Source organism: Rhyacophila brunnea, unplaced genomic scaffold (assembly GCF_057557595.1).
Source record: "Rhyacophila brunnea isolate RB1 unplaced genomic scaffold, BYU_Rbru_1.0 scaffold_16, whole genome shotgun sequence".
Classification (NCBI taxonomy): domain Eukaryota; kingdom Metazoa; phylum Arthropoda; class Insecta; order Trichoptera; family Rhyacophilidae; genus Rhyacophila; species Rhyacophila brunnea.
The window spans coordinates 2,673,719-2,916,237 of NW_028232816.1; the positions used below are offsets into that span (position 1 = coordinate 2,673,719).

At 35.7% G+C, this 242,519-nt stretch overlaps 6 protein-coding genes across 7 annotated transcripts; 2 read left to right on the forward strand and 4 right to left on the reverse strand.

Moving 5' to 3' along the window:
- Positions 1-5,562: 5,562 nt before the first annotated feature.
- Positions 5,563-8,323, reverse strand: LOC147074204 (centromere protein X-like). The gene is made up of 3 exons (XM_085943560.1): positions 8,196-8,323; positions 7,919-8,113; positions 5,563-7,248 (listed from the first exon to the last, which is right to left on the reverse strand). Exons 1-3 carry the CDS (start codon positions 8,280-8,282, stop codon positions 7,231-7,233), a joined length of 300 nt encoding a protein of 99 aa, XP_085799686.1. The 5' UTR covers positions 8,283-8,323; the 3' UTR covers positions 5,563-7,230.
- Positions 8,324-11,403: 3,080 nt separating this feature from the next.
- mute (gon-4 like protein muscle wasted) lies at positions 11,404-57,218 on the reverse strand. Its single transcript, XM_085944016.1, has 21 exons — positions 56,831-57,218; positions 56,620-56,749; positions 56,412-56,509; positions 53,781-53,937; positions 51,094-51,240; positions 49,508-49,718; positions 48,948-49,019; positions 47,315-47,556; positions 44,646-45,050; positions 42,444-42,580; positions 41,655-41,681; positions 35,086-35,259; positions 31,697-31,910; positions 30,156-30,299; positions 24,971-25,906; positions 21,112-21,274; positions 19,770-20,071; positions 18,401-18,600; positions 15,441-15,654; positions 15,012-15,241; positions 11,404-13,941 (listed from the first exon to the last, which is right to left on the reverse strand). The coding sequence occupies exons 1-21, from the start codon at positions 57,070-57,072 to the stop codon at positions 13,215-13,217; spliced, it is 5,172 nt and encodes a 1,723-aa protein (XP_085800142.1). The 5' UTR covers positions 57,073-57,218; the 3' UTR covers positions 11,404-13,214.
- Positions 57,219-62,183: 4,965 nt separating this feature from the next.
- On the forward strand, positions 62,184-64,344 carry LOC147074206 (uncharacterized). 2 transcript variants are annotated; one of them, XM_085943858.1, is made up of 5 exons: positions 62,184-62,243; positions 62,335-62,396; positions 62,633-62,769; positions 63,044-63,217; positions 63,309-64,344. In XM_085943858.1, exons 2-5 carry the CDS (start codon positions 62,345-62,347, stop codon positions 63,954-63,956), a joined length of 1,011 nt encoding a protein of 336 aa, XP_085799984.1. In that variant the 5' UTR covers positions 62,184-62,243; positions 62,335-62,344; the 3' UTR covers positions 63,957-64,344. The 2 variants fall into 2 exon arrangements, with proteins under 2 accessions (XP_085799984.1, XP_085799983.1); XM_085943857.1 differs by lacking the exon at positions 62,184-62,243 and having other exon boundaries at positions 62,340-62,769.
- A 15,938-nt stretch (positions 64,345-80,282) lies between these two features.
- Dhc62B (Dynein heavy chain at 62B) lies at positions 80,283-94,587 on the forward strand. Its single transcript, XM_085943926.1, has 2 exons — positions 80,283-80,411; positions 82,719-94,587. Exons 1-2 carry the CDS (start codon positions 80,283-80,285, stop codon positions 94,374-94,376), a joined length of 11,787 nt encoding a protein of 3,928 aa, XP_085800052.1. The 3' UTR covers positions 94,377-94,587.
- A 3,291-nt stretch (positions 94,588-97,878) lies between these two features.
- LOC147074208 (integrin alpha-PS3-like) lies at positions 97,879-173,469 on the reverse strand. The gene is made up of 25 exons (XM_085944018.1): positions 173,388-173,469; positions 171,889-172,199; positions 158,324-158,463; positions 156,859-156,968; positions 154,355-154,484; positions 153,061-153,216; positions 149,744-149,857; positions 145,641-145,729; positions 144,033-144,248; positions 142,669-142,783; positions 140,361-140,534; positions 138,603-138,773; positions 136,638-136,765; positions 132,415-132,487; positions 129,661-129,802; positions 127,106-127,304; positions 122,392-122,555; positions 121,274-121,355; positions 116,060-116,179; positions 114,533-114,707; positions 113,602-113,787; positions 112,948-113,023; positions 110,177-110,312; positions 109,278-109,343; positions 97,879-98,026 (listed from the first exon to the last, which is right to left on the reverse strand). The coding sequence occupies exons 2-25, from the start codon at positions 172,098-172,100 to the stop codon at positions 98,009-98,011; spliced, it is 3,192 nt and encodes a 1,063-aa protein (XP_085800144.1). The 5' UTR covers positions 172,101-172,199; positions 173,388-173,469; the 3' UTR covers positions 97,879-98,008.
- A 7,311-nt stretch (positions 173,470-180,780) lies between these two features.
- Positions 180,781-225,913, reverse strand: LOC147074209 (integrin alpha-PS3-like). Its single transcript, XM_085944020.1, has 24 exons — positions 225,259-225,913; positions 215,282-215,421; positions 213,100-213,209; positions 212,416-212,542; positions 210,310-210,465; positions 209,130-209,243; positions 208,930-209,018; positions 205,691-205,906; positions 204,154-204,262; positions 202,955-203,128; positions 201,394-201,564; positions 198,613-198,743; positions 197,371-197,443; positions 196,899-197,040; positions 195,451-195,649; positions 193,938-194,101; positions 192,276-192,354; positions 191,765-191,884; positions 189,676-189,859; positions 188,571-188,756; positions 186,934-187,009; positions 186,088-186,223; positions 183,973-184,032; positions 180,781-183,308 (listed from the first exon to the last, which is right to left on the reverse strand). Exons 1-24 carry the CDS (start codon positions 225,438-225,440, stop codon positions 183,264-183,266), a joined length of 3,183 nt encoding a protein of 1,060 aa, XP_085800146.1. The 5' UTR covers positions 225,441-225,913; the 3' UTR covers positions 180,781-183,263.
- Positions 225,914-242,519: the final 16,606 nt, after the last annotated feature.

Sequence of the window (242,519 nt, forward strand, 5' to 3'; positions counted from 1 at the left end):
TAGTTTTGTCTAAACCAAAAATAGTTTTGGTATATTTTGGGTGATATGACAAAATTGTGCACACCTTTTCATTCATACTTATTTGTTTTCATTGGATTAAGAATACTGACACATGTTGGTTAATTTTTTAAATTCATTAAGCCCTGCCTTAACCAAACTATAATAGATAAAACATATTATTCTGTCTATAAAATATCCAAAGCTATGTATGATTCAATTGCATAATTTTAGATTTTTATGGATAGATGAGTATTTTTTACTATTTTCTATTATGGCTTAGTTTTCGCAGGGTTTAATTGAATTTTACTAACCAACGCCATCTGTAAATTGTAGTCTTATTTCAATGAAAACAAATACGTATGACTGACGGAAGTTTAGTGTGCACTATTTATGGCGGATCTTTAACAGCATACCTCCTCCCTTCGCCACTGCTATGTGCACAGTTTGAACTCATATCTCTTCTGTCTGCCTCATTTAGTTTAAAACAAGTCATTATTTATCCTTGTATAAACCACCCAAAACTATAAAATGTCAAATATTTTCTTTAAAAATACACTAGATATTTCATTACTCTATGTCCCATAGTGTGATGGACATTGTAAGCTATTTAGAAACTATTATTATTTAACAGTTAAATTAGTTTTACGAAGTTCTGTTTTTGAGTTATCGTTATGATTTTCCACCAAATATGTTCAGTCTATAAGGGGCCTCCAAGTAATCGTGCATCGCAATGTCTGTAGTTAACCCACCGACCGGCCGTTTATGGCCTATTGCGTTTCGTCACTGCAGTCAACTGTCGGCACGGGCAGTGGTCCCAAATGCTTTATGAGTCCCATTTATGTAATAATACTCGTTAAATGTTATTTAAGGTTTAATATCTAACTCAAAATATGTCTCAATTGTTTTTTGTTTTCTTGTACACATACAAATCGATGGCTCAGTTCCATAGTGCTACAACTAGGAATTCGTAGTTTTGAGTCAAATGGCTGATCAAAGTTTTGACTCACCTATACTGACTTGTAGAAAAGGGACAACAACATCGGCCCTCCCGAGGACAACTAGTGATTTTGTGGAACTGAAGAGCGATATACGAATATAAGGGCTAATATAACTCAAAACTTGATATTTTTGACTTATCGTACTATGGAACTGAGCCATCGAAATGACCAATAATAATTAGTTTTGTCTGTATGTACAGATTATCGGCATTAGAAATGATAAAATAATTAAAATTAACTTAAATTAAATACATACAGAACATGCATATATCGTGGGTTGCTGCCAAAAGTTGGTAAGTCGATAATTTAGGTATATAACATCAGAGTATGTGTCTGTATAGAAATATGTATGCTAGACAAAAAAAATCAAGGTCATCTGATATATAGAACATGCACATAAAGCACAAAGAAATTAGCATTATGCCTGATTTTAGAGGACATTATATCAAACTTCAAATTGCAATTACTCCATAACATGATTTAGGCCCTCCGCCGACGCAGCAACTGAAATCCGCCGGAACTGAAACTCCGGTATCTAGCTAATGTATTTCAATGGCGGCTCGCTGACGGTGGAGTCTCTCAGTTTCAAATTATCCGCAACTGAAATTGAGGAAACGTGACATGCTAGGCTCCCAGTCTCATTTGCCAGTCATCCATTAAACAGTGGTACCAATATCAGTAGATTCGATGAAAAAAATCATATTTTCTTACCAAAATTATTGGTAGCACTTCTAACATCGTCATTCCATAAACCTTAACAAGATTACAAACCAAGACGTGAAACGCGAGAAAAGGTGGACAAACACATTTTTAATTTAAATTTTGAGGCAGAAGTCAAAGAACATCCCTGCCTGTATAATTACAGATTACCAGATTATTCCCGTAGAGATATTACAGAAAAGGCTTGGAATGAAGTAGGAATTTCGGAATCTGTTTCTCGTAGTTCATGTGCACCAACGAATAGTCTGCAGTTTATATTTTTGTCTATATAAGAATCCAAAATCTTCTTTTATTTTGTCTCCTATATCTGTAATATTGGTATAGAACCAAAGTTTTGTCATCACTTGACATTATTTATTAAATATTCGATGGACAGGATAATAAACTAAAGGTAGTGATGTATTCTAGTAATTGCGTCAGCGTGCATGTTGTCATATTTTTGGTACGATTTGCAACACCGGCATCGTGTACAAAACAGCTGATGGCCCAGTCTGACAGTTTGAAGTTATGAGATTAGAGTTCCAGTAGCGCTGTGTGCGAAGCACCAGTCACAGGCCAGTTTATGGGTTCCGTCACCAGCCAGTTTGCGGGATTTCAGTTGCTGCGTCGGCGGAGGGCCTTAGAGACTTATCAATTTTAGACAGTAACCCCGTGATATATTAATTTTAAATGAAACAATACAATATGAAAAAATTACTATATCCCTGTTTAAAGAATAATGTGTCAAATTTAAATGAACTTGAAGTCATTAATCCATGAATTGATTACCCCATATCACTCTGTACTTTATTTCAAATGTATATTTTCAATATTTAACCTCTCAAAAACCTATTCTTTTCACGCATGTGTTTCCAAATTTGGAACAATACAAGTCAAATCTAATTTAACCAACTGCACCTCTATCTATCCTGTGGAACTGTGTGTGATTGTGAATTTTTAGCCCCACACACCACCGTTGGGCGCCAACCAAGAAATGTTTGTATGTACTATTATTATTATTATTTGAACTTTGTATTATGAAAGAGAACAATAATATTGTTATTGATCGCTATCAACCGTTCTGTTTAATATTAACTTTGAACAAGTGTCAATATCTTAGCTTTAATAATTAATATATTGACCTGTGAGTCTACGAATCGGTCACTATAAACGCGGTATAATGTGACATCTAACATAGTGCCTATTGGAGTTTTATAATTTACGATATGGCGTGCCTAGTGATAATGTGTAAATATTATATTATATTTTATAGCGATAGTATAGTTGATAAAATATTGTTATAGAATACATTTTTTATATCTTAATTAGGACTATTTGGATAAAAAGCGAGACATTCTGTTATAAAAATATGTTATTCATTTTATAATATTTACAATGTAATATTATTATTTTATTTCTTTTTATTCAGTACACAAAAAATATTTCTTCCCTACATTTTATTTTGTAAAGAATACGTCAAGATACGATTACGACTTTTGTTACCATTTGTATCTTACTTACCGATTATAATATTAATTCTTTCTCGCAAAATGTAATTTATTGTTTATAGTAATGTCGAAGGAAAAAAAACGTTCTTTTGCAAAGTAGTGCATAACGATAAGTTTGCAAAAAAAAAAAATTATACAAACTTGCCCAATTTTTGTTATTTTGAGTGATTTTATGTTTAAAAAAAATGTACTTTTCCTAAACCAATAAATTACATTATTTATTTACATGTGTAACTTTATCTAAATCCAAATAAAAATGCTCTATTCCCCGAGTTTAATAAACCTTTCTCTTTGAAGGCTCTTGTCTATATTAATCTAGGGGCGGCACAGTATATGAAAGTATGGTGAAGCCGGCAAGTATGGCGAAAAAGTATGGTGAAACAGGTTGGTAATCAATTTGCGGCAAAATTTCCACGTTTACATTATATTATATGGGTACGTTATAATGACCAATGTAAATCCTCTGTGATGCCCTGCATTTTTTTTTATCGCGTCGCCATTTCTCGTGAGTTATCGGCATGCTTCATTCAGTTCTATGAGGAAGCTAAATCGTTGCCTATCTCTATTTTTAATACATCTATGACATTAATTCTGACAAATATTGTACAAATCCAGGCATATTTAAAAATAAATGATTCATTTAATGATGCCTTCAAATAATGAAAACTGGCTTATGTACAGATAGATTGGAACATATTATTCTGTTCTAAAAAAAACAACAAATGCAAATTATATTGTGAATTATAATAGTGACGCAGGAATAATTGGACATACATAATATGCAGAAAAGATCCAATCCACAACCTACTAGTTTTGAGATGCATATTTGAGGAAATAGAAGATTGGATAAATAAAAAATCACAGTAAAATGCTAGCTTTCAAAAGTTATCGTAAATAATGGAATGAATTTATCTTGCTAATGGTGTACAATTTATTCGAAATTTACATTTCATTAATGAGTTATCTAGTAATTTATGGGGTTGGATCATTATTGCTTAAATGGGTTTTTAGGATTTAAAATGTAAAAAAAGTCCAATGAGAATTGGATCTTTTGTGAATTTCTATTACGACTGGAAACCAATAATCCATACACTACGTTTTGTTGCGTGCACAGTGAAATCCCGATTCTACGATTTTCAAGGGACCGTAGAAAAAGAACGATAAATGCGGGATATACAATTTTTTTTTTTAAAAAAACTCGTTTTATGTCTCCTGGATTTTTTCGACGTCTTGAATTATTTTCAGTTTCTCAGCTAGAGTTCTAGTTTTCTTCATGGGGGGCATTTTAGTTGCGACTTATAAAAATTCGTGATACGAGATGCGAGGCAAGCCTGAGCGCCGACCGACCTGTGCAAACAAAGCGATGCAACTGAAAGGTCTGTAATAGTATGTATCATAAATAATTCTACGAAAGCTAAATGAAATATATTCAACAAAAACGGTCAATCAGGATAACATTTGTGACGGGACCATAATATTTAGACGATAGATCAAGGAAAACGATAAATCGGTGAACGGTTAATGCGGGATTATTTAACATTGTTCTAATGGGTGTTCGGCGGAACTTTCAAAAATGAACGATCAATGCGGGAAAAATAGATCAAGGAAAACGATAAATCGGTGAACGGTTAATGCGGGATTATTTAACATTGTTCTAATGGGTGTTCGGCGGAACTTTCAAAAATGAACGATCAATGCGGGAAAACGATTTTTGCGAGAACGGTAGATCAGGGTTCCACTGTACCTGACAACAGATATTCTCGAATATTTATCCAACAAATTTTTAACAGGATATTTTTAAATAAAACCATTAAAATATAAAACTAAAAAAAGATTTATTTATACAAAATTTATTCGTTAAACAAACTGTGAAAATGTTTTATTTAAAAAAAATCAGAATGCTTCATCTTCTAGGACAAAGTCTAATGGACCACCATAACCTCCGATGTCATCATCTATGGTTTCTTCGCAATTTAAATTATCATACAATGATTTAGCATCTGCAGGTATCAGATGCATTATTGACTTAATATCGTAAAGTTTGGTAGACAATATAGGTTTTCCCTGTGGCCACAGTGGAATCAAACGGTCAAAATTGATTTCTACCGGCCTGCCCCTCTCCATTCGCTTTAAGCTAACTTCTGCTTCAGAACCGTCCATTTTCATGAAAATGGAAAAGGGTTGGTTTTTTTCTATACAAATTTCCCTGGTTTTTTCAACCAATTCACAGGTTCATTATTGGTGCCCGTCTTCCTATTAATTATCAATTTCTCTGCAGACACAGTACCTAAAAATGTCTCCTTGGTCATCATGGATAATTAAAGGATTTTTTTTTCCTGCAAGATTTCATGATTTCTGTATAATCATGAGGTGTATTCGTCGGTCCCTATTAAAAAAGTCGGATCTGCAAAATGCTATTTTTCAGTACGAGCAATCAAAGATGTTTCATCAAATATCCTTTGTGACCTATTGCTTGCCATAATGAATAAAAATACGGGTTATAGAAACTTTTCTAAACGTTTATAAAAACACCGTCTGTCCGGTGAACATATCAGCAACTGTCAGATCCGACGCATCTTGCTCACCCACGCCCAGCCAACAATGTCGGTTGGTAAGAACCGACATGGTTATTCGGACACTCTCGGCAGATCCGTCATTTTTAACTTAAATATCTCGAAATTTTTCAAACAAACAAAAAAAACTGTGATTGTGGTATAAATGTTTAAAGTGTTTAAATAACTTTTACGTTATAATCCGAAAATGACAAAATTTCAGATCCGACATTTTTAATAGGGACCGACGAATAAACGTTGATTATGCTTTAATCTGCTTTCAATAAAAGCAAAATCATCATCGTACGGTAAAAAGCTGTGGCCTGGGATAAGAAACCTTTGAGTAATAATTATTTCTCCGAGAAATACAAAATGTGTGACAATAATTAGGCGACAGAGATAGTGTAATAAAATCACTGATACATTTCGTGAGAGGGCGGTTTGGTCTCTACGCCACTACTGTGGCCACCAGAATATCACATATTACTCTTTATTTCTTCCACTACAACTTATCTGGCACAGCAACTTGAAGAGTGTATAAAAAGTTAAATTCAAGACATCTCTTTGGATGGAGTTTGTCTAAAGGTTATTAGCTTGGAGAAGTTTGAATGGCTTGAGTGAGGAACTCACTTATAGTGATAGACCTGATAAAAATAACCTCCCAGATGCATAACTGCCCGGCAAATACAACACAGCTCTGAAATGTTTGACGAATTGAAATCATTGATCATGTCGTTGAGACCTATGTTTTGTATGCCTCCCCTGGGAGAGTTTTCCACCCACCAATCTGATGCATACTAACATGGAATTGGACTCCAACGGTACATCTAAAACTGAGAATCAATGTTGTGTTACGTTACTGCACAGGAAAGACATACTTTGGATAGATCTTCCGCGTTGGTAAGTATAACGTAAAGCGTCAATTCCATTGAGCTTCTTTATAAGCTGTTTGTTGGCGAATTTAAAAGCGGGCGATTCAGCTACTGCGATTTGATGATTACATACATAGAGGTATTAAATAAAAAGAGGAGCAAGGAATCGGCTTTCTCATACAACTGAATGAAGCAGGCCAACAATAGCCGACAACTTACGAGAAATAGCGACGCGATAAATAAAATTCAGGGCATCAAGGAGGATTTACTTTGGTCATTATAATGTACCCATATAATATAATGTTAACGTGGAAAATTTGCCACAACTTGATTACCAGCCCGCTTCACCATACTTTCATATAACCTGCCGCCCCCAGATTACACACAAAACTTTCCATTCGCTGAGAAGCCACAAGCCAACGACTATTTTGACAGAACGTAGTTCATTTTTTAACCGGGAGGTTGCTACTGCGCAGACGCAGTAGGCCCACACGCCGGCCATTTATTAATCTAAAGATGGCGGTGATCCTGAAGCATATTATCAACATCCCAATTTGAAAGTGACAGTAAATGGTAGTTTTTATTTCTACTGGTTTGATTCCTATGGAAAGTCCAGCATCTGAAAAACAAGAAAGAACAATCATGGCATAGTAAAATAATACATAAATATACAGACGATTGTGTTTATTTGGACCTTGAGACCGAAACCAGAATGAAATTAAAATGTTTAAAAACTGTGATCCGGTAATATACCAATACAAAAGAGAACAAGACAGAACAACGATATATATAACTATGACCTTTCAGGAAAAATATAAATTTAATATTGATTTTGCCTTATCGCTATTATGTTGATAGATTTTTAATAGCACAGATTTTCAATACACCATAATAAATCAAATTATATACCTGATTTCTGCATTCATAATCCCTAGAAAGCCTCAAATAAACGTGACTTTGCCGGCAAGCTTAGGATATCTCATCTTAATCAATATAATATGTACAAAATGATTGGGTGACTAGGTACAACGAAATAATGACCTAAGCTAACCTTACCAAACATAAGCTAACCTAACCTAAATAGATTCCATATAAATTAATGTTTCATTTTTCCCCTGGCTGTTCTGTTTTGTCCGGTCACCCCTAGATATACACGCGGGACTCGGCACGACCTTGTGTTTGCTCTATTCTCCGATGCTAGAGCATAGGATAAAGTAACTAAGTATCATTTCTGAGGCTGTTCCGAGTGATGTGGATGTATTATATAAATTTATTTGATGGTTACTTACCAATTGAGGTAAGATTTTTTCGATCTGTTCAAGTTCTACAATAGTTTTGTGGTCTCGCATGGCTTGCTTGGCGCCTCGCATAGCAGCCTCGATTACCAAACATTGTATTACCTCGCTAACTAAGCCCAAGGAATCGTCGAGGATTCTAGTTTTTGGATCTTTGAAAGATGCTTTTAAGACATCACGTATGGTTTCCTAAAACAATGACGAGGATATTTATTATGAATAGTGAATGAAGCACTGTATACGAGGGGAAATTATGTAGTTATAAGATTACATTTCGTATTTTTGCATTGATATTAGAAGCAACAGAGCTAGGGTCGATGTATTCAGGTTGTTTATCTTGGCTGCCTTGCTCCATCATTAAAAATATTCAAACTTCAAACATTTGAATTTCACTTTTCACTTTGACATTTCATAAAAGGGTTGCCACTATAAAAACTATTTTATCCGATTTAAAAAATATTTTTTTATTTTGAATAATGTAATAAAAATGACATTTTCCTCATATTAAATTTATAAATAATTAATTATGAATAATTGGAAGATTGAAAGGAAAAAATGTCGAATAGGACTGAAACACATTCAAATACCGGTACAATAAAGATATAAACTCAAGTCTTAGACGTATTGATATTTTTTGATTGATTTATTATCTCAGCGCAATAATAGTATAGAGGAGGGTACCTATCATCTGATTATATGAAGCCGCTTTCTTTTCATATCACTTACAGTAGAACATTAATTTTATTAACTTTCCTATAAAACCTTACACTGTTATCTTTTTTCACTACGCTTAACCCATTTCATCATCTTTTTCAACTAAATTAGGTACCTAACTAAAACATTTACCAGTAACTTGATATTTCATACAAAACTTAATAATATATTCCAGTAATATTGTACTCGCTCGGTATTTGCGCAAAGCGTCTATCAAATTAATATTTACTGGCTCCACATTCTAAAACCTAACCTCTTTATTTATGTCTTTTACAGCGCTCGAAATAGAAAATTTTACAAACTGGAGCGCTTGATAATGTTAACATATTAGTTAGGTATCTAATTTTATGTATATTTTATAAAATAAGTGTATTAGATTTTTTGTTATTATGGGCTATCTATTTCAGGCGGTCAAATTAATTTTTCCACCAGACGAAGCGGTAACTTTGTCGATATCATGAACCGGAATGGAGCTCCGGGTGTGAAACATAATTTTTTTTATGACTATAGGGTCGTAAGCAAGCACTCAAATGTGCATTGACTGAAACATGACTAAGAGTACCCAGGAGTTAAAATTAAATATTTGTAGTAAGTAACAAAAGCTAATATCATCAGCGGGGGTCAATCCCCTGCTGGATGAAAGCCTCTCCAAGCTTCTTCCAACTCTCTCGGTCCTGTGTCGTTCGCTGTCACTTATTTCCGCTGAACTTTACTAGTTCGTCAATCCAGCGGCTTTTAGGGCGACCCTGTGGCTGTTTCGTGCCTCTTGGGTACCACTGGATGACGGCATTTGTCCAGCAGCCGTCCTTTCGGCGAGCAATGTGCCCCGCCCATCTCCATTTCAGCTGTTTGGCAACGTCTATTATATTGCGTACTCCTGTCTGCTTCCTAACGGTCTCTTACGGTCCTTTCGCGTGATGCCCAACATGCACCTCTCCATGCCTCGCTGTGTGACTCTTAGCCTTTGGACATCTCTCGTGTTGAGGGTCCACGTCTCGCAGCCATACGTGAGCACGGGTAGCACACATTGGTTGAACACCCAAAAACCAAACGTTAATATAATGCAGAACAATTTAAAAGAAATCTTTACGTTGGCAGTGCGATGCTGCAAATTTTCGAAATGTAACAAAATTGGCATTTGTGGTGACCAGGTCGGACGGCCAACAGCTGGTTTAACTGATTTGAGCAGCTCTACCCTTTCTGTACACATTTTAGAACATTCCCAGGATAGGATGTGGTTTTCATCCATGACTGGTGTAAATTATTCTGAGTCGAAGCAGTAACCTCCATTTACCATTTGATGAAAAACATTGTGTGCCTGCCTTAGGTGGAGGCATCCCATTTATAACACCGCATCCAGCGTCACCAGACGGATGGTCCGCTTCCTCATGAATAGTTCTTCACTATCAAACCGGGGAGGCAGCGTAAGAAGAACGTCATCTACATCCGCTTCTTCTCCTTTGAAGAGCATCGTAGACGCGCACCGTACCTGTATATACTTGTAGGGCCATCATATAATGCACCTAATCACACAAACTTCACTTGATGCAGTCGCGCCGAGTTTGTATGTTCGAGACCGTTACTTAGAACAAAATAATAATTCCGATTGTTTATTTCTTGATTTACCTATGTAATGATTTATTAAATAATTGATTTCAATTGAAAATGTCTTAACGGACGAAAACAAATTCAGTTAGTTGTAAAAATTAAATTTGATCATATACAATGAAAATAATAAAATAGCAATTTTATGTTGCCATTTTTATTGGATTAAATGTAAGTTGCAAAATTTTAACTAACACTTCTTCTTTGTCCTTTGCCTTGCATGCAGCATATAGAAACCATACAGCACCTCCGAGAGCCTGTCTTTCTGGATCTTACAAGTCAGGATAATTTTCGAAACTCATCCTGTTTTTTTATGTCTAATAAATTGATATTTTTTTCAATCAAAGGTAGGATGTTTGGCGATAGATGAATAAAGAGTTGTAGTGGCTCATAGGTTTTGAGGAGAGTTTATTGATCGATACAAAAAAACAACAACACTTTAATGAAGATGACAACATGAGATTATAATCGCGGGTAATGACGTACTAGTGAGATCGATGTGATCAAGAGATTGTTGAGTGAAGGACTCGTGACAATAGTAGTGCGTCTCGTGACGGACTCGATGAGTTGAGTGAGGATCCTGCATTGTCCTTTCAATTTATACAGATATTACAAAAGATATTGTCCAAATTTTCCATCATAACAGACCCTACTGACCTAGTTATGATTGAGGAAATGCAAACAAATATTATCGCTCTATTGTTTTGTTTTGACAACAAAACATACATATTAAAATGTGTTCATTTAATGATGAGTGGTATGATTGCTACAGATGTTTGTAATGTTTCTCTCCTTCATTATCAACTCCTAATCGGAAGCTGAGAGAATGACAGATGATTGTGAGTCTTGGAAAAGGGTAAAGCATATATGTGTCGCTAAATTTCAAAATCAGCCAAGTCCACCTTTAGGTATTTTTGACTTTTTTGTGAATTGCTGAAGAATTACTGCTTTCTAACATTTCTGCATTATCAAAATGTGGAATTTATTAATTTTAAATATGCTATACTCGAAATAATATAAACTTTCACCGTGACCGTGTATTTGAGAAAACAAAAAGCTGTTTTTCTTCTATTTATCTATTATGGACTTGGCTGATTTTGAAATCTAGCGACACATATATTATAAACGTTACCTATGGAAAAAATAAGACATCATATTTTAGAATGTTTTTAATAAAAAAAAATCATGTCACACTTATCATATCAGAAGATAATTGATTGTAATAAATACATTATAAAATAATATGTAGATGCATGTACGTACATTCATTAGGTACTAAATTGATAAATAATATTCAAAAAAAATTGTAAATCGACACAAACTGATGGAAGAAATGAGAGCACAAGAATAACATTATTATTCCTACATACATTTGCCAGCAAACAAATGTATAAAGACTGTTTAAAAGTTGTATAAACATTTTTTATATAAATAAAGTTTTTTGTAATCCACCGCAAATATCACTGATAAACAAATAAGCGTGGAAATGTTCATTCTTCCACCGGAAATATGTATACCATCCATGGCCTGAACAAAAATGAACTATAAGTGCGAGTGAGAAAGCATTCGGGATGTTTATATTCTCCGGAATATGCGCAAAAGTAAGATAAAATTTCTACGGCTGAATTATATATTTTTTGTACACGTCGCCGGTAAATAATAGTTTGAATGACTCCATTCATTCAAAAACTTTGAGCACATATTGCTGAAATTTATTGTTTTTGTGTTAAATATAAAGTTAGTGGTAATTATTTTTAGCTAATTTAGTAGAAAATATGGTTAACTATGTTGTGTTTAAATATAGTAGCCGTACTGAGAAGTAACGTGATGGTACAACGTTTCATAGTTAAGTTAATAATAATAAAATTGAGGTTCTACTGTGCGATATACGCAAGAAACACGGCTTCATATAGCTGAACAATACACAGTCTCTTTATATTATTACTCTGAAATATCATCAGACTGGTATATGAATCGCCACTAGCCAAAACTCTTATGCGACGAACACATTCCGATCACGTCACATGCTGGTACAGCGACAAATTTAGTCTATGGTTTCGTCATTCCGCAGAATATTTTAAATGATCACTATCTCTATAAATTCAGTGATAGAAAGTGTCAACTCCAATTTATTAGTATTTTGAATTATTCTTCATGCTAATTTCAATTAATTTCTTTAATTAGTTAATTAATTATTTCCAGTTTCTTCATGTACATACGTACGATATTACATCCATAGATAATATTTTGAACAGAACCCTAAGAAAGCAGAAAGCTTGCAGAAAATAATAAAAAACATTCATTGACTAGTGTGAATGTTGATGTAGCGCGATACGCGTGAGGTGACCTCATTGATAGAAAATAATAAAAAACGTTCGCTGACTAGTGTGGTTGTTGATGTAGCGCGATACGCGTGAGGTGACTCATTGATGTTCTGGACGTTTCGGCAGATTTTGCTGATATCCGTTTTTCGCTCAAAATGTGCTACGGGATGGGAGCATCAGTCTGACAACATTTCACATAACAATAAAAACGGCTTTACACACTTTTTTCCTGATGCGCGAGCTTACCGTGCCAGCACGTGACGTGATCGTAATGTGTTCGCCGCATTAGTTACCGCTAATAAAAGCGATGAGGATATGGCCGCTTTGTATTTAGTGTTTGTCTGTATATTCCGATCCACTATTTGAAATAAAATTACCTTTGTCCATTCTGATGCAACCATATTTAAAATTTTACAGACATGACTCCTCACGTACAAACTTCACAGCGCATTTGTTAAATTATTGATTTCCAGTACAGGTCCTCGAAAGTAACAGTTATGCCACATCTGAGTTAAAGGACAATCAATGTACGAATGGTTACCGACTACATAAAGGGAGGGATCTTTGGTAACGCATCAATGATCTAATCGGAATCCATTCTTTTTTCTATCACATTTTATTGTTAAAAGCCAACGAGACGCATTAAATTATTCAGGCTGCGATGCCATCTGTTGCACCAATTGCATGACATTCAAAAAGCGTCCTCTAATTTCGTTCATGGACCGATGCGGAAGAATGCTGTTAATTTTTTCAAAAGTGTTCTCTGTATCGCTCGCGTCCTGCAGCACGAGAAGTATGGCTTTGTCTTCGTCCCGCGTCCAAGTCTCAAATTTAATGTTGCGATTTAAAATTGGGTTGTTTGACTGCGTTTCATTTGTGTTCAGTTCCCGTTTAATATTATCATCGTCGCAATCTGTTTCGCTCTGACTGCAATCGTCGGGTGTGTTATTTATGGAATTGCTGTGGGGCCGCATCGTGGTTTCTTGTTCGGATATCGTCGATCCGTCCGGATAGTCGCTTTCGTCTCCATCTAAAGCTGCCAGCGGAGATTTCTCTGTATATCCAGAGTCTCTTCTTTCGCCTTTCAGTCTGGCTGCCAGTAAACTGATCTGATGATCGCTGTCATTAACGATGGTCATCTCATCGTGTTCGCCTGCCTCGGGCAAAATTTCAGCAAGGCATTCTGTGCTTTCGCCAGGCAATGTACTGTTGGCAGATTTTTCAACATCTTTCATGATACTTTTCGAACAGCTGGGTTTATTAACATTATTTGACATTTCGATGCTGTCTATCGGTTTGTTGAGAGTTTTAGAATTTTGTAGCGATTTATTGAATTTGTTTTTTGAAGTCGGCGTTCGTAAAAATCTCAGGATCCTAAAAGAATAATAAAAAATATTACACTACAAAGATAGCAATGGTGAAGGTCGGAGGTACGCTGTAACATCCGGCATAAATGGCGCACACTGAACTTTGTCAGCCAAAGTATTTGTTTTCATTGAACATTTCCATTTACTCGCATACGAGCTAGCTCGGAAAAGTAGAACACGGTCCGAGTTAGCTCGTATAGGAGTAATTAGTATAAGTGCGCTCGGTCCGAGTGTACTTGGATCGTGTCAACGCTGCTTAATCCATGCCATAGTAGAGGTAGGCTGTGGAGCAACCATGCTTGTCAGATATATTTTTGGGAAATAAGAAGATAACCCAATATTACTACTGATGAATAGGTACACTAAATCGATGAAATTTCAAAAGCTCAATTAGTTTGATATAATTAGTTTATAAATAAGCAATTAGTTTGAATTATGTATTTTCCTAAATATTTATAAACGTAACATACGCTCAAAATATATTACCTATCATCTATGAAAATATCCGTTGTTGTGTATAATATGTTCCATAACAATTTATAATTTAACCCGTAAAACTAGACATTTTAAAATACTTCTATATTTAAAACACAGACTTTGGTATAATAGAAATCGCAAGATAAATTATTTTATATTTTTAACAACAATCCATATTTATACAGATTGAATCCCATAGAAATTATTTTTTGAATTATCTTATTAATAATTATTTTGAATAAATGTGCCCTAGCGTATGTAAGCGCTAACTAAACAACTTATGATTTCAGAATAAAAAGCCAGACAGTGATCGGCGCCACGAGACTGAAGTCATACAAAACAGATCTGGAAAAGGGATCTAATTAATTCATAATATAGTTGATTCCAGACGGCGCTAGTTATGGTTATAAACCTTACTAAAAAAAATAAAGCTTCTAAATTCTGACGATAGATGACTCTCAATTCGCTTGGATTTTTCAGTGTATTTATTTATTTTAAATTAAATTATTTGACTTGAAGATCTATTTTTCTTAGAAGGTAGGCTTTAAATAATCGCATTCTATGGAGCCTTTGCCACCGAGAGATACTATAGAATATTACCTCTTTGGCGATACTCTCTCGTCGTCAGAATCGTGTCGGGTCTGGGGCGGGTCGAGAGAGGCGGCCCTCTTCCGGGTGACACGGGTGGCGGGTGCGGTTAGTCGGCGTGCCTGGGTGGCCATCTCACTCCCACTGGTGTCCGGCCCGTTTTCTGTTTCGCCTTCGCCCCACGTGATGTGCACTGATCTCAACGCCTTGCCGCGCTGGATGTAAAGTCGTCCTTGCATGTACTGTGATTCGGAAAGAAATAACATCAGAGCAAGAAAATGTAGTTGTACTCGTAAGTTATCGTAATCGTTAATAGTAATTGTTACAATAAGTGCTAATACTTGGATACAAACCTACCCTAAGTTTTATAATATTTATCACTTTTATCACTTTAGCGGTCGATAAGTATAGAATAGACCCAGACTAAATAAAAATAGTTACCTTCGATCCGCATGGAACGCAGTGTCGTGACCGAGATTGGTATTCAGGATCCGAAGAATTGTGACATATGCATATGCATGAGTCATTGCCGTAATTTTCATTAATGGGCGGTATATTCAGCACCTCGTGGTCCAACTCCTCCGACAGAGGATCCTCCGCATAGTCCTTCGCCATCCTCTCAACGTCCAGCACTTCATAGCTGTTATTTGCATAGCTGAAAGAGACATACGAATATGTACGTGAAGCCAGATAAGACTAGAAATTAAATGTATGAGCGCCAACTTACAGACCTACAAACTTATCTGAAGAATGGGATGGGGGAGCCACTGTCGAAAACTACCCAATCAAGACTCGTAACTGGACAAAATCAGACATTCAAATGAAATTTTCAAAACGGCATCCTATGGTAGTTTGTAGTTCCATTTTTGGCCATTTTACAGATAAGTTTGTAGGTCTGTACATTTGTTGTCGATTTTTTTAAACCTTACTTCTATAAAATAATGATATGCCCTCACATTTTTATAAAAATATGCGTTTAATTAAAGGAAATGCTGCTTTGTCAAAGATTTTTGATAGTCTAATTGAGATTGGTTTTTCCTGCGACATAACTAGGGACTGCGATACCGGTATTCAATTATTTATCGATACCGGTTTCAAAAATCCAAAAAACTGGTATTTTCGGTATGAAGATTACACGTTTATGTTTTTCGAAAATGAATTTACAATTGGATTTAAGTGTATGCACCATTTTTTTCATCAATAATCCTACTGAAATATGATGCATCCATTTATCCATAAAGATAATAAATAATTTCAGTAAGTTGTTTCAAAAAACTCTCTCCTCAAAAATTTCAAATGTAAGTTAGAATAGTTCTGCATTCAGCTGACGAATTGTACGTATTACATTTCACCGTAGCACAGTTCGCCGTGAGCTTTCTTATCGAATACATCGGGTCATCTTTATAGCACCGAAATGAAAAAATTACGCATTGTTCGTGGAGCATTGCAGACAATAATGTACCTAACCTAACCTAACAAATAATCCCGTATATCAGTTATTTTCAAAATTTGCTTGCTGCTGGCTTTCTGTAAACTGACAAGAACTGTGTTTTATTTAGACATGAATTTTATCACAGTACTATACGACCCAAAGAGGTTGGACGGTCTTTAATATACGACCATATATTTCCGATACATTTCTCGGTGAAGTGTGATACGGCGAACTGCATACGTACAAATTTCCAGACACGAACCAATTGGGTTAACCCGATCGCCGCGGATGGGACATATGTTGTTTTCTACATAAGCTCTGATACTGGGCGGATGTCGCAACTGTTGATATCGAAAATTGAAATGTCGGTAAAGTAGGAAATACTTCACGCATAGTATTGATTTTTGTATTGAAAGATGCTCTGATTCGTATTCGTACCGCCATATCAATAACTTTGTCAAAAATATGTTGTTTTAATTTCATAAACATCGATCTTTCGAACCCCCTCGATCTATTGAGATTTGCCGGTACGATTGCATCAGTTCAAATCTACGCGGTATTTTTCGCGGCTGCGCAGTAGGTATACAAAATATATTTCATTCGAGTTGAGTGTGCGCCGAGTATTTACCGTGTAAAGTTGAATTCACCGCGATTTTTACATCATGTGCGGGAATACGAAAAAGACAACCAAAAAACGAAAAGAAATTTGTCGTAATATTTCTAAAAATGTACTTGAACTTGTGTTCTGGATTATGTCATTTATTACTCATGTGTCTCCCCAATTGTTTCAAAGTCATAAATCAAGCTCATTATTGAAAGTCGTAAATATTTAGTAAAGATGCGTCCACACGGAATGAAAAAATATATATTATTATATTTTAGAGGATTGCAAGTTTTACCAATAAATTACGAATTACTATGAAGGAATATATAAAACGTATAAATTTTTGATAAAAAAAACACACGGGTAGGTATACAATATAATATAAAATATAAATCATGGAATATTGACTTTTCAACTATATTACATAATATTATCTTCGCGTACAATTTAATGCTTGTAAATTTTTAAAACCTTACCCAAAAAAAAGTTTTTGTAGCACTTGGAAAAATTTACGCAATTTGAAAAATAAATATTGTTTTTTTTACAAAACATAAAATGACAATCACTAACATAACACAATGCTCAATAAAACTGAAAAGTAATCTACAAAATCCAAGTTTCACTAAAAAAAAAATAACAAAAAAAATATTATAATATTTTCAACCAGTGTGGACTCACCTTTAACGCTTAAATTAGAATGGCCCATAAAACATGTAAAACGCTGACACAATCTATGCCACGAAATAAAACTGGGGACTACCATCCAATTTTAATGGATTTGTCATCAATAAAACTTACACTAATTAACAATAATTCATAAGTCACCAATAAAAGCTATTATTTTCAATAATTTTTATGGCATTTTTAAGTGTTTTAACACGAGTAAAATAAAATTAGTCAGTGATTAATTGTCTTCATCGGCGCACTTGTTTTGAAGTCGAGTGTTATGTCGTCGAAAATGGCGACAGAGTTTATCGGAACAAAGCAATACGGTAGTTTTGTTAAAGTAAACACAGCTAAATTGAACACTCCATTATGTGTTTTAGTGTGGCACTTTGATCCTTATGTATCTAGGTATGATAGCTGTTGCAGCCACAAGTTTTAACTGCCGTATTTATTATAATACAGCGAAGAATAACATTTCGAAAAACCGACCGCGGACAGTATTTCTTTTGTATGGAAACTTTACGCGCCGATCGGGTTAAACACCGTTGAATCTAAATATACATTTGAAAGATATTTTATTGATTTATTTGATTTTATTTGATTTTTTCTCATCCTAGATGAGAGGACACTTACTAACTTCATGCAAGTTTACTTTAGAAATGCAGATTGTCTGCATAGTTTCTCATTTGTAATTAATACCTTTCTGGCGGTTTCTCCCCGGGGAATAATTTCAGGAACTGGTCAACCAAGTATTGGCTGCTCTTCAGGTGCGGTAGTATTGTGGCCTTGACGGTCTCCATGTCGATTTCTCCATTTTTGGAATTATTGACATCCTCCACGAGCTTCTCAAGACACGATAAAACCTTTCGGAGCTGCGTTGGTTTCCTTACAAAGTAAATCTACAAAGAAAGAAGCAAAACAAATTATTGTCCATCTATTGATATGTATTTAAATATTCAATTCAATGACATTGTATCGATGTCGAATGATATTGAAGATTCCATTGCATTTAACATAAACATATGTGATTTGAAATGTTTGGCCACATTTATATTTTCGTAAGGCTCAATCCGTAATCCCCTGCAGATACCAATGTACAATGCGATCTCGCGTCAAGTTTCTCATTATATGGTATTTCAAATAAAGATCTAATTGCAGTTTCTTATCATAATTTTCGTGTTTGGATGCTACCTTTTTCAACTGCAAGCGTAGAAGTTATAGCTGTGTTCTTGTAATTTACTATTATATTTCTGATCGAACAAATGAATTACAAGGTAGTCTTTGACTTTGTACATAATTTGTTCCTGAAAATGTGTACTAATGTTGAATGTATGAAAGTAGAGCAATGTAAAAAAACATAAAGATGTGTATTTTAAAATATTTATTTATCGGAGGAGGGTACAGTTTTTTGCATTACCGATAAAATCTAATTTTTAAGTTATGTACGAAGTCGACAACAGCCTGTATTAGATACAGAGCTATTTAGCTGGAAATTTTGTGCATATTGACAATATCATGCAATGATCCACGCTGGAGCAATGTGATACAAAAAAAATCAGATCGCCCAATCATTGTCTTTAGTTAATAACGGCACAATTACTGTTTTTAAAGTTAGTATAAATGCTCTATAGAATCTAAAAAATGAATGAGGCTCTCAATTATAATTATATTACATATATTATAGTAATGACGATTCTAACCGATACCAACAAAGTTAACTTGTAATGAATTAATTTTTGCTGCCTAGTAGGCTGTAGGTATATAATTATGCTCCTGCCACTTGGGTTAAACTAACAGGACGTGGCCGCCATTTGCATGTTTTACGCGCACAGATGTACGCAGGTTGTGCGTTCTTAATCGGCCGATAATACCTTCAACGCAGTTTGAGACTGCATGCATACAGCTGTTAGTAGGTAAAAAAAAATATACAATAACCACTTTCGTTTTGTCAATATTTAGCCAAACATTTGTTAACTTCTTCAACAAAAATCTGAGATGTTTGCTATACAGAATGTGACGTTTAAATGTTGCGATTTTTTGTATTTAAAGGTAGTTCAGTGTTTATTACCTGCAATCTCTCAATGAATTCCACCATGCTGATCAAAAGGAAGTGGTCCATAAACCGACCGATCTCAGTCGCCTGGCCCGCAGTCAGGAAGGCGAGGAACTCCTCGGTGAGGTCAGCGTGCTTTTCGCCGAACAGGTTCTTCAGCGTGTAGTATAAATCACACGGCGTCTGCTTCTGAGGATCGAATGAGTCCAGGGTCTTTTGGAACGTGATGAACTGGTCGCTATCCGTCGTGCATCCATTCAATTCCTGTTCCCCGTTTAATCTTGTTTGGACTCTTTCAAAGTATGCCGTCGCAAACACTATAATTGCATAAAAATAAATCTTGTGTTTAATGATTATTTATGTAACGTCACGTTATTTTCTGATATTTTAAAATGGCCATCAATTATATAAAGGATATCTCATAACCTCGTGTGCAATGAAATACATTGCGCAACAACTAAGTAACGACACCGTCTACATATGTAGTGACAAATGACGGCGTGAAAAGGCACCTTCATTCAAAAATATGCACGAGGTAGACCGGGATTAATTACTAGTGAATGAATTTTTTATATATTTTTAATTCAATGAAAACAAATAAGCATGACTGAAAAAGTGTGCACTGTTTCTGTTGGATCGCCCATAGCCTACCAAAACTATTATGGCTTAGTTTAATTGAATTTTAAAAATTAACCAACACCATCTGCAATTTGTAGTCTAAGTTCAATGAAAACAGATACATATGACTGACAAAGTTAAGTGTGCACTATTTATGTCGGATGTTAACAGTCTACGTCCACCCTTCGCCACTATTATGTAGTAATCAAATTATAACAAAAAAATTTCACATAAAAGGGCTGAATCATTGAAGGATTTTGTTCAACGTCTTTAATTAGGCTTGATTTGGATAATATAATATTGTCTCACTCTAATGCAATCGTATATTATGAAGGTCTTATTAGTTAACATGTTGTAAGTCTATCTAGCCGGCTGTCACATCTAAACTCAACTCGTCTGCCACACAGCCATAAATCAAACCTTCTAGGAATGTCGATACGTTGCATATGAAGACCACGCACATTTACCTAGCAACAGTCGCACATAACCTCTCGAAGCGTATAGATATTTAGATGCGGCGACCGGTGAGTCGGTACAGGAATGACCAGTTCGTAGGTGTGTGTATGCGATTTGTTGATTGCAGCACTAGATGTTTTTTTCCAAGTAAAATGTCATATTTGACCAATCTGCGGAGCTACATTTGGCAACGTGTGTTTTGTGAATAACGATGACGTCCCATCGACGTATTTGACACGTTGCAGTTTTGATGTACGATCCGGCTTAGGTATCGTGTACTCACATGTATCCCTTAAATTGTCTGCGTCTCGATCGGTGGCAAACATAGCTTTGTTGGCATCGAGCTCCTTTTGCTTTTTCGATGTCGGTCTGTGTCGCGAAGTATTACTTGTCACTGCGGCTTTGTTAGCATTCCGAGCTTGGACAGGAGGTTGATCAACTCGTGACTGGAAAATAAAACAAAACATGCAAACAGGGTTGTAGAAATGTTCCATTATAAGAGTCGTCACAATCTGGGGTGGAGTTTGGCTGCCTAGTGTCTTAATAAATGTAAGGAATGACTGTTGGCCGTTCACTCTAACCATTGCGTTCGTGAATCACATCTGACAAAACAGGCATACAGTAAAACCTTGTTAATACGAATTCCACGGGACCGAAAATCGAAAAAAAATTCGAATTACGAATTATGAAATGTATGGGGGGAAAATATAAACATTTTTGATTTTCATTAATATCGTTTACGATCAGCGCTGTGCCTACCAAATTTCCGGTACTGTGTGTGTTAATGGGTCATAAAATGTCAGGATTATTTTTATTACCTTCTTAAAATAAGTATTTTATGATGTTTTAAGAAAAGTCTGTCACAATTTTCAATGACTAGCTCATGAAATTGTGTACTTTATTATAATTTATTGAATATTTTTATATGCCAGGACACTGAGATAACTTTGAATTACGAATTTCGAATTAAAGGCATGGTTTATATGAAAATAATGTTCAAGTGACTTTTTTTTCGTGAAAATTTCGAATTACGGCGAATCTCGAATTATCCGTGTTCTTATTAACGAGGTTTTACTAAAGAACATGTGAATTTATTTCAGCTGCACGATTCGAGCGGGCAATCAACAGTTTTAGAGGGGGACAAGTCCTGGATAGGTAAATGGATATAGGGTATAATGTTTCACTAGTTCTTATCCACCTTGACGAGTCTAATAACAAAAACCGACAATTTAACATTAGTGATGAATTAGATGAGCTGTTTTAACGTTAGTTTTTGTTTTCTATCATATTTTATTTTCAAACTAGAATAACATGCATTAATATATTAGATAATTAACCCTATTTTATTTCTATATAAAGTGTAGTATTGCACTAAAACAATTTTACTCCTTTGATGTCATACAAATTTATCTGAAACATTATAGTAAAATAAATTTCTACAAAAATAGTGCAGCTTTGTCCAGAAACATCAACTACTGATTCTCCATATTTTGTAAAATTCATAAGTCAAAACTGACATTTTGTCAAATAGTGTACCCTTGTACTGAGGTAGCGATATATTTGCTAGATTTTAACTGTATGTGCAGTGACGTCCCGTGGGGGTAGGCAGATTGAGCGTCGCTTGGGGGCGGCAGTTATTCGAAGGGCGGCAAATCGAGAAGAATCATTAGGTATATATAGAAATAGGTAACTAACTTAGTAATTACGGAAATATCTCTCCATTAAAAAATACAGCTCACTGGTTGGAAACAAAATGTATTAATTGACATGGACTGTTTAACCGGAGTGTATTTTTGTCGGGTTTGCGATGTCTAGTTTACTTCCGTTGTCTTTGGACGTCACATCCTTGATGACAAGCAATGACATGTGCAAATTTGAGAATTATATTTGAATTATAGGTAGGTACATACTCGTACTTATACTCGAACAACATCTTCTTGGCTACGAGTTAAAACTGCGAACTACAAGCTCCTCCCATTTTTAACCGCAGTTCCATTATAAACTAACAAGCTTGCCTAAATCTTCTTGTTGGAGAGTACCTAATTAATTTATCCAAATATTTTTGCCAGTCACTCGAGAGTTTTGAAAGTTGTCAGGTGTATATTGAATTGTATCTGAAAACCGTGGACTCGCGATATTGTCTTTTGAAGTCATTTAAATTAGACCCATATATTTTGTTAGTATTGTATCCATACAACACATTTCTTAGATATTGGAGTCATGGAAGGATGATAAAAAATATTGTATAAAAAAATGGGGTGGCATTTTAGCGCTGCCTAGGGGCGGCGTTTTGTCTAGAGACGTCACTGTATATGTGTGACGGTTATTGTTATTAGACACCACATAATATCTTAGTGGAAATGGTGAATTATCTCATTTAAGTCACGGGTTGAGGCACAGGACAGATTTATAAATAGAATTCCGATAGGCTATTCCCATAGAGGTATTAAATAAAAAGAGGGGCAAGGAATCGGCGTTCTCATACAAGTGAATGAAGCAGACCAACAATAGCCGACAACTTACAAGAAATAGCGACGCGATAAAAAAAAGTGCAGGGCATCACAGAGGATTTACTTTGGTCATTATAACGTACCCATATAATATAATGTTAACGTGGAAATTTTGCTGCAAATTGATTACCACCCTGCCTCACCATACTTGCCTACTTCACCATACTTTCATATAACCTGCCGCCCCTAGGCTATTCCCCAATACACATTTTGATTTTGAATGTGTGAGTGTCCGACGAAAACGAACCACACATAGACGTGCTATAGTGTATGTTGCAACTTTCAAATACACCAATATTTAATATCGAAAGACAAGCGTATTCTTTACACGTGTTTAAGTTTATCCCATATTCTTCCACACTCGAGATCGGTTGCCTGTTACTCCACACCTGTTCGATATTTCAGTTCCCATAATTTCTGAGTTTGAATTCCATGTTTAGCAAATTTACATTTTGTATTTGAAGCCAGAGCAGTGCCTCACTAGGTTGAGTGGATGCTAAAAATTAATGATAAATATTTTTTTAACAATGTTCAATCCTAAGACGATCATATCGAGGGTTAAGAAACAACACCTCATAAGGGCTTCCGCTCACGAAAATACACAAAAAAGATTCCATCCTGTATCTAACTAATGTATTTCAATGGCGGCTCGCTCACGGCAAGACTGGAATCTCTGTTTCAAAACGTTCGCTACTAAACTGAAGAGACGCAGCATGCTAGTCTCCCAGTCTCTCAGTTACCAGTTCCCCAAAAAACAGTAGTGCCAATATCAGTAAATTAGATTAAAAATCATATTTTCTTACTGAACTGAACAAGCATTAACAAGTCAATACGTCAAAAGTTAAATATGGGCGAATCGATTTTTGATTTAAAATTTATGGCAGAAGTTGAGAAATACCCCATGCCTATATAATTACAGGCTGCCAGAATATTCCCATAAAGATATTATGGAAAAAGTTTGGAATGAAGTAAGTAGGTCCAGTTTGACAGTTTGAGGTTATGTGGTTATTATTTCAGCGGGTTTCAGTAGCGCCGTGTGCGAAGCATCAGTCATTGGCCAGTATAAGAGTTCCATCAGCAACCAGTTCGTCGGATTTTAGTTTCTTCATGAGCTAAAGGCCTAAAGTTTCGGCATCTATGATGAAAGGTGAAAATTCTTAAAAAAAATATTTTAGCTCCTAAAAACGTTTGAAACGATATTTCAATTTTACTATCCGAACTATTCAACTAATAATAACTCGTAAATGAATCATTTTGTTTACCGCCAACCACCTGTTACTATGTAAGTAATCCTCATACACTACATTCACTATAGATGACAAAAACATTGATTTGTAATATCAAATACATAGTGTACAAGCGAGTTTTTTCCCTCTCCTGTAAATTTGTTATTTTGTCACTTACGAGGTGTTGTTTATTAAACCTCGATACGGGCCTCCGTAGAGTGGAGAATACATTAACAGATTTTTGATTTTTTACAAAAAATGAATGTTGGCCACTCTGCTCTGGCTTTGGCTCCAAACACAGATTGAAAAACAACATGTGAATATGCCAGACCCGGGATTCGAATCCGGGACACAGAACATTATCAGTTAACGCAGCAGAACCATTTTTTTTTTATACATCACTTACCTTTTTGGCGGTAGCAGCATGAGTTTGCAAAGAAGACACAGAATCATCTTTGTTTATAGATGTTGGCATATCAGGAGCGCACGGCTGGACTGTTCCATCATTGGAGTCATCATCTGAAAGGACAGGACCCTTGGAAGCGGAGGAGAGATGCGGCATGGAGGGCAACATGGTGTCCAATTGGTCAATCTGAACGGCCAACTTGACCCAAAACTTTTCCAACACGTCTGACTTATATTTCCTATGTCTAGTTATTTTCTTTTTACAAGCTGATATCAAGCATTCAAGTTTCTTAATCACGGTAGTGTCTTTTTTTCTTTTAGTGGGAAACTTTTTTAAAAACTTTCCTTTAACGTCCCTGAGCGCATGGAAAGTCTTGCGTTTATCTGGCGTGTAATAATTTAGTCTAGTTCTTCTCCCTTTTGATTTACCGGAATTACATGGTAAATTTGTATCATCGGAAGCATCTGCTCGTTTTGTGAAAAACTTCGTCAGAAGCGTTTGACCTTTGGCAACAGGGTCTTCTATTGTGCTGTCACTACACTGGCAATTGTTTAGCAGGAAACGCTGAAGGCAACTCCCTTTGTCATGTTGGTAGAGTTGAATTCTCGAACCATCAGTCAGCAATATGTCAGGGTTTTTATTTCCATTTGTCAAACATTTTCCATGTGAGTTTTTATTCGGTATTTTTTTATTATTCGGCGTGCGTGTAGATTTTTGACTGGAAAAATTGTCATCCGTTTCCTGTTCGATGTTTGGATTAACCTCTGCTTCGACCACTGTCGAAACGGTTGAATCGCCGTTTTCGACAGCCTTCGGGAGCTCGCGAATTACTTGCAAAAAGCCGTTTTGATCGCAGAGAACATCGAAATACTTGTTTCTGTCGACGATAAAATCCTTGAGGGGTCCGATGGAACCCGCGGCCTTTCGATAACTTGCCTGAAATGACAATAAATGTAAACAAATGCGAAAATAACAGCACGACTACGACATTATTTTCAGCAAAAAGGATGCAGTCAATCACCCAATATTGCAGTAAACAAATTATATCACAAGAATACGAGTTTATTATAAAATGCGATTACCGGGTTGTAAAATACTGATGCATTTACAATAGTACATCAAAATGATAACATGTTGCGAAAAAATTCAGTTCAGAGTTTGACAGTTCATTTCAGTTCAGATTTGTTTGCCACAGTGTTACTAGACTACAAATATATTTTCCCAATTAAAAAAATTCCATGTAACGAAAAAAAAAATCGTTTACCAAAAATAATAAGAATCGCACTTAATATTTTTACTGTATCAAATTTAATTTGAATGTACCTAATCGTAATAGGTTATAAATGAATTAGGAAGATTTTTACAAAACCACAAAAAGGATTTAACCCAAGGACTCACATTTTTTATATTTTTCTTGATTCTATTTCATATGTATGTAGGTATATTCATCAAATAATATATCAAATCCAGATTCGTTTGTTAGTGCAAGAACGTAGTGGTCGCGCGGGGGCGTCTTGCGAAACTCAAACGTATAACCGTGTGTAAAATGTTCGTAGACAATGTGTTTTTTGGCGCATATTACACACGGTTATACGTTTGAGTTTCGCAAGAAGCCGCCGCGCCCGCCAAATGACTACGGACAAGCACTTAGAATTAACTGAAGATTGATAGCAAAGTTGTTTAAATTGATCATCTGCATTTTTTATAATTTATGACTTACCTAATTTAAAGATCATTTTTTATTAGTGTTATTAACATGAATGTCATTTTATTTCGCTAATTGTTTACTAATACATTTACTAATACTAATAAAAGAATAATATTCAATTTGCAGTCCTAAAAAATTTGCTTGGTGGATTTTGCGATCAATTCAAAATGGCGAAATATGGAGGTTACCGACTTTGAAACCAACAGCCTCATACAGTAATACAAAATAGAAACTTTTGAGGCCTTCTTATCAAACATACTAAAGGGGATTATCTAGACATCCTTTGCTGTTGAAATTAACACATTGATCGCCAACTAGTTTTACATAAAATAGTTAAAAAATGATTATTTGTTTCTAAGGTATTATTTGATAGGTTATGAAAGAATATAATGTTTTTTTTTTCATTTTGATGATTTTTTTACGTAAATATAGGTTTTTATGATGTGCCGGCTACAAGTGTCCTTCGCAGCGCCAACAAGTTAATTTATTCTATAGCGCCGGGCCGGCCATTTCGCCGGTAACCTGTCCATATATGTTGACGAGAGCATGGTGCCATTTCGCGGTCGAATTATATTTAGATTTAGATAGTATAAAAAACAGAAAAGGCACAAATACGGAATAAAAGTTTTCAAATTGAGTAGTATAATACCTGGATACACATAACTGGAAATATACGTATACATACCTTATAATCATTTTTGTAATTCTATTTTTTTATTATTTACATATATTTTATAACTTACACTTTTTATAATCTATTTAATTTTTATTTTTATATCAATAAAAACACATTTACAATTTAAAAGGAAAACTTTTTTTTTCATTATGTACATTCTTTACATTAGTGAGCCTATATTTTGTGACTGGGAAGACATATTTTCAGGCCAAGTGGCAGTAATATACAGAAGGGCCATGCCGGTCACCGCGTATCGAAAAATGCACTGCGCGCGTGCCCGCCGGCGCTGTAGAACAACTCTAACAGGTCTTCTTTGCCGGTCACCGGTGACCCCCATGGCCCCCTTAACGTAATCCAATGCCGGTCACCGGTGACCCCCATGGCGATCAACGTGTTAACAGGAAATGTCAGAATAACAATAATTTTAAAAAGTACATTATATGTATAAAGTTCAACGTAGAATATTTACTGTTTTATAATACATGGAAACATAAATGCGGGTACCTAAGTAATCGTTTAAAAAATATGAATGTAAACTAAGATTTTTAAAATACCTAGCTACAATTAAAAAGACATTAATAATATGTGGTACGATAACATTTTACGTCAGATTTATACTATTCCACAAAAATTGGTTTCGATGATCCACATTTTCACTTTCAGCATCTTCAGGCTAAATATATACAGGTACCAGTGGCGAAGGGTGGAGGTAGGCTGTTAAGATCCTCCAATAGTGCAAACTAAACTTTGTCAGTCATACATATTCGTTTTCAATGAAATAAGAAACAATTTCCACATGGTGTTGGTTAGTTTTTAAAATTCAATTAAACTCTGCGAAAACCAAGCCATAATAGTCAAAAAATACTAGTCTATAAAATATATAAAATTATACAATTAAATCATACATAACTTTAGATATTTTATAGTTAGAATAATATTCTTTATCTATCCTGGGTCTGGCAAGTACACATATTGTTTTTCAATTTGTGTGTGTCAGGGTATGGACCTAATAGGTTGAGCAAGTGAAAAACAAAAAATCTGTCAATACAAACCTCCACTCTGTAGAGGCCCATATGATCCAATCAGGATCGGACATGGTCGGAAAAAAAAAATACTTTGGTTTAGGCAGGGCTTAACCCTTTATAAGGCAAAGGCCGAAAACGGTTTATTTATCGACCACCTCATTTATGAGCTATAAGTCATACACTAAATATGGAGATATCAACCTTAGTGCGTCAAGACGTTGTCGAGAACGTTCTCTGGCTATGAAATAAACCATCTAATATGAAGTGTACGTCAATCGCTCGCAAAACACTATTTCGACGATTGGTCGATGTATCAGCCATTGCGCGTTTGCGGTCGCGACTCGACGAATTCGCGAGTGACACTTGACTTTGCAAGTCATTTTATTCCCATTTATATTATGTGTTGTGAAAAAAGGTATGTACATAAGTATTTAATGTGCATTTATTTATCGATTTACATTATATTTTTTACAAATATATTGTGATAGAGTACTTGTTTCATCATTCTATTGCCAAGCGGGAAGTACATAACCTCAATTTTGCAATTCGCACGGCTGACTTCTAGAATTATTTTAAAAATAAAAAAGCGGCTTAGGCAGCTGTGTATAGTTATGTTTTATTGTGAATATAGTATACTATCATAAATATATTTTAGTTTTACTCAAAATATTTGGGATCGGAAAAGTTTTCAAAATATCCGCGAAGAAATGGTGTTTTTTTGTTAGTTGTGACATCAATTGAATGCTAGTACTAAATTACTATCAATATCGCAACTTTCATGGGTTTGTATTGTATTATATTTGACTGTAAAAGTAACAGCATCATCAGTTGGGGTGTATCCACTGCTGGATGAAGGCCTTACGATAATATGTTTTATTTTTGTTTCAGTTCATGAGTAAATCTAAGAAAAAGAGCTGTCGATGTGCTTATTGTAGTATGGCTAGAGAGCCAAAACGCATATCTTATTTTTGTAAGCAATGTAACGTACCGCTTTGCATACTATGTTTTGAAAAGTATTACGTAAATGGGTGTAAAAAAATAAGAAATTAATTGTATTTTTCTTATGATTAAATAAATAATAAATGTACAACCATTATTTATTTGTTTTATTTGAAAAAAATATATCAAAAAATCAAAAAAAAATACACCTGGATGGGCACTGGTTGATAAAAAAACCATCATAAATTATAGTTTTTCCAAATTTCTGATAGATATTTTTTATTTTTATATTGAAATTGTCTTAAGATATTAAATATCTGATGCAAAATGATAGAGATCGGTTTGAAATGAAGAAAAAAAATGCTTTGCCCTATAAAGGGTTAATAAAATTTAAAAATAAACCAACAATATGTGTAATATGTATTCTTAATCAAACGAAAACAAATAAGTATGAATGAATAAGTGTACACAATTTTGTTGTATCGTCCAAAATATACCAAAACTATATTTTTAAAAACTAAACAATACCAACTGTAAATTGGAGCCTCAAGGTGCCGAAAGGCCTGGTTCAACGAAACCAATATTTATGAGAAAAACAATTTTTTTATAAGTAAATTCAACTTCCTTAAAATACATCTATAATGGTTTGATTAGGTAGGGTTAAATTGAATTTTAAAAACTAACAAACAAGATATGCAATTTGCATTCTTAGTTTAATGAAATAAAATAAGTATGCCTGACAACGTTTAGCGTGGACTATTTATGTCGGATATTGCTTCGCCACTGCTATCACCCACCTTCTTACTCAGAGCAAGGTAATTAATAAAAAAATCATACCTCGTTTCTAGTTGCTCGTGGGTAAAGAATATTCCTCCATAAATAAGGAAGTAAATCTTTATGATGATCTCTAGGTGTACAGTTTGGACCGAATGATAGGATTCGATGCTTAGTCGGCGGCGGTTTAAGATGTTTAAAATAATACTGAAAGAACAAAATAATCTTACTTTGGTAAATAATATTCCAATGGTAATATGTAATAACAATGTAAATAATGATGTGTAGGCAGCATGGCCCCCACATCCTGGAGCGGGCCCCCAGGCCAGAATCTTTGAAGGGCCCCCCTACCTATCACTAAGGTTAAAGGCAGTCTAACGTTCTACAGTGGTGTTCGAGGTCAATAAAAATTGAGTGTATTTTTAGCGATTTTTAACACATCGAATTATGTAGTTGTCGAGTATCAACACATAATAACCAAAACTTGCATCGCACAACCATATATTAGGTAAATAGTTAAATAGTAATAACCTCAAAGTAAAATAGCGTCGCAGGCGATTCTTTTTACTATTAGAGCATATTTAAGATGTGTGTTTATCTCAATTATGTGGTCGACCTGCCACGCCGGGCTCCTAGGGAAGAGCCCTGTCAGCCCCCCCCCCCTTGTGGGGACCATGGTAGGCAGTGTCATCTATATATATCTAACGGAAGACAAACATTATTTAAACTCTCTTCTGTAAAGTAAAGGATTTTACGCTACAGCAGGCCATTAGGCCCAATGTTAGTAGTGTAGTGGAATATTCGTGTATTTAGTAGTAGAAGAGAAACAATGACAAACATCTAGGCTTTGTGAAAATCACAATATAAACATGTGACTTCACTGAGAATCGATTTCGGGGTACCCGGATGAAAGGCCAGCGCTTTACGTACTAGACTACGGACGTAGGGTGTGTATACAGTCGAACTTGGTTATCACAATCACGGAAATAGCGAGATCTCAGATGTAATGAGGAAACATTCGTTGACATTTTAGTTTATGATTTTCTCCATACATTTATTCACTTTTATAACGAGCTACTTCTCGGGTATACCGAGCAAAACTGTTAATGTGTCGATCGTTTAAAAACAACAATTTTGACCCTAAGCAATAAAATCCGACCAGGCAGTTAACTAAGCCGATGCCGCCGGGATCGGATTACGTTTATGACACTAGTTAAGTGTCTACGTACCTAATTGGTGTTTTTGCTGACAACATTGAAAAAGTATCCACGCATAAGGTTGAAATTGGATGTAAAAAATCCAAGCTTTGTGAAGTCAGTAAGTACCCACCAGCGTCGGTGGCTCAGCACTTCATTCAAACTTTATGAATTTATGATTTATGAAAGTTTATGAATGCCAGTTTGTTTCGGGAATTTTTACGATGGTTTTCAGATTTTTTATGTTCTATGCTTAATTAGAATGTGGCACGAAAAATGTTATATAACGAGTAATGCTTATAACGAGCAAATTCAGTCGGTCCCATTTCCTCGTAATAACCAAGTTCGACTGAATGTAGTGTACTTTATGTAGGGTGTATCATTATGAGATGATTAATTTTCACATACCTGAATAGGATTTTCGGGTGCCTTGAGACTTTTCATGACCTTTATGTGGCCTCGCAGCCTATCGGGTGTAATGGGGGTGATTAAATGCTTGCTGAGCAGCTCTGAAATGAACCTGTACCGAAATCCCTTCCTGTCACTGCTATTTCTCACGGGAAACAGATCAGCGTTTGCAGCTATATATTCATAGAATTCAGACAGCCCGAGTGCTATCAAACTGAAATACAAACAAATTCATATACAAATTTCATTTATTATTATAATGAACATGACAAATTATAAATTCAAAGCGTTCACGACATGACATCAAGTAAGTGTTAAAAAAACGATTTATGCAAGAACAGTAAATCAGGGTTCCACTGTATTGATAACAATTTCGCTGTGGTTCAGAGCAATATTGGACTGTAAAAGTACACCAGCGTCTTTGGTAACACTCCATAAGTCTTTGGAGTAACCATAAACTTCGATTTATTATATGGTAGATATCGAGGGTATACTGACAGAATGCATTAAGTGCGTTTTTGCTGTTTTTCTGTTTTAAATACCAAAATGTATAAAATTTTACACTCTAGATCTGGTAAAACGCACTAAGTCATAGGGTGTATAGTTTTGAAAATAAAAAAAATATTAAGTCATATTATTGTTACTTTTTTATTCTGACAGAAAGCATTATAATATATAACATAATGCATTCTGTGTGTACGAAATACAGGACTTGTAACATGGCATATGCATTATGTGTGACGTAAAGCATTCTGTCAGTACAAATTTTGTCAATAGATGTCACCATAGGGCATCGGCCATACCTTTGCAATTTGCAAATGGAGAGTCACTACACGAGAAATGAGAGTAAATTAACAATTTGAATAATGTATAGCCTGTATAAAGACTATTTCACAGAAAAAGGCGTATCATCAGTGACACAGATAACCTATCGCAGAGTGTTCTGCAAAAATTATAATTTATCGTTTTTCAAACCACAAAAGGACCAATGCACATTTTTTAATAAATACAAAGTAAGTTGCCCCGAAGACAAAATCATAATGGAAGAGGTTTTTCAGAGTCATTTGAAAAGGAAAAATGAATGTCATTCTGAAAAATAAAAAGGTTACGATAGGTCCAATAATGATTCCTCATTCATAACTGTAACATACGATCTTCAGAGTGTGTTACTTATACCATCCACAGAGATTTCACTGCTCTATTATAAAAGAAAATTATATATGTTTAACTTAACTGTTTACGAAGGTCCAAAGCCGAATAAAGGATTTTGTTTGGCTTGGACCGAAATAAATGGAAAGCGAGGGAGTTGCGAAATAGGAAGTTGTCTCATGTGGTATCTCAAGTAGCTTCCATCGAGTGTAACTGAGATATCTCTCTTCTCCGACACATGCGAGGGCCAGAATAGAAATTTGCAAGTATTTGTCAAGTAGTTAGTCAATTTATTGTGCCAATGACTGGTTAGAATGTCTCGTTTAACTTCGAAATGAAACCATACAAAGCAAGCGAGCAAAAATATACTGACTTTTATGACCTCAAATTTTTATCGAATCAGTTAATAAAAAATAAAAACTTAAACATTCGTGGAGAAAAGGTAAATTCTTTCTTTCGACCATGTCCGATCCTAATAGGATCATATGGGCCTCCACAGAGTAGAGGTTTGTATTGACAGATTTTGTTTTTTACGAGAAATGGACGTCAGCCACTTGCTCAACCCCCTGACACACAAATTGAAAAACAATATGTGTACTTGCCAGACCCAGGATTCGAACCTGGGACCCATGGCGTTATAGTCCAACGCTTAAACCGCGCAGCCATCGTGGGCGTATAAAGGTAAATTTGGCTAAAAATTAAATGTCTTAAAAATGAAAACGTAAAACCATTTACCATTCAATATAAATATAATTTTAGTGATGCGTACGAAACAATAAATGTTTTAAAAATTAGAAATGCTTCGCGTATCAACCAAATTTGTTTGGTAGAAATCGACAACATTTCACAATTATATAAAAATCCAACAAAAATAAGTTATGCAAAAAAAAGGATTTGTTAGAATTGTGTGAAAAAAAAGTAATACCAGACATTTTTCATTGGTAGTTTCAACAGTTATCTGCCGAGAATAACAGCCATCCAGACTTACTTCCGGAGCCCAATATAAATGATTACGATGCCGAAAACGACGAATAATAATGAACATTCTTTTTTTTTTTTTTTTTAAATATAAATACTGATACTAATCTAATTGTTTTCATGCACGGGTGTAAAGTGCAAGGAAATGCAAAGAATGTCAATCAGAATTAAGACTAGTCGTAATATGTGGCATACTATCCAATCTGCATACCCTTCAGAGAAATGTTATTGTAGTTTACGGTGAATAATTTAATTTAATCTGTTTACAAATTATTGTGATTTATTATTATTTTCATTGTGTTTTTTCTATATTTTTCTAATTTGAAATAAACAATGTTTATCATAAATGATATTATTTTCATTCAAAATATTATTTTAATTTATATTATACCAATCTAATCATCAACATAAAAATTATAACAATATTGCACTGTCATTATTTATCTAATAATACGTCGAAGTTCGCGAATAGTTACTGACAGAATGCATTATGTCAGCGGTCACATTACAATTACATTTTGAAAAAAAATATCCATACAACTTATCAACATCAAATCATAATATGTTCTGTATGCCACAAAGGTTATGCTTTATAATGTAGAAAAAAAAATATATAAATCATAAAACATTCTACGTGGGAGAAAGCTTTAAAAAAAAATTTAAGCTCTTAATGCGATTGTCTCAGAACTTCTTTTAATGACTTAAGGCCATGCATTAGTTGAGGCACGGTCTAAAAAGATCGTCGCTAGGCGATGCGCGGATTGCGGGTGGCGGGTGAAAATGACGCCTGTCCAACGAAATATTAATTGTCATATAAATCCAACATACGTCCATTTTATGTTCTGTTTATTGTTCTATTAGTAACAATAATAATATATTCATTGACATGTTTTCTTTTTAAAGTAAATGGGTAACGTTTTTAGTCATCTTTACACGATTTTAGAATTAATTGACCCGTCGCCATCACGCAGCAAAGTGACGTGTTCCCGGGTCAACATTCTCTCAGTGAATGGCAGCGAGTCCAAAATTTCGTCGCGCGTACAGTTGAAAATTATTTGGCGTTTCACTGATGCGTCACCTTAATGCTTTCTGTCAGTATACCCTTGATATTTTATATTAGAAATGCTTGTTCAGTTGCTAGATCAAGACATAACATACGTGTATTCTTTGCTTATTTATATACGGCACCCGGATGTTGCTCGTCCAGAAATAGTATCTTAAATTTAACTTGTTTTGGGAGTAATTATGATATCTTTTCTTACCGTTCCTCTGACTCCAAATAAACATGATATTGCTTTTTGTCCATTAGGTCTACTCTAAATGGTACACTCGGTAATAGTTCTGGATAAATAAAAACGTCACTGTCCACAATGGTGTCGATGAATTGCTGCGGAAACTTGCACGGGTAAAAACGATTTTGAGTTCTCTGCCTTTTGCTGGAAATGAGATTAAAAAAATTACTTATTGCCATAAAGAATATGTAGTAGAGTAAAACCTCGTTAGTAAGAACACTGATAATTCGAAATTCGCCGTAATTCGAGATTTTCACGAAAAAAAAGTCCTTCGAAGATTATTTTCATATAAAACCATATCTTTAATTCGAATTTCATAATTCGAAATGATTTCAGAGTCCTGGCCATTGATATACTACTAGATGAAGAGTTCCGATACAAGTGCCATTTTAAAAATGAACCACAAAAGATATTACGAATATCGTCTTATAATATTTCCTTGTAGGTATAATGCGTTAAGACCGTTAACATGGATTCCCGAATTTCACCCGTATTGCCCTGGCTGTAAAACTAAATTTGCGTTCTTGGAATAGTGACCCTAAAGGTGTCTGCAACCCAAAGCTTGCAAGCTACCAAAAATTCATGTCTGCAATAGCTCTGCTATGCAAGCTAGATCGGGCTTACTCATAATTATTGCCAGGTCGTTTTCGAGACAAATATTAAGTGAGCTTATATCGAGTTAAGTCCGCTGATATTAAAACAGTAAGTTTAACACTGGCCGAGTCGCTGAAAATCGGGCGTCATTTTAAGAAGCATATGATTCATCCAGTAGTATATCAATGGTCCTGGCATATAAAAATATGCAATAAATCGTAATAAAGTACACTATTTCGTGCGCCAGTCATTGAAAATTGTGACAGACTTTACTTAAAACATCAAAAATTACTTATTGGTAATAAAAATAATCCTGACATTTTATGACCTATTGACATACACAGCGGTAGGTATGTCATCAAGGGCACAACTGCACTCCACTCAAAGGAAAAAAAAAATAACTCACATGTTTCAGGGCTGTAGGTATTTAATTGTTGATTGTTTATTGGATTTTCACATAGTTTTACGAGAGAACCAATCCCCAACAATTGTGTTGACACATTGGAAAAATAAAAAATATTTTGTATTTTTCTATAATCCTCGCTACTTGGTAACTTCAATTTATGGATTAATGACACATGATATTTGTGCAGATTTTAATTTGAAAGAATTGTATCAGAAATTTGGTAGGCACATCTATGATCGGAAACAAAATTAATGAAAATCAATTTTTTTTTTCAAAATTTTGATATTTTTCCCCATACATTTAATATTTTGTAATTCGAATATTTTTTCGATTTTCGGTCCCATGGAATTCATATTAACGAGGTTTTACTGTAGAAAACTTCAAGTAGAATTTATCAGTTATGTCTGACCATGGAAATAATTAAATAAGTATAACTACTGACATACTCCCGGACTTCCCGTCTTCAATGGGGAGCCGGAATAAAGTTTTGTAGGCCTAAACGTGCAGCTTGGTCATATAGTCAATTAACAGAATAGGAAATGACGTATCACTCGGCTATCTGGATAAAAAGGAATATGTTAGATTTAGAATACTTATTATAATACTAGCTGAAGTACCCGGCTTCGCACAGGGTCGCTTCGTGGTTATATTTATCTTAGATATTTAAAAAATAATAAGAGGTAATTATTTTTTTAATATTAAAATATCTGTGTTATACAATAATATGGCAATATGAAAATAATTCTAATAGGAGTAAAGGTCAAACAAAAGACCACTAAATTAAAATCGAATCCAAAGTATGCAAACGTTATTGATATGTAGTAAAAAAATCAAAATATCATGGAACAAACAAACAATAAACGTTGTATTTTATATAATACTAATTTAGAAACCTTCGCAGGTGTACGCACAACAACTGACAAAAGTTTCATTGCGAATAGAATAAGATAAAATAGAAGAAGAAGGAGATGGTTATTCTAATTCAGAAACCTTTGCGGGTTTTGGCACAATTATTGACGAAAGTTTTATTGCAATCGGATGAATGGAAGAATATAAAATAAAAGAAGAAGATGGTTGTATTAATTCAGAAACCTTTGCGGGTGTTACCACATCAACTGACGAAGGTTTCATCGCAATCGGATGATTAGTGTAGGAACCATACGAATAAAAGAAGATATAATGAAGAAGAAGAAGAAGATGGTTGTACTAATTCAGAAACCTTCGCAGGTGTTGGCACAACCACTAACGAAAGTTTCATCGCAATCGGATGAATGGTATAGGGACCATACAAATAAAAGAAGATAGAATGATGAAGAAGAAGAAGAAGAAGGAGATGGTTGTACTTATTCAGAAACCTTTGCGGGTGTTACCACAATAACTGACGAAGGTTTCATCGCAATCGGATGAATGGTATAGGAACCATCGAATAATGTATAAAGTATAAAGAATAATGTATAAAGTATAGGAACCATAAGATATAATGAAGAAAAAGAAGAAGATGGTTGTACTAATTCAGAAACCTTCGCAGGTGTTGGCACAACCACTTACGACAGTTTCATCGCAATCGGATGAATTCTATAGGGACCATACAAATAAAAGAAGATAGAATGATTAAGAAGAAAAAGATGGTTGTACTTATTCAGAAACCTTTGCGGGTGTTACCACAACAACTGACGAAGGTTTCATCGAAATCGGATGAATGGTATAGGAACCATACGAATAAAAGAAGATATAATGAAGAAGAAGAAGATTGTACTAATTCAGAAACCTTCGCAGGTGTTGGCACAACCACTAACGAAAGTTTCATCGCAATCGGATGAATGGTATAGGGACCATACAAATAAATGAAGATAGAATGATAAAAAAGAAGAAGAAGAAGATGATTGTACTTATTCAGAAACCTTTGTGGATGTTACCACAACAACTGACGAAGGTTTCATCGCAATCGGATGAATGGTATATGGGAACCATAAGATATAATTAAGAAGAAGATGGTTGTACTAATTCAGAAACCTTCGCAGGTGTTGGCACAACTACTAACGAAAGTTTCATCGCAATCGGATGAATGGTATAGGGACCATACAAATAAAAGAAGATAGAATGATGAAGAAGAAGAAGAAGAAGATAGTTGTACTTATCGAGAAACCTTTGCGGGTGTTACCACAACAACTGACGAAGGTTTCATCGCAATAGGATGAATGGTACAGGAACCATACGAATAAAAGAAGATATAATGAAGAAGAAGTAGAAGAAGATGGTTTTTCTAATTTAGAAACCTTTGCGGGTGTGTGTACAATAACTTACGAAAGTTTCATTGCAATCAGATGAATGGTATAGGAACCATATGAATAAAAGAAAATAGAATGATGAAGAAGATGATGATTTTTCTAATTCAGAAACCTTTGCGGGTGTGCATACAACCACTTACCAAAATTTCATCGCAATCGGATGAATGGTATAGGAATGCATTCAGGACAGACAGAAAGACAGACAGACAAACAGGCATACAGACAGACAGACATTCATTTTTATATATAAGATATAGCCTATACTCTTCACGGAAGTGCAAGCAATAAGTTCACAAAGTTTTATCGCAATCGGATGAACGGTATGGCAGTGCATTCAATACGAACAAACAAACAAACAAACAAACACACAAACAAATATAAATTTTTATATATTAGAGAAGATGTACCTAGATATAAAATTTCAAACCAACAACTTTAAGTATTATATTATTAAGATTCATAGCATTAAAATTGTAATTAATTTTGTAATAGGAATACCTTGTAAATCTATATGAGAGTTTAAAAGAGATGTATGTAAAAGTGGAAGAGAGTTAGCAAGAGAGTTCTTTTGCAATAACTGTACAGTTTTAAAACATTTAAAAGTCAGTCGAAGAAAAACACGAGTCGCGAACGGACGCAGAGTTGAGTTCGCGAACTCCCGCGCCAAAAATAAAACTAGTGTCGGCCATTAATAAATAGATATAAGTGGTATTAAGATATAGTTAATTAAGGAACTATAAAAACGATAACAATAAAATACAAAGCCATGTGCTTACCAAAAAACAAAGACTTTTATTTAATCTAATTTTGTGAATCCTGAGTTCAACCAATACCCTGAGCTAGCTCAGAACTCGGGATATCTCACTACCTATAATACTTCCAAATAAATGTGTCCTGCACAGTCATTTTATATTATCCCCGGCAAAGAGGCATCACCTGTCGGTCATCCTTGCACTTCAAGGACTGCCTGAGAGGGTATAATACCAATATGTAGATATTCATATGACTTAACATCAAGGCAAAGCTTAACGCAATGTGTTTGAATTATGTAATATTGATATTAATTGTCGAATTAACAGGGACCTATTGATGTACAATAGGCGCTCGGTAATCCGGCGTTCACCAATCCGGCACGTCCAATAGTCCAGCATTTTGCAACTCAGTTTCCCTGGTCTATAATCCGGCAGATTTCACATTAAACTGCCGGATTACAGCGGAGACCTGTTCACTCGGCAGTTTGGTGCCCGACCTTGACAGATAAATACGTGTTTGTTTGTTTTTCTCGTGCGTGAAAGCGTCACTTAAACAAAATGGCGGACAAACAACGTAAACATGAAACCCTTTGTGTATGTATATGTTACGCCGAATGTGCGAAATTGACTATTACATGAAATGGGCAAAATTTTTGCTAAGTCATGAAAAATGCAAGCCCGTTGCCTTATTCATGAATTAGACAAAATATCTGCCGAGTTCGTGAATTCGGCAGTAGTTTTTCTGCCTAGTTCATGCATTGGACAAAATAGATGGTCGCGCTTCGGTGGCGTTTTTTGCAACTAATCAAACTAACCAAATGTGTCAAATATCATTGATTATAATATAAAAATATACCAATCAATAACTACAATGACGTTCATATCCATTTACTATGCGCAAAAAAAATCTAGAACTATAATATGATAACGGAAGAATTTTATTAACCCTTTTACTCCCACGGGGCCGATATTTCGGCCCACCATACCTATGCGAAAACTCCATCTGGGCCGATCCATCGGCCGAAAGTTTGGAACCAAATTTACGATTTATTCCAAATTTTTTCCCGTCATATTTCGTCTCATGTAGACAAAGCATTATATTCACTCTGTGTTGGGCATGACTAATATTTATTTTAGTGCCGCACTTGTTTTTGGCATACCCTAATAACTCACAAGTCATAATTGCTCTTGCTGTCGAACTCGAGACCAAAGAGGGTCATAAAAATAATAAAACATTATTTTTATGACACATTTTAAATTCTGATATTTCTTTTAGTTGTTTTATGATTCATATATCACATTACAGAATGAGTTTTGTAATTTTTGAACTAACAATGGATGCTACTGTACTTTTTGTAAGATGGTGAAAAAATACATGTATATAAATATTATTATAAATGATTTATTGCTTTGAGACTTATTTTTTGAAATTACTTCATTCTCATATCAGTTAGTCGTCGATACTGTATCGAATTCTCTTGCGATTTCGTGAATTGAATAATATTCTTGAATACCTTGAACACTATACGATTTTTTTTGATTACTTTATAAAAATTCTATTTCATAGATAAATAATAATTTGTTTATTTTTTTTTCTGTTACTACATAAGGATAGATTATATTATAAAATTTGATAAATCAATTATAAATAAAAAAATGTTGTCACACTTGTTTTGTTGTTCAAACATAGTTTTATCCGTTCATTTCTAAATAAATATTGATACATTATTTTTTTCTTTTGTTTTATTGATGTAAACTATCAATATTATTACTTATTATTGCTTTATACACCATTGAGAACACACAAAAAAAGTTTCAAATTTTTAAAACATGTGTAGAATTAGTTATTTAAAAAAAACTAAATCGACGATTTTTTGTCAAAAAACGCTTGGGAGTTTTCGCATATGCTAGGCTAAATCAGCTGGGAGTAAAAGAGTTAAAAGGTATTTTCGCGATTTGATTCGTGCTTGGGTATCAATCGTGCAATGGTCGATTGTTTGTTTGTGATAGTTTGTTGACACTTGTTAGCTAACCTCAAAATGGTCATTCAGTTGAATTCAGAATTATAAAACTTAACCTAACCTAATAATAATAATATTATATTATGTCCAATTATAACTGATAAAACCATCCGTATTAAATTTACTTTTTCTACTGTCATGTTGACAGTTTAGGAATTCCATACCCTGGCGAATTCACGCACTCGGCAGATAATTTACCTAATTCATGAATAAGGCAACGGGCTTGACTATTACATGAATTAGGCAAAATTTTGCCCATTACATGTAATAGTGAATTTCGCACATTCGGCGTAACATATACATAAACTAATAAAGATTTTTAGTGTGCAAATCTGTGATAGAATTATTTCCTATAGAAATCCAATAATCCGGCATAGGTGAAAAAATATGGGCGCCGGATTACCGAGCGCCTACTGTATTTTAATTTATTTACCAATAATAAAAGCCATTATTTTTTTTTCAAGAAATGTTTTCAAACCTTTTCGAAATCTCTCTGTCAATGAACCTGGAAAAAATAATAAAATCATTAGTAGGTTAAATTATTCGAAACAATTTTTTTTCATTGTAATTTAGTACTTGAATGTGTGACCTTTTCTTAGTCTAATAATTATCATTATATACAGGAATTTCATGGTTGATTACTTATTAAAGTACAAATGATTAGGTACGCTTAATTGGGCCAACGGTTAATTGGGCCAGCCGCTTATTTGGGCCAAATCTCACGGAAACGGTAACTGAAACAAGCAACGGTTTTTAAACAAAGTTATTTTTGTTAATTCTAATTTCTTGAGTTATTTACGTTAACAGCTGTTTCGGGCATCTTCGGAATGGTCAACTAAATAAATGCTGACTTCTTTGTCTGTGAATAATTTTATTTGTTTAAATAGCAGGTCGTAAAGGTCTACACACCATTGATTGTTTGTAATAGCTTCGATGTGATTGCCACATAAATTGGAGATAAATATTATGCTGCGATTATGATTATGATCACGTCACGTGCTATCACATGCTGGCACGGCGACAAATTTTGCCTATGGTTTCATCATTCCGCAGAATATTTTGAATGACCTGGCTTGGCTTAGGCAGGGCTTAATTGATTTTTAAAAACCAACCAACACCATCTGTAAATTGTAGTCTTAGTTCAATAAAATAAATACGTGTGACTAACAAAGTTTAATGTGCACTATTTATGGCTGATCTTAACAGCCTACCTCCACCCTTCGCTACTGATAGATATTATGTTATCGAAATACAGAAATCAACTCACTTCATCATTAGTCTCATTTCTTCATTGTCTTCTGCAAGCCTGGCCTCCCACTCATTGCACAGTCGAATGGCGCTGTCTAAATTGCAAGGGTGGAAGGCGGACTTCTCATGACCTTGACCCAGATATTTCAGAGACATCTGTTGACAATCAGAGTTAAATTAAAATTACCCTCAGTAGAGAAGAAAAAATTAAATAAAAACATAAACAATGTTGAATAATAAAATAAAATTTCAAAAACAAAATACACGGCACATCACTGAAAATGTATATGTCTCGCATCCCTTGCCAATGGCACCTGATAAGTCTGACACCAGGAGGCCAATTTTTGAACGAAGCGCTATCGAAGTATTCAATGAGAATAGCATAAAAAAGTGAAGGAATGCATGAGAATAACTAGTACGGATTAAGCTTCACACGCTTCGACAGTAGAGGCGCTAACCGCGGTCGAATTTTGACAGATGTTAGATTGTAAACAGATTAAATTGTAACGTCGAAAGGCTCTTTATTTATTGTTTTTTGTCTTTTAAATATTACCGTTGAAAGTGTTATTTTGTGTTTAAATTCTTATTTAAGTATTTTTTGTAATTTTGTAATACAGAAACAAACATGTTTCTTGTATTGAATATTGTAATATTGGAGACGTAACTAGATTCTTTGGATTAATTAGCTATGTACTTTCACAATGAATCGTTTAATAATGCAACGTTAACGGATAAGTACTGATTAAATATGATGTCATTACCATAGTTTATGTTATTTTACGTTCCCAAAATGGAAGTGATTGACGCAAGATTTGGTAACCGGACGGATGCTTTCAAAATGACCGACGTTGCGTTTGTGAAACGATTCCGGTTATCGAAACCATTGGCAGATATGTTAATTTTTAGGTTGGAAGATTTAATGTCACCTCCAACCAGATTATCGGCATTATGCGTCGAAACTAAGGTGAGTGGTGACAGAAGTATTTTTTCAAATATAACACTTTTCGCATGGTAAATCTAGCTGTCATGTCAGCATAGACAAAAATATAAAGATCATAAATATACACCCGACAATTTCGTTGCATTATTGGACACCATTCGAAGCGCTATACTTCCTTTGAAGCTATTTACTAGGTTTTCTACTCAGTGTGATACTGCTTCGTTAAAAAATTGGCCTTCAGGAAACAGTTCTGATCCAGAAGACGTCATGGCTGTTACCATGTGTTTATGCACAAACATCGCATGTGTATTACGTGTACAGATTAATGGAAAGAAACGAAGTGATGAAATTTTAATAACCAAATTTTTAATGTAACAATACTTAAAACTCTGACGAAATAAATCACCGGATCACGATCGCCAAAAGGTGCTATTTTGGTCTCCAAAGACTTCTAAAGAACAAGGCACTCTCAAGGAAAACCAAAACAACCTTATATAAAACTGTCCTGCGCCCAGAATTAACGTATGGAAAAGAATGCTGGGGAGGATCTGTTCTGTTCGAGAGACTGTTCGACTGTTCCGAGAGAGTGGCATTTGGAGGTCAAGGTATAATGGGGAGCTGTAGGCACTTTATAGGGGCGAAAAGATCACGTGGCATATGGGGATGCAAAGACCGGCCACGTGTATAGAATGCTGGAGGATATACCAGCAAGGCAGGCTATATACACGGCCTCGAGGGCAAAAGAAGACCTGGACGGCCGAAATTGAGATGACTGGACTGCACCACAAAGAATGCTTTGTCAAAGCAACCGGAGAGTGTCGGCGCTGGATCGTCCAGGATGGAGGATGTTTTTGAAGGATGCCAAATTGTAATGCCATAAATGATGATGGCGTAAAACCCCGTTAATATGAACATGGTTAATTCGAAATTCGCCGAGAATTTAAATATTCCCCAAAATTCCACTAAATCGATGAATGAACCATAATTCAATTTCAATTTTTCAATTTATTAATTTATTTTTAGCATAATGAATTTTGGGACACCTTTTATAAACATATAAAAGCAATAATAGTCACCACTAAAGGAAATTGTATTGGAAACAGAAACAAAGTTATGAAATTGCAACAAAAAACCATTTTTACTGTTTTTTACAGTATTTTTTTTGATTTTCAGTTTTAACTTATTAATTTGGAATTAACAAGGGTTTTACTGTACATCTGTCTGCAAATAACAATATAATATTCAATTGTAGATAGTTTAAACACAATATGTTGCAATTACCAAATATTCCTTTTGACTAGGGCCATGTTGCCAGTACGAGGGGTGGCCATGTAACTGGAGAAAGCACTGCGTGGCTATCTGAACATGTTGCCGCATCTGCTGGTCCAAGATATCCCGTTGAATTTGCTGCAGATTTGCATCACCTTCTTTATGGATCCATTCATCTTCATTGAATACAACTATGTGCTTAGTTGGCTTCTGCTTTGTCTTGAGTAAGTCAGCAGAATTGCCAGGCGCCGGCGGGTATGGCTCACTTCCGACGTCTATTTGCAAAGGCAGTCGCGATTCTTGATTATCGTTTACCACTACTGTGGCATTATTAATTTGAATCTCTTGTACTTGTGATTCCTGGCCAGTGTATTCATTAATCGGTAATTGCTTTCCAGAAGCATATTCTGGAGCAGTCTGAAAAACAAGTAATGTCGTAGGATATGATCACATACATGGAATGGATCCAAGGAGGTTGAAAATAATTATTAGGCCTTCCGCTCACAAGAATACTCAAAAAAGACGATACTGAAACTAAAATTCCAGCCGGTATCTAGATAATGTATTTCAATGGCGACTCGGCAAGATTAGAATCTCTCAGTTTCAAAACATTCACCACTAAACTGAAGAGACGCAACATGCTAGTCTCCCATAAAACAGTGGTGCCAATATCAGTAAATTCGATGAAAAATTATATTTTATTACCAAAATTGGTAGCACTGAACTGAACTGAACACGCAATAACAAGTCTAGATGTCAAAGTTTAAAGATGGGCGAACCGATCTTTAATTAAAAATTTGTGGCAGAAGTTGAGAAATACTCCTACCTGTATAATTACAGGTTTCCAGAATATTCCCGTAAAGATATTACAAAAAAAACTTAGAATGAAGTAGGAGAGACAATGGGTTTGACAGTTTGAGGTTAAGAGATTATTATTGCAAATGGGTTTCAGTAGCGCCGTGTGCGAAGCATTAGTCATTGGCCAGTTTATGAGTTCCCTCAGCAACCAGTTCGTCGGATTTTAGTTTCTCCATGAGCGAAAAGCCTATATTATACATAACTGTTTTCAACATTCTAAGTCTTGTTCGCCAACGATAAAATATAACAATTTCACGTAAATAGAATTCGTAGTGTTAGAAAGCTGATAGGTTTAGCTAAAACATTCAAATTATATATGGTTGCTATGGAAATTTATAATCATATTTTATACACAATGTCCATTGACACGTTTTCACGTGCCGATTTATGTCTTTCATCTGTATGTTGACAAAATTCCGGATAGACTGAAATCAATCGTTGTATATGGGTGTGAAACCTGGAGACTAAGAAACAAGGGGAGGCTATCCGAGTATTCGAAAACAAAACTCTCCGAAGGATACTTGGACCAGTTAAAGAAAACTAAAGGTGGCGTATCCTTACGAATGCTGAGCTCTGCGAACATTTTAACCCCAATATAGTCAATATCTTGAGGGTGCGAAGACTCAGATACATGGCCCAAGCCCAGGATACAATAATACCTACTTTATTGTATCGATTTACTATATAAGGTAGAGTTAGGGGGTTCGTTGTCAGTGTGTATTTGCCTTTGGTGAGTGTACACGACGCCTGAAGATGCCGAAAGGCGAAACCCGGGTCGCAAAAAACGACTTAAATGGAATAGTACAGAGCTTGAATCCATTAGAATTACTGTAAAACATCACACTGCTCTTAACGTTAGCGATGGGTAGGGGGGCCCGCTTCAGGATGTGGGGGCCATGTTCAAATGGGCCGGTCAAGTTGTTAGATGGATGGATCTAGAGCTCTCTATAAAGTTTATAGCCCCCAGAAGAGATAGGCGGATAACATCAAGAGGGAGGCAGAGTGTGACTGACTGGAGAGGGAGAGAAAGCTTGGGATGAGATCATGACGGTTGTGCAGACGGCCATGGACCGGAATGGTCTGTCGCACCAGATTAAGTTAGTATATGTTGAATGACAATTAACAGTAAATTGATAAGTGGGAACAACAATTCAACAAAGTTGATCAAAGTAGTGAACACTAAACTTTGTCAGTTATACTTATTTGGGTTCTTGTCTATTTTATATTTAGTGGACGCCAGCGGCAAACAAATTTTGAAAACAACCAATATACTGGGTTATTTGTTAGGTTAGGTTAGGTTGGCAATGAAAATTGCCACTGTCCCCGCCTGGCTTCCAGTAAACAGACTTGTACCCTTGTTTGTTTTCATTGAACTAAGAATACAAATTACAGATGGTGCTAGTTAGAGGCCATCCATGGACTGAAATCGTATGCGGTTTAGATCCGTGTGCCATACTAAACTTATGATTTTTGTTCGTGAAAATATATTTTCACTAAATTTGTAAGTGTAAGTGTATGGTATAAACGGATACGATCAGATGCTTATGATATAGTTTGTGAAAATATATTTCCATGAACAGAAAAGATAAGCTTAGTATGACACACGGTTCTAAACCGCATACGGTTTCAGTCCATGGATGGCCTATTAGTTTTTAAAATTCTATGTCGGATCTTAGCAGCCTACCCCCACCCTTCGCCAATGCCTGGTATACACGAATTTATTTACGTCTATGCATAGGGTCCTAAGATATCAGATTGTTTGTCTCCGCTGCGCTGTGATTACTGATATTATAATAAGAAGTCATAAAGAATACAATAGACACCTTTTCAAATACTTGCGGTTTGCTTATATCCAAAAATTTTCGTGGAGAATAACCAGTATTGACAGCCAATAAGGTGTCATTCGGTGGAACAATTGTAGGGACGAGGTTGGAGTTGGGGCCCGTTATATCCGTCGGTTGAGGAGTATCAAAGATGTCTTGAAATTCAAGGTTCAACTCTGCCACTAGGTCTTTCAATTCTTTCCTCGTCACTCTGTCTTGGCGAAATTCTTCCACCAAATCCACTGTAATAACAAAACAAACATTCATTGCTTTTTCTTTTTCGTTATCATGTTAATACATAATAATAATATGTCAAGGCTAAAATCAAGACATCAAAATACTTTTCTTTTGGTTTTGTGTCTCTACTTAACATATGAAAAATTGTGCCCCATTTATCTGTATTTATAACAATAATAATGTCGTATTTCATATATTATGTAAACCTCTTTTCTAAGGTGCAAATGCAGTTTGTAAAAAATAAGGTAATAAGGTTTATAAGGTTTGATGATTAAATTATAAACAATGATTTGATTTACATAATATATTGATATGGGAGATAAGTGGAATACATTTCATGTTTTAAAATGGACTTGCATCTTTTGCATTTCTGTTGTAACTAACTGTAGGTATATAACAATTTGTGATTTTTTTATGATTTTGCTTTGATAAGATTATGAATTTTGAATAATCCCAACAACACAAACACGTCTTCCAAACCAAACCCGCCCTGCACCACACTCGGTCTTCGGAGGGACTACATTTGATGTGAAGCATCTATACTGTAGCTGCAGAATAATAGCGATCAAATATCTATTGTTTAATGTATCAAATTACTCTGCAGTAATATATTCCCAGCGAATCAATTTCCAGCAAACAACTCTTAGCTAGGTCAGCAAGTAGATTGGCGAAATTAGAGACGGTGTATTATTACATCATAATACAGCACATTATACCATTACAGTGTATTAGCCGAATAATCATTTTTCATAGTATCATATTTTCTTACAACTGTAATACCAAATACTATTTCTTAACAGCTAGTTGGACCGACTTGAGTAACTCTTCCCTCTCGGAGCTCATTCTTGGACATTCTCAGAGGATGTGATTTGCATCCTGCTTTTCTCCGCCACATGGACATGCCGGTCGGGTAACAAGTCCAAGTTCAAAGAGCTTGGCAGCGAACTTACCGTAGCCTGTCAAAAATTAACTGGTGTGATGGTCAGGAGTCAACATGGTTATCTCCAATCGCCATTTAATATGCGGAAAGAACATTTAATATGTGTGCCGGCCTTTTGTAGATTCATTCCACTTTCGCTGTCAGGTCTTCGACAGCCTCATCCAGCGTCAGAAGACGTATTCTCCGCTGCAACGAGGTTACCTTTTCATCAACATGCCGAGGAGGTGGGGCAAGGTGAAAGTTCCATTTACACAAAGCCAATCAGTGAAAAAGGAGCACTTGCATTCCAGGGCAAGGGATAGAATATGGTGGAGAGAAATGTTGGAGGCATATCAGGTTGTAGCGACATAAGCAGTCAATTAAAATTTAGAGTTAACAATAATGACAGTTAGTGCAAAATGTGTCATCTGCATTTTCAGGTGTTAATCAATAAGATAATACTACAAAAGTACTTACATTCGCAGTTACGTTTGTCAGCGTCAACATTATACTCTGGATCTGTCTCATCGTCATCCTCATGTGTCTGAGCTGAAATGAATTTTTCAATCATATATTAATTAGATATATAATATATGTTTTGTAAAGTGAAACTAAGCCGGCTCTCATATCAAAACTCGCCTTGTCAGCAACATGTCGAAAACGTCGATGTGACGTCATCGTTATTCATAAAACACACGTTGCCAAATGGAGCTCCGCATATTGGTCGCTTGCGACTTTCCTACTTATCGAGATCGGCTCTGCCGAAATGAGCTAACCTGCAAACCGCTCTCATCGGTCATTTTATCTAGATGTCAAAATGCACTGTTGAATTGTTGAACAAATTGACGGATGAATCCATTATTTTCACCTTCTACTTAAATTTCTGCGATATAATCGCTGTTTCCGCGTCTGATGACATATTTGTGTAATGGTGTTTGATGTCTAGCTAGAGTATATTTTGGCGTTTCGAGAGGTTACGCGCGAGTGAGGCGAGTTTTGATGTTAGAGCCGGCTAATTATTACGAATAAATACGTACTCAACGGTTTAGTGAAGTCAGTTAAGAAATTTTTCCAATTATCGTCCCATCCGCAATCTTCAAAGTCGTACATGTCTTTTGTGATATCGGGCGGGAAAAACGACTCCTCGATTGTCTCGATGGGAGTGTCGCTGAGACATAATTTGGAGCGGGTACGTAAAGCGATTGTCGCCTCTTTGGTGGTCTCTTTCTCCTTAACTGGTGTGACAATCTGTCAAAGGAGAATGTTAAACAATACATAAACGGATCGGTGGCATTGAGTCAAAATACGTTAATTAAATATTTAAGCCACATGAGTTGGCCGGGCTCAATCAATTTATATGATGTGATAAAATGTCCGTTAGTGGACTCTGGCCTGAAAATACACATGTATTTTAATATCTGTTTGGATCTTTGATTTGTTTGGATTTGGATAAAACAAATCTGTAAAGAAACCTTTTCAAGAGTCATCCAAGATTTATGTTGGATTGTAGAGCCAATGCAAAAAAAAATAAAACATTTCTATTAAGCCACAAGAACAAACATCAATTTTACAGTCTTTTTATTACCATGTATGCAGTCGATCTGTTGTGAAGATACAATTAACACAATGCTTACGGGCCCTTTTAATTAATTTTGTAATTAACATGTTAATTTGCATTTGAAAGTAATTAGCAAAAACACAATTTTGTGCGGCCCGTAAGCTATGGGTTAACATTAATCTGTGATTTTGTTCTGTGATCTCAATTTGATCCACAATCATTATAATCTGACCACTGTGGTTCAGAGATTAAGCTACCGATACAAAATGCAACAAGGGGAGTTATTTCTAATTCTCTCTTTTGTAAATTGGAATCTAGGTAATTACTATTAACAATAGGTACTCAGTTGCATATTGCTTTGACTCGATTAGTAATTACATCGGTAGCATAAGCGGTAAAGCACACCGCTCAGTTTGCGATGGTTGTGATAGTCCCATTCAATTGATATATTTTCCTTTCTTTCTAACAGGTATGTGTAATGTTATATTCAATAAAAAATGCTACACGTGTCCGGAAACTTGTACATATGCAGTTCGCCGTATCACACTTCACCGTAAAATGTTGTATCTGAAATATATGGCTGTATATTAAAGACCGTCCAACCTTTTTGGGTCGTATAATACTGACATAAAATTCATGTCTAAATAAAAGACGGTTCTTGTCGGTTTACACTTTACAGGAAGCCGGCAGCAAACAAATTTTGAAAATAGCTGATATACTGGATTATTTGTTAGGTTAGGTTAGGTTAGGTTATGTCAGATAAGGTTAGGTTCTCATTCTTGAATTCATGAATTTTGAAAAAATCAGCTATGAAAATTGAATTAATTTTCATATTGAATCTAAAAAAATTGTCATCTCTTTCCGATAGAAAGCTCACGGCGAACTGTGCCACGGTGAAATGTTTTACGTACAATTTAGATGTAACCAATGTTACATTCAAAAAATTTCATATATTATTAATTCGAGTAGAAAATCGTTTAATTAAAGATTATAAATGTTATGTTACATTCTTTGGGTGATGTCTATCAGAGGTTCTGACGAGTATAAGGTACAAATAATTTATACCTTGGGTAACTTGAAGAGGCCATCCTCTGTGTATTGGGTGGAAGGACTCTCCGGTATGTCACTGTTGGGCTGGCCAGGAGTGGCCGGAGTGCGAGGCTGAGAATCAACGTCCGACAAGGATCCCAGCGTATCAGTTTCGTCATCACTCTGAAAGAAATAATTGCAACAAAAATTCCTTTCAAAATTGTTATTGCAAAACACCAGTCCTTTTAAATCTTTACGTGTGTGAAACTTGGTATTCGAAAACAAAATTCTCCCATGAATACAACAGTGAAAAAAAACCAAAGGTCGGCGCATCTGTATGAATGCTGAGCTCTGCGAACAGTTTATTTATTTAGAAAAGAGTATTATGGCATAACAGCGATTGGCCAATGCGCCATAATACATAATAAATATAAATTATAAAAATTATTAAAATAACAACCAATATAACAAGAAAGTACAAAAGAAAGTATGTGCTTATCAACGAATAAAAAAAGAAAGGAAGGAACACACTGATTCATTGCAGTATAAAAACGGACAACCAAATTCGCCATTTTGAAATTTAAAATTTAAAGTGAAAACTGTAAAAAAGATAGCGTCCTCTTTTGACATTTGATTTGAATGTATATATTTTTATGATTGTTCATTTAAATATTCCAAACGATTTGTTTTACACTTGTAAGGAATTTTTATATAAGTGCGTGAAATGACTAGCTGCTAATTTTATCATTAGCATAGCGTAAACATTTTCAGCTTCATTTTGATTTCCTTCCAGTCCAGTTCGTAAGGCGCTGGCCTTACATCCAGGGGCCCCAATTTGATTCACGGTGAGGTCACAATATATTTAAGTGATTTTTTCAAAGCATCGGTGTTTGTGATTGTTTCTCTTCTATTACTAAATACACTACTGTCATTGGGCCTGGGCCCTGTTCAAGTGTTAAAAAGAATATATGAGGCGCCGAGCGCCAAAGGAGCTCAAGCACCATTTAACAAAAGTGCTACAAAATGGCCGACAAGTTTTCAGTGAATTTATTTTTTTAATTTTAAGCTTGAATGTTGAAATGGACAATTATTTTCTAAGCAAAGCAAATTTAAAAAAATCAAAGTATTATTTGCAATAACATTTAATGAAAAATATCTATTGGATTCCAAAAAAAATGGTGTTTGAGCCCCTTTGGCATATAGAAAAATGAAAAAAGGTGGCACTTGATACTTTTTTTTGTTGCATAAGCTTCTGTGGCATTAACATTTTCAAACTCAAATAATGGCATTAATTTAAAAAAATAAATCATTTAAAAAAAATGTTTTAATGTAAGGGTTTGGATAGCAATAAAAAAACATTTTGATATAAACAAATTTTATTATGCCAAATAAACACTGAAAAAATGGTCAAATTTGTTATGATTGTTACATGAGTTTGTTTGGCATAAAATTTGCCTTATAATATTAAATACATTTTTGCCATTACAGCAATGATTTCAAAGCTTTTGGATGGTTTTTTTTGTAATAACCGTCTATATACCCAATATTATTAATAATACTAAATCAAATCGTTACTCCAAACTGGCCAAAATAACAAAATCATTATTCAAATTTAACACCATCATTTTTTCTCAAGGATTCGGGTGATTTTTTAAATACTTTTTTTAGTGTATATCTTTCATAATTAGATATAAAATAAGATGAAATTAGAAATAAGAGTTATTTTCCTTTATGGAAGTAAAAGTTTAGTGGACATAATTACTAAAATGAAGTTAATAACCATATTTCAAAAGTAATCTAAAATATTTTAAACAACAGCGTATGTGAAAGAAAAACGGATAAAACATGTTAAACTTACCATGATTTTCCTCGTTTACAGGTTTAACACACATCGAAACTATTTTTCTAATCCTTCTTTAGCTCATTTTTAGTTTTTTTCACTGTTGAGAACTATATTCAATAAAACAAATCTGACAGCTATTTTGGTCTCGCGCTCTCCATAGAATATTGGCGGATAAGCTTCTGTGGCGTGTCGACATAACGACCAAAACAATTATGCCACAGAAAATAAATCTCTATTGTAAAATATCTATAATTATTTGAGCGATAAGACTTTGTGGCATGATACATATCGATTTATAGAAAAAACCTACATTCAAATGTCAAAAATCGTAAAGTTGGCGCTTAAGCTCCTTTGGCACTCGGCGCCTCATATATGTATCTACAGTGGAACCCCGATCTACCGTTCTCGTATAAATCGTTTTCCCGCACGGATCGTTCATTTTTGAAAGTCCCGCCAAACACCCATAAGAACAATGTTAAATAATTCTGCGTTAACCGTTCCCCGATTTATCGTTTTCTTCAATATATCGTCTAAATATTATGGTCCTGTCACAAATATTATCCTGATTGACCGTTTATGTTGAATATTTTTCATTTCGCTTTCGTAGAATTGTTTATGATACATACAAACCTTTAAGTTGTGTCGCTTTGTTTGGTTTTTTTAGAGTCCCTTGAAAACCGTAGAATCGGGGTTTCACTGTATATATATTTTTTTCCCAAATATGAATATCAATACAGGGTTTTTTTTAATGTCTGTGAGCAGCTTTGTATTAACAAAATATACAATTACTACATACCACAACAATATCACTTTGATAGAAGGCTATAGGCATTCAATACCCAACAGCCATTACGAAAGATTGATTTAATATGGTACTGACATGTTCATCAGGATTCGGCTGGTATTCTTCATCAGACTCCTCATCGGGCAGGTCTTGAGCAATGAGTGACGTCACTTCTGGGGAAGCCAACTGGGGCATCTTCACAGGTGTCATAGGCAGTGGCCATGATTGCATCGGAGAAGCGTTCATCATCTTTCTAAGATTAAAAAGTTCGTTATGGTTAGGAATATGATTATAAATTGTATGCGCAATACTACTCGGTGTTATAGCGCCTGTACACATGCATGAATTTACTACCAACAATATCGTGTAAATTAAACTATTGCGACAATAACTGTTTACACGTAAAAGCTCTGACTGTCTCGCCAATCACATTCTTCAAGTGTAAGCGAGATGCATTGTTGTCATTTTATGGTGCTATTTGGCTGGTTGTGAAAAATTGTAAATGTCAAAATGCTTTGTGCGGTGTAGTTCATAATTTTTTCGGCATTTTCGCCACTACTGTTCTACTGTTTAGGAGCAGATATCGCACAAATTCTAGCTGTCACGTGAAAATTCAGAAGCTTCTGAACTTTTTTGATACATGCATGGAATCTTGTAACTTGCATTACACATGTATCTTCGGTTAGTGCCGCAGATGCCCGCATGAGCTTTTATAATTTTTTTTTACGAAAACAGTTTATTCCGATTTACAATTATATTAAATACCTTTTTCTGTCGGCGCAGATGCTTTTCGATCCAATAATTGTTAATTTAAAATTTGATATTTTCATACATTTCGATGCATCATTATCACACACTAAGATTATGTTAGGTTAGATTAGGTTGGGTTAAGTTAGGTTAGATTACGTTAGGTTGGGTTTGGTCAAAAAAAAAAGTTATGAAAGCTCAAGCGAGCATCTGCGTCACTATAACCCAGAGCCTTGGAGCGGACCCTTTTTTGAGTTGCTCCATTCCGGAACCGAATATTTGCTCCAGCTCCGCTCCATGATCTGCTCCGCTCTGGGTAAAAAGTTTTAAGTATTATATGTATACAAATGTTAAAAAAAGTAGTTTTAAAATAATTGTCATTTTCATTATTGATTCTACAAAACAAAATTTCTGACAGCAAATCGTCTCTCATTATTTGCCTCTTCAGTCAAAAAAAGTGAGGTTATTTATCACTCGGTAGTGTTGCCATATTTCAAATAATTCCAGTGTTGCAAAGTGTCAAAATATATCTACTATAGTGCGAAATCTTTACGGGGTTAGGCGGCGACTTGGAGAACTACATCCCCTCCTCTCGTGTTTCAATACTTTGAAATCGAAAACCATAGACAAGATACAATACGAGTGCCGCCGCCACGTCTCACGTTAAAGATTTCGCAGTCTATTTTCATTAGATTTCAGGATGAAAACTTCATAATAAAAAAACAACCGGAGCAGTGGAGCACTACAAATTTTTGGTGCTCCGTGCTCCTGCTCCGAGCTCCGCTCCAACGCTCTGCTATTACTGAATTTTCTTGATATGGCTGCGATAATATGTACTGTCAGCAGTAAATCCATGCACGTGTAAACGGAGTATTAAAACCAGAATTAAAAAGTTGAAGTGGAAGACGATGTGATAAAGTAGACATAGCTTTTAATTGTGACTAGAACTTTTTTCTTATAAGTAGATATCGTCACTGTTCTGGCAGAAGACACTAATTCGAAAAAATGACATATTGAGTTAGTTATACGAAAATGTTCCTTATTTCAAACTTTACCGTCTGGAGACTTTCTTAATAAATAAACAGTCTTTATTTTAAAGTCATTCTTTTTACGATTACTTAATAAACTCACATGATAGACCATTTCAAACATTTTAACAACTTCAAAGTCAAATTACTCAAAACTAGTATTCTCCAGTTAGTGTGTTCTGCCAGAACAGAGACGATATATTTCTGACGTTTTTCAAAATTACTTAAGTATGTATAATATCTTTGTGGAGTTAGCTATACTCAATCCGTGTCTGGAAACTTGTATGTATGCAGTTCGCCGTATCATACTTGTATCGGAAATATAATATATGGCTATATATTAAAGAACATCCAACCTCTTCGGGTCGTATAGTACTGACATAAAACTCATGTCTAAATAAAACACGGTTCTTGTCAGTTTACACTTTACAGGAAGCTGGCAGCAAACAAATTTTGGAAATAGCCGATATACTGGATTATTTGTTAGGTTAGGTTAGGTTTTCATTCTTGACTTCATGAATTTTGTCAAAATCAGCCATGAAAATTGAATTAATGTTCATATTGAATCTAATAAAATTGGAGGTAAATGTGCCGCAGATGCCTGTATGAGTTTTTACAATTTTCTTTAAAGACCAAACGCAGCCTAACCTAATCTACCTCAACCTTTTATAATCTTAGTGTGTGATAATGATGCATCGAAATGTATGAATATTTAAAATATTGGATCGAAAAGCATCTGCGCCATCCCAAAGAGGTATTTAATATAATTGTCTAGATGGAATAAACTCTTTTCGTAAAAAAAAGTAATTATAAAGCTCATGCGGGCATCTGCGGCATAATTACTAAGTTGGAGACCGTATAGTATAAGGTCTCTTTCCGATAAGAAAGCTCACGACGAACTGTGCCACGGTGAAATGTTTTACGTATTTTAATTTACATGTAACCTACTCACTTTGCTTTGGATCTTGTAATGGCAGAGCTCTCTTCATTCTGCATTTTTTCCTCCTGTAGTATGACCATAGCCAGCACATGCTCATTGGAAACCACTCGCTGAAATAAGACAAGAATTAATCAAACAGACAAACATTTCTAACAATCGATAGGACTGAACGACGAAGATTTCGAATCTGTATGATTAATATCAGTTAAACGTTGATTACCTTCAAAATATTTTTGACGTTTGAATGCGATAGATGATTTTTGGCGGCAGTTTTACAAACTTTTTCTTCAATTTGCAAACAGTTTTCTGGAAGCGTTTCCTCATCGTCACTGCTTTCTGACGATACCCGCCTTTAATATAAAGAATATTGATTAGCTTACATAGAAGACGCTTGCAATATTATGTTAAATAACGCGTAAAATAACAATCACCGTTTACGCTTCGCTGTTTTGGGTTTGGGATCGCTGTCGTCTTCGTCCAAAACAATTTTTAACCTACCGGCAGAGTCATTTAAGTCGTCTTCTGTAGTATTTAATACGTCGCTATCGTCCATTTTGTTTTGTTCTACAAAATTCTTGTTATAATAATATGTAAATGCACCGCAATTTTTAAAGCACAACTGCACAACCCGAACCGTTATCAATTCATTTTGACTTATTTTGACAAAAATCATAGACGAGATTCAAATGACAGATGTTCGCTGAATGTTGCATTAGTGAAAAATTTCTTGCTTAATCAAATCCCCTGCTAAATTCAGTGTTCTTAATAATTTACGGCTCTTTGGTTCTGTCTTTTTCTTGTAACATAATATAGACAGGTCTATGTTTTTTTTAAATATGAAATACAGACCTAAAAACTTTTCTGGAGAATGGCCAAAAATGAAACTACGAACTACCACAGGACGCCGTATTGAAAAACGTCATCCGAATGTCAGATTTTGCCAGTTACGAGCGTGATTAGGTAGTTTTCGATAGTCGCTCCCTCATCTCATTCTCCAGATAAGTTTGTACGTCTGTACGTAGGTTTATTGTTTGTAGTGTCTGGGTTTATTGCAATTTTTTTTTATTTGAATCCTGCAGCCCAAATTCGTAACTATCGACTCTGTGGGCGAAAACTGTGCGGTATGACAAGTTAGTATCGCCCGTTTCATATCGTATACTATAATACCCATTATTCGAATTTCACCTTGAAGTCCTTGAGATATCTGTTTGTTATCACCTGGTGTTGGGTATGCCAAATTCCTGTATGTGACAATGATTCATTGACGAGGTATAGATCATCGTGACTTTCCATGTATATGGTTGAATAGAGAAGTTAATGGGCTCTTTCCCCTTCTGATGGTGGTGTATCCATCGTTCTCTGGTAGTTGTCGTGAAATGTCGACTCACTACGCCAGTTACCTCTTTTTAAGATATCATCTATTTGGTATATTTACAGTTTAAGAAAGCCACCACTGAGCGGACACTGCCTGGTGGTTCTTGTACCCCTGCTTCCAACAGTACTGACCTTATCCAATTCCCTATAACTGTCCTGGTGGCTGGTTTTGGTGGTCCTCTTGAAGATATAAATAATTCCGAAATATCCCCACCTATCCCTCTCCTTGGGTTTGACATGCAGACGAGTTTCCGTAACCAGAATACTGTTTCGATGTTTTGACACGTGGAAGCGCTTAGCTTCCATTCCGATTGACGATGCTTGGCGGTATCTGTATTTGAGCCAAACATTGGCCATACAATAATTATGTGGTCACTTTTTTCCACTAATCCATTGTCTACTATTACTGAGTAGTGTGAGGTCATGAACCCTTCGTCCCGATGCGAGAAGCAGCCAAGTAGGTAGCTGTCCTGCGAGAGGTTTCGAATAGGTAGTACTCCACCGGTGTTGTTTTCCTGAGATGATCTACCACTCGTCCTGGATCCCAAACCGGTGTTTTGACGGGTTTCGTTTTATGTACCGAAATTGCCTGTAACATAATGTGTTGTACTACCACGTTGATGCTGATATCTGCAATGATAATCGGTTTGCAAAATGTGGCTATGGCTGACTTATGCACCAGGATGGTGTTGTACGACAAACCCTCCATGTTGTGCATGTAGCCTAGGTATCTGGCCAATTCCATTGGTTGAGGGCCATTATGATCCATTAGGTTCATGTTACCCATGTCATTGTTTTCCATTTGTTCCAAGCTGGTTTGTAAGTTTTTAGAGTCGAAGGCCGCCATCTGGAAGTAAGGAGTGCCCTTTCCTCCACCATTCAATTTGATTTATTTCCACCCCACCCGAAATTATCCATAGTTAAAGGGACAGGTCCTGGGTCCTTGGAGGTGGACGGTTGGTCTCCATACCTACTAGTGTCGTATGTAGGTGAGACATTGTATAAGGAGGTACTATCGCCCTTTTTCGTAAGTCCACTCCCCAAAAGCATTGTTTCCAGCTCGGTGCCACTAGTAAGTACTTCCCTTTTGCTGAGTTCAGGTGCGCTAGGACTCGTGAAAGTATGTTTGGTGGGGGAAATATCCACGTCAGTCTGAAGTCCTACACTCGGCTGAAGGCGTCGTGAAACAGCGCGCCACTGTCTGTAACGTCTCGTGACACATACGTTGCAATGACATGTGCTGTTTCGCTTGCGAATAAATCCACCTCAGGAACACCCCATCTTTGAAACAGGGGGGTGGTTGCGGTGTTGATGAGGTGCCATTCGGGAATGAGTTGTCTGCGGGAGAGATGATCTGCCACGCAGTTGAAATTTCTACGGAAGTATTGTGCAGTAAACGTGATGTCGGCTCGACTGGTAAATATTAGAATCTGTCGGCAAAGGTTTAGGAGGGTGACAGATTTTGTGCCGCCCTCGTTGTTCATGTATGCCACCACTGTTTTGTTGTCTGTCTGTAGAAGCAGCTCCGATCCTATGATTGATTGTACCTGAGATTGAATTGCAAACATTTCCTTCCTGTTGGAATGCCATGCCATGCTAACTGGTCTTGTTCCCACGTACCTGATAGGTGGTGTTCATTAGGTTGGGCTCCCTAGCCCTTGTCAGCTGCGTCTGTCATCAGGAAGTGATTGATGTGTGTCAACTCTGAGGAGCCTATCACCTGGAGCCACCACATGATGTCCTGTTAGGCCTGTGGTGGGATTGTCGTCTATTGGCGAGAATGGGACCTCGACAATATTGATGACTGGAGCTTTGTAGCCGTCGGCAATGCAACCTTTCTTGTGGAGGTAGGATGCGAAGTTAAGTCGCCCCAGAAGGGATTGAACATCTGCCTGCCTGAGGGACCAACTGCCTTTTTGTACCTGCGTTGTGTCAAATATGAGGATCCTATCGCCTAGGGCTACCACATGATGTCCTGTTGGGCCTGTGGTGGGATTGTCATCAATTAGCGAGGATGGGACCTCGGCCATATTGATGACTGGAGCGTTGTAGCCGTCGGAAATACAACCTTCCTCGTGGAGGTAGGATGTGAAGTTGAGTCACCCCAGAAGGGATCGGATATGTGCCTGTCTGAGGGACCAACTGCCTTTTTGTACCTGCGTTGTGTCAACTCTGAGGATCCTATCGCCTAGAGCCACCACATGATGTCCCGTTGGGCCTGTGGTGGGATTGTCATCAATTGGTGAGGATGGGACCTCGGCCCTATTGATGACTGGAGCGTTGTAGCCGTCGGCAATACAACCTTCCTCGTGGAGGTAGGATGTGAAGTTGAGTCACCCCAGAAGGGATTGGATATGTGCCTGTCTGAGGGACCAACTGCCTTTTGTACCTGCATTAGCAGATGGTAACGGAGTGATACACACTTCTCCGGCGACAGAAACCTCCGCTTATTGTGTGTGTCCTACGTGATGTCCATGGACCCTCAATTTTGGCTTGGGTTCAAACAGGATCTTTTAATATTTATTCACTACCCTAAAGACTGTAGGAAGGTTATCCTGTATTCCACCTGAACCGAGACTCGGATTGGTTGACTGCTAAGAAGTCGTCTAGGTAAATGAATATTCTCAGCCATTATTTCGTAGGCGTTCGGCGACCAAATTGGTCAGGGATGCCAACATAATCGGAGCGGTTGGCAGCACGAACGGGAGACACATGAATTGTAGGAGCTCCCCTTGATAGGCTAGTCGAACGAATCGACGATGTTGAGAAGCCATTGGTACCTGGAGATACGCCTGGCTTAGATCTATTATTTCTAGCCAGTCTTCTGTTTGTAAGACGGCTGGAACCTCGTAATGGTGAATTAGTTTGAATGGCTTTGGCTGTAGGAATGCATTCAAACGCTTTCGGTTGAAAACAGGGCATAGGGCCCCGTCTTCTTTCTTGATCAGAAACAGGGTTGAGAGAAAAACTGGGGGTTTGACCCGATTCTTCTAGAACCCCTGAGTTCTTTAAGTCCTCGATCTCGAGAGTGACCTCTGGTGATTGTTGCGTTCGAAATTCTTTCCGTAAAAGTAAAGAAGAACTTACCAATGGTGGTATCCGCACAAAAGGTATGTGGGCTACGGCTATTATTTTTACCAATGTTGGGGGGGGAGAGGGGTACACTACGCCATCCAGACTCCCCGAAAGTCTCTTAGGCGGCCCCCAATGTTGTTGGTCGTCCAGATGCGATCACTTTCGCTTAGAGTACGGATCCCTGGTGGAGCCTGTACCTCCGATGGAGAACTCCCTTCCCACAGGACGTCGCCCCTTGGGAGTACCCCGGCCATAATGTGAGTTCAAGGGCCTTCCGGGACTCTCAGCTCGGAGGAATCCTTGATAGTGCCTCCCGAGTGAAGGTATCCTTCCGGTAAGGATCTGAGTCATGTTCTCGCAAATTTTATTATGCGTTGTCCCCAAAACCCTCTTCGATTTTTTGGTACAGGCTCATCGCTGTTATGATGTTTTAAGGATTGGTTGCCCAATCCACTAACCCTTGCATATGCTTTCAGAAGCTGTCCCGTTGGGAAAACATCTCATTCTGGAGGGCCACGATGGTCCTCTCCGTCAGATGGTTAGCTGATGACGAGTGGTCGCATCGACGCAACTTGTCATGTAGACCTACATCTACGACCGTAGAGGCCGCCAGGAATTGTTTTTTGGGCGTTGTGCCACTCCTTGCCGGTCCCCCTGCTGAAATAAGGTACATAACGAGGATACTTCAAACATCAGCATCTTAATCGACGCTCGTACGTTGAACTTTTCCTCTTGTAGCAGTTCTGCTTCGCCGTCTGATGTCCATTGCTTTTATAATATCCTCCTCACGGTCATTCAGATGTTGCGCCATAATCACTGATCGCTTAACGTTCACTTAACTATCACTTAACGTTCGTCCAAGATAATTTTTTTGATAGTTAGAATGAACTGTCAGACGTAACATGTAAACAATAAGAAAGTCAAATCCTGAAGACGAAGGGATTCCAAACTCCATACCTATTTTGGAAGGGACTATTTGAACTCGCGAGTGACCAGTTGGCAACATCGCCAAAACCGAGATAATCGATGTCTATGGTACGAGATGAAACGTCAAAAATGAAGTGTCAAACGAAATCATTATTTTTGTTGGTTATGTTTGTGTATTCTTCTTCCACGGCGCTACATCCTGGAGGGCGATTCATGACTGAAGCATGGCCGACGTGAGTAGTGTGAGTAGTCATAATTGGATAGTGATGCTTCGACACATAGACTAATATACTATATACTCTTCGACAGAAGCACACTGTTCCTTCCTGTGTCCAATAATGCAACCTAATAATTGCCAAAAACGGGCGTACATTTATGATCGCCTAAGAGTTTTTTTGTCTATGCCCACATCTGACAGCTATTTCTCGCGCTCAAAAACTTTCATATTTCATAAGAACAGATACGTCGGTAAGTCAGATTTGATTTCAAATATACTGTTTATTTTATAAAATAATATGTAGGAATCATACTAAAAGTGTATTTATTTATTCCTTTACAGAATTAACAAAATGCCAGCGGCAAATAGCCACCAGATGGAGCAATTGGTAGAATTCATGGAATGTCAGTATCTACCACGTTTTTATTCAATACTCGTAAGAAATGTAGCCTACTAAAGTTATGCCAACATGTGGAATTAACACAGTTCGAGACATAGCCTGTGTCATTATTATGACATACTTATAATTGTGTAATGACCTCGTTTTATGAGACTAAAAACCAAACCATAACTTACTGTAACTCAAACCAGCTTAACCGCAATGATATGGAATACTATAACATTACCATATTTTCCGTAGTGCATCCAGACCTCGTCGCCGGAAGGCTCACCGGGCAGTTCACCAGCCTCGACATGGAGAGGTTGTGGACAGAACTGTCGGAGCAATTAAATGCTTGTTTGGGCGGTGCTACAAAATCCCACAGACGGTGGAAAAAGGTGATTTACTATTTATTACTAGTATTGGTAAAAATTATTATTTATTTAAATATAATAGACTGTGTCAACAACCTATCCAATATTATTTTACAAAATATCTTACTCTCCACATAAATCCACCATAGGTAGCTATAGATAGCAAGTTCAAGTAAGAAATGTTTTCATAAATTAAACCACATCTTTTGAAAGCATCCCAAATGTCACTGCTGTAAATAGTACTAGATCGTTAGTAATATTGTTGAAATTGAAAATTTCTAATTATTATTGTTTACAGGTATGGCAAGACACGCGGGCCAAAATGGCCAAAATCCTGATCTCCCAGAAGAAGACAGGAGGCGGCCCGCCCTGTAGAATCCGGCTGTCTGCTCTCCAGCAGCGAATTATGGCTCTAATAGTGCCATTTACAGTTACTGGGGAGCAAGGTAGACAGGGCAATTACACTGGGGGGGTAGGTCATTCATGAAATTCTATATTGATTAACAGTATAAAAGGGTTCACCCGTCGCATGTTTACTTATGGTGATAACATTTAATTCACAGGTACCACAGGAAATTTTGGGTCGCGTCTGTGTCAACGTCGCGTCAACGTCGGAGCCCCAGCGGTGGATCAACCAACCCAGCACCAGCAGCATGGAGGTGGCACTCACCGCAACCCCTCTTACTGTACCTACTACAGCATATTCTGAATCATCATCAGATGCAGATATGATGACAACCCCCGAATGTGCAATTTCTGCGACACCACGGCTCACGGCTCAAACTGTTGCACTGGAAGACAGTGCTGCTTTCACAAGAGCCCATGCTGCTACAAGTGAAGGCAGTGCTGTCTTCCCAGCAACAGTGAGAGCCCGCAGGCTCTCGTTGTCACAAACTTCTGTGGCAACGCAGACAATGGGTCCGGTGCCCGTGTTGAATGCCGCCGTAGAGTTGCTGACCATCAACGTTGCTGCGCTCAGGTCTGACATGGTGGCTCTCGGCATTGCAACCAGGTCAGACACGCAGGCTCTGATCATTGCAGCCAAGTCAGAGACTGCGGCTCTGATCGGTGCAGCCAAGTCAGAGACTGCGGCTCTGATCGGTGCAGCCAAGTCAGAGACTGCGGCTCTGATCGGTGCAGCCAAGTCAGAGTTGAGCGCACTAATATTAATGCTAGGTGCAAAAATTGACAATCTCGGCTATGCACCGTAATCGCTTCTTTGGGGTGGTTGTTGCTATTTCGGGGGTTTCACTGAATCATAATTACCGTGTTGAGCCGAATATAAAATAAAATTTTACAGCATCGTGTATATCAGTATAAGTGATCCTTGTTACATTTTAAACGATGTATGATTTCACCTGTTTACAATCAACTGTGAAACATTATTTTATATTTGTCTCAAAACAGTTTTTTCATGTAAATACTCAAAAGAAATCCATTTCAAAGTATACATTCATGTCAGTATCCTTATGAAAAACCAATAATTTGTCTAGTTCTGTTTCAATGCAGTGATTTATTTAAATGGAATTGTTTAATGAGTATTTATGTGTGTCTGCATCTGTGATTTTTCCAGCCTTATATTGTTTGTTATTATTATAATAAGTGTCTTGAAAATTTGCAAATTTGATGCAAACCTATATTAAATTTGCAAATTTGATGCAAACCTATATTAAATTTCATATTTTGTGCGTATAATTACTATGTATAATTAGTCTATAAAATATTTCTAAGGAATTGTTTAAAGAGTGTTTATGTGTGCCAGCATAGTGTATTTTGTTTGATATTATAATAAGTATCTTGAAAATGCAAATTTTACGCAAAACTATATTAAATTTAGTGAATTGTGCTATTGATTGTGTACATAAATCATTTTTTGAGACAGGATGAAATAAAATTCCAAAGTATATGAAATAATCATTTTTTTTATTGCTTTCATATTTCACAAGAATATTCAAATATTCTAATATTAACATAGAGTAACAGAATCATAGTTTTGATTTTTAAGTATGTGTCCGATGCATATCGTCGTCAAGATATGAAAACCTCATAACTTCACAGTTTTTTTACTTATTTTATTTTTGATGAGCTATTGAGGCGTCTTAACTCATGTGGTATTTATTTATAGTTACTGATAGATACTTCGCTGCCTTATTTCCAGGTTATTCTATATCACATTTTTTAGCAAAATGGCTTTTTGATTGATTCGAAGTGACATAGAACAACCTGGAACTGATAAGATACTTGATAGATATCAACACGCTCTATCGTCTGGTAAAACAAGCGTCGTCAAATTCATTATAATTCCTCCGTAATTTTATGATATCACTACGTGTTAAGTCGATATTGAATATATTATTACTGGAAAAACGCTATAAATAACTAGTAACGCTTTTGTAAATCAATATCTATACTGGCAAAACACGATAAGTCAACTAAAGATTATTTGCCAGTAGAGATTGGCGCGTGTTCGCATTGACCAAGTCATATTGGGCGGTCATTTAAGTTTAAGACAATGCCTGTGTATAGTTTGGTATGTCGTGGAACTAGTACTAAAAAATTGTTTTTTATTTGTATTAATAAAGTACACTGATATTAAATAATGTGAACATTCCTGTAATTGTAATATTTAACCATTCATGTACCTATTTTGGTTTTCATAAATAAATTTTTTGATAAATAAATGGTTTTATACAAATACAAACATCTTTTTTCATAATTGTTGAAATATCCGACAAACTGTTTTTATATTCCCACATTAATTCCAAAATTCTGCTGGACAAAGACGCTATGTGATGCCATTTTACAAACAAACAAGTAAAACTATGTGTTAATATAACAGAAAAGGTTCACTGTTACATCCTTAATCCATAAACCAATCATAAACCAATTACAATCATAAACCATTGATGAATCATATAAACTAGTTGTCCTAACAATTTGTGGTTGATTGTATTTAACCTTTAATCCTAGAAGCCAGTTATCCATAAAGATTACAATGGAATTTATGATTCGCTATTTACATGGATATTTTTTATCCAATTTTGCTTAACCAGATGGCTGCCAAGAACGTCTTAAGACGCGCACTTTTCCGAGAACGCCTTGGACGTACCGCTTTAAACGGGATTTCACTAATGTAAATCAATTATTTTAAACATACAAATATGTTGAACACACAACGGCGTATATTGGGAATATCGTCACACACTCAGAATTGAAACAGAATCCGTTTAAATACATTTTTAAAAAGATATATTTAGAAAGTTTTATTTTGGTACTATTGGTCACACGTTCGATTGGTTTTTTCGGCCCTATTTATGCATGGGGCTTGTTCACATTCATTAAGAGTATAGCCAATAGGTTCTGATACACCCCTGTTACAGGCGGGCTTCTCCCGGTGTAAAATAATCATTTAGTAGCTTAAGTCGAAACGTAACCCTGACCTCTAGAAACGGCTTCATAAAACATCTAATCTGATTCCTTGCTCAACCACGTAAGTATTTCCTTTTAATTTAAAAAGTAAAAATGATGATGGATGAAAGAGATAATTTTAAGACTAAATATAAGGATTTAAATATAATAAATTTTGCCGCGCATTGTGCGTGAAATCCTCGCGCGCCGGCGCCAGGGTCAGGCTCGTGATTCGCCGAATCAAAGATCACGCGATAAAATTTGGCCAATCACGAGAGTCCTTTTTTTTGCTGGATGGCGTCGGTACGAGGAATTTAAAAAGAAAGAAAAAAGGATGTTAGTAAGCGTCCCCTTTCCGATAGGTACGGACCTGACGACTACAACTGTAAAAATCCCAAATATAATTTGTAAAACTAAAAATTAAGAAAATGTAAAATATAAACAATATCACGTTACGAGCACGAAGGACTGTGTTTTATTACCACTCCAACCGTTTGAAATTATTTTTTTTGTGAATCCGGGGTTCGATGGACACCTGAGCTAGCCGCTGGAACCCCGGGGATCTCAGTTCCCTATCATCATCAAACAGATTTTCAATATATGTCTTCCAACGAGTCAGCTTCTTTTCTATATCTAATATAATACGCCCATTTTCGTCTTTCAAGATAGTTGATGAGGTTCCTTTCGTAATTCCCAATGTTTCCTTTATCTTCTTGTGCATATTAAAGGAATCATATTTTCGTTGGAGATTTTCAATTTCTTTGCATTGGTCGGACATTCATTCTTCTTTAGCTGTACGAATTTTACTTTTTATGGTATTATGAATTCTCCTATATTGAGTTTCATTTTTATTTTTCCATTTTCTTCTTTCGTCCATTAAAGACAGAATCTCATCTGTCATCCATTTTTGCTTCTTAGCTGTTCTTTTATATTCTAATTGATTATTAGATATGGAGGAGAACACATCTTTTATCCTGTCCCACTTGTCTGTTATGTCAGAAGATGTAATGACTGAAGTTTTTATTCTTCTATAACATCATTATCTTTGTCGGCAGTTGGAGCGTACACCTGTATTATATTAACACTAGCTGACCCGGCGAACTTCGTACCGCCTCAGAATCAATAATCTTGTGTTAACTTATTAGCTGCATTAAATTCCGTTTTTTATTAAGTTAAAATGAATTAAGTTCAATAAGTTTGCCAAAATCAAATCAAAATGAAATAGATTACATAGTTTTGGTTGGTTCAGATTTCGAAGCATAATGATTACCGAGCCAACCTTCAGTTGTAAATATGTCGGTTTTTCAGTCGTTTGAAGGTTTAATGGCAACGGTTTATCGCTTTGGCAAATCGAAAAGAAACTGGTCAATGTTGTCGCTGGAGGTGTTTCAGCATGTTGAGCAACATTCGATGCGTTAAAATAAACTCGTTGACCATTCTCCAGATGTACAGCAGTGGGATGACGTTCATGAATGGGGAATGGGGAATGAGAAAATACGTCAAATCACTTCATTGCAGCTCATATATCGACCAACTTGATAGTGCGTGATTTCATCGTTGGTATTGGGAGTTTGAACGCCAAAAACCACAATATCGCTGCCATTGGTGACATATTTGCAGATGTATTTGATGGACTTCACTGAATTGCAAAACTCTACGTTGCAATGCGCCTTGAATGTTTTGGAAAGAAGTGGCGAATACGGAACAATCCAAGTGTTGTCAACCACGATATCGTTTCCTTTCACTTTCGTTGTGACAGTTCTACCGTTATCATCAGGTGATCGACGCCGATACAGTGGATAACCATCGTTGGCGGTGATAGTCTCCGCCGTCAAATTTCGTGGATAACGCTTGGAACACTTGCCGTCGACCATGCACGGTGATTGGGGGCTGATGGCGCCACACGGTCCGTGAATCATGTTAGTACTTACAACATTATGCAGGTCTGGATCGGTTTCGGGATCAGGAATCTCGGCACATATGATGTCATCTATTTGGTCTGGTCGAATTCTTTCGACTAACCAAATAAGAAAGTGTGCATGCGGCAAGCCTCGTTTTTGCCATTCAATCGAATACATCCAGCATCGAGTATTCCCAAAGACGCGATGCTTAACAATGTAGTTCATCAGCGACAGGATTTTTTGTTTGAAGACACGTGCGGTGATGTCGTGCCGATCACTTGATGTTTGTCCGGGGAGTAGCAGTTGAACAATTTCTATCCATTTCGGATTGCACGTAAAGGTGATGAATAGATCTGGACGACCGTAATGACGAATATTGTCATTGAATCTTGCGCATATTCATGCATATGACGCGGGCTGCCCATGTACGTCGCCGGTAGAATAGACAATCGACCAACATTAGCTGCATCTCCTTCGGTGCTGATTGCATCGCGTAAATGAATATACTCCTCCAAACGCAGTTTATTATTAGTTCATACTTTTCCAATGCAGATGAACAAAAATAATTCATCGAAATCAGTCAATCAGTTCTCGAGATATCATCAAAAAAGCCATTCCATATGTTATTAATTTGTTAATTTTATCGGTCACTATGATACCCACTCCATTTCGATGGTGGTTATCATCATTTCCCGAGTAATACAAGGTACCGTTGTCAGTTTTAAATCTGCTGTTTCCCTTCCACTTCACTTCGCTGATACCAAGGATGTCTGATTTTAACCGATTCATTTCCATTATAACGTTTTGCAATTTTCCACTTTTAAACATAGATCGCACATTCTAGGTCGCAATCTTCATATTCTTCATCTTCATTTGATTTTCCAGCCATGATGATTACTAGGGATATAGTTAATGTGGTAGTTTCCCGTTGCTTTCCACATCGCAGTGTCAAAGCCATTAAAGCCGTTGCGACCATGCCTTCAGTTATCTAAATGTAAGCTGTACCGAAGTCCATCCTCTCCACCTTACATCAGTACTGGTAATTGCTGCTGTCCAATACCAGGGATATTTATTGACTTTCCAGTCTAGATTCGCTGTATTCTGCGATACCAGGGTCAACTCTAGGAGGATGTGGTGCTGGCACCACGCACAGACGGTCTCGGTAAGGGAGAGGCTAATGATCTGTTTTACATCTATATTACGCATCCACTTGCCTTGTAGGACAGCGAGGACCTGTGTCTAGTTTACTCAGAACAAAGGTACTACCTCTGCAGTCCAACTTAACCCCATCTTTCAAAGATAATAATATATTATAACTATTTCGACGCTTGCATTCTGACGGTGCTGCTTTACAGTACCGAATCATGGCACGTCCTTACGAAGGTTCAGAGCAACCGTATACTGAGCTTTGAAAACAGATATTTGCGATGGATACTGGGTGTGCGATGGTATGACTTTAGGAGCAACGAGGAGATAAGAGAGTGCACTATGCAGCCTCTCATTACACTGAGTTTGCGATACGATGTTTACATAAAATGCAAATTAATAATTATAAACATTAACAATTGAAAGTTAGTTAATAATCGTGGGAACACACATGTTTGGCATTATACATACTAAAATAGGTATTCTCATCTAAATATAATATATCAATCACAAAGACTAAAATTACATCGGTATCCATGAATTTTGTGTTTGAAAATATGACATAACTTTAAAACCATAAATGCATTAACCATTTACACTCCGTAAGTTCATCATATGAACACCACACGGCACCTCCTCCCATAGTTTGCCAATCTTCTTGCGGAATCACGTGGGTTTTGTACGCCTTGGGACATCAGCGAGCTCTGTAAACTGTAAGTTTATAATGATTAGTAAAATAATAAAGCCTAGTTTTTTTTTTTTTCGACCATGTCCGATCCTAATAGGATCATATGGGCGTCTACAGAGTAGAGGTTTGTATTAACAGATTTGTTTTTTTACGAGAAATGGATGTCAGCTACTTGCTCAGCCTATTAGGTCCATACCCTGACTCATACGCAAATTGAAAAACAATATGTGTACTTGCCAGACCCAGGATTCGAACCTGAGACCCACGGCGTGATAGTCCAACGCTTATGCCGCGCGGCCACCGTGGGCCTAGTTATGATGTATCAATTAAGTTGAATTATTCCTGGCAAGTAATATTGATTGAAACTTTGAATGATATTAAGTTTGGTATAGTGATTCATTAAAAACAATATTATTTTACGTACAATTCTTAGCGCATGAGGTGGTGCATTATCCGGCCTCTGATAGTCCTCGCTTCATTCAGCAGGCGGTTCCTTGATGCGCCTTGGATCTCCTCAGGCAGGATTCCCAGAGACTCTTCATGGTCGTCTGCGTAGATAGTGTGTGCTGGCATAGCGACTGAATGATCTATGCACATATTATGCAAGACAACACAACTATTTATGATTCTAATCGCTTTTTGAGGGGTGTAATGAAGCACTCGGTGTTTAAGCAAGCACCTCCATCTTGCTTTGAGAACTCCATTGCACCTTTCCACGCAAGATCTGGCTGAACTTTGCACTGTATTGTAGTGTCGTTCGATTTGGGTTGCCGGGTTATATATCGGGGTCATAAGCCACGGCAGATGGGGGTAGCCGCTGTCTCCTGAAATATGTAATAGGAAGATCTAGAGATTTTCACTTTCTGGTGCAAACATAGCATATGAACTTCCTTAATGTGGAGGGTAACGTAAGAGACTGTTTTGTGAAAACCGGTGATCAAATAGATGGGTAATTGAATATTGGGTCAGCAAACTCACAAAAATCTTTTTTTATTGTGGCTTCTACAATAAATATAGAGTACCTATTTTACTTACCGAGCAGCCATGTCGTAGGATGTTGCCTATGGACAAATTCCATGACAGTACCAATTTCAGACATTTTATAAATGTGAGCGTCGTTGGTGCTGCCCAGAAACAGTGCATTCACATTAAGAATGCGCAACTTTGCATCACATACCTAACGAGAAAGGAGATTAAATAGGATTAGACAAATTTATGCAATATTTTGCTGTATATAATATTTTAATTAATTTGAATAGTTAGCTTACCAATTGCACATTGATAGAGTGATATAGTTTTCTATTGACGTAGATATACTCCGGGCGAAGAGGATCATTGGCAGGTGGAGCAACAATTGCCACATGTGTGCAGTCGATGGCCCCCGATACACCCGGGAAACCGTATTTGTTGTAAAATCTGAAAACAAGTAAACATTAAATTTTTTTTAAATTTGGCACAAATGATAATTTACGTGTAGATTATTAATTATTTTATATAAGTACTCACTCTTGTTTCATAGGCTCCAAATCGTCAGAAGGGAATAGCACCCATTCGTTCAACAAATGGTCATCAATGGCCATCGTCACTTCTTGAACGGCTCTGCTGACGGATGCTTGGCTTATCATAACTGTGTGCTCATCGCCGACACCCGTTTGATAATTTCCAGTCGCCAAGAACCGAAGTGTGGCTAAAACCTACACACAAGAAACAATGTTAAGCGACAAACATTTAATATTTTTTTCATTACCTATATAAATAGACATCAAAGTTCACCACTCACCTTAGTTTCGACGCTTAATGCCGAAGATCTGGGTGGAGGTGCCATCAATTCTTCCAACCTGGTAATAAGTCGATCTGCTAATCTTTTCGATAACCGAAAACGTTTTACAAACGAGTTGTCGCTCGTTTTGAACGCATCCGTTCGATTACCGAATTCTGACTGCGGGACTTCCATTTTGGGGGCGTAAAATAACCTAAAATATGTTAATAGCATCATATTTAATCAGTATTTACCCGTCAACGTTGCGATATAAAACGTACGTAGATAATTAAAAGAAATAAACGTCTCCATTATTAGAATATTCAATACAAGATACAACAATATTTTACAGACAAACTATTACAAAATCACAATAAACACCTCCTTAAATGAGAATTGAAACACGAAATAATAATTTTAGCGGTAATATGTAGTAATAAATGGTAAATGTATAACAATTTATTAACAGCTTTCTCCAATATTACGTATGATACGAATTGAAAATCTGATGTTTATTATGTCAAACGGAAAGTTGCGAGCGCCTCTACCGTCAAAGCATGTGTACTACCAAAGCCTGGCCTAGTGACACCCAGCGGTCGACTTTTAATATGCTACGGTTGAAGCAAGTTGTGTAATAGTTGTGCAACTGGTCACTTGTGCTAAAGTCATGAATCGCCCTCCTGGGGTGGGATTTGGCCTCCTCCACAAGCGCTCTCCACTCACTCCGGTCTCTCGCCACACTTCTCCAGTTACCGGGTCTTCCTATATGAAGCCAGTCCACTTCTACGGCGTCAGCCCATCTCCTTCTTGGACGGCCTCTGGGTCTCTTCTGTTGGGGTAGCCACTTTGTCATGATCCTTGGCGCTCTAACTTCAGGCATTCTATCCACATGTCCCGCCCATCGTAGTCTGTGGGACAGTATCTTATGATTGTTTGCTGTTCAATCAGCTCTTCCAACTCGTGGTTCATTTTTATTCTGTAGTTCCCATTTTCCAACGTGGGTCCAAAGATTTTGCGGAGTATTTTGCGCTCGAATACAGCTAATTTGTTTTCCTCGTTTTGAGTTAAGCACCAAGTCTCACAGCCATAAGTGACCACTGGCCTTATAATTGTTTTATAAATTAGTAGTTTACTTCTTCGGCCTAGAATTTTCGACCCCACCAGTCGCTTGCAGGCATGCCAGCATTTATTCCCGGAGATATAGATACATGTACCTACGTAGAATATAACCTTACATAAATGCGAAACCATATAATAGTATTATACTGTAAAACAAGATTTAACAAAATAAACACAGTTTCTTCAATAACATTTATTTTTATGTAGGTATTTATTCATTACAAACCATTATAAAACATTCACATAATTGAACTCAAGATAACAGAGTAAAGTAACATTGTGAATAATATAATAATTTGGCATCTTTATTGTTTATAAATTGGTAATTGCCGCAATTGCCGTATTCTTTCCGTGAGCGAACTCATTCATTTTGACGTTTTGATTTTCAAGGTCACTGTCACACACGAAACGAAATATCAAAATAAACATGGAAATCAGGAAATAGGTACATAAATTCACGACCTTCGTCGTGCAAAAGTAGCAAAAGATAGGAGAGGTTTCAATTAAGTGATCTTAATTGAAATCAGGTAAGGTTATGTCCGTCTCAACATTATACCGGTACCTAAGACTTTTTAATTCTACATGGATATAATATTATAAACGTCATGATGTGTCAAAATATAACATACATCTTCTATGTCTTTGATTAATTTTAAGCTATACAACCATATTAATTTTTTCGCATTGTAAACTCTTCACGCTTGTAGGTAGTAACATTAAACTTACGATAATATACCTATATGGCGTGAGAATTTGTAAAATATATCTCACAAGCTCTTTGTTTAACCGAAAATTACGTATAAATAGTGCATCACTGAGTGAAAAAGCATTTTGACATAAGTTAGCATAATTATTTGATCTGTTTCGCGGATGATTACGTGATCTTAAAAGTGTAGCAAAAGTAACTATTTATGGGATTGACATATTTTACAATAATAGGGTGAACGATACAAATATAAAGCAATGCTTTGGCGAAATATAAAATAATAATATGTAGGTAATTATTCTCGCGAGCCCAATAATAAAATACTATCTTTTCGCAGCCTAGCCTTTCACTTTTGACAGTTCAAAACTAAACTACCGTAAAACCCCCTAACTTCGCCCGGTTTTTTAACAGAAAGTCGTTTTGCCACCAAAATATCCACCAATATGAAGTCTTATAGATCTTATGAAATGCACAATGATAGTGTTTAATTTTATTTATATTGAAGTAATACCCTTTTCATACTAAATAATACAATAAATCACTATTTTTTATATAGACGAAGTTACGGCACGATTCCCTAACTTCGCCCAATGTGTTTTAGTAGGTACAATAAAAAAATATTGTCTATGGATACTCACGAAATCTATTAAAAAATAGCCTTAAGCAAATTCAGGTCTTATGCTTGAGACAATTTGACATATTTTAAAGAAATATCTACGTTGGCGAAGATAGGAATCACTTCAATGACTGTTTCATACAACCTACCAATTTACGCTAGGGCTGCCAAAACCCAAAGCATTATAGTATCATTTTTATGTGTTGATTTACATAGTAAATTTTTAATAAAGGAAATATGAGAAAAATTGTTAACTGGTGATTCAAAGTGATGAATAGTTTTTAGTCTAAAAACAATAAAAATAAAAAAAACACATTTATTTCAAGAAAATCGTTTTTTTGTGACAACCCTAAAGCCAGGGGAAGTGTAGGAACAAGTAGTTCAAAAAACATAGCCTGACATTGCATACTCAAATAATTGATGTTTTATTATAAATATCGGAAATCGCACGTTACATTTGGCAAGCAGACTATATCACTATATTATATTAAAAATATGAAGAACCTACCTCTACAAGATTCGTAGAAATCAGCAAAAGTTCAGAGGTATTCCGAAAAAATCTCTTCAAACCGGACTCGAAAAAACGGTACTAACACAAACACGGCGAAAATAATGGCGGTTTGAAAATTGTGTGGTGACAGGACGAATATTATCTTTAAAATCGCCTCAGTGACTTAAAGTGGTGCAATAGTAAAAACATGAGTTTTTAGTGTTTAATTGATTTAGGTGAAGTTAGGGACACTTGGCGAAGTTAGGGGGTTTTACGGTACGTTATCGCGACATCAGTGCACATGCCCACAGATTCAAGTCGTATGGGCGACTATGGTCACGAGTGCCCTTTGGTATGGGCAATAATGTCGACACGGATTATGACTAATTCAGGTAGTGATAAGTTTCAACATGCCATATTTCGATAACCTACGAATAACTACGATGTTTCACACGAGTCGTTAGTTACGGAATCGACCTGCTGCACCTGAAAATATTTTAGTATCTAGGTACTATCTAATCTTTTCTAGTCTTTATGAGAAGGAGTCTTGTACAATTTTAGTTCTGTTATATTATTTGAAATTGCTTTGCAAGCGCATAACGTATGGTTAAGTTCGCAAATTTCAGAAACATTATTATTACTCAGTTGTCATTATGATTTTCTTGCTCAAGCAATGGTAGCCATTTTTATGTTTATTGCAATCCGTCCAATCTCTTTGGTTCATTGTGATGATTGTGATTACTAATACCCCATTTACACGTGTAAAAAAATGTATGGGGAAACATATATTATCCTGCTGTTGGCAAGATTGCGTGCATAAATCAAACAAGATTGGAAGGTTCCAAATTGTGATGATTTATTGCGCGCAAGTAATATTATTTTCGATCTGCGCCTGCGCAGTAGAGCGATAGGGGCGAACATGCCGGTAAAAAAACGAACTACTCATTTTGAGCTCCAATTTTCAATAGGTACGACCTGTCAGATAGTAGTTTAAATGACAACATCGCGTCTCGCTTACTCTTGAAGAATGAGATTGGAGAGACAGTCAGCACTTTTACGTGTAAACATTTATTGTCATGATAGTTTAAAATAAGCACGATTGCCGACAGTAATTCCATGCACGTGAACAGGCGCTATTACTTTACTAAATAATAATAACAAAGTGTAGTATTATTGGCAAATACATGTTATAGCAGCAGTGTGAAGCTCTCTGCAAATGAACCTGCAATGCAAAGTCACTTAAAGCTTACTTAATCAGTGGATCGGTGGTCTTTATTGGCTTCAATTTCATACATTTAGGCTCTATCTTTATAAAAGGTTTTTTTCAATCAGGGACTCAAGAAACCAATCATAAATACATTAATATAATATATATGAGGTGACTAATTCCATAAAGCGATAAGTCCACATTTGGTCAAAATCGAGAAAAAAATACGCACGTTTTCTTTGTATAATTTTACACAATATGTATTGATCAATAAATTCCAAAACGCGACATAACCCTACGAAAAAAAATATTTGAAGTCTCGATTTATTACAAAAAGCGCGTGTCCAAAGTCCGTGTTTCATAATTATTATTTAAAGCTTGGTTGATTTCGCGCGTGTTTAAGTCAACCAATAAGGGAACGTTCAATATTGAAAAGGTCGTCTCCCATGCCGTAGCATCTGGTAAACTCATGACAGTGCCACGGAAATATGTGCCTTATGCGGAGTAAATTAAAAAGTGAAGTACAAATAGCGCTACGTCCAATTTCATTTTGCCTATATTTATTACATTTAAGAGTTTATCGGCTGAAACAAATTGCCATTTGGTTCTAATTTCGATATAGAATACAATGGAGAAAATAATCTCACGTTAAAACAAATAATTGAAGCTTGAAACATAAAAACGTTGTTTCCCAAAAATATTGAATTGTGGACTTGTCGCTTTTTATAATTAGACGCCTAATATATATAAATTAATAAATGATTGTGCTTTAATTTCAACGTACCATATTCTTTTTGCAATAGTATAAAAATGTTTCTTCAAGTCATCAAATTACACCAATAAAACTCCTACTTATGTTCTCTAATGTTTTTTTTAATACATAATAATTATTGATAAACCTCTAGAACTCATCCATGCAATGCATAGTTCCAGAAGAAATAGGTCTGAGGAGAGGCGAATATCATGACTGAAGAATCTAAGGAGATGGTGTTTATATAAGAGTACAATCTCATTGCTCCAGTCCATTTAATACCTACTTAAAGAAGAAGAATTAATACTTTCAATCTTGATAAGTTACCTACTTACTTTCCTTCGATTCGATACGATTATTAGTCCATCGTGAGATAGATGGCAATGTTTGTAGAGACGGCCATCAGGATTGAAGCCAAATTGATGGTTAGTAATAAAATGAAGATGGTGCATGTACAGATGTTTTGTCTTATTTGTTGTAATATAATTTTATTATATAAATTGTAGCATACATTTTTGAAAAAAAGTTTGGTAGGTGCCTCAGTTCGTAAAATCGGTTCAAAAATCTTGCAGTGATCCGTGATGTCGGTTAGTAATTAAAGTAATACCTACTTTGATTTAAAATACAAAAGCCAATCGCCAATAGTATCTCAATTTGGAAAACGCTTCAGTTTCTTTCTCTCTTCCATAGGCGTTCTAATAAGAATTTAAATATATGTATTTCTCACTGAACTTAGGTCATCGAAATCGGCACCTTAAAGTTAGGCGCGTATCTTAGAGACGTATGCACTTAACTCATTTAGTGCTAACACCGCGACAGGCGCGTTTGGAGCAGTTGGCCATTCGATATAATTAACGTGTTGTTTAAATGTGGTAATTAAAAGGTAATTAACAGTTCAGCAGTGATTGTGTTAAGTATGGTTCTGCGTCGTGCTCTAATATTGTAGGCACCTACTTATGTATTCAATTTTTTTGGAATTGTTAGGTTATCCTGAATACGCTGGAATAAATTAACGGTAAATATGCCGCAGATGCCCGCATGAGATTTTATAACTTTCTTTTTAGACCATACCAAACCTAACATAACCTAACCTACCCCAACCTAATGTAATCTTATGATACACCCCTGTTACAGGCGGGCTTCTCCCGGTGTAAAATAATCATTTAGTAGCTATAAGTCGAAACGTAACCCTGACCTCTAGAAACGGCTTCATAAAACATCTAATCTGATTCCTTGCTCAACCACGTAAGTATTTTTTATTCATAAGTAAAGGCCTTCGTCCGTTGTGTGAAAATCACATATTGGGCGGATTTAAAAAGTGTAAAATGATGATGGATGAGAGAGATAATTTTAAGACTAAATATAAGTATTTATATATAATAAATTTTGCCGCGCTTGCCGGCAACGTTAAAATCTCCACGCGCCTGCGCCGGGGTGGTCCTCGTGATTTGTCAAATCAAAAGCATCACGCGATAAAATTTGGCCAATCACGAGAGTCCTTTTTGCTGGACGGCGTGGGTACGGGGAATTTGAAAAAGAAAAAGAAAGAGTAAGCGTCCTTTCTAAACCGTGTACGGACCTGCGTAACTAATTGTAAAAACAAAATGTGTAATGGACTATAAAGTAACGTTGTCCAACCAAATATTAAAATATATAACGCTAAGACCGCACGAGAAAGACTTAGTGTTTTATTTAACATAACAAACATAAATATATCGTTCTTTTTTGTGAATCCGGGGTTCGATGGACACCTGAGCTAGCCGCTGGAACCCCGAGCATCTCACTTAGTTTGTGATAATGACACATCAAAATGTATGAAAACTTCAAATTTTAAATTGACAATAATTGTTGGATCAAAAAGCATCTGCGCCAACAGAAAAAGGTATTTAATATACGAGGGTGGGTCAATAAGTCCTTAGAAAAGCCGACAGGTGGCGCGACTAGTACTGTAAGCGGTTTGTTTTCATGCAGCGGCACTACCGATTCAGTATGCTGCGAAGTTTCAATCAGATTGGTCGGGTTGTTGTGTGTTTCTCGTACATTTAAAAAAAAAATTTGCTTGTTTACAAAAAAAAGGAGAAAATTGAGTTTAGAGCTGTTATTAAACATTTTAATATAAAAGGGTTAACAGCAAAGGAAATAAAAAATGAGTTGGATTTAGTTCACGGCATATCTGCTCCTTCAATTGCAACTATTTATAACTGGTTAAATGAATTTAAACGTGGTCGTACATCAACAAAGGACGAACCACGCTCAGGACGTCCTGTAGAGGTGACTACACCAGAAATGATCAATAAAATCCACGATATGGTGTTAAGTGACCGAAGATTAAAGTTGAGTGAGATAATTGAGGTTACAGGGATCTCAAAAGGTAGCGTCATTTCTATTTTACATGACAAATTGGGCATGAAAAAAATTTCTGCAAGATGGGTGCCGCGTTTGCTCACAGTCGACAATAAACGCAATAGGGTGGTGGCCTCTAAAGCCCTGTTGTCGCTCATGCAACGCAATCCGGATGAATTTTTTCATCGCTTTGTGACTGTAGATGAAACATGGATACACCACTATACTCCCGAGACGAAAAAACAGTCAAAGCAGTGGATTGCGAAAGGCGAACCATGTCCAAAGAAGGCGAAAACCGTAAAATCAGCTGGTAAGGTTATGGCTACTGTATTTTGGGATGCACGTGGAATTATTTTCGTTGACTATTTGGAAAAAGGAAAAACAATAACAGGGGATTATTATGCATCTTTATTGGACCAGCTAAAAAACAAAATTGAAGAAAAACGGCCTCATTTAAACAGGAAAAAAATCCTCTTTCATCAGGACAATGCCCGTGTTCACACATGTTTACGATCAATGGCTAAAATTGAAGAATTGAAGTTCGAATTGATCGACCACCCACCGTATTCGCCAGATTTAGCCCCCAGTGACTTTTTCCTTTTCCCAAACTTAAAAAAATGGCTGAGTGGACAACGTTTTTTTTCAAATGAAGAAGTCATCGATCGGACAAATGCTTATTTTGTGGACCTTCCGAAAACTTATTTTTCTGACGGTTTAAAAAAAATTGAGAAACGTCTAACCAAGTGTATTGAGCTCCAAGGAGATTATGTTGAGAAATAAAAAAAAAATACAAAAATAAAAACTGTTTTAATGCTTTTTTCTAAGGAATTATTGACCCACCCTCGTACCTACCTAATTGTCTACATGGAATAAACTGTAAATAATCTGCGGCACAATTACCAAATTAACTACCATACTGTAAATATATTGTAATACGCTGATGACTATCAAAGCAAGTACTTATTATTCTTTTAGCTTGTTACAATTTGTTTACCTCCATTCAACAGGTACTTTTCGCCACTGACAGAGGCATATGGAGGTATTTATCGTGTTGATAGGTATGATATTATATTATTTTAAAGTGAATATGATTTGTTTAGAACGTACTTTATTAAAATTTATTGATTTTATTGTGTTACTATGGTAACCATAATATATTAAAAATGTCACGTTGTCATAGTTTGTTTTGTTTATCAATTACACAAAATAAAATAATTAAAAAACTGTTTTAATAGTTACCATTGATTTAACTGACACTCATTTTCTACTATCACCAGTATTTCTGTTTTCTTTTGCTTTACAAAATGTAAATCTTATTAGATTGTTTAAAATGTATAAGTACTAGAATTCTTTTGAGATAGGTAGTCCTTTTTTTGAGAGTGACAGCTCAGCTCGAAACCAAAATGAACAGTAGAGAATTGAGAAATATTTTGGAGTCCAAATTAAAAATCCCCAAATTGAAGAATCCGCCTGACAAACACATGTTTGATAAGCTACCGATCAAGCTACATCCATTTTACAATCAACGAAAGGTGAGTAAAATTAAATAGCAGTGGCGAAGGGCTGGAGGTAGACTAAGATCCAACACAAATAGTGCACACTAAACTATTAGCGCCTGTATACGTGCATGGAATTACTGTCGGCAATAGTGCTTATTTTAAAATATCAATAACAGTTTACATGTAAAAGTGCTGACTGTCTCTCCAATCTCTTTCTTCAAGAGTACGCGAGATGCGATGTTGTCATTTTATAGTACTATTTTGACAGGACATATTGAAAATCGGTTAACGTCAAAATCACAAGCCTAGTTCATTTTTTTACTGGCAGGTACGCCATTATCGTTATACTGCGCAGGCGCAGATCTTACTTGTGCATAAAAAATCAGAACGATAATTCAGAACCTTCCAAACTAGTTTGATTCATGCACGCAATCTTGCCGACTGCAGGATAATACATGTTTCCCCATACATTTTCTTACTGTGCACAGTAAATCCGTGGAGGTGTAAACGGGGTATTCAGTTCAGTCATACTTATTTTTCATTGAACTAACAATACAAATTATTGCAGATGGTCCTGGCTAGTTTTTAAAATTCAAATAAACCCTGCCTAAGCCAAACCATCATTGTGGAGGTAGGCTGTGGAGATCTGACAAAAATAGTGTACACTTTGTCAGTCATACTTAATTGTTTTCTTTGAAGTACAAAATGCAGATGGTGTACGTTAGTTTTTTAAAGCTCATATTACCCTGCCTAAACCAAACCACAATAGATAGACAAATATTTTTTTACTAATATCTATAATGGCTTAATTTATGCACGGTTTAATTGAAATTTTAAAACTAACCAACACTATCTGCAATTTGTAGTTTTAGTTCAATGAAAACAAATACGTATGACTGACCAAGTTTGCACTATTTATGTCGGATCTTAGCAGCCTATCTCCACCCTTCGCCATTGCTGAATAGTATATTCTACAACTGCGTTATTAAACTTATTTTCTTCAAGTAATCCCTAAACAACCTTGTTCTTATTTTTGTACTCTCATATATGCACATTTACTATAATTTACATTTTAACGCGTACGGGTCACGAGGCCCAGTGACAGTACCTAGTGTAGTAGAAGTGAAACAATCACAGAAACATTAAGGCTTTGAGAAAATCACATAAATGTAATGGACGCCACCAGGAATCGAACCTGGAGTTGATTGCTTACAGTTTTTTTGTACTTGCATAGTCAAACAGATAATAAGACTCCCTGTATGCAAAAAAAGTTTTGTTCCTTGTTCTTTTGTTCCTCATAAAACAGATTATCACCACTATGTAAAACAAAATGGTAATTTACCAGATGTTACAATTAAACTAGCCATTCAAAATCAGTGACAGATAAACGATAGCAACAGGTGACACTACTCGTCTGGGAGCAGTAGTGTCGCCTGTAATTTGTCTTTCTCGCTGGGTTTGAATGCCGAGTTTTAGATAGATAAACATTGACCTATACCAGGACATAACACATGTTAGTAGAATAGATCAATTACATGAATGCATTTTATGTGAACGCGGCAATAGTTAAGTGGACACCTGCAGCCGCATTAGTAGAATAGGACAACAATGCTGTAAAGACATGAATACAGATATGCATAAATTACTCTTATTAGAACGTAGGTAGAGCTTATTTTCCAACCATATTTATTTATTTGATAAAAGAACTCTCGACTGTGTTTAGGAAAAAGGGCGTAACCCTCAATTTTTCGAAAAGTGTTTTTTTAGATATTAACAAAGTATACAACTAAATACACGTTCTATAAAAAGGAAGTAAGCCGCAAATGCCGAATTATCTAAATTCAGGTTTTAATTGAGATTAATTAATTTTTAATTTATGGAAAAATGCATTTATTCGCAATTTTAATAATTTTTCTGTAATAACTTCTTTAATTATTATTAGATCGAAAATATATTACACCAAATCATCAATCATCATGCACCCAATGTCTGTGCATATTTTAAAAAAAAATATCAACTAAAAACTCTAAAAAAACGGTTTTTTGCCTCTCCTGTAAAATTTGTTCAGTGTGGGTTACGTCCTTTTTCCTAAACACGGTCAATATGTATATGAGCAGGTTCATTTATAAGATCCTGTGTATTTTTCATTATGGTGCGTCCATTAGTAAGTCAATGGTGTTAAATAAATAGATAAAAAGTTGAATACTTAGCACAGAAGTTTATGAACTGTGTTGTTGTGTTTGAGTTTCTAAGCAGAGGTATTGAACATGTTGATGGATGAATTTAGACCATTAGATACATAGCAGACTATATAGAAGTGACAGCTCTGTTTTTTTATAGGCAAAAGATAAGAAGATAAAGGAATTCTTAGAAGAAAAGGCTTTCCGTGCGAAAAAATGTATTCCTAGCACATACAAGGTGTCCAAAGACTTCTGGCTCATTCCCGACCCGCAGTCAAAGTACATAGACGAAATCAAAGAGCATGCCGATAAGATCGTTCCGGCGCCCATGATCAAAAGTTGGGAGACCAAAATATTGCAACTGGTTCCGAGGACGCTGAAAAGAAAGTTTCCCAAAGCGCTGAATGAGTTTTTGGAGCAGAGTAAACAGGAGTGGCGCAGTTGCCTGCATGATTTGGCGGTGAAGACAATTGTTAGAGACGTTCCTGGAGTGCCGAGGATCCGGTATGAAGAAAAACCATTCAGATTCGGAGGGAAGACTGAAAATTATCATGAGTTTCTGTTGACAAGGAAGAGAAATAATGAAAGACTGTTTATTTTTCATCCTTTGTTACATACAATACACACGAGCTCAGTTGTAACGTTTCCTCAGTATATTATTAATTTTGAAATCTACAAGCACAGGGGAGTTATGACTATTGATACTTTTGAAGGTATTCTGCTGGATGATATGTTGAAATCGGAATTTATCATAACGGATGTTTGGTATCCTCAAATTGTATCTTGGTTGAAGAAGCCAAAATGTCTTAATTCCATGACGGATAAGAAAAAGATGAAATTGTTACGATGCGCATCCGCTGCGGTATCTCTCCATATTGTTGAACTTATGAGGAGATCTATCGAGTCTCTCATCACGTGCATGGGAGACAAAGAAAAAGTGCCTAAGCTCCACATGGAATTGACGTTTGATTCTCACATTGTTATGCATCCGTCGTTTGAAGAGATATTCTCCGCTTATCACAGGATTCTAGACAGTATTGCGACAGTCGCGCAGAATTTATTACCTCTTGAAGCTTTGGCAGGTGTGCCGGAAGCTTACAACTTTATACCGGTCGTGTTGAACGAGTGGGTCGCTGAAGACAGCCATAAACGCTTGCAGAGTAATTTGGAAGATATTTTCAGGCCTATCAAGGATTATATTGAAAGTTTGACAGAAGAATATTCAATGTTATTAGGAAATGATTATGATAAATTTGAATGTTTTACTGAGAAAGAATGCACGTTTGAGGAGTCGTGCGAGAAGATAAAGATGTATCAAGACGTCAACCATAATTTGACAGCGATGATTGAAAATGAATATTTTGATGTCGGTAAAATTCAACAGACCGACATGATCTCGGGGTTAAAAAATTGCACAATCGTATTGCAAAATGAAATATTGTCAAAGATGTGTTATTCGCATCAGCAAGACTGCTATAAAATATGCGAAGAGTTTGAAGAAATAGCCGAAAGGGCTTCGGCGACTCCCAGAGATGCCAGTGAGCTCATGGAGAGTGGCGCTTATTGCTTACACGCCAAACAAGTGTTGTTAGAAGATCTTGCCGAGCGTATTGAAGCGTCACTTAAAGTTTTAAGTCAACTAATAGAGATGACGACGTTGACTCAAGAACATATCGAACTCAATTGCAAGACAATCAATTGGCTTAGTGATATAAAGCCGATACTCGATCGGAACTCCACCAACTATGAGACGTGTAAATACGATATGGAGGAGAATCTAATGACAAAAACAAACGAATTGAGTAAGCAGATCTTGGATCTGATGCCTTATTTGGAGATTCTGGACGATATGGACGATATTAATAACACTTCGGAGTATCTTGAAGATATCCGACGTCTCGTGCATCTATTGGACGACTGTCAAAAACACGTCTCATGGATAAATAAGGAAGAGACAGTTTTTAAATTCCCTGTCTCTCAATATACCGATTTGGAAGAATTAAAAGGATATATTTTACCGTTTTATAATTTAATGTATTTATTACGCAAATGGAGATCAAGTTATTATACGTGGATGGACGGTTCCTTCGAGTATATCAATAACACTGAAGTAGAAGGAAAGCACGATGAATATTACAAAGAGTTTTCGAAGATATCTAAAAATTACAAGAGTAAAATAAAACAGCAGATTACTGACGGGAACGAAAGACGGTTTAAGGGCCTCGTCGAAGATCCAGATCCCATGAACTTGCCGGCACCGATGAAGCTGTGCGCGCAAGCCTTGATCGAGTTGAAGGAGTGGCGGCCGTACGTGCAGTTGGTGAATATTATGTGCAATCCGGCCTTGCGGCAGAGGCATTGGGACGAAATGTCTCAGATAGCGGGACTGGATCTGACACCTGACGCCGGCACCACGATAAGGAAGATAATCAAACTGAATCTTTGGGCCGATTTGGAGAAGTACGAGATTATCAGTGTCGGAGCGTGCAAGGAATTGGCGCTGATAACTAACCTGCACAAAATGAAAGCAGAGTGGAAGGACGTTGAATTTAAAACTAATCTGTATAAAGACACCGGTATTACTATTCTGTTTCAATTGGATGACATTCAGGCTATATTGGATGATCAGATTGTTAAGACTATCGGTATGCGCGGGTCGGCGTTCGTTAAGCCTTTTGAAGTCGAAGTGAGGGCGTGGTATGACAAGCTCATCAGGATTAATTCGGCGATTGAAGAGTGGGGCAAAGTCCAGAGTCAGTGGCTGTATCTTTTGCCTATATTTTCGTCGAAATATATCGTCGCCCAGATGCCTGAAGAGGGGGTGATGTTCAGAGAAGTGGACACAGTCTATAAAAGGTACATGGAGATTATACAGAAGAACCCGTTGGTTTTGGGAACGGCCGGTGAAATCGGACTCTTGGAAGACATGAAGAGTGCTTACGATCTATTGGAGAAGGTGAACGAAGGCGTCAATAATTATTTGGAGAAAAAAAGACTTTACTTTCCGAGGTTCTTCTTTTTGTCGAATGATGAAATCTTGGAGATTTTATCGGAGACTACGAATCCCCTGAAAGTGCAACCGCATTTGAAGAAATGCTTTGAAGGCATTAATAAGTTGGAGTTTGACGATGATCTTTTTATCCATGCGTTTAGCAGCAAAGAAAATGAACGGGTGGCGGTACTCGAAGTCATATCGACCGCGGCGGCGAAAGGTAGCGTAGAAAAGTGGCTGGTGCAAGTGGAGGAGCAGATGTTGTTGGCTGTGTACACGGAAATAAAGCTCAGCTATGTCCAATATCCGAAAATTTCCAGGGAAGAATGGGTAACTCTTTGGGAAGGAATGGTTGTTTTGTGTGTTTCTCAAATATATTGGGCAGCGGAGGTACATGAGTGTTTAAAAACGCATAATATTAACCAGTTGAAGAAATTCCACAAAGCATTAAACGTCCAGTTGAATAATCTAGTCACTTTGGTGCGTTCATCGACGTTGACGAACTTGGCGAGGATTTCCATCAAGGCATTAATCGTCATTGATGTGCACGCAAAAGACGTCATCCAGGAGCTCACCGTTAAAAATGTGACAAATGACAATGACTTTAATTGGCTGGCACAGTTGCGTTACTATTGGGAAGATGAAAATGTTAATGTTAAAATTATTAACGCTGTCGTGAAATATGCATACGAATACCTGGGAAACACCGACAGACTTGTGATTACTCCGCTGACAGATCGCTGCTACAGGACACTTGTAGGGGCCTATTTTCTACACCTTAATGGTGCTCCTGAGGGACCTGCTGGAACTGGTAAAACAGAAACCACAAAAGACCTGGCGAAAGCTATCGCCGTACAGTGTATAGTCTTTAATTGTTCAGATGGTCTCGATTATAAGGCTATGGGTAAATTTTTTAAAGGTTTAGCATCATGCGGCGCGTGGGCTTGTTTCGACGAGTTCAATCGGATCGACGTGGAAGTGTTATCGGTGGTCGCTCAGCAAATATTGTGCATTATTCAGGCGGTGCGGCAGAATGTGGAGAAATTTTTATTCGAAGGCACGCTCTTGAGTTTAAATCCCGCATGTTACGTTTGCATCACGATGAATCCGGGATATGCGGGACGATCGGAATTACCTGATAACCTTAAAGTTTTATTCCGCACCGTAGCCATGATGGTGCCCGATTATGCGATGATCGGTGAAATATCGCTCTACTCGTACGGGTTTATGGATGCCAGGAATCTGTCCGTTAAAATTGTCACAACGTATCGTCTTTGCTCTGAGCAGTTGTCGACGCAGAATCATTACGATTACGGTATGAGGGCTGTCAAAACTGTGCTCTCCGCGTGCGGTAACAATAAAAAGAAATTCCCGGAAGAGGACGAAAATATATTGCTCCTTCGCTCGCTCACCGATGTGAATCTGCCCAAGTTTCTCTCGTTCGACGTGCCGCTGTTCGAAGGAATAATATCAGACGTCTTTCCCGATGTGGCTTTACCTCGTCAGGATTATACCAAGTTAATAAACGCCGCTGTCGATATTTGTGCCAAAAATAATCTGCAGCCCGTCAGCTCTTTTCAGACGAAAATAATTCAAACTTACGAAATGATGATTGTACGTCACGGATTCATGTTAGTTGGTGATCCGTTCTCTGGTAAAACTACAACATTAAAGACACTATCCGCGGCTCTGTCTTTTATAGACGGCAAAGGAGACCCCGATGTCAGATATAGAGTTATCAATCCTAAGGCCCTTACAAGTTCACAGCTCTACGGCGCCTTCGATCCGGTTTCCTACGAATGGACTGACGGTGTTGTCGCAAACACCTTCAGGAAATATGTAGAAGACGACAGTTCTAGAAGAAAATGGATTATTTTCGACGGGCCAGTGGATGCTGTGTGGATCGAAAACATGAACACGGTTCTCGACGACAATAAAAAGCTGTGTCTCACATCGGGAGAAGTCATAGCCATGTCAGATACCATGTCGATGATTTTTGAGGTTATGGATTTGTCGCAGGCGTCCCCCGCTACCGTTTCAAGGTGCGGGATGATATACATGGAATCTTGTACATTAGGTCTGGAGCCTTTCATTAAATCGTGGGTAAACGATTGTAATATTGATTGGAAAGAGGGTTACGAGCAATTGCTGTTTGATTTTTGCATGTGGAGTTTCCCTTCGATGTTAGATTTTGTTAGAAAAAAATGCTTTCAGTATATTACAGGGGGAGAAATAAATTTGGTTATGACAACATTGCATCTTGTAGAAATGTTAATGGATGACGCGATAGAGGTTGAAGAAGATTCAAAGTATATCAAAACATGGATTAAAGCATCGTTTATTTTTGCAATCGTATGGGGGATAGGCGGATTGTTAGACACCGATTCCAGAGATCGTTTCGACGAGCATTTAAGAGATTTCTTAAAAAAAGAACAGAGCGTCCCGGATTCCCTGGAGAAACTCGACGTATCCATTCCTGTCGAGGGACAGTTCTACGATTACATATACCAATACAAACAGAAAGGCTGCTGGAAACCTTGGCAAGAGGTCGCGAAGACCGTCAAAATGATCGAAACGATAAACTTGCAACAGACCGTGGTGCCGACGATCGATACGGCAAAGTATACTTTCTTCTTAGACCTTCATGTGAAACACAAACGGCCGATGCTTCTCATCGGACCAACGGGCACCGGTAAAAGCTTCTACGTCCAGGATTTCATGATGAATCAGCTGTCAATGGATAAATACACACCGATTTTTATCACATTCACGACTACGACGTCCGCGAATCAGACGCAAGAGCTTATTCTATCGAAGCTTTACAAACGAAAGAATAGATTCTACGGACCGTCCAAAGGAAGCACTGCCGTGATATTTATCGACGATATGAACATGCCGGCCAAAGAAGAATATGGGGCGCAGCCGGCCATCGAAGTGATACGGCAATACTTCGACCATAAACATTGGTATAATTTAAAGACTACAGAAAAGATTTTCATTGCAGACGTTTTATTGTTGGCGGCTCTGGGTCCGGTCGGCGGTAGTAAACAGTTGATATACCAGCGACTGTTACGCCATTACGACATGTTTGCCATTAATGAATTCACCGATGAGACTATGAGCAGGATCTTTACAAATATTTTACAGATTAGTATGAGGAGGAACAGTTTCGGAAACGATGCCATGCCGTCTATAAACTCGATTGTCGCCGGCACTATGGACATATATCAGTCGGCGATGAAAGAACTGCGACCTACGCCAGCTAAGTCGCATTATATATTTAATCTCAGAGATTTTGCGAGGGTCGTGCAAGGATGTTCGCTTGTGAAGAAAGATACTGTCGACAGTAAGACGGTATTTATTAAATTATGGATTCATGAAATATTGAGAGTTTTCTACGATAGACTGGTCGATGACGATGATAGATTGTGGTTTTTTAATAAACTTCAAAAATGCACGAGAGACTATTTCAAAGAACCTTTTAATATCGTTTGTGAGAATTATATTGATGAAAACGGACTGGTCACCGAAGAGTCTCTCAAGGGATTAATGTTTGGAACGTATTTAGATCCAGATTCTTTAGACGAAGATAAAAAATATGAAGAAATACCGGATATGGAAGTGTTTTATGATAAAGCACTCGCTTCGTTGGAAGAATACAACTCGGTGCACAAGACCAAGATGAATATAGTTTTGTTTAAGTACGCTTTAGAGCATTTGTCGAGGATCTGTAGAATATTTTCGATGGCCGGCGGTAGCGCTCTTTTGGTGGGCGTTGGCGGTTCGGGGAGACAGTCCCTCACGAGGCTGGCGAGCATCATGAGCGGTAAGATTCTCTTTCAGCCGGAGATCACCAAGAGTTATGGCGTAAGAGACTGGCGGGAGGATCTGAAGAAGGTACTGAAACAGGCGGGCGGCCACGGGAAGGAGACGGCGTTTCTATTCACCGAAGGGCAGATACAGGACGAAGAGTTCATCCGAAATATTGACAGCCTGTTGAATTCCGGAGAGGTTCCTAACCTCTATGAGTTGGACGAGAGGCAAGAGATATTGGAGCTGGTCAGGCTGGAAGCCCAAGGCGGCAATAGAAACCTCGATGTTAGTGCGCTACAGGTGTTTGCATTTTTCATAGGCAAGTGTAAAGCCAAACTTCATATGTGTTTATGCTTTAGCCCGATTGGTAATTCTTTCCGGAACAGGTTGAGACTCTATCCGTCCCTGGTGAATTGCTGCACGATCGATTGGTTTGAATGTTGGCCGGAAGACGCCTTAGAGAAGGTCGCCCATCACTACATGGAGAGTGTCAATTTGACAGATGAGATAAAAGTGGCGTGCGTCGATATCTGTAAATATTTCCACATCGATGCACGCCGTATTTCTGATGAGTTTTATAAAAAGTTCTCACGCAAGACTTACGTAACGTCAGCATCCTATTTAGACCTGATTAAATCGTTTACATCGCTCACCAATAAGAAGCAACAAGAATTAATGTTAGCCAAATTGCGATACGTCAACGGTTTAGACAAATTGAGAATGGCTGCGGAGGCCGTTTCGGCCATGCAGTCCGAATTGAACGAACTGAAGCCGCAGCTGATCATCATGGCAGTGAAAGGTGCGGAGATGATGGAGGAGATCGAACGGGAGACCATAGAAGCCGACAAAGCTACCGTTCAGGTGCGGGAAGATGAGAAAATCGCCAATGAACAAGCTGCCGCCGCCCAGATTCTTAAAAAAGACTGCGAGGCAGATCTGGCTCTCGCCATTCCAATTCTAGAAGACGCCATCGACGCCTTGAATACTTTAAAACCTAGCGACATAACATTGGTTAAATCTATGCAAAATCCTCCGGCGGCTATTAAGCTGGTCATGGCTGCAGTTTGTGTCATGAAAAGTATTCCGCCGGATAAAATACCCGATCCGAGCAATCCCGGAAAGAAGATATTCGACTATTGGGGTCCGAGTAAGAGACTGCTGGGAGACATGTCTTTTCTTCAAAGTTTAAAAGAGTTTGATAAGGATAGTATCCCTGTGGCCACGATGCTGAAGATACGGAAAGAGTACCTCCCGCATAAAGATTTTCAGCCGAGGATCATAGCCAAGGCTTCGACCGCCGCGGAGGGCTTGTGCAAATGGGTGATCGCCATGGATATGTACGATGCCGTCGCCAAAGTTGTGGCGCCCAAAAAAGCTAAGCTGCAAGCCGCAGAGAACGAATTTGCCACCACGATGGCTATACTGGACGAAAAGAAAGCGAGTGTGGCTCGACTCGAGAAGAAAGTGGCCGATCTGAATGCCGCGTTGGAAGAAGCCAATTTGAAGAAACAACAACTGGAAGAAGACGTGGAACTGTGCATTAATAAATTGTACCGAGCTGAGAAATTAATCGGTGGACTGGGCGGAGAGAAATCCAGATGGACATCGGCAGCGGAGAATCTTCAAATCCTGTATGACAATTTAGCTGGAGATATTTTAATGTCGTGCGGATTTATAGCTTATCTGTCTCCATTCACCATGCCGATAAGAACCGAAACGATTCTTAGCTGGAAGAAGTCCATCGTAGAGAAGCAGATACCATTTTCAGAGGATTACGTCTTTAGCAAAGTCTTGGGTACCGACATCAAAATACAGAATTGGTACATAACGGGCTTACCGAGGGATCAGATATCAACGGATAACGCCATCATTCAAGATACGTCCATAAGATGGTCATTGTTGATTGACCCGCAAGGTCAGGCCAATAAGTGGATCAAAAGAATGGAAAAGGTTAACGATTTACACATTACCAAGTTGACAGATCCGGATTATATGAAAATATTGGAGCCTTGTCTGGAGTACGGCATGCCGGCACTAATAGAAAATATTCTTGAAGAACTGGAGGCGCCGCTGGATCCGATACTAACGAAGAACACTTATACCCAAGGCGACAAGCAGTATATAGCTTTGGGAGAGAACGTCATTGAGTACAGTCGTAGATTTCGATTGTATATGACAACCAAGTTGAGGAATCCTCACTATTTGCCGGAGGTCTTCAACAAAGTGACACTCATCAATTTTGCTCTCACCGTAGACGGCTTGGAGGATCAGTTGTTGGGTATCGTTGTCGCAAAAGAGAGACCAGACCTACAGGAGAAGAGAGAGAAGCTAATCGTGGAGAGCGCGGAGAACAATTCCGCTCTGAAAAGAATCGAGAACAGCATTTTGAGAACGCTGCAAGAGACCAAAGGAGATATATTGGAAGACGAAGCCGCCATAGAGATTCTGGACTCTTCGAAAATCTTATCGGTTGAGATAATAAAAAGAAAAGAAGCGGCGAAAGAGACAGAATCGATGATTGAAGAGTTTAGACATATGTATCGTCCAATCGCAACGCACTCGGCTGTTATTTATTACTGTGTAACAGACTTGCCAAATATAGACCCCATGTACCAATATTCTCTGTCGTGGTTTATTAATCTTTATGTCGTGTCCATAGAGACTGCTAATAAGTCAAAGAACGTAGAGAGACGTTTAACGTTCCTAAAAGACGCGTTTACATATAATTTGTATTCAAACGTGTGTCGCTCTCTGTTTGAAAAGGATAAATTAATGTTTTCGTTTATTTTATGTTCGAAAATGATGATCTCTACACATCATATTGACGGTGCTGAATTTAATTTCTTGTTAACTGGCGGTATATCGGTGGACAATCCTTATGAGAATCCGATCGAGTGGTTGTCTCAAAAATCCTGGGATGAAGTTTGCAGACTGACCGAAATGCCCGGCTTTGAGGAATTTCAAAATACTTTTTTGCAAACGTCACAGTCATGGAAAATAATTTACGATTGCGTCGACCCTCAAGATGAAGTATTTCCCGATCCGTGGAACGAGAGACTGACCGACTTTCAGAGATTGTTGATTGTACGTATATTGAGACCTGACAAACTTATCGAAGCGATAACGGCTTTCGTTGAGAGTAAATTGGGAAAGAAGTTTGTAACCCCGCCGTCGTTTGATATAAACAAATCTTACAACGATTCGAATTGTCTCGTGCCGCTGATATTTATATTGTCTCCCGGGGCGGACCCTATGGGAGCTCTGTGCAAGTTTACAGAAAAGATGGGGTACAGTGGTAAATTTCACTCGATATCGCTCGGGCAAGGACAGGGCCCGATCGCTCAGGCGTTAATTGAGCAGGCGCAATCGGAAGGCGGATGGGTCTGTCTCCAGAACTGCCATCTCGCGGTGTCGTGGCTGCCGACTTTGGAAAACATCTGCGAGAGCTTCGACCTGACCAACACCGACATGAGTTTCCGCCTTTGGTTGACCAGTTATCCCTCGGACGACTTCCCTCAATCCATTCTGCAGATCGGTGTGAAGATGACCAACCAACCGCCGACCGGCCTTCAGAATAATCTATACCGCACGTACATGTCCGAACCTTTGAAAGAGACACAATTCTACGAGGGATGTCCGGGGAAAGATAAAGTCTTCAGCAAGCTTTTATATGGTATTTGTTTCTTCCACGCGGTCGTGCAGGAAAGACGGAAATTCGGTGCGCTCGGCTGGAATATACCCTACGGTTTCAACGACTCCGATTTTCAAATATCCGTAATGCAGCTGCAGATGTTTTTGAATCAATACAATGAGATACCTTACGTCGCCATCTCTTACTTGACAGGCGAATGTAATTACGGCGGTAGGGTCACGGACGACTGGGACCGCAGACTCATTGTTACGCTATTGAAAGATTACATCAACGAGTATGTGGTCAGGAAATCGTCATATTCTTTCTCGAGTCACGGCTCCTGTTATGGTTTACCGAGAAGGTGTGAATATAAAGATTATCTGTCACATATTGAATTGATTCCTCAAATATCGTCCCCTGAAGTGTTCGGCTTGCACATGAACGCCGGTATATCCCGTGATTATAATGCATCCATGGATTTGACAAACGCTATTTTGTCAGTTCACGGCGGTAGCGTTGGAAAGGCGGCCAACGAAGACACGGATTCGCTACTGAACCATATTTGTGGGGAGATTTTATCTAAACTACCTCCGTTATTCGACACGGAAACGGTGAAGATCAATTATCCTGTCAGTTATAATGAATCTATGAATACGGTGCTCGTTCAAGAAATGGAACGATTTAATAAATTGATATATGAAATCACATCATCTTTACATAACATTCAAAAAGCTATCAAAGGATTGGTGGTGATGTCGCCGCATATGGAAACGCAAGTTAATTCAATGATGATCGGTAAGATACCGATTAACTGGGCTAAGGTGTCTTATCCGAGTTTAAAACCGCTGGCCAGTTACGTCACCGATTTGATTGAGAGGTTAAATTTTTTGCAATCGTGGCACGATAACGGAAAACCTGCGTCGTTTTGGCTGTCTGGGTTCTTTTTCACTCAGGCATTTCTGACGGGCGGCATGCAGAATTACGCGAGGCACAAAAAAATTCCGATCGACACGTTGATTTTCGATTGCGAGGTGCTGCGTCCGAATGAAACTGTCGATCCGTCCCAGGTGGGGGTGTACGTTTACGGTCCGTTTATAGATGGAGCACGCTGGAATGCCGCGACACACTCTATAGACGAGCAGCATCCGAAAATATTGAACGAAGCCATGCCTCTCATTAGGTTTTATCCCGTGTTAAAAGTTAAATTTGTTGAGGGGACTAAATATAGGTGTCCTCTTTATAAGACGCTCGAGAGGAAGGGTATTCTAGCAACTACAGGACATTCTTCGAATTTTGTTCTGTCGCTGATGTTACCATCCAATAAATCCACGGCCCATTGGATAAAACGTAGCACGGCTTTAATCCTGCAATTAAACGCTTAATAATATCATTATTAAGCCGTTATAAAAGTCTTATGTTTGCATGTTTTCTATTTAATATATTGTAATATGGCCACTATTGAATATAGGTTAATGTCAATCAGCAGAATATCTAGCTTAATAGGGGAAATATATACCAAATGCTGAACCTGACCAATCAAAGAGCAAACATGACAAAACTTTATTTTCATTGAGTGTTTATTATCCCAAAACTATGTAGGTATCTTCCTATGAATTTGGACTTTGAAAAAAAAATTGTGTACCAGCCATAAACAAGATGGCAGCCTGTTTGTTACTGCCAAATGTTGGTAAGTCGATAATTTAGGTATTTAGAGTCAACAACGGATTATGTGTCTATATATAAATATGTATGCTAGAAAAAAATTCAAGATCATCCGATATATAGAACATGCACATAAAACACAAAGAAATTAGTATTATGCCTGATTTTAGAGGGCATGTCAAACTTCAAATTGCGATTACTCCATGACATGGTTTCGATACTTACCAACATTTGGCAGTCCCAATAGTAATACCCAACATATTATAATATTTATTACTTCATCCCCCTTTAAAGTGATTATAAAATTATGTTAATTATTTTAAATAATTAAATACATTTTTCATTTTTAGTAGGTATTTTAATTTTTGGTATAAAAATAATATAATCATTTTTACAGAGAGTTAATAAATATGTAAAGACTTATAGAGATTATGACAATACAATATTTTTTAAATATTCTATTGTATATTTTTACTATAAATCATTTATGACATATCATTCAATACTTTTATTATTGTAATGAGCGTAGTTCAAATTCGAACACTTGACAGTTTATGGTGGTATATCTATACCTAGATCATTAAAATTCACAGTTTCAAAGGTAAGCAACGTAATTGCTGGAATTGAGGTTTGATAGAACATCTAGAATTACAAAGCCAAATTCAATATATCGGAGGTTCATAATTATTCTATAAAATATGTGAATATTTTATTAGGTGATCAGCTGGAAAAAGAAATATGGTGAGTGAACATTCAAATTTGAATATCATCATGCATCATTGCCAACTTAGTGTAGGTATTTCTTATCAGAATATGGCATTAAATCTAGCATTTTTTGACACCACCAACAGCTTAAATTTTATTATAAAAAAATAGAACAGGTTTTTTACCAGATTTGCTTGAAAGTCAATATACTAGTCTTAAGTAGGTAAATTATGTTCTACAGTTTAAACCAGTGTTTCTCAACATTGTTACACCTGCGGACCGCTGAAAATAAGATAAACGTTTTGCGGACCGCTAATATAGAAATAAAAATATATTATTTATATACTTCTTCTTCTTCTTTGGCCATATCCGCCCCTTAACTGGAGCATATGGATACCACGCGGCGCCTCCAAGAATCCCTGTCGCTCGCCAGTCTTCTTGCTTCGTTCCAGGTCAAACCAGCATCCCGTAGCTCCGCCGTATATACTCTGTAGATTGTATTTAGCGGTCTTCCAGGACGCCGGAATCTGGTCGACTTGAAGAACAGGCAAGCCAGGTTGAAGTTCTCTTCTGGCTTCTTTTATTTATATACTAACGTATAATGAATGACGTCTGATTGCGGTTGATTTCATCATGTAAAACCATTAATCGAAAACACTTGCATATGCATGTGTTTTAAAGATTTTATTGGAATTTTTAGCATAAGCATTTGGACGGGAAAAATTCATGGACCACCAGAAATTTTCTGTGAAGTACCGGTTGAGAAGCACTGGTTTAAACGATCGATTTTTAATAATATTTTTTTCAGTCAGTATTATACTATTTTAAAGATAATCACAGAAAGTAAATTTTGAGCAAAAATTTAAGAGTCTGGGATGAAACAGGTTCTACCCCAAGGCCTAAACAAAAACCAATCATAAGTGCGAGTGAGAAAGCATCTGCACGCTTATACCTCCGCAATACGCGTTAGAATAAAATAGAATTTCTACGGCTGAATTAAATATTTTTTGTACACGTCGCCGGTAAATATTGATTTGAATGATGACTAGTTATTTAAAAACTGCGAGCACATATTGCTGAAATTTATTATATGAGGTAAATATAAAGTTAGTGGTAATTCTTTTTAGTAATTTAGTATAAAATATGTTTAACTATGTTGTGTTTAAATTTGTTAGCCGTACTGAGAAGCAACATGACGGTATAACGTTTCATAGTTAAGTTAATAATAAAATTGAGATTCTACTGTGCAGAAGATACGCTATGAAGAAACATGGCTTCATTTTGCCAAACAATACCGACTCTCTTTATATTATTACTCTGAGGCTAACCCACTTCTTATTCTTAGTTTCAATAAAACTCAAGCTTAAATTTGTTCATAAAGAAATTGAAATATCGAATTTGATTAAGTTAAAAACAATGTCCTCTGCATAAACTTGGATGCCTGCATTTACAACCTATCTGACATTTCGTCCGGCACCAATAATTTGTGACACATTTATCAAAATATTTTTGGATAAAAAGATAACTAATATACACAGTCCTATCAGCAGTGACGTTCCGTGGGGGTAGGCAGATTGAGCGTCGCTTGGGGGCGGGAGTTACTCGAAGGGCGGCAAATCGAGATTTTGTATACTTATAAGAAATAGCTAAAAATATTTTGTTTACATGTTGTACCTACCTACAATAATAGCTTTGTAAAAATGGTGTGGAAATGAGGCGTCTAATTACAAAAAGCGACAAGTCCACAATTCAATATTTTCGGGACGTTTTCATGTTTCAAGCTTCAATTATTTGTTTTAACGTGAGATTATTTTTTCCGTTGTATTCTACGTCGAAATTAGAACCAAATGGCAATTTGTTTCAGCCGATAAACTCTTAAATGTAATAAATATAGGCAAAATAAAATAGGACATAGCGTTACTTGTACCTCACTTTTTAATTTATGCTGCATATGGCACATATTTCCATGGCACTGTCATGAGTTTACCAGATGCTTACAGCATTGGATATGCCCTTTTTAATATCGAACGTTCTCTTATTGGTTGACTTAAACACGCGCGAAATCAAGCAAGCTTTAAATAATATGAAACACGGACTTGGCGCTTTTTGTAATAAATCGAGACTTAAAATATTTTTTTTCGCGTTTTGGAATTTATAGATCAATACATATTGTGTAAAATTATACAAAGAATACGTGCGTATTTTTTTCTCGATTTTGACCAAATGTGGAATGTTTTGGAATTAGACGCCTCAAATAACAAATCTGTGTATTGCTATTAATGGTATAAACCAAATGTGTCAGAAATATCAACCAAATATGACATCAGACTTTGATGATTTGGGTAAGTGTCTAACTTAATTATATTTATTCGCTTTTTGTATCAAAATTTAATTTTGTATGCTTTATTGGTGTATATTTTGTTAGTAATGTATCAATACAACACATTTCTTAGATACTGGAGTCACAAAAGGGTGATAAAAATACTGTATAAAAAATGGGGCAGCATTTTGGTACTGCCTAGGGGCGGCATTTTAAGTAGGGACATCACTGCCTATCAGCCATAAAATATAAGTCACATTGTTGTATGCATTTCATTTTAGCTTGCATACAGTTTCATTCCATACTTTGGTACTATGACTATAAATCCTAGTCATCTGTTTCCGTCTGAAAATTAAAAAAATTTGAGGTTAATTCAATTAAATAGGTACTTACATTGTTGTTTAAAAGATTTCTGACTGCACAGGTAAGATACGTGTGGGCATAATTCAGTACGTTAATTTATCATCACTTATATTTTCGTTTACCTACTTCAATGACCATATACATAATAATTACTAGATAAAAAGAACTTTTTATTCAATTTTCTGTTGAATTATTATGCTCAATATGCTCAAACTTGAACTTGATAAATGAAGTAAATAAAAAACAAACAAACAAACAAATATAGAATACTGAAATGTCATTTTGACATTTCATTTTGATTTCCATAGTAACGCATGTATATATTAATAATTTAGTTGCTAGGACCACACCCTTAGCAACCAATAATAGTCTTTTACTTTTTACGGATTACACTGAAATAACTTTCCATTAGTAAACACAATTTAAATGTTAGAATCATCTACTACAGTCACTAAGTAGTGGAGCAAATTAATATTTATATAATTACAAGATAAAAAGAACTTTTTACATACGTTTTTAAATTTTCTGTGGAATCATATAAACTTAACTTGACTAGCTTAAACGATCAAAAATATTTGTACTTGATAGAAGTAATACTGAAATGTCATATTGATTTACATAGTAACGCACGTATATATTATTAATTTAGTTGCTTGGACCCCAGACCCTAGCAACAAAAATAATGGTGTCGAAATAACTTTTCATACAAAACAGAATCAACTGAAAATGAATTCAATTCTGCTTAAAGATGGCTAAAAGTATTAAAGTATTATAGTAAAGAATGCTTTGGCATAGTGTTCTGATATATTCTAAAAGTTTCAAATGTCTAGCTAGTCGGGAAGTTAGTTAAAAATCGATTGCAAGATTTGTACAGGACAAACAACCATCGGACAAACAAGAATACGAGCTAATAAAAACGTAAAAAGCACAAAGACTGGAGTTACATATTAACTGTTGGAAATGATTCTTTGCGATTTTTCATTTTCTGTAAACACTTTAATATTTTCCTTGCGGTCTGAAGAATGTCTCCAATGCTTTCCTTCTTAATTAACTTTAATTTAAAAATGAATCACTCGATTTCAAATTCGGATTGTATTATGAATACATTGGTTTTGCTCTATGAAAAAACGGGCAATAGTGATTTGTATTGCATTTTTATAATATCGTTTGTAAAATTTTACTGCCATACAATAATGCAGTTGAACAATTATTTGTTCGAAACTCAATGCACATTCACCAGCGGCGAGGGATGGAGGTCGGCTGTTAAGATCCGACATAAATAGTGCACACTAAACTTTGTCAGTCATACTTATTTGTTTTCGATGGATGCAGACAATGACATTAATATGGAAGAAGCATCTGGGAAAAAAAATGATACTCACTTTTTTGTTGGGTCTGCCGAATGGCATAATCTGTTTTAACGCCATTACAATAAAGGTGATATTGCTATAAATTCCCGATGCTTTTTGTCCGGTCTGTCGAATGGTTTGGTTCGAATGGGTTCGCTCAAATGAACATTGACACTAGAAACACTGTTCTAACGCCATTACAATAAAGGTGATATTGCTATAAATTCCCGATGCGTGATATCGCATAATGGAAATTGCGTGACCTCTACCTATACATGTGCGAATGCCGCTATGCGCGAATTTACTTACTAGCTACTGTATTGAGTGCGATGTCCATTAATAATGTCATTGGATTGCAGATAGATGGTGTTGATTCGTTTTTTTAAATTTATAACCCTATCTAACCAAGCCATAATAGATAAAAATAATCGGTACAAATCGGTTATGTGGAATACAGCGGAAAACGCATTTTGAAAATAGTCGATATACTGGATTGTTTGTTAGATTAACCTAACCAAACCTAACCTAAACTAACCCAAACTTACTAATAATCCAGTATATAGGGTATTTTCAAAATGTGTTTGCCGCTGTATTCCACATAACCGACTAGAACCAAATAATCTTCTATCAACAAAATAATAGGTATCTAAAATTATGTATGTTTAAATGGCATAATTTCTGATATTTTATAGATAGACTAATTTTTTTTGACGATTATCTAGTATGGCTTGGTTTACGGACGGTTTAATTGAGTTTTAAAAACTAACCAATACTATAATATGAGGCGCCGAGTCGCTAAACTGGCTCCTGGCGATTTTTCGATAAAATGAGTTTTGAATGTACTTAGATGCTCTATCGATAGATCTATCGACTTTTCCAGTTGAGAGTTTCAAATTCCTCCCAATTTCATCAAAAAATCAAAATTAATATTGACGTGAGTCGCCAAGCGCACTCTTTGAAAAAATAAGGAGTCGCTAAATTGTCTCTAAAATCTCTATACAACCCAGTGTTGCCAACCGTACTATAATTATAGTATTTGTACTATAATTTTGGTCCGCGTACTATGTACGATATAAAATAGGTATAGTACGCCCAAAACACTGTAATTTTGAAAATCGTACTATAATTTTATATAAAAGTACTATAATTCAGCATTTGCCATTTCGCAATCGAGTGGTCTTCGAAATATTCCCGCGGCGAAATATTTTTCCCAAAAAAAACAAGCCGACTATGAAAAATCGGGAACCTGCGGCCCGCGACGAAATATTTTTCCTAATAAAAACGAGCCGACTATGAAAAATTGGGAAAAATTTTATTTTCAACAGATGACAACGCGTACTATATTTTATCTCCAAATACTATAATTTTGGAGGCTCTGTACTATAATTCCACTTTCAAAATATGGCAACACTGATACAACCGCGTCAAACCGTTCGCGTCTGTGCAGTGAGAAAGTCTTGATTTTGCTTCGTCTATTTGCTTGTTTTTACTAATTAATAATGGATGTTTCATTAGTAAGTGTGACAGAATCTCTACCTGGAGAATCAAGGAAGCGTTTAAGAAATCCAGCTGGCTGGAAATGTAACGTGTTACGCCAAGAAAGGTATTTTAAAATTGACATTGCTAACATTAATTTTTGCTATAGATGTTTCAATAATCCAGTGGTGTTTCATAATAATATTTTTTGTTTCGTATGCTTTTTTTTAAATTATGCCGTAGATACATATTGTATATTTATTGTATATTTAGCGTGATGTAATTATTATGAGATCTCTAAGTACAGATTTTTAACATATTTTGCTTGTGTCAAAAAATAATATTATTGGGACCTTTAATAATTGAACATTATTTTTTAACACTCCCGTTGCCACGATGGTCTCGGAGTTTAGAAATGACCTTAAATCATAGATACCTCACTTATTATTATGTATATAAACGTCTACTTTTAGCTATCTGTAGATAAAATATTTAGGCATAAAAAGAAAAATATGTCGGTAGTTGAATTGAATGTCTTATATGTAAAATTAATCATTTTTCGAAAGTCTAATCAATATTTTGATAAGACAGTGACAGGGCTATCTAGAAAGATATATGTTAGAGAAACGCGCATAATAGTAATGTAAACATGAGACACTATTTTAAAATGTCATTTGTTAGTCAGAGATAGAAATTTATGTCTTTGTTCAACATAATTCTGTGAAGGATGCATTCAGCCGTAGCCTCTTACAATATATCGAACCTTGAATTATAAATGTTTCAAATGCATCTGACGATAAACGCCAAAGCAACCCTTAATGTAATGTTATAAGTGTTCATTTTAGCAAGTCAACTTCGCTTTATATGCCGTTTATTCCAAAATACTGACCGGAAAGGCTCAGTTTTATTGCGCCCGTAATAAAAATAAATTTACCCGGATTTTGAATACAAACCCTTATTGCCAGGTATGTAAGAATTACATCGGTTTGTGGGCCATTTGTATTTGAAAACTTCGAGCGACCTAAAAAAAACATACTATTATTTGGGTGCACAGCAGGCAGTCGAACGGTTAGATTTGTGCGTACTCCCATCATCTACACGTCGATTATCAAATTGACAAATATTTTTGAAAATATTTAATCATGCCGAGAAGATATTTAACAGAGGAAGAAATCAGGGTGGCTGCAGAGGAGTTTTGTGATGACTCTGATATTGAGTTTGAAGTGAACGACAATAATATTTCGGATAATGAAAATTTAATAGAAGTTTATAATATATAAGTATTAAATTGCGGTACCTATCATATTATACATATGTATAAAAGTAGATTTTTCTGGGGATACAATATTACATTAAATATATGTTTATGTATTTTATTATTGACTATAAAACCTCTTGTTATGAAATTATCTAAAAGTCGATGTGATATATCTATAGTCTAAGAGGTATAGACTTAATACGTGCATATAGGTTCAAGTAACGTAGTGATTTAATTTTTTTAATGTGTATTATTTCAACATAATAAACATAATATTAAAATATATTTAGTGGAAACTATACGATCGGAGTATTTTTGTTGTTTACTTATTCTTATGTAAGTATATTTTTAATGTGTTTTAAAATCCGATTTTTAATAAAACCTATTAACATGATACAATAAGATCACAATTTTTAAAATTATGTATACAGGGAATCGATATTGCAAAATTATAACTATTATTTTATGTGGTAAACGTGATAACGCAAGTCCATGCAGATGTTATGCTACCTAAAAACATCCCTCGTTCGCTTCGGATGAATTAGCCACCCCCACTCTCCGTGAAATGACAGCGTGTGTTGGTTGTTCCATTTAAAACAGATCGAGACATGCCGTGGTTTGGTTATGACGTACATTTATCGATGTTCGATTATTATACACGATTATAAGACAATTGCATGTGATATACACAGAATAACATGTTAAACGATGACTAAATAGTATTTAAAAACATACTTTACCTTTTGAAGCAATCAATTAGCTTTTAAAATGCCTTAAAATGCCAAATTTCCATCGGGACACTGAGTGGACGGCATGGGATCGGGCGTAATTTTTTTACCATGGTAAGGGAAAGGTTAATCACTTGATGACTTTCTAAGCGAATCCATAAGTATAATAAATTGATTTAAGATAACTGCCATAAATCTCATTATATATAGTTACATAATATCTAAGTATAGTCATTATTTTATACTTTTGTATATATATTTTATAAACCTCTATCTTTACTTTTTATTTTTAAAGTTAATAATTATTGTATTTTTCATAATTTGTTGCAGATATTCATCTAAAAAATTGCCCGAGTATCCTCAGTGTAATCATGACACTAAGAACTTCAAGTGCAGTTCATTAAATGGAACTGATATTAGACATTTCCATACTGCATTTTATGAAAAGGCAGTGAAACTTGCTCAAGATACATTTATAGTGAAGTATTGTGAAGGAGTTTCAGTGATGTCACACAGTGGGGCTGAAAGAAAAAAATCTTTCAATATAAAATATTATGCCCGAAAAAGTCAAACTGGTGCTTTGGTTCCCGTATGCTAAAAAACCTTTTTGGGTATTTTAAACATTAAAAAAGGTAGAATCCAAGGTGTTGTGAAGCGCTTTCAAAATAGCGCGGGAAAACTTCCCACCGAGAGAAGAGGTGGCGATAAGGCACATGCGAGTTTTATAGGGAAAAGAGCAAGTATTGTTGCATTTTTAAAGGAGTTAAAAGATAGTGAGCCACATTACTGCCGGAATAAGACGCAGAGTCTGGTATACTTATCGGCGGAACTAAATATCACGAAGTTATGGAAGATGTATAATAGCATACATAGACTGAAACACCGCAATTAATAATTATTTATTATCTGTGGTCGATATACTGTAAAGTATATTCCGTTGAAACGATTAAACAATACATTGTGTTTTATTATGCTTTCTATGTATGTGTTATTGTGACCATCACTTATTCACATATTTGGTATACTTGTGTAATTTCTTGCTCGCTTCTCATTAATAAACACGATTCTTTATTCTGAAAAAATGTTTTTTTTCTATGTACATACATACATACCTACCGCTATAAATGCTAAAAAGATGCAATGTAAAAAAGGATTTACCGTGTAGTAGGTAAGTACGGTTAGAAAATATTTGTTTGGCAAAATAAATTCTAAAATATCTACGAGGGTGGGTCAATAAGCCCTTAGAAAAGCCGACAGGTGGCGCGACTAGTACTGTAAGCGGTTTGTTTTCATGCAGCGGCACTACCGATTCAGTATGCTGCGAAGTTTCAATCAGATTGGTCGGTTTGTTGTGTGTTTCTCGTACATTTAAAAAAAAAATTTGCTTGTGGAAAATGGAAAAATGGAAAATGGAGAAAATTGAGTTTAGAGCTGTTATTAAACATTTTAATATAAAAGGGTTAACAGCAAAGGAAATAAAAAATGAGTTGGATTTAGTTCACGGCATATCTGCTCCTTCACTTGCAACTATTTATAACTGGTTAAATGAATTTAAACGTGGTCGTACATCAACAAAGGATGAACCACGCTCAGGACGTCCTGTAGAGGTGACTACACCAGAAATGATCAATAAAATCCACGATATGGTGTTAAGTGACCGAAGATTAAAGTTGAGTGAGATAATTGAGGTTACAGGGATCTCAAAAGGTAGCGTCATTTCTATTTTACATGACAAATTGGGCATGAAAAATATTTCTGCAAGATGGGTGCCGCGTTTGCTCACAGTCGACAATAAACGCAATAGGGTGGTGGCCTCTAAAGCCCTGTTGTCGCTCATGCAACGCAATCCGGATGAATTTTTTCGTCGCTTTGTGACTGTAGATGAAACATGGATACACCACTATACTCCCGAGACGAAAGAACGGTCAAAGCAGTGGATTGCGAAGGCAAACCATGTCCAAAAAAGGCGAAAACCGTGAAATCAGCTGGTAAGGTTATGGCTACTGTATTTTGGGATGCACGTGAAATTATTTTCGTTGACTATTTGGAAAAAGGAAAAACAATAACAGGGGATTATTATGCATCTTTATTGGACCAGCTAAAAAACAAAATTGAAGAAAAACGGCCTCATTTAAACAGGAAAAAAATCCTCTTTCATCAGGACAATGCCCGTGTTCACACATGTTTACGATCAATGGCTAAAATTGAAGAATTGAAGTTCGAATTGGTCGACCACCCACCGTATTCGCCAGATTTAGCCCCCAGTGACTTTTTCCTTTTCCCAAACTTAAAAAAATGGCTAAGTGGACAACGTTTTTTTTCAAATGAAGAAGTCATCGATCGGACAAATGCTTATTTTGAGGACCTTCCGAAAACTTATTTTTCCGACGGTTTAAAAAAAATTGAGAAACGTCTAACCAAGTGTATTGAGCTCCAAGGAGATTATGTTGAGAAATAAAAAAAAAAAACAAAAATAAAAACTGTTTTAATGCTTTTTTCTAAGGAATTATTGACCCACCCTCGTATATTAATTGAAATAAATACGGCCCGCTACTGAACAGTCATTTCCGGCCGACCTTATTCCAGTAAGTGCCAAACTCGACTCTATTGACATCTAACGTCAAAGTGTGAGTCACAAATTTGGCTCCTTGCGACAGCGAGTGATGCAAGTGTGCTCTCCGGACAATTAAAATGCATTTATTTGGAATATTGGCGCATATAAATTGAATTTGACGTTTTAATTTACTATTCCATATAAACTATACTACTAGAAAATTCTATACTACTAGAGAATCCATAAGTATAATAAATTGATTTAAGATAACTGCCATAAATCTCATTATATATAGTTACATAATATCTAAGTATAGTCATTATTTTATACTTTTGTATATATATTTTATAAACCTCTATCTTTACTTTTTATTTTTAAAGTTAATAATTATTGTATTTTTCATAATTTGTTGCAGATATTCATCTAAAAAATTGCCCGAGTATCCTCAGTGTAATCATGACACTAAGAACTTCAAGTGCAGTTCATTAAATGGAACTGATATTAGACATTTCCATACTGCATTTTATGAAAAGGCAGTGAAACTTGCTCAAGATACATTTATAGTGAAGTATTGTGAAGGAGTTTCAGTGATGTCACACAGTGGGGCTGAAAGAAAAAAATCTTTCAATATAAAATATTATGCCCGAAAAAGTCAAACTGGTGCTTTGGTTCCCGTATGCTAAAAAACCTTTTTGGGTATTTTAAACATTAAAAAAGGTAGAATCCAAGGTGTTGTGAAGCGCTTTCAAAATAGCGCGGGAAAACTTCCCACCGAGAGAAGAGGTGGCGATAAGGCACATGCGAGTTTTATAGGGAAAAGAGCAAGTATTGTTGCATTTTTAAAGGAGTTAAAAGATAGTGAGCCACATTACTGCCGGAATAAGACGCAGAGTCTGGTATACTTATCGGCGGAACTAAATATCACGAAGTTATGGAAGATGTATAATAGCATACATAGACTGAAACACCGCAATTAATAATTATTTATTATCTGTGGTCGATATACTGTAAAGTATATTCCGTTGAAACGATTAAACAATACATTGTGTTTTATTATGCTTTCTATGTATGTGTTATTGTGACCATCACTTATTCACATATTTGGTATACTTGTGTAATTTCTTGCTCGCTTCTCATTAATAAACACGATTCTTTATTCTGAAAAAATGTTTTTTTTCTATGTACATACATACATACCTACCGCTATAAATGCTAAAAAGATGCAATGTAAAAAAGGATTTACCGTGTAGTAGGTAAGTACGGTTAGAAAATATTTGTTTGGCAAAATAAATTCTAAAATATCTACGAGGGTGGGTCAATAAGCCCTTAGAAAAGCCGACAGGTGGCGCGACTAGTACTGTAAGCGGTTTGTTTTCATGCAGCGGCACTACCGATTCAGTATGCTGCGAAGTTTCAATCAGATTGGTCGGTTTGTTGTGTGTTTCTCGTACATTTAAAAAAAAAATTTGCTTGTGGAAAATGGAAAAATGGAAAATGGAGAAAATTGAGTTTAGAGCTGTTATTAAACATTTTAATATAAAAGGGTTAACAGCAAAGGAAATAAAAAATGAGTTGGATTTAGTTCACGGCATATCTGCTCCTTCACTTGCAACTATTTATAACTGGTTAAATGAATTTAAACGTGGTCGTACATCAACAAAGGATGAACCACGCTCAGGACGTCCTGTAGAGGTGACTACACCAGAAATGATCAATAAAATCCACGATATGGTGTTAAGTGACCGAAGATTAAAGTTGAGTGAGATAATTGAGGTTACAGGGATCTCAAAAGGTAGCGTCATTTCTATTTTACATGACAAATTGGGCATGAAAAATATTTCTGCAAGATGGGTGCCGCGTTTGCTCACAGTCGACAATAAACGCAATAGGGTGGTGGCCTCTAAAGCCCTGTTGTCGCTCATGCAACGCAATCCGGATGAATTTTTTCGTCGCTTTGTGACTGTAGATGAAACATGGATACACCACTATACTCCCGAGACGAAAGAACGGTCAAAGCAGTGGATTGCGAAGGCAAACCATGTCCAAAAAAGGCGAAAACCGTGAAATCAGCTGGTAAGGTTATGGCTACTGTATTTTGGGATGCACGTGAAATTATTTTCGTTGACTATTTGGAAAAAGGAAAAACAATAACAGGGGATTATTATGCATCTTTATTGGACCAGCTAAAAAACAAAATTGAAGAAAAACGGCCTCATTTAAACAGGAAAAAAATCCTCTTTCATCAGGACAATGCCCGTGTTCACACATGTTTACGATCAATGGCTAAAATTGAAGAATTGAAGTTCGAATTGGTCGACCACCCACCGTATTCGCCAGATTTAGCCCCCAGTGACTTTTTCCTTTTCCCAAACTTAAAAAAATGGCTAAGTGGACAACGTTTTTTTTCAAATGAAGAAGTCATCGATCGGACAAATGCTTATTTTGAGGACCTTCCGAAAACTTATTTTTCCGACGGTTTAAAAAAAATTGAGAAACGTCTAACCAAGTGTATTGAGCTCCAAGGAGATTATGTTGAGAAATAAAAAAAAAAAACAAAAATAAAAACTGTTTTAATGCTTTTTTCTAAGGAATTATTGACCCACCCTCGTATATTAATTGAAATAAATACGGCCCGCTACTGAACAGTCATTTCCGGCCGACCTTATTCCAGTAAGTGCCAAACTCGACTCTATTGACATCTAACGTCAAAGTGTGAGTCACAAATTTGGCTCCTTGCGACAGCGAGTGATGCAAGTGTGCTCTCCGGACAATTAAAATGCATTTATTTGGAATATTGGCGCATATAAATTGAATTTGACGTTTTAATTTACTATTCCATATAAACTATACTACTAGAAAATAACTTAAATTACACTTAAAGTTATCACACTGCCCATAACAGTTTTTCGTGATTTACTCAAAACTCAAAAAACCGCCAAGAGCCAGTTTAGCGACTCGGCGCCTCATATATAACCTGCAAAATTATAGTCTTAGTTCAATGAAAACAAATACTACACCCTTCACCACTGATGTCCACATCTGCAAACATTACTATCAAATTAAATGTAGTTTGGACGGACTACATCGTACAAGTTGGTATACTATTATCAAAACAATATTCCACAAGACTAAGTGTCACTACTTGCGATGAGATAGTAAAAATTTTCCCACAAATATGATCACACTTGCTTATTTTATTTTACAACGTTTTTTTACAACATTTTTATTAGGTCGTATTCTTATTTGTCCGGTGGTTGTTTATCCGGTGGTTGTTTGTCCTGTACAAATCTTTCAATCGATTTTTAATTAACTTCCCGACTAACTGGACATTTGAAACTTTTAGAATATATCAGAACACGATGCCAATGCATTTTTTTTTCGGAAGAAATCCGTAATCCAATCCACTATTATTGGTTGCTAGGGTCCTAACAACTAAATTATTTATATATACGTGCGTTACTATGGAAATCAATATGAGTGTCAAAATGACATTTCAGTATTATTTCTATCAAATACAATTTTTTTTGATCGTTTAAGCTAGTCAAGTCAAGTTTATATGATTCAACAGAAAATTTAAAAACGTTGTATATAAAAAGTTCTTTTTATCTTGTAATTATTATTTGTTAGTACATTTACAGATGTTTACCATCCGCAATAGTTTTTATAGAATATTTATCTGTTTACAGACAGATGTATATTGATCAGCACCAGGCTAATGATTTTACGTTTCAACAGTCAAAATGTATAAGTAATGAACTGAATAAATGTTTAGTACGACTGATTTTACTTAAATAGGAAGTGTTTATAATATTATTATATACTTAGAATAGAAACTTATTATAATTATATATTATGCAACCAAACGTACACTTGTATTTTCTTGATCCTCAAGTATTTCCATTTCTTCCAATGTTTTCCTTTTGAAAAATCCATACTGAAAACATAAAAACAAAAACATTTAGTGCCTTATGCGTGCAATGTCGCAACCTTACTGAAGCTAAATAGTGGTTGATCCATATTTTAGCCAAAAGTGTCATAAAAAATGTAAATCAAATGTATTCAGGTGGTTAATTATTACAATAAGTTAACCGTCTCAACTGTCAAAGAGTGCTATCCTTTAACACCCCCTCTCTTGGCTGTGTTCACTTTTAGAGCGAGATAGAGTACGTCAATTACATATTGAAAATTGAGATTTTGACAAAATAATATAAGTATGTCACGGATCACGTCATCTGCCTCAATTTATTGTTATCCGCGAGCTGTCAAATATCAAGTGACTAGTAAGTAGTAACATAATATTATTGTTTTACTACATCGTCACTGTAGGATTGGTTTGTTGAATAGACCAAATGTTCAGGAGACGAAAAACAAATTTCATAATCCTATATTTAAATTGTTATTTTTACAGCATATGAATGATGTATTCATTACCATTATAAAATAATTTAAAGAAAAGGATGGTTCTAGTCCATTTAGACACAACAAAACATTCTGCATTAAAAGGTTGATTTCGACAAAAACAGATATTCGACAAACCAATCCTATAGCGACGACATGCTGCAAAAACATGATTAATAAAATTGTAGGTTATGTTATGTTTGACGTTTCAATCAAAATTTCGATCATTTCGAGGTTCGGGTGGAAAAACCATACATACGCCGGCACGAACATTCCCGAATTTGAGACGTATTTCACACGCATGTCTACCAACTTAAATTTTCGCCTTTCGAATTTGTGGTGTTGGATTATTTAATAGAAAACACTTACCCGATACAGTACATATCCTATTATGACTAGTAATAAAACTCCAAGTAAAACAGAGAGGATTACGACCCAAACAGGTAAATCAGATGGCGGGCGTTCTCCGGATATCTTTGAACTATACCAGCCGGATGCTCGGAATCTACGAAAAATAAGTTTGTTATCATTTGTGGCGGAACTTCGACTTATGGGACCTCTGGTAAAAAGTTAAGTAGGTACCTAACGCTAATAAGTATTGGATATTTTTGTTTATAAATATTATGTTGTTATAATTTTATTCGACAAAATTTACATTGTGATAACGATTAACATAATAAAATCTCCGATCTGTAATCGACAGAATTAATAATGATAGAATAAATGAGCACTTCTTCTTGGTCGTACCCTCATGGCTGAGGATCAAAGGTTTGAATTTTGTCATCCTTTGAGATCTGGAATGCATAGTGCCCCAGTTAGCTCCTTCACTTGGTCACTCCAGCGTGCCGACGCTCTTCCTTTGCTTCGCTTTCCCTGGAGGCCACCCAAAACCTTCAGTCTCTCCAGGTTGTCCGGTCCGTGCACAATACAATATGTCTAAAAAACTGCGTCTCATACATATTATTGAGAGCCGATACTTTATCTGCAGTCTCTAAATGATTGACTGGTTCGTCTTGTGCTCTGTCCAAGAAATACGAACCATTTAGCGTCAACGCCACATCTCGAAGGCATCAATCTTCCATTCCCTTGCCTTCAGGGTCCTCTTTTCCACTCGCTGGGATTAGCTGGACGCTTTTGAACATTACAGACAGCTCTCGACTTTCGTACAAGTCGCTATTTCATACATTTCTTACGATTTTATGAAGCCATTATTACTACAACTATTGTTTCTTCCTATTTTACGTAACTCATTTTTATTTCTTTTAATATTTTGTAGATATTAATATGTACAAAGAACTGCAATTTTATAAAATATTTTTCATCTAAACTAGTGTTTTTGTTAGTCCTTGGTCCCAAATAAACAAAATTTACATGTGTTTATATGCACCCCGACTTACGCGAAATCGACATAAGCGATTTTCGTCAGACCCACCTATCGCGTAACTTTGGGGCATTACTGTGATACCAGATGAAGGTCTCCCACAGGAGACCACCTCAAAGGGCGGACCGAACCATCAACTTTCCCAAAACACCACAGCCTACGTCCACTCTTCGCACCCCCACTGAAATTTCTGACTTTAAAATTCGTCTGCGCCCCCGCCAAAATTCAAACAGACTGACACAAGCTACCGAAAACAGCGCCGCCACGAGACAAAGAAATCCGTCGGTAAAACAAAGAGGTTCGCAACCGACAGAACAACAGCTCCGTGACACCGCGTATTCCATTTTGATGCGCGCTAAAGCTCTCTCTTGCCTCGGACGTCGAACAGCCAGAGACACCGCGTCTGCAGCCCGCCAAATCGCCATTACTCATAACCGAATACGAAAATACCCTGCAATAACTTTCAACATAATATATTAAACACTGCCAAGCGACAACGTGCGTTTCTCTCAATTCCACCCCGCTTCTGGCCTGCTGGTGATACGGTCTTCACCATTCTCCTCGACAGAGAAAGGCCGGTATCAACTGTATTCAACAAAAAAACAGTGAATTTTCAATCTATGCAGTTTTAGATAGTTTGATAATTGGGTTTTTGACAATTGAATTGAAAAGGTTAATATACTATTATAACTATATTAATATAACCTATAACTAATATTTTACTATTTGTTAGAGTGAAATCGGTCCACATTTCAGATTGTGTCTTACATACTGATACCGGCCTTTCTCTGTTGAGGAGAATAGTGAAGACAGTATCACTAGCAGGCCAGAAGCGGGGTGGAATTGAGAGAAACGCACGTTGTGGATGCTGACAGGAGTTTATTATATCGTAGTTAGTTATTTGCAGGGTATTTTAATATTCGGTCATGGGTAATGGCGATTTGGAGGGCTGCAGATGTGGTGTCGCGGGCTGGGCTGGAGATGCTTGTGGCTTGGCGTCCGAGGCGAGAAGCCAGGGCTTGCAGCTTGGCGCGCTGCCGACGCGGTCTTTTTTCTTGCTGGGCTGGAGATGCTTGTTGCTTGGCGTCCGAGGCGAGAGAGAGCTTTTCGCGCGCATCAAACTGTCGGATCCGCGGCGTCATCGCGCTGTCAGTTGCGAACCTCTCTGTTTTACCGACGGATTGACTACTGGCGGCGCTATCTTGTGTGGCCGTTTTCGACAGACCGTGTCTCTGTGTTTTGGCGGGAGCGCGGACGAATTTGAAGTTCAGATTTTCAGTGGAAGTAGGCTGTGGTGTTTTGGGAAAGTTGATGGTTCGGTCTGCCCTTTGATGTGGTCTCCTGTGGGAGACCTTCATCTGGTATCAATACAAACTTAGTACCTACATAATCAAATTATATAATTTGATGTATTAAATAAAGAGTATAGCACCCACGGTGGCCGCGCGGCATAAGCGTTGGACTATCACGCTGTGGGTCTCAGGTTCGAATCCTGGGTCTGGCAAGTACACATATTGTTTTTCAGTTTGTGTGTGAGTCAGGGTATGGACCTAATAGGTTGAGCAAGTGGCTGACATCCATTTCTCGTAAAAAAACAAAATCTGTTAATACAAACCTCTACTCTGTGGAGGCCCATATGATCCTATTAGGATCGGACATGGTCAAAAAAAAAAAAATAGAATGGTAGCCAAAGTAGGACTCATAAACAAAGTTATCCTGATTTATAGTAAAATATTTTTTTATTGGATTTGATACTTACACAGATTTAGAATTACTATTTTCTACCTCAGCAAACGTTGTAAGGTTAATTGATATTTTATTGCCAATAATTTTATCTGTAAAACAAATAAAACGAGATTATTATATTGATAGAATCGGCCACATAATATTTGATAGGTATTAATTTATTAAACACCCACAGTGGTCGCGCGGCTTAAGCGTTGGACTATAACGCCGTGGGTCTCTGGTTCGAATCCTGGGTTTGGCAAGTATACATACTGTTTTTGAATTTGTGTGTGAGTCAGGGTATGGACCTAATAGGTTGAGCAAGTGGCTGACATCCATTTCTCGTAAAAACAAAATCTGTTAATACAAACCTCTACTTTGTGGAGGTCCATATGATCCTATTAGGATCGGACATGGTCGAAAAATTTTTTTTTTTATTATTTTAAACTTGACTTTTGGCATGTCAATTTTTTGCTCCATAATCAATCAAAAAGCTTCCATCGCAATTATTGTCATGCATCTAACTGCCATTGGGTGCCCTGTGGGAACGGAAGACTCAAACCACTGGGTAATCCTCACACTAGGTAGATCCACGATAGTGTGTTATGTTCTGCATCCTGTTGCCATATGAAAATAAAGAAGAAGTAGCATCGAAAAGGTAAGGACGACAAGATGATAAGACACTCACTTATATTCTGAAGATCAAGTTTCAAATTAAATTTGATGTTGGCGCCACTGCCGCTGTGAAATAATGCACCATCACGGCACTTGACAGCCATGCACGTTACCTTGCTATCACTGCAATTCAGGTACATCCAATTTGGTATTATTGTTGGTGACGGCTCTAGTGGAGCCATTGGTCTCGGAAATTGTCCTGAAATGAAGGATTATTAAATTGATGTGCCACACGATTAGGTTATAAATGTATGGCCAGATTAAAAGAATTCTGAGTCCTAAGTACAACGTTAATTCGGGGTTACTGCCAAATGTTGGTAAGTCGATAATTTAGGTATTTAGTGTTAACAACGGATTATGTGTCTATATATAAATATGTATACTAGAAAAAGTCATTCGATATATAGATCATGCACATAAAGCACATATAAATTAGCATTTTGCCTGATTTTAGAAGGCATGTCAAACTTAAAATTGCAATTACTCCATAACATGATTTCGAGACTTACCAACTTTTGGCAGTGATGTTATTATATGAGTTTCTTGAAAAAATAAATAAGGTCTTCTGTTTACATGCATCATTGCATATTGCAACCACAAGATGTCGTCACTTCTCTCAGTCGATCGCTACATCGGTCCATCTGATGTGTAGATGGGTTTTGTAGTATCATTGCACAGATTTTGAGGGTTGGCTATGGCAACAGAATCACAAGGGCTGTCACAAGGATACCAGGTGATTGAACTTATTTTTTAAACCACATACTTCATTTCCCACACATCACCACATCACCACAGATTCACACCCTCACAAATATCTCACAGAATCTTGACTTGAAAATTTTATCTATGGCAACCAAAATAAATATTGTCTGCTTCTTTCTAACTACATTATTGTAAGAAACCAAATATTAATTTAAATCTTCAATCGATTGTGAAACTTTTACCTTGCGTTGAGTTGTCATAATTCAGTCGGATTGTATCTGTGGTATTATAGACAGTCGGAGATGGTGTTGCTGAACTTAGAGTTTCCAATTGACCCGATATTCTCACAGATGGAATTTTCGAGTCTTCATCAGAGAAGCTTCCAGTGATCGGTACACATAGTATTGACGCTGTAGCCTAGAAGACATACTATATTAATTAGGTACGAATGCTTTTCTGGTTTTGCCATTTATCCATGTGTCACATGGCCAGCCAGTTGCTGGCGTTACGTTTGGCTAAATCTAACATTCTCTCTATTCTATGTCTTATAGAGACTTATCGGTTTTTGGAAATAGATGCTTCGTATTATGTCCTAATTTTCAAAAATAATAATGTATATTCTAACCATATTAGCACTTATTTGCGAATTACGATGGTAGTGCTAGTTATCTTCGAATGGTTGCAATGTTCGCAATAAATGAAAATTTTCGATTGCATATTGCGTTAAGATCATGACGTACCATTTATTTTAATATGCAACAATCATCATTTTCTACAAACAGTTTACCATATTGCATTCGAAGTATGAGCAATAACTAGCACTACCATCGATGTTTATAGTTTCGTGTCATGGCCTGACTATAGTGGGCCTTGTGGTGACCCCAATGACAGAATGAGATATGTTAATAAGATATTATCTATTAAGACGATACGATTACAAATAATTTTCAAGTATAGGCGCGACGAAATTTTGGAAATCGCTCTATAGTCTCCAAAAACACACACAGTCATATCTATAAAACTGGCGAAAATAATTTATGTTATAAGTCAAAAAGACATACATCTATTCAGGGAAAAGGCACTAAAGAGATTTAGTGCTTTTTCTTTTCTCAATCTCAGGCGATATTCACAAAATTCTGCGTGCGAAACTGTTTTTTCTTTTTGTACTTTAATCACCGAAAATGCACTAAGTCAAGTACTAAAGATCTACCATCGTAAGTTGGCAGCCGGTCGAATTTGAAACTAAAATTGTCTATCGAGGATAAATTTGTTACAAATGCCATTTAATTTTACAACATGTTTCTCGAATTATGGATTGCATAATATTTGTACAGAAATCTACTACCAATAAAAAATTATAAATTACCATTTTTATGTTAGTTATGGTAATATTCTCAATGTCATACTAGCGCCCTCGCTGAAATGCCAATTTATGATGGTAGATCTATACCTTCGTATTTTTTCCAAAAAGTAGCAAACCTGCGGTTATTTTTTAGTACCACATTAAGAAATTTGTAGCCAATAATCTGTAATTTGAAAAGCATAACTACATGACCTTTTATATATATATAAAAAAAGTTAAGACCATGCAAACTTTCAAACTCGATTATCTCAAAACTAGTATTTTTTACTATTACTGCTTATTCGCAGTATACCCACGATACATAATTTGAAAACACGAATCCTGCTGGGTGACCCTTTTTAAAAAGATTTTTTCTATTGGTTATACATTTCTCAGAAGTTTAATAATATCAAATATTGTTACCTACTTGTGGTTTAAAAACTTTCATGACAGTAATATTAGTCATGGTATTGGGATCCATGTAAGCGACAGGTAAAAAGAACCACATCGTAATTCCATGCAACGTAGTTGGACCTTCATTTTTAATCTGCAATAAAAAGATATCGATCGCTGACATTAAATTACATACATCAATAAGATTCAGCGTTTATTTTATATAATTGAGATCGGGGATATTGAAGAATCTTCTATGAAGATGGAGTCTAAAATATGTGAAATTGAAGCTAAAAAAATGTTGAAGATTACAAAAAGCGACAAGTCCACAATTCAATATTTTCGGGAAACAACGTTTTCATGTTTTAAGCTTCAATTATTTGTTTTAACGTGAGATTATTTTTTCAGTTGTATTCTATGTCGAAATTAGAACCAAATGACAATTTATTTCAGCCGATAAACTCTTAAATGTAATAAATATAGGCAAACTAAAATTGGACATAGCGCTACTTGTACCTCACTTTTTAATTTATGCTGCATAAGGCACATATTTCTGTGGCACTGTCATGAGTTTACCAGATGCTACAGCATGAGATACGTCCTTTTCAATATTGAACCTTCCCTTATTGATTGACTTAAACACGCGCGAAATCAATCAAGCTTTAAACAATATGAAACACGGACTTGGCGCTTTTTGTAATAAATCGAGACTTAAAATATTTTTTTTTCGTAGGGTAATGTCGTGTTTTGGAATTTATAGATCAATACATATTGTGTAAAATTATACAAAGAATATGTGCGTATTTTTTTCTCGATTTTGACCAAATGTGGGCTTTTTGGAATTAGACGCCTCATATTATATTATTTATTTGTGTAAGTATCTATTACTATAATAATATAATATATTAATATAATTAAGTGAATATCATTTGATCCACATTTATGCGAGATAATCAGGCAAAGAGGCGTATCAGGTTAGTAAAAAGTTATAAATATATACTCTACCTTTACTGAATTATTTTTACTCTATAATTATGTGTGTTAAAAAGTTAACTAGGTTTTCATTATGGAAAAATTTAAGTTGAAAATACCTACATTTTAGGTTAAGTAACAGATTATTATGTTTTAGTTGTCTATTAAACCATATTAAAACTGTTTTTCAATTCTGCCCCCATAAGCAAAAAGGCAGCTTTTCGCCAAAGTCACATTTTGAGATAATGAGACATTAACGTTTTTTCAACTTTTCTCAATAAATTTTTAAGTAATTTGTTTGAATCATTTGATATATGGTATAAGCAAAAACCAGTATATTTTTAATCGATGCTGTGTTTTTGCTTATGAAACTCGTTATAATGTCTTTTTGTTTAGAATAACTACCGTTTTTTTTTTAAACAATATGTCGATTATTATATTGAAATAAATTTTATACCGCTTTTGACTTTATGTCAAATGGTTCAGAATTTCACGTAGAGCATTATCTGTACACTAACTCAATTTGTTATTTTTGTCAAAAAGCTGCCATTTTCCTTATGAGGGCAGAATTGCTGTCATCAGTGATGTCCCTAGACAAAATGCCGCCCCATTTTTTAAAGAGTAGGTATTTTTATCATTCTTCCATGACTCCAATATTTAAGAACTGTGATGTATGGATACATTACTAACAAAATATAATAACCACTAAATCTAATTTAATTTAAATGCCATCTCTACTTCAATGAATCGACAATATTGCGAGTACATGGTTTCAGATATATTTAAAAATACACATGACAACTTCCAAAACTCACGAGTGACTGGCAAAAATGTTTTTGGAAAAATTTAAAATTAGGTAAGTAGGTATGTACTATCACTTCCCTCCATTTTGGTAAGAGAATTTCTCAACTGTCACTTTGTGTTTTTTTTTCGTCTGTATTCGGGATGGAAGGTGGATAATTATGGCACCGGAATTGTGATGGAAAACGGCGAGTTTATTTGAATTTATTATATTATATGGTTACATTTTGAATAATTTATTTTATCCGTACGAAATCGGCGTGCTCGCGATTTTTCTGTTTGTCGCGATCTGCGCGCCACCTTTCCAACGAAACCGTCGTCGAAAAGAAAGCGACGTTGCGAATCTCCAACGGTTAAGGGGGGACATGCTCGTTGAAGGTCAAAATTGAGTTTTTATTGTATTTTCAAACCATGATACTGGACACTCCTTAAACGTTGTAGATAATCTATTTATATAATTTTGAAGCCTTATTATCCTTTATAATTATATTAAACATTTGATGATTGCATAAAGTATTTTTGTTACATAAAATAGTATTCTTTTAAACCTCTCGCTCTAATGTTTTAGAATATAGTCATATTTCGGTACATAACTGTGCAGTGGTGTTAAGATTTTTTACATTTATTAATTTTTAAACGCATTTATAAAACCATCAGCATAATTTATTACGAGATAATTTTTGTAAAATATTCACGATAAAAAATTATATTGATAACCTCTGTGATCGCAAATTTGACAAGAATTAGGCATTTTATTATTCAAAAAATCGGCAAGATTAACACATTTGAAGATGATTCTAAAGATATTTATTATAAGCTATGTCTTTGACCATTCAAGTGTGATAAACATCTTATGAATAATGATTGCTTTATAATAATTATTGACCTAAGAATAAGGTAATTTTTTTTTAAATACGCCATTTCTTTTGTCATTCCCCAGTAGTTAAGCTACAACATACGGCCGTAGCCATAAATTGACAAACTATAATTGAAGTAGGGAGTAAAATGATATTGACGCGCGTGTTTGAACATGTACAGTTTAAAAAAAAAATAAAAAAAAATTCGGTTAGGTACATGTTCAAACACGCGCGTTAACATAATTTTACTCCCTACTTTAATTATAGTTTGTCAATTTATAGCTACGGCCGTATGTTGTAGCTTAACCACTGGGGAATGACAAAAGAAATGGCGTATTTCAAAAAAACACTACCTTATTCTTAGGTCAATAATTATTATAAAGCAATCATTATTCATAAGATTTTTATCACACTTGAATGGTCAAAGACATAGCTTATAATAAATATCTTTAGAATCATCTTCAAATTTGTTAATCTTGCCGATTTTTTGAATAATAAAATGCCTAATTCTTGTCAAATTTGGGATCACAGAGATTATCAATATAATTTTTTATCGTGAATATTTTACAAAAATTATCTCGTAATAAATTATGCTAATGGTTTTATAAATGCGTTTAAAAATTAATAAATGTAAAAAATATTAACACCACTGCACAGTTATGTACCGAAATATGACTATATTCTAAAACATTAGAGCGAGAGGTTTAAAAGAATACTATTTTATGTAACAAAAATACTTCATGCAGTCATCAAATGTTTAAAATAATTATAAAGGATAATAAGGCTTCAAAATTATATAAATAGATTATCTACAACGTTTAAGGAGTGTCCAGGATCATGGTTTAAAAATACAATAAAAACTTAATTTTGACCTTCGACGAGCATGTCCCCCCTTAACAAAATTTACGGCATTGCCGGCTGGGCTCTTTTATTATTATTTATTTTCGTAATCAGCGCTTTATTATTTGTTGGCTTTGATACCGATTCGGGCGTCTCCAGATACACAAAGACATCCCCAAATGGGGACCATACGGGGGTGTCACAGTACCTACCTATAATTCGTAAATCTGCACGTGTCAGTGTTGGTCATCAAGAACTTGACGTCCAAAGACAACGGAAGTAAACTAGACATCGCGAATCCGACAAAAAAATACAGTCCTGTTAAACTTTTTATGTTAATTATTTGTTTCCAACTAGTGAGCTAATTTTTTTAATGGAAAGATATTTCCGTTGTTACTAAGTTTGGGTGGCTATTTCTACATATTATACCTAATAATTCTCCTCGATTTGCCGCCCTTCAACAGGACGTCACTGGCTGTCATAATATAAAAAGTTAATGCAATTTTAACTCCCTCTAAACTAGATTACAATTCTGGGGCGCTAGAAGTGTCTATGTCAGATTTTGGCCATTTTAAGTGAAGCATGAGAAAGTACTTTAAAATGTTCCTTTTTACGATGGCAGAAATTCCTATGTCAGCTGATGAAATATTAATGAAATAAGAGCACATTATTGAAAGTGTATAATCACCCACCCACGATGGCCGCGTGGCTTAAACGCCGGCCTATAGAGTCGAGGGTCCCTAGTTCGAATCCTGGGTCTGGCAAGTACACATATTGTTTTTCAATTTGTGTATGAGTCAGAGTATGGACCTAATAGGTTGAGCAAGTGGCTGACATCCATTTCTCGTAAAAATAAGATCTGTTAAGGCGATACATCAGTGAAACGGCAAATAATTTTCAACTATAGGTGTGACGAAATTTTGGACTCGCTGCCATTCGAAGAGAGAACATCGAGCTCGGAACACGTCAATTTGTTTCGTGATGGCGACGGGGCTATTAAATCTTAAAGCATCTAAAGATGACTAAAAACGTTACCCATTTACTTTAAAAAGAAAATATGTGAATGCATATATTATTATTGTTAATAATGGAACAATAAACAGAACATTAAATGTACGCATTTTGGATTTATATGACAAATTATATTTCGTTTGGCATGCGTCATTTGCACCCGTGACCCGCAATCCGCGCATCGCCTAGCCGCGAACTTTTCCGAGACCGTGCCTCAACTGAGGTATAGCTTTAATACAAACCTCCACTCTGTGGAGGCCCATATGATCCTATTAAGATCGGACATGGTTGAAATAAAAATAATATGTCGGCATATTTAATACCAAGAAATGTCTATGTTGACATAGCGATTAAAATTTTGAGATCTCCTTATTTTCCAGTATTTTCCAAAAACGAAAACTGTCTGATTATCCGCCTTGAGCTTATTAATTTATATTTTTTAAAACCTTTTCATGATGTGTTTTGTAAAAGTTAATAATATTAATTGTTGATGAGAAATAAACAATCCCCTGTAGGTACTGAACAATTATCGATAATATATTTGACATATTATTCACTTCTAATATAGGTAAATCGTTTTACATTGGCACCATGGGTACGGCAAATGCGGCTTGCTGTTGTAGTGGTATTGTTTGCTAGCATTGAAACAGGCATTGTCGCAAGCAATTCAATACACGCGCGAATCGCCTATGGTGCCACTGTAGAATGATTTACCTATATTAGGCCTCAGAAAAGTCCATCAAATTTACAAATAAAAAAGTAATTACCTCAAAGCCATGCGATATTGTAACATTTTTGAGTTTTTTTTTGGGATTCATATATATATCATGTTGATTTCCATTGGCATAACTAGAAATAATTAAAACAGTATTCAATGAAACAAATCAGAACAATAGCAGAAAAAAAATGTAAGTTATGTAGTTGAGGCGTTAATTACAAAAAGCGACAAGTCCACAATTCGATATTTGCGGGAAACAACGTTTTTATGTTTCAAGCTTCAAGATTATTTTTTCCGTTGTATTCTATGTCGAAATTAGAACCAAATGGCAATTTGTTTCAGCCGATAAACTCTTGAATGTAATAAATATAGGCAAAATAAAATTGGATGTAGCGCTACTTGTACCTTACTTTTTAATTTATTCCGCATAAGGCACATATTTCCGTGGCACTGTCATGAGTTTACCAGATGCTACGGCATGGGAGATGCCATTTACAATATTGAACGTTCCCTCATTGGTTGACTTAAATACGCGCGAAATCAACCAAGCTGAAACTGGCGCTTTTTGTAATAAATCGAGACTTAAAATATTTTTTTTTGTAGGATTTTGTCGCGTTTTGGAATTTATAGACCAATACGTATTGTGTAAAATTATACAAAGAATACGTGCATATTTTTTTCTCGATTTTGACCAAATGTGGACTTCATTTGTTTATGTGGAATTAGACGCCTCAGTTCAAAGAACATGAAAAATAAAAATTCTTTTATACTCTTTGAGTTGTCACCATATTGTGTTCTTTCTTCTCCTTTCTTGTTCAACGTTCTGGGTTCGTTGTAGTGGCCTCATTCTGATAAAGTCTAATGTTATACATTTTAAATTCAGAAGCAGTTAAACCTATTTGATCCATGCATGCAGTCTTGGACCTTGCACGATAATAGGTGTGTACATTTTGCACGTGCAGAACTACAAGGTTCTAACTGTTTGTTTTTGGAGAAACAAAAGTAAATACTTAGAACCTTGTAGTATTAGGCTCGTGATTTGCATTTTATTGTCATGGTCGCGATAATACGTACCAGTATCCATGCATATGTAAATGGGCTACATGAATAACAGTGAAAATCTCAATTAACTGATTTAAATATATTAACAATAAAATTAATACTGACTCGTGAATAGTTAGTTTTGCGATTGGTTTCAATTGAATTTTTGCATTCAATACATTGTTTTCAGGAGTCAGTTCTTCCCCTTGACTCGTTATCAGAATATCAAAGTCAAGAGCAGTGTCCTCATTGTGGAGTAAAGATGTGTCTAGCTCCAGAATAATGAATGTCTGAAATGATAAATTTCCTTAGTTATTGTCTGTGAAGTCATTAGCATCAGTGAAGGACAGTGTCACCAGTATATGGTTCTTTGATCAGCATCAGGTTCAGTTGAGTGACGAAATTTTCACGAGGCTATCCTAATTATTAAATGATCTCAGTGATGTCACTAGGCAAAGTGCCACCCTTAAACAGGCTTAGAATGCCGCCCTCTTTTATTCTCATCCCAAAATTGTCTTCGAGTTTGTTAGGTATTAACTGGTCCGCAGTGAATGAGTTAACTCGTTGAGTGGGCATACCGCGCCTCGCCCAAGGCCATTAGACGTCATTAGCATGTTATCGAATTGGGGTAATTAAGGGGTAATTAGTAGCTCAGCAGTGAATGTATTAAACAGACAAATACACCAAAAAAATCTTTGACATATTACACAACATCTTGTCACCTCCGAAAGGGGGGGGGGGTAGGTAAATGCGCTGGACCCCCCTGATGATGAATGTCATGTCAAGTCACGGTGGTATCGTCTGCTTCTTTCGGGGACATGTTTGTGTTGATTGACAACGCGGAAGTACAGGCGAAAACAGGGCGTTTATTGTTCGGAATATAAATACAATAAAGTACAGCGTACAAAATATTTAACAAAAAAATATTTAAAAAAAAATAATTAAATTTAAAATGGCAGTGACGCCGGGAGCGCGGCGCCACAGCCGACGTCCGCAGAGACCAAAACCCGAAAGACCCTATTAGGGGCTGGTAGGGCAGAGTAGGTAGTAATAATACCCAACAAACAATTCACAATTCTATCTCTGAAAAATGACAAAAACACTCTGCATATTATGTACCTGGCTTATTTCTGAGAATTTCGCTCACTACAGAAATAGTCAGCTAGACCTTTTTTAGGTACCTGCTTTGAAAAGGCTGTATTTCTTTGCTAGGTAGGTACATATTTTGAATTATTTGAACTAGGTACAAATACATATTTTTTTAAAGTAGGTAATCTCAAATCAGATATTCTAGGTGCTAGGTACATTGTATGGCTGGGAACTTTGCTTTCAATATTTATGTAGGTAAGTGTACGAATTTAATACCTATTGGTCAAAATTGGATGAAGGCTAATGTAGGTAATAATATTAAAAAATGATATTAATAATTACTATTTGCTTACGGGCTAGAAATTTGCTTCGCAGTCGATCTGTTCCATGTTTGCATGAATCAGCCCAATGATGATTCAGGCCTCATGGCCTTGGATCCTCTGAGGATGCCATGGTTTAGACGGTATCAAGCGACCTCTCTGGGAAAGGCCCTGAACCGTAATTGGGCCGATTAAGATCGACCACGATTCAAAGTTTTTAGCGTGTGTAACTGGACAATGCGGCGGCTTGATATGTGGGTGGTTGCATCTCCTGCGTTAAAGGATCGAAGCCCCTCCGAACCGTCGGTGGCCGGTCAAACTGGGAATACAGCACTTTGACGCCTCGCGGTCAGTGACTCCACAGTTTTCCGGACCTACCGTAAGGATGCTGAGAGAGGAGGGCGTCGCGCCCAGCCTGTCTTAACGCCGGTCCGAAGATCGAACGACACTTCACCCAGATGCATACCACGCGACCACTTTTTGATTGCTTGCTTGCCATGCCTCCAGTTACACACACTGACAGGCAATTTTACATGAAAAAAAACTATGCTAACACGTAATTATACAGGCTAAAGTTTTTTTTACACAGGCTTAGGTTACTAGGTATAAACTGACGCTAAAATGTTGTATATTTAAACTGACTTTACACCACATTCAAACACACACACTATTTGAAACTACCTAACCTATGACGCTATGCTACGGCTGGTTGAGGATGCTGCTATGCTGCTCGCTTTGCTGCTGGAGGCTGCTTTTCTCTGCTGAAGAAGGCTGCTTGGCTCTTCCGAAGTGTGGTAGATGACGCGCCGGTGGCGTCGACTACGCACTTTGATGTCCCGTGTCTGGGCCAGGGCTGATTCCAAGGCTCGCAGACAGTTGGAGCCAGGAACTTCCTCGACGTATCCGTCCGTGGGCCAGGGTCGACTGATGATACAGCTGGTCGGGGAAACATCGAGAGTCCTTGGTTTTGAAATGGTCTGGCGTGCTGTTATTCGGCAGCATCCTCGTGCGTGATTACTGATGATGCGCGATGAGTCGGCCGGCGATAGTTTCCCAACTGCGGCGGATCCATGACAGGCGGCATCTTGAAGGCTTGATGATTCTGCTTGCTTGCAAATTGAGCGCCACCAGAGGTCGAGCCTCTGGACGCTGTACTGTTTCACACAATTCCACACGCTGCTCTCTTTTCCGCTAGTCCGTCGCCCCGAAAGGTCACGCCAGGACCTCGCCATCCGCCATCTTGTCCACTATACATGTTTCAGCGCCGTGTCAGCCATCTTGTCGTTTTAGAGTGGAATAACAGAGATACGCGCCGCGCCGAGGCCAGCCATATTGTTCTTTGATTCGTAACGTAGTGACCGCGATATCGCTCCCAGTTCGTGCCACGTGTTGTGCCGTTGCAGCCTACGCCCCGCGTGCGCCCCAGTTCGTGCCACGTGTTGTGCCGTTGCAGCCTACGCCCCCGCGTGCGCCCCAGTTCGTGCACCGTGTTGTGCCGTTGCAGCCTACGCCCCCCGCGTGCGCCCCAGTTCGTGCCACGTGTTGTGCCGTTGCAGCCTACGCCCTCGCGTGCACCCCAGCCTGTGTCACGTATCGTGTCGCCTTGCGTCCCGCAGCAGCCTACGCCCCCCCGCGTGCGCCCCAGTTCGTGCCACGTGTTGTGCCGTTGCAGTCTACGCCCCCCGCGTGCGTCCCAGTTCGTGCCACGTGTTGTGCCGTTGCAGCCTACGCCCCCGCGTGCGCCCCAGTTCGTGCCACGTGTTGTGCCGTTGCAGCCTACGCCCCCCCGCGTGCGCCCCAGTTCGTGCCACGTGTTGTGCCGTTGCAGCCTGCGCCCCGCGTGCGCCCAGTTCGTGCCACGTGTTGTGCCGTTGCAGCCTACGCCCCCGCGTGCGCCCCAGTTCGGGCCACGTGTTGTGCCGTTGCAGCCTACGCCCCCGCGTGCGCCCCAGCCTGTATCACGTAGCGTGCCGCCTTGCGCCCCGCAGCAGCCTACGCCCCCGCGTGCGCCCCAGTTCGTGCCACGTGTGGTGCCGTTGCAGCCTACGCCCTCGCGTGCATCCCAACCTGTGTTACGTATCGCGCCGCCTCGTGCCACGCTTTGTTTTGACCTTGACTTATTGACTTTTTCGCCTGTGTTACGTTATAGTTATATACTCTCTTGCTATCAATTAAATATTGCGTAACCCTGTATAGCGTATTTTTGTCCACCACCCACTCTCTTCCACCGTCAAATGTTGTTGGCTAGTGATATTGCATATTACGCAATATGGCCGGTATCAATCTCTCTACTCAGAATTAGAACAATTTCACAAAACCTACTCCAAAAAATTGGTGGTTTTAGGTATGTGGAGTTTGTAGTGCTGACGGGTTTGGAGGCACCCTTGTGAAAATGTTGCCTGTGCAATAAACCACCACAACAATATGTACTACAATGGAATTATGTAGAATACAACAATAGTTATCTCTAGGAGTAGTAAGGTACAACGCTAATTTGGTTTAACTGTAAATTTTCAGAATAAACTGAATAGTCTTTTAAATATATTTAATAGTTTTTTAAATATAATATTTTTGAATAGAAACTTCTGTATCTTTCTTATTTCTACAAATTGTGCTGCTAGTTAAGTTTATACTATTATCACCGGCCTTCTGCGCGCTCTGAAGCGGAGATAGCAGGCCGTGATAACGTCAAGGCCAAAGCGGGGGTGGGAGACAGAAACGCACGGTGTATGGTGTTGAGGCTGGTATATTTTATATTGTCGCAGATACAGGGTATTGTCGTTGGCGGTCGGTTGGTAATTGGCGCTTTGGCGGGCTGCAAACGTGGTGTCGCGGCTGGGCTGCTGATGCTTGGCATCCGAGGCGAGAGTCAGTGCTTGCTGGTCGACGTCCGATACGAGAGAGAGCTTTTGCGGTCGATGCTGTTGGTTCGGCGTCAGATGTAAGAGAGAGAGATTTTTCGCGCGCGTCCAACTGTCAGGCGGCGTCATGTTCGTCCGTCGGTCGGGAACCTCCCTGTTTTACCGACGGATTGACTAGTGGCGGCGCGAGCGGCCGTTTTCGACAGACCGCGTCTGCTTTGGCGGGAGCGCTGACGAATTTGAATTTCGGATTTTTGAGGCGGGCTCTAATCGGCCGAGGGTTGCGAGAACCGCGAAGAGTGGACGTAGGCTGTGGTGTAAGGGAAAGTTGATGGTTCGGTCCGTCCTTTGAGGTGGTCTCCTGTGGGAGACTTCCATCTGGTATCACTATTTAATATTAGTTTCAATTACAGAACAATAATTTGATAGTAACCATTTAAAATTGATTTCACATTGTCTTATTATAAATTAATTGTCTTGGTTTGTGGTGATTGCATTTAACTAAAATAGTAATACTAAAATATTATAATAAGTAATATATCGATCAGTTTATTCTGCAATGAAGCAAACCTTAGTGTTAGGCAGCATCGGATCACCGATCTTGCACAACAGTTTGCTCGCGTTGAGTGTGCAAAGAAATGGAACCCTCAGAAGTGGAGATCTCTCTGGTGGAATGAGCGTAATCTGCGTCATGTAAGCCGGCTCGCCAGTATTCTCAATTGAAATATTCATACTTATGTTTGATGTGGAGCTCGTAATGTACGGTAATCTGAAATAAAAACCATTACTGACGCGGATATGACGTGTATAGATGTCGTATTTCCTGAGATAGGATGTTCATAGACATCCTGTACTGTGGAAACTGAATACGACACGACGTTTATAGAAGTCGTATTTTGGATTAAAACAGTATGTTCCCTGCTACTTGTGTCACGGTGCAAACATATTTTTATTACCTAGATAGTGTCGTATCTTAAGATGATACTTCAGTGAACAGTTCAACGGCAAATAATTTTCAACTATAGACGCGACGAAATTTTGGACTTTGGCAGTTTGAGAGTGAACGTCGAGGTGTGAATACGTCAATTTGTTTCGTGATGGCGACGGGGGTATTAATTCTTAAATCGTGTAAAGATGACTAAAAACGTTACCCATTTACTTGAAAAAGAAAACATGTCAATGAATATATTATTATTGTTACTAATGCGTCAATTACATTGAGCTACTTTACGAGCTGCTTGTTGGCGAATTTACAATCTGCCTGTAAATTTGCCCAGTGTCATCATTGAACAAGCTAACAAGCAGATTGTAAACAATCTACCGAGAAAAGTTGAAAGCCGGTCAACTTTAGACGCTACACGCCGGCCACACGCTACTGCGTCTGCGCAGTAGAGCGCAGTAGCAACCTCCCGGTAAAAAAACAAACTACGTTCTGTCAAAATTGTCGCTGGCTTGTGGCTTCTCAGCGAATGGAAAGTTTTGTGTGTCATCATCACAATCGCAGTAGCTGAATAGCTGAATCTCCCGCTTTTAAATTCGCCAACAAACAGCTCATAAAGTAACTCAATGTAATTGACGCTTAATAGAACAAAAAACAGAACATTAAATGGACGCATGTTGGATTTATATGACAAATTATATTTCGTTCGGCATACGTCATTTGCACCCGCGACCCGCAATCCGCGCATAGCCTAGCCACGATCTTTTTAGACCATGCCTCAACTGAGGTATAGCCTTAAGACTTAAATCATTTATATATATGTATATAAATCGAAAATTTAAAAAATCTAAATTTTAATATGTGTCATGTCACTGACATGCATTAGCTAACATGTGTCCGCGAATGTGTTCATGGAACGGGAATTATTATGAACTATTTTACTATTAGATAATAATGTTCCCATAACTAAACTGGCATTGAACTGACATCTATCAGTCATATATTATGGTAACCATTTGTAAAAAGGCGTAGATAAGGAAATAATGTGTCAGAGTTAAGCCGATTAGTCATTTTTATGATATTGTCAACTTGTGTGTGTACCGGTGGCGAAGGGTGGAGGTATGCTGTTAAGCTCCGACATAAATAGTGCACACTAAACTTTGTCAGTCAAACGCATTTATTTTCATTGAACTAAGATTAAAAAGTGTAGATTGTGTTTGTTAGTGTGTATTTAAAATTCAATTAAACACTGCGAAACCAAACCATAACAGATAATAGTCAAAAAATACTCGTCTTTCTATAAAATATCATTTCTATAAAATATTAGTTTAGGCAGGGCATAATGAATTAACGCCCATGGTGGCCACCCGGCTTAAGCGTTGGACTATCACGCCGTGGGTCCCAGGTTCGAATCCTGGGTCTGGCAAGTACACATATTGTTTTTCAATTTGTGTGTGAGTCAGGGTATGTACCTAATAGGTTGAGCAAGTGGCTGACATCCATTTCTCGTAAAAAACAAAATCTGTTAATACAAACCTCTACTCTGTGGAGGCTCATATGATCCTATTAGGATCGGACACAGTCGAAAAAAAAAAAAAAATAAAGAATTTGAAAAAATGAAGCAACAATATATAATCCAACGAAAACAAATAAGAATGAATGAAAAAGTGTGCACAATTTTGTTGTATCGCCCAAAGTATACCAAAACTACCTATTATGCTTTGGTTTAGTCAACAGTCATCTGCGTTCATTCGCATCATTATATTATCATATCGTCACTGTTCTGGCAGAAGACACTAATTCGAAAAAATTACATATTGAGTTAGTTATACCAAAATGTTCCTTATTTCAAACTTTACCGTCTGGAAACCTTTTTATTTTAAAGTCATCCTTTTTACGATTACTTTATAAACTCACATGATAGATCGTTTCAAACATTTTAACAACTTCAAAGTCAAATTACTCAAAATTCGTATTCTCCAGTTAGTGTGTTCTACCAGAACAGAGACGATATAAAATTTATCACTTTTATTTATTGATTTTGGAGTATTATAGTGATATGTTAGAATGCCTCGCTGGTTTAATTAGTTTTGTCGATGCTATGGGAATTTGGCACAGGGTCGAGTTTGCCACTTAAATAATAAGGCAGAAAACCATTACATTAGAAAATAGTCACGGTACTTACTCTGTCAGTATTCTGAGGTCTAATTTAAGGTCAGGCTGGCAGATGAGGTCGGGTCCGCAGCCACTATCGAATGGTACAAGAAGTACAGCGTCTTGTTTTGTCTGGGGATGCAATACAGTGCAGTCTGGACAGAATTTGCTCACTGGAAATGTATAATATTTAAAAATTAAAGAGATCAGGGAAGAGGGAAGTAGTTTTTGATTTTTTTGTGTGTTTGAATTGGGGGTCATAGTAAAATTATTAATATATTACTTTACCTTGGCAGTATTAAAACATGATGTCATATTTTGATGTTTAGATATTTGGGAATGGGACAACTGGACACCAGGACAATTGGACGCCACACTGTCGTAGACGTAGACGAGGAATTTTAATCAGTTTCTATCTACTACTTAGTAGTTTTAATTCATTTTACTCGCAACATAATGTTTTTTTTATTGCGGATTGAGAATTACCATGCCTAAGGCTTTATATAAAATAAAAAACTCTTTTTTCGTTGGAACTTAAACATATGCACGATTTAATCATTATTTACGTGTGCATATTTAAATTCTCACTAACTATTAAATCATAATATAATAATTTAAATATAAATAATTATTATTAATATTAAATAATAATAATAATAATAAATATTAAATTATTAAAGATTTTTTTAAAAGTACCTATAAGTGCCTATCGTCTATTTAATTTTGAACTGCATAGCGTCCAGTTATCCCGGCGCCAAATCGTCCTAGACCCAGATATTTGGTGTAATTTTTTATTTTGGTCCCCATTTGGGGATGTCTCTGTGGATCTAGAGCAATGATACTCAACCTTTTTTTTCTTCGGGCCAAATACACATATTTGTAAAGTAACGCGGGCCGCATCACTACTGGTGTGACGAAAAAATCATGAAACCCGTCCTTTTTTTACAAAACATTTTTGAGATTTTAAAAATTAAGCGTGTTTTTTAAATTAATCGTGTGCAATAGCAACACTCTTTTACCAGATCTGATGTGGACCATAATGACAATCCTCTTCGGGTGTCACTATCTGTGCGTCAAAGTCGAAACGAATCTCAAGATATACGAAATTCCTGATAATAAATGTGTTTCGCGCCGCACATAAAAGCTTAAAGGGCCGCATGTGGCCCGCGGGCCGCAGGTTGAGTATCGCTGATCTAGAGGAACCCAAACCATTATCAAGTCGACAAATAGTAAGGGTTGATTGCGAAAATAAATAAATAATGTTAAATATCTGAATTTAAATCACATTGTCTGAATGCCGTTAAAAAACACGAATGGCAACGCCGCATTTATACCGCTTCGAAAGCGGTGATTTGTTTTGACGCGAGAGAAGCATTGTAACAGCAAAACAGTAAGCAGTGTGTCGTTCGATCTTCGCAAAAGATTGAAATTGTATAAAATGTAGCCCCAAGTATTCTCCAAAATAAAACCTCGCCGTTTCCGATCATAATTACGGTGTGTTATTTTTTTTTGTTCCACTTCACCCTCACTTCACTCCTAAATCCCCAAAATATGTCAGACGATAAAAAACACGAAATAAAAGCGAGGAAATGATACACCCCTGTTACAGGCGGGCTTCTCCCGGTGTAAAATAATCATTTAGTAGTCATAAGTCGAAACGTAGCCCTGACCTCTAGAAACGGCTTCATAAAACATCTAATCTGATTCCTTGCTCAACTACGTAATTTTTTTTATTATTCATAAGTAAAAGCCTTCGTCCGGTGTGTGAAAATCATATACTGGGCGGAGGTGTAATTAAGAAAAATTTAATTTGATTTAAAAAGTATAAATGATGATGGATGAAAAGATAATTTTAAGACTAAATATAATGTATAAAATATTTATTATTAAAGTATTTAAATCTAATAAATTTTGCTGCGCATTGCGCAACGGTAAAATCTCCGCGCGCCTGCGCCGAGGTGGTCCTCGTGATTCGTCAAATCAAAAAAATCACGCGATAAAATTTGGCCAATCATGAGAGTCCTTTTTGCTGGTCGGCGTGGGTACGGGAAATTTAAAAAGAAAAAAAAGAAAGCTAGTAAGCGTCACTTTTCCAACATGTACGGACCTGCGAAACTTATTGTAAAAACAAAATAATATATAAACCTGTAAAGAAAATTTTAAATATAAGATAATACCAAGTTACGCACGAGACAGGTGTGGTTTCATTTAATTTCTCCTCAATTTCAAATATCTTTTTTTTTTGTGAATCCGGGGTTCGATGGACACCTGAGCTAGCCGCTGGAACCCCGGACATCTCAGAAAGAGCCAGCTTTTCGCGATCGACTTGGATGGAGATGACAACAGGTACACACTCGCAGTGCAAAATGGTTTCTTCAAACCGTCTTCCCCAGTTGGGTCTATCTTCCGCAATCCAATAAGTACATTATAAATTATTAGATTTGTACATTAATGTAATGACAAAAACAAATTAACAGCCTTTAACGGGTTCTATGCCTTTGCTCTATGCACATACAAATTTCGCGAGTTATGTCGTCCAACTTTAACAATTACTAGTCACTGTCATAACCCAAAAAATTAAACACACAGTGACATCTGTTTGAATAATTATGAAATACTAAGCCACAAATTATCAGTATTACAGGCTTTGCTCTACATTCAACATGACATGTCATTAAAAATCTGCGGCCTGTCAGATACTACCATAGTAATATCATGAGGCAGAGGAAAGTTTAAAAAGATGGAAGATATTGGTAATGTATTTTTTTATTTTAAGGTTACTTACAATGCATTGGATCATTATCAAGTTGGTAGCTCATATTGATTATAATTGGCCGAGACACATCGGTTTCTGCAGTCTGAAAATATAAAATATTTTCATTTGAAACTATGAAGAAATCCACATGATGTACTGACGGATGCTTACATTGTGACAATTATGCCACCGCCGCATCTCAAATTATAGTTGTTAGTCTATAAGAGAGAACAAAGATTGTTTATATGGGACAACAGTTACTGCACACGCTTCATAGTGTGTACACTGGATGCAACTCGCAACTGCAACTGGAATGAGACCCAAAAGGTGTGTTTATTATTCTATACTTATATTTCTCTACCTCAGATCTAGAATGTCATAATGTACGTTTTTTCCAATGACATTATTAATGGACAACGCACTCAATAGCTGGCAAGTAAATTCACGCATAGCGAAATTCGCACATGTATAGGTAGACGTCACGCAATTTCCATTATGCAATATCACGCATCGGGAATTTATAGCAATATCACCTTTGTTGTAATGGAGTTAGAACAGTATTTCTAGTGTTAATGTTCATTTGAGCGAACTCGTTCAAACCGAACTATTCGGCAGACCCAACAAAAAGCATCGGGAATTTATAGCAATATCACTTTTATTGTAATGGCGTTAAAACAGATTATTCCATCCGGCAGACCCGACAAAAAAGTGAGTGTCATTTTTTTTCCAGATGCTTCGTCCATATTAACGTCATTGGTTTTTGCAGAAAAGTACTGATTTTGTACCATCATCATCATCAGATGGACTCGGTCGGACGCTTGATTTGGTGCTATCTAACGTTGGTTGCACGGTGGTCAGCGCGTGTGATGAGCCTCTCGTTCCTGAAGATGTCTATCATCCCTCTACTTGCACAATTTTATCTTTTAAGCATGTATCGCACAGAAATGATTCGTCGATTCCTCCACTGAATAGGCATAATCCGCAATGGAATTTTTCAAATGGAAATTTTTTAGCGCTGTATAATTCTTTGAGTACTACAGATTGGACCTCTTTATATGAACAAATTGATGTAAACACGGCATTAGCTATTTTTTATAATAAATTTTATAATAGTCTGGACTCCTGTTTCCCTCGCCGGCTCGTTCATCTACCGAAGTACTCATATCCTAAGTGGTTTACGCCAGAAATTATTTATAATCTAAGGTCAAAGGCATATTATCATGCACTGTGGAAAAAACATAAACGGACTGCAGATTATAGTAAATTTTCCTGTCTTAGAAACTCATTGAAGTGTGACATCTCTTCGGCTCACAAATCATATCTAACGTCGATTGGTCGAAATATTGTCTCAGATCCTAATAATTGTTTTTGGAAATATATTCATTCGCTTAGTTCCAGTAGTACTACAAAAGACAATGCCATGATGACGTTGAATAATGATCCTATAGAGAACCATGTTATATCTGATGCATTTGCTAAGCATTTTGAATCACTTTATAGCTCAATAGAACCGCTACTTGGCCCCGATTCTGCTGGTCCTTCGTCTGCAGCGCAAGATATTCAAATCTCAGCTTTTGACGAGAAAGATATGGAATATGGGTTTTCAAATTTGTCTCCCAAAAGTTCATTTGGTCCAGATGGCTTGCCACCTTATGTGGTTAAGGGCTGTTACGAACATATATCCTTTCCGCTTAAACATATATTTAATTTAATCATAGCATCCAGCACTTTTCCTGATGCATGGAAAATAACCCGCCTAAGGCCGCTTCATAAAAAGGGATCTAGATCAGAGATCTCTAACTATAGGCCAATAGCAGTTCTTTCGGCTCCATGTAAATTATTTGAATCGATATTACATATAAACATCAACCGTCAAATAGACTCTCGCCTCTCCGATTCGCAGCATGGTTTTCGACTTAGGCGGTCCACAGTAACAAATCTTATAGTGTATAATAATTTTATTTCAAATTCTATGGATAAGTCAATTCAAGTTGATTCTGTGTACACAGATATTTCCAAGGCATTTGATCATGTTGATCACGATATTTTATTACAAAAGCTTTGTACATTTGGCGCGTCATATAGTATAATATGTTTTTTTGCTTCTTATTTGAAAAATCGCCGTCAATTTGTTGATTACCATGGGAATGAATCGCGGATTTTTAGAACAAACTCTGGTGTTCCTCAAGGTTCAAATCTTGGCCCAATTTTGTTTTTAATATTTTTTGATGATATTGTCAAAGTTATAACCAATTCTTCTTGTTTGCTATTCGCAGATGATCTTAAACTTTTTCGAACTATTGAAACCCCATTATGCTGTGCGATGTTGCAGTCTGACCTAGATGCTATCTCGCAATGGTCTATCTTAAATAAACTTGAATTCGCTACCTCCAAATGTAATATTATTTCATTCAATCGTTCAAGGCACACCTTATTGTTCCCATACACATTGTCTGGTATAATATTGAGTAGGGTAACGGAGATAAAAGATTTGGGAGTATTGTATGATACAAAGTTCACTTTCAATCAGCATATTCTTAACATCAGTACTAGATCTAGCAAAATGCTTGGTTTTGTTATGAGGGTTTCAAAATCATTCGAAAACGTCCGAGTGCTACGTACATTATACGTATCATTTGTGTTGAGTATTCTTGAATATGCCAGCATTATTTGGAGTCCTAATAGGTTCATGCACACAATTAAGCTGGATCGAGTCCACAATAGATTTCTTAGATTTCTCTACTTAAGAACATACGGGTTCTTTCCTTATGATAATGACAATAAAATGAATTTCCCGACTCGTTTTCTTCTGGGTATGCTATCAATGCAATCCCTGTCTACCCGAAGAGTGATTGTTCTTTTAAAGCATTTCTTTTTACTTCTTCGTGGGTTCATTTACAATCCGCATATACTGGCAAATATTAATTTTCATGTTCCCACCAATATCACTCGCAGCTCCACGGTCTTCAAGATACCTCGTCGCAGGACAGATGTTATGTTTCATGATGCTGTGTATCGTGCAATTAGCTTATTTGATGGCACCATAAAGGTTGATTTGTTTTTTATTAATTATATAATGTTTGTAGACGTTTTAAATAGGATAAATTTATAATTGTATATATTATCATATTTCTTTAATATTTACACATGCTGTCTTTTCCACTTTCTTGTCATATTAGTTGTTATTTGTAATTAAGATATTTTTATATATTTGTATGTATTATGTATTATGGCGCATTGGCCAAAAGCTGTAATGCCGTAATACTCTTTTTTATAAATAAATAAATAAATAAATCAGCCTGAATCTATCCACTGCTGGATGAAGGCCTCTTCAAGTTGCTTCCACTTCTCTCGGTCCTGTGCATTGCGTTGCCACGTACTTCCACAGAACTTTATCATTTCATCGATCCAGCGGCCTCTAGGTCTACCTTGCGGACGTTTTGTACTTCTAGGATACCACTGGATGATTAGATTTGTCCAACGATTGTCTCTTCTTCGAGCTATGTATCCAGCCCATCTCCATTTAAGGCTTTTAATAAACTCTATTACATCGTAAACCCTTGTCTGCTTCCGTATCCAATCATTCCTCTTCTTGTGCTTTCGCGTTATGCCCAGCATGCACCTCTCTATACCACGTTGTGCTACTCTAAGTTTCTGGACCTCTCTTTTACTTAGTGATTTACATATGTGATCACAGGAAGCACACACTGGTTGAACACATTGCGCTTTAGGCACAGTGGAAAGTCACTTTTGAAGACATTATTCAGGCGACCAAAAGCACTCCAGCCTAGCTTTACTCTGCGAACAATTTCATCAAATATACATCCATCTATAGACACACTTGTTGTCCCAGATATACGATAATCCATCAAAACTAAACATTTTGAACCTATTTGTAACAGAAATTTGAAGTATATAAAGCCACAAGCCAAAAATCCGAAAGTCCACAGACGTCAAGTGAATAGAAAAAATTAAATATCATTTTCCTGACTTCATTTTAGAAATACAATACAATTGACTATTAAGACGATACATCAGTGAAACGGCAAATAATTTTCAACTATAGGCGCGACGAAATTTTGGACAAATTATATTTCGGTCGGCATGCGTCATTTGCACCCGCGACCCGCAATCCGCGCATCGCCTAGCCACAATCTTTTTAGACCATGCCTCAACTGCGGTATAGCCTTAAGTATCTTCAGATTTTATAACACATCCAATTAATAATATAATAAAATAAAGAAATTATATACCTCCACAAGTATTTCAATGTATTCACATATTTGAACTCCGCCATATCCAGAGACTTGAAATGTTTCATCTTCCTTATTTTCAAGCTTTACTCGTTTGTTATCCAAGTTAGATAATTTCACTGTGATGTCTATAAAGAGAATTGTAAATACTGAATATAATAATGTGCACAAGCATAGAGAATGTAGTTTTCTATATATTGAAAATACACACATAACTTATTAGATAATTTTATTTGGACCGACAGGGATTCAATCACACTTGCCAGGCGATTACTAATTGTGTCGCTAGATTTCAAAATCAGCCAAGTCCACCTTTAGGTATTTTTGACTTTTTTGTGAATTGCTGAAGAACTACTACTTTCTAACATTTCTGCATTATCGGAATGTGGAACTTATTATTTTTAAATATTCTGTATTCGAAATAATATAAACTTTCACCCTTGTGACTGTGTAACATCATCATCAAACATTTTACCGGAGCATGTTAGGCCTTTTCCCCGTACAAACACCAAAAAAGTTACTAAGTCAAAGAGCAGGCAAGGAATGTCGAGAATTTACACAAGCACTCCTGAAAAAAATAACTGGAAGAATTGCAAAATACCAAAAGAAAAGAAAAAGAAACGCATCATGAAAAACATCTTTTCAAATAATGAAAGACCTAAATATTCATCCTCCTCTAGTGATTCCGAATGTGACATGATAGTTGAGTCAGATGATTCATTGTGTCTAACGAGTGCTGGAGAGGACGATATACTCGTATGTAATAGGGGAATATTGGACGATGAAGTGATCGAAAAAGAGGATTATTTGATAATTAAATTTTTGACAAAGTCTACGAGTGTTTATTATGTGGGAAAAGTGATTGAGAAAATGGATCCTGACGACGTACAAATTCTTCTATCCGTTAATAGAAGATATCGCGTCTACAAATCGCAATGCCGTTGTCGCAAAATTGCCGCAACCTGTACAGACAAATGGAACAGCACGAACAATGCAATCATACACATTTATGTATGATTTTAATATAAAATAATATCATACTATTTACTTATTACTATTAAGTATTTCCTGTTTTATATTCCACAAACCATTTTAAATAAAGATTGACATTAATTTTATCCATTTTTTCAATTTACCTTACAATTTTACAGTGGCTGAATCTACCCCCCCTGAAACATGAAATGGCTGAAAGTGCCCCGGCTATGGGGCACTTTCATCAAGTTTCTCTTTTTTTTCTGGAGCATATATTTTTATGTTGAACTCAACTTAAAAAATTCAAACTATTTTCTTAGTTAAGTAAATGTATAAACTACTAGAGAAACTTATTTTTATGTGGAAATATTACATTATCAAGCTGTGAAAAATAGTCTTGTGAAAAGTGGCTGAAGGCGCCCCCCTCTCCCCTACTTGAGAAAACAAAAAGCTGTTTTTCTCCTATTCATCTATTATGGAATTGGCTGATTTTGAAATCAAGCGACACAATTTATATATCTACCGAGCCTTTTGGCAACATAGATGACTTGAATTCCTTAAAAATTTTATATTTGAATATTTTGCAATTGGAAGCCCATAAAATACCAAGATGGCAGTCCAATTATCTATTTCTTTAATCATTATTGTTGATATTTTTAATTTAAACATGTATTTTGTGGTGCTAAATACTAATTCGAAGTTAAGCTTGGTATTTTGCAATTGTATTCTTAGAAAATACCAAGATGGTGGTCAAAAATTCAACTTTCTATAGTAAAGTTATCGTCTGATCTGCTTGATTTTCAATTTTGATTTGAAATCTTTACCGACGAGAAGGGCTGTTTCTCTGCACACTGAACTTAACATAATATGAAGTTGGGATGGATGGGCAGTTTGCAAATGCCAATTCCTCCCGGTGTTTTGGGGGGGGGGGGGGTAAAATAAAGAATAATTGTTAAAATAATAGACTTATAAATGTAAATATTTTATACAAACTGGTATTTATATCTGCTAATCCTTTGAACTCGAAACAGGCTTCTGCAGTGAACGACGTGGCGTTTCTGGCTATTACTGCAGGGATGGATATCAAAGTGAAATTAACCTTTACAGATGGATGGCATCGTAGAAGAACGGCTCTGGCACTCTCGTAAGCACCCACAGCAATATCTAAATTATGTTCTTCATTAAAAACAATTTCAATTTCCACAATTCATCATGAGCTGTTTTATCAGAAATAGATGGCTGTATAGTATTGAGATCAAATTCGTGTCTAAATAAAACACTTAAAAATACTTAATAAAAGCCGCTGGAATACAATGGAAAGACAGAATAAAATATTTAATACCATTAAAATATAATTTACCATTTTCACTCATTGGCGGATTGTATGGACCTTCACAGATCTCCATAATCTTTTTTACAATGACCAACCCATTGCATCTTTACACTGGATAAAAATATACACATTAAAAAAATGTTTCTATGTGCTGGGAAGTGGCAGCGACCCATGGCTTTAGAGTCAGGCGCTCTAATATATAATTATATAATAAGTTGGCATTATTGATAAAAAATATAATATGAAATTTACCAATATTTTACACATTCAACTGTCAAGAGTCAAGATGAATGAAAGATATATTAAGCAGGCATATAACATAATATTACACCTACTTAATTACTTTTTCAAATACTTTCAATTGTTTATTAGCAATTTTTAATTGTATATTATAAAGCATTTATTTTTCTTTTTAATGGCCCACTGCTCAGCGTAGGCGTACCTAACCGTTTTTTTTAAGCGGTACATGTTCAAGCACGCGTGTTACCATGATCTTACTCCCTGCTTCATTTATCGTTAATCAATTTATGGCTACGGCTGTATGTTGTAGCTTAGCCACTGGGAAATGCCAATAAAAATGGCGTATTTCAAAAAAATACTACCTTATTCTTAGGTCAATAATTATTACAAAGCAAACATTATTCATAAGATGTTTATCACATTTGAATGGTCAAAGACATAGCTTATAATCAGTATCTTTAGAATTATCTTCAAATGTGTTAATCGTGCCGATTTTTTGAATAATAAAATGCCTAATTCTTGTCAAATTTGGGATCACAAAGATTATAAAATATAATTTTTATCGTAAATATATCACTATATAATGTTAATATTAATTTTACTAATGGTTTTGTAAATGCGTTTAAAAATTACTAAATCTAAAAAATATTAACACTACTGCACATGAATGTACCTACCGAAATATGACTATATTCTAAAACATTAGAGCGAGAGGTTTAAAAGAATACTATTTTATGTAATAAAAATACTTTATGCAGTCATCAAATGTTTAAAATAAATATAAATGATAATGAGGCTTCAAAATTATATAATTGTCTACAACGTTTAAGAAATGTCCAGGATCATGCTTTGAAAATATCATAAAACCTCCATTTTTACCTACGCGGCGCGGCGCACGTCCCACCTTAATGGTTTTACATATTATTTAAAATGTATCTACTTATATTAACAATAAAATTAATTGTATTCAATTGAAAGCTTCGTATTCTACATCTAGTAGGCAGAACATTCAGTTTAAATGATCTCATCACCTTGGCCGATCCTACCTCGCTATGCTGTGATGCTACAAGAGCGATCTATATGGTGAAGGTTAATGTGGAAAAAGGTTGTAAGCTGGGGGAATTGGTGCCGCCATGTGCTTTGCCTAAACTAATAAAATTTTATACGAAATGTCTCACCTTTGCATGAATTATCGTCAATATCCACTCCCCTCGAGATGCTAATTCCAAATCCTTTCATATCGTCAATCACTATGCGCTGGACGAAAACGGGATTAAGTCCAGTCTCATTCCCCAAATATATATAAACGGCTCCTTTGCCATCGTCCTCGTAGGGTGCACCGATTGCCACATCTAAGAATTAATTGTAATAAAATTGAAACAATATTAATTGGAAAATGATTAATAATTGGACATTGTGGAATTATGACATTTTAATATGAAAGTATTTCGATACCACAGTTCAATAGGGGAACAACTCATAATTTAAAGGTTTTGAGTTAAGAATGCCATTTGATGTAGAAAAGTCTTCTCTTTATAATTCAGCAAAAAAAATAGTCAAAAATATCTTCAATGTGTCATAAAATCGAATAACCCTTTCTGAGATTAATTAGTAATTCCGTTATATAATCAAATTTATTGGTTAATTCTTTATTAAAATGTATAATTTCATTGTGCATTGATGAATTACACTAAACTAAATATAAAAAAAACATAACCTTTCAGCGAAATCAAGGCTTTAAAATTAAAATGAGAATCTTGGAACAAGGTTTTATGAGTTGTTCCCCTATTGAACTGGGGGGTATCGATTTTAATAAAGAAAATTAGGAAAAACATCATAAGTAATTTATTTACCATACTGGATGTGATTCTGTGTAGGTAAACAAGTCATGCATTGCCTAGGCAGTGGTGCCTAACCTTTAGTATAACTCGAGCAAATTAAAAATTTAAAAATTTTAGGCGAGCCACACATAGGATGATGACCTTTTTTTTTGAAGGCACTTTCTTGCACTTAAGGCATTTCAGCACAATAGGTAAAAGAAAACACAATAATATTACACTACTACTGTTTATTACCATTGTACATTGTAAGTTTATGTGCAATCTTAAATGAAGTAATCGTAGCAGCTCTTGATTTAGTTACGGACTTAGTAAATATGATTAGCAATTTTGCCAATTTTTGACATAGGTACTATGCGCGCTTAATTTATAATCTTAATACGGGACCCGCGAGTCACATTAAAACGGTACACGAGCAATAAGTTGCTCACCAGCTACTCACCGCCAGCTAGGGGGTGGGAAATTAACGAAGGAATGTGAATAATACAACTTTTGAGAGTTGATTCAATGGAGATGACTATGCATGTTTGAGGATATGTTGGTATCAGTGGTGTGCGGTCCATACATGTTGTAGATGCCGAGCATCCCCAGAAATAATTGATAAAGTACCATCCCAACCGCCTCATGGAATAACACACCAAGTCAAAATAATGTGTTATTTACTTATTGAGCTATTGTTTCATATATAAGAAAAAATCCCGAAATACATTTTTAATTAGTACATTGCATGCAGAGTTATGACGATGTTACATTCTAATGTAATATTATAAATAGCATGGAGTACAAACCCATCTCTAGATGGTGTCAGATTATTTTTTTATGCAACACTATGTCGAGTTGGAGTGTTATTCCTTGTAAAAAATATACATACTCAATACACAAATTAGTTTAGTAGTAGTAGTGTATTGTTTAAATAATATTCTACTGTGGAATATCACATTAATTAGGATTTTATCAAGATAGAACTACTTTGTATTGAAAAATTACTATGCCTTGCAATCATTAGAAACTATCTTCATCAATTATTGTCAATTTAAAATTAATTACTGCTTGTTTTCAAATTACCGTAAAAAAACACCATGTCGTGTTATGCAATACTTTTTTCATAGAAACAAAATATTTATGTGGAACAACACGCTAAGTATAGATATCTATATCATATTAAAAAATAAATACAGGAAAAATCACACTAAATCTAAGTGTAATATTTTAGTGGTTAAATATGTATAACGTGGAAAAACACATTTTGATTATTATTGTCTAAACTAATATCATGATAAAGATCAGTATATACTTATATGATTCGTAATTTAAAGATGTAACTTATAATAAAATTATAATATTATTGGTTTTTGCTACACGTTATTTTCAATAGTTTTTTTGGTCTCCTGAATATTTGACATTTTCGAGTTAGTGTGTTATTCCAAGAGGCAGTCGAATCACAAGATTCCTGGTCATGATGAAAAATGATTCTGTTACTATAATCAGCATAGAAAGAGTGGCAACTATATTCAGTGCTACCAATGTTATGACGTCATACGGCAAAACATTTTTGAGAATACCTTCGCCCTACTCTAGACACACTGTTGAAAAATGCATCCTTAAAAATACGAGTTTATATTACCAAAGTATTGTAACGTTAATTTACCAGTAAACCCATCGTTATCGATGTCACCAATGCTGGATATAGATGACCCAAAACGTGCGTGATTTTTTAAACTTCCACATATTTTTATGTCGTTGTCCTGATCTTTAAATATTCCCTGTAAATATACAAATAGTTTTGTCGTTAAAAATAATGTCTGGTTATAAGAAGAGCAACGCTAATGCATTGGAAAAATCTGGTATCGAGTGTGATTCGAACACACATTTATTATAGTTTAATAAACCATTTTTTCTTTTATTCAACGAATAATTCACAAGATTTCAGAATATAACATTCTATAATATATTCTTGGACATACATTTATTCATTCCCCTTAAGGCTATACCTCAGTTGAGGCATGCTCTAAAAAGATCGTGGCTAGGCGATGCGCCGATTGTGCAAATGACGCATGCCGAATGAAATATAATTTGTCTTTTAAATCCAACATGCGTCCATTTAATGTTTTATTAGTAACAATAATAATATCGTCACCGTTCAGGCAAAAGTCACCAACCCTGAAAATGGCAGTTTTGAGTTGAGTATGTCACCCGAAGCGTAAAATTATGTTCTTTAAGATGCAAAAGTCACCACGGTACATTAGTTAGTAAAATGTTGCTTAAATCCGAATTATTTGTTATCCACTAAATGACTTTCGATAAAATCTTAACAAGCAATAGTCTTTATAGGTGAATAGACATTATTGACTCTAAAAAAATAAATCCTTCGTTATAAATATACAAGCAAAAGTCACTATACTATGGATGGTGAGTTTTACTGATTTGTCATTTGAAAACTTCTAACACTTGTCTGAAATACGCAAAAATAACCAAACAGGAATAGTTTACCTTAGCTTGTTATAATAAAATCGCTTTGGTCAGATTATTAACAAGCAAAAGTCACCAAACCATAATTGAGCTACCTTACCTCCTTCAAAACCTTCCAGATGTTTAAATTAGCACCAAAAAGTAAAAGTACCTTACAGAAATTATTAATAAGAAATGAGAAAATAATGTAATGTAGATAAAACCTAAAAACATTTGAATCTGATTTTTCCTGCATTCTCAAACTTTCAAATTGCGATATCTCAAAACTATGTTTTTAGGGTTGGTGACTTTTGCCTGAGCGGTGACGATATATTCATTGACATGTTTTCTTTTTCGAGTAAATGGATAACGTTTTTAGTCATCTTTACACGATTTAAGAATTAATACCCCCATCTAATACCATCACGAAACAAATTGACGTGTTCACACCTCGACGTTCGCTCTCCGATTGCCAGCGAGTCCAAAACTTCGTCGCACCTATAGTTGAAAATTATTTGCCGTTTCACTGAAGTATCGTCTTAACAAAATATTATAGCTTTAGACCTGATCTTGATTGATGTAAACGTAGACACGTCCTTGGTCTACCGAACACTGCTCTGCATACATCGGGGCTCCAACTATTAGATCTGTAAGGCCATCATTGTTTATATCGACAGCCAAAACAGTAGCCCCGAAGTACTCTCCCATCTGGTGTCCAATGAGTTCGGTGTGAACATCATATTTGTCGCTGTCATTCTTGGGGAAGTCGAATACCAGCACCTGTTGACAGACCATCACTATTACTATTAGGTACTATAATTACCGGTAGGTAATAGTTAGTTAGTTACTTATTTTGTTTTTAACAAAAAATATCTATCTCTATATTCGTCACTGTTCTGGCAGAAGACACTAATTCGAAAAAATTACATATTGGGTTAGTTATACCAAAATGTTCCTTATTTCAAACTTTACCGTCTGGAAACCTTCTTAACCTCTTGCGTCCTGAGGTACACATATGTGGACGTTATTTAAATATTTTTTAGCAATGATTTGATTGGATACTTGAACCGCATTTGACTACAGTGGTATAGATAGTATATTTTTCTACCACTAAAGTAAAACACTAGCCTATGTAGTTTTAAAATAAATTGTTATTTTGACTTTGAAGTTATGGATATTTGCACAAGACAAAAATGGCGGCTAAAAAGTCAACTCTGACAAGTAAGTGCTTTTAATTAAATATTAATATTTATTTCTATTAAAAACCAATGATGTATTTACTTTCACAATGAATCATAGTAATATTCCGTATACTTTAAATTATTTTTACAAAATATAATAATCATAGTTTCAAAATTCGGTACACACACGTGTAACCCAGGTCTAGAGTGATATATTTTGACATTAGTATATCTGATTTATTGAGGTTATGTTTTTTGTTTACATTTAGACGAATCCTTGAATAGCCAGCATAGTCTTTATTTTAGAGTCATCCTTCTTACGATTACTTAATAAACTCACATGATAGACTATTTCAAACATTTTAACAACTTCAAAGTCAAATTACTCAAAACTAGTATTCTCCAGTTAGTGTGTTTTGCCAGAACAAAGACGATATTATAATGTTCAATAATATAAACGAAAATTGCAATGCATGCAACTTTTTTTGCAATCCACTATCAAATTCCTCTTCAAACTTTATAGCTTGTACATTTCCAGCCGCCCTATGCTGTAAGAATTACATTTTTTCCAACATTTTCGATTTAGTGGAACTTTTGAAAAGCTTCTTAAAATATAAAAAAAAATACTTACATATAATTAGATAACTATGTGAATATTTTCAGAAAATTATTGAGCGTTCCAGTTTGTAAAATTTTCCATTTTTAGCGCTGGTTACAATAAGATGAAATCTTTTAACCATACTCAATCCGAATTAAGATGGCATATAGCTGGAATATGCATGCTGTCGCGCTTTGACATTTCTCTAGTGAAGTATAGATAAATCAGTATACAGTGACACCATAGGCGATTTGCGCGTGTATTGGTATTGTTCGCTGCGATGCATGTTTCTACATTTCATGCAGAATCAGTTACTTAGTTATATTTTGAAAATAAGAGAAATTCTTGAACGTTTCAGGACAGTTGATATGTAAAAAAAATGGTTTGCCTCACCTGCCCAAGGTAGTTTGCACCTCTCGGCGCTCCGGACACGTACAGTCTTTGGAGCCGTGATATAAATTTACCAGAATCGACACTGTATCCTGCAAACAAATACATTTTTGATAAGATTTAATGTAAAGAATATCTGCGACAGGTCGACTTGAACTCATATGGAAAATTCAATCAACAGATCAGTGTTTCTCCAACTTAGGCCAAGACACACGTCGTTCAAAATCGAGACAGATGGCGTTGTGACAACGCAGGTCCTTACTTGATTCTAAATGTATTCAATTATAATACATTGTGTCAGTTAGAATACCATGTGTCTTGGGCCTTAGAATATTATTTTACCACAATAGTGACATAATATAATAATTATATAAGTGTCAAATAAAATTAGAAGTCCAGTTAGGTATATTGTTGTTAGGTTTCACAATTTTAAAAATATTCAATTCCAGCCAATGACATTATTAACCGGTTAAGTGCCCAAAGCGTCTTTGGACGCCTTAATTACACCGATTCTTATGTTAATTACTATCAATTAACTAATTGCGGCATAGAAAGGATTAATGGACGACGCACTCAGTACAGTAGCTAGCAAGTAAATTCGCCCATAGTGACATTCGCACGTGCATCGGTAGACGTCACGCAATATCCATTATGCGATATCACGCATCGGGAATTTATAGCAAATATCACCTTTATTGTAACGGCGTTAGAACAGTGTTTCTAGTATCAATGTTCGTTTGAGCGAACCTGTTCGAACCGAACCATTCGGCAGACCCGACAAAAAGTTTCGGGAATTTATAGCAATATCACCTTTATTGTACTGGCATTAGAACAGATTATGCCATTCGGCAGACCCGACAAAAGAAGTGAGTGTCATTTTTTTTTCCAGATGCTTCGTCCATATTAATGTCATTGATTCCAGCGGATAAATATAATAATTGGTTTTGGTCCCGGCACTTTTGTAGGTATAGTGACATTGATACCGCCTAAACCATGGAATCCTCAGAGTATCCAAGGCCATGAGGCCTGAATCATCATTGGGCGGATTCATGCAGACATGATCAGACCGAAATCACCCTTTTGCAACTTCAACAACATTTAATAGAATCATTGTAGCCCTTAATAGAAATAAAATCCTGCATTTTTTATACCTCTACATTAATTCTAGAAGCCTTGCCATTAAATTCGTGCCTAGCATTAAAATCATTGACCTAACTAAAGCTTTATTAAAATAGCACTGTTTTCGCCGTAAATCCGCGTTATCAATCAACAAGCATGTCCCCGAAAGAAGAAGCCAGCATACGATGACCTTGACACCTTACTTCATCACGGGGGGGGGGGGGTCCAGCGCAACCTACGCCCCTCCTTTCGGAGGTGACAACATATTATTATGGATGTTACATTTAATTAAAAAAATTAACTTTTTTTTCAAGATATCTTTATCACGTAGATCAGAGGTTTTCAAACGTGTAGCATTTATTAAATAAATTAGGTTGGTTGTTCTACCATACATTGACGATAAATTTAATAAATCCAATCAACCAACACAAAGATTACAAATATTTTTACAATTAATCAATAAAATAGGTATTAAAACAATAAAACAATTATATATATTTTTTAAATAGGTATATAAAATGCAGAAATGAGTTCGTGGGTGCACGTAAATGTGCTCGTGAGTACAGGGTTTGGAATTCCTGTCCTAGAGTTACAACACTTTTACGGGTTACTGTTCTGGTCCAGGGTTCTTAAGCTTCAGAATCTGAAGTTCTGGGTCTAAAGCATTTAAAATTCTCACAAAAAATATAACAAAATTCAACTGCGTACTCCTTTAACCTTCACTTTACTATATTAATAAATTCCGTCTGTTCCGGTGATACTCGTACCATGTTTGGTTACCATACGAGATTGACAATATTACAGTAGGTAAAAGGGAATGCCTATTTTGGAAACATAAACAAGTATAATATGATTTTTCATCATCAATAGTTGCTATTAATTTTATCAAAAATGCATCAAAACTTAAGTATTTCTAAACATTCTTACAGCCTACAATTAGTCATAACAGGGTCACATAGTCATAACAGGGTAACACATTGCCAGGGCCCCTTGTCCCTCCCCTGGGTTCACCACTGCTGGATAATGCTAGCGATTTTGAAATAATAGCATTTATATGATGGTTTTATTTATATCATAGAAATACTTCCGGGTTTTAATAACAGAGAATACTTTAAACGGTACACAAAAATAGATTAAGAATAGATAGATGACTCGCTCGACCAAATAACCACTTGCCAAAGAATTAGTTCAGTTCAGGTAGGCATCACATTTGACAACTAGAAACGAATCTTGTGAGTGTAAAGCCGCGTTGACACGGTCCAAGTAGACTTGGATAGGAATAATTAGTATGAAGATGTCTCATCCAAGTGACAGCTTCATACTATTTATTCCTATCCAAGTGACAGCTCCATAATATTTATTCCTATCCAAGTTAACTTGGATGAGTAGGACGCGGTCCAAGTAGCTTGGATAGGAATAATTAGTATGAAGATGGCACTCGGCCCAAGTGTACTTGGATCGAGTGCCATCCAAGTTAACTTGGATAGGAATAAATAGTATGAAGCTGTCACTTGGATGAGACATCTTCATACTAATTATTCATATCCAAGTAGACTTGGATCGTACTTGGACCGTGTCAACGCGGCTTAAGGTACTTAGTTTCAGAAAAGGGGACGTGTATGATTAAAAGGGTCAGAGCTAATCAGACGAAGCTGACTGGCTGTAAGACTGTGACATATCTAAATTACGTGGTTAACATAGAGTTAAATCCTAATCTGTCTACATAGCGCTTGCGACGTCCAGTCAATGTGCATCGCCATCTGTGGGTCTCTTTTCGAAGTCATGCCGCTACACATTTTAATTAGATGTAATATTGATGATTCTGGGATAATCAGAAAAATAAAGATGAAGAAGTGCATATTTACTGAAATATTTGCAGTTTAATGGTCTGGGTAACCTAAGGTATTAGATGTTACAATAACAGGAGTGTTAAATCTTTTGCATATGTACCTACTGTTACATTCCCAAATGGTCCCCATTTGGGGATGTCTCTGTGAATCCGGAGAAGCCTAAATCGGTACCAAACCGACAAATAGTAAGGGTTGATCACGAAAATAAATAATAATAAAGCCGGCAATGCTGTAAACTGCGGCCGTTTAAAAATATCTGCAACGTCGCCATTGTCGCCGTTTTCGACAGCGCTTTCCATTGAAAGCGAAACATAAAATGGCGGACCACAGAACAGATAATAAATAGAATACCGATAGGCTATATTCAATACGCCGCTCGCTGAAGCAGAGTTTTTGAATGTGTAAATGTCCTACGAAAATATAGCACGCATTATGCACGTGCAATAGTGTGTGAAATACATCAACATTAAATGAGCGTAAATGCATAAACCGAGAGCAGTTTTCAGTATTAGACGTACAACGTATTCTTGACACGTGTATAAGTTTAACCCGGATTCTCGAGATGGTTACCTGCTATCGCCTTACCCGTTGGGTATTTCAGTTCCCATTATTTCTGAGTTCCCTGTGGCGGACAATACGCGGCAGACGGCCAGACAGTAAACATTGTTAACTCGCGCTAAGCATAAAATAAATTATAAAAAATGTAACCATTAGTAGATATTAACGTAAATAAACCTCGTCGTTCCCACCACAATTCCGATGTTATTTTCCACCTCCAAGTCCCGAATCCAGACGAAAAACCATACAAAGAAATAAAGTGACAGCATCTTTTTATTTTGAAAAATGGAGGGAAATGACACTACCTAGTTTGAGAAACACAGGAAGCCCAATATGATCATATGGGCCTCCACAGAGTAGAGGTTTGTATTTTTTGTTTTTTACGAGAAATGGATGTCAGCAACTTGCTCAACCTATTAGGTCCATACCCTGACTCACACACAAATTGAAAAACAATATGTGTACTTGCCAGACCCAGGATTCGAACCTGGGACCCACGGCGTGATAGTCCAAAGCTTAAGCCCCGCGGCCACCGTGGGTAATCTCGTGGGTAACTCACATAATAAACAAAATTCTTACCAAAATATGAATATTCAGTGAGGTTCTCTGTATAATAGGGATTCGGTATGATATCCAGCGTTGGTTTAATTGATAGACCGTCTTCATTTTTCATTTTGTACCTTATAATAGATCCTGAAAAGAAGAATAAGTATTACGCTGAATTCTCAACCTTAAGGGGCATCCTACGGCAGAGTACACTGTATGTTGTTATGGACAATTTACATTTTATATTTTAATTAATTAAACATGTCAACAACATATCTTTAAACATTAAAAAGAAAAATAAACATATTTTAAGTCAAAAATAAACTTAAAATATTAAAAAAAACCATACATATAAACATACCACATAAGCGTGAAGTTCGATAGTTTTAACCTAGGGGCGGAAGGTTATATGAAAGTATGGTGAAGCAGGCTAGTATGGTGAAAAAGTATGGTGGGGCGGGCTGGTAATCAATTTGTGGCAAAATTTGAACGTTAACATTATATTATATAGGTAAATACGTTATAATGACAAAAGTAAATCCTCTGTGATGCCATGAATTTTTTTTATCGCGTCGCTATTTCTCGTAAGTTATCGGCTATTGTTGGCCTGCTTCATTCAGCTGTATGAGAAAGCCGATTCCTTGCCCCTCTTTAATTTAATACCTCTATGGTTTTAACAGAAAATATAACGTAGTTATAGCGACGCCGAGTGGGAGAAAAAACGATGCAATAGGCTTCATGTAAGAGCAGTCTCAAATAGTAACGGTAATTATAATTAAATTTACCCTATGTAATTCGTGCGCAGTAGATCACAATCAGGGCAATTTCAAGGTTAAATTCGGGGAACTTATAAATAATCTGTTCTGTGGTTAAATTATTGTTCCACTGTAAAAGTTTAGAAGTTGTATTTGAAATTTAATTTAAAACAAACGTCTATTTTCCTAAAATTCCAATGAAATGTATTTTCTGTTTATTTATAGAGAAAATACATTTTTAATACCCAATATTTATTATTAAAAATGGTACATAATGATAATAATGTTTTTGCTTTTAAGATCTCCAATCCACTGTTGATAACATGCATCCAGGGCTCGAAATGGACCGGAGCGCCGTTCCTGTTCGTGAAATTAGTAAAATTATCGCTCCGTCTCGCGGAAAAAATAATTTGACCGAATGAGCTAGATAGGCCATATAATAGAAAATCTAATACACTTATTTTTATAAAAAACACATACAATTTGATAACTATGTGAATATCTTCAGAAAACTGTAGACCGCTCCGGTTCGTAGATTTTCCCGTTTCGAGCGCTGCATGCATCACAGTTGTATACTAAAAAGAATTCTCTCAAAGTCTCAAAAGAATGGCTCAGTGTTATTTTATCATATTATAATAGATAACATATAAAACATCACTGCAAACACGTGGATACCGCCCAAAGCATTGCATCCTCAGAGGATCCAATGCCATGAAGCCACGCCATCCACAAATTCATTTATTTTAATATAATATTAATTGTATATGCTGTACCCTGTATGCAATAATGTATTCTGTAATCATGAAAATCCGCGATTTAATCAACAAAATGTCCCCGAGAGAGAAAAGCAGAGACGATAAACCATTCACAAACTTCATTGGCGGAAGGGGTACCATGATCGGTACACAGCACCCTCTGAGATGATGATGTAATAGTTTATATCCAGGAAATTAACCGTGTCATTAAGGGCGGACGTGCTCAGCGTGGGTCAAAATAGAGCTTTTTTCTATTTTCAAAGCATGATCCTGGACATACCTTAAACGTTGTAGATAATCTATTTATATAATTTTGAAGCCTTATTATCCTTTATATTTATTTAAAACATTTGATGACTGCATAAAGTAATTTTATTACATAAAATACTATTCTTTTAAACCTCTCGCTCTAATATTTTAGAATATAGTCATATTTCAGTACATAAATGTGCAGTGGCGTTAAGATTTTATACATTTATTAATTTTTAAACGCATTTATAAAACCTTCAGTATAATTTATATCGACATTATTATAGTGAAATATTTACGATAAAAAATTATATTGATAATCTCTGTGATCCCAAATTTGACAAAAATTAGGCATTTTATTATTCAAAAAATGGGCAAGATTAACACATTTGAAGATAATTCTAAAAATACTAATTATAAGCTGTCTTTGGCCATTCAAGTGTAATAAACATCCTACGAATAATGATTGCTATATAATAATTATTGACCTAAGAATAAGGTAGTGTTTTTTTGAAATACGCCATTTCTTTTGGCATTTCCCAGTGGTTAATCTACAACATATGGCCGTAGCCATAAATTGACAAACTATAATTGAAGTAGGGAGTAAAATGATGTTAACGCGCGTGTTTTAACATGTACCATTTAAAAAAAATCGGTTCGGTTAGAGCGAGAGGTTTAAAAGAATTATGTAATAAAAATACTTTATGCAGGCAAAGGATAATAAGGCTTCAAAATTATATAAATAGATTATTTACAACGTTTAAAGTATGTCCAGGATCATGCTTTGAAAATAGAACAAAAGCTCCATTTTGACCTACGCTGAGCATGTACCCCTTCAAGCTATAATATTTGAAGGAGCATTATTCTAATCAATTCGTTTTGTGATTGCAAAAAAATCGTTTGCGGAGCAAATTTCCTTCTAACACTTTGCCACCATATACTATCATAAGCACCACTGCTATTTGATCAGTTTATCTACTAGTGAAGTGCATAATTTTTGTGTTTAATCTCAACTTTGGAACGTTTTGAGCTATCGAAATGAAACTTCAATAATTGGATATTATGAATAATGTAGTCTATAAGCTGTGCAAGATTCATCGATATTGGTCTAGTTAGAGCAATGTTTCTTAACCTTTTTACATCTATAGACCAAAAAATGTTTTGCGCACCATCAACATTGGAAAAAAATAATAAATATTTATATTTACACTATTTTTGAAACAATTGTCGAAATATAATACAACCCTACTTCAAATATTGGGTTTCTAGGTTTATAAACGATTTATGATTATATACAATAGACAGTGTCATTCATTCCGGAAATGACTTGTTAATTCATTGCGAGGTCATTGGTGCACGAGTTCTGAAAGATATTTATTATATTATAAGCTTTTAAAAATGGATACTAACTATTTTTGAACTGCAGAAAATTTTTGCGACCCACCCAAAAATCTTCGCGGACCACCGGTTAAGAAACTATGGTCTAGAGCAGACTTTAGTAAAAGGGCGGTGAACCAATAGTACACGTGTCAAACAAATTTTAACCACGTGTACGTAAAACGTACCTGTTGACGGAATGTTTTGTGATTACCTGTCCAAATATAAATTCCTGGAGCTCCCAAAAGAAGTTCACTTCCGTCGCTGGTCAACTTGGCTGAAATACCGGCTTGCCCATAATCATAATAAGTTTCATCGGCACCATCAATCGATGAGTGTGATTTCTGAGGTACCTTGAACACTCGTTTACCTGTAAACATAATGATACTGTAACCCGACAATATGTGAGCATTCGGCAATCTCCGGCTTCGGTCGGTGTGCAGGTGTGAAAAAATGATTAAAATAATTTTATCTAACTTTTAGCATAGTTAACTGTCACAATTGCATACTACACCCGCACTCTAATGTATCTGAACACTTTTAGTAATGGTGGACACAATATGTCAATGGTACCGAATTTGATCATTAACGTAAACAGCTACGTCATTATAAGGAATATGGTATTTCGAGATAATTGAACTTTAATGTTTGCGTCATACAAATGAAATAGTTAACTACATGTTTATTTTGTTTTTTCTCAGGGCTCGAAATGGACCGGAACGCACCGGAGCGCCGTTCCGGGTCGTAAAATCGGCAACATTGTCGTTCCATCTCATGGAAAAAATAATTTTACCGTTTGAGCTAGAATGGCCAAAATATAACAAAAATCACACACTTATTTTTTTATAAAACACATAAAATTAGTTAACTATGTTAATATTTTCATAAAATTACTGAGCGCTCCGGTTCGTAAAATTCTCCATTTCGAGTGTTGTTTTTTCTGCAATTTATAATGGTAGGATTTTTTGTATACCTACCATTATTAACAGTGGGTTATTTCAATTATCCCAGTGTTGCTTTGAAGTTACATGACAATAATTGTAATAAATGCAACAGTGGCATTTTTTCTTTTAAATTGGGTATTACATATTTTTTTTTAAATATCAGTGATTCATTATGGTGTGTAGCTTTCAGCAATCCATTGACATACCTACTCATATCAAAATCGACTTTTTTCACTTTATCTCACTGTTGCACTCAGGTGGCGAATTATATGTATTATGTTAATTTAGTGAATTGTATATAGGTATACACATGTGAATGTACATAGTTCCTGAAGATGCCAAAATTCAAATCCCGTGACTCTATAAAAGGATTCAACCGGAATAGTACAAAACTTTAATCAAATGGTAGGGCCGTCCTATAGAAAGAAAAGTCTCAATAAATGCTTTTCGGTATCGTATTGAATCCGGTCTCCCAAATCCACCCCCCCCCCCGCGTCTGGCGGATTACGATCCAATATATGGAAATCATGATGGTTGAGAAAATGTTGTTAGGAAATAACTCACTTTGGTTGACGAGGGGTCTTAACATGTTGACCGGCTGATCTTCTCTGTTGGTATTTGGTGTTGAGTAGCACAATCCATTTCCCAAGTATAATTTAGGGTACATCTGATTAATCCACCTGGGTGCGCAAGCCTAAAAATATGGGTACAAATACAACATACTCAGCGGTAGGGATTCCAATCCCGGGATTCCGAACTATTTTCGATACCTATGAATCCCAGGATTGGTAAACATAATCCCGAAACTTTCGGGATTGATTTTTTCATCAATTTTTATGGAAAATAAAATAAAAACGAAAATATAACAGAAAAAATACTTTTAATAACATACTACATTAGAAATAAACTGAGTTTGAATGAAGTTTGATTTATTACCCGTGTGTTGCCAATTCATTTTATTTTTTCACATAAGATTGGAAAAAACAATGCTTCGCACTTTTAACAAAGTGATTCCACCATGATTTCATACATTTTACGACAGTTTCATATTTAGCTGACTAATTAGATTCATGAAGCGGAACTGTTAATAATATTTCTTTTTTCTAATGTCATGTTGTGAACATCTTAAATTAATAATTTGTAGAAAAAACATCTTCTTGTCGCGTGTAACAAATTTCACGTGAAAAGTTGTGGATATCCTTACGTGAAAGCGGGGCTTCGAACCGAAACTGAACCGAAAACCGGAAAAAAACGTTATTTTTGTCGGAACGAAAACCGGAACCGAATCGAAAATAGAATATCGGTTTTTTCGGTTCGGTACATGCTCAAACACGTGCGTTAGCATGATCTTACTCCCCAAATCAGTTGTTGTAGGCGTTAAAATTAATCACTCGGAGCTGAACTGAAAACCGGAAACCGTTATTTATTTATTTTACTTGAACCGAAAAGACAACCGACACGAAAAAAATAACGGTTCAAAGCCCTGCGTGAAAGCAACAGTGAGATAAAGTATGTTAGTCAATTATTGTTGAAAGCTATTCCTACACAATGAATCACTGAGTTTTTTTAAAATATTGTAATAAGTACCATACTTAATAACTAACAATGTTGCATTTATTAAAAAAAAATGTCATGTAACTTCAAAGCAACAGTGAGATAATTGAAATAACCCACTGTTAATAATGTTGGACAAAAAATCTCACCATTTTCATTTATTATAATGCCAGCGCTCCATTGGCGAGCCAAAAGTCCAAGGACAATAAATCGTCCGATTTGTCTATGCTTTGCTACTGATCAACGAATGAATAAAAAAGTCGAGCTGTCAAAACTCAAGAGTTGTGATTATCGTACTGTCGTATCCTATAATTTTGTGTTATTTATATGTAGACTTGCATAAAATAATATACCAGTGAAAACAACACAAGTTTTACGTTTTATTTTATGAATTTCATAAATACAAATAAAAAATAATTGATAAATCTCTCATTTTCTAATGTGTAAATTAAAATATTAATCAATGAAAATGTTTAAAACAATACAGATTTTTTTTCGGTCTGAATGATTGCGTATTAATGTCAAATCGAATTTACATAGTGATCGATGGACGAAGTCTGGCAACTCGGAGAGTAAAATATCAAACATGTTTGAAATCCAACGAGCCTGGTCTACGGATTAAGAAGTCTGCAGATCTGGGGTGCTCCACGCGAAAAAAAGTCCGAACACTGTAAAATCGTCTGACTTGCATGCCAATGGAGCGCCGGCATTAGACACAGAAAAAATAAACATAATATAGTTAAAACGATTGAATTTGTATGAAACAGACATTAAAGTTCTATTTTCTCAAAACGGGAATAATTGACTTATTCCACTGTTGCTTTCAGGTAGCGATGTATGCATAATAGCAAAATGTCGTATCGACCCATGTGCAGATGCTGATTTTTCATTTTTTTTTGGCAAACCGCGTGACGTCACTGTCCCGGCATGGTTCCGCCTGTGTATGCGGAAGAGAGTTGCAATATTTGTCGATCGTTTTTATCTACGACCATGTCCCAGCCGAGAAGATTTTGTATTTGTGACCGGGCTAACTTCTTAATTATTACAACGTTTTTCTTAGCTCGTATTCTTATTTTCCGGTGGTTCTTTGTCCGGTACAAATCTTGCAATCGATTTTTAACTAACTTCCCGAATAGCTAGACATTTGAAACTTTTAGAATATATCAGAACACGATGCCAATGCATTTTTTTTAATACGTTTAGCCATCTTTAAGTAGAATTGAATTCATTTTCAGTTAATTCTGCTTTGTATGAAAAGTTATTTCGACACCATTATTGGTTGCTAGGAGTCTGGGGTCCTAGCAACTAAATTATTAATATATACGTGCGTCACTATGGAAATCAATATGACATGTCAAAATGACATTTCAGTATTATTTCTATCAAGTACAATTTTTTTTGATCGTTTAAGCTAGTCAAGTCAAGTTTATATGATTCAACAGAAAATTTAAAAATGTTGTAAGTATATAAAAAGTTCTTTTTATCTTGTAATTATTTTATATTTAAATTCTTACCACCAATGCGTCATTATTGTTGGGTAACCCATCAATCGCCATACCCAACCACATTTTTTCTTTGCGGTGCATATATTGTTTTCCATTTGCTTCATTGTGCGCCTTGTTTCCTGTGAACAAAGTACCCATACCTCACTATATTACCGTCATAATACTGACATTTGGGGGCAATACATGCAGGCAAAAAATCACATAAATGAAATTTTCTGGTTTCAGGGTAAAAGTGCTTAAGTCAGTTTAGTTACTTCTGAGATAATCGGTTTTAAAATAAATCACAGCTCTCAAAATACTGTTGCTTTGAAGTTAATTGATGTATCTTTTTTTATTTCTTTTACTTAATTCATGTCGACCGTGTTTAGGAAAAAGGGCGTAACCCTCACAGAACAAATTTTACAGGAGAGGCAAAAAACGTTATTTGAATGATTTTAGTGTAATATTTAAAAAAAAAATAAGCACAGACATTGGGTGCATGATGATTGATGATTTGGTGTAATATATTTTCGATCTAATAATAGTAAGCTATTGCAGAAAAATCATTAAAATTGAGAGTAAATGCTTTTTTCCTTAAATTAAAACTTAATTAATCTCAATTAAAACCTGAATTTAGATAATAATTCGGCATTTGCGGCTTACTTCCTTTTTATAGAACGTGTATTTAGTTGTATACATTGTTAATATCTAATAAAAGCACTTTTCGAAAAATCGAGGGTTACGACCTTTTTCCTAAACACAGTCGATGTATAATTATTATCTTTTTGTTATTGTGTTAAATTCAAAGCTTTGAATAAGTCATTTTACTTATACCCCCTTTACACGTGCGTGGATTTACTGCTGACAGTACGTATTACCGCGGCCATAACAAAAAATACACGTGCAAATACGTATTATCGTGCAAATTGCAAAATTTTATGCATGAATCAAGAACGTTCAGAAGTTTCTGAATTTTCACATGACAATTGAACCCTGCAATATCTGCGCCTGCGAACCTGGCAATAAAAAAACCGAACTACACCCTACAGAGACTCGTTTTAAGGTTAACATATAGTATATTAGTCTATGCCGATTATCTACAAACCTGTCGAACAGTACCATAAAATGAGAACATCGCGTCTCTCTTTCTCTTGAAGAATGCGATTGGAGAGACAGTCAGCACCATTACATGTAAACAGTTATTGTCATGATAGTTTAAAATAAGCACTTTTGCCGACAGTAATTCCATGCACGTGTACAGGCGCTATAACTATAAGTAGTCAGAAAAAGGTGCAAGTTAGATAGAGCTTACGCGTGAACATTGCCAGATGGTTTTCGAGACAAATCTTAATTGAGCGTATAATATTTTATTGAGTTCAGTCAGTTGATATTAAAATAGTAAGTTTCGCCACTGGACTGACTCGCTGAAAATCTGTGTCATTTTAAATTTCTATAGTTCATCCAGTAATGTAACATGTCAATAACAAAATCATACCTTCTGCGTCTAATATTTTTTGCCGGCACGTATTATCCGCTCCGTCCGAAGGAATTTCGCAAAAGTAAATGGCGCCCGGTTCCTCTATGTTTTTATAGTTTTCAGCAGTTGACATGTCCCGTGGGGCTCCCACAACCAATCTAAAAACATAATATAGCGTCGGCTTAATTTTAACATATTGTAAGTCATTTTTCTTCAGATTTCATGTTTTGGTGATTTCAATTTACAAGTATGATAACGCATCTATTTCATTCGTTTAATATCCAAATATGCAAGTGGAAGGGAGATATAATTATGTAAACATTGTAAACTAACATAACGTATCTCAGAAGTGTCGTATACATAGAGGTATTAATTAAAAAGAGGGGTAGGAAATCGGCTTTTTCATACAACTGAATGAAGCAGGCCAACAATAGCCGACAAACTTACGAGAAATGGCGACGCGATAAAAAAAAATCGGGGCATCACGTAGGATTTACTTTGGTCATTATAACGTACCCAAATGTGGAAATTTTGCCGCAAATTGATTATCAGCCTGCCTCACCATACTTTTTTACCATACTTTCATATAACATGCCGTACCTATATAATCTATGGTAGTGTCTCGACAGCCAGTCGAACATCATATATTGTCATAAGTCATAAGTTTGCAAGCTATAATGTCACGCAGTGTTGCCAACCGTACTATAATTATAGTATCTGTACTATAATTTTTGTCCACGTACTATGTACGATATAAAACAGGTATAGTACGCCCAAAATACTAGAATTTTGAATATCGGAAAAAATATGTAAAAAGTACTAAAATTTCAATATTTTCGTTCGATAAATTGGTGCAAAGTACTATAATTTCGCAATATAAGAGGATTTGGAGAACTTGGAAAAAAATGCTCGAAAAACGTTAAAAAATCCCTTGACTTTGGTTTAAAATGAAATTTCTTGACTTCTTCGCTAAGCATTTTTGGTCGGAAGAGGTACCTAAATAAAAAGGGGTCTCGGAGTTTCTCAAATTCTGTTATTTCTTTTCTGAGAAACAAAAAAACTGTACATTTTCAACAGCTGATGACAACGCGTACTATATTTTTTCCCCAAATACTATAATTTTGAAGGCTCTGTATTATAGTTCCACTTTAAAAAAATGGCAACACTGAATGTCAGTGAGTAAGCTGCGTTTGACTCGATAATAACACGTAACTCATACGCTTGATAGTTCTAATAACAGGTAAGTCCTGTAGATACATTATAATTTAAAAATTATTAAATATTTTGTTTAAAGTATAATTCAGAATAGTGAAAGATTATCCTACAACAAAAAAGTATAAATTTTTGATTCCGTAAGTTGAAATATTTAGTTTTAACTGCCTCCTAAACACTTAGGTTAAACTGACTTACGATATCTTAGAATTAAGCCGACGATAAATCAATATAGGTACACAATGAAAGATAAGACAATATTAGTGGTTCAAAACATTTGTTTTAGAAAAGAAACCAGTTCAGGTAAAAACAAGATCATTGCACGGGTTGGCTATAATATAATACAAGAGGAATCACAGAACAGATAATAAATAGAATACCGATAGGCTATATTCAATACGCCGCATGTTGATGGAGGCTTTTGAATGTGTGAGTGTCCTACAAAAATGAAGCACGCATTATGGACGTGAAATAGTGTGTGTAATACACCAACATTAAATGAGCGTAAATGCATAAACCGAGAACAGTTTTCAGTATTCGACGTAAAACGTATTCTTGACACGACGTGTGTAAAGCCTCAATTACATTGAGCTTCTTTACGAGCTGTTTATTGGCGAATTTACAATCTGCCTGTAAAGTCGCCCAGTGTAAAAGCTAATAAGCAGGTTGTAAACACTCTACCGAGAAAAGTTGAAAGCCGGTCAACTTTACACGCTACACGCCGGCGTGTGGGCCTTCTGCATCTGCGGAGTAGAGCGCAGTACCAACCTCCCGGTAAAAAAACGAACTACGTTCTGTCAAAATAGTCGCTGGCTTGTGGCTTCTCAGCGAATGGAAAGTTTTGTGTGTAATCATCAAATCGCAGTAGCTGAATCGCCCGCTTTTAAATTCGCCAATAAACAGCTCGATGTAATTGAGGCTTAAGTTTAATCCGGATTCTTCCTTACTCGAGTTGGTTACCTGCTATCGCCTTACCCGTTATGTATTTCAGTTCCAATTATTTCTGAGAGTTCCTTGCGAGAAATGAATGCGGGGGAGAGGGTTCCACAGCGGAAATTAGAAGAAGAATAAACAACTTTTGTTCACAGAGTACCTATATCCGGTACAGTGTGACTTTTATATCAAGTCTTCTACGTTACAGCTGACATGCGCTGATACTATTATATCACGCAGTGGCGAAGGGTGGATGTAGGCTATTAAGATCAGTCATATGTATTTGTTTTCATTGAAATGAGACTACACTTTACAGATGGTGTTCCAATCATAAAACCATAATAGATAATAGTCAAAAAATACTCGTCTAACTATAAAATATCTAAAATGATGCATTTAAATCGTACATAAATTTTGATATGTTATAGATTATAGTTTAATATAATAGTAATCTAGGTATTATAGTTTGGTTCGAACATCTTTTTCAACATTTTTTAAAAATGAACCAACAATATGTCGTCTCTGTTCTGGCAGAACACACTAACTCGAGAATACTAGTTTTGAGTAATTTGACTTTGAAGCTTTTAAAATGTTTGAAATGGTCTATCATGTGAGTTTATTAAGTAATCGTAAAACGGATGACTTTAAAATAAAGACTGTTTATTTATTAAGAAGGTTTTCAGACGGTAAATAAGGAACATTTTGGTATAACTAACTCAATATGTCATTTTTTCGAATTAGTGTCTTCTGCCAGAACAGTGACGATGTGTTATATGTATTCTTAATCCAACGAAAACAAATAAGTATGAATAAAAAAGTGTGCACAATTATTATGTCGTATCGCCCAAAATATGCCAAAACCATTATGGTTTGGCTTAGGAAGGGTTTAGTTGATTTTTTACAAAGTTTTTCTTAGCTCGTATTCTTATTTGTCCGGTGGTTCTTTGTCCGGTACAAATCTTGCAATCGATTTTTAACTAACTTCCCGACTAGCTAGACATTTGAAACTTTTAGAATATATCAGAACACGATGCCAATGCATTTTTTAAATACTTTTAGCCATCTTTAAGTAGAGTTGAATTCATTTTCAGTTAATTCTGTTTTGTATGAAAGGTTATTTCGACACCATTATCGGTTGCTAGGAGTCTGGGGTCCTAGCAACTAAATTATTAATATGTACGTGTGTTACTATGGAAATCAATATGACATGTCAAGTACAAATTTTTTTGATCATTTACGCTAGTCAAGTCAAGTTTATATGATTCAACAGAAAATTTAAAAACGTTGTAAGTACTTATTTAAAAAGTTTTTTTTATCTTGTAATTATTATTTAAAACTAATATGCTGGTACTTTATAATGAAGTTACATCATCGTCTGCTTCATTGAAAACCGCATGCTCCTCTTAAAAATTGTAATATTTGTATTCGTTCTTATCATTTATTATATAGTGTGCCACACCCACGCAACTCATGGCCTGCCTATCCTCACGGGACGTCATTGTCGTTACTTGTCTAAATGTCATCTCAAATTGGCATTTAAATTAACAACATAACGAGGAAAAACTGTTTAGTGTTCTCACCAAGCTGACTAATAGATATTTTTATTTGTCCCAATGTGACTAATAGATGCTTTTATTTGTAATGTTTTATTTTATTTGTGTGTGTATATTATATATATATGCCCGATCCTAATAAGATTATATTATTATATAGGTTTCCACAGAGTGGAGGTTTGCAATGAACGGATTTAAAACAACAACAATCATACCTTTTTGCATCAACCATCACGGAGGAAAAATTAGGCTCGCGACAATGTCATTATATAATATAATAAGTGTACAAATCAATGACAAAAAATAAAAATTGTGAATTTTGCTAACGTTTATGTAAAAATTGGGAATTTGGCAAAGAGCGCACGCCAATACCCAAAGACCCACTTGCGGCTCGCGAACCGCGGTTTTCCGACCCCTGGTATAAACCAAATGTATCAGCAATATCAACCATAATTACAAGATAAAAAGAACTTTTTATATACAACGTTTTTAAATCTTCCGTTGAATCATAGAAACTTGACTTGACTAGCTTAAACGATCAAAAAATTTGTAAGTAAGTAGGTACTTGATAGAAATAATACTGAAATGTCATATTGATTTCCATAGTAACGCACGTATATATTAATAATTTTGTCGCTAATACCAATAACCAATAATGGTGTCGAAACAGCTTTTCATACAAAACAGAATTAACTGAAAATTAATTCAATTCTACTTGAAGATGGCTAAAAGTATTAAAAAAATGCATTGGCATCGTGTTCTGATATACTTGTTCTAAAAGTTTCAAATGTCTAGCTAGTCGGGAAGTTAGTTAAACATCGATTGCAAGATTTGTACCGGACAAATAAGAATACGAGCTAAGAAAAACGTTGTATTAATAAAATTTTAATAGAACCTCACACTTGATTTGACATAATTACCTCGCTTTTGATATCTAAATTTTATTTTGTAAGTTTTAGTGGTAGGTATATGTGTTGTTAGTGATGTATCCATACAATATATTACATACATAGATAGGGACGTCACTGTGTATAAACGGGGTATTATGCAATACGTACATCAAAGAAAGCATGGTCTAAAAAAGCAATTCGGCAGTGTATCAATCATGGCCCCCACAAGGGAGGGGGGGCTGACAGGGCTCTAACCTGGGGGCCCGGGCTTAGAGGGGGCTCGGCGTGGCAAGCCGATCAGTTAAATGAGAAAAACACACCAAAAATTTGCTCTAATAGTAAAAAAGTCGCCTGCGGCGCTATTTTCCAAAATGATTATTAGCATTTAAAAATATATGTCTGTGCGATATAATTTGATGTGATATTTTGATTGATATAATTAAATGATAATTCACGCGTAGAATTTTGTTAAGTATATAATTATTTTGTGTGTTTTCTGGCGAATATAATATGGCGAAGGGTTCCATGTTACTTGGGTACCTACCACAACATGAGGTCGCGATCAGTGCTTCATAATTTATGCTGAGTGCCAACAACTCAATAAATCAACTGGATTTACTTAAAAATCGGTAAAAATACACGGAATACCCTTAACCCTAAGGTTCCGTGGAAACCATTTGGGGAACACTGCTGTAAAAAAACACACTGCCCTTAACCTTAGCGATAGGTAGGGGGCCCGCCATAGATCCTAGCCTGGGGGCCCGCCTTAGGATGTGGTGGCCATGGTATCAATCGTTTTAAAATATTTTCAATTTCAACCATGTCCGATCCTAATAGGATCATATGGACCTCCACAGAGTAGAGTTTTGTATTAACAGATTTTGTTTTTTTTTTACGAGAAATGGATGTCAGCCACTTGCTCAACCTATTAGGTCCATACCCTGACTAACACAAATTGAAAAACAATTATGTGTACTTGCCAGACCCAGGCTTCGAACCTGGGACCCACGGCGTGATAGTCCAACGCATTTTCACACTAATATGCGTAAAGTAAACCGTAGATAATCATACAACCACGGTGGCCGCGCGGCTTAAGCATTGGACTATCACGCCGCGGGTCCCAGGTTCGAATCCTGGGTCTGGCAAGTACACATATTGTTTTTCAATTTGTGTCTGTCAGGGTATGGACCTAATAGGTTGAGCAAGTGGCTGACATCCATTTCTCGTAAAAAACAAAATCTGTTAATACAAACCTCTACTCTGTGGAGGCCCATATGATCCTATTAGGATCGGACATGGTCGAAAGAAAAAGAAGATAATCATATAATATAGGTAAATGATTATTTTGTCTGTAAATATGTATATGAAAAACTAATGCATCTATAAACTGGCTCAATGCTGTGAAAAACCCACCACAGGATATTACAAAAATCTCATTGTTTTTACGCTTACGTTAAAAAACTTATTGGTTTACCTTATAGTTTATGGTAATATAAAAGGCCTTATCAGTGGTTTGGTTTTATGTTTCAATTTCACTTGAGCGTACTCATTTCAATTTATTTAATTTCAATTTATTTATTTTTAACATATTGTGGACATTACAAATTGTAGTTTAAGACGTTCACAACATGACAGAGATAGATAGTATGTTATTAAACAGTAGAAATGGGTAAATACAAAAAAATATAAATTAGATAGGTACAAGGAAGTCCACCGGATGGTTAAGCAGAACCTATTTTAAGAATTTACAAAACAACGTCCACCTATAATACTCATCCTCACGTAGGTGGAATATATCAACACCCGAAGTAGTTTCGTTGAACATAGTTATCGCCCTCCCAATTGGCATTACCAGTGGCAGGTTGGTTCTACACCTTGGGAGAATGAACAACTGATGGTCTCTATTTCTAAGATATTTATCAGGGACACACACGTCAACACTGCCCAGAATGGCAGAGTTCTCATTTATACCTTGTATAAGTCGAAAAAAATACGTAGCTAAATAAAGATTTCTTCTAAATTGTAGACTACAGTATGTAAGCATGCCTAAGAGAAAATCATGTCATGTGTTTAGTACAGCGTCTGCCAAACTTTTTTTTACCTGACGGGACACTGGGGATGAGCAATGTGTTTCGTGGGACACCAAATTAATAAAAACACCTATACGTTAGTAATAGGCGAAGGCTTATTATTTATACGTTATTAATAGGCGAAGGTGGAGGTAGGGTGTTAAGATCCGACATAAATAATGGTGCACACTAAACTTTGTCACCCATACGTATTTGTTTTCAGTAAACTAAAACAACATTAGATTAGATAGATCAGTGGTTCTTAACCTGGTTCGATCGAACCCCAGGGGTTCGGTGAGTCAGTCTCAGGGGTTCGGCGATATCGGTCATATCCAGCATGGTTGACATGACATGACATGACAGCCGTTCACGTTTAGTGTTGAGACAACAGTGATGTCAATGATGAATACCTAGATGAAATCATTGAAATTCAGCAGAGCCAGGTTCAACAGCAACTCTTCAGAACAACAACGCTTTCAACGTTTTGGTGTCAACAAATGGTAACGCACCCTGTTATTGCTAAGAAAGCTCTGGAGATTTTCATACCGTTTGTTACAACATATCTTTGCGAGCAATCTTTTCGAGGATGCTGGACATAAAAACGAAGAAAAGGAACAGACTTTGTTGCGAAAATGACATGAGAGTGGCACTTGCCAGTGTGAAGCCGCGCATTTCTGAACTGGTCTCTGAAAGGCAACAGCAGTAGTCACACTGATTTGCAGTAAATATTCATTATTATGTTTTTGTTTTTGTGTGAAAATCGTGTTTTATTGGTTTTGTTCTTTGAACACAGTGATGTTGATGCACGGTTTATTTTGTGCACCAGTAAAATATATACATATGTTTTGAATTTGAAAAAAATCATATTTTATTTTTCCAATTAAGAAGGGTTCGGTGAATGCGCATATGAAACTGGTGGGGGTCAGTACCTCCAACAAGGTTAAGAACATAGTTAAGAACTACTGAGATAGATATATATATATATATATATAGCCAGGATATGCAGATTCGATTCCTACCGGGTGTCTTACTTTTTTCAAAAAGATTTTTTCTATTCGTTATGTTATGGGCTGGAGTTATTAAAAGATATTATTAACTAGAATTAATGTTGTCCTTTATTTTCCACTTTATAACATATAATCACACAACACTTTTGCTCGTATACTAATATAAAGTTTGAATATTACTACAATATGTGTTAGAATTACAACTGAAGAGTGTTTTTTTATGAAAAGTATAGATATTTTTGTATGAGCCTATGGTTGCGCAATTTTTAGATGTCAGGACCAGTGGCGGCTCGTGGATATTATATCTGGGGGTGCTGCGGTTGATTAAAAATAAAAATAAATGGTTATTTTCATCAACATTATTAAAATTAAATATCATAAGTGTTTTTTATTTCATTATAAATTTGATTCTTCTGTCTTTTTTCCTTGAAAGAAAGTCTATCACATTTTAGTTGCTCTCGACATCTGTCGCTACTAGCTCAGAGTTTTTGTTCCGACAACGTTCGCAACACGAAAATAGTATTTTCGTATTAGTATTACTGTGTAAGCGGCAGTACCAGACTAAGAGCCCTATGCAGAATCCAAGATTTCGATCCTAAGGATAAGTTGCCGAAAGCATGACTTAACTATAGACTATACTGAGTATAGAGTTAAGGAATCCTTAACCATAGACTACTTTTGTTATAAAAACGCCCCCTCTGTATTACCATTTACCACTGACAGCTGCTGTGAAAATAAATTCGCATGTCTATAAAACAGTCCATACACTCAAATTCATTTAGCAATGTATCTCAATATGGATATTGATAGTGTTAATTCGTTTGGCATGTACTTGCAGAATATTATTTTACTTTTATACGCCAGCCCGCAGAAATACAAGATGATAGAATAACACTTGACGCTAGTGTTAGCATGTTAAAAAAATATCTTGCGGTGCCTGTGGAATTACGTAATATAATGACTTATAACGGAAACATAAGAGTATTATAATTAAATATTAATATATATTTATAGTTATTGCATTTATAAAATGCAGTTGTCATATTTTTGTCATCGTTTAACAATTATAAAATAATTTACCTAAACTATAGGAAAGAGAATTTTTAAATATGGTATTATTTTCAATATATGTGATCTTAACTAAGGAAAATGATTCTGCATAGTGTTTTCTGCTGAGGAAATTTTAGTTATGATAAATGTTTCTGCATTCCGCTCTAAGCTCAGAGCGGTGAACCCCGCTCCCCGCCCCCCCCCTCATGGTGCCGCATGAAATCACGTGATGCATCACTTTCATCGCGGTTGTGATAATTATTATTGGATGTATCGGTGCGTGGGCAAGCTTAACACTTTTAAATAATATTGATATTTTCATATAATATACATAAATTTATGTATATTATAATATTACATTTTTCTCAATTTGCTTGGGGGTGCTGCAGTTCAGCAGTGCATATGGACGAGCCGTCACTGGTCAGGACTTGCTTGCAATGATGAAACAAACCAAAAAGGAAACATGATTGAACATGTAAGACAATGAACTTATTGTTTCCAGCCAGAGTCAAAGCTACTGATAAGGTTCACTCACTAATAGTTTGTAAGCCCAATTTGAATGCCACATAACAGCTGTTATAATAATATGTCGTCACTGTTCTGGCAGAAGACACTAATTCTAAAAAAATACATATTGACATAGTTATACCAAAATGTTCCTTATTTTAAACTTTACCGTCTGGAAACCTTCTTAATAAATAAACAGTCTTTATTTTAAAGTCATTCTTTTTACGATTACTTAATAAACTCACATGATAGACCATTTCAAACATTTTAACAACTTCAAAGTCAAATTACTGAAAACTAGTATTCTCCAGTTAGTGTGTTATGCCAGAACAGAGACGATATTTTCTCTGAAGTGTTTTTCAAAATTATGTATGTTCAATAATTAGAATGGTACATTCTTAAATCTTGTGAATTATTCGTTGAATAAAAGAAAAAGTTAATTAAAAAATAATTATAAGTAAAGCAACTAATGAAATTTAGACAAGTACATAACGAGTAAAGTTGGTGGTTGTATTTACTAGGATATTATTTTTGTTTTGTATTAATCAAATTAATTATAAATCTCAATGTCGAGATTCGGGATTTCCCGAAATGATGAAATTTTGAATTCTCGAGATTCGGGATTTCCAGAAAGGAATTCTCGAGAATTCTGGAGATATTGAGAGAATTTAACAAACATGTAAAAAATCCTAAAATTAGTGTAAAAACAGACAAATTCCAAAAAAATATGTTTTTTTTTATTTAGGTAATTTCAATTCTCGAGACTCGGGATGGAAAATCTCGAAAAATTCTCGAGAATTCCCGTCGGGAAATTCCCAAAACCCAACTCTAGTCACGACTCCAGTGACGACAGACGGTCGGATCAGACGGTTGGCATGAGAATTTGCCAATGTAATTTGTGTATTGTGATAAACTCTGGCGTTATCAATATTGACCACCTCGTTTACTCGATTCACCAGCGCCAGATTGTTTTCTTCTTGGCTGCTCAATGCAACGGGCTTGCCCAAACAATCTGACAAAAAATAAACAACCGAAACAAAACATCCGCGAAGAAATCGATCAACTTGACCAATAAATATCCAATTGTAGTCACTAATTTGCACCCCAGTCAAAAGCGTGTCCGGAAACTTGTACGTACGCAGTTCGCCGTATCACACTTTACCGTGAAAAATGTTGTATTGGAAATATTCGCACCGTGAGTGTAAAACCAAGGTATCTGCAATTTTTTCAATTTCGAGATTAAATGCAAAACAACTGCAAAAGTCGTGAACTTGATAATGTAAAAGTGAAGTAATTGAAAAAACATGCAATATAATGTAGATAAAAACCAAATATTATGGTGTTTTTAAAAACTCTATTTCTCCTAACAAAACGAAGACTTCAAACCCAGACATATCCAAAATATGTCTTTTACAGATGCCTTGGTTTTACACCCACGGTGCGAATGGCCGTATATTAAAGACCGTCCAACCTCTTTGGGTCGTATAGTATCTACCTATAGGCATAAAATTCATGTCTAAATAAAACACGGTTCTTGTCGATTAACACTTTACAGGAAGTCAGCAACAAATTTTATTTGAAAATAACCGATATACTGGATTATTTGTTAGGTTAGGTTTTTATTCTTGAATAAATTCATGAATTTTGCCAAAATCAGATATGACAATTGAATAATTAATGTTCATATTGAATCTAATAAAATTTTAGACCATATAGTATACGGTCATCTGTTTCCGATAAAAAAACTCACGGGGAACTGTCAGTGACGTCCCTAGACAAAATGTCGCCCCTAGGCAGCGCGACAATGCCGCCCCATTTTTTATACAGTATTTTTTTTCCCGACCATGTCCGATCCTAATAGGATCATATGGGCCTCCACAGAGTAGAGGTTTGTATTGACAGATTTTGTTTTTACGAGAAATTGATGTCAGCCACTTGCTCAACCTATTAGGTCCATACCCTGACTCACACACAAATTGAAAAACAATTATGTGTACTTGCCAGACAGTACAGAAAATAGGGTCTGCTTAACTCATCCGGTGCACTTCCTTGTACCTATCTAATTAATATTTTTGTATGTACATATTTCTACTGTTTAATAACAAACTATCTATCTCTCTTTTTATATAACACTTACTGTTTTATATTTCTTTGTTTCTAAATGTCATGTTGCGAACGTCTTAAACTTATAATTTGTAATGTCCGCAATATGTTAAAAATAAATAAATTGAAATTGAAAAATAAATGTAAATTCCTATCCTTGCAATTTGACGAGTCCGTAGATTACATGGATATTGCACAACTATGCGTTTTTATTCGATTGGGTTTTAAAGACATGTTTGCTTCAGAAGAATAATTATTAACAGTTTTACCAATGGAGGAACGATCCAAAAGAGAAGATATATATTAATCGTATTCGATTTCCTATTCATAAACTAGTATCGGTAACGACTTATGTAGCTCCTGCTATGGGAAACATGTCGGGTTTATTACTTTATGTAAAAATGAGGAAACAGTACCCACTTTTATCAGTCATCATTGCATTATACACCAGCGGGCATGACTCCCACAATGGGGGGCTGACATGGCTCTATCCTGAGGGGAGCCCGGCGTACCGGGTCGACCAGTTAAATAAGAAAACACAAACCACAAATTTGCTCGAATAGTAAAATACATGGCTGTGCGATGCAATTTGATGTGATATGATTTTTTTTTTTGTGATTTTACCGAGGCTTTGACTGCGACTCGCTGTCATATCGCCTCTTCTCTTCTAGAAGGGGATCCGTCGATCAGGTCCTCACTCCTATTCTGTTAAATAACTTTACAATTTTGCCTAGCTCTTCCGTCTTACCCACCGCCAGGACACCCTTCAATTCGTCGACATTCTCATAGATATCTGCAATTCGCAGCTGTACTCTGTGAATTTCATATTTGGGGCATTGCAGTGCTATATGTACAATGTCCTCTAAAACATGACATTCATCGCAGAGCTGCGATTTGCTTCTTCCCATGAGGACATCAAATCTTTTGCCCATGGTGTGCCCTGTTCTTAGCCTCAGTATTATCTTAAGCTCATTCTTCGTCAAAGAAGACTCTATAAACCAGGGCACCTCTCGTGGTGATGGTAGAATCGACTTACTCCATTTCCCCTTTCCTAATGATGCCCTATGGTGAAAATCTATCCACATACTATGGCACATTTTCTTTATAGCCTCATTCCAGTCCAGGTTTTCTGGTATCCACTGATTTGGTACCCCTGAATGGCCGGCTTCCTTTGCCAGAACATCTGCCCTTTCATTGCCCTCAATGCCCATGTGCGATGGGATCCATTGAAGGCATAGATCTCCTCCTCTATTTTTCTTGGCGTCGATCTGGTCAAGGATGTGGTATGCTATGGTTTTACTGTTATGTGAGCGAGTTGCTGCGGCAAGATGTTGTAAAGCGCTTTTGGAGTCTGTTAAAATGACAGCGGATTGCGCCGAGAAAATGTGATATGATTATTGATGTAATTAAATGATAATTATTATTCATATTGTATAGAATGTATTTTAAGTATGTTTCCTGGCGAAAGCTTGCATGTTACTTGGCTACTACAAAATTTCTAATATTCGATAAACAGGTAAATTGTGTAAGTATGTCGAAATTACAGTAAATGTTTAAGAAGTAGTATTTTAGAATAAGTACTTCAATTTTTTGAAGTGAAAGTGAAAGACAAAATAACATAACTTAAGTATATTATTGTCGTTAATTCGATGTTTCTGTATCATTATTTTTTATAAGTATAAAATATCTGTTTTCAAAATACATATTTCAATTATAAAAAATGGGTTTTTTTGTTCTCGCATGATAATCGCAAGTTATATCAGTCGATCGCCATAAATAATTTTTTCAACTAGTCGATCCTAGAAAAAAAAAGTGTGGCCACCCCTGCTATATAGTAAGACCCTGGCACAAAATTGTGAATTATTTTGATCGTAGTGCTACACTAATTATGGCTCATACATTGAATGTAATAATTATTTCATATTGAAAGAATTGTCGCTAAAACATCATCATCAGCCGGGGTCGATCCATTGCTGGATGTAGGCCTCCCCAAGCTTCTTCCAACTCTCTCGGTCCTGTGTCGTTCACTGCCACGTATTTCCGCCGAACTATATCAGTTCGTCAATCCAGCGGCTTTTAGGGCGACCCTGTAGCCGTTTCGTGCCCCTTGGGCACCATTGGACGACGGCATTTGTCCAGCGGCCGTCCTTTCGGCGAGCAATGTGCCCCGCCCATCTCCGTTTCAGCTGATTGGCAATGTCTATGACATCGCGTAATTAATTGTATATAAATGTAAATTATTTCAATTGCAATGCTTACAAGGGGCTGTCTCCAGCTCTGAGAACTATAGAATATCCAAAATAGGAACGGTTCCGAGATGGTTGCTCAGGTGAGAAAACTGTCCTCGCGTTCGTATTGTAACTAAAGCCACGTACACACTGTAAACAGCTGCTGAAAACTATAATCGTTTTCAACAGCATTGTCACTGAAAACACTTCCATTGTTTCGATTTCAAATAGTTTATACTTCATCGAATGTTATACTTTATCAGTAATTTATAGTCATTAGCCACATTTAAGTTTAATCCATTTTATTGCACATTTACATTAAAAGTGTTGTTATTTAGGTAACTAATAAAATAGGAATATTATAATGTATAAAAATATGAAAACTATTTTAAAATTCAAAGACAAACAAACAAAAAATATAAGCGTCCGTTGATTGCTTTAGTCATAATTAAATAAACAATGCTTCATTGTTTATTTTTATCATTGTAATGCAGTATGATAAGCTCTTAAGCAGTGACGTACCTAGATAAAATGCCGCCCCTAGGCAGCGCACAAAATGCCGCCCCATGTTTTTATACAGTATTTTTATCATCCTTTCATGAGTCCAATATCTAAGAAATGTGTTGTATGGATATATTACTAACAAAATATCAGACTGGCACGGAAGGAAATCGCGAACCCGACAAAACCAGTGAACTGAATTTTTTAATGGAAAAATAATTTCGTTATTATTAAGTTTAGGTAGCTGTTCCTATATATTCCAAATGATTATCCTCGATTTGCCGCCCTTCGAGTAACTGCCGCCCCCAAGCGAAGCTCAATCTGCCTACCCCCACGGGACGTCACTGCTCTATAAGGAAAATATTTTTTTAATATACCTACTGAAGTTACCGGGTCGGGTCCCTAATCCATAAAAACCCTACCTAATCCAATCCATAGTAGACAATAGTCAAAAAATATTCGTTTGTCTATAAAATATTTAAAATGATGCCATTAAACCAAACATAGAAGAATATTTTTTATCGATTATGGTTTGTTTTAGGCAGGGCTTAATAATTAATTAAATAAACGAACCAACACCATAATGTAGTAATTTGTATTATTAATTCAACGACAACAAAATATAAGTATGACTGAAAAAGTGTGCACTATTCTTGTCGAATCGCCCATAGAATACCTAAACTATTATGGTTTGGTTTAGGCAGAGTTTCATTGAATTTTAAAAACTAACCAGCACCATTTGCAAATTGAATTCTTAGTTCAATGAAAACAAATACATATGACTGGCAAAGTTTAGTGTGGACTATTTATGGCGGATCTTAAAAACCTATCTCCACCCTTTGCCACTGTGCAACGCACGACGTGCCTACTCCTACGGCACGTCACTGTTTCTATCGCCGTATGAGTGCAAGAATGTAGCAGAGTTCTAAAACTTCAGTCACAACGACTAGATTCGTTAGTTTTGATTTTCAAAATCAATAAACACATTTTTTTATCAATGCTGTTTTAATAAAATTATTTATATCGCACAAACACACTCACTACACGGAGTTGCAATCGCATCTACTGCACATGACCGCGATGCATATTGGACATCCACATTCCACTGACTGATCATTGCAAATAAAATGCATTGGGTTTTTACGTTAATCAAATGTTTTCAGAAATCGACAACCTTGTTACTTATGAAAAAAAAACTATTAAATAAAATAGTACAGTACCTGAAGAAGACCTCTACTCAGCGATCGAAATGGACTGGAACGTAGCTCCGATTCGTGAAATCCTGAAGATCCAATATCTAAGAAATGTGTTTTATGGATACATTACTAACAAAATATATACCACTAAATTAGTGCTCAGTAACCTTTTCTCATCCACGGCACACCAAAGGTCTTCTCAGAATTCCACGGCACATCACAGGTAAAACAATTTATACACCAAAACATGGACCCCACATCTTGAAGGGGGACCCCAAGCCAGGATTTTGGCGGCCCCCCTACCTATCCCTAAGGTTAAAGACAGTGTGATAATCTAAGATAGCATTTTTAAAATGGTGTTCGAGGTAAAATTAATGATATTGATTGTATGTTTAGCGATTTTTTGTATTTATTAATACATCCACTTGAATAATTATGGATAGTTGTCGGGTTGAGAATAATTTTATCATTTGTCGAGTTTTGACAAAATAATAATAAATTGTATCCTACAATCGAATCTTTTAAAATACTAAGTACGAACTTTTTTTTACTATTAATTCAAATTTGTAATTTGTGTTTATCTCACTTATCTGGTTGACCTGCCACGCCGCCTCCCCCTAAGCCTGGGCCCACAGGCTAGAGCCCAGTCAGCTCCCCTCTTGTGGGGCCATGCACCAAAATTACATTAATTTACTTATGTTTTTTTATTTGATAAATAATTAAATATACAAACAACATAACACACGACGATACTAAAATTGTACTTATTTCCATGTATTTGTATTATCAATATAATAACTAATTAATGTGATAACTGAGCTTGTTTCAATGAACGCAAAAGTTTTATATATCTTGACTTGATATTTGAAAGAGCAACACGAAGTTCTCGGTCAAGACCCTTCAAGCAAGACTGCTAATTATTTTTAATTATAACTTGAGTTGAAAAACTTTGCTCACCTAGATATGTCATAAGAAATGGAAACTGAACTGCGATAGCCTTGTCGGAAATCGGAGGATATTCTTTATTAAGCGAAATCCAGAAAATAGCCAATGGAACATCGGCGAAGGTCAGTTTTAGCGTCCCGTCGTTTCTCAATACAACCAATTCCCCTCGAATTTATAAGGAAAGCGCTTCTATAGAATTTTCAGCATTGGTTGCAAAAGGGTTTTGAATCCAGTCATATTGATTGTATGAAAGTAAGGATTAAATTTATTTTGCAGTAAAGTTAACTGTTTTTGAGACGGATCCAAAATTAATTATTGTTTATTTTCAATGATGGTCTGGTAGGTCATTTGCTACATTTGTAGATATCCTCGTCTTAACTCCTTCTACTTTATCAGAACACGTCAATATATTTAATTCTGACCTTGCATTGTTTTATTAAGTTAATACAGGTGCTCAAATATATTACCAGCCATGTAAGAAAATTTGGCTATTAATTAAGTATTGTATAATGTACAAAATTATTTTATGTATTTTTTTTTGGGCAATGCGCCGCGGCACACTTAGCGTCGTCTCACGGCACACCGGTTGCGGAGCACTGCACTAAATGACTAAAACATACAAATTTAAATTTATAAAATAAATATGTTTTCCCCAAAAGTAGGGATTTTTTGACGGTGCTAATACAGTAACTTCTTACATGCCATTTTTGCGATAAGTACATTAATCTGCTCTCTTGAGGAATTAAGGGCGATCCGTGTCTCTGTTTTCTTCTTCACAAAACTTGCCAATATTATATGATGAAATTTTTAGCCTGCGATCGCAAAGGTTTAAGCATTATTATCGATAATCGATATAATGACGGCGCGTCGCTTCGATTATGGCTTCGGTACAGACTAAAATCGTGTACCAGGAGCGGTAGGTGAGACACAGGGGGTGCATCTTTAGTTTCGGCGGCCAACTGAACTTCCGTGCGCACTGGTTAATAAGGGGGGACATGCTCAGCGTGTAGGTCAAAATGGAGCTTTTGTTCTATTTTCGAAGCATGATCCTGGACATACCTTAAACGTTGTAGATAATGTATTTATATAATTTTGAAGCCTTATTATCCGTTATATTTATTTTAAACATTTGATGACTGCACTTGATAATAAGTATCAATACCCACCTACAAGTAATATCATTATATTTTCATGGCACAGCACTAGGGATCGCTAATTTCGATACCTATGAATCCCGGGATTGATAAACATAACCCGAAAATTTCGGGATTGATTTTTTTATCAATTTTTATGAAAAATAAAATAAAAACGAAAATATAACAGAAAAAATACTTTTAATAACAAATAACTAAGTACATTTGAATGAAGTTTGATTTATACCCATGTGCAAGTTGCCGATTCATTTTATTTTTTCACATAAATTAATAAAAATGAGAAAGATTGGAAAAAACAATGCTTCGCACTATTGACAAAGTAATTCAACCATGATCTCATACGTTTTACGGCAGTTTCAATATGAAGCGGAAAGGCCATAAGTACACCATGATTTGCTTTACTATTTTAAATCTCGCTAATCCATTCAAGTCAACATTCAAGTCTACAGGCAACATCGTTGTTCCGTCTCGTGGAAAAAATAATTTTAATCCTTGAGCTAGAATGGCCATAATAATAAAAAATCGAGTCAACAATTATTTTTATAAAACACACATAAAATTAGATAACTACGAGTATGTTAATATTTCCAGAAAATTGACGAGCGCTCCGGTTCGTAAATTTTTCTATTTCGAGTGCTGGAGTATTAAAAATCCACCCTGTTGATTTACATATAGGTATGAGGCGTCTAATAACAAAAACCGTTATGTCCACATTTGGTCAAAGTATATAAGTATAAAAAAATACGTCTATATTATATGTGGAAATGGTCTATAACTTATAAAATGCTCCAAAATCACACGAAAACAATGCTTAAAACTCTAACGATGTACAGAAACCGATTATTTAAAGTCTACTAGTAGCCATAGTAGATAGTCTAAGATTTAAAGTCACATAAAACAATGACATTATTAATGGACAACGCACTCAGTACAGTAGCTAGCAAGTAAATTCGCGCAATAGCGACATTCGCACATGTATATGTAGACGTCACGCAATTTCCATTATGCGATATCACGCATCGGAAATTTATAGCAATATCACGTTTATTGTAATGGCGTTAGAACAGATTATGCCATTCGGCAGACCCGACAAAAAGTGAGTGTCATTTTTTTGTCTAGATGCTTCGTCCATCATTGACATAAAAAGTGATTACGTCCAAATTTATTTTTCTTCGGCTAATACAATATGCATAGGATCCAGCTTAAAAATTAAATACGATAGAAAAAAGAAACCAACCAGTTGACGCACAAACACGTAGTCATTCATTCAAGTCTTTACTATCAGAAACAGCAATCTCATATTAAATTCACATTATTATTTATATTACTCCATTAAACTTATGTATTTCCAAGATTCAACGTATACAATATTGACAATAAATGTCTTAAATAGTATGAATAATTATACTTGATTTATTTTTCACCGAATTTATCAATGTTATTTGTAAATATAAATTTTTTATATTAATGGGGTACATGCTCAGCGTAGGTCAAAATGGAGCTTTTGTTCTATTTTCAAAACATGATCCTGGACATACCTTAAACATTGTAGATAATCTATTTATATAATTTTGAAGCCTTATTATCCTTTATATTTATTTTAAACATTTGATGACTGCATAAAGTATTTTTATTACATGAAATAGTATTCTTTTAAACCTCTCGCTCTAATGTTTTAGAATATAGTTATATATCAGTACATAAATGTGCAGTGGTGTTAAGATTTTTTACATTTATTATTTTTAAACGCATCAGTATGCCAATACCAATCCCGGGATTGTTAAATTGTAATCCCGAAGTCCCGGGATCAGAATTTTGGCTCGGGATTGGATTCCCTACACAGCACTACACCACATCATTTTTTATGAGCAATCTTTGATTCAGGATATTCTTTTCCCACATTTAAAAAAAAACTTACCGCCTTTATCGTATTAGTGATAATAAATTATTTGTTTTACCTTATGTGGTCACTGTAATCAACATAAATGTATGTATAAATGTATAAATTTGTCTAAGAAAATTAGCGATCGCTACTTTAACATTATAATATAAGAATTCTGTAAAAGTATGTTTCTTTGTATTTCGTCACAAATATAGTGTAATGCTGGGGTAGTCAACTTTTTTATACATACCGCCCACTTTTGTATCTCTGTTAGTAAGTAGGTAGTAAAATTTTCTAACCTCCCAACGGTTCCACAGTAATGGTGATTTATAGAGTAGGGAAGTAACTCAAGGAAAGTTACAGCAAGTTAAAGCATATAATAACTTACCAAATACTGTATGTCAGACTTACGATAAGTGTGGCAGAATAAATCTTTATAAAACAACTTACTGTAGTTAAATCTATTTTTTTTTTATTTATACTTTACATACATAGAAGCATGAAGTCTGATGAAATTACATTTAATTAATTAAATTATTAATGTGATCTATGAGGCCGATGCTGCGAAACTTCTTTTCAATTTCAACTAATTAATTTTTTATCATATTGTGGACATTACAAATTATAAGTTTAATACGTTCTCAACATGACATTTAGAAACAAAGAAATATAAAACAGTATTACATAAAAAAAGAGATAGATCAGTAGATAAATTAGATAGGTACAAGGAAGTACACCGGATGGGTTAAGCAGACCCTATTTTAAGAATTTATAAAACAACGTCCACCTGAACTCATTCTCACGTAAGTGGAATATATCAACACCCGAAGCAATTTCGTTGAACATAGTTATCGCCCTCCCAATTGGGATTACCAGTGGCAGGTTGGTTCTGCACCTTGGGAGAATAAACAACTGATGGTCTCTATTTCTAAGATAGTTATCAGGGACACACAGGTCAACACTGCCCAGAATGGCAGAGTTCTCATTTATACCTCGTATAAGTCGAAAAAAATACGTAGCTAAATAAAGATTTCTTCTAAATTGCAGACTGCAGTATGTAAGTTTGCCATATCCGCCCCTTAACTGGAGAATATGGACACCACGCGACGCCTCCAAGAATCCCTGTCGCTCGCCAGTAATCTTGCTTCGTTCCAGGTCAAACCAGCATCCCGTAGCTCCGCCGTATACACTCTGTAGATTGTATTTAGCGGCCTTCCAGGACGGCGGAATCCGGTCGGCTTGAAGCACAGGCAAGCCAGGTTGAAGTTCTCGTTTGGCATCCGCAGCACGTGGCCGAGCCAGGTCCAATGTCGCCTCTTCACTTTCAGTGTGATGAGAGGCTGCTTGGTGCGTTCTCTTATCTCCTCGTTGCTCCTAAAGTCATACCACCGCAAACCCAGTATTCGTCGCAAACATCTGTTTTCGAAGCTCAGTATACGGTTGCTCTGAGCCTTCGTAAGGTGCCATGATTCGCTACCGTAAAGCAGCACCGTCAGAATGCAAGCGTCGAATAGGCGGCATTTGGTTTTGACCGAGTACAATCGTGAGTCCCAGACATTTCGCATCGAGTTGAATGTTGCTCCAGCCATTCCCATTCGGATAGCGAGCTCTTTCTGCGAAATGCCATCTCCCGTGATGTGAACCCTTGAAGCTGTCGACGCTCTCGATGTTTTGTCCGTCGCTAATCAGAGGGAAATCTGGATCAGGACAGGTGCTATTTTACACAAGACGTTGGTTTTCTTCGCGTTGATTTTCAAACCAACGCGAGAGGAGTTGTTATGCAACCTGTCGATCGTCTCTTGAATGCCTTAGATTGAATTGTCGAATAGGACAGCGTCATCAGCGTATTCCAGGTCGCTTAGCTTCACCGTGGGGGTAACAGGTATGCCTCGGTTGGGTGGTATTGATTTCCGTAGTATGAAGTCAAAGAGAATGATGAAGAGAAACGGTGCAAGGACACAACCCTGTCTGACTCCGGTCGTGACCCGAACCATTCCGTGACAGTGTCTCCAATTTTGACATAGCATTCGCTATTTTCGTGCAGGCAATGATTATGGCAACGATCTTGGGAGGAATCCCGTATGCTCCCAGTATCATCCGGAGGGAGGGGTGGTGCGGACTGTCGAAAGCCTTCTCATAATCCACAAAGCAGCAAGCCATCGGACTGTTCCGCTCATGGCTCTGCTGGAGAAGACATTGAAGGTTGTGGATTTGGTCTGCACACGCTCGACCAGGTAGAAACCCGGCTTGGTTTTTCCTGAGGACGTGCATTATTGGGTCCCTTATTCTCATCAAGAGGATGTTTGCCAAAATCTTTCCCGGAACACTGAGTAGCGTAATGCCTCGGTAATTGTCGCAGCTTAGAGGGTCACCTTTTTTATGAAGTGTGATGATTTCACCGTTCACCCAGTCCCTTGGACAGCGCTCTTCTTCCCACACCTTTGTCATCAGATGAAACATAGGGTGCAGGATTGCGCTCAGGCTGTACTTGAGGAATTCAGGATAAATCCCGTCTCCCCCCTTCCGTTCTTGAGCCTTTTCACAGCCGATTTTATCTCGGTGTGCGTAGGCGGGCAATCGGAAATGTCGGTCGCTCGGGGAATGTCCAAAAGTAAAGCTTTCGCAGATATGTCAGAGAGATCTAAAGGGGATGGGCAGTTCAGCACTCCGCAGAAATGATTCTTCCAAATCTTCTTGACGCATTCTGCGTCAGACTGCTGCGAAACTAAATACTGGATATCTGGCTCAATTTTTGCGAGGAACAAACGAAGGTCTCCTCTTACGGAAATATTCAGGCGGTTTCTTTCTTTGGTCATAAATTGTAATCATCAATCATCAATTGTAACGTATAGAAAATGGGCTGTAGGGTAGGAATTATGAAGGAAGGTGCGTCTGGGTATGGGTGAGGATATGGATACAGGATGGATAGGATAGGAAAGGGCAGAATGGATAGCAAAACCGGAACCAAGAACCGGAGCGCTGAATAATCATTAAAAAATATCAAATTATGTTAAATATTTTTCGGATATCATAAGGGCGATATGCCTAATAATTCAACAGAAAATTTATAAACGTTGTATACCTATAAAAAGTTCTTTTTATCTTGTAATTATTTATATGTAGATTGTCTGTTGGGGTTAAGTAGGAAAAGGAAGAAATCAAACAAACATATTTTGACTTTTATATTATATGGATAGATAGATGGTTTGGTTTCGTGAATAAAAATACAGTTTTTGTTTTGATTAAGTACTTTAATTTTTGGCACAAAAATATAATTACAGAACTATTAAGTAGTTGATAAGTATGTACAAAGATTAAAATATTATCGAATGTTAAAATGTTTTTTATTCGGTCACCTAACAATAATTATAAATCTAAATGTGAAATCTACAATTTCTGGGATATGTTATAATAATATTATCAAGGCTGACTATAATTTACAGGCCGTGGCACTCAATTGCTAATTACGATGGTAGTGCTAGTTGTTGAACAATGCGGTAACTTGATCACAATAAATTCGATTGCATATTTCGTATACCATATTACATTTGAAGTATGAGCAATACCTACCACTACGATTGAAGTTTACAATTTAGTGTCCTGGCCTTACTAATAGTGTGCCTTGTAATATTATATGTATAGTACAATATATAACTGCATATTTTCAGTATTTTAGAATATAAATTTAGGCAGGAAACACACAGAATAGAAGTGGCGTGGCATTGATGTCGCATGCTCACAGCACGCTACTCTTTGGGTTTTATGCCTATAATGTTGTTTTGCTTGGTGACCAATTTTTAAATGCATATTATAAGATGATGTATTTATTATATTAAGAACAGATATTATTTAAATTCTAATATCACCGTACATATTTTCTGACTAAACCTAGTTAAGTTGGTATCTATGATTATTTTTTACCTATTTTTAAAAATAGGTAAAATAAGACAATATACAAAATAATCACAGACAACAAATTTTGAGCAAACATAAAAGTGTGATACTTGAAATATGACATTTATTTTTTTGAAAATGGAATGATGCATTAAGTCTATACAACTAGTCTGGGTTTGGGCTATCATTTAATGGCACTATAACTTAAGACTATACGTATAGACGTATTAGGTACGCAGCCATTGCTGTTTGAGAGTAGTTTTCATAGAAATGCACCAATCATCAGTAGATGATTCGTGGGGTGACTGCGAAATTTTGGTAAGTCTCAAAATCATGTTATGGAGTAATTGTAATTTGCAAGTTTGACATGTCCTCAGGCACGATGCTTATTTCTTCATGCTTTATACGCATTTTTATATATCACATGACCTTGATTGTTTTTCTAGCATACGTATTTATATAATTATAGACACAGAATCCGTTGTTAACTCTAAATACCTAAATTATTGACTTACCAACTTTTGGCAGTACACGAATATATCATTTTTTCAAGATTGTTGTTGCAACTATTGCCAATTTAAGATACCTAGTAAAATAGGTGGGTGCACCTAACAATTTTTGAATCATATAATTATTATGATAATAAGTATTTTTCAGTACAAATAAACTTCGTAAAAAAAGAATATAAATTTAATTTTACAATAGTACATGATATTGTAAGATCAGTCATTCATGGAAAAAAAATATATTAAGTAGGTATCAATAAGTAATAAAACAAGTTGAGTCAAAACACGTCAAAGTTAAATCAACAAATTCGATCAATCACCGTTGGATTGTAAATTCTACATAATTGTTTTCAAAATTATTCTGTTAATGAGGTTGCGTTTTCAAATGATCCATCATGAGGTGCACAGGAGTTCAAGAAGTCGACTTTGTTTAGGAAAAAGGGAGTAACCCCTCGATTTTTCGAAAAGTGCTTTTATTAGATATTAACAACTAAATACACATTCTATAAAAAGGAAGTAAGCCGCAAATGCCGAATTATTATCTAAATTCAGGTTTTAATTGAGCTTTAATTAAGTTTTAATTTAAGGAAAAAAAACATTTACCTCAATTATATTGATTTTTCTGTAATAACTTCTTTAATTATTATAAGATCGAAAATCAATTACACCAAATCAACAATCATCATGCACCTAATGACTGTGCCTAATCAAACTAAAATCATTCAAAAAACGTTTTTTGCCCCTCCTGTAAAATTTGCTCTGTGAGGGTTACGCCCTTTTTCCTAAACACGGTCGATGTGTATTAATAATTAGATGTTGGTAATAAAATGCTCCTAATTTTTCATACAAATCAGTTTGAATCATCTTTCACACATAAAATAGACATGTGGTGATGTATTATTGCCAATCCTATGTTGCCCCTTTCTACTGTTTGTCTTGAGTATAGTGTAAAATCATGATATTGCATCTGTGACTTTTGAAACATATTCCCACAGTTAATTGTTATTTAATATTTTCATTTTTTCCTAAATTTGCCACCCCTAAGCAGTGCATGGACTGCCTACCCCCACGGGATATCACTGGGTTGATGTGAAAACTGGTCCAAACTATTTTTCAATTATATGTCACTTGACATTCGATAGTCAGTCCCAAAATTGATGTTCTTTTTCCAGTCTTCTAAATACAATGACAATGTTATTTTGCCATTGCAGACTATGTATATCTTCAGGTTGGTTTGACTTTATGTTCCCACTGGCCCAACGCTGACTCAACGGTTGGAGTGTGTAGGCGTTCGTATTCGATAAAATACTTTTTATACACTATTATGACTATAAATCATCATCATCATCAATGTCACCCACTTCAGTTCCCTCCTGAAAAATATAATAAATCTTAGGTTAGGGTAGAGAAATGGGTACTTAATACATTATTCAAAATTTGGAGTGATACAGATAGTTCACGGTCACTCTTGTTTTGGTGTGGTAAAATTGGAAACAGTTAAGTCGGGCGTACTGGGGGGCAATTTGAATGTTTTGGGGGGCAAAAAAGTCGTCTTGGAAATCATTTGAAGACGAAGGATAGCATAAGGATTGCACTAATTTTCTTCCGAGTTGTACATGACACATGTGTACACGAAAGTTAAATTAAAAATAGTATTGCCTATGTGCATTTTTTATTTGAACCATTTCATTTTTTTTTTCAGAATTAATTAGGTAACTAGAAATTTTTTATAGGGGAGGGGAGGGCATGGAGATGTATGAAACGTTGAAGTGGGGCTTAGCAGAAATAACGTTTGGAAACACTGAGTTAAGTGGAGATTTTTGATAACTTTAATTGTTTCCATGATTATAGTTTCATCTACAATAAATTCACAAGAGATGAAGTAAAATAATATTCGATTTAACGTTTTCTTCATTCCTCAAATTTATTAAAATTTGCCCCCTAATCGTTATTGGGGGGGTGCTTTCAATTATTTAGGGCCCGAACCAAGTTAATATAGGGTATACATACACAATACTAGTAGGTAAACTAACTTACATTCGTATTTTCTTGATTTTTGAGCAGTTCCTCCTTTGTTTTCCTTTTGAAGAATCCATACTAAAATTAAAGAAAAATAAAACATTTAGTCACTTAAAGTTAATTGAATGACTGCCAATAATGGCACCATGAGTGTAAAAGCAAGGCATCTGCAAATTTTTCAATTTCGAGATTAAATGCAAAACAACTGCAAAAGTCGTGAACTTGATAATGTAAAAGTGAAGTAACTGAAAGAACATGCAATATAATGTAGATATAAACCAAATATTATGGTTTTTTTTTAGAAACTCTATTTCTCCTAACAAAGCGAAGACTTCAAACCCTAATATATCCAAAACATGTCTTTTGCAGATGCCTTGGTTTTACACTCACGGTGCGATATATTCTGCAATGTCACATTTTTACAACATTGTCAGAAAATATCAAACATCATTATTTTTATCAGTGAGAAGGATGCCTGTTGAAGGAAGGTAGGCTGTGGTTGATAATTGGAAAAAAATCCTAGAATAGAAAGCCATATAACATGACAAAATGACAACAGGTACTAAAATAGATATTTAAAAAAAGTAATGCCAAGCCGCGATTCAACTCAGGTAACACAACTGAACCATCACGATAGTTAGACAATTCAACCGCAAGGCTATTTGACATTTTGTTCAGCGCAGCTAAATGAATGTTGTAAAAATTACATCTCTGTAAATAATGAAGCAGTTTTTAAGATACATGTTTTCAAATTGTGTTTTTTACAATCCAATATGTTTAATCGTATGTATGAGTTGTATGCGTGACGAATTACTTGGAAACTTTCTTTAATTGTATTGGTATATTGGTGCCATAACTGATTACATATTAGTATTAGTGTCACATACGTGCCTGTTGGTTAGGCAAGCGGGCAATCAATTTATAATACATACTTACAGACATATTATTGACAACTAATATTATTTTTGTAGAATATAAATTAATGAAGTTATTATTTAATTAATATGCTAATAGACAATTAAAAAATATTTTTCTTTAGAAGGTAGGCTTTAAACAATTGCCAAGAATTAAGTCTTCGTCACCAATATATTATTATTATCTGGTAGTTGTTGTTAAAACACATCATCGTGAGGTTGCTGTCAAAAGTTGGTAAGTCTCGAAATCATGTTATGGAGTAATTGCAATTTGAAAGTTTGACATGCATGCCCTCTAAAATCAGGAATAATATTAATTTTTTTGTGTTTTATGTGCATTTTCTATATATCGGATGATGTTGATTTCGTTTTCTAGTGTATATATTATTTAAAATATATACACATAATCTGTTGTTAACTCTAATACCTAACCAATTTGAATATCTACTCCAATAAATATATATATTCTTCTTCTTCGATGGCGCTACAGCTCAAGTTGAGCCCTCCCTCCTCCACCGCCGTCCTCCAGCCGGAACGGTCCTCCGCACGTCATTTCCAGTTGCTGATTTTCAGCAGCTGGTTGGCATCGTTTGTAATGTTATCACCCCATCGTGTGCGTGGCTTTCCCACTGGCCTTTTCCCCCTGGGTTTCCTTCAAGGATCTTCTTCAGTATCTGTGACTCAGGCATGCGCTTAACATGGCCTGCCCAGTTTAGTCTCTGGAGTTTTATGAAGGTGGAGAGTTTTGAATCTTGGTATAAGCGGTATAATTCCGTGTTGTATCTAATTCTCCACTCCCCACCATCATTCATGGGTCCGTATATCCGCCTCAGGATCTTTCTCTCAAAGCAGTCCACCAATATATATAAATCAAAATAGTATTAAATTTGTCGTTTATTGATTATATTTTCAATTATGTAAGTACTATATTTATACTGATATTTACTTGTAAAATTTTTTTTCTAAAAACACAGTTTCATTCAAATCTAATGACCTTGATTTTGTTTTCTAGCACACATCCATTGTTAACTCTAAATACCTTAATTATCGACTTACCAACCTTTGGCAGTAACCCCATGATGTGCCAAAAGACCTTGTATCTATCACTATTTTAAAATCGTGTTGGCAATATCTCCTAAGCAACAATTAATGCCTATAGAAAAATGACTGTTAATTTTTATTTTTTCAGTATGAAATTACTATTTAATAGAAAACTTACCCTGTATAGTACGTATACCATGATGACTAGTAGCAAAATTCCAAGCAAGAGCGACAAAATATAGACCCAAATTGGTGGACCAGTTGGCGGTAGCTCTCCGGATATGATTGAACTATACCAGCCGGACGCTCGAAACCTGTAAAAAATAAGTAAATTAAAATTAATATTAACTTTAGTTTTATGGATTCTCTAATGCCAGTTCTTAAAAAGTTACCTAATAATTTTTCCACTGTTGTCTCTAAGTGGAGAGACGGATTAAGAATTAACAAATACTTAATTTCGGACATAATTTCAAAAGAAAATATAAAACGCAATTTACACTTCAGCGATTCTATACACAAGATATCGGCCGCTATAGGCAGTTATTGAGGGTAGTTTTTCATATTTTTGTATCAAAGTATTAGGACTTATTGTAACAATTACAATAAGTTAGTTGTAATTGTTACAATAAGTGCTATGTTGTAACAGTACCTCTTTTGGCTGTGCTAAATTTTAGAGCGAGATAGACAATTTTGACTGTTTAGTCGGCCAACTTATTGTAACAATTATAATACTTCAATAAAAACATGTGATAAACTTCCCTCGTTAACCGCCAATAGTGGCCGATAGTAGTCTTGTGTATAGAATAGATGCGCAGAGAGTAAAAACTATTAGTTAATTTCATCACAATTAGATAGAATGTGTATAGTTTAGTTATTAGACCACATGGGCACGAATCTCAAGGGCGTGGGTTAGAATCCTGCTACGTTAAATACAAAAATTTGTTAATACAAACCTCAACCCTGTGAATTCCCATATGATCTTATTAGGATTGGACATGGTCAAAGAAAATAATGTAACACTTACATAGATTTCAAATTATTGTTTTCTGCCTCGGCGAATGTGGTAAGTATAATCGATACTTTGTTGGCGATGATTTTATCTGTAAAAGAAATAAATTGACATTAGAAATCTGTAGAATCCAATAATTGTGTCGCTAGATTTCAAAATCAGCCAAGTCCATAATAGATGAATAGGAGAAAAACAGTTTTTTATTTTCTCAAATACACAGTCACAAGGGTGAAAGTTTATATTATTTCGAATATAGAATATTTAAAATTAATAACTTCCACATTTTGATAATGCAGACATGTTAGAAAGCAGAAGTTCTTCAGCAATTCACAAAAAAGTCAAAGATACCGAAAGGTGGACTTGGCTGATTTTGAAATGTAGCGACACAATTGTACTATTTTAAACTTCCGCAATATTTGAAATTGAAACTACCTCATGGAATGCCCTGTAAATTATCGGCAATTTTTTTTTCACTATTTCATTGAACATGAGTGTAAAAGAGAAACATCTACCAAGATTATCACACTTATCTAGCAGTTGCAAGCACGCAACAGCAAAAAACTGGTTTGGGGGGGTGCATTTTGAAAAAATATTATTATGGAAGAGGGCGGGTTAATAAAATCTTGCAGGCGCCACTGACTTCCACATTTACCCAGTTTACTACTTATAGCTTCTTGTCATTTCAACTATGAGTCTTGCAAAAATACCTGGTGCATGTAAAACTACCTAAGAGTTATTACGAGCTGTCGCATCCACAATAACGTATCACTGGGTTTGGACATGAACGTAGTATGTTTAATAAGACATCATCAGACTAGATCAATCATCGGCTGGATGAAGGCCTCTCCATCTTGATTTCATACCTCTTTTGTACTACTAGATTAGTGCTTCTCAAACTAACAGGTCGCAGGACTTCTGTGGAGGACCGCGAAATATTTCAGTAGAACTGCAAGTATTCATTTATGAATATTTTTTACATTTATGTACATATATATTTAAATTTGTCAGATAAGAACACATTATGCCAACTTTTTATTAAAATAATTATTTTGGCCGAAAATAATGCCATCGAAATAATTGAATGCACGGGAGACAATATTAAAAGTCAATCTATAATATTCGGAGCAACTTCTTTGCAATTCCGTTCCATGAATCTACTGATATTACAAATTATGCACATTTAATTGTTTTTGTTAGAACAGTTTATGACACAACTTTATGACGATTTGTTTTGTCAGAAAATTTTTCGGCGGAGGGGATACGGGCCAAATGTCACGTATAAAAACTGTGATCTAAATAAATATAGTGTAAAATATAATAAAGGTAACAACAAAGAATAAATATGAGCCGACTAGCTAATAATACAATACAAACTCTTGTCTAGGGTCGTGGCGATTCTACAGTTCCACTCTCTCCGAGAATCCCTTACCTTCCGGTGAAATACAATACCTGTATGTGGGTGATAATAAGGATAGTTAATCAATATCAGATGGGCACCACCTCCAAAGCTGGAGTAATAAATAGTATGAAAAGGAAGAAAATAAAAGATTGGTTAGGGGAGGGGAGAAGCACTGAACTGGATGACTGTGAGGAAAATAACCTCAAGTAATCACGTCAAAAAGAAAAAAACAATGCGATGATGATGGACTAACCTATATTCAGAAGTTTCATAGTAAATTTGATATTGGCACCACTGCCGCTGTGTAATAATACACCTGTCCGGCACTCGACTATCATGCACGTCACGTCGCTGTTTGCTTCACTGCAATTCAGGAACATGGAATTTTCTTTCACTATCGGTGACAGCTGCAATGGGTTCTTCGGGATCTCCGGTTGACCTGCAATGAAGAATTATTTAATAAAGTTGCCCAACAAATCGGTTATAATAAATATTATGAGGTGTGATTTTGCATATACCAATAAATGTCCAACATTCAATATTTGTTGGTAAATGACGTTTTAGTGTTTCAAGCATAAATGGTTAGTTTTAACGTTAAATTAGGACAATCTGTTCATTTTTTGTTGGGCAACCAACCCTTAAGGTTCAAATAATACATTTGATCACGTTATGTGTTATCACATGCTGTCACAGTAAGCTGCTGCTAAGAGAAAAAAGTGTATAATGTCATTTTTCTTGATATTTAAAATGTTATCTGACTGATGATCCTATCCCGTAGCACATTTTGAACCTTAAAACAAACATTGTGAGTTAGTGAGTTGGCAAAATCTGCCGAAATCACCAGAACAACAATGAAGTCACCTCAAACTGTACCGCGCTTCATTGACACCCGCATGACTCAATAAACATTTTTTATCATCTTCTACATGCCTACATATTTTCGGCTCACGTGTTTTTGTTTTTAGTGGTTGGCACTATGTATTTTCTATAAGAATATTATATATTATCTATGGTCTGCGGGTTGGGTTCGGTTCAAAATAATACAATATCGCAAGTAATTTTTACATACACACACGTAGAAACTGTTAAAATTAATTGAAATTAGCTTGAATAATGAATAATACTTCAAAACACTAATACGTTGGAGTTGGTACTCTCCATCATTGAATTTATAGTGGTAGTGATCATGCAAAATCTGAACATAACAAGTATTTAATATAAAATAGTGGATTCAGTACAAAAAATTGTTAAATTTATTAATACAATGCATTTCCACTACGAATTGACAGTTAAAACAATTTAAGAAACAAAACATGTTGTATATTTCCAGTTTTAATTATTCATTGTGAACTTTTTACCTGGTGTTGAGTCGATTTCATCGTTCGGTTGGTTATTGGTATTTGTGGCGAGCGTAAGAGATGACTCCGTTGGACCGAGTGGTTCCGATTGGTTCGATATTTCGACGGAATGACCTTGCAAGTCTTCATAAAAGAAACTTCCAGTGAGCGACATGCATATCAATGGTTGGTGATTCACTGTTCCCTAAAATGTGTATTGTTATATTTATTATATTATTATATGTTGTGGCAGTGTTTCTCAAGCCTTTTTATTTTATGGCGCCTGAGATATCCAGGGTTCCAGTGGCTAGCTCAGGTGTCATAGAACCCCGGATTCACAAAAAAGCTATTTTAAATTTGAGAAATTAAATAAAACCACGTCTTTCTTGCACGTAACTTGGTATTATATTTTCTTATCTTTAGTTTTACAAGTTTATCGTTTGAGTTTTTATAATTACAGCCTGTCCGTCCACTTTTAACAAAGGACGCTCACTCCCTTTTTTCCTCGGAGTTCCTTTTTTTTGGAATTCTTCCGAACCCCACGCCGACTTACCAAAGAGCTCTCGTGATTAGCCAAATCTGATCGGATGATCTTTGGATTCGGTGAATCACGAGACTGACCCTGGCGCCGGCGTGTGAAGATTTTACCGTTGCGCAATGCGCGGCCAAATTTACAACATTTGAATTCTATATTTTATTTAGTCTTAAAATTATCTCTTTCATCCATCATCATTTATAGTTTAAAATTTATCTTAATTACACCTCCACCCAGTATGTGATTTTCACACAGGACGAAGGCTTTTACTTATGAATAAAAATATTTACGTAGTTGAGCAAGGAATCAGATTAGATGTTTTATGAAGTCGTTTCTAGAGGCCAGGGTTACGTTTCGGCTCATAACTTCTGAATGACCATTTTAAACCGGGAGAAGCCCGCCTGTAACAGGGATGTGTCACGCCCTTAATGTATAAAGATTCTCTCACTCATATTAACAAATTACTATTTATGCATAGAAAAAATTGAACAATGTTAATTATATGACATGTTATAAGTATTTTAATCCTAATGTTGTTTTATTCAAACTCGTCTCGACTGCAAAACGTCAAATTTGTCGATGTGATTTTGTTGCCAGTCATTTTGCACACCGCATGATGACAACATTTTTGGTTGTAAAATACGCCCGATGTCGAATGCAACATTTTCAAAGCACACAGCATGCAAAAAGTCGTCACTACCACGCATAGAGTCCATACTATTTTACAGGGCGCAAGTCGCCTTCCAAGCTAGTACAGTAGTACACATGATGGCCGCATGACTACGGAGGGCCTGTCAGTGTCAGAATACGAGCGTAAAAATGACAATTAATGGCGGTGATCATAATGAAATGACATTTTATGTTAAGAATTATCCTATTGGAACACTTTCCATTATAATTGCAACATTCAATTTAAGAGTTTTGGCCAAATTTTACTCTTTAAAACACTAATACATAACATAAAGAAATATCAATATTATTGTAATGTCTCATTTAAGGAAACTTTGTTTACATATATTTAAGGACACTAAACGACCACAAAGACGCTGGATAAAAGCTGCTGGATTGGCGAATTCATAAAGTTCATGTTAGCATATAACTAGGGATCGAGAAGAGTGCAATGAATTGTGGAGGCTTTCACTTAACAGTGGATCGACCCCGGCTGATGATAATGATTAAGCTTTGAAGTAAAATTAATGCACTTGAATCCTTTAATCGGTTCTATGCCTTCAGCAAGTTTTCTCGCTCTATGAGGCTGTGATCGACAGGCCGCATATACTCCGACTTTATACTCAAATTACTAAACACTGTCAATTGATTTGCGTAATCTAAAAAATTAAACACACAGTGACATCTGTTTGAATAATTATGAAACAATAAGCCACAAATTATCAGTATTAAAGTGATTGTAGTAAGAGCTTCGCTCTACATTCAACGTGTATCATTAAAAATCTGTGGCCGGTCAGATACTGCCACAGTAATATCGTGAGGCATAAAAAAGGTTAATATTTATTGAAACGCTATTACTATATTAATAATATAAAGAAGGTTCTTAAAAGGAATTTCTTTTTTTACCTTTGGTTCAAAAACTTTCATGAGGGTAACATTAGACCTCGTATTGGGATCCACATAGGCGACGGGCAAATAGAACCTCATCGTAATTCCATTCAATGTAGTCGGACCTTCATTCGCAATCTGCAACGTTACATGGAGAATTTCAATATTAATGTGACATTTAGCAGAAAAGATCAAAGACATGAATTTAAATTTGCAATATGCAGTCATCTATTATGGTTTGGCAGTGGCGTAGGGTGGAGGTAGGCTATTGTGATCCGACATAAATAGTGCACACTAAACTTTGTCAGTCAAATGTATGTACTTATTTGTTCTCATTGAACTGAGAAAACAAATTGTGACTGGATTTTAAAATTCAATTAAACCCAGCCTAGACCAAACCATAATGATACAAGTAGACTGCAAAGATCTGACAAAAATAATGCACACTTTGTCAGTCATATTTATTTGTTTTCATCGAACTAAGAATATAAATTACTAATACTAATATAACTGATAAAAAATTTATTACCTCAAAACCATGTGATAGTGTAACATTTGTAATTTTATTCATGGGGTTGATAAATATATATTGTTCTCCATTGGCGTAGCTGAAAATAAAAATAAAGAAAAAATTAATAACAACTCAGGTATTCTTCGATTTACGACAAAGTTATGTTCCTGTAGTTCGGTGCTGGCATTACCAATAGCTAACTTATCGGCAATTGCAATTGGGAGGGCAACAACTGTTTTTAATCAAATAGATTTGAATATCGATATATGAGGCGTCTAATTCCAAAAAGCAATAAGACCACATTTGGTCAAAATCGAGAAAAAAATACGCACGTATTCTTTGTATAATTTTTCACAATATGTATTGATCTATAAATTCTAAAACGCGACATAACCCTACGAAAAAAAATATTTTAAGTCTCGATTTATTACAAAAAGTGCCAAGTCCGTGTTTCATATTATTTAAAGCTTGGTTGATTTAACGCGTGTTTAAGTCAACCAATAAGGGAACGTTCAATATTGAAAAGGGCGTCTCCAATGCTGTAGCATCTGGTAAACTCATGACAGTGCCACGGAAATATGTGCCTTATGCGGAGTAAATTAAAAAGTGAGGTACAAATAGCGCTACGTCCAATTTTATTTTGCCTATATTTATTAAATTTAAGAGTTTATCGGCTGAAACAAATTGCCATTTGGTTTTAATTTCGACATAGAATACAACGGAAAAAATAATCTCACGTTAAAACAAATAATTGAAGCTTGAAACATAAAAACGTTGTTTCCCGAAAATATTGAATTGTGGACTTGTCGCTATTTGTAATTAGACGCCTCATATCCCACTCAGGATGAGTTGAGGTGGATGTTTTATATACTTAAAACAACGTGTGGTTACGTGTCGCGTATGAAGTTGTGAGTCTCGGGTTCAGATACCAGGTATGATAAATTCATATGCTATTTTTTAATGTGTGTTCAAACCCAAAACATGGACTTAATAGATTGAACAAATCACATTTCTAATTTTAAAAATCCATTAAGAAGCCTCTTCAAAACGCGGCCAAAATTGACATCGGATTGTGGAGTCAATGAAAAAAAAAATGTTTACTATACTTATAATATTATATAATATTTACACAGGGAAGTCAAAATATGTTTTTTTGATTTCTATAAGTACAGTAGGCGCTGGGTAATCCGGCATCCATATTTTTTCACCTATGCCGGATTGTCGGAAATGCCCGATTATTGGATTTCTACAGGAAATAATAAATAATCTGTCAAGGTCGGGCACCGAACTGCCGGGCGATTGGCTCTCCATTCTGTAATCCAGCAGTTTAATGTGAAATCTGCCGGATTATAGAGCAGAAGAGCTGAGTTGCAAAATGCCGGATTACCGAGCGCCTACTGTATATAAAAATACAAATTTTGTATGTTCACAATATCTTTCCTGGCAATTCCAATTTTGAATTTTCATGACAGATAGAGATATTTTAGATTCGATTTTATTTTGATATTCTTTTGTTTGTCTTAACTGTCAGAATTATTTTTTAATTACAATTTTTAGTACAATTTTTTTTAATATTGAAGAATGTAATTATTATTGTTATGATCAACGAAGTGAACTCATGGAAAGCCGGGCACTTCAGCGAGTATATTATAAGAATATTTTATTTAAATTTGAACAAACCTCTCTACGGTTAGTTTCGTGGTCGGATTTAATTTGATCATTGGAGCTATGGTATTGTCTTCGGGAGTTAATTCTTCTCCACGGCTCGTTGCAATGACATCAAAGTACAGTGCAGTGTCTTCATTGTGAAGTAAGGACGTGTCCAACTCCAAAATGATGAATTTCTGAAATGATGAATTATTTCCTATATGAACAGACATGTTCTATTTTACAACGTATTTATTAGCTCGTATTCTTGTTTGTCCGTTGGTTGTTTGTCGAGTACAAATCTTGCAATCGATTTTTCGACTAACCCGACTAGCTAGACATTTGAAAGTTTTAGATTATATCCGAACACGATGCCAATGCATTCTTTTAATACTTTTAGCCATCTATTGAATTCATTTTCAGTTAATTCTGTTTTGTATGGAAAGTTATTTCAGAAAAATCCGTAAAAAGTAAAAGACTATGATTGGTTGCTAAGGGGTTGGTCCTAGCAACTAAATTATTAATATATACTTGCGTTACTGTGTAAATCAAAATGAAATGTCAAAATGACATTTCAGTATTCTATATTTGTTTGTTTGTTTGATATATCGTCACCGTTCAGGCAAAAGTCACCAACCCTGAAAATGGCAATTTTGAGTTGAGTATGTCACCCGAAGCGTAAAATTATGTTCTTTAAGATGCAAAACTCACCACGGTACATTAGTTAGTAAAATTTTGCTTAAATCCGAATTATTTGTTTTTCACTAAATGACTTTCGATAAAATCTTAACAAGCAAAAGTCATTATAGGTGAATAGACATTATTGACTATATAAAAAAAATAAATCCTTCGTTATAAATATACAAGCAAAAGTCAGTATACTATGGATGGTGAGTTTTACTGATCCTTCTTTTGGCTAACATTGTTCAGATTATTAACAAGCAAAAGTCACCAAACCATAATTGAGCTACCTTGCCTCCTTCAAAACCTTCCAGATGTTTTAATTAGCATCAAAAAGTAAAATTACCTTAAAGATATTATTAAAAAGACATGAGAAAATAATTTAATGTAGATAAAACCTTAAAAACATTAAAATCTGATTTTTCCTGCATTTTAAAACTTTCAAATTGTGATATCTCAAAACTATGTTTTTAGGGTTGGTGACTTTTGCCTGAACGGTGACGATATTGTAATTATTTTTATATTATACTATATGCAGTAGGATTACTGCTAATATCCAAGATGTCGTGTTGATGTAACTGACATCTTGGATTAAGTTTCATTGGTCAGAAAGTCAAACATACAAATAGCTGCCCTGAGAATTGATTTTTTTTAGACTTATCAACATATTCACACCATACACGGATATATACTTCTGAAAAACAATGTGGGAACGATTTTCTCATAGCCCGATTATGGGGAATATTTAACCATTGTCCTATGACTGTCAAATTCAAAAAAGCAAATAATAAAAACCATCAACACACCAATGGTGACCCCAACATGTTATATAGTACCCAGTCACAAATTCTACAATACAACAAACCTTAGTGTTAGGGGGCATCGGATTATCGATATCACAAAATAGTTTGTGCGCATCGAGTCTGCAACGGGATGGGACCCTCAGAAGAGGCGTTCTCTGCGACGGGTTGAACTCGATCTGCGCCATGTAAGCCGGCTCACCGGTATTCTCAATTGAAATATTCACACTGACGCTTGACGAGGATCCCGTAATGTATGGTAATCTAAGAAGTAAACCATTAATTAATTGAGACAACATTTACTCGGTTAAGTTCTTTCCACATTTCCTCAACCAGGTGGCTTTGTATCAAATACTTTCCACACTGGTCGATCTCAAGTCAATTCGTTAGATATGACCAACCAATTTTAGTCAGGGAATTGTGATGCTTAGAAATTTCAGATATTTGTTTATATATTAAGTTTACTTTGAAGGGCGCCTAATGTTCGTTACGCCACGGTATACACCTGCATAACGGGTGTGGAGATGTGGCGGGTGGTGGAGGGAAAAGCAAGTATTAAAATAATGTTCCACACTAATAATTTTATTTTTCACTACCTACCAAGTCCCACACCACACCACATGTGCTGCCATAGGGAACAGTACTGGGCAGCTATGTTTAAGAATGTAACAACCTTCATTAAAAAAAAATATTGCTTGTAAAATCCGCAGTATTAGAAAATCATTGAAAAAAATCTCAAACTAGGTGGTATTTAAACACACATCTACTGTATGTCGGATGAGTGCTTTACTAAATGAAAATTGCTTAATTGTAAAACATTACGTTAACAGTAATTATTAAAAAAAAAATTCCAAGCATATTAACTGATTCCGAAGCTACATTGATAAAGCACTTATCCGGAATGCAATAGATGTGTTTAAGATATTATGTTTAGGCATGTTTCTGAGGCTGTTAAATAAATGACTGCTTTGCTGACTGAAAACCGATCTGATGTAGTACAAGCTCTCATGGATTAATTTCTAGGCATATCCGAAATCATAACGATACACCAGTTCAATAGGGGAACAACTCATAAAACCTTGTTCCGAGATAATGGCGTTTGAATTTTTTGCAGTAATTCTTATTTTAATTTTAAAGCCTTGATTTCGATGAAAGTGTATATTTTTTTGTATTTGATTTAGTGGATTTCATCAATGCACAATGAAATTGTACATTTTAATAACGAATTAACAAATAAATTTGATTATATAATGGAATTACTGATTAATCTTAGAAAGGATTATTCGATTTTATGACACATTGAAGAAATTTTAAATTATTTTTTTTGCTGAATTATAAAGAGAAGACCTTTCTACATCAAATCGCATTCTTAACTCAAAACCTTTAAATTTTGAGTTGTTCCCCTATTGAACTGGTGTATCAATAATATCATGTTTGGGGTTCATAATATGCTTGATAATATAGCACAATAGATTATATCTTAAAAATAGACAGATTAGTCACAGGCCCTTACTCTGTCAGTACTTTGAAGCCTAGTTTAAGGTCAGGCTGGCAGATGAGATCAGGTCCGCATCCACTCGCGAACGGTACACGGAGTACAGCATCTTGTTTTGTCTGTGGACGAAACACTGTGCAGTCTGGACAGAACTTGGTCACTGGAAAGAAATAACTAATAATTAAAAATGCTGCCAAAAGTTGGTAAGTATCGAAATCATGTTATGGAGTAATTGCAATTTGAAGTTTGACATGCCCTCTAAATGTGCATGTTCTATATTATATCAGATGACATTGAGTTTTTTTTCTAGCACACATATTTATATATAGACAAATAATCCGTTGTTAACTCTAAATACCTAAATTATCGACTTACCAACTTTTGGTAGCAACCCCACGAATTATTTCCGGGGTCACCATAAGGCCCACTTATAATTAGGTTGTGACAGGACAACTATTCGTTGAATAAAAAAAAACTGTTTATTACTTACAATTCATTGGATTTTCAATGAGTCGGTAGCTCAGATTGATTGTTATTGGTCGAGAAACGTCAGTGTTTGTTGTCTGAAAATATAAAATATATTTGTTTAAAACATAATAAGTTGCTGATTAGTGTGAAAATTGTGTACAGAAACACTAAAAAAGAAATCAATTTTACCAAACAGCAGTAAAAACGATGGAAAGGGTGAAAGAGATGGACAGATTCAATCTATACCTTTATACTAGGTACCTAGTTAATAAAATTTTTAATTAATTATTTAATTAATTTGTTTAATATTAATTAATGTAATATTAATTAATTTGTTCGGCTATAACACAAAAACCACTAGACCAATATTAATGAAAATTATACAGCTTATACACTACGTTATTGATATCAGTACAATAAGTATATCGTCACTGTTCTGGCAGAAGACACTAATTCGAAAAAATGACATATTGAGTTAGTTATACCAAAATGTTCCTTATTTCAAACTTTACCATCTGGAAACCTTCTTAATAAATAAACAGTCTTTATTTTAAAGTCATCCTTTTTACGATTACTTAAAAAACTCACATGATAGACCATTTCAAAGATTTTAACAACTTCAAAGTCAAATTACTCAAAACTAGTATTCTCCAGTTAGCGTGTTCTGCCAGAACAGAGACGATATATAAGTTCATTTCGATATCTTAAAAGGTTCCCAAGTTACAATAGAAAACTTATCGAAAATAGCGCAATAGGTAAAGCGGTGGAGTGGTGAGGTGAGCCTTAGGTAGACTTGTGTTTTGTTCCACCCGTTGCCTATCACATCTATTTGAAAAAAATCTAATCGGAAGAGTTTATTTTTTCTTCATTGTGTACTCTGTGTCCGTATTCTACGCAGATGGTCGCAGGACTAATTAATAATAAAATTCATCACCTACTATTAAGACCTCGTAAGTCTGTTTTAAAAGAATGTTGAGGCGAAGAAAAAAACGTAATAAAAACAATATTTTAACAACTCTCTAATCGATGAATCTGCCAACACCAGTTGTGAAAAGCGACGTTTTAATTCCATGTTTTAAACCGTGAGACCAACGAGCTTAAAATTTGTCGATAGATGGACAGCATACTTGTCTAGAGATCCAAGGTTCTGATATGATTTAAAATGTTTTTTTGTTTTAATTTTGTCGAACAAACTTCATTGTTCCATAATATCGGACTTAAATAGTAAGGTGATGAATTAATAAAAGAAAACGATATAACATACCTCCAGTTTTATGACTATATCTTTACATGCTTCGAGTCCGCCTCTTCCAGAAATTTGAAACGTTTCATCATTGTCATTTTCCAGCTTGGCCCGTTTGTAATCCAAGTCAATAGATAACTTCACTGTAATGTCTGTAGACAGAAAAAAATGGTTTAAATTATTACAATATCCATCATCATCTTTGGCGCTACAACCCAAAGTAGATTCTGGCGGCGGCCCCTTCGAGTAGCAGTTTCTACTGTTCCAACTCGATTGCTAAGCGGAAGTCCTAGATACCGAAACACCTAGCACTGGTCCATTGAAGCTACACACTACTTCTATAGTCTTAATTGGGTAGTTTTCGACCGTGACTCCCGGTTACATGTAAATTGTACGTAAAACATTTCACCGTGGCATTGTTCGCTATGAGCTTTCTTATCGGAAAGAGATGACCGTATACTACACTGTCTCCAATTTTATTAGATTCAATATGAACATTAATTCAATTTTCATAGATGATTTTGGCAAAATTCTTGAATTAAGGAATGAAAACCTAACCTAATCTAACTTAACCTAACCTAACAAATAATCCAGTGTATCAGTTATTTTCAAAATTTGTTTGCTGCTGGCTTCCTGTAAAGTGTTAATCGACAAGAACCGAGTTTTTTTTAGACATTTTTTTGTCAGTAGCAGTGATGCCAACCGTACTATAATTATAGTACAATACTATAATTTTAATTTCGCGAAAATGTAAAATACTATAGTTTTACGCCGAATTTGCCAAAATACTATAATATTAAAGGATTCAAGACCTAAAATGTTCCTGTACTATATATTTTTCAGAAATACTATAATTTTTACACCTTTGTACTATAATCAGCATAGAAAAAGATGGTAACATTGGTCAGTAGGTACTATACGATCCAAAGAGGTTGGACAGTCTTTAATATATGGCCATATATCTCCGATATAACATTTCATGGTGAAGTGTGATACGGCGAACTGCGTACGTACAAGTTTCCGGACACGGTGACTCCCCCATTAATTCTTCAGATAAGTTTGTACACTGTATGGACAAGAATAAACTGTTCGAATTAAATGAAATTACCATGAATAATAATTCAATATATTATTACATTAGAGTTGGCACTCTCCATCATTGAATTTGTAAAGATAGTGATTATACAAAATATTCTGTGGAATGACGAAACCATAGACTAAATTTGTCGCCGTGACAGCATGTGATGTGATCATAATGTATTTGAACCTTAACAAGTATAAGTATTATATTAAATTTCTTATTAATTGAAATCGTTTTAAAAGTAATTTTTTGGTAAATTGTATTTAATTCATGTTTTGTAATTCTGTCACTGGATGTCCTTGGTACCTCTCTCTGGTACCGATAATTGCAATGTTTTCAGTGCGAGATTTTACTGATAATGCTAGCCCACTGATACCAGATGGAAGTCTCCCACAGGAGACCACCTCAAAGGACGGACCGAACCATCAACTTTCCCTTACAACACAGCCTACGTCCACTCTCCGCGGTTCTCGCAACCCTCGGCCGAGCGTAGCCCGCCTCAAAGAATCGGAAATTCAAATTCGTCAGAATCCTGCCAAAACAGACGCGGTCTGTGGAAAACGGCTGCTCGCGCCGCCACTAGTCAATCCGTCGGTAAAACAGGGAGGTTCCCGACCGACGGACGAACATGACGCTGCCTGACAGTTGGACGCGCGCGAAAAATCTCTCTCGTATCAGACGTCGACCAGCCAGGATCTCTTCTCTCTCGCCTCAGACGCGGAGCCACAAGCGTCTGCAGCCCAGCCAGCATTTCCCGCCAAAAAGACTGCATCGCCACGCCGCAAGCACTGACTCTCGCCTCGGATGCCAAGCATCAATCAGCAGCCCAGCCGCGACACCACGTTTGCAGCCCGCCAAAGCGCCACTTACCAACCAACCGCCAACGACAATACCCTGTATCAAATACGGTAAAATATACCAGCCTCGACACCATACACCGTGCGTTTCTGTCTCCCACCCCCGCTTTGGCCTTGACGTTATCCCGACCATGTCCGATCCTGATAGGATCATATGTGCCTCCACGTGGTGGAGGTTTGTATTGACAGATTTTGTTTTTTAAGAGAAATGGATGTCAGCCACTTGCTCAACCATTAGGTCCATACCCTGACACACACAAATTGAAAAACAATGTGTACTTGCCAGACCCAGGATTCGAACCTGGGACCCACGGCTTTATAGTCCAACGCTTAAGCCGCGCGGCCACCGTGGGTGGGTGGGTGGTATATATACCTACCATTAAAACTAATTGAAATGCTATCTCTACTATTGCGAGCGTTATCACGGCCTGCTATCTCTGCTTTACAAGCAGAAGGCCGGTGATACCACTGTTTCCTTTAATTATGTTGTACATGAATTTAATTTGTTTATCAATTTATAAAAAATAATGTTTTGATAATTGAAAATATAACTACTTCGGTATATATTATTATGACACCACTGGCGAAGGGTGGAGGCAGGCCGTCGAGATCTCACATAAATAGTGCACAGTAAACTTTGCAGGCATACTTATTTGTTTTCATATAATAAACGCACATGACATAAACTCAAAATCAAGCCGTCAGTCACTTTGAATAAAGCAAATACGTTCATAGACCTATTGTTTCAGAGTGCCAAGGTTAATTTGTCTTTTTTAATGACGCTTGAGTTTCTGAAATCCAAACACACAGGATTTATCACAAAACCGATTTAAAACATAATATATACAATTGATAGGTACATACTAGTATTTGTATGTGATGATCCTTTGAACTGGAAGCAAGCTTGTGTGGTAAACGATGTAGCATTAATGGATATTTCAGTGGGAATAGACTCGATCCTGGGAATAACCTCAACGGATGGATGGCATCGTAGAAGAACAGCTCTGGCACTCTCGTAAGCACCCACGGCAATATCTAAACAGAGGGCATTCATTAAACATCTTCCAAAGAGGATTTCCCACCATGACAGAAGATTGGTTGATACTATTTTTTTTTATTTTCAGACTTTCGATCTGAGACAGGAAATATTGACATCTTGGTTTTTCTAACCAATATATTATCACTATTGTGACTTTTAACTTAAAAGATTTTGAAGAAAAGAGATTCAAAATATAGTAACCTTAGTATTGATTGAGCCCATATCCGAAAAACGGCGTCCAGAGATATTGGCAGTTAAACATTTCAGTTACAGATAAATAGCGTGCAACGCGTGGTCAGTTTGGATTGTCTACTGCCACCTATAGTTAGAATATCAAAATAATATTTGGTGAGTGCATGCATGGGTGTATGCCGCATAATTTAAACCGATTTACCAAAAAACAGCGTTATCACGATAACGCTCGTTTTCCTGATATGGGCTCAATTGTAACAAGGCAAAGTACTTAATTATCTCTAATTCCTCGATGTTACGAGCTCATCACATAGGTCATTCTTAAGACATAATACGTTAAAGTGTACCGTTAGATGTATAAGTGCGAACATCGCTATAAGTGTGTCAAAAGTGTTATAGCGCCCTGTACACATGGATGGATTTACTGGCAGCAATAGTGAGTATTTTAAACTATCGTGACAATAACTGTTTACACATAAAAGTACTGACTGTCTCTCAAATCTCATTCTTTAAGAATGAGCATGACGCGATGTTGTCAATTTATAGTACTATTTGACAGGTAGTGAAAATCGCTCAACCTAAAAATTCGTTCGTAGTTCGTTTCTTTGCCGGCAGGTTCGCCACTATTGTTTTATGAAATGATCGAAAAAATCCTACTGTCGCATGAAAATTCTGAAGCTTCCAAACTTTTTTGATTCATGCAAACAAGCTTGCAACTGCAGGATAATGCATATTTACTCATACATTTTTTTGTTATGGCCGCGATAATACTTATTGTCAACAGTAAAAAAATGTATGTGTAAACGGGGTGTTAGTATTAGTAAAATGTTCATTGAAACCAGAGATGCCAGATTGGACATTCGATTTTGCTGAAAGCACCGGAAGTTATGATGTTTTCAAAGATATTCTGTCATCCCTATTAATATTATCAGGTATTTCTTTGTCTCAAAGTTTTTTCGATACACTATGATTAGCGTTCACTATCATCCCCCCCCCCAACTTTACCATATTGTTGCTTGAGGATGACCTCTGCAGTCCGAAACATTGAGGAAAGAGTGAGAAAGGCAAATACCTACATGGTGACAGCCCAAAAACAACTAACCGTGACAATTTTAGGCAATATATAAGATAGAGAAAGGTTTTTTAATATGAAGAAGGTATAGTATACTTTTGATGTAGGTAATAGTGTTTTACCTTTGCATGAATTATTGTCGATGTCCACTCCTCTCGAGATGCTAATTCCAAATCCTTTCATATCGTCGATCACTATGCGCTGCACGAAAGTAGGATTAAGTCCATTTGCATTTCCCAAGTAGATATAAACGGCTCCTTTGCCATCATCCTCGTAGGGTGCACCGATAGCCACATCTGGAATTCAATAGTTATTGTAGCAAAACTAAGAAAATTTATGTAATGTATCAATTTCAACACAAAGGCGAGCTATGCATTAATTTATATTATACACAGGATACACCATTCCATACAATATTTGTGGGATGCAACACGAAAGTGGGAATTTTATCCAGAAAATGTAATAATGTTCCAACGAGAATTTTTAAGAATCGACCGTATTGCAATGTAGGTAGAGTTCAGTTTGAAGTAAATAAGATAAGCATTTGGCATTCGACTACAGGCATGTTGGGGAGAGAAAAAACAATATCGCGTTGAACTTACCGCAGTTTGGAATTGACCCTTATTATAATACGGGTTAGCGCAACGTGGCATGGAAACCAGACACGATTACGCGATGTGATAGAAGTCGCTAAGTGGGTGAAATGGCATTGAGCTGGGATGTCGCTTGGACAAATGCGTCATACAGTGCTACCCATGGGACACTAAACGCCCATTGAGACACGCCCTAAAGCCCGCTGGATAGACGAACTCATAAAATTCGGTGGATGTGCATGGCAGCAAAAAACTAGGGACTGAGAAGAGTGGTGGAAGCTAGGGGTGGTCTTCCTCTAGTAGTGGATCGACTCCAGCTGATAATGATCACAATGCAGGTAGAGATAATTTTTCTGTCACTTCATCTGTTTATTACGAAAGAATAAAATTTGTATGGGATGATTCTGGTATTTTAAAATTTTATTTTCATTTATTTTTCACACACTTTATCAATTTAATGATACGTCAACGGTACTTTTCAAATTTATAAATATATCGCCGTCCTGGCACCAGACTGCAATTTTTGACTAATGATAAAAGTTAAATAGTTAACTCAAAACTGCATTTTTTCAAGATACTACAGTTTGCAGTGGTGAAAGGTGGAGGTAGGCTGTTAAGATCTGACATAAATAGTGCACACTAAACTTTGTCAGTCACAGACGCGGATACCGAAACACGACGATATAAACCCTTCCTTATCAATAAGTACTGTAATTAATTTATCTTACCCATAAACCCATCTTCATTGATATCACCAATACCAGATATGGACGACCCAAAACGTGCGTCATCTTTGAGACTTCCACATATTTTGTGTTCCTGTTCTGTAAATCTTCCCTGCAAACACAAGAACATAGTGTTTTACGTTGTTAATAATTGTTGTACATTTTTGTCAAAGGAAAGTTAAGGCTGGGAAGTTGTTTGTTTTCTATAGTTTTACAATACTGCTTACCAAAAATGTAAATAATAAACAAGTTATTACAATTGAGGCCTCTGGTTTCATAACTGACAAACTCCACAATATACCAAAAATGAGTAATGAATGCAGTAAAATATTTTATATTCACACAGTCCATTGAAAGTGTGACATAACATTCTAAACACACAAACTCCTATTTAAAACGGTTGTGAACATATGATTTCTTTTCAAAACTTACATTCTCTAAATACTTGTTATTTTCTAAACTAACAACTTCCATTCCAGCCAATAAGAGTGCCACATTGAACTGTCATGCCCGACAATTTTTGTTTATCTGTGATGGTGTAAACGTCTGTTCCACAGTTCTAAACTAACAATCTCCATGTTTAAATTGAAGATATTTTGTATTTCTTGACAGAAGTTAACATTCGTTTTTATTACAGCCCATTTCTTTATCGATAATGCATTGAATACAACAATAATCATTCACACTATTCATTCAAAATTGTTCTGATAAAACTGTTTTTTTCAATTTGCCAAAACCAAGCATTGATGGAGATTATGAGTTATGAAACCAGAGCCCTCAATTATTTATCAATATGCTGTGTTGGCAATGTTTTCCAAGCATACAAAACTGGTCCTGTAGGACTATTCTAAATACGTTAGATTGATTACAAAGTTTAGGCTCTAAAGTTTTTTAAAATGGTGAATAAAATATAGTTAAAAATGTTATTGATTGAAATGAGCTATTCTAACATATCACAAAACTCTAAAATTAATAAATAAAGTGATAAATATCTTATGTCGTATTCAGGCAGTTAATTATCCCAGGAAGTTTGTCAGACAAGATATTTTATATCATGGGCGTGTTAACTGCGAGGTGTCAAATGTTGTTAACCATGCTAACAACTATAGTAGATAACCGCCTTGTTTATGGAATAGCTTCAAGTAATAGTTTTTTTTTTGTTATTTTAAGAAGGCAGAATTATATAGGCACTTTGTTTCGATTTCCAGTTATTCTTTATTAATTACAAATCAATGATATATTTTGTGGCAAGTTTGAGAAATAATAGTCATCCCTAGAAGTACTGGCAATACTAAACCGACGCGAAGCATCACAAAACAGCTGCACTCCTCACTAACTTCTTCGTTCTTAGACCTAGTAGTCCGGTTGACTATCAACTTGTCAGACATTTGCGTCTATAAATTCACATATTTAAGAATGTAGGAGAGTAAAATTTGTAAAACTTAAGCCGTGCTTTTGACTCATTATCTATAGTTTTATTTACTCTATTATTTGTTTTGTGTAGTGACAATTCAATCGATAGAATATTATGCATCTAGACCTTATCGTGATTGATGTAAACATAGACTCGGCCTTGGTCAGCGGAGAACTTCTGGGCATACATGGGGGCTCCAACAATTAAATCTGTGAGGCCATCGTTGTTAATGTCGACCGCCAAAAGGGTAGCGCCAAAGTACTCTCCCATCTGATGTCCAACCAATTCGGCGTAGATTACATATTTATCCACTTCTCTAGTGGGGAAATCGAAGACCAGCACCTGTTGACAGACATAACACCAACAAGAATTAATTAACACAAATGCACCAGTGCCCACCCGAGTGGAATAAATCGACTTCAAAGTGAAATATGCGTTTGTAAATTCTGCATAACTGTATTGAATATTCTGTAAATGAAAACTTTTTCTTGAATGATCCAAGAAAAGATATTTTATATTTCTTTATGTGTATTAATGTTCTATATGTTTTCAGTAGGACAAGCTAGGCCAAACCATTCAACAATATTACGTTGCTATGGAAGAAAAAATAACAATATTTTCTACACACGGAGTGTTTAGTTGTGATTATATCGAGATGCATGTCGCGTACTGTCACGGCGATAAATTTAGTCTATGGTTTCGTCATTTTGCAGAATATTTTGAACGGACACGATCTCTGTAAATTCAATAATGGAATAACCTAGTAACGAGTCTCTGTAAATTCAATAATATTTTGAACAGAACCCAACCTGCAGACCATAAATAATATGCAACATTCTTAAAGAAAATACCGCAAGAAACAAAAAACATGTGATTTTGACATGATTCGAAAATGTGTAGGCATGTAGAAAATGATAAAAGCGTTCATTGAGTCATGCAGGTGTCGATGAAGTGCAGTACAACGTGTGGTGACCTTATTGTTGTTATGGTGGTTTTGGTAGATTTTGCTAACTGACAACGTTCGTTTAAAGGTTCAAAACGTGCTACGGGATGGGAATATAAGCGACATGCACCATAATAATATATTAGGACTAGAAGAGTATTGCCAGGATTGGAAGATATTATTCCACACTTTCTTGATACAGACAGAAATATGCAATGAGTCTGATGGCATTTTTTCCTCGTTGAGTAGGTATATTTTTAGTTGTATGGCAATATTGAAATGACAAATGATTTGTCTTCATTTCGTCAACATTATTATTAAGGGTAAATAACCTCGTTGAATAAAAAAAATAGTTAATTAAAGAACAATATAGTTTTTAAAAATATAAAATAAAGGTGATTAGCCAGTCACTTAACTCATTAAAGCAATGCTCTGCATCCAAACAGATATAATAATGACATGTCAGTTTGACCTAGAACTGATCAGATGCTGAAAGTGCTCACTTGTGTACTATATTGTCAATGCAATTTATATTATGTTTTTAATACTTAACTCAGATAATATTTTAACTTCAATCCATAAATAGACATAGGATGATAAGTAAACAATTATAGTGCATTCAAGGTCAATAATATTGTGAGGTATCTATATTCAAAAACCAATAAATCCATGATGATTATGTGTCAAGTGTAAACTGCTTGGTTTTAACGTTACTTTCAATTCTCCACCGTATTGCATTTGTAAATTAGAAATTATGCAATTTTTATCAGCTGATATACCTACACGGTTGGTACTTCTTATAGACATTTACGTTTACCGTTTTAAAAAATCGGTTTCTGTAAGTCGATAACCTTTTTAAACATATGTTTTTTGAAAATAGACGCCTCATTTATTATGTTTATAAAGGTCAACCAATATCTAACCCAAAATTAATTTAATATAAAATAATAATTATACTTTGAAAAAATGAGAGATTATTTTATAATGCAATTATTATCTTATTTGTCATAATAAAAAAACACTCATTGACTGGAATTTAAATTTGAACTGTTATGTATTTGTTTATTTTTATGTATTATTATTTGTAACTAAATTATGTATTGTCAATGCTCTCGTGGTGCAGTGCGTAAGGCGCTGGCCTTCCATCCCGGAGTTTTGGGTTCGATTCCCGGTGAGGTCAAAATATATTTACATAATCTAATATGTAAATTCCTCAAGCCTGGGAGTTTTACCACTATTATTGCGCTTCACGTCCTGTTGTGGTGTTTAAATTGATGAAAGCATTGTACTGCTGCATATCATCGATTTTAGCGACCTGGGTTTCACCTTTTGGAATCGTCAGGATCTATATCTGGATAATATGGTAAATATACAATAATCGACACTGACTAGAGTTATTTTTGGTTAAAATTTGTCACAATTAAGTATGATGCCTTTAGCATAGTGGTCTATGTACATGAGCACGAAACCCGAGAGATGCAGGTTCGATCCTGCGGGGTATCTTACTTTTTTTGAAAAAGATTTTTTCTAGTGGTAGTTTCCAGTCTGGTAGCTCTCCAAAACCCATCATCGACACACCCACTTGTAAGAGACATTTTAACACTGTCAACACAGCTTCGAATGATAGGAACAAACCCCAGATTCTTCTGGATAAGAAGTCACACAGGGATAGCCGAAAACGAGGAAGCTGATAAATACGCCAAACAAGCCACAACAGACAAAAGACCTTTAACCTATACACACTTCCCTCTGAGTTACGCAAAACAAAAACTAAACGAAGATACCATAGAGCTATGGAACCACAGATACACAACATCCGCCACAGGATCAATAACGCAGAAATTTATTCCAAACATAAACTGTGCCATCACTCTTGCCAGGAACTTAAAAATATCACACGAACTCACACAGATACTAACAGGCCACGGATCGGTGCGAGCTTATCTAAAAAGATTTAAATTGAGGGATGACGACTGTTGTCCATGTGACGGCAACACATCTCAAACTGTGTGGCATGTCATCAACGACTGCCCTATACTAGAAAGGGAGCGATGGACTCTCAGGACTCGATGTAGACAACATAATCACGAAATTGACCTCCAAAAGCCTCACGAAGCACTAAGCAATAGAACAACACAAGAACACTACACAAAATATTTAATCCTGGCCATAAAGAAAATTAAAGATATAAATGGAGGCACCTAATTAGCCCCACATCAATGCAACTAACCCACCCAACCACCTTGTACGAAAAAGCAAGGGTATGGTTATTATTAAAAAAAAAAATATATATTTTCTCAGGGTTTTTTCAAAATTATGTTTGTTAAATACATATTTATCTTTGAAGCCGATTTATTCAATTTGGTCAGTGGTACACTCGCATTCTTCCAATCCTCAAATCTTCAAATATAATACACCTTACCTGTCCCAAATAATTTGCGCCCCTCGGTGCTCCAGCCACATACAATTTTCGGTGTCCCGAGTGAAAATGACCAGAATCCACGCTGTATCCTGCAATGCAATAATTATAATAATATGTAAATAGTCTTGTTACCGTCTTTGGCGCAAACACTACCATATTATTGTTGTGAAGTTTACCAACTTAATAAATGAAATGCTTACCGAAATATGAAGATTCAGTGAGGTCAGGAGAGAAATATGGATTTGGTATGATCTGCTGAGAAGTATAGATGGAATGATCATTCTGTCTTCTTATAGCGTATCTTATAACGGAGCCTAAAAAAAAAGATGGTGTTAAAACTATCAAGAATGTAGAGGCAAAATACAAATACAATATAATAAACTATTTTTTTTTATTCAACGAATAATTCACATGATTTAAGAATGTAACATTACATCCACGGTGGCCGTGCGTCTTAAGCTTTGGACTATCACGCCGTGGGTCCCAGGTTCGAGTCCTGTGTTATTATTACGTTCATCTGCCGCTAATGGCATCATCATGCTTATCACAGGCTGGCAGCGGTGAATATTTTTACAATAGGTGACAGCAACATTCATGACGATGTACTTCCTATTTTCTTGCAAACGATTTTTTCCATCCGGTAATGTTGAACACCTACGATGGCCGCGTGGCTTAAATGCCGGCCTATAGAGTCGAGGGTCCCAGGTTCGAATCCTGGGTCTGGCAAGTACACATATTGTTTTTCAATTTGTGTCCATCAGGATATGGACCTAATAGGTTGAGCAAATGGCTGACATCCATTTCTCGTAAAAAACAAAATCTGTTAATACAAACCTCTACTCTGTGGAGGCCCATATGATCCTATTTGGATCGGACATGGTCGAAAGAAGAAGAAAAGAAGATTCTAATAATTATTGAACATACATAATTTTGAAAACACTTCTGAGAAAATATAATATTATAACCAATAGTAAAAGTCTTTTTAAAAAAAGATACCCCCCGCAGGAATCGAATTTGCATCTCTCGGGTATCGCGCCCGCGTAGATAGACCACTATGCTAAAGGAGTCATACTTAATTGTGACAAATTTTAACTAGTGGCCTTTTTAATACTCACTGAAGTAGCTCAATATAGAAAGCGCTGTAAGTGATGTAAGAATTATTATTAGTACACTTTTAGCTTATTGCGAAGAAGAAAAAGTGTCATATCTAAAAGGAGAGCCGATACATTATTTAAACACGCCTCTAGCACATGTTGCCACCATCACTGGTACGTCACTGAGAAGTCTTCTATATGCGACTACAGCGACTTTTTGTTATCGCCGATTTCTTGTTGTCAGACAGTATGGTACAAATTCGCTGATATCCAAACTAATGCTTACCAGTCCACACGTAAATTCCTGGAGCTCCCATAAGAAGTTCTTTTCCGTCACTGGTCATTTTGGCTGATATACCGGCTTGTCCGTAAGCATAATAATATGTTATATCATCTCGTGATGTCGAGGCGGCGCTGTGAGGTACCGAGAACCCTTGTCTCGCTGTAAAAAGAATTACAAATATGTCATCAATAATAGTATACCAAACTGCATCGATTATACGATCGTATCTGGAAATTTGTAGATATGCAGTTGGCCAAATTACAGTTCATCATGAGGTGTTGTATCGGAAATATATAGCCGTATAGTATTGCGAACATATTTACATCAACACCAGAATACAAAGAAAAGACAGAAGAAAATAGGTAGGTAGGTAAATTAAAAATACAATCATGTTGTATATATTAAATTATATTTATATATTATATATAAAATTCTAATAGGTGCTCGTAAGTATCAAGTCGTACCTATCGAATTGATGTTCTTCTCAAATCTAATAAAATTGGATCATAATGCTTCAAATACATTATGATGGACGTCGGGAACTGTCATGCTGTCACGGTGACAAATTTAGTTTATGGTTTCGACATGCTAATTTCAATTAATTTTAACAGTTTCTACGTGTGCGTACGTTAAAATTACTTGCGATATTGCAACCATAGATAATATTTTGAACAGAACCCAAGCTGCAGACCAGAGATAATAAACAACATTCTTATAGAAAATACATAGTGACAACCGCTAAAAACAAAACACATGATTTTGACATGAGTCGAAAATGTGTAGGCATGTAGAAAATGATAGAAAATGTTCATTGGGTCATGCGGGTGTTGTTGCAGCGCGGTACACGTGAGGTGATCTCATTGTTGTTCTGGTGATTTTGGCAGATTTTTTTTTGACAATGTTCATTTAAAGCAGGGGAGGGCAAACTGCGGCCCGCGGGCCGCATGTGGCCCTCCGGGTATTTTTTTGCGGCCCGCCATCATTAATTGTACTTCTAATTACGAATAACTTTTTTTATAATTTTTTAAAAAATATTGAAAATAGATTAAAATTTGAAAAATTTGTTGTTTCGTTAATGTATTGTCTCAGTACGTCTTCCTTGGGTCTCGTCTCACACTATGTAACCACTATTTTCTATGTTGAACATCGTGACACATTTAAATACTTTTAACTCTGCGTTGCAAGGAAAAAAAATATATGCCCACGATATGGTGAAGAGTTTGAATGGATTTCAATTAAAACTCAAGTTGTTCCTTCGACAAATATCGAATAAGAACGTGGACCAGTTTCCAACTTTGAAGTTGCTGAATATACCAGAATATAAATTTGAAGTATGTGGTAAAATTATTAAAGCTCTGAATGACGATTTTTTACAAAGATTTGGTGACTTCCGAAAAATTGAGACAAGTTTAGAACAGTACGCGATCCATTTTCAATAAATACTGATAGTGTACTGACAGAGCTACAACTTGTGATTATTGGTCTGCAGTGTGACACTGATTTAAGAGAATTACATCGTCGTGAAGATATAATATCCAAATTGTACAATGCCCTTAATTCAGACAAATTCGAACAACTTAAAGATTATGCAAGAAAAATGGTCGTTGTTTTTGGATCAACCTATATATGTGAACAAACATTTTCGATCATGAACCTCAATAAAAATTCTTTACGATCAAATATCTCCGATGCCCTTTTACAAGCAGTTTTGAAAATATCAACCACAAAATGAACACGTGAATTTGAAAAAATGTACAACACTTTCATTATTCTCATTAATTTTTTTGTAATGTTTATTTTTCGTGATAATAGTGTATATCTAAAAATGGTATTTTACTTGCGGCCCGCCGCTCATTTTGAATTCTTGAATTTGGCCCTCCATCCAAAAAGTTTGCCCGCCCCTGATTTAAAGGTTCAAAATACGCTATGGGATGGGAGCATAAGTCTGATAACATTTTGAATACCAAGAAAAACGACATTACACACTTTTTACTGTAATGGCTTACTGTGACAGCACATAACGTGATCACAATGTATTTGAACCTTAACTGTTGAAAATCGCGGTGACTGAGATAATGTAATTTGAATTGACGTCAATAACTAACTTACGTTGATCTACAAGGGGATTCAACATTCCGACTCTTTGCATTCTGTCGGTATCTGACATTGTGTAGCATAATCCATTCGCCAAGTGATATCCAGAATATAGTTGATTTATCCATCTGGGTGCACAGGCCTAAAAAAAATAAAGATTTATGTTAACATTACAACTTAATCTTCTTGTATAACACAAGATGAAATCTAATTTCTAAATGAGATGGAAAATTTAAGAGATAAACTCTTAAATGTAATAAATATAATAGGCAAAATAAAATTGGACATAGCGCTACTTGTACCTCACTTTTTAATTTATTCCGCATAAGGCACATATTTCTGTGACAGTGTCTTGAGTTTACCAGATGCTACAGCATGGGAGACGCCCTTTTCAATATTAAATGTACCCTCATTGGTTGGCTTAAACAAGCGCGAAATCAAACAAGCTTTAAATAATATGAAACACGGACTTGGCGCTCTTTGTAATAAATCGAGACTTAAAATATTTTTTTTTATAGGATTAGTGGCGTTTTGGAATTTATAGATCAATACATATTGTGTAAAATTATACAAAGAATACATGCGTATTTTTTTTTCGATTTTGACCAACTTATCGCTTTTTGGAATTAGACGCCTCAAATATCCAAGATTGCGACCAAAATGGCCACTGTGTAAAAATTATAATGAAATTATTCTTACCACCAATGTTTCATTATTGTTGGGTAATCCATCCATCGCCATGCCCAGCCACATTTCATCTTTTCTGTGATGGTATGCTTTCCCATTTGCAATATTATGTTTCACGTTTCCTGTAAACAACGTATCATTAATTACTCATTTAAAAAAAGACATATTGTGTTGATACCAGTGGTGAAGGGTGGAGGTAGGCTGTTAAGATTCAACATAAATAGTGCACGCTAAACTTTGTCAGTCATACTTATTTGTTTTCATTGAATTAAAAATACAATTTGTAAGTGATGCTGGTTAGTTTTTAAAATTCAATTAAACCCTGCCTAAACCAAGCCATAAAACATAATATGACGAGTTTGGCAACTAAGGGACTCAATTGAGCGTCATAGTCACAACATAAACATAGACCCCTACAAACCAACCCACCCTACACCACACTCAGTCTTAATCAAAGTGTATCACAAGGCCCTATATTTGGATGTAAAGCATCAGCAGTTTTTTTACGCCCTGTAATGTCTCAGGAGCAGATACCCAAGTCTTGGGCCACGCTCTCAAGTAAGCTTTGACTGAGTTTATTGAGTTATCCACGTCATTGCTACAGAATAGAGCCAAATATCAATGTTTTGAGGCAGGGTACTTTATGATGGCCAAGCCATATGTTATGTCTACTCCAAATTCGATAACGAGTGGGTCAAACCTTATCATTTACCCTTCGACTCTCGTCGACGGCAGGAAACAGTTTGCATTGTTTTATTCATTTTTGTTAAGTTCGATCTCGCCTGAAAGATTTTGGTAGTTCTTATTGCAAATTCCTATAATTTTCTAACCTCTAATTTATAATTTATTATGTGATTATTCTGTTATAAAGAAAGTGGATTAATATCCGTAACCTATAGCACATAAAACCCAAGTAAAACAAAGCTTGCCGACTGCCCTCATACACCTAGTGTATGCGCGTTACATAAAATTTACGTGACAAACTTTAATGCATTAAATTTTACTGTTTAAAATTACTCAAAATATATCGACTATAGAAAGGAAAAAGGGCGTAACCCTCAGTATTTCAAAATAGGTTTTATTTGAATAATAATATTGAACACGACAATGCATGCCGTGTTCAAAGGATGTTACTTGCAAAAATACTGAATTATTATGTAAATTAAGCTTAGTTTTTTAAAGAAGGAAGTTAACCATCATTTTCATTGGTTTTTATTTAATTATCTCAATAATTAATATCGGATTGGAAACATAAAATACCAAAATAATTATCATCTTATGTCTATTGTATATTCTAACTAAAAACTAACTAAAAACGTTTTTGTGCCTCCTGTAAAATTTTATTTGTATGGATTAAGTCCTTTTTCCTTTTAACATTCGATATGCTATTATGAACATTGACTAATTGACTGAACTGAGTCATAAGGATTCCCTGATTTTATTTTAAAAAATTTGGTCACCTGTGTAATATCTGGCATATCCACAAACTTATCACTAATAATTTGTGGTTTTTACCGCAAAATATTTATTATTTTTTGAAACAAAATTTTGAGATCCAGACGTCGGTAGGTGCTTGCAATCGAGTACATTGGTACCTTGATTACAACCACAAAAACCGATTGCCAAAAATGAACACAACTTGTTAAGCGCTTTGGTTGTATGAATTACTAGCTAATTTCAATATTAGATAGGATACTCTTAACCCAATTGATAAATTTTCAAAGATTTTTTTCAAACGCGTATGTTTTTAAATTATGTATATTTCTCGAAATATATTTTTGCTTTCTGTAATTTACTCGACTTAATAACTCGTTTACACGTACATGGATTTACTGCCGACGGCACATATTATTGTGACCATGACAAGAAAATACACGTGTAAACATGTATTATCATGCAAGTTTGCTTGCATGAATCGAATCAAAAAAATTCGTTATGCGACAGTTGTTTTGTTCGATATCTGCGCCTGTGCAGTAGAACGATATTGGCTAACCTGCCGGCAAAAAAACGATCTGCACCGCGTAAAGACTCATTTTGAGGTTAACCGATTTTCACTACCTGTCAAATAGTACTATAAAATGACAACATCGCGTCTTGCTTACTCTTGAAGAATGAGATTTGCGAGACAGTCAGCCAGCACTAATACGTATAAACAGTTATTGTCACGATAACATGTACAGGCGCTATAACTCACCACTATTGTCCAATATTTTTTGCTGGCACTTGTTATCTGTCCCGTCGGAACGAATTTGACAGAAATAAATGGCACCTGGGTCCTTTATAGCAGCATTGTCTCTGGCAGTTGACTTATCCCGTGGAGCTCCGACTACCAATCTAAAAAAGATAATAATATAAATCCATTAATATCCGAGCGTTTGGAGTATAGTAACCGAATCTTATGAACTTTTAGTATTATAAGACTTATTGGCAATTTTGCTACATTTTAAGTGCGGTTGGATTGGTAACAATATTCATTAAAAGGTAAAATTAATATTATGTATACTGGCATAATGAAACAGCATAGCGATGGTCTAGCGCTACAGACCTCCACGTACCTAAAACCACAGCCTTTTGAGAGTAGGTTTTGTGAATATGTTTCAATTTTCAGTTCATAGATGGTGTGAATGTCAATTTAAGATTCTTGGTGTATTTATTTTGTCTATAATATAATAGGTAAAAATCTTGCAGATATTTTGAAAATAAAAATAAAAAAGGATGCATACTAAGTCCGCTTAACCCTTAATTATTGCCTGGTTTTCACCTCTCAACAACAAACTGTATATATTTTTTGTGTGAATGAAATTTTATTTAAAAATTTGCAGTTCTCTGCAGTGGAAAAACTGTGCTGATAAAATAGTTATAGTTTTTATTCACTGGTGCCACTGTTAATTTATAATAATATATTATCGATTATTAAAAGGAATATGTGAGTACACTAAAGGGCACTTTGCGTAAGGGGCCATCCACATATTATGACGTCACACGATTTTGGCTATTTTTTAAATCCCCCCCCCATCATCAAATTTTGTCGCATAACCTTTTACCCCCCTTTGTCTAAACTGTCACATTTATGATAACCCCCCCCCCCCCTAAAAATTGAAAAGCAGATTTTTTTTTTTATATTTTTTTTTTCGACCATGTCCGATCCTAATAGGATCATATGGGCCTCTATAGAGTAGAGGTTTGTATTAACAGATTTTGTTTTTTACGAGAAATGGATGTCAGCCACTTGCTCAACCTATTAGGTCCATACCCTGACTCACACACAAATTGAAAAACAATATGCGTACTTGCCGGGCCCAGGATTCGAACCTGAGACCCACGGCGTGATAGTCGAACGCTTAAGCCTCGCGGCCACCGTGGGTGTATACATATCCTTTAAATTTTTGGTTTATTTTGTGGCATCACATTTTCTCTGACCCCCCTTCGTCATATTAGGTATATCATGGCCTCCATATCTTGAGGCGGGCCCCCAGGCTAAGATGTTTGGCGTGCCCCCCTACCTATCGCTAAGGGTAAAGGCAGTGTGACGCACTGTAGTAGAGTTTTTCAAATGGTGTACGCGGTAAAATTAAGGTGTATTTTTTTAGATTTTTTGTATTTTTAATATGTAAATCCATTTGAATTATGGAGTTGTCGAGTATCGGCACACAGTTAAAAATTGCATCGTACAACCAAATATTTTAAATTATTAATAACATTGACGTAAAATTTTTTCGGCGATTTTTTTTACTATTAGAGCAAATTTGTGATCTGTGTTTATCTCAGTTATCTGGTCGACTCGTGACGCCGGGCACTTCCTGAGCCCGGGCCCCCAGGCTAGAGCCCTGTCACCCCCCCCCCCCCTTTGTCGGGGCCATGAGGTATATCATCACATTATATCAAACCCCCCTAGAGCATGACGTCACTGGCCATATTTAAGAGGAGAGGGTAAAGCCTGTTATTAAATTAAATTTAACTAAGAATTATTGATGTTTTTTTGCTAAAAATCGTGAATGAATCATTTATCTTTCTTTGCATAATAATATTGTGTTACTACCAATGATGTTAACACTTATAATAATAATAATGCGTGAGATAGCTGATGCTGAATCACTTTTCTATACATAAACATGACGCGACATCTCCACCTCTAAACTTAATAAACAATAACAATAATATTACTATTATGCTAAAACTTAACCGGCCAAGCTAAGTTAAGTCAGTTAAAGTTGTCAGTTAAACTGATATGTTAACCCAACCGTCCGTGCAAGTCTAGTTATCGTGATCATGGGGTGACAGGGGTCCATCCCGGCATGGCAAGTGAGATCAACACACACAGTGATGTCCCTAGACATAATGCCGCCCCTAGGCAGTGCCAAAATGCCGCCACATTTGAATACGTGTATTAATTAAGGCGCTAAGTACCAAAAAAAAATAAAAACTGACATTTTTATAGAAAAATGTTCTACAACGCCAATAACTTCAACTATACTCTAAGTGCCTCAAGCAAGTCAAAAAAATACAGCAAAATAATTAAACCTGTCGACGTTGTAAGTCCGTTGGCGTGTTTTATTTATAATGGTGTAAGTAGCACTGCAGTGGTCAACGGAATTCAATATAAAATAGCTGACGATGGTGTGTTGACACTTGCGAGTTCTGAATACCTAAAATTATAGAAGCTGCCGTGATTGCTTCACACTGTAAAACTACATTTTTCAAAAGGTCTGCTTCATGAAATTTTACTGCAATGACTCGATATTTTGTAACTACAGGCAATACTACTTTTTGGTACTTAGAGCCTTATTTAATACACGTATTCATTTTACATACAGTACTTTATATCATCCTTTCATGACTTCAATATTATTTAAGAAATGTGTTGTATGGATACATTACTAACATTAAAAAAACCCTTTTACTTACAGTTGTTTATCACTAAACTTAGCATATTTTATTGTGTACCACCAACAGATTTCGAGGTAAACAAATGTATCTCCATTATGAGCGTTAAATAATAATAACAATAAAAATATATACATAGTATAATATAACACGAGAAAATAATATGCTTGTTTTGATAAATAAATAAATTTGATCTTTTTCCATTCACGAATGCCATAAGTTGAAAGTACCAAAAATCACAAATTCGTCTCTCCTATAAAGTTGTCATTTTGGATATACCGTAGTTTACCTCTGGTATACAGAATTTGATGTTTGATATAATTAATGATAATTTTTCATGTACAATTTTATTTTTCCGATTGATAAAAAATGCTATTTATCCAATATGACAAAAGGTCACATCATATTGTTACTTGACTACCACAAAAGAGGGGCGCCATCGGTGGCATATTCAAGTGGATTCAATAATTCAAGTGGATTTATTAAAAAATACAAATAATCGAATTGATTTTACTACGCGGAACCATGGGGTTCCTCTGAATACTGTTTGGGGAACACTATTGTAGAACATCACACTGCCCTGAACGATACTTCAGTGAAACGGCAAATAATTTTCAACTATAGGCGCCACGAAATTTTGGACTCGCTGGCAGTCTGAGAGCGAACGTCGAGGTGTGAATACGTCAATTTGTTTCGTGATGGCGACGGGGGTATTAATTCATAAATCGTGTAAAGATTACTAAAAACGTTTCCCATTTACTTTAAAAAGAAAACATGTCAATGAATATTATCGTCTCTGTTCTGGCAGAACACACTAACTGGAGAATACTAGTTTTGAGTAATTTGACTTTGAAGTTGTTAAAATATTTGAAATGGTCTACCATCAGCGCTCGAAACGGAATATTTTACGAACCGGAGCGCTCAATATTTTATGAAAATGTTAACATAGTTATCTAATTGCTTGTGTATTTTATAAAAATAAGCGTGTTATGCCGCGTCCAGACTGGGAACAAGTTGCTGGCAACCTCATTAAATTTAGATTAAAATAATTTTTGGTCAAACAAATTTTGATAATTATCGTGAAATTTAATGAGGTTACCAGTGTGGACAAACTTTTAGATTTTTACGTTAAATGGCAAATCTAGCTCACTGTCAAATTAATATGTCCACGAGACGGAGCGATAATTTTGCTCATTTTACGAACCGGAACGGCGCTCCGGTGCGTTCCGGTCCATTTCGAGCCCTGTCTACCATGTGAGTTTATTAAGTAATCGTAAAAAGGATGACTTTAAAATAAAGACTGTTTATTTATTAAGAAGGTTTCCAGACGGTAATGTTTGAAATAACATTGGTACTAACCCAATATTTCATTTTTTCGAATTAGTGTCTTCTGCCAGAACAGTGACGATATTATTATTGTTACTATTAGAAAATAGAACATTAAATGGACGCATGTTGGATTTATATGAGAAATTATATTTTGTTCGGCATGTGTCATTTGCACCGGCGACCCGCAATCTGCGCATCGCCTAGCCACGATCTTTTTAGACCATGCCTCAACTGAGGTATAGCCTTAACGTTGGTTAGGCCAGTGGTCTCTAATCCCCGGTCCGTGGATCAAATCGTACTTTCCGTCGACAGTAAAATCGAAACAAAGGAATAGACTGGAGTGAATCCAGCACTTCGTCTGTCAGAGCAGCACTGCAACCAAGAATATCCAATATATTAGCAAATATGAAACAGCAGGTTTCGCATTAGTTTGTTGAACAAAACCCATTGTTTTTGTTGAATTTTAATTGTATCAGACTGTTATAATATGTATATTTGTTAGTTATAGTTATGTCCATCTATCACAATATAAGATTAAAAAAATATTACGTAAACAACCATTTTTATTTCAGTATAAGTGGTCCGCGAAATTTTTTTCCTTTTTTTACCGGTCCGCAGGTGTAAAAAGGTTGGGGAACACTGGGTTAGGGGACCCGCCAAACATCCTGGTCTAGGGGGCCCGCTTCAGGAAGTGGGGGCCTACGAATTTATGACAGAGTTTATTGGGATTTATCGCAACTGTTTATGTATATGGAAAAAGAGTTATCACCACTTCGCCAAGAAGCTTTCCTACAATGTTTAGTTCGACCAACATACGAAAAATATCGAATTACTTACCAAATATGAAAGTAGGTTTTATTGTAACCAAGAAAGAAATTAATTTAGGTAGCTATTCCAGTCAACATAGACTCTGAACCAGTGACGTCCCTAGACAAAATGCCGCCCCTGGGCAATGCCAAAATAACGCCCCATTTTGTATAGAGTATTTTTTATCATCCGTGCACGTGTCATTTCTGGTCACCATGGACGTCAAAGGGCAACGGAAGTAAACTAGACATCGCGAACCCGACAAAAAAATACAGTCATGTTAAACCTGTTATGTTAATTAATACATTTTGCTTCCAACCAGTGAACTGGATTTTTTTATCAAAAGATATTTTCGTTATTACGTACTAAGTTTAGGTAGATATTTCTATATCTACCAAATGATTCTCTTCAATTTGCCGCCCTTTGAGTAACTGCCGTCCCCAAGCGACGCTCAATCTACCTACCCCTATGGGACGTCACTGCTCTGAGCATTTAGAATCTTTGAGTTTGATATATAATACTTTTTTTTAAATTAGTTTGTATGGTAATATAGGGTACATATTATTTTATATCAGTTGCCAATACCATATTGAAGCGGACGAAACCGGTCCTAGTAATTTGAAAAATATATGGAATAGGTACTGTTATTTAAATTCATAATTAATAAACAATAATTAGGTATGCGCAAAACAGAGCATTTTGTAAATTTTTAATATTATTACTCCGCTTTGCAGCGCTGTAGCGCCCTATCTATTCAATATATAAAAAAATATTTAAAATAAAAGTTGTAGATAATTATATTTTATACAAAATTGGTAATAACTATTTTTATCGTTGTTCGTACTGGTGAATAGATATTGTGTAAAACCCGTTTTTGTGCGTCATTTTTCCAAGATGGAGGCGGTATAAGGTCGAAGGATTGGATTTTGTATTAGGACTAGGGAATCCAATCCCGAGCCAAAATTCTGATCCCGGGATTTCGGGATTACAATTTGACAATCCCGGGACCGGGCAATTTTTTCCATTGTTAATATAATTTTTTTATATTTACATATAGCATTGATAAAATCGGTCAAAAATAAATCTAGTATAATTTATAATATTTAAGACATTTATTGTTAATGTTGTATATATACGTTCAATCTTGGAAATACATAAGTTTAATGGAGTGAATAATATTAAATATATATATTTAAATAATAATGTGAATTAATACGAGATTGCTGTTTCTGATAGTAAAGACTTAATGAACGGATTAGCGAGATTTAAAATAGTAAAGCAAATAATCATGGCGTACTTATGGCCTTTCCGCTTCATACATCTAATTAGTCAGCCAAATATGAAACTGCCGTAAAACGTATGAGATCATGGTGGAATAACTGTGTTACAAGTGCGAAGCATTGTTTTTTTCCAATCTTTCTCATTTTTAATAATTTATGTGAAAAAATAAAATGAAACGGCAACTTACACAAATAAATGAAACTTCATTCAAACTCAGTTTATTTCTAATGTAGTTATTTTTTATTGAAAGTATTTTTTCTGTTATATTTTCGATTTTATTTTATGTTCCATAAAAATTGATTAAAAAAATCAATCCCGAAATCCCGGGATTATGTTTATCAATCCCGGGATTCATACGTATCGAAAATATCTCGGGATCCCTAATTAGGACCACAAACCATACAATCAAATAAGCAGAACAACTTTTGTATGATAAGCCCCGGCAAAATGGCAACGCGCTGTATTGTGGTATTGATTTTTATACCACTTTTCTAATTTATTTCGATTGAAATAATATTATTTCTTCAAATATATGTTGTACTTACTGCATTACATGTCTGGAAAGTTGTTAGAAAAATAACATTTGTTTTTAGTCGATAAATAATATATACAATGCTGTTTCCGAACTGAACTGACCAGTGACGTCCGGTAGGCAAACGCAGGGGCGGCATATTATAAAGAGCGTCGAACGAAGAAACGAATATAAATATTACAGATTGTTGAGGCACGGTCTAAAAAGATCGTGGCTAGGCGATGCGCGGATTGCGGGTCGCGGGTGCAAATGACGCATGTCAAACGAAATATATTTTGTCATATAAATCCAACATGTGTCCATTTAATGTTCTGTTTATTGTTCTATCAGTAACAATAATAATATATTCATTGACATATTTTCTTTTTAAAGTAAATGGGTAACGTTTTTAGTCATCTTTACACGATTTAAGAATTAATACGCCCGTCGCCATCACGAAACAAATTAACGTGTTTCCAGATTGACGTTCTCTCTCCGAATGGCAGCGACTCCAAAATGTCGTCGCGCCTATAGTTGAAAATTATTTGCCGTTTCCCTGATGTATCACCTTAAATTGAAAAATAACCGAAAAATAAAAATGCCGACAACATAACTATTAATAAAATTCTTGTATTCGAATACACATTATACTTCATTATATTATTGTAATGGCGGTTTATTGCACAGGCGACACTATTCAAATTCAAATTTATTTATTTTACAGACCATTTTTAGACATTTATTTTGAACATAACAAATTATATATTCAAAGCGTTCACGACATGGCATAAAAAAATAACTGTTAACAATTGTTCAAATAAAATACAGGCCAATGTGAGTGAATAATTCCTTACAACGTACACCTAAATCCACCCTCACGTAAGTGGAATTCATCAATATCCAAAGCGATTTGATTTAACATAGTTATTGCCCTCACAATTGGCATTACTAATGGCAGGTTAGTTCTGCACCTGATTCCTAAGACAATTACCAGAGACACAAATGCTTCCAAACCTGTCGGCGTCAGAGATCTCCACGCACCTAAAACCATCACTGTTTTAGAGTAGATTGGATGTACATACTCCAATTCTCAGTAGATGGTCGCAGTAGAAATAAGCACATTTTGAAAATAGCCTATATATTGGATTACTTGTTAGGTTTGGTTAACTTAGATTATCATTTTTTAACTTTAATTCATGAATTTTGCCGAAATCGGTTTCCAGTAAACACACTTGTACCATACCATTTATTGTTATGTTATAAGCATGGCCCCCACATCCTGAGGCGGGCCCCCAGGCTAAGATGTTTGGCGGCCCCCCCTACCTATCGATAAGGGTAAAGGCGCACTGTAGTAGAGTTTTTCAAATGGTTTACGCGGTAAAATTAAGGTATTTTTATAGATTTTTTGTATTTTTAATATGTAAATCCATTTGAATTATGGAGTTGTCGAGTATCGGCACACAGTTAAAAATTGCATCGTACAACCAAATATTTTAAATTATTAATAACATTGACTTTTTTTACTATTAGAGCAAATTTGTGATCTGTGTTTATCTCAGTTATCTGGTCGACTCGTGACGCCGGGCCCTTCCTGAGCCCGGGCCTCCAGGCTAGAGCCCTGTCAGCCCCCCCCCCTTGTGGGGGCCATGGTTATAAATATCTACTTCGGTACATAATAATATATTTTTTTCATTAATATTTTGTATACAATTTTGTAGACAACATACCTACATAATAATTGTAACACATTTCGGCATATCCGAGTCATAAAACATAGAGTTTGGTTAATGACGTAAATCATATTATTGAAAACATTTTATCCAAGTTTGGCATTAACCATGTTATTCGAATTATTCTGTCCTCTAATCGGCTATTTATAAGGCAAGGTATGACTATAAGAATTCATGAGACATGCCTATTAACTACACGTGATGCAACCATATTTTTCTCAGAAAACCGGTTCTGTTTAAATACAACTGTTAAAATAAGATATTGTGGATCTTTGCACAACGTATTCTGAGATAGGTATTATCACCTGCATCTATATTCTATATTATACTTATGGCGACTTCAAGCGCGCACACAGAAAAATGTTATTGTGACAGTTAGTCGAAAAATTATCAATAATACTTCATTATTTTTAGGGCGGCGTGAGGGGGCGCAGTAAACAAAATCTAACTGCGCATCTATTCTTTACACAATACTGCTATCGGCGGCTATCGAGGGTAGTTTTTCATATTTTACAACGTTTTTCTTAGCTCGTATTCTTATTTGTCCGGTGCTTCTTTGTCCCCCCATTTTTTTATATGGTATTTTTTATCGTCCTTTCATGGCTCCAATATCTAAGAAATGTGTTGTATGGATACATTACTAACAAGATATACACCAGTAAAAAATACAAAATAAATTTAGATATAAAAAGCGAATAAATGTAATATAGGTAATTAAGCTAGACACCCAAAACACCCAGAGTCTGAGGTAATATTTCGTTGATATTTCTGACTCATTTGGTTTGTACCATTTAGCAATACACAGAGTTATTATTTTGATACCATTTTTACAACGCTATTATTGTACAACATGTATGTAAACAAAATAAATTTAGCTATTTCTATATAAGAATTCCAAATGATTCTCCTCGATTTGCCGCCCTTCGAGTAACTGCCGCCTAAAAGCCATGCCCAATATGCCTACGGACGTCTGGACCTCTCTGAGTGGGGGAAATGGGACGACTGGCCTGTCGTAGACACGTGTAGACGAAGTATTTTAATCAGTTTCTATCCCACTACTTAGTAGTTTAAATTTATTTTACTCTTAACATAATGTATTCTTTATCGTGGATTGAGAAATACCATGCCTAAGGCTTTATATTAAATAAAAAAAACTCTTTTTTCGTTGGAACTTAAACATATGCACGATTTAATCATTGTTTACGTCTGCATATTTACATTCTCACCAACTATTAAATCATTATATAATCATTGAAATATAAATAATAATATTGAATATTTTTTTTAAAGTACCTATAAGTACCTAACATCTATTTATTTTCGAATTCCGTGGCGTCCAGTTGTCCAGTGCTGAGTGGGGGTTCAAACCTGGGTCAAAACCTGCGAGTGCGGTGAAATGCAAAGCATGGAGCACCTTTTTTCATGCAAGACTTTCCCAGTTAGCTGCAATTTCGACGAGATCCTACAAGCCGAGAAAAATGGCGTTGCCTTCGCCAACTTCTGGAGTGACACATTGTTGCTATTGAAGACCCGACACGACGAAGAAGACATATGTATGGGGCGGTCCTGATCATGACATAATTTATGGACAACTTTACCCTTAATAATAAATTAAACCGGAATGCTTACAGGGGGTGTTCTCCAGCTCTGAGTACCAACGAATATCCAAAATAAGAACTGTTCCGAGACGGCTGCTCGGGTGAGAAGATTGTCCTCGCATTCGTATTGTAACTAAAACTTTCCACAGATTGTAAACAGCTGATCAATACGCCAATTGTCAACACCGATGATAACACTGAATTCACCTCCATTGTCTTGATTTCAAATAGTATTTATTATAATTAATAACAAATAAGTTCTTCACATTTCACTTAATTTAACCATAAAATTATATTTCAATTTAAGCCTTTCATTTCCACTAATTTCACGTTTATAACATTCATTTTTTTAAAACACAATAATAATTATATACAATAACAGTTTTCTTAGTTATGGCTGTTATAAGAAAGTTGTTGATAAAAATAAGTATTAACCTGTTATAGTTAAAATTCCTATAATAATCGGTACCTAATGACTAATATTTAATAGGTAAATAAAAAAAATCTATCTTCACTTCGATAAGATTTATATCCACAACTTTCCAAAAATTGATAAACTTTTTTGTCTTATCAGTGGCACTTAAAAATATATTTTAGTCAAAATATTATATAGTTTATAAATATTATTAAGTTCGCGTTTGCTACACACACGTACGACCGCCTTGAATAATGAATACTGTCTGACTAAATCGTCCGAGTCTGAATTGAATCATCAATCGCAATTTTTTAGTTTCTCAAGTGTTTCCAGCGATCGGTAACATCTGTATTAAGAGCCATTATACCAGCATACATACACAAATGAATAAATAATTACAAGATAAAAAGAATTGCCTGAATCTATCCACTGCTGGATGAAGGCCTCTTCAAGCTGCTTCCACTTCTCTCGGTCCTGTGCATTGCGTTGCCACGTACTTACGCAGAACTTTATCATTTCATCTATCCAGCGGCCTCGAGGTCTACTTTGCGGACGTTTTGTACTTCTTGGATACCACTGGATGACTAGATTTGTCCAACGATTGTCTCTTCTGTCCAGCCCATCTCCATTTAAGGTTTTTAATAAACTCTATTACATCGCAAACCCTTGTCTGCTTCCTTATCCACTCATTCATCTTTTTGTCCTTTCGCGTTATGCTCAGCATGCACCTCTCCATACCACGTTGTGCTACTCTAAGTTTATGGATCTCTCTTTCACTTAGGGTCCATGTTTTACACGCATATGTGATCACGGGAAGCACACACTGATTGAACACTTTGCGCTTTAGGCACAGTGGAAGGTCACTTTTGAAGATATTATTCAGGCGGCCAAAAGCACTCCAGCCTAGCTTTACTCTCTTTTTATATAAGTACTACGTTTTTAAATTTTCTATTGAATCATATAAACTTGACAATTCTATGTAAGTATTAATGATTTAGGACAAATAAGGCAATTGTCAACAAATCATTATTTTGCAACAAACAAAATATAGAATACTGAAATTTCATTTCGATTTCCACAGTAACGCACATAATTTAGTTGCTAGGACCACCCCCTTAGCAACCAATAATAGTGAATTAAATTACGGATTTCTTCCGAAATAACTTTTCATACAAAACAGAATTAACTGAAAATGAATTCAATTATACTTAAAGATGGCTAAAAGTATTAAAAGAATGCATTGGCATGGGGTTCTGATATACATATTCTTAAAGTTTCAAATGTCTAGCTAGTCGGGAAGTTAGTTAAAAATCGATTGCAAGATTTGTACTGGATAAACAACCACCGGACAAACAAGATTACGACCCAATAAAAACGTGGTAAAATAATCGTCAAAGTAACATGGCCAGCGTTACCAACTTCTTGCCAGATCTAGCATTTTTCGGTTGGCATCTAGCTTATGGCGTTTTTATCAGCGTTTTTATGCTTTTAATAGATTTGAATGTGCTGAAAATAAGCTGGATATTTAGTTTATTTATTCAGATATTTAATGAAGGTAGGTCGGTACTTGAGAAATAAAACAACACAATGAAACAATATGAGCATTCTTAGCGTTATAGTGATATAATAGTATCAGTTATTATAATTTAATGTGTGCTTAGGAATGTGGCATTGCATTGACGATTATCAGAGATTCCACTCTCCGATAATATTATCTAGTTATTAGTTACCAGGTTGTTAGATTAATCAATATTTTTTTGTCAATTTTGAAATGAGTTTCTGGGAAAATGTGGTGTGATTTCTTGCACTAGGCAAAACAGGTACCTATTGAAATTTTAATAATATGTCACAGTATAGGGTAATACTCATACATTAAAATTTTAATTAGGTATTAGTATTATTATATTTTAATTAGTATTTTATTCGATTCTGGTAGATACCTACTTATCTTATCTGAAGAAAGTATTAATACTTTTTTTTTTACATGTAAAGATTCTTGTGGATTTAAATTTTGTACTATTCCATTTGAGTCGTTTTTTGCGACCCGGGTTTCGCCTTTCGGCATCTTCAGGCGCTGTGTACACTCACAACGGATACTATTAACTCTAACTTATACAACATATCAATAAAATAAAGTAGGTAAAAACTTTAAAGGAACCAATATAAAAAATATAACAAACAAATTATAAATAGTTTAAGTGTTTGTAAAAAACCCCCTACCTTATCAATAATAATACACTCGATATGCGTATAATAAATCGTCAAAACATAATAATGGATCATTAGTACTTATAAACAATAAAAATGCTACACTCGAGAGGTATAAAATCGTCCATTCTGGGAACAGTGGTAAACAGTTACGTCCCGTGGGGGTAGGCAGATTGAGCGTCGCTTGGGGGCGGCATTTGTTCGAAGGGCGGCAAATCGAGGAGAATCATTAGGTATATATAGAAATATGTACCTAAACTTAGTAATAACGGGAATATCTTTTCATTAAAAAAATGAGCTCACTGGTTGGAAACAAAATGTATTACTTAATTAAAATGAAAGGTTTAACAGGAATGCATTTTTTTTTGTCGGGTTCGCGATGTCTAGTTTACTTCCGTTGTTCTTGGACGTCACGTCCTTGATGACCAGAAATGACACGTGCAGATTTGCGAAATATATTTTTATTATTTGGTAGGTACACAATAACCTAATAAATTTATCCAAGTCCAACTTTCAAATCACTCGCGAGTTTTGAAAGTTGTCAGATGTATTTTTAAATGTATCTGAAACCGTGGACCCGCAATATTGTCTACTGAAGTAGAGATGGCATTTAAATTAAATTTAGCGGTATATATTTTGTTACTAATGTATCCATACAACACATTTCTTAGATATTGGAGTCATGAAATGATGGTAAAAAATACTGTATAAAAATGGGGCGGCATATTGGCGCTGCTTAGGGCCGGAATTTTGTCTAGGGGCGTCACTGATAGTAACAATATATTGCGAATTAATGGAGTTAACTATGTAATGAAATGTATCTAAAGACTGACATTGATGTTTTGAAGCTCGCGAGTTGCAGACTATCGACCCCTGGTTGTACGATCGAATTCGTTTTCATAGGTACGTTTTAATGTAAAGCGGATTTTGTAATGTTGACACAGTCATCGCTTCAATCCATCGAATTCTTGGTCTTTACAAAGGAATTCTTACTCACTTCGCGAATTAGTGCCTATAGGCACGCATCATCGATGACGCTGAATTTTAAATAAAGGTTTACTAGAAACCGCAAGATTAGTTGGTATTGGTTTTATGATAGGTAAGTAAGTACCTAATATTATTTTTCAAAGAATAATTTGGGATATCCGATTTATTTTGAACCTGTAAAAATTACAAGGTAAAAAGAACTTTTTATATAGGTACAACGTTTTTAAATTTTCTTTTGAATCATATAAACTTGACTTGGCTAGCTTAAACGATCAAAAAAATTTGTACTTGATAGAAATACTGAATAAACATAGAATACTGGAATGTTATTTTGACATTTCATAATAATTTCCATAGTAACGCACGTATATAATAATAATTTAGTTGCTAGGAACCCAGACCCCTAGCATCCAATAATAGTGGATTGGATTACAGATTTCTTCCGAAATAACTTTTCATACAAAACAGAATTCACTGAAAATGAATTCAATTCTACTTAAAGATGGCTAAAAGCATTAAAATAATGCATTGGCATCGTGTTCTGATGTATTCTAAAAGTTTCAAACGTCTAGCTAGTCGGGAAGTTAGTTAAAAATCGATTGCAAGATTTGCACTGGATAAACAATCACCGGACAAACAAGAATAAGACCTAATAAAACCTAAAAAAATACTAAAAATCGCTGAAAATATACTAAATACTTTACTTCGAACACCATTTGGAAAACGTTACTGTAGATTGATCTTAGTGATAAGTAGGAGGGGGGGGGGGCTACCAAAGATCCTGGCCTGGAGGTCCGCTTCAGGGTGTGAGGGGCATGGTATAGAATAGATAGACATACACATGCTCGGAAACAAATAAACAAATGTATAAAACAGCGTTTCAAGTGACAGGAGCGCACCGGAGCACATTCCGACGGGAAAATTAAATATTGGATTCCGGTTTGTGAATTAATCAAAAATAATTAATTTTAAAATTTGTGAATTTTCATACAAAACTTGTCGTGGTGAAATATAATATTTTTGACGTGTCGTAAACCCTGTTTTTCGCCTGCGGCGCTAACAACATTTGTATGATACATGTTTAAAGACTCTTATATCAATAAATTGACCGTTTGAGTTAGTATGTAGTTATATAAAAAATCTAACACACTTATTGGTAGATAGATATTATATAGAATATAAGTATTTACAAAAATAGTTTTAAGATTTCTAAAATTTTCTATTTCGAGCGTTGATAAAAATGTTGTGTATTTTGTATAAAACATAGAAACGGCCATGATTTTTCTAATCTGCAGCGGATGGAAAACATTGTTTAAACGCACCGAAAAACAAGCAATTGGAGACATATTATTTGCGCGAAAATATTTACTCTCTCACCGGAAGTAACGATGCGTGATCTCGTGGTGTGTTTTAGCGAAGGTGTGTTCTTAAAATATAACGTGTATGTTGTATTATCTACTACTTCCAATGATGGTTTTCCACGAAGCAGACATTTAACCAATATTTAATAAGTGTATTTTTCGCAATCTGAATTTATAAATCAATGAAAGATTTTGAAACCTGGCAACATTACTATTATTATAATATGTTAACACAATCACTGCTAACCTTATAATTAACTTTTAACTACCACATTAAAATATATATTTTTTTATTTATTTATTAAGGAAAACAAACAGTTACATATTGATTACAGAAATTTAAAATATAATAATAAAAAGTAATTGCAACCAGCAAAGTTTCCATATATACATTATAATATAGTTAAGTCTAACAAGATAGAGAGTAAAATAACATAAATATAAAGAAATTACAAAAGAAGATTACATAAGAAAAATGAGGAAGAATAATGAATAATTAAATGATATACAAAAGATAAAAAAGAAAAATAAATAAGTAACATAAAAAATAAAAGAATATATATATATGTATAAGTAAATACATTATATATCTATATAATATATGTTAATTATATCTAATGACCAATTACTCCAAACGCTCCAGTCGCGGTGTTAGCACTAAATGAGTTGAAAACCGAATGATTATTTATTACAGATACACAAATTCTGGAATGCACACTTAGGAAGAATTGGCGAAAATAGGATCACAGACATTATGTTGCACGGAAGACCAGCTGGTCGCCACGCCATCCCGGAGATGCCATGCCAAACACGCGGGATGGATTTTGGTCGATCTACCATAGGAATTGAGTCATGAAAATGTAAAGGCGTGTGCATACATTCGGTAGTAATTTGTAATAATAAATATCACATCATAATTCAGGGCTCGAAATGGACCGGAACGCACCGGAGCGCCGTTTCGGTTCATAAAATCTCCAAAATTATCACTTCGTCTTGTGGAAATATTAATTTGACCGTCTGAGCTAGATATGTCATATAATAAAGATATTTAATAACCCTGAAGTAAAATAGGACCCTGAATAGAGCCCTGTCAGCCCCTCCCCCTCGTGGGGGCCATTATTACAATACAATAATAGTTATGTTGTCAGGATTCTTTACGCTTCAATTAGGTACTTTTTAAACTGGGATATTGATACCCTCTAATGAGTCTAATGATACAAGAACATCGTCAGCTTTATTTAAAACCGCCACAGCTCTCAACATTTGTAAGATTTGTATTCGCTCTTTTACTCGCCGCTCTTTATAATGTGGCGCCTCTATGCAACGCATGACGTGACTACCCCTAAAAGATGTCACAGACGAAACATCGAGGAAAACGGAAGGAAGAACACGCGTTGACAGTCCAAAAATTTTAATATAATGACAGTTAATAGCTTGTTTTTATCGTAAGTACATCGGAATATCTTATCTGAAAATTGAGTTATCTATTAGAAAAACCGACTGTGTAACAAATAATCAGAACATTGTGATTCATTTATAAAGTATAAAATCGCAAATGCCATAATATATATTTAGAAACGAATCACATAACTAGATAAGTTTAATTATATAATAATATGCTCATTCAGAGTCAATTGTTATAAATAATAATAAATATATAATAAATAAATTACAAATTGTAATTATCTTGATATTAAAATAATTTTTATATAGCAGGTTACCACACTAGGTATAAAATAGCACACACGGTGGCCCAGTTAGTACAGCAGCCGTCTCTGAAGCCGTGGGTTCGATCCCGCAGCTGGAAAATACCAGACATGTTATTTTCCACGTGATTTTGATCCAGTGAAAGGAATAACTACCTTGCAACCATTATTAGTAAAAAAAAAAACTAGGTAACCTATCTTCGCTGTAGGATTGGTTTCCCGAATAGACCAAATGTTCAGGAGACGAAAAACAAATTTCATAATCCTATATTTATATACATGGAGATATTTAAAATGTTATTTTTACAGCATATGAATGATGTATTCATTATCATTACAAAGTAATTTAAAGAAAGGGATGGTTCTCGTCTAGTTAGATACAAAAAAACATTCTGCATTAAGAGGTCGATTTCGACAAAAACGGATATTCGGGAAACCAATCTATAACGACGCTATGTTTACCAATAACTTTTACTATGTGGAAGTCCATGGAGCGTGCGTGTGTGTGTGTGTATGCAGTGACGTTCCTAGACAAAATGCCGCCACATTTTTTTATACAGTACTTTATAATATCATCCTTTCATGTCTCCAATATCTAATAAATATGTGTTGTATGGATACATTACTAACAATATAAATCTAATTTAAATGCCAATTGCCATTCAATAGACAATATTGCGAGCCTCCGGTTTCAGATAGGTACATTTAAAAATACACTTGACAACTTCCAAAACTCGCGAGTGACTGGCAAACATATTTGGATAAATTTTAAATTAGGTATGCACGTGTCGTTGCTGTTCACGAAGAACGTGACGTCCAAGGACAGCGGAAGTAAACTAGACATCGCGAACCCGACAAAAAAATCCTGCTAAAACATGTATAGTAGGTACCTACCTAATTAATACATTTTGTTTCCAACCAGTGAGCTGAATTTTTTAATGAATAGATATTTCCGTTATTACTAAGTTTATGTAGCTATTTCTATATATACCTAGTGATTCTCCTCGATTTGCCGCCCTTTGGGTAACTGCCGCTCCCAAGCGACGCTCAATCTGCCTACCCCTATGGGACGTCACTGCTCTGAGCATTAAGAATCTTTGAATTTTGATATATAATACTATGATCTTTAAAATTGGTTTGTATGGTACTTAATATAGCATATATAATTTATATCAGTTGCCAATACCACATTGAAGCGGACGAAACCGGTCCTAGTAATTTGAAAAATATATGGTATAGGTACTGTGTTAATAAACAATAATTAGGTACCATAAAATATGTGCAAAACAGAGCATTTTGTAATTTTTTAATATTTCGCTCCTTTTTGCAGCGCTGTAGCGCCGTATCTATTCAATATATAAAAAAATATTTCAAATAAAAGTTGTAGATAATTATATTTTATACAAAATTGATGATAACTATTTTTATCGTTCTTCATATTTGTGATTTTGATTCATATTCATATAGTCCTGTTAAAACTTTTATAGTACCTACACTTTGTTTCCAACCAGTGAGGTTAATTTTTTAATGGAAAGATATTTCCGTTATTACTAAGTTTATGTAGATTTTTATAAACTTATATACCTAATGATTCTCCTCGATTTGCCGCCCTTTGGGCAACTGCCGCCCCCAAGCGACGCTCAATCTGCCTACCCCCACGAAACGTCACTGTGTGTGTGGGAACTACATGCGACAGAAGTGAAACTTTTGGTTTTGTCCTAAATTTTCATAATCTTAACATCGTCGTCGTCAATATAAACTAGTGTATACCATTCAGGGCTCTATAAATGTGCCGGAGCACAGGTCCGATTCAAGAAATCCCCGAGATTATCGCTCCATCTCTTGGAAAAAAATAATTTGACCGTCTGCGCTAGGCAGGCCATATTATTATAACAAACAAAATCTAACACAGGTACTTATTTATATAAAATGTACCTACATACTTACATAACTATTTTAATATACTTACCTATTCGGAGAATTATCAAGCGTTCCGATTCGTGAAATTTTCCACTTCGAGCGCTAAAACCATCCCATATTAACCATCCACATAGGTACTTACTCACAAAGTTATTCATCAGTTACATACTTACTTAGTTTTCGTTACATAAGTACCTACTAAATTTAAGTATCAATCAGTGATTTCCGTTTGTTATTAAGTAGGTACTGAAATTTCCTTGAGCGATTTACGCGGTTTGCCGGCCGACTCGTAATGAAAACGATCTCGGCCTCAATGGTGCATTATTTGGTGGTGCGTTCGGCTTTCAACCGAAATGGTGATGGTTGGAGGCAGTGACGTCCCTAGACAAAATACCGCCTCTAGGCAGCGCCAAAATGCTGCCCCATTTTTTTATACAGTATTCTTTATCATCCTTACATGACTCCAATATCTAATAAATGTGTAGTATGGATAGGTACATCACTAATAAAATATATAGGTACCAGTGGCGAAGGGTGGAGGTAGGCTGTTAAGATCTGCCATAAATAGTGCACATTAAACTTTGTCAGTCATACATATTTGTTTTTATTGAACTAAGACTACAATTTATAGATGATGTTGTTTAGTTTTTAAAAATCAATTAAACCCTACCTAAACCATACCATAATAGTTTTGGTATATCTTGGGCGATATGACAAAATTTTGCACACGTTTTCATTCATAATTATTTGTTTTCGTTGGATTAAGAATACGTAATACACATAATATTTTTAGTTATTTTTTTTAAATCCATTAAACCCTGTCTAAATCAAACTATCTAATATATAAAAATTAATATTTGTGTGTTTGTTTGTTCGTATTTAATGCGCAGCCATACCGTTCATCCGATTGCGATAAAACTTTGTAAACTTATTGCTTGCACTTGCGGGAAGAGTATAGGCTATACTAATATATAAAAATGAATGTCTGTCTGTCTGTGTGTCTGTCCCATATGCGTTCCTATATCATTCATCCGATTGCAATGAAATTTTGGTAAGTGGTTGTATGCACACCCATGAAGGTTTCTGAATTAGAAAAATCCTCATCTTCTTCTTCTTCTTCATTCTATTTCCTTTTATTCGTATGGTTCCTATACCATTCATCCGATTGCAATGAAATTTTGGTAAGTGATTGTATGCACATCCATAAAGGTTTTTGAATTAGAAAAATTATCATCTTCTTCTTCTTCTTCATTCTATCTTCTTTTATTCGTATGGTTCCTATACCATTCATCCGATTGCGATGAAACCTTCGTCAGTTGTTGTGTTAACACCCGCAAAGGTTTCTGAAATAGTACAACTATCTTCTTCTTCTTCTTCTTCATCATTTTATCTTCTTTTATTCGTATGGTCCCTATACCATTCATCCGATTGCAATAAAACCTTCGTCAGTTGTTGTGTTAACACCCGCAAAGGTTTCTGAAATAGTACAACTATCTTCTTCTTCTTCTTCTTCATCATTTTATCTTCTTTTATTCGTATGGTCCCTATACCATTCATCCGATTGCAATAAAACTTTCGTCAGTTGTTGTGGTAACGCCCGCAATGGTTTTTGAATTAGTACAACCATCTTCTTCTTCTTCTATTTCTTCTATTCTATATTCTTCTATTCGTATGCGTTCCTATTCCATTCATCCGATTGCAATAAAATTTTCATCAATAATTGTGCCAACACCCGCGAAGGTTTCTGAATTAGTACAACCATCTTCTTCTTCTTCTTCTTCTTCATTCTATCTTCTTTTATTCGTATGGTCAATATACCATTCATCCAATTGCGATGAAACCTTCGTCAGTTATTGTGGTAACACCCGCAATGGTTTTTGAATTAGTACAACTATCTTCTTCTTCTTCCTTGGTTCCTATACCATTCATCCGATTGCAATGAAATTTTGGTAAGTGGTTGTATGCACATCCATGAGGTTTCTGAATTAGAAAAATCATCATCTTCTTCCTCTCCTTCATTCTATCTTCTTCTATTCGTATGCGTTCTTATACCATTCATCCAATTGCGATGAAAATTTGACCATTGTTGTGCGCAAGCCCGCGAAGGTTTCTGAATTAGTACAACCATCTTCTTCTATTCGTATGCGTTCCTATACCATTAATCCGATTGCAATTAAACTTTGGTGAGTTGTCATGCGCATGCCCACGAAGATTTCTGATTTAGAAAATCATCTTCTAATATTCGTATGCGTTCCTATACCATTCATCCGATTGCGATGAAACTTTTGTCAGTTGTTGTGCGCACACTTGCGAAGGTTTCTAAATTATTATTATATAAAATACAAAGTTTGTTGTTTGTTTGTTCCATCCAATTTTGATTTTTTTTTACCACATATTAATAACATTAATAACGTTTTCATATTTTGGATTCGATTTTAATTTAGTGTTCTTATGTTTGACCTTTACTCCTATTAGAATTATTTTCATATTGCCATATTGTATTACACAGATATTTTAATATTAAAAAAATAATTAACTCTTATTATTTTTCAAATATCTAAGATAAATATAACCACGAAGTGACCCTGTGCGAAGCCGGGTACTTCAGCTAGTAATAGATAAAAATATTATTATATCCATAAAATATCCAAAGTTATGTATGATTTAATTACATAATTTTAGATATTCTATAGATAGACAAGTATTTTTTGACTATTATCTATTATGGCTTGGATTTTGCAAGGTTTAATTGAATTTTGAAAACTAACCAGCATCATCTGTAAATTGTAGTATTATTTCAATGAAAAAAAATACGTATGACTGATGAAATTTAATGTGTACTATTTATGGCGGATCTTAACAGCCTACCTCCACCCTTCGCCACTGATAGGTACTTACCTACCATTAAAACTAATTGAAATGCTATCTCTACTATTGCGAGTCCACCGTTTCAGATACATTTAAAAAGACACCTGACCACTTTCAAAACTCGCAAATGACTAGTAAAAATATTTGGATAAATTAATTAGGTAAGTATGTACCTAGTCATAATTCGCAAATCTGCACGTGTCATTGCTGGTCATCACGGACGTAACGTCCAAGTACAACGGAAGTAAACTAAACATCGCGACCCCGACAAAAAATACGATTCTGTTAAATCTTTTATGTTAATTAATACATTTTGTTTCCAAGCAGAGAGCTGAACTTTTGAATTGAAAGATATAAGTGTACAGTTCGGTTATGAGGAATACAGCGGCAAACGCATTTTGAAAATAGCCGATATACTGGATTATTTGTTAGGTTAACTTAACCAAACCTAACCTAACCTAAACTAACCCAAACTAACAAATAATCCAGTATATCGGGTATTTTCAAAATGTGTTTTCCGCTGTAGTCCTCATAACCGAACTGTACCGATATAAGTTTAGGTACTTATTTCTATATACTTAACACAATGCTTACGGGCCCTTTTAATTAATTTTGTAATTAACGTGTTAATTTGCATTTGAAAAGTAGGTAATTAGCAAAAACACAATTTTGTGCGGCCCGTAAGCTATGGGTTAAGTATACCTAATGATTCTTCTCAATCTGCCTATCCCCACGAGACGTCACTGGTTGTGGCCTAACCGTAGCCTTTTTACAACGTTTTTCTTAGCTCGTATTCTTATTTGTCCGGTGGTTCTTTGTCCAGTACAAGTCTTGCAATTGATTTTTAACTAACTTCCCGACTAGCTAGACATTTGAAACTTTTATAATATACCAGAACACGAAGTTAATTCTGTTTTGTATGAAAAGTTATTTCGATACCATTATTGGTTGCTAGGGGGTCCTAGCAACTAAATTATTAATATATACGTGCGTTACAATGGAAATCAATATGAAATGACATTTCATTATTCAGTATTTCTATCAAGTACATTTTTTTTTGATCGTTTAAGCTAGTCAAGTCAAGTTTATATGATTCAATAGACAAATTAAAAACGTTGTTAGTATATAAAAAGTTCTTTTTATCTTGTAATTATTGTTTTTGATTTTCGAAACGGCTTTGATAATTAAATCACGCATCATTCGTATTCATTCTACCGGCAAAGAAGTTGTCTTACCACAACTCCAAACAATATACAATAACGATTGTCTTTTTTGCAATAACAGGATTTCAAAAAAATCCTGACAACTCAACAGCTAGTAATAAATATTGTTAGTTGGATCACAGGATGTTGCCCGATTGTAGATATTTTAAATAATAATATTATAATGATAATTTCATATCATTAAACAAATATTCAGAGATAATTAAAATGTTGACTGCACGTTTCCGCAAGATAATAGAAATAAAAATATTATGCAGTGTCGGGAATGTACTACATTAAAAAGAACCTAGCCATTTTTTTTTGTTGTTTAGGAACGTATCACCAGGAAATATTTTGGTGGGTGGGACATTCGAATGCATCTCTGCTAGTAAGAGGCCATCCATGGATTGAAACCGTATGCGGTTTAGATCCGTGTACCATACTAAACTTATGATTTTTGTTCATGAAAATATATTTTCACTAAATTTGTAAGTGGAAGTGTATGGTATAAACATAAACGGATACGATCAGATGCTTATAATATACTTTGTGGATATAAATATTTCCATGACCAGAAAAGATAAGACTAGTATAGCACAGGGTTCGAAACTGCATACGGTTCCAGTCCATGGATGGCCTATAAGTATCTACGCTTAGTACATATTTTTAGTGGCAATGTCGAAGGGTGGAGGAAGATCCGACACTTTGTCAGTCAAATGTATTAATTGTTTTCATTGAACTAAAGGGTACAATATGTGTAGATGTAGATAGTGTTTCTTATCGTAGTAGATTTTTGGAGTCCACCGTGTGTCCTTCTTCCTTATTTACTCGACGTTTCCCTGAAACCCAGAAAATATTAATAGGGATGATGGATTACGGTTAAAAACGTCGTGGCTTCCGGCACTTTCAGCAAGGTCGTAATAATTGACAAATTACTCTGAGCAACGTTTGCTCTTAGCTAATCGGATTCCTTTTGACATTCTTAGAGCAACGTTTACATTCACATACATACTCTACATTTTCATCATAAAACATAATATCATCTTTTGATAATGGCCTCTGCAACGAGCCTGAAACGTCGAGTAAAGAAGGAAAAAGGACACACGGTGGAAACCCAAAAATCTACTACGATAAAAAAACAACAGTGAAAGCCTCTTACATTATAATATAGTGTTTCTTAGTTTTTAAAATTCAATTAAACCCTGCCCAATCTAAGCCATAGTAGAGAATAGTCAAAAAATATTTTTTTATCTATAACATATCTAGCTATTAAACCATACATCGTTTTTGATATTTTAAAGATAGAAGAATAATTTTTATCGATTGTGTTTTGATATAGGCATGGCTTGATGAATTTAAAAAAAAATACCAGCAACATCTGTAATATGTATGGTTAATTCAATGAAAATAAATAACTATGAATGAAAAAGTGTCCAATATTTTTATCGGATCGCCCATAGCATACCTATACTAATTAAAAAAAAAATAATCAGCACCATCTACAAATTATTGTGTTCTTAGTTCAATGAAAACAAATACGTATGACTTACAAAGTTTAGTGTGCACTATTTATGTCGAATCTTAACAGCCTACCTCCAGCCCTCGCCACTGTTTAGTAGGTACCTACTTGGGAACCAACAAGCACTTTTGACTTTAAAATATTCGTTTTCTTCCTTTCGACCATGTCCAATCCTAATAGGATCATATGGGCCTCTTAGAGGTTTGTATTAACAGATTTTGTTTTTTTACGAGAAATGGGTGTCAGCCATGGCCCCCACATCCTGAAGCGGACCCCCAGGCTAGGATCCTTTGGCCGGCCTCCCTACCTATCACCAAAGATAAAGGCGGTGTAACTCTCTACAGTAGGTGTACCAAATAGTGTACGCGATAAAATTAATGTGTATTTAGTGCTTTTTTGTATATTTTAATACATCCATTTGAATTACGGAGTTATCGAGTAAACAATTAAACATTAAATCGTACAACTACGTAATTTTAAATAATAACAATATTGAAGAACAATGCGACTTTTTTACCATTAGGGAGAATTTGTGATGTGTGTTTATATCACTTATCTGGTCTACTGGCCTCGCCGGGCCCTTCTTGAGCCCGGGCCTCCAGGCTAGAGCCCTGCCAGACCACCCTTTGTGGGGGCCATGGTGTCAGCCACTTGCTCAACCTATTAGGTCCATACCCTGACAAATTTACAAGCATTATACGTGATTTCTGTTATTACATTTGAAATTATTTAGACAGATACGAGGGTGGGTCAATAATTCCTTAGAAAAAAGCATTAAAACACTTTTTATTTTTGTATTTTTTTTTTATTTCTCAACATAATCTCCTTGGAGCTCAATACACTTGGTTAGACGTTTCTCAATTTTTTTTAAACCGTCAGAAAAATAAGTTTTCGGAAGGTCCTCAAAATAAGCATTTGTCCGATCGATGACTTCTTCATTTGAAAAAAAACGTTGTCCACTTAGCCATTTTTTTAAGTTTGGGAAAAGGAAAAAGTCACTGGGGGCTAAATCTGGCGAATACGGTGGGTGGTCGACCAATTCGAACTTCAATTCTTCAATTTTAGCCATTGATCGTAAACATGTGTGAACACGGGCATTGTCCTGATGAAAGAGGATTTTTTTCCTGTTTAAATGAGGCCGTTTTTCTTCAATTTTGTTTTTTAGCTGGTCAAATAAAGATGCATAATAATCCCCTGTTATTGTTTTTCCTTTTTCCAAATAGTCAACGAAAATAATTTCACGTGCATCCCAAAATAGAGTAGCCATAACCTTACCAGCTGATTTTACGGTTTTCGCCTTCTTTGGACATGGTTTGCCTTCGCAATCCACTGCTTTGACTGTTCTTTCGTCTCGGGAGTATAGTGGTGTATCCATGTTTCATCTACAGTCACAAAGCGACGAAAAAATTCATCCGGATTGCGTTGCATGAGCGACAACAGGGCTTTAGAGGCCACCACCCTATTGCGTTTATTGTCGACTGTGAGCAAACGCGGCACCCATCTTGCAGAAATATTTTTCATGCCCAATTTGTCATGTAAAATAGAAATGACGCTACCTTTTGAGATCCCTGTAACCTCAATTATCTCACTCAACTTTAATCTTCGGTCACTTAACACCATATCGTGGATTTTATTGATCATTTCTGGTGTAGTCACCTCTACAGGACGTCCTGAGCGTGGTTCATCCTTTGTTGATGTACGACCACGTTTAAATTCATTTAACCAGTTATAAATAGTTGCAAGTGAAGGAGCAGATATGCCGTGAACTAAATCCAACTCATTTTTTATTTCCTTTGCTGTTAACCCTTTTATATTAAAATGTTTAATAACAGCTCTAAACTCAATTTTCTCCATTTTCCATTTTTCCATTTTCCACAAGCAAATTTTTTTTTTAAATATACGAGAAACACACAACAACCCGACCGATCTAATTGAAACTTCGCAGCATACTGAATCGGTAGTGCCGCTGCATGAAAACAAACCGCTTACAGTACAATTCGCGCCACCTGTCGGCTTTTCTAAGGACTTATTGACCCACCCTCGTAATAACATCGCTCAGTTACCGTTCCGATTTTCTTATTCACAAAATATGGCGGCCATATTTATATCCATTGTGATCATGATCACTTACTAAAGTGCAGTTATAAACGGTTTCACACAATTTTTACAGGATTTTCAACTAAATAATAATGCTGAAGTGTAATTTAATTGGCTCGTGATGGATCGTTGACGTTTTCAACATCTTTAGGAACCAACTTAGGTATATTATCTATGGAACCAACGTTCAACATCTTTATGAACCAACTTACGTATTATTATCTATGGAACCAACGTCTATGAAGGGAAGGAGATGAACTTTGAACTCGTCAGCAGACTGAAGAGTGTGTACATGCAGCGTTCTTCGCACTGAAAAGTCTATTTAGGTCCAAGCTGCTCTCCAAGAAAACCAAATTCTGCGTAAGACCCATTATAGTCAGGCCGTGAGAGAAACTGTAAATTTTGATTGTAGTGCTAGTTATTGCTCGAACTTCGAGTGCAATATTATGGTAAACTGCGCATAAAATATTGATTGTTTCATATTGAGATACATGCTACCTAATACATTAATTGATTAGAACGAAATATACCTACAATCGAAACTCTTCATTTACAGCGAACAGGTTACTTCGTAGCAATAAAAAATAATCAATAACTACCACTACCATCGAAACCACTGGCGAAATCAGAACGCAGTGAATAAAATGCAATATTAGCTTGTGTGTAATGTGTATTGAAAACTATCATACTTTATATTAATAATTCTACTAATAAACCATACAATCCAAAATAAATAAATTGATAACATAAGTGTCACGCGTGTCCATATGGACACGGCTATTATCTCAAAACTTAAAAACGATATGAAAATTTTATTTTCACTATTCATTCTCTGTTATATTACAGATTAATAAAAAATGTAAATAAACAATTTTTAAAACAAATAAAAATTCATGTCACACCGACGACAAAATTGATGTGTCCATATGGACACCTGTGCCAGTAATGGAGCCATTTATTTTCTGTGCAGCTGAGTCTTTCGAATTTTTCGCAATCACACCAATAGAAG

Bases quoted from the DNA above. Each gene is read 5' to 3' on its own strand.
- LOC147074204 (XM_085943560.1), bottom strand. From the start codon at position 8,282: ATGATGGAGCAAGGCAGCCAAGATAAACAACCTGAATACATCGACCCT. The intron at 8,114-8,195 runs GTAATCTTATAA...TCATTGTTTTAG, and splicing joins TCAATGCAAAAATACGAAAT to GAAACCATACGTGATGTCTT.
- mute (XM_085944016.1), bottom strand. From the start codon at position 57,072: ATGATTTTTGTCAAAATAAGTCAAAATGAATTGATAACGGTTCGGGTT. The intron at 49,719-51,093 runs GTATAAATTATT...CTCCTTTGACAG, and splicing joins GCCTCTTCAAGTTACCCAAG to ATTGTCACACCAGTTAAGGA. The intron at 30,300-31,696 runs GTATGTGAAAAT...TTGTTCTTTCAG, and splicing joins CACCCGAAAATCCTATTCAG to TATTATTTTAAACATCTTAA.
- LOC147074206 (XM_085943857.1), top strand. From the start codon at position 62,527: ATGACCTCGTTTTATGAGACTAAAAACCAAACCATAACTTACTGTAAC. The intron at 62,770-63,043 runs GTGATTTACTAT...TATTGTTTACAG, and splicing joins CCCACAGACGGTGGAAAAAG to GTATGGCAAGACACGCGGGC. The intron at 63,218-63,308 runs GTAGGTCATTCA...TTTAATTCACAG, and splicing joins AGGGCAATTACACTGGGGGG to GTACCACAGGAAATTTTGGG.
- Dhc62B (XM_085943926.1), top strand. From the start codon at position 80,283: ATGAACAGTAGAGAATTGAGAAATATTTTGGAGTCCAAATTAAAAATC. The intron at 80,412-82,718 runs GTGAGTAAAATT...GTTTTTTTATAG, and splicing joins CATTTTACAATCAACGAAAG to GCAAAAGATAAGAAGATAAA.
- LOC147074208 (XM_085944018.1), bottom strand. From the start codon at position 172,100: ATGAAGTATAAACTATTTGAAATCGAAACAATGGAAGTGTTTTCAGTG. The intron at 145,730-149,743 runs GTAAGAATTTTG...ATTTGTTTGCAG, and splicing joins CACTGAATATTCATATTTTG to GATACAGTGTCGATTCTGGT. The intron at 109,344-110,176 runs GTAAGTGTTTTC...TTATGTTTTCAG, and splicing joins TAGGATATGTACTGTATCGG to TATGGATTTTTCAAAAGGAA.
- LOC147074209 (XM_085944020.1), bottom strand. From the start codon at position 225,440: ATGGAGGTGAATTCAGTGTTATCATCGGTGTTGACAATTGGCGTATTG. The intron at 197,444-198,612 runs GTATGTTATATC...TTATATTTTCAG, and splicing joins ATATAGTCATAAAACTGGAG to ACAACAAACACTGACGTTTC. The intron at 184,033-186,087 runs GTAAGTTTTCTA...CTTTAATTTTAG, and splicing joins TGGTATACGTACTATACAGG to TATGGATTCTTCAAAAGGAA.